The following is a 288,358-nucleotide window of genomic DNA, read 5'->3' as shown; positions in this document are numbered from 1 at the left end:
ATTGGTTTGGATTGGTTTGGATTGGTTTGGATTGGTTTGGATTGGTTTGGATTGGTTTGGATTGGTTTGGTTGGTTTGGATTGGTTTGGATTGGTTTGGTTGGTTTGGATTGGTTTGGATTGGTTTGGATTGGTTTGGATTGGTTTGGATTGGTTTGGATTGGTTTGGATTGGTTTGGATTGGTTTGGTTGGTTGGTTTGGATTGGTTTGGATTGGTTTGGATTGGTTTGGATTGGTTTGGATTGGTTTGGATTGGTTTGGATTGGTTTGGTTGGTTTGGATTGGTTTGGGATTGGTTTGGTTGGTTTGGATTGGTTTGGATTGGTTTGGATTGGTTTGGATTGGTTTGGATTGGTTTGGATTGGTTTGGATTGGTTTGGATTGGTTTGGATTGGTTTGGATTGGTTTGGATTGGATTTGGATTGGTTTGGATTGGTTTGGATTGGTTTGGATTGGTTTGGATTGGTTTGGATTGGTTTGGTTGGTTTGGATTGGATTTGGATTGGTTTGGATTGGTTTGGATTGGTTTGGATTGGTTTGGATTGGTTTGGATTGGTTTGGATTGGTTTGGATTGGTTTGGATTGGTTTGGATTGGATTTGGATTGGTTTGGATTGGATTGGATTGGATTGATTGGATTTGATTGGTTTGGATTGATTTGGATTGGATTTGGATTGGATTTGGATTGGATTTGGATTGGATTTGGATTGGATTTGGATTGGATTTGGATTGGATTTGGATTGGATTTGGATTGGATTTGGATTGGATTTGGATTGGATTGGATTGGATTTGGATTGGATTGGATTTGGATTAGATTTGGATTGGATTTGGATTGGATTTGGATTGGATTTGGATTGGATTTGGATTGGATTTGGATTGGATTTGGAACAATTTAAAAAAAATAAAAATTTGCAAAAAAAAAAAGAAATGAGCAAATATTGTTGCCAGATTGCTTAAAAACAAAATAACATAAATCAATTGAATACATAAAAACCCAGTGGATTCAGAAAAGTGAAAATTAAGGAGAAAAAAACGAGATAAGATGGCAAACCAAAAAATAATTGATGAATAAATAACGGGTTGAAAGAACTGGTAAATTAGAGAAGGGTGAGATTTGGATTTGATTTCATTTCGGAGAAGAAGCTTCTAGTTGAAAGATTTGCTCGCATCGCAATAAGTTGGAAAGAAACGGAATAAAAAAAAGCTAAATATAAATTTTATTAGATATTTTGTGCTTAACACATTTCGAAGAATAATGAGATTATAAATCATTGATTTTTAGCATTTTCCAACAACCGGCGACGTCATGTGGCGCTACATCCACTCACAGAGGGCACGTATTATCATCATGCAATCATCGGCTGGTGCAGGGAATCGTGTCAAGAAAAGCACCCTAGAAATAATCGAGCAATAAGAAACTTTTCCTACGAGTGCTCCGCTTGCTATCGACACGGAGGGGGGGCAAGCAAACATTTTTAATACACTTCAGAGAAGAAGGTGCTGCACTGTTCTGTGCGGCTACCAAACAGGTTGTGAGAAAAACTTGCAGCCCGGAATGCGAAACAATGCTCCTCTTTCCGGTCATGCTGAAGCAAAATAAAATATGCTCGGTAAAATTTATATACAAACAAATATGATTAAAAAGTTGAGCCAGGAGAGCACACCTGGTAAGGTAATAATATTCATCATCATCGCTTTTGTTTTTCCGGTGAAGTACAGATAAAATGCATTATTCTTCAACGTGTCATTCATAGAAGGGTTAATATTCTTTTTTTTTTATGTATTTGCTAGCAAAAAAACACTGATGATGAATATCTGAATCAGCGCTGCATTTAAAAAAGTTTAAATAATATAAAAATGAATCGTAGAGCTAGAGGTTTGCATCTAAAATGACTATAATAAACAAGTTCATTACAATAAAATTAAACGTCATCGTTCCTTCAATGTATCTGTTTGTGAGAGTGTACTTAACAAGTTCAATTTATTACAGGCTATTCATGTCTTGCAATGTTCCGCAGCTCAGCATTAAGACACGTAAGTCATGATTAAGGTGACTGGTTTCTGATATGGGAAAATTTCGAGAAGAACATTATCTCGGACCTCATGCGTTCGTACTTGTCCCACATACGAATATAAAAAGGATACTTAACTGCCAATCACCCCTGACACAAGTTGCTCAAAACTTCAGTTGATGCTTTTACGGGACGAAATTCATTCTGCTCCACGTGGAGCTCAGACAATTTCATTCTGCATCTGAGGGAACAAAGAAAAAATCTTGTTTCATAACAACTATCAATGAACAACTAAGATCCATGTGGGCGCAGGCAGTATCAATCTTCATCTGGGATTGTAAGATCTATGTGGGCATAGTAAATACGAATCGGAGCCTTGGAAGTCCCAAGAGTTTAAAAGTATTTATTTGCATCTGTGAAATTTTATGGACACTAAGCTACCATGCAGCAATGTCTCGAGAACGGTATACCACGAAAAAAAGATGATTTAAAACATGTGTTCTTGCAATGCAATACAGCGAACAGTAATTTATGAGAAAATGTATGAAACAACATGATTACAAAATATCATATAAGTAATAGCAAATCAACTCTATGCTCACCACTTTACCATAATTCTATCCTGAGTTAATGTTATTCTGGTGGGTGGTTCGTATAAGGATCAACAGAAGTGGAAAGTTATTTTGGTTTTTTCCTTTCTCGTGAATAATGTTTCTTTCGACCCGCACAGGTTGTTTCGGCTAAGAAGGGGGCGATAAATATAAATAGACCTCTTTCTACGAAATAACATTGCCTGGTTCGGTCAAAAACAGTGAATGTGTGGACGGCAACAATTGACCTGAAGGGCCCATTATAGCATTGCAAGAAATCCTGAGGTGGCCTCTCACACTGATTATGCGGGCGTTGTTTGTTGGCTTGTCTGATTTATTCAGTTCCCTGTTGATTAGATGTTTAATAATAGATGGATCTGAATGTGGCCCTTGATCAGACTAATTCTAACCTTAATACGATTTCAGCTGTTAAAAGCAGTTTATTGGGGGCAATCAATTCATACAATCAATGTTGACGAACAAATAAAAGTTGATTGAAGAAAAAAAAACAAAGCATTCAACCATCAAGTTCTATTCTGTGTAGAAATCAGAATTATTCAAATCATACATTTCGCAATTCCAAATAAATTTCAAAGCATTTTCGATCAATTATCATTCTTTATTAGACATTCTTAACATATCCTAAAATGTTGCGGCTGTGTTTCAAAATGAATTTTAAAATGGAATGTTGAAACGTTTCTTCATGACACATAACCAATTTGCCATAAAAAAAGTGGAAGATTATTTTATAATTAATGACAGAGTAACTCCAATTAGTAAATTTAAATTGCTACATAATCGTCATATTATCAAAAGTAATAATAATTAAAGAGCATGTTTTTGGAGCACCTTCTCCATAAATAATAATATAAGTTACATTAAAAGGACATTGATGTCTCTGCCCCACATTCAGCAGCACAACATTTCCCAAATTCTAGGATACGGGCAAATGTCAAGCGGCATTGGTAAGATATTCAGATCTGGGAAAAGCACTTGTGATTATGAAAGACCACACGAGGAGCCACTTGAAGCTGAACGTCGTCGTTGCTTTTAATGTCATCGTTCGTCGTCGTCGTCGTCCTCAAAGTTACCTGAGCAAGCCTGAGGCAACTTACTTCAAATAGAATCTGGTTGGGCGGTTACACAGTCATCGACAAACCGTACTGTTGGTTGATATCAGGTACTCCTCGAATTGGATGTTGAGATGAGAGTCAGTCGTAGGATGAAAGCTGGCAGCTTTTTTTCTGTTATCATCATAGCTGTCATCTTGAATGTCTTCGAGCCAGTCGGCATGAACTACAGTTCCCAGTACTTGTCTCACTTTTACTGAGTATCAAGAGAAAAACAAACTACAGAATGATGTGATACCACACGAGTGAACAGACTTCTACATTTAATGACAAAACTTATCATTATTTTTGGATTCTTTGTGATTAGTCATAAGTAAAATTTACATCAAGTGAAATAGGTCGTAGTGTAAACAAAGTATGATTTACATCAGACTTTATTATCCCTCACCTCACCTTGTATAATTTTTATATGCGCCTTTGATTGGGTTATGTACGAAGCACTGAATACTAATGTTAAGGATGAGCATAAACCATACACTTTGGTTGACAGTAGCAATTCAGAAGGATTAAATAGTTATGTCACATAAGGAATCCCAAATTATCTCAGACAACACCGTGGCAAATATCGATTTTGGATTATGGCTTATGTGAAGAAACATTATGGTGCCTACTGCATGCCACTAACCGACCATAAATTGATGTGAAACTGACAGTGGCATTAGCAGCACAAAGGCGCTCATCAATAAATACAAATCCGATCATCTCGTCAAGGGATTTTAACATCTTCCATTAAGACCATATAATAGCATTATCATACTCATTTTGGTACGCGTGAGCAATGCCTCTTCGTACAGAGGCATCCCGTTCGTTCGAGTATTAATAATAAAATTATTGTTATTTGAATGCTTCGATTTCAAAAATGCTCATCTAACTTTCACAGTTATCGGTCTCGTACCATATTCCGCATGATAAAAACCCTATCGCACTCACATGGCGATACAAGCAATTTTTCTGATCCACTGCCCTGCGCTCGTAAATCCTTCGGGAAATTAGGGAAAATCGCAACTGCCGTAATCATAATTCAGCCCATTACTTGTATTGCACCGACCTCCATCAGGGGCGTCCGTTCGGGACATCGAGCTCCCGTCGTCCCCAACACAGGAGAGTAATTGCATCATAAAACCTCACTTGAATGATGTCCTTGCGCAAACAAAAACAACCGAAAAACATGTGACGAACCAGCCTCGACAGCAGACCTGGAATTGACAATTCACAGCAGCCGCTGCTGGTGTACTTGAAATGCGCCAGCCAAGCAGCCCCAATGTGTTTCGAAGGGTGAAGTTAAAATGCTGGATTAAAGGTTAATGATCTGTTTTACAGCCGACGATGATTTGCCAATTTCATGCAGGATCACAATAACTTGTTCGTCGGGAACGTTTACCATAGTCCACTAATGAAGCTGAGCATCAATTTAGTCAAGAAATTATAATTTATTGTTTCGTGGTTCATTTATATATTTTGTTTTTTTTTTGTTCTATCTATTTTTCAGGTGCTCTGGGCTCCGAATAAATTCATCATAATCACGGCGCGTTGGATAACAGTGAATCAATCATATTAAGTTATAAAGTGCTCCATATTTGTTTTGATCTGCATGCATGCTGGAAGCGTTTGAACATCAACAGGTGAGTAACACATAAAACATATTTATAGAGTTTTTTGATGGAATATCTTTATTTGTCATAGGACAAGCTTGTATCATCCCATTGATTTCCACCACTTGATGACTAAGTCGTGCAAAGTTCGGTATACCGGAAACGACCTTAGTGTTAAGGTCGAAATACGTACATATCTGTAAAATTACAATCAAGTGGTTGAATTAAATAGGATAGTACTCCAACTCGTTTTATGACATATTGTCTTATGACAAGACACATTTTTGGTGACGAAATTCTGCTTTGAAAATGTTCGTGTTTGATACAACCACCCGATTGTCTGACCAAAGGATTTCATTTTTCTGCGTTTCAATACACTGAAGGCCATCCAAAACGTTCTTGAGTTCAGGTTGTCAGATTTACAATCAAGTTGAAGCGCAATGCTTGTTTCAAATCAAGCGCAGGTCATCCTGCCCAGTTCAAAGAAATCAAATGACTTATTGAAATTTTTTTCTTCGTGCCCTATAATAACATTCTAAAATGCGCAAAATGTTCTGAAGTTCGGAAATTCAGAACATTTCGCGCATTCTAGAACGTCATTATGGGACACGCAGAAAAATGTCCAATAAGTCATTTGATTTTTTTGAACTGAACAGGATGACCTGAGCTTGATTTGAAACAAGCATTGCGCTTCTACTTGATTGTAGATCTGACAACCTGAACTCAAGAACGTTTTGGATGGGCTTCAGTGTATTGGAATGCAGAAAGATTGGTATACCGTTTCTTAGCAGGTATCCAAGCATCTGTTGGGAAGGGTTTTGATAGCTGCCGAAAACATTTTGAAGGCCATTGTTGCGTAGGTCTTACGAGCCGAATTTCAGAACATTTCGCGCATTTTAGAATGTCATTATGGGGCACGCAGAAAAATTTCCAATAAGTCATTTGATTTCTTTGAACTGGGCAGGATGACCTGCGCTTGATTTGAATCAAGTTTTGCGCTTCTACTTGATTGTAGATCTGACGACCTGTACTCAAGAATGTTTTAGATAGCATTCTGTGTATTGAAATGCAGAAAGATCGGCATACTCTTTCTTGGAAAGTATCCAAGGATCTGTTGGGAAAGGTTTTGATACCTGTCGAATTCATTTTGGAGGCCGTTGTTGCGTAGGTCTTATGAGCCGAGCTTCAGAACTTTTCGCGCATTCTAGAATGTCATTTTGAGACACGCAGAAAAATTTCCAATAGGTAATTTGATTTCTTTAAACTGGGAAGGATGACTTGAACTTGATTTTAAACAACCATTGCGCTTTCTACTTGATTGTAGATCTGACGACCTGAACTCAATAACGTTTTGGATGGCCTTCAATGTATTGAGATGCTATAACGTTTCTTAGCAGGTATCGGTATAACGTTTCTTAGCAGGTATCCAAGGATCTGTTGGGAAAGATTTTGATAGCTGCCGAAAACATTTTGTAGGCCGGTGTTGCGTAGGACTTACGAGCCGAGCTTCAGAACATTTCGCGCATTTTAGAAAGTCATTATGAGGCACAGGGAAAATTTTCAAATAAGTCATTTGATTTCTTTGAACTGATCTTGATTAGAAACACGTTTTGGATGGCCTTCAGTGTATTGAAATGCAGAAAGATCGGTATACCCTTTCTTGGCAAGTATCCAAGGATCTGTTGGCAAGGGTTTTGATAGCTGCCGAAAACATTTTGGAGGCCGTTATTACGTAGGTTTTACGAGCCGAACTTCAGAACATTTTGCGCATTCTAGAATGTCACTATGGGGCACGCAAAAAAATCCCATGAGTCATTTGATGTCTTTGAAATGAGTAGGATGCACTCTGAGTATTTTTATGTGCACATTACCTTTCGCTTCTATGGTAGAATTCAAGACCTGAACTCACAGATATTTAGGATGAACTGGAATGTTCCATAACAGTATCATCAACACATAAAATTTATTATATATAGGTCTACAGTTTATTGTGATATTTTCCCTTCTGTCTGGCACAATTGTGTTTATTTCGTGATCAGATTTTAAGAAATATGACCATAACTCTTAGATCAGGGATATGGCTTTCGATATCGGTAATTACAATAATCAGATAACTTGGAAACGTTGAAAATCATTACTTGATATATTTCATGTGTCTACTTTATTTTATGACGCCAGAACTTTATTGCACTTGATTACTGAAGAAATTTGACCATCATTGCAAATAATAAGGAAAAACACACAGACATTTTCGAAACTCATGAACCCGGGGAGGGCACCTATGTCAAAAGAATGCTCTCTACTAATCCCCATTGAGAAAAGTCCGGGGTCATGAAATTTGGTCAATCCGGTCGATAATAGCATTGAAAATAACTAATCTGTACATAAGTAGTGCATACATAAGCCGAGTATAGTAGCTTGCCTGGATTAAGGCAAAAATGGCGGATATGATCCTTTCTTTCAAATATCTGTTTGTCCGGATTAAGGCAATGGAGGGTGTGATCCCTTCTTCCAAAATAGGTGCTTACCCAGATTTAAGTAATGGTAGATGTGACTCCTTCTTTAAAAATAGGCGTTTGCCCGGATCAACGCAATGGTTGATGTAATTCCTTCTTTAAAAGTAGGCGCTTGCCCGGATTATGGCAATGGTGGATGTGATCCCTTCTTTAAAAGCAGGCGCTTGCCGGGATTAAGGCAACGGTGGATGTGAACCCTTCTTTAAAATTAGGCGATTGCCAAAATTAAAACAATGGTGGATATGATCCCTTCTTCAAAAGAAGGCGCTTGTCCGAATTAAGGCAATGGGTAATGTGATACCTTCTTTGAAATTAGGTGCTTGCCCCGATTAAGGCAATGGTTGATGTGAACCTTTTTTAAAAATAGGTGTTTGCCAGGATTAAGGCAATGGTCGATATGATCCCTTCTTCAAAAGAAGGCGCTTTTCCGGATAAGGGTAATTGTGCATGTAATTCATTCTTTAAAAGAAGGCGCTTGCTCGGATTAAGGCAATGGTGGATGTGGTTCCTTCTTTAAAAGTAGGCGTTTGCCTCAAATGAAGCAATGGTGGATGTGATTTCTTCTTTAAAAGTAGGCGCTTGCCCAAATTAAAGCAAAAGTGGATGTGATCCCTTCTTTGAAAATAGGCGTTTGTCAGAAATGAAGCAATGGTGGATATGACCCATTTCTTAAAAAAGGTGCTTGCTCCGATTAAAGCAAGGTGTTCAGTCCGCAAGGCGGGCTGAAGTACGGTGATTGGTCAGATACAATCAACCAATCAGAGCGCAGTAGTCATCTCGATTCAACTATAAAACAGCGCGCTGTTCTGCAACCGTCATTCAGTTATTCAAACGCCACGGACGAAGCAAGCCGAAGCAGCAGACCCGAAAAGGAATCCAGCAACGAGCGAGAACGAGACCGACCCGACACCCGCAGCCGTGCGGCGATCAGCAGCTGTGCGTCGAGCAACAGCCGCAGGAGTGCGAGGGGTGGTGCAGCTGATTCTTGCTGATGCATCGTCACCGACGTCGCCCGATATCGCAAGCGTTGCGTAGTGGTAGTGGTAGCAGCGAGGCTACGAAGAAATTGTGTGTATCCTGAAGAAAATTAATACATAGAATGAAGAACTAAACTGTGTAGCTCTGTGTTTTGCTCCAACGTTCGCTCCCTTTTCAACACCACTCCAACCGGCTCTTTTCAGAGCCAATTCAGAGTTAATAATAATTTTCCAATTGAAAGAGTTAAATAATTTTCGACGGCCGTTTCGGCCTATCCAGAGGGACGATCCATCGTCAACAGGCAGCCAGTCCCAGACCTGCCTCCATTGCGACGGCAACCACCGGTGTTGTCCATCCGTGGCTCGGTCCTACGAGGGGAACGGGCAATCCATCCGACTAGCAGCGCAGCATACAGTCCACCTAGCCTTCAACACAAGGATAGATGTTATCCCGGTGTCCCGGCGGCCTAGCGATAAGATGCTCGGCTATAAAGCAAGACAATGCTGAGGGTGACTGGGTTCGATTCTCGGTGCCGGTCTAGGCAATTTTCGGTTTGGAAATTGTCTGGACTTCCCTTGGCATAGAAGTATCATCTGTTAGCCTCATGATATACGAATGCAAAAATGGCAACTTGACTTAGAAAATTCACGAAACTTCAGAAACTGTGGAAGTACTGAAGGAACACTAAGCAGTGAGGCGGCTATATCCCAGTGGGGATGTAATGCCAATGAAGAAGAAGATGTTATTCCTTCTTTAAACGTAGGTGGTTGCCCGTGTCCGTGTTTGAATATGTCAATTGTGGATATGATTCCTTCTTTAGAAATAGACATTTTGCCTAGACTTGTAGATATAACTTCTTCAATGAAAGCAAATGGCGTATGACTTAAAATGATATTATCCAATTGTAGATATGATTTAATTTATAATGAAGTCTGCGTGTGGAATGAGACGAAGAAATATGATATCCATTCGTAAACAGTTTGTTTGGTATTTTTTGATAAACAGTATCCATCTTTCTGAAAATTGTCTAATATGTTGAATAAACCCTTTTATGAAAATTAATTATACCGCAAATCCCTTCATCACAAAATGATGCCAAATCCACTAAATAATGCAAAATTACCTTCTTTATATATTTTTTTTCTATTCTTTAGCCATCAATAATAATTGGAATTTCCAGTTTTACTATTTCTGGGGAATGGTACATTCTGGCAAATTACATTCTGGCAAATGGTCTATTCTGGGGAATGGCTTTCTGGCATATGGTCCATTCTGGCAAATGGGTTTCTGGCAAACATCGTTCTGGCAAATTGATTCTGGCAAATGGTTTTCTGGCAAATGTCATACAATCGCCAAATCGCCTTTTCTATCAAACGACATTTCCGGCAAAATGACGACCATTACTATTATTACTATTCGACCAAACGACTTCTTCGGACCAATGATCTGTTTGGTCAAACGACATTTTCGGCTAAATGACCAGTTCGACCGACTGGATTTTTTTATGAACTGCTACACGTTTTTTAACTCCTCTAGGAAAAGTATCTCAGTTTTTGCGGAAATTTCTTCTGAATTTTCTGAAGAACTTTTTCATATTTTTGCGTTGAGTTTACTCGATAGGACATTCTTTCCAGTTTTCACAAAAATGTCTTTGAAATTTCACGAGCAACTCTTTTGGGGTTTCATTTCTTTCACATTTCTATGGATTTTTGTAATACTTTAAGTTTTTCAGAATTAAACGTTAGGTGTTATTCCTGAAGTGGTGTAAACTTTTATCGCTAAGTGTTTTCTCTATATTATTCATTTACTCATTCATTGAGTAGATATGTAAGTTAGTTGATATATAGCTATATCATTAAATCGTATATTCAATCAATCGTCAATCAAACTCCCAACTGCGAAAAGAGTAATAAATCTCGCTTCGAGGGCTCTATTTTAGTTAAAGTTTCCCGTGGGAAACCGTTCTGGTCAAAAAGTGTAACTTCTGAAGTTTATGACTGCCGTAACACGTAAGGAATCAGATACATATTGCCTGGAGGCGCCCGCCTGTCGGTGCTCGTCCCAGATATCAAGCATTCGCAGAAATTGCGTAGTGCCGGTTTCTTTTCAGTTTGTTTGGCGATTGATGTTGTGCCTCCGGGAAGGCCATAAATTACGAAGAAAAGAAACTTGCTTGTGGTTTCTTATGAGGATGAAAAGATATATCGGGGAAAGTGTTTCCGAAAATTTGTTTTGAGAGTATAATGAACAATATTAATACAACTCGACTATGTAGCTGTGATGTTTGACAATCAAACCTACGTAGAACCTCAATTATGAAGGATGTCTGGACTAGATTTGAGCTAATTGAAAGCGTTTCGCAGAATTCATTAATTAATGTCCATGTTAATTAATACCTTGGAAATATTTTTTGTACGGCAAAAGAGTAGCTGAGCATTGGACGTTTTGTTTAAAATATTTTGGCGATAATGCATATTCAATAGCAATCGATCAAAAACTGCATATTCGAGAAAAATCTGGCTTTAAAATAAAAACAAACCGTAGCTTTCTGTTGTTAGCATTGAACTGAAAAATGAAGCAATGAAATGGAATTAGATTTATTTTTGTGATTTTTATCAGCAGCAAGCCCACATGTTAGCAAAAAGAAGCGACGAGATTGGTGCTGTTTTTCTCTGTTTTGCGATGAGATGAATATTCAGTGAGATAGAAAACGGAACATTTTTGGCAAGGGTTCCACTGAAGTAAATTTAAATAGTTTTGTTCTCTCTGAAATAGATTTAACTATCGGGTTGGTAAATTATTATAATCATTTAATTTGAATTTGACTCAATCCGAAAAGCATACTGCTCCATTTCGGTAAGCATGCCAGCTGAATTCGCAGAAAATAAAAACGGAACATGATTCAAATATATATTGGGACCAATTTCCGCAAGGGTCGTCGTTTTTGTCAGAGTTCCTGCAGTCATTCCCATCCGGAAGAATAGTTCCGGTGATGCTGATGCTAGTGATGGAGGGGAGAATAATTGCGGTTAGTTCTAGCGTTCCATGAATTTTCGCGGTTGGTATATGAATTCATGCTTTAAGGTTAAAACGCTTCGCACAATGTGATTGATGATGCATTTTTGAATTGAAAATCGGCATTGCAGTAGATCATAACGGAGTAAAAAAAGAGAACCCAAAAATATTTAAAACAAGTAATAAAAGAAAGGAAACCTAATTATCACGTTTGATTATAATGACAAACATCGGTAGTTTTCTTATTATGCCGTTGGAGGATGAAAAATGTGTTGACCTTACGAATTGCAAGATCGTGACCAGGACTATTCTGGGCAGTTGGAACAAGCAATGTCTTTGCCCAAATATTACCTATAAAGATGAAGCGTTTGCCTTGCTCTTAACAAGGGTCTTGAGTAGTCCACCTAAGATATTGTGCAGCTTAGACAATGCTAATGCCAATTGAAGGAAGAAAATCGTTCTGTGTACTTTTCATTAAGGTTTGCTGTTTCTTTCGTCAATTTATCAATTAGCTACTTTCCGAGATGCGTTTGTGAGGCCAATATGTTCGTCGATGAGATTTATCGGCAAACAACCCTTACGAAAAACAAATAAGCTTGACGTTGACACCACAAGTCCAGTAGTACCTAACAAATCCAATAAAATTATTCACTTTCGTAGTATCTTTATTCAGGATCACATAAAAAGGAGCAGCTGTTACCACCCTTCACAAGCGCCACTAAAACTTACGACCTCATCCATTGTTGAGTGTTTTAAGGCACCCTTGTATTGTGTGTCGTGAAACATTTCAAATTAAAATAATCTGATAACGTCCTGCCGATAGTGGCGAAAGTTCGAATCCATGCCTCGAACCTGAATGGAATAAGGTCAATTTGAAGCAAAACGGAATCTCACGCTCCGAAAATCAAGATTATTGGCAATGTTATTTTCACCCGAAGTAATAAAATTTAACCATACTGTTATAACATTATTCTATCTATATACGACTGGCCCTACAAGGGTAAGTTGCCACACTGACTGTTGATATTTGCTCTTGTAGAAACAGTAATGAGGAGATGTGCTGGTTTCATATAAAGTTTGATAGTTCAAAAAACTAATTTCCTATTCGCTCGAACCATATCGGTTCAGATGTTTCGATCATTCGAAACCGATCATTCGACCAGTCGAAACAAGTGTGCTCTCCCTTTCGATTTAGGGTGCTTGTTTTATTATTAATAATAATATAAAAAACGCAAAATGGATTATTTCGGCTCAATCTGTGTCGTTAGATATAAATGCATTTGAGCAAAAATTTATTTTTCTTGATGTATGTACCTATTGTTATTGAAATATGTAAGAATATGTGAATTCAAGGAGCAGTTACCATATGCATATATGATCAATGGAAACAAAATCCACGTCTACGATAGACGTTCTAACACAACAGACTTTAGTTTGCGACAATGCTGTTGATTTGGAGCATAATCGTTTGATACATGGTTCAACGAAGCAAACCTCTACTGGCAGATTATAAGCAACGTGGCATAGCATTAGCATTGTGCCATAATGGCCATGGCACTGCCATTATATCATCCAGCGGAATTTCAGAGATCCAACGTAAAACTGGACAATTTACGAGTATCCCGGTTTCCGGTCAAAAATCCTTTTTCAGCAGCAAAATTGTCTTTGAGCCTGTTCAGAAGCAGAAGCATGTCATCCGGCCAGGGAAGGTTATTAAAAATCTCTCTTTTCTTCCAAGTTGCTGTTTCAGGACTTGGTCAGCCGAGCCTGGACGGAACGAACTTTTTCGGACACTCGGCTGCAAAGTTTTGCGATCCCGATCCCGGAGACCAACTTCCCTACCCGCATCGCATATAGGTCGTCGAGAGGTTGGCCAACCGCTGAAACGCACTGGCTTCGCAAGAAGCTGGAAGCTGATGGAAGACTGGGCTTCCGAAAACACGCGTTTCGCTATGGTAAGAGATGGGGCCTATACCACTGGTCTAGGGAACGTCCTTTAGGAACCCTCAAGGCAATCACCCGTACATTTTGAAGGCATTCAATCGAATCTAAAGAGCTTTTGGGTAACATCCTTGAGTCAAGGACCTTGACTTCATCCGCAACGTGTATGTTTTCATATATGCTGACGACATCCTACTGGTCGGCGTCGTAGACCCTTAAGTCCAATAACTGAGCGCTCCGCTTGCACGTCGGGCAGTCCATTATCGATAGCAGTCTGCTCCAAAGCTTAAACTCACCTGTCTAGCCTTTCGGAACTTGATCGACATTTTATCATCGACCTTCAACTAATATCTATATACGTCATAGTTGTTTCCGGATTGCTCCCATCTACACCAGCCAGGACTATCTGTACCGAGGCAGGCATTTTGCCACTCCTACATAGTGTGCCGGCAACCATCTGCCGCAAAACCGTCTCTTCCACCACAGCTACATCCGGAGAACGCCGGATCCCTCTCTTGGTCGAAAGAAATGCAATCCTGCGCACGATGGCTTGTTGGTCTTCCCCCAGTGCCAGTAGTGGCACAGGTGCACTGGCGCACAGCGATAATCTGGAGCTTCTCTACCTACTAATAACAGTTCATTAGCTCTACGTTTCAGGAGAAGTGACCATTCAAAGGAACTCAGAAAGTCGGTGGCAGTATTATTGTATACTGAATACGGGGACCACATGGTATCGTATGGACCAGTGTAATATTTTCTTCGCCGCGACAGCTGCTGTGTTTGTTGCCACCACTTACTGACTCTGTTAGCGTTATCTGAGTGATGCACAGTAAGCAGCTCAAGCACCCCTGGTTCCAGAGCATACTCGCTATTAAGCTACAGAATATAATTTTCGTCTTGATCCCAGGGCACTGCAGAGAACCGATGAACGTCACCGCCGATCTTCTTGCGGGAGTCGGCTACTAAGGCCGGTGCTTTGCAACTCCCGCATCTCCCCGATATTAAAGCCTAGATTTAGAAGCAAGTTAATCAATCAACAAGCTACAAAAAGTGAAGGCTATTTTACTCTGCCCAGCTGCGGAATAAATGCGACTCGTCTTTCGCCTATGAAATAGACATGCCCGGCACTCACATAACTTCGTAGTGATCCATTTCGGATTTCTTGCGAAGATTGCGGGGTCCTAAACACGGTGTTAGTGCTCCAAGTTCCAGATCGCTAGGGATTCATTCGAGATTCCGACCAGCAGCAGAGATGCTCTTACGGACGACGTCGCCAATTTCAGCTCCCTCATGGCCTTCTTGAAAGATGGAGGCGCTGTACAGCTTTCTATGAAAGATAATCTGCCATCATTGATCAACTAGGTTTCTCAACCCGGGCTCAGAGCCCATACTTAGAGTCGATCGGGCTTCCCTGGTTTCAATAGGGTTGTTATCTCCCTTTCTCCAGCGACCAGGCATTTCGTGCACCACACGTTTTGTAAGTCCCATTTTCCCCGTTAAACTGTATTCCCATGACAAGGACAACAAGGTCAACTGGTGGGACTTCATCCCTGCGCTCCCTGCACGAATACATTTTCCTTGATCCACTTTATTCGACTAAATCGACCGATGTCTTTCTTTAAAATTATTATTGTCCAAGAACTCTTCTCCAGATGTACGCTGAACACTCCGATAGCTTCTTCAGCGTTCTGAATTTTCTGTTCATTGGACACTGCTTACACCCCAACTTGTCTGGCGTTTTGGCAACTTCTCGTCGAAGTTGGGAAACCCAGAGTACCTGTTCAGCCAAGGGTTGGCCTTGGCCCTAACACTCCCAAGCACCATTTTAAGTTCTATACCGCTCTTTAAGACCATAATTTACTCTACAAGAGTATTATAAAGCCAGCATTAAACCAAAATATTACTAGGGACTATACACCGGCTATCGTCTGACCTTTGCGGTCACCCCAAGCACTGGTTTCTGTGTTCTGTTAACGTCGTCCAGCGTTTTTATCACCTGCATGTGGACCATATTATCGCGCTCCGTATCATCCTGAAACAGGTCAACGTATTCCGAGAATCCTTGTGGTGCGATAAGGATGTATAGATAAAATGCAATCCATGATGTATTAATTGCACTTACAAATACCAGGCCTTATTTACTTAACGGAAAGATGTGCATTGGAACTATATGAAATTCGAGCCTGCATCTCGAAAACTGAGCTCCATTGATGATGCCAACGTAATCCAATATCAACGGAAGCTCGAGAGCGTGAATGGGAATAGGTCACAACTAATAAAAAAGCGAAGACAAAAATCGCAAATTACGCTAGATTGGAAACCGGCAGGACATCGCATCAGAGGGAGATATAAATCTGAATAGTTAAACACAGACAAACAGACATAACACATGGAACATTTACGGATAAAATCCATCGTCGTGCAAATACTAACGACATCTGATTCATTTTATTGGCCAGAGGGGATAACTGTACGAGAATTTGAACCAAATCCAAAAAACGGATCACTAGTACGGCTTTCAGTTTTCCAGTAACCGCCACTTACCCGCACTTCCTGTTTCATCGGGTAAGTTTTACAGTGGTGTATGTCCCGCCGAAGCATCGGAAGATACTTCACAATTTTTGAAGAGTTATTCCCATCCGCAGTTTAAAACTGTTTCGCCTCTTTTGCCCGACGACCGAAATCGGTTCACCGTACCTGCCTTCGGATCCGCTTATCACCAAGGACGCAAAACAACAACAAGCTATACACCGCGACGCATCGTAGAAAGCTCATTGGATACCCCATCGACACAGTCCCGCCTAATGCAGTCATCGGTCATCGGAGTCGTCGCGGTCCTGTTGTCGAATCTGTCGATGGGGTTCTCCAGCCTGCTTCACTAGGCAAGTACCAATACGTTCAAGAACCAACTCTTCCTGATCGGATTTCCGCTTCTAGTGCCCGTTTGCCAATCAACAATCAAGTTTTATCATCATCTGATCTTGATCACGACAATTTCCGTGGTTTCTCTCCAATGATCTCACAACTCAATCAACTCGCTGGTTTCTCACCGACCCCGGGACGCACTGCGGCAAGCACTGTGGAAGATCCCAACCCACCCAGCACAGTCGCGCATTTGCTACCATCGTTCGTCAGCCGTCCTGGTCCAGTGTCTGGGCCTGTGGAAGGGGTCTTCCAAGCCGCATCTTATTTATTTATTTATTTATTTATTTTATTTCGTCAACCAACGTAGACTAGTACATATACATATACATGTTTGTTTTTGTAATGCTATAGTATAATTAAATAATAGGTTTTTTTTAGTAAAGTGATGTATAATTTTGATTTTGAGTTTATATTGTTGAATTTGTAATGTTTGTTCTTTGGAAATACTGTCTAATGTTATGCCGAGACATTGTTAAGTCAATAGTTTCGCAGTGTTGATTGTAAACGGCCATCATTCGGTTGAGAGGCCCAAATTTGGCGTAATTTGTTCGGCAGTGGTTGGTTAAAAATAATGTTCTATGTCGAAGTAGCCGAGAAGGTATGTAAAAGTTAAATTTCGATAAAATTTCAGTTGAATCAACACGTTGAGAAACTATATCGTTAACAAATGAAACCGTTGCACATTCTCGACGCTCTTTCAAAGTTTGTATATTTATAAGCATGCAACGTGCTTCATAAGATGGAAGAGGAAATGACGTCCAACCTAATTTACGAAGAGCGTATAATAGAAATTGTTTTTGTACTGACTCTATTCTTTCTTCATGTGTGGTTGTATAAGGCGACCATACAATGCTACAATATTCCAGTATAGATCGTACATATGAAATATATAGTGTTTTGATTGTGTAGGGATCCTGAAAGTTGAAGCAAAAACGCTTGATAAAGCCTAGCATATTATTAGCTTTGTGGATGATTGTGTTATAGTGATCAACAAGAGTTAGTTTCGAATCTAAAATCACTCCTAAATCCCTAACTCTTTCGTGTCTTTCTACAGTATTGTTCCCTAATACAATTTGTGTATTTGGTGTTATTCTTTTTCTGCTGAATGATATTATGTTGCATTTCTTAACATTCAGTTGCAATAGGCTTTTTCTGCACCATGTTATAGAACATGTGTATTTCATTCTGGAATATGATTATGTCGTCTTCATTTTTTATTTCCATAAATAGCTTTATGTCATCGGCATAAATTAAAATCTTTATATTTTTGAGAATAAAGGTAATGTCATTTACATATAATATAAATAAAAGAGGGCCAAGATGGAAGCCTTGTGGAACTCCTGAAGTGACTTGAATGGGATTGGATTTCTTTCCGTTAAATTTCATTATTTGTTAGCGGTCTGTGAGATAAGATTAAAGCCATCTAAGGAGTCCTGGCTCAATTCCAATTTTTTGCAATTTGAAGAGTAACATTGGAATGTCAATACGATCAAACGCCTTGCTAAAGTCAGTGTATAGAGCTTCCACGTAGTTACCATTATCCATTGCATTAAGAGAATAGTCAATGAATTCTATTAAATTTGTAGCAGTAGAGCGACCTCGATGCTGCTTATTCGTAATTCTGTTTTTAAGTTGTGAAAATAATTTTTCTTTGATGATGGATTCAAAAAGTTTGGGAATGCAAGAGATAATGGCTATTCCACGGTAATTACGAATGTCAGATTTTTGCCTGATTTGAAGATAGGCACAAGATAGGAGCTTTTCCATACCCTGGGAAAATTTCCGGATTCCAATGACAATCTGAAGAGCCAAAACAAAGGTGCAGTCAGCTCTTTAGCCAGACTCTTCATAAATATCGGTGGAATACCATCAGGACCAGGGCCTTTAGATGCATCTAAGTTTTTAAAGCGTTTAGAATATCGTTCACCATGATCTGATTAACACCGATATCCCTAGCGAATTCTGGGATAGGCGCAAAAAATCTAGGTCGCGATCTTGTTCCGAAAAGGTGGTGTATATTTCTTGGAAGAAATCTCCAAAAGATTACAGATATCTTCCGAGCAATTACCGACGCGTTCGTCTAAATACATGGTTGACGGAAAATTGTCTGATTTTAATTTTGATTTTACGTAATTGAAGAAGTTCTTTGGACATGACTTTATTTCGTTTTCTGTTTTCGTGTTGTGTTCTTCAAATGCTACATCAATTGCTAATTTTAATTGATCGCAGATGTTCAAATATTTTTCCAAATTTTCATTCGTCTTGTCTAGCTTGTAAGTTTTATGTAATTTTTGTTTGCGATTCTTTAAATTTTTTATTTTTCTATTGTACCAAATTGGATATTTTGAATTTCCGCTCCATCGTTTTCTTCTTTTTGGGACCTCGTCAATAATAATATCAAAAATAATGTTATAAAAGACATCAACGGAAGATTCAATATTACCTTCATTCTCTAAAATTTGCTTCCAGTTAAATCTACTTAGCTTATGTCTTATGTTGTCATAGTTTGCTTTGTTGTATTCAAGGACTTCTTCAAAGTCACAGTCGCTGGGTTTTTTATATTCATGAACGAACACAGAGTATTCGATTGCCGTGTGAAATGTTTCGTTTTTCCATAAGGGATTCAATGATTTAGTCACACAGAAATCTTCTTGAACATTGGTTAGTAGGAGATCAAGGTAACAGTTCTGTTGATTTTTAATGTGATTGATTTGGTTAAGTCCTAGGCTAGCAGTTCTGTCAAATATAAACATAAGTGTTTCATTTGACAGAACTGCTAGCCTAGGACTTAACCAAATCAATCACATTAAAAATCAACAGAACTGTTACCTGATGGCAAGTACACTATAATTCCGAACAATTCAAACGCTGATGAGATTCCCGCTTCTAGTTCTTCAACGATTGGACAGCGACAACCAAGCAACCGTCTATGTGAATCCAGTGAAATCTCGATTTATTTCCAAAACGTACGTGGAGTGCGGATGATGAGCTGTTTCTTGCCACCTGTGACAGCAATTACGATGTCATCGTTTTGGTTGAGACTGGTCTTGATGACTGCACCACTTCTCTGCAGCTATTCGGTACTTCCTACAACGTATATCGAGCTCTTCCATCCCGTCGCACGTCTTTCTGGACGATTCTGAATCGATGTCAGCACAAGAGTCTTGTGCGATGTTTGCCAAACATTTCGCATCAGTTTTTTCTTCTCACATCACGTCCAAAACGGAAGCTAATGCGGCAGCTTCTAGTCTACCTGCTGACGCTGTTGATATTGACATATTTTCAATTTCTGCGGACATGATCATCGCTGCCTCAAAGAAACTAAAAAACTCCTACTCGCCTGGACCAGACGGTGTACCAGCCGTTATTTTTCGTCGCTGTGCTGCTCCTTTAGCTACCCCGATGGCCTTTATCTTCAATAAATCGTTTGAGCAAAAGATGTTTCCCACAGTTTGGAAGCAATCATTCATGTTTCCTGTGCACAAGAAAGGAGATAAGCGAAACGTAAGGAACTATAGAGGAATTACCAGTCTCTCCGCAGGATCAAAGCTCTTCGAAATAATAGTAACCAATGCCATGCTAAGTGCCACAAAGAGCTACATTTCATCCAATCAACACGGATTTATGCCCGGTCGTTCCGTTTCAACTAACTTGCTGGAATTTACTAGTACTTGTATATCGCAGATTGAAGCTAAGGCGCAAGTGGATGCCGTGTATACGGACCTGAAAGCTGCCTTTGACGTGATTGACCATCGAATACTCCTGTCTAAGCTCTCCCACCTCGGTGCCTCTGACAGTTTTACTGTAGCTGGAAAGCTATCTTTCGAATCGTGTTCTGTGCGTTAAAATCGACTCGTGTGTATCCCGTCCGTTTAGTAATAAATCAGGTGTACCACAAGGTAGCAACCTGGGTCCATTGCTATTTACGCTGTTCTACAACGATGTTACATTGCTGCTAGGATCGAAATTTGTGCTAGTCTACGCTGATGATCTGAAAATTTACTTGGTTGTCAAGACAATAGAAGATTGTTATCGACTACAAGGGCTATTGAATACCTTTGCTGAATGGTGTAAACTGAACAAACTTGTTGTTAGCGTTGACAAATGCGTGGTGATTACGTTTCATAGACTGAGAACTCCTATCACGTTCGAATACAGCATTGACGGAAATGCTCTCGAGCGCGTCGATCAGGTCAGCGATTTGGGCGTTCTTCTGGACACAATCAGCTCATTTCTTCCATTATATCCAAAGCTTTAAGTCAATCGGGATTCATCACGAAAGTGTCCCGTGATTTCACCGACCCTCATTGCCTCAAAGCACTTTATTGTGGAAAACTCAGCTGGTGTGTGGACTCCTTACCATCTTGACTTGATACGCTGCTTCAACGCCGAAAGATTCAGTAGGCTTCACTAGTTCCTAAAATATTAATAGGTGAGATTGATGCTTCTGAACTCCTGTCCTGCATCGAATTTCGTACCATTGGTAGACAACTGCGATCTTCGTCTTTGCTGATGACCAGATTCCATCGAACGACATACGGATTCCACGAACCGCTTACATCGTGTGTTCGAATTTTCTCTTTAGTAGACGATCTCTTCGATTTTGGGGAAAATTGTAGATTGTTCATTACTACACAGAAAAAAGTAATGAAAAGTAAACAGCGCGTAGAACTTGCCATGCGGGAATTTGCGATATTCTTCGCTGAAATGGCCCTCTTCCTAACAAGATTGCTTACGACTTGCATGCAATATAGACGATTCACATCAAATATTGTATACATTTAGGCTATCTCCGTTGTGGAATTACGCTAATAATGACGTTCCATTTATGTGCATGATTTTTGGCGTAAATTTCAGTGGATTTTTCTATCTGTGTAGGGTAGAAAGGTCCGGAAGACTAAATTAGTTATCTAAGACATTCATGTAGACTGCTGTCAGATGAATAAAAAAATAAATAATGATAATAATAATCTGTTGTTTATATCGACTTGGGCAAATCATGAACCAGGTGGCGGTAGTGAGCAAACATCAAACTTGAACAAAATTGATTGGCGCCCCACGAGCGATCACTGATGCATGGTACCCCGGTAGACCGTTATTATAAAATAAAAATGTCCATCAAAACCAAGTAGAGGGCTCGATTCCTGTGGTAATTCTGCACCTCCGGACAAATTTCTAAAAAAAATCCCTAGGAGGAATCTCGAGAAATTTTGATTTGAAGTTTTCAATTGAGAAATTTCAAAAGAATCTATATTTTAATTCAATAATATCCCCAAAATACCTTCAAAGGCGTCCAAAAAGTGGTCCAAGTTGTTTTCAACCAGTTTGCATTTGTTGCCTTTCTTTCTCTTACATGCATTACATCCCCTACTGGGACATTGCCGCCTCGCAGCACTTCCACAGTGTTCATTAAGCACTTCCACTGTTATTAACTGCGAGGTTTCTAAGCCAGGTTACCATTTCTGCATTCTTACATCATGAGGCTACATGATAATACTTTTATGTCCAGGGAAGTCGAGACAATATCCAATCCGAAAATTGTCTAGACCGGCACCGGAAATCGAACCCAGCCACCCTCAGCATGGTCTTGCTTTGTAGGCGCGCAATGTTGCCTTTATTACAATTCTCGCGCTTAGTTTCATAGGGGCGTAACTGTATTGATCGATTTCTCTGCATAGATGTTTTATTTTCTTATTGTACCAAATTGCGCTATTTTGTCGATGTTTTAATGGTTTGGTGTGATAAAGGATGATTGTATCTTGCACCAGAATCAATTATCACGGTTGTAGCTTTTGAAACAATTGATTTATTAACAAAATATAAAATCGATTAACCGGAGACGAGCCAGCCTCGGGCTGAAAGTCTCTTTAACAAAAACAAAAAAAAAAAAAAAATAAAAATAAAAATAAAATCGATTAAGAAAAATCGATCAATACAGTTACGCCCCTATGAAACTAAGCGCGAGAATTATAAATTTTGACAGCTGATTAAGCTCACCAAAGTGACTTAGGTATATTTTTTGTATGGCTTGTAACCGTCTATCTTCAAGAATGCTACCTCTTGTTCAGAACCATTCTAGAATTCACGTGCAGACTGCAGATTATTTGTTGAATGCCATTCAGATTGAAGTTTGAATTTTTTTATTGTAATCACAAATTTATTCGAGCATCAGAAGTAAAGATTGGAGTACGGAAGAAATTGATGAAAAAACCAACAGCTTAAAGAATTGATTAAAGTAGTGTAGTTGTTTGCATTATATGACAGGTTAGATCTTCGTCAGATGCTGTAACAATTGAATTGACGGAGCTTTATCAAATTCTGAGATTTCCCCGCAAAAGGATCATCGGACTGGCAATGACTCCAAAGATGCCGGTAAGGAAAAGCTACGATTTTTAAGAGTGTGCTCGGCATATTGAATGAGATATCGAGAACCAATGGAAACATCAGGAAAAAAGCACAAGAGAAAGAAAGAGTTTTACAAGCTTTGTGCATATTCTTTTGGGTTTTCGGTTACGACGAAGATAAAATATTCAATTTTTGAACTTTTAAAAACACTTTAATAAAGAAACAAAATGAACCTTTGCTTATCTCCGCCACTACACATCTAGTTCGGAATTGTTAATACGATTTTAAAGTTGCTCGAGAAGCGCCATGTTGCGTAAATTTATGGGTGAACCAAGTATAGATGAGACATCAACAAATTGCATAGAGTTCACTAAATAGAATCCCGATCTTTCGGATTACGTCACGGTAAGTTACTCTGCTTAAACATTAACAATTTTAAAATTATATTTCAATCAGCAGGTTCTGAATGATTTCAAAAAAGTGTACGCAAGATACAACTCTTTGAAACTCGAGCATGGTTTTGAGGAAGCAATTGATGGCTTTGCTAGCAGCTGGAAAAAGCCGCAGCTTCCATTCACGTCAAAGTTCCATATCTTGAATTATCATGTTTCAGAGTTCTGTAGAGGTACCGGAATAGGTCTTGGCTTACATATCAAACATGCTTTATCTAGTCCGTTGATTAGAACTTTGACGAGATTTGGCAGCAAAGATCGGTTAATAAGTGCTGTGATCGAGTATAACAGCTTCTAACTACTGTTATTCTACACGAACTCTGGTCTTACTTCTCTCCATTATGAACATAAACACTAAATTAAAATTAATTTTTACCTTTCATTCTATTAAACATGGAAAGCAACACTTATACTAAACTCGAGCAAGTTAGCCATACAAGTACCCAGAAGGTAGCTAAAGCTGGATGGGCAGGGTATATTTCAAGAATGCCGGACAGCAACCCTGCAAAGCTGGTGGTTACTTCCGACCCTGCAGGTACAAGAAGAATTGAAGGACATCTATCTAGGTGGATTAATCGGGGTTTTGGTGATATTTTTAGATTCTTATATGGATTCTTTCGAAATTTCTTAACTAAAAACTTCAAATCAAGATTTCTCGATATTCCTTCTAGGGATTTTTTTTTTTTAAATTGTCCCAGAGGTGCAGAATTGCCACAGGAATCGAGCCCTGTACTTGGTTTTGATGGACATTTTTATTTTATAATAACGGTCTACCGGGGCACCGTGAAGCCGGTTTCCAGCTCGTTGGTGGTGCCACAGCTTTGGTAGAAGGTAGCCACCCGATGCCTGCTACTCCACACTTTCTGTCCTGTCCAGCAGATTTCCTGCAGCGCATACGACGTCGAAGTTGCGGGGATGTAATTCATCGTTAGATTATCCTGCCGCAACCTGCGAAGCCTTGCGACTTGCAGTTCCATGTTCCAAGCTTCCAATCGTTTATTCGTTGCCGATTGTATCGAGTCGTATTATCTTCTATGTCGTTTGTAATGGTTTTTTTAAAGGCGGCTTATTAGGCCTGCGCAAACGGTGCAATCCTACTGTCTCGTCGGAGGGCCGACGCACAGTAGCTAAATTCATTTTGAGGTCAGAATTGTTATCCAATATATACTATGCTACTCGGGTGCTTCTGGAGGCGCAAGTCTTAAGGTCTGAAGCATTAATAGCGTCCTCATTCTACATTGAAGCAGCCAATTTCCAGCTTTGGAACAGCTACGAGCAAAACACCACACTAACCACCGGAAAGTAGACCAAAAATAGGTTTCAATACATGATACCAGATCATTCCCGAAAAACTTGAGTCAAATTTTCTTTTTCTATACAAATTTGTTCGGGAGATTCTTTACAGCATTAACTTTTTTTTGAGTGTCTTTATTAGAGAGACTTTCAGCCTGACGCTGGCTCGTCTCCGAGCATTAACTTCAACAAGCCACCAAAAATTAAACTTATAAGTTACTATCATCAAATGGAATCTGTTCATTTAATGTATGAGTGAAATTAAAAAAATACATGTTTCACGAGACGAACAAAAAACTGAGGTTTTATCCGAGTTTCCGCCATTGTGCGGCGTGTCAGGCCTGTCTAGCGTCCCACTTAACACCAGGACTTGGGCTTGTGCGCTTTGGCGGAGCCTACTTGTGGATACATGCAGCTTTTTAAAGAAGTTTAACAGAGCCCACTGTCAAACCTCACCACATCCTAGGCAGGCACCACAACTCCCAGATGGTCTGGGGAGGGATCGTCAAGCCCTTGGACATAGTTCCTGCTGCCCCTTTATCCAGAGCAGCAGGGCCTCAAATAGAAAGGAATAAGTTAGCAACCCATCGGATAATTTGAAAAAGGTTTTTTTGCAATTCCTGATCATAATACCTAGTTTACAGTACGTCATAGAATGATAAAACGGCCTACTTTTCCATACCAACCAAATGGGTGCTTTAATGACCATTATGCAACTCAAATGGGTTGCATAAAATCCATTATAGCACTCATTTGGGTGCTATAATGAAAAACCAACATCAGAACAGTAGTTATATGACTACATTTTGCCGATCAAGCTAGGGTAAGTGATTAAATAGTGTATTCTCTGCGTCGCGTAATAAATGAAATAGTTTGATGGCTATGACATCAGAATTTTCCAAAGGCAAGTTCATCTATCGCTTCAAGGCTTGTCGACCTATGCAATGTGGCACGATAACATGGAATATGATTGTTCTCTGCATCAACATGATTTATTTGGTGAAAATGATCATATGAAGTAAATCAGTTTGAACCGTTTTGCTACAAATTTACCATATTGGAGCCCATTTTTCATCATTGCAAAAAATAGCGTGTGCAACTCGTTGCAAAACTCGTTTTTTCAGCACTCGTAGTATTTATACAACTCGGCAAGCCTCGTTGGATAAACGTACAACTCGTGCTGAAAAAATCATCTTTTTGCAACTAGTTGCACAAACTACTATTTGAGCTACCTTATCTGTCATACTGCAAAAAAACTGTGGTCAAAAATTCAAATATATCATGTACAAAACGCTCATAGGACCGGTACGGTACAGATTCGAGACTTGGACTATGCTTGAAGAGGAAGTCGAAGTATTTGAGAGCAGGAATCGAAAGTTCGAAAGTGAGAGCCAATCGAAAGAATGGAAAATTGATCGATTTCGCATGAAAGGCAGTCATGGAAGGATGTTGTGATTTATTTTTAAATTAAATTTTCAAATTATTTTAATGGATATATGCAAAGAATAGGGGAGGAGGTTCGGTTGTGGGCACCCTTTTGTGTTTGGTCCATAACTTTGGCCCTGGTTGATCTTATGTCCACATTTGCATAGCAATCGAAAGCTAAACTTATAACCTTACTACTAGCAAAGAAATTAATATGATTTCATCGATTTAGAAAAAAATATTGACAATTCAGGAAATTTGACATTTATGGACATTTTCATTTCGTGGTTCGGTTGTGGGCACCCTTGAAAACTTAGCTAAAAATAAAGAAGCATGAATAAAAACCACCCAGATTTAAAGACAAGGAATAGTTTATTCATTCTAAAAGCCAGGAGATGCTAAAAAAAACAAAAAATCAATTCACCTAGCAGTGATGATGCCTTCCTCGGTGCATTAAGGAGGATGTTGAAAAAAATCACATAAGAAAGGTCTAAAATAGCACTTTAGGTAAATGGGTTTTAACTTTTCATTGATTTACGTTTTATTGGTATGCATCACAGTCAAAAAAATCCTGATTAATCACCCTAGCGGCAATAGTGCCTTTCTCGTTCATTTCAAAAAATAATATTTTGGCCATACATTTTGATCCCATAGTCCGATCTGACCAATTTTCAATAGGAAACAATGGGAAAGCATTCCCCGTCGAATGCAACTTGTTGCAAGCAAATCGGTCAACGCTTTGTTCCGAAAAGTGTGTGTAAAATGACTAGACATGCCCAAAGAACAAAAATATTAAATAAACTCATTATTTCGAACAATTTTGTCAAACTAATTATAAAAACTGCGTTAAAACGTTATTAAAAATAAGTTAAGGGACAAGTAAAACGATATTGAATGATTTAATCATAAAATGAGGGTGCCCATAACCGAACCAATAAAGGTGCCCACAACCGAATTTCACAGCCTTTTTGGAACGAGAAGAAAAAAAAATTCGCGCTAAAATTTTGATGGCAATCGACATTGGGCCTCAAAATAGATTAAATTTACTGTGTAAATACGCATTAGAACTCACTTTTTGAATTAAATCCTTTAATTTATGACACTTTGAAAAGGGCCAAAAAACTTTCGTGTTGTTTTTCTTGTACGAAAAATTTATTTGTTTCTAGTTCAAAGTAGAGATGCCCATCCGGTTTGATATTGAGCACAAAACATCATGCTATTATAGCAAACAAATGACGGTTGTCAGAATGACAGCATCTCTTATCTGTCAAAAGATACATAGGGGTGCCCATAACCGAACGGTGCCCACAGCCACAACCGAACCTCCTCCCCTAGTATTAAGAAAATTATTTTGAGCTTTTTAGTGGAATGTCTTCACTTGTCGTAAGACGAGTTTGTACAATCCATTCAATTCCACCACTTAATTGCACCTTGACAGATACGTATTTCGACCTCAACAGTAAGGCAGTAAGGCAACAGTCGAGTCAAGTACGAGACACTAAAGACGACCTTTCTGTTGAGGTCGAAACACGTATCTGTCAAGGTACAATTATTATTATTATTATTTATTCAGACTAAGGCCGAAGTGGCCTGTGCGGTATATAAAAGTCTTCTCCATTCGGCTCGGTCCACGGCTACACGTCGCCAACCACGCAGTCTACGCAGGGTCCGCAAGTCATCTTCTACCTGATCGATCCACCTTGCCCGCTGCGCACCTCGCCTTCTTGTGCCCGTCGGATCGTTGTCGAGAACCTTTTTCACCGGCTTACTGTCCGACATTCTGGCTACGTGCCCGGCCCACCGCAGTCGTCCGATTTTCGCAGTGTGAACGATGGATGGTTCTCCCAGCAGCTCATGCAACTCGTGGTTCATTCCCCTCCTCCACGTACCGTCCGCCATCTGCACCCCACCGTAGATGGTACGCAGCACTTTCCTTTCGAAAACTCCAAGTGCGCGTTGGTCCTCCACGAGCATCGTCCAGGTCTCGTGTCCGTAGAGGACTACCGGTCTAATGAGCGTTTTGTAGATTGTCAGTTTGGTACGGCGGCGAACTCTATTCGATCGTCTTGCGGAGTCCAAAGTACGTACGATTTCCAGCCACTATGCGTTTACGAATTTCTTTGCTGGTGTCATTTTCGACAGTCACCAGTGAGCCGAAGTACACAAATTCTTCCACCACCTCGATTTCGTCACCACCGATGCAAACTCGCGGTGGGTGGCTCACATTGTCTTCTCTTGAACCTCTTCCTATCATGTACTTCGTCTTCAACGTGTTGATGACTAGTCCGATCCGCTTAGCTTCCCTCTTCAGTCTGATGTAGGCAAGGATGTTCACGATCATTCAGTAATTTGCGTTCGATCATTTAGTAGTTTGTCAATAACACATTCCAGAAGCTGAATTTCAAATTATGTTGTATTGTGAACTTCTAGGGCGAAGGTTCATCTACAACTCTGCCTAATGATTCGTTGTTTGAATTCCACTAGTAACGGAGTTATAGCTATAGTTTTAGTAACTTAGACTAAATGATAACAAAATTCCAATCATTTAGTGTAAGTTACTGCAACTAGCGCTCTAACTCCGTTATTTGTTGAATTCTAATAACGAACCATTAGGCAAATTTGTAGAAAACCTTCGCACTAGAAGTCCACCATACAACATAATTAGAAATTCAGCTTCTGGAATGTGTTATTCACAAACTACTAAATGATCGAACGCAAATTACTGAATGATCGTTAACATCCTTGGATGTAGGCTTCCTCCATCTTCTCAAAGTTACGTGCCATAATATCTATGTCGTCGGTGAAACCAAATAGCTGGACGGACTTATTGAAAATTGTACCACTCGTGTTAATCCCTGCTCTTCGTATTACCCCTTCCAAAGCGATGTTGAATAGCAGGCACGAAAGACCATCACCTTGCCGTAACCCTCTGCGAGTTTCGAAGGGACTCGAGAATGCTCCTGAAACTCGAACTACGCACATCACCCGATCCATCGTCGCTTTTATCAACTGTGTCAGTTTATCCGGAAAACCATGTTCGTGCATTAATTGCCAAAGCTGGTCCCGATCGATTGTATCATATGCGGTTTTGAAGTCGATGAATAGATGATGTGTGGGCATGTTGTATTCGCGGCATTTCAGCAGGTACATTTAAGTGGTGGAATTAAATGGGATTGCACAAACTCGTCTTACGACAAGGAAAGAATAGAAGCTATTCCACAAATTAATCATATTCCTTTCATTCACTGAATTGAAAGTAGTTATGAACACAAAAATAAAGCAGATGTTGCACAATTTCATGCCATGTCGCGGAACAAATATTTTTTTAGATTTGTGTAGCATGCCATTCATCCTTCGCGTTTCTGAAGTTATTGAAAGGGTCAGGTAAACATCGCGTGACACCTCTAATTGATAATGGGAAATTGCAGTACTGTTTGAGAGGCGTGTGTTTAGGACCATCTCTGGCGGTATGTAAGAGGTCTGTATTTAGCGGTGAAAGATGAATCAAGAACTCGCTCAATTCGGCGAACCCAGTATCCGAAGGTAGCTGAAGCTGAAAAGGTATAATGGGCATAAAGTAACCCTGCAAACGTGGTGTTCGTTGCCGAATCAGCAGGTACAATAATGCGTGGAGCCTAGCGAGCTAGGTATAACTACCAGATACAAAACGATTTGGTGTGCGTGTGGCGCAACCGAAGATGGAAATTGTTATCTGTTTAGATGTGAGCTAAATAAATGAAGGACCCGGTCAAATGAACTTTTTGGGCTACATGACCTGCTCGTATTTCGCTGTCGACTAAATGACATTTTTGGCCAATCCGTTTTTGATCTAATAACCATTTAGGCAGAATGGAATTCGGCTGGAATGGAATTTGGGGCCCTCCTTAGCCGTGCGGTAAGACGCGCGGTAAGACGGTAAGACGTGCGGTAAGACGCGCGGCTACAAAGCAAAACCATGCTGAGGGTGGCTGGGTTCGATTCCCGGTGCCGTCTAGGCAATTTTCGGATTGGAAATTGTCTCGACTTCTCTGGGCATAAAAATATTATCGTGCTAGCCTCATGATATACGAATGCAAAAATGGTAACCTGGCTTAGAAACCTCGCAGTTAATAACTGTGGAAGTGCTTAATGAACACTAAGCTGTGAGGCGGCTCTGTCCCAGTGTGGGGATGTAATGCCAATAAGAAGAAGAAGAAGAAGAAGAAGAAGAAGAAGAAGAAGAAGAAGGAATTCGGCTACATGATTTTCGGCGTAACGTGTTATTCGGACAAGTGGCATTCGACCTAATAGCTTTCGGCCGTATGGCTATCGGCCAAACGAACTTTCTCCGAAAATAACAATCAATAAATGAATTAATATAAGGAGCAAACTGTCCATGTATGACCAATGTTTTTAATTTTCGAAAGAGTGCGAACCATGTGAAACGCAAACGACAAACTGCTTTTATTTTATTTTTAAAACATGCATTCTTGGTTTTAGAAAGCATCCTTTTCGGTAGCTGTTCTTTCGTTTTCGTTTAATTTCAAAAACAAGCAATGTGATTTCGACGCATTATTGCATGTCGTCAGCTGTTTAAACAGCATTGATATGAAAAACAGAATCTTGATACTGGAATTTCAATAAAGTCACATGTCTTCGCTGTTAAGCTTCCGTGTCGAGAATACAAACCATACTCCGTTTACATGAAAATAAAAGCAAACCAGCAATACCTCGTTTTTCGTCACAAAAATCCCTTATGTTTTCTCTTACCACCCTGCATGTACCTTTATATCTGGCGAAATTTGCGGGTTGTTTGACACGCAAACCAACCAATGGAATTCCTATGAGGTACCCAAATACACAGACTCAGATTGACTGCAAATTTCCGGCGCCAAACAAACCGACACACCCAACCATCTGTCACGGCTAGACGAAACACAGGCCAACAGGAGCCCCAAACATTCCACTCCCTCTGACCCATCGACGACGACGACGACACGGCGATGTGATGTCGGGGAGAAAAGTTAATGCATGACCCCCCGACTGTGCGTCGGGCATTTTGAATGGTTATTTTAGGAGTCAGCACCGCCGCAGCACATCGAAAATAGCGACAGTGGCACGCGTAAATATAATTGCGCAAAATAAATGGCTATAAATACGAAGCCCAACAAAGTGTTCGATGTGTGATTTTGGCTCTGATGGGTTCCGGTTTGCCTGCGTGCGAAAATCGTTGATCGAACCGGGCTTTCCGTAAGCCGGGAACTTTCCATGGAATCTAATTTCCTGCTGCCGGAATTTATGGCTGTGTGAGCTTGAATTGATTTTTGGTGTTATTTGGCTGCTGAAAATTGTGTTTATGATTGGTCTCGTTAAAATTTGTTACGGTAAAAATATTTAATATGATTATTGCTGGATATCACGGTTGACAATTAGAAACAGTTCGCCGAACAAACAAAAATGTTGTAATTGCTGAAACGCACCATTCAATGATATTTTATGCAATTAACTTTGTTTCAATTTCATTTGATTTCATTCGATTTATTTGGTCTTCTATTGTAGTTTTACAATTACAAACACGGTACCATCCTCTTGATGTTCATTATCCACAACATTACGTTCAACCCTTCAACCCAACTCAAATCTCTCCGTGCCAATCCAACACGGGAAATCGATTATAATTCATTATACGAATTGATTGAGTGGTAAATGATATCGTTGTACATCATTCATGAATAGTTGTCATATATTAATAGTCATGTCATCGAATATGACAGAAAAGTGGAATCAAATCATAGCGACAACTACATATTTGTTGAATTTCACATTAAAAAGATGAGATGAAAAATAAAATCTTCTATCAAAGCGACATACACTTTGATACCATTTTGGAGCTTCTCGAACTTTCCGGAGCAGCCGGAAAATTATGCTCATTTTACGCCATATGGAGGGTAAGACTGATGGCAAATTTTCATTTTGATAAAACCACTCCGCTCTGTAACTTTCGTTCATGGAACTGAACAGGAATTGTCCATGAATAAAGACCATGGCAAAAGTTGCATCGGTGCAAGACGACAAAGCCAACCATCAAAGAATTTTCTGCTATGCGACACCCTCTCCTTCTGTTGGCTTCTGGATGGAAGCCTGATGCTTCTGGGCCCAGGAAACATAAATGACACTGCTTCATAGATTTCGCATTTTCCTCAAAGCACAGCAAAGAGAATTGAGAAAGAAGTATATGATAGATTGAAGTACTACAATTGGATTGTGATTTTTTAAACACTAAAAAAGAAGATTTGTCAAAACGTAAAAAAAAGAGAAATTGAAAAAAAAAATTTTAATTTGGGTGTGCAAATAACGGTGACAACAGACCAAAAATTGGTTGTAAATCAAAATTTATTTGGTTATGATCATTCTTCACAAGCCAATTTGGAAGGATAAATATCTACATTGAAGAGGTATCACGATCTGAAAACTTCAATATTTAGGCCTTTTGAGACTTTTTTTTCGTGTCATAAAAAAGTGTTTGAATATAAGGACTCAGAAATATTCTAATGCAATATTATACACACATAAATCTTCTTCTCGATTTTGATGCCAATTACGTTAAAAATACGTTTGCTAAAATATGTTCTAAATATCGTATAGATAAATATCGTATGGCGGTCATACTCCCCAATAATCAGAACTCTCTACTTTTCAATACTATTCTCTTTTTTGTCAAAACAAAATCTCTAAACTCATCACACCTCAGCATTCACCTTCCGAACCCGTCGCGTGTAATACGATACACGCGATTGCGTCAACAATTATAAATAACCAATGCCTCCGATTGTTACATAACAATTGTTCACTGGCGCCATTACCACCGTTCGTCACCATCTTTAATGCTAATTTTTATAGCAATGTTATTTCCAAAAATGACTGTGCTTAAGGGCAAGCCTCTCGGAATCCATTAGTAAATCTACTCATGTTTTCGAGGACACACCGTTCAAAGCGGAAGCAACGCACAACTGTCATTTTTATTAGTGCACACATGCTGCGACGCAGCAAAGCAGGCATATTAAATTTGACAGTTGTGCGTTACTTCCGTATTGAGTGCCCATGGTGTGCCCTTGAAAACGTGAGAGCATTTTTTTTGGATTGCGGGAGACTTGCCCTTAACTGATCCAAGTATGTGCACGTGCCTTCCCGAGCTGGATGACATGACATAATTAAAAATTAATACCATTGATAATAGGAAAATATTGCACCGGACTAGAAATAATGACTGAAAGAAATTAACTTGGGTTAAAATTACTGAAGCATCAACTAAACATGTGATGAATTATGCAATAATTTTGGATCAAAATTAAGTAACAAAATAATGGAGAATGAAATTACGACATTCTATTGTTTCGTTCTGATCGGGTAGATGCTGCATATTTCATAAGCTCTTGATAAATGAACTATTTACAAGTTTCCGTCAAATTTATTTGCGTTTAAGCCGTCTACTGTTGGCTCTACTGGTGGTGGGAAGGGTGCTGCACAAATAAAGTCTATTAATAGTTCCACTATGCGTGTTCGATCCGATAATCCGCACCAGTGTGCGTTGGCCAGAATCGGTGCGGTTTCTCACTGGAGGTACTTCCGACACGTGCGTCGCTGGTGTACTGTCTATATGTTCGTGATAGTCAATCACCTGAATTCGAATAGTGATGGCTCGGTTCTGTCCCCATTGATTTGCATAATCCTTCCCTTATCCAGTGCGTTGCGATGGAAATTTACACTCCTCAAGAGAGTGGACTTCAATTTCATAACCATTAATCAACATTACGATTGCCGGTTCGCTTCGACATCTTCGTCCAACCTGAAGTGGGAATTAGACGTTTAAATGAATTACATTACAACACAACTGGGATTGACATAAGCGTGTACCTACCAAGAAGGTGCAACAAGATGATCATCCGATTCACAATATTCCAAGTAATCCAGACAATTATTACCCTAATCAGTTCATTTTGCAATTCAACAACGTGCTTGGATGGGGGAAGTAACTGAAGCGAGAACTTTTCGTTCTGTAACTCATATTCAGATTGATGTTGTGTAATCTGCTTTGTGAGAGTGGCATGTAATTACGGTGTTTAGTACCACTTCGATTACTGACCCATCTGAAGGTTCTCCGATACTCGAGTCGGTACATTGTATATTGTGCGTTGCGTGTGCTTCCTTAAAGTTAGATAGAGTGACGCCACAAGACGTCTATAGATAGAGGCAAGACATTGGATATGGCTTATTAAAGTTGTAGTGCAATTGAGCGTGTTTCTTTGATGGGCTTAATGAGGCTGAAGAGTATTATCAAATAACTCCCTAATAGATGTGTTTAGTTAAGGTTTGTAGCGTTCATTAATATTTTGTTTCTTTTTTCTTTTGTCGTTTTAGAGATGGTATGATTCTTATCATTGAAATCGAGGACGCGTAAGTGTGATGTTAAATATTATTTACAATTTCACTTCACTTTTTTATAAAGAATTTCTATGATATGCAAATAAGTGTCTCATGAAGCTGAACCTGGATTGAAGTAATGTTGTTTTTCTTGATTTCCTTCCGAGTCTTCAATGACTCAATGTTTTCTAATTGTTTCATGAATGATCTTTCCAATTAACAAATAAAACCCTGAATAACCCACCGAAAGGTGTTTATGCCTTTCTCGTGCAAAAGAAAAACTAAAAAATATGAATGAGTGTTTTTAGCGTGTTTAGCGCATAAAAATAGTGTTTTGGACATAACTTCTGATCCCATAGTTCAATCCGGCCAATTTTCAATAGCAAACAATGGGCAGGATTCTCCGTCGAGTTACCTGTTGCGTGTAATTCGGACAATAATGCTCAATCCCAATAAGCGTGCTTACAAAATGTGTACACATACACGCATACTCACACACATACAGTCATCACCTCAGTTCGTTGAGCTGAGTCGATTGGTATATAACACTATGAGTCTCCAGGCATCAAAATTACGTTTTTGGAGTGATCATATAGCCTCTCGAAACAACTTTGTTATACGAGAAAGGCAAAATGAGATGATGGACAAGCGATTCCGAAAAAGTCTTTGATCCGCCATTCAAATACTATCCACAATATAACACCACAGATTCATGGAGACGCATTGTTGCTCACGGTGTCTCTATGGAAAAATTTCTTTTTTAATCAGTGCCTCAGTATCTTTGAAACACCCACCGCGCGGAAGTTATGGTCTCCTCTTTCATGTTGTGGGTAAACTAAAATCTTCCATCGGGAGGTCTTGTACACTTTTTTTTCGGTATTTTTAGTGCAAATTCCGTATAAATCTTCATCCACTACCAAATTCACATTCACGATAGAACATTTTATAATTGCACAGAAATACTGTTTTTTTTTAGAAATAAGCCTCATTGGACAAATATATCATGTGCTAATAATGGTGTTTGGATGGTGGAGATTTTTTTATTAAGATGAATCTCGGTGGTAGTTAAATTTCTATGCACTTGTGCCATAACAATCATCAACCCTGAATTGCTAGTGATGAAAACATCGTACACCATTGCAGAAAGTAAGCACAATCAATTTCTGTTTTGTGAATATTGCGGGAATAATTCAGAACGATTTAAAGGCGGGATTATTCCATTCGATTTAAGCGTGGGAATCACTGATGAAATGTGTCGGAAGAGCAACAGTTTTGCTGGTATCCAGGTTAATATTTATGGATTATGTTTCGACGGTGCATTTAGATGCAAGCAAATTTATTAATTTTATCGACAGTTCGCATGTTCTCACCATGTTTTCACAGTTATTCTTTTCGATGCCACAATTTGCTGTTTATCGCTGATTGCTTGCTTATGATGATGCAGAGTATTGAAACCGGTGAACTATCAGTTTACTGTTTACTGTCCCTAAATGAAATCGATGAGCCTAAAGTCATTTTAAGAATCACATTAATAAAGATCCAACATCTCTCGACTCTTGCTATTAAAAATATAAAAACAAAAACAAGCAAAAAATTGTTTTGTGATCAACCTATTGCCTTGCCTTGTGAGCAGTACTTTAGCTTACCTTTTGTGCCAATAGATTTAAAATCAGTTCGGTAACAACCCTATAAATTAGTCATCGTAATGGCAAAATAAAAAAAAACGGCCCCAAAAAAACAAATCTGACAATTATTGTATAAAATCTGGGCATATACAATCCTTAAAGATTTTTATACAGATATTGTATAAAAATAGTACAAATCTGTAAGATTTCAATACAGCAATTGAATTAAAATCTTCCGAAATTGTATATGCCCAGTTATTAGACAGTTTCTGTAAGGTTCTTATGCAGAGCTGTATTAAAATCTGCCATCCGCTAGGATCGATTCTATCAAACATGGCGAAAATCGTAGAGATCATTGTCTAAACGAATTACGAAAATTGTATGACCGCAACGGGATTCGAACCTAACTTACTTACTTACTTATGGTTACTGTTGCCAGGTTAGATTTCTGTCGACTTCTTTTATTTCTTTATCGAGGCTTCACCGCATTAGCCTTTGGGTCTGTCTCTGCTGCGATGTCCGCTGGGTTCCAGTCTAATGCTTATTTACAGATTTCGTTTCCGCCCCTACGTAGATGTGGCCGACCCACCCCCACTTCCGATCCCGAATTTCTGTTGCTATCGGCCTCTGGAGCTCGATGTTTGAGATCCAGTTGTGAGGCAACCAGGCCCGAATTATGTACCGCAAGCATATTGTAACCGTTCGTAGCTTCAGCTCGAGGTTTATTAGTAACCGGTGGCTTAAGCGCCACTTCCGGGATCCGGAAGACCACCGGTCGAGTTCTTTTGCCCGACTAATATTCGACTTCTCTCCTCAAGGGTCACTCGAACGGTCGCTGGCTGAAACTTAAAATATTGCTTTGCACCAAGTGCTTCTCCAACTTGGCCACCTCCCAAGTTACGTTACTCTCAAACTCTTCCATCCCGCCAACAAATCTCGCTTAACTTTTGAAAAGGACCTAAGTAACTCCAACTAAAAATTACTCGTTCTCCTTACTTACAATTCATGGGGTTTATTTGTTTCGGGTTGTACACTTTTTTCGGTATTTTTAGTGCAAATTCCGTATAAATCTTCGTCCACTACCAAATTCATATTCGGGTTGTACATTTGGAATTGATACGGAAATGGAAATGTTTATCTAGATCATGGCCATGTCTACACACTAGTCACATACCTGCGCAGGTTTTCTTCTTCGTCGACTTGCTGAGTTTCGCCGGCGCATGGCGATGGCGGCGAAGCTGTCCTCGACGATGGCGGCGACAGAAGAATCGCCTAGCTGCAGAATGGTGCGCAGCTGATGAGCCCGTACAAGTATGGCCGAACTAAAGTGAGTTGCGAAGTGGGTGGCGGCTGGACGGAAGGCCTCCGATTTTTTCGTGAGAGCTGCGTCGACGGATGTCGCGCTTCCCGGGTTGATTTTCCCCTCCGGACAAGGACCAACGTACCTCCGCACGGCTTCGCTTTTTACGGCTATGACCGCCCGTGATGAAATGAACCCCCGCCTTCGGTTCCAATCCGGCACTGTGGTACGCAATTGGCGACGTATTCCACGCGCCGAGCTCTCCGAACGGTCCGTAGGGTTTGGAACGTTTGGACCACCGTCGATTCACTTTCGCTTCACGCTAACTTTCACTGACTAAGTAAAATTGTATTGCTCTCTCTTTCTATCCCACAGAAATTTTACTCAATTTCCGTTAAAAGCAGGACAACTCAAAACTATGAGTAATCCTGCTTTTGATGGAAATTGAGTAAAATTTCCGTGGGAAGAAAAGAGACGACAATACATTTTTACTCAGTCACTGAGTAGGTGAAAGTTAGAGTGTTCTCTTTTTGACGAAGCTTCACCACACTCCGTTTCGCTACCCCGACGGGCGGGCCTTGACGAGCGCACTGGAAGTCCAACGCGAAGCATAAATTAACATTTAAACATACAACGAGTAATTCGACAAAAATTTACCTTTTTTGGTACACTACACTAATTAAAATTGAAATTTGCGAGAGTCGGCTACACCGACAACAGAATGAAATCTAAAGAACGAACGAAAAAAACTAATTGTAATCACGTACAAAATCACTCCAATCACTTTAATTACCTCGACGAACTGAACGTTACTCAAATTCTCTAAATAAAATTCTTAAACTCGCAAAACTTCTAACTGCCAGCCGTTATGGAAGCGAAATGACCGAGTTTGAGTTTGTTCTTGAACAAGAAACCTTCTACAACAATTAACCCATTATTTAGCAATTGTGCCAATTTAAATTTCAAATGGCGACATAGAGTTCGCGCCTTCGGAAACTTCGAGCTAACTTTACTACATAGAACATTACAAAGTATCGTTGCCATATTAAATATGGCTGTCGTCATAGTACTCAAACATCACAACATTTAGTCAAGACACAAACAGACACGAATTGCTTTTTCATTGACACGTATCGAATTTAATTTGAATTTGAACATTATTTTAATTAAAAAGAAAAAAACGTCAAAAACTACAAATATTAAATTCAACTAAAATAGACGACACGTAAAAAGTATTTCCAAAACTTATTTACACTTGATTTTGCTTAAAAAGATAAAAACGTCTGAAGGGACGGAAACAGTACGATATAAAACGTGAAACGTTATAATCTGTTGATGAACACCTGCAGCCGTTGAGTGTTCTCCACTGATACACACCATGTTTCGCTAGTGTATAACAGCACAGATTTCACGTTAGCGTTAAAAATTCGTATTTTGGTGCGTTCACTTATCTGCCAGTTTTTTTTTTTCAGATATTTCTTAAACTCGCAAAGGCAGCCCTTGCTTTCTTGATCCTTGCGCCTATGTCGATTTTGGAACAGCCGTCTGACGCCATTTGGCTACCAAGATATTGGAAGCTTTCGACATTTTCCACTGATTGCCCGGCTACTGTGAAACTGGAAGGGGTTACCGTGGTGACATCCAACGATTTGGTTTTGTTGACGTTGATGACTAAACCTGCCGAAGAGGAGCGCTCGGCAAGGTCGTTAAGCTTACTCTGCATATCAGAGCGCCGTTGAGCGAGGAGCGCAACGTCATCAGCCAATTCAAAGTCGTTTAGGTGCTCCATGGTTATAGGCTGCCTTAGCAGCCTCCGGTTTGGTTCACGGTCAATCGCACCTACCAGAATCTCGTCGATTACGATGAGGAACAGAAACGGTGATAGAATACATCCTTGCCTCGCACCAGCTACGACCCGAAAGATTTTTCGTAGTCAATGAATACCAAGTAAAGGGACTCTTAGAATTCGTCGACCTGCTCCAAAATGATGCGGGGCGGTCCGCAAAGGATCTTCCGGCACGGAATCCGGCCTGCTGCCGACGGAGAGTCGCATCGGTCTCCTCCTGAATCCGGGCTAGGATAACTTTGCATAGAACTTTGAGAACGGTACACAATAACATAATACCTCGCCAGTTATCGCATACAGTCAGGTCGCCATTTTTGGGCACCTTTACTAAGATGCCTTGTCGACCGGGAAAGTTGCGGTGTCCCAGATATTACGAAATAAACGATGCAGTAGTTGAACGGATGTCATGAGGTCACCTTTAGGCATCTCGGCTGATATGCGATCGACCCCTGGGGCTTTATTCGATTTCATGCGTTGGATGGCTGTTTGAATCTCTAGCAGTGATGGAGCTTTGGTATTAACGCGTGTTATACGTCGGATCCTTGGCAGATCATGCCGAGGTGGTGGTGGTCTGGCTGGCCACCAAAAGTGAGACATCTCACTACTCACTTTTTACAGCGAGAAGTGAGAAATAAGGAGTGAGAAGTGAGACGTCTCACTTCTCACTCCTCATTTCTTACTTCTCACTGTGAAAAGTGAGTAGTGCGAAGTGGGTAGTGAGACGTCTCACTACTCATTTCGCGCTTCTCACTTTTTACAGTGAGAAAAGAAAAATGAAGAGTGAAAAGTGAGACGTCTCTCTTCTCACTACGTATTTCTCACTTCTCGCTGTAAAAAGTGAGTAGAGATGTCTCACTACCCTCTTCGCACTACTCACTTTTCACAGTGAGAAGTGAGAAATGCGGAAAGAGAAGTAAGACGTCTCACTTCTCACTGCTCCTCCTAATTTCTCACTTTTCAAATGACCCTTTCGGCCAAATGACCCTTTCAGCCAAATTACCCTTTCGGCCACATACCCTCTCGGCCAAATGATACTCTCGGCCTAATGACCCTTTCGGCCTAATGGTCTGTACGGCCAAATGGAATATTCGGCCAAACAACTTTCGGCCTAGTGGCATTCGGCCAAATGGCTTTCGGCGGAACAATTTTCGGTCAAACGACCCTTCCCCATTTTTTTGCTATAAAATGGTCTAAAATGGTAACCCTAGTATCACCTTACAGTGAGCGATTTGCTTGCGCATATTTGCGCTTTTACAAGAACGCTGCAATCAAAGTTTTCTTGAAAATTTTGGTTTTCATTCTCTATACCTCGTAATGATTAAAAAATGAACAACATTATTACTAGAAATATGGTTGTTTGCTATTTTATGCATACTGTATTAAAAACAAACAAAAAAACAAACAAAATTTTAAGAAAAATTGTATTTTTTTTACATTTGACATGTTTTGAAGGGTTAACGATGGCTCTTAAAGGGTTATAAAAAGGTTCTTAAATATTCCTTCACATAATATATGTTGCATAGAAACAGTTTTCATTGATAACATATTTTTGGCCGCCTATTTGTATGAGAATCCCCATAGAGCAATGTCAAAAAAGTAGTTTTCATGAAACAAACAACTTATTACCACCTACGCCCTTTTTGTTGATGGTCTTGGTTCGAATATTGTTGCGGTTGTACAATTTGTATAATTGCTTAGCAAATATTTTGAGCATGAGCATGAGCATGAGCATGATGACCGTGCATTTCGTAGTTGCTACTCCGTGATCGACCAGAACAATCGCAATTGCACAGGGAACCAATGGATGGAAGCATGGGATTTACTCTTCAACCTAAATGTGCAAAGTCCGAGAGCTCTAGTATTTTGGATGGTCGATAACGGCGCTGGCCACGTCCTCACGGTCATCGGGGATGGGAAGGGATTGATGATGCAGTCACTCGCCCACTGCAAGCCGAGAACACCTATGCACTCGCCACGAGTTCCTGCGGAATTTTTGTTGGAATCTGGGGGTTAGGTTTTATGGCAGAGGTTCGTCTTGGTTAACGGGTTGCCAATGTGATAGTAATGAAAAGTATATTCAAATTGGATGCCGAAACGAGCTTTTATGCTCATTTCGAATTCTAATAGTTACCTGTTAGAACTAATCGACTTGTAGGAAAAGAAATCCTCAAAAAAAAAATCAACACCGGTATTACCGGTATCAACATCGTCAATATCGAAATACTGGTTTTCACCAAAAGTGGTCAAAACCGACCACCCTATTTAGAAGGCTGTCCCTCATACCGTGGTGAGCAACCATGCGTCTCCATATAGATGCGGAATTTCTTCAAATGATATCAACATCAACTAAATGAAATGTTACAACTACGCGATTATGGACGAATCACAAATCGAATAGTTCGTCTCGATTAGGAAAATTTCTCATGTTTCCTCATCATATCATATAATTATCCACAAAGTTTGGACGCATATTTGCAGATGTGAAAGTTCAGGAATATGTGAAAGATACGAAAAGTAAAATTTCTAGCCAACTATGGTTAAGCTTCCGCTCTTCCAGAACGCATTAATTAAGCTGCATGTAATATTGTTTATATTTAATAATTTTTATTTCCCGTTAGAAAGGATGTACATAAAGCAGCTGAGCACTGTTTAATAACAGACTACGACGAGGATTAGAAAATGATGTTAGAATGAACTTGCTTAAGACTCTTATCCGATGAACTTTTTCCACTTTCACAGGCAAAAGCATTTGAGCAGAAGACAAACAACGGTAAAGCTATTATGATTGGATCAAACTGGAATAAAGAATAAGGATTCGCTACTCCGTGCCTAAAGCTAAATGAGTGGGTGTGAAAGCTTCTGGGAAATCTATTTCAACCTTAAACTGGTAATCAGCACAGACGGTCAACAACCGGAAATAAACAGACATGAATGCCTTCTGGGCTCTGCCAAGGAAAACAGGAAATCGAACCGGCGAATAGAATTCAAGGTTTGCATCATCATAGATTTTTGTGGAAGATTCTTGGCCAAAAGCAATGTCAGCTTCCATGCTTCAAGCTTGATCTCCGAACGAATCCATTCTCTGCGTAGCCAACAACTGATGTCATCAGAAGCCCGGAAGAGGATTTTAAGTCCTAAACCCGTCACCATCAGTGGGGTCGCTCATTCACTCAGCTCATCTCGAACGGTGAAATTGGGCCAAATTGAATTGCTTGTCGTCAGGCATCTCAGTTTTGGTGGATACTCTTGACGCGTTGCTCCAGCGAGATAACAGCGTTGTTTCGTACCAGCTCCGTGAACCGTTGATGAGGACGTTATCGCAAAATCTTGGGACTTTTTGTTTGCATCCTTTTCAAACAACACGCAACCTACGCCGTACATCATCAGCAAATTTTTTGAGCTGGTTCACAGTGGTTTAAAATTAACTGAATTTTAAAAATATTTGTTTCCATATTATGATAATAAACGAATCATTTGTCACAAGACGATAAGTACCAGTTCTTTTAATTCCACAACTCTGTAGCTCCACAGTTGTGCTCATAATGTTACAAAGTGGTGAATTTAATCAAATATAATTAATTTGCTAAACAAGCTCTAAAAATACTTCTTCAATATTTGGGTAATAATTAATTTCAAAATAATTTCTTATCCTTGATTTCGAGACATCTGAGTTTCAGAGTGCATTTGTTTCATGGTAGAAGGCTCCATTACATAATTATATTTCGAAAACTTAGCTGAAGTGTCGACATTCTCAGTTACATAACTTACAAACATGACGTATAATGATTACTTGGCTACACTAGCAAGTGTTTCCTTTAACCACAATTTCCTAAATCTCCACTCGCTTGTGAAATCTCTATTGCCTACAGTAAGGGGCATGTGCCTTTATGAGTCTCAAAATGGGCCAAAACATCGCTTGCTATCCAGAAGAAATATCGTATAAAAATCAACTTTCAACTATCTTACTCGGACATATCATACTCAACTTCGCAAAACCACAGCCCACCGTGCACCCACAAGCTACTAGTGGATTTCCAATGCTCAGCCATATGGTAAACATCAGCGTTGTGAGCATAAATTGGTTTCCATCCGGCTTTCATCCATTCATCGGTCTAGCAATAGCTCGAGATGGGCTGCTGAACCGGAGCCATGCTAGTGGTCCGTTGACGACGACAAAATGTCGAAGAACCTTCTCTGATGTTGCTGCTATCCAGCGTCGAAAATTGCTTATGACCGTCGTCCCAGTCAGTGGATAAATCAAACGGCTGTCCCTCACAAGCAGACATACCGAAGCCCATGATGTGACACGTGTCTGTGGTGATTGAGGGCGTATGGTTTTGGGGGGCGGATATCGTCCGGTGGCAACATATATGTAATGTACGAGGAGTGCGATCAACTTTCCGCACTTCTTTCATACATCGCGTCGACATGGCTGTGGACGGAAAAGGATAACTCAGAAAAGTGTCGCTTACGATTTGGAATAATGGATTACCCAAACAACGGATGGTCGGGTCGGGTCAACTGTCACACGGCGAAAAAGGTCTTTTCGTTGGGTTCAGGGTCAATGGATTTTTCCCTGATTCGGGACTAATCGTTAAAATATGGGAAGCGTCGGTGTTGCTCAATACTTGTAATAAGATTCGTTAGGAAGCAGGAAAAAGAAATTTAAAATAAAATCTGCAGCATCAGTATCCTCGGCTGTATGAATTTGATTTCATTGCAGCCACATAAATTAAAAAAAAAGACCAAATATCCCTATCTGGAAACTGAATATCCCCACCATGTTGAATTCAGAGAACTAAGAACAAATTTTAGATTTATTTCAATGTTTAATTGCCATCAGCTAGCAGATTAGATGAAAATACTCATAAAAATTGTAACATTTACAGCAGGATTTGTTTAGCCATGACATAGTATCCCTCACTTTTCTTATACAAGAGAATTTCCAAGCACTTCAGCTTTTGTTCTTGAACTTTTATGTAGGTCGAATATTGGGAACGACGAATTTCCGTTCGATTTTTATCTAATTCTATCACGGAACCATATAAACCAACGATCGTTCAGTGGCTTTTCCCTCAACAAGAATATTCAACGTCGGTCTCGGAAATGTGGTACGAAAGCTTCATTGGCAAATGGGTGATATCACGCAAAGCACTTACAGTGACATTCCCACCAACCGCGTCATTCATTTTCTGCGAAAACTCGGTCACTGCAAGTTCAATTGCTCCGAAAGAGTCATCAATTGGCAGGTTTGCACCGATTGATACTTTAATCGATTTTACCATGATAAAATCATTAGTTTAGAGGTGGCTAGAACATTTTTTCACAGGTTTTTGAAGGTCAATGGTCACATTTTAGTAGAGTAATTTTATTTACTGAACATAGTTCTGTATATTGTAGTGTGTATAGTATCTACAATCTTAATTCCCTTAGTCAATAGTCTGCAAAAAAATGGAACTCATTTCAGTTTTTTTTTAATTCATAAATTTATGTCAATCAGATGTTCCATGCATGGGCACACAATTATTCTGAACTGCACCGACAAGCTCAGCCAGATGGAAAGCTTTTCATTGATTTTGGCCAATCTGCAACCATCCAACGTAAACAAGCTTCTAAAAGATTCAAGTGACTCCAAATAGAAGTGCACTAAAGGTTGGAACCATACTTTCGTGCTTAACCAGAGAGTATTTACCAACGGTGAAGGATATGGCATCACATCCGAACAAACCCCGAATGGCATATTGGTATAATCGTTGCAGTGGCACTTGTGAAATTTGTGACAGCAGCTCTCATAGACGATGCTGGTGCTACTTCTACGGGAGCTGCTCTAGTGGCTGCTCGCTCATGGTTAATTAAAATGTGGTCTGGCAGCAATTGACATGTTGTGTGTGGTTGCGAATTGTGTGGAAGGTATAGTCACTTCAAATAAAAATTTCGTATAAAATTGACGCGATTCTTTTATTTGCTAATTATCTAATAGGTACACGCATTCATCTCATAGACTAGGCGTTCCATATTCTATTAACACTATAATCCTTATTTACTTATTTACATTTCAATTGCCTCTGACAATTAAAATTTTTCTTCTGGTTGAACCGAATTACAATGTTTTTAACTTAAGCTAAACTTAACCTAATTGATATTGAAGGTACAAGGATCGTACTAATCGATGCAACGATCTTGGTATAAAATTGGAGCACTTTTCCAACAAAAAGAGATATTGTTGAATAAATTAAGGGTTCGATTTGCAAAGTTTAGTAATCAAGCTTTAATATAGTTCGATATACTGCCCATAAAATCATAACAGTCCCACGTTTGCTTGATTTCCTATCTACATGGGACTGTTATAAATTTATGGGCAGTATAGTGCTTCCACAAAAACATAAATAAAATACATAGTGGTATAAACTAAATGCTGTTGCAAATTTGGCCTTGAGACAGAGCAAATAAAATGTTTCGAATACAAATCATCTTCACCTTGGTACTTATTAACCCTTACTGCTATCCTTATCCGTACCATAAGTTTCATACATGTTACAGACACAGTTCATTTTATACACGATAGCAACGTTTCAAGCTATAACTAAAAAAAACCCAGATTAATCCACATAGCGTTGGTGGTGACTTTCTCGCGCATTAAAAAAATAAGAAAAACACAAAAGAGAGGTCGAAACAGCACTTTAGGGGGATAGATTCTACTTTTTCCATCAATTCATATGCATTTGCGGTCATTTGAATGCATTGCTGCAATTTTTGAAAAAGATTTTTTTTTTTGAAAAAAAAATCCCAAGGGGGGACCCTTGGTAGAAAAACAATGTTTTTTCAATAACTTTGGAACGCAATGACAGATCGAACCTATTTTCAATAGGAAACAACTAGACCGCCATCCGTGTCGACTGCAACTTGTTGCGAGCAAATCGAATAATGCTAAGTACCAAAAAGTGTGTCTCACATTTTTGTACACACACACATACATACACACATACAGACATCACCTCAATTCGTCGAGCTGTGTCGATTGGTATATAACACTATGGGTCTCCGAGCCTTCTATCAAAAGTTCGGTTTTGGAGTGATCCTATAGCCTTTAAATATACTTTGTATACGAGAAAGGCAAAACGTCTAATCAATTAACTAACTTCGACCCATTTCCATTCTGCGGTGTTAATTATTTTAAAATTCGGATTTATTTCCTCCAGATCATGGTAACTGCTCATATCCGTTGGAAAGAAATCCAACGTTACCCGTTTTCATCTGACGGGTCTCAGATAAAATCTATCTATTATTCTTTCATCCTTATTTCTTGTGTAGGAAGTTAGCAACACAGATAACAGACATCCACATTATACATATATAGTCGGTAGACACATTTTTCCGTTACCGTTGCTCAACTGGTATACCGATAGCATGAGGCGATGTATGTGCTCCTAACGCATTTTGATTGGATGCTTTTTGATAAAAGAAAATGTACTACCTTGGATGTATGTCTGTGCTCCTCACTGCCTAGGCACTATTCGGACTGTCAGGGGACGAAAACCATCACAGATTGTGATTCCAACAAAATGAAGGAGAGCGGAGAGCTTTTATGCTATGTTTTACATTTCCTCCAGAGTAAAGGAAGGTCATAATAGGTAACGGAATTAATCTGTCGAGGTAGTCTTCAACTGAAACTATATTCATTGATTGGTAAGAGATTTTTAAACTCGCATATTGTATTTCATTTTTCGCATTCTGGAACAACGGGAGACAAACACAGAAAAAAAATGATGACAATTAAACGACAAGTAAAACAGTATTTAATGTAAAAATAAACTGATTTTGATGTAATTACAACCGTCATGTAAATTTCAATTTTTAATTATTTAAATTCCAATCAAATCTGATTTATGTTTACTTGCTCTCGTAATTTAAAATTTATATAGATTTAAAATAATAGCACGCTCGTTTATTTTTGGGTTTATTTTCATGCTCAAACTATGTGCATCAAAATAAACGTAAATTCACATAATATTTCTAGCTGTGAAGGCAATGGCAAAGCGAGATGCCTTTTCTGTTGCTCTGAAGAGTGGGAAACTGTTCCGTTTTGCTCATCTCTAAAATGAATTCGGGGAAGGGCCGTGTGACGGAAAACCATTCGGCCAAATGTCATTTGTCTGAAAGTTGTTTGACCAAATATATCATTTGGCCGAACAGACCATTACGCAGAAAGTAATTTGGCCGAATGACCTTTTAGACGAATAGGTCATTTGGCCGAATGGGCCGTTTGCCCTTAATGGTCGTTTGGCAAAAAGTGAGAAATGGGAAATCAGAAGCAAGAGGGAGGCCTCTCACTTCTCACTTCGCACTTCTCACTTTCTACAGATAGAAGAGTAATGAGGAGTTAAAAGTAACAAGTGAGACGTCTCACTTCTCACTTTTCACTCCTCATTTCTCACTTTCCGCTTCTCACTGCGAAAACGGAGAAGTTCGAAAAATTATGAGAGAAATAGGAAGCGCGAAATGATGAGTGAGAAGTGAGAAGTCTTACTGGTGCGGTGGGACTCTTACGGTGGGACTAGTACGGTGCGACGGTGGAAGTCTTACTGAGGAGGTGGGACTTAAATACGAAGAATGCCCGTTCGCCTCAAAGCAGAAGGCCTTGTTCTCGAAGAAAAATTCTCGGGGAGCTTAGATTTGATAACAGAGACCAGCATCCTCAAATCAGAATAGAGCTGTCACTTTGGCTTCGTCATCTGCTAGAGCACCCCGAATACTGCCAGGAATTCCATATAGTTCCCTAGGATACTCGTATTTGGCACATTTGCAGTTGAAGTGCTCTACACTGTTCCTGACTTCGCACCTTTGTATGGCCGAGAGACCTTTGCTGGTCCGTAATCTCGAGACGATTGTCTGTTCTTCTGCAAATCCAGTGCACTCCAGGGACCGGTAGTGCATTTAATCTTTCTTAAAGGTAGTGAGTTGTTGCTGCTCCAAATCCGGGCCCATCGGTCGACACTTCTTATCCACTTTTTAACGTCGGGCAGCGTGACGAAGCGGGTGTAGAGAAGGCCTTTATGTATAACGCTTGTAAGGGCATCGGCATCTACAATAACCCTGATGCCACAATGACCAGGTTTTGCGAAGCAGGTATTTGGCGGCATGCCAGCGAGAATTCCTTGGATCCATGGATGTTTGGGAATCAATCACAATCGGCTTGTTAGCCGGGACCTTAGCTGCAACAAAAATGGCAGTGGATTCAGCCTAGAAAATCTTGCACTGATTGGCTAGACTCTCTGATCTATTTAGACCGGGTCCGGAGATCTCAAAACCGACCCCGCGGCTGGAGATGGATCCTTCGATGTACCGAATTTCATAGTTCCGAAGCCGTGTTCCTAACAGATCTAGAGCAGATCTTCCTAATTCGTCAGTGTTTTCTCCACTTCTGAACCGGGTGACAATGATGTGATCAATCCTGGCATTAGCCAGCTTCTCGCTTCGTTCCAGAGGACTCGCGCCACTGGTGGGAGGTAGACCGGTGCCGGCAATATTTCTTAGGATCCGGTCAGCCTCATCGATGAGAGGGATCCTGAGCTCTAGGAATGGAAGAATGCCGGCGTCAACGCATGCAGTTTCAGCGGGGGTGGATGGAAGCTGGCCAAAGGATAACCGAACGTAGTTGTTGAAGACGGGTGAAAGAGTGTTGACGAGATTCCGGTAGGCAGGACACGTTAGTTCAAGACCATAAAGCAAGCGGCTGTCTATAATAGCTTCCCAGACAACCAGAATGCATGCATAATAGAATTGGAAACGTGTGAAACGGCAGAAACGTGAATTTCCGGTCAATGTCGACCCCAAGCACCCGGACAATCTTCCGGTTGGGAATATCTTCCATGCCAAGCTTTATGGAAGGTCCTGCTACTGCAGATGTGATGCCCCCGGACACACTTACTGGCGTTCATTACAAAACCAACGGATGATGCCCTGCGATAAATGATACTTACTGCCGCCTAAGTTTTGATCTTATCCCTTCCAGGTGTCCTGCCAACCACGACCAATAGAATGTCGTCGGCATATACGAATACGTACATATTCACAGGTACAACGCTGAAAACCCCATCCATAGCGATGAGGAACAGCGTTACCGCTAGAACCGACCCTTTCCGACTTTCCCCGGTTTCTTCGGAGAACTCGTCTGATGCTGTGCCGCCAATAAGGACTTGAAAGGTTTGCCGGGTGAGGAAGTTTTTAAGTTGCTAAGTCCAAGGATGTCCAGGTCCTGCTAAAAGCCTTGGCACTATAAAGTGATTCAAGATCAACTCAAGGTTGACTCAACATGCATGCCTTTCTTATACGCTTTTTGGAGCACACTGGCTAAATATGTCTTGGTGCTATAGCCTGGGTGCAAAGCGTATTGACGATGACCGAACCTTCCGCCTCCCAATTCCTCTCTGAGTCGCCGGTTGACTATCCTGTCAACGGTTTTGGACACGATTGGTCTCGACATGAATGCATCTCGGCTTGTTACGGTGTTCTTCAGGGTGGGCACAACGAAACTTTTCTTCCATTCGTCCGGGAACGTGCGGTTGTCCCAAAGATCGTAGACAGTTTGAACAGAGTTTGAGAAAATGGTCCTTAGCAACCAGAGGGACCCGTTTAAGCATGGGATACCCCAACTCATCCGGCCTGGATGAGTCCCCCCTTACAAGTGCGTGGGCCATCCACCTGCTGAAAGAGGCTGTTTCAAAAGGCTGTCGGGGGCTCCACGGGAATAAGAAACAATGGTCCTTTGGAAATTAGCCGGGTACTGGGCAGTGGCTACCCGGGAGGCAAAGTATTCATCGAAAGTGTTGGCAACCTGAGCAGGGTTGGAAATTATCACCTCGATCAGAATTTACCCGTCTCCACAGTTCGACAGAGGTTTGAAATGGGATGATGCTGTCAATGCAATCTTCCCACTGACTTCGCGTCACTGACGACTTTTTTGCACTGACAATGTTTCTCTTCGTAGCATTCCAGGGTCTTTGGGTCTGAAAGGGTGATCGGTGCTGAGATTTCATAGTGCGCGTAAGGCCTTGCGCCTAGCTTTGACAGCATGCCGAGTTTCCTTGGTCTACCATCGAAGTGAGACTTGTATCGGTGAAGGACGAGAGAGGTTGTTCCGCGCAAGCGATCGACATGGTGCACTCGTACACTTCCCAATCGGCTTCACCATATTTCCAACGGTGTCTCTTGTTGTCAATAGGAGGAGAAGCGTTTTTGGAAATCTGCTACCATACAGATCGGTACCGGCATTACAGGATAAGCGCGGTAGGATGGATCTACTTACCGCAGTGACATGTAAATGGATGTAGCAGAGTGCCCGTTGAAAAAGGTGGTGGGACCCGTCATTGAGAGTGACGAGGTCACCTTCCTGGAACGCTTTGACTAAAGCAGTGACTCGAGCGTCGACCCTGGAGCCTCCCCACATAGGATGATGGGCGTTCATATCCCCAAGGAGGAGCAGAGAGGGGGGAGTAGCGTTTTGGATCAAATTGCCTATCTTGTAAACATTTATGATGAAGATCTGCGTACTTCCGTGCAGCCGGACACTGACAACCGGTAGGTCTTCATCTATATCGAGTACACCGAAAGGGATATCCCACAATACCCCGATGGCTACGGAGTGCCTGATGATGCTTCCAATCTAGCTGGTCCAACAGTATTTGCCTCCTAGGGCCTAGGGTCAATGATGGAGCCGGATACTCGGTAGACCTCTTGGAGGGCGATGGTCCAGGGTACGCTGTGGTGCACCAGCAGCTCGAAGCTCGGAAGGTTATTAAAAACTTGACAAAATTTGACCTCCAGTGGAAGGGCCGGGGTTGAGAAAGGGGGCACTAAAAGGTTTCTTACCGGTGAGAGACGGTTAAAGTGGGATTTATCACCCGGGTTGGAGTGCTCGGGGAGCTCAGGAGGCTGAAAAAGTTGGGACTTATGACCCGAGTGGGGGTCCTCGGGTTGCCCGAAACGCGCCCTTGGAGGAGAGATGTTGTAACTCGTGAAGCTTGTTGTAGCTGGATAAATCATGCTTCGCGCTTGTTCTTGATCTTGCAATTTGGATCCCACGTCGTCCGTCGCAGAATAAAATCGCGACCCGAAAACGCCAACAGGAAACCGCTTGCTTCCCACGGATTCCACCGGAGAAACAGCTTACTTACTTTTACTTATGGATCCTGTACACCTCCGGTGGTGCAAAGGGCCGACTTGAAAGATCTCCATCCTGAGCGTTGCCCGGCTATCGCTTTAACCTGTTGCCAGGTTAGATTTCGGTCGGCTTCTTTTATTTCTTTATTGAGGCTTCGCCGCCATGAGCCTCTGGGTCTGCCTCTGCTGCGATGTCCCGCTGGGTTCCAGTCTAAAGCTTGTTTACAGATTTCATTTCCGCCCCTACGTAGAGTGTGGCCGAACCAGCCCCACTTCCGATCCCGAATTTCTGTTGCTATCGGCCTCTGGTGACAACGACGATGGAGCTCGTTGTTTGAGATCCAGTTCTGAGGCCACCAGGCCCGAATTATATACCGCAGACATCTGTGAATGAACACCTGCAGCCGTTGAGTGTTCTCCACTGATACACACCATGTTTCGCTAGCGTATAACAGCACAGATTTCACGTTAGAGTTGAAAATTCGTATTTTGGTGAGTTCACTTATCTGCCTGTTTTTCCAGATATTTCTTAAGCTCACAAAGGCAGCCCTTGATTTCTTGATCCGTGCGCCTATGTCGATCTTGGTACCACCGTCTGACGCCATGAAACGGAGACGCCGTCTGACGGAGAAACAGCGGCTTGTGATTTTGCACTTGACAGGCCTGCAGGGGGATAATGCGTCCCTTTTCCGTCTATCCGATGGTGCCGGGGGTTGTTCTCTAGTTCCGGTGTGAGAAAGACGTCCACACGGGGGGGGGGGGGGGTAATGGTGTGTAGACTACCATGGGATCTAGACAGGCTCTTCTTAATTTATTTGTCCACTGGATGCCGAGGTCAACCCGGTCGTTTCGGTTGGGTCTTCACGTTCGGTCTACACAGGGCTCCACACTTCATTTTTTTTTGTACTCGGCCATTACCAGACGCCGTGGTCACTCCGGTTGGAGTATCGGCTACCTGGACCGGGCAGCGGCTCGGTGGTTTTGGTGGTGTTGAAGTTTTGTGGCACGTTGGAGACTATTGCGATTTGGTCTTGGACTGGACACTACTTCGTTTTAATGAAGGAAATTATGTCATCAAGATTAACTCCAACTCCAAGATCCTTAGTAGTTTGCGTTTCACAGACTTGTATGGTTTCAATGGGTGTACGTGATGACGGTCCTTGCAGACAGGGTATGACCAATACCATGGACGGTTGAATAAAAACAGCTGAGCGATGGCTGTTTGATTTCGCTGGACAAAGAACGTGACATAAACAATTTTCCACCTTTTCAGCTGTTTTTCGAGCGATTTTCACTAAACCTTCACTCTTTACTCCCACTTTAGCACTTGATACTCTGATCGAAGTACGTTTTGACTACCGAGATGGTGAACAATTAGAAAATATTTCTATGTTTATTTAGAGAGCGCTAACTATACCAACGCACGGAACTGTGAGTCGAAACGTATGGCACAGATCGTAGTTAATCAAGTAGTAGTAGAATTGTACTATCATTATGACCTTCTTGATTACCGGAAAGTTCTAATATTTCCCTAGAATACCAGTTCAAACATTGTAAATATGATGTTTAGTGTAATTCTTCACCCGTCTTGCTTGTCAAAATTCAAAGACAAATATCTACATTTCATGGTGCGTTCTAATATCTGATATCCAAACATTTTTTTTAAACATATTGAGCTCGTTTTTCCTTCACTGTTTATTTCATTGACCTTGCATTGGCGATCTACCCGATCACCTTTCTACGACATCGGACGCCATAAATCAAACTCTCAAGTATCTGGCTATAAATCTTGACCGACGATGATTACGGTGCCAAGAAAGCGCTTCTGCAATCTCCCTTGTTCCGATCTATTGGTGCATACTCACTCAATGTTGAATCTCGTAGAAGGTATCAACCAGCAGATAGAACGTTCACAAGTCGGTGCGGTACGCTCGTCATCGTCCGTTATTAAAATTCGTATCCTATTCTGCTGACAAATTTACGAGGGCACTAATTAATCGGTGTGTGTGGCTCGAAGGATAATTCCGTCCCCGTTTGGTCGCTGTTGATGATGAGCCCGGTGATAACGAGAAAGAGACTATTCGACAAAATTGGAATTTTGAATTTTTTATATGACGTGTCAGAGCACTGCAGCTGTTCGTATGATGCGATAAATGATTAAAATAGTTTGGCTATCGTTGTCGTTCACTTGTAGTGTGTCTACTGTTTTCCACACTTCAAAGCGGGCGCAAAATAATTTTTGATATTCGGAGAACAATCATCCAACACCACATCATATGTTTTCTCAGTCGTATCAGCCACCATAGAATCAACAAGAATTTCACTCCACAGAAAAACAAGTTTATGCCATATCAGTTGCACAAAGAATAATACTACGAGTGGAATACACTGACAAAGAGAGCAACCCCCCCCCTCCCTTTTAGTATACATTCGGAATTGTTATGATATGCATGGAACAGAATCTGCTGTAAAAGCTTTCATTTCATATGGGTCACAGCACGAACAATCAAAGCACCACTACACACTATCTCATTTGTTTGGCTCCAGCAGATTAAGTGAAAAAACATTGAAGATTCAAAAACTCGCACAGAGTTTCAACCAGTTTAGCCAGACATCATTATTTTGTATACAGTTAGGACGAATATCATTAGGTCGAGTGCTTCATTAGACGATGAAGTATGCGTAAATAGCTTTGAACTCCGAAAGAAACCAAGTCTGTTGAAGCGGAATACCTTCTAAATGACGAGTTTATGCTATTTGCCTCAATTCCAACACTTTATTTGTAGCTGACAGATACACGTTCTTCTAAAGTCGTAAAGTTGGCTTCAGTCTACTCAAATGGATTCAATTATCAACGACTCACCATCAATTTGTATTGGGTCATCCCTCTTCCATTATGTGTCGTCAATAGTACAAAAGAAAGCTTTCTGCTAGGTAAATAAAAGGAACAAATAAAATCAGTAAATCAATTACCAAGTTACATTTCGAATAAGCACGAGAAATGGGTTGACCCTGAGACTATTCCTAAGTTTCGTTCCGTGGAAAAAATGAACCTCTCCCACCCTGATCAAACTGACTATGACCATTTTTTGTCTTATCAACACAAAGAGAAAAATAAAAACAAAAAAATGTACCCACACAGATAGAAAAAGTTGTTGATATTTACACGAAAGTAATGCACATAAAGGGAATGCCAAAAAGAGCGTAATTTTAAACGATATTTTTGCTTAAATGTATGCAATTTGTATTGCATTATGCCACTATTTATTCGATTAAGTGGCATAACGCTATACAAATTGCATACATTTAGGGAAAAAGTGAAGGAATAGATTCATGTATGCTCAGAATAGTGTAATTTTCCGCGTCTGTATTTTTTGCACGCTGATTAGTTTTCATTATTTTTTTCTGTGCACCGTTCCCACCGAAACGGACGATCGGAAATATTATCAGTGACTTTCCAGCTGAGCAGCTTTTTGTGAAAAAATTCCATCCGTTCCGCATCTCTTTCGGTAACTTTTCCGGACCCGATTCGTTTCCGTTCTCCTGACCAGGGTGGACCGCAGTGCGGTGGGAGACGCTCCACGCCCATCATGACTGGAAAAGAGTTGTCTCATTTAGAAGCACTTTGCCATGTAGCCCTTAGGATCTAATTTACTCGAGCAATGCACGGGGTTCTATACTACTGAAACAAAGCAAGAACCTGAGGAAGGTCGGCCCGAGATGGGAAAACGTTGCCGTGGGAGGTAACATTTATTGCAATTTGAGAATCTCGGATGATGGTTGGGGTGGAGAATCACAGCTACTTAAAACAAATAGGGTCACCTCGCTGACTGAAAGATGACAAGATAGAAGAAAATGAGCGGTACTTTTAAGTAAGTAAAGAAAGTTTTTATCGCTTCGTAAAAAAAAATCTTTTGATCTAACGATAAAACAGTCCTTTCGAATATAAAAGAACCACTCTGTTAAAACACTTCCACTTAATTGGCAAGTACACCTTAGTGTTCCGTGATTGATCATGTTTTTGCTCTCAAACGATTGTTTTCAATTATCACAGCTCAGAGCCTTATTCATTGCATCTAAATAATTTCTCAAATTAGAAAGTGAAAGCATTATTATTGATGATTCCCTGACAGAAATTTAAGTTGATTGCTTCTTACTTCACGCTCCCGGCATATGCACGCGTCCAGCAAGTGGGAACTCAAAAGAAAGGTTAATAGTTGCCAGATTTAGAACACGGGTTCGAAGTCTTATCACACTACTTGTATGCAACATTATATGGAGCAGGAAAAACATTTGGATGAATCATAGATCAGCCATGAAAAACTAAGAAATATTTTTTGACTTCAAAATTTACTCCAGAATTCATCCAAAACAAAACCTAACACGTTTCTAGAAGTATGTCGATTTTAGATGTTCCATGCAAAGATCGTGACGAATATTGCCCATCTCATAGCAATGAAAAAAAATTTGATTTGTTTCTTATTTTTGTGATTTTTCATCGTGAACACGCATGCTAACAACGAGATTGGTGCTGTATTTCTTTGTTTTGCGATGAGATGAATATAGTTCAGTGAGATGGAAAACGGAACGAAACGGATCCTACGTTTCGGATCCCTCTTTAGCAGAAAAGAAAATGTTTTGAATGAGTACAATATGATAGCAAACAACTGACAATAAAAATGAATACATTCTTGTATTATGATTGAAATTGTGGAAATTGGTACAATATTACAGTGACCGGCATAATAAAAAGCCCACTAGCCGTTTTTCATACAAAATGGTCTACTTTGGAGATCTAGATTTCGATTGCGTGTGAACCAATTTTGCTGAAAATTTGTCCAGAGCTTAGATATAACTTGAATTTTACCACACCTGAGTTTCGACCATATTGATTCATAGGGTAAAAAAATATTGCGGTAATACCAAAATGACTTTCCTGGCAAAAATTTATTTTTTAAATATCTTGAATTCTATAGGTTGTAAACTGATGACTTATTCAGCAAAAACGCATATTTTCGCAATACAAAAAAGTTTGCGAAATATACTCGTACACTAAGAGTTGTAGTTTCCAAGATATTATAAAATCAGTTTTTGCCAAAAAAAATCGTTTTGGTATTACCGCGACAATTTTTTACCCTATGAATCAATATGGTCGAAACTCAGGTGTGGTAAAATTCAAGTTATATCTAAGCTCGGGTTCACACGCAATATAAATCTAGATCTCCAAAGTAGACCATTTTGTATGAAAAACGGCAAGTGGGCTTTTTATTATGCAGATCACTGTATTTCATCATGCTACTCAATTTTGCATTGCTTACAAAATCAATAATCTAACAAATTCTGGAAGAAATTTGTGGGAGATATCGCTGAAGTAACCCCAGCAAGAATTCATTGATGAATACCTGAAGGAATTCCAGGAAAAAATTGTGAATTCCTGCAGAAATTCCAAAAGTAGTTCCGTTCGATTCCCGGTGTCGGTCTAGGCAATTTTCGGATTGTAAATTGTCTCGAGTTCCCTGGGCATGAAAATATCATCGTGTTATCAGCGTTACGAATGCAAAAATGGTAACTTGGCTAAGAAACCTCGCAGTTAATAACTGTGGAAGTGCTTAATGAACACTAAGCTGCGAGGCGGCTCTGTCCCAGTGTGGGGATGTAATGCCAATGATAAGAAGAAGAAGTTCCAGGAGGATTTTCATGAGAAGTTTCTTCAGGAATTCCAGTATAAATATTTGGAGAAAGCCCAAGAACAATTCCTAAAGGGGTTCCAGGAGGAACTCTCAAACAAATTTAAATAAGAACACTTGGAGCATTTCTAGGAAGTTCAGGATAAATTTTCGGAGGAATTTCTGAAAGAAACTATGTGTTAGTTCATGGAAAATCGCTTGAAAGTATTCATCCTGAATTCCACCAAGAATTAATCTTGAATTCCTCCAGAGATTCATTCTGAAACTCCCCCAGGAATTCATTCTAAATTCCTCCAGGAATTCGTTGCGAAATCACCCAAGAATTCATTCTGATTTTCCCCAAGAATACATTCTAAGTTCCCCAGGAATTCATTCTGAATTTTATTCTATATTCACCCAAGAATGTATTCTCAATTCCTCTAGGAATTCATTCCATATTCCCCTGGGAATACATTTTGATTTCTTCTGGTGATTCATTCTGAATTTCCCTAGGGGCTGTCCATATAACAAGTGGAGAGTTTATGGAAGAGGGGATATGGTGAATGTCCACGGTTCATACAAATTTTTGAAACGGTAGAGAGGGGATATCCACCTTCCCCTAGAAATTCATTCTGAGTTCCCTTAGGAATTCATTCTGAATTCCCCTAGGAATTAGTTATTCAGAATAAATTCCTAGGAGAATTCAGAATAAATTCCCCTACGCATTCATTCTGAATTCCCTTAGGAATTCATTCTGAATACCCTTAGAAATTCATTCTAAATTACCCTAGGAATTCATTCTTAATTCCCCTAGGAATTCAGTCTGAGTTCCCCTAAGAATTTATTTTGAGTTCCCCTAGGAATTCATTCTGAATTCCCCTAGGAATTTATTTTGAGTTCCTCTAGGAATTCATTCTGAATTCTCCTAGGAATTCATTCTGAATAACCCTAGGAGTTCATTCTGAATTCTCCTAGGAGTAAATTCTGAAATCCCCTAAGTATTCATTCTGCATTCTCTTATCAAGTATTTTCCTAGGAATTCATTCCAAGTTCCCCTAGCAATTTATTCTAAATTTCCCTAGGAATTTATTCTGAATTCCTCTAGATATTCATTCTGAATTCCCCTAGGAGTTCATTCTGAATTATCCGAGGAGTAAATTCTGAATTCCCCTAGGAATTCATTCTGAATTCTCCTATCAGGTTTTCTCCTAGGAATTCATTCTGAGTTCCCCTAGGAATTCATTCTGAGTTCCCCTAGGAATTCATTTTGAGTTCCCCTAGGAATTCATTCTAAATTCCCCTAGGAATTCATTCTGAATTTCCATAAGAGTTGATTCTGAATTCTCCTATCAAGTATTCTCCTAGGAATTCAGTCTGATTTCCCCTAGGAAATCATTTTGAATTCCCCAAGAAATTCATTCTTCATTTCCTTATGAATTCATTCTGAATTCCCCTAGGAATTCATTCTGAACTCCCCTAGGAAATCATTCTAAATTCTTCGAGGAATTCATTCTTAATTTCCCTGGGAGTTCATTCTGAATTCTCCTACGAGTAAATTCTGAGGATGGTAGTAGGCTCCGCTTCGAACGGAAGCATGTTTTCACGAGTGACAGTTTTTTTCCGCGAAAATGTTTAGTGCGCATCTAGAATAAATATATATATATATATATATATATATATATATATATATATATATATATTTATATATATATGAAGAAACAAACAGCTGCTGTGTAGTGAAATATTAACCACGCGGCTTAAAATCTAAATTATTAACATTTACATGAGTCTTCGGCGTGTCTCCATGTATCGTGTCTATGATGAAGAAACGTCGGAAAGAGTCGTTCAAAACTCCAAAAAAATCCTGGGGCTGATTGGTGACGAAGGAAATTATTGAAGTGGTTTATTCAGGATGGCGAATATTTTCCAAAGAGTGACGTGTGGGAGATGTGAATGCACTGAAATTATCGATGAGGTGGATCATTTTGACTGCGGCAATGGCAACAGCAGCAGACATTCACTAACAGAAACTGGAACCTCCACAACTACGAGCCTCACAAAAAAATCACAGTCGACAAACATTGGCCGTAGTTGGGCATTGCGATAACAGTTTCAAATGAAGCAAAGGAGCATGAGAATTACGAAACTCCAGACATTTTTTGGTCTTCTGCACATCCCTGGCCCTTCCTGTTCAACATCGAAGATCTTCAGATAGTGGACGAACAAAATTGGTGAGCTCGTTCCAGTTCTTTGTCATTTTGTCTCTCTCTTCAACAATTTATGAATGCTTAAAATTTAATACTAAATACGTACAGGGCATCGTTTACTGCTTTTGCCGGTTCAAGCTTTAGTTGGTAACGGTGGCTCTTCTCTACCTTCTACTCCCTGAGTAGTTAGTACGAATAAAGGCGTCCTTGTGAAGTTTTGCTGTACCTGTTACGAATGACTAATACATCCCATTCCCTGCACTTTCTGGAGAAAACTTTCTTGCTTCAGATGTGAATCCTTTTTGTGGTACTGGTCTTCGTAACAAAAAGGGCACCATTACGGAGCAAGAGATTTGATCAAATTATTCGTAGTACTACTTGATCAACACCCCCAGCTGGGTGAGGGATAGAGGATGACGCACACACGCACACACAATTCTCCTAGGAGTAAATTCTGAATTCTCCTAGGAATTCATTCTGAACTCCCCAAGGAATTTATTCTAAATTCTCCAAGGAATTCATTCTGAGATCCCCTAGGAATTTATTTTTAGTTCCCCTAAGAATTCTTTCTAAATTCCCCCAGGAATTCATTTTTTTCAATTCATTATAAATTACCCTAAAAATTCATTCTCAATTCTCCTAAGACTTCATTTTGAAATCCCGTAAGAATTCATTCTAAATTCTCCTAGGAATTCATTCTAAGTTCCCCTAGGAAATCATTCTGAATTCCCAAGGAAATTCATTTTAAATTCCCCTAGGAATTCATTTTGAATTCCCCTAGGAATTCATTTTGAATTCCCCTAGGAATTCATTTTGAATTCCCTAGTAATTCATTCTGAATTCCCCTAGGAATTCATTCTGAATTCCCCTAGTAATTCATTCTGAATTCCCCTAAGAATTCATTCTGAATTCTCCTAGGAATTAATTCTGAATTCCCCTAGGAATACATTCTGAATTCTCCTAGAAATTAATTCTGAATTCCCCTAGGAATTCATTCTGAATTCCCCTAGGAATTTATTATGAATTCATCAAGGAATTCATTCTGAATTACCCTAGGAATTCATTCTGAATCCCCTAGGAATAAATTCTGAATACCCCTAGCAATTCATTCTGAATTCCCCTAGGAATTCATTCTGAATTCATTCTGAATTCCCCTAGGAATTCATTCTGAATTCCCCTAGAAATTCATTCTGAGTTACTCTAGGAGTTCCAAATTCCCCTAAGAATTCATTCTGATTTCACTTTAGGAGTTCATTCTGAATTCCCCTAGGAATTCATTCTGAATTCCCCTAGAAATTCATTCTGAATTCCCTAGGAATTCATTCTGAATTCCCTAGGAATTCATTCTGAATTCCCCTAGGAATTCATTCTGAATTCCCCTAACAATTAGTTATTCAGAATGCATTCATTCTGAATTCCCTTAGAATTCATTCTGAATTCCCCTAGGAATTCATTCTGAATTCCCTTAGGAATTCATTCTGAATTCCCCTAGGAATTCATTCTGAATTCCCCTAGGAATTCATTCTGAATTCCCCTAGGAATTCATTCTGAATTCCCCTAGGAATTCATTCTGAGTTTCTCTAGGAATTCATTCTGAGTTTCTCTAGGAATTCATTCTAAATTTCCCTAGGAATTCATTCTAAATTCCCCTAAGAATTCATTCTAAACTCCCCTAGGAATTCATTTTGAATATCCTTAGGAATTCATTCTAAATTCCCCTAGGAATTCATTCTAAATTGCCCTAGGAATTCATTCTCAATTCTTCTAGGAATTCATTCTAAATTCACCTAGGAATTCATTCTAAATTCCCCTAGGAATTCATTTTGAATTCCCCTAGAAATACATTTTGAATTCCCCTAGGAATTCATTCTGAATTCCCCTAGGAATTCATTCTGAATTCCCCTAGGAATTCATTCTGAATTCCCCTAGAAATTCCATCTGAGTTCCCCTATGTGTTTATTCTGAATTCCCCTAGGAATTCGTTCTAAATTCACCCATGAATTTATTCAAAATCCCCCCAGGAATTCGTTCCGAATTTCGTAAGGAATTTGTTCTGAATTCCTCCAGGAATTCATTCTGAATTTCTCCAGGGAATGAAATTCTTAGAGAAATTCTGGGAAGAACTCTAGGAATTATTTATGGAGAAACTTAATGAGTATTTTCTGTAGGAGCTCCAAGAAGAATATTTGAAGAAACTCCAGAAAGGATGTCTGGATGAACTAAAGAATTAATTTCTTGAGAAACTCTAGGATGAATTTCCGATAAAATTCGAAGAAGAATTTTCGAAAAGAGGCTAGGAGGAATCCCTAGGAACATTCCTGAAGGAACTCCAGGAGGAATTGCTAGAGGAGCCCTAAAAGCAATTTCTGGAAGAGTTCCAGGAGAAAATTTTGGGAAAATTCCAGAAGTATCTTCTGGAGGATCTCCATGAAGATTTTTGGAATATCCTAAATGAAACACAGGTAGAACTTCTAGAGCATGGTTTCCTAAACTGTGGGTCCCGACCCCCAGGGGGGTCGCGAGCAAATTGTTGGTGGGTCGCGCAGAACAAATATCAATTGCAGCTCGAATGCCGAACCTTTTGATCATTTTTTTCAGGAACATTATTTCAGTTCAAACCGCATTTTATTTTAAACTAGCTGTATGTACCCGGCCTTGCTCGGAGTTGCCAGTTTGATTCGCAATTTTTTCACAATCGAAAAATGAATAAACCAATTGGTTAAAAGGTTTATTCTGTTTTCTCATTGGTACTTCATCATTTGATTATAAAAGAAGACAGATTTCATTTGAAAACATTGACTGATTTTGAAGAAGGGATCAAACTCAGAATCGCATTATTCCGAGAAAACGTCTATTTCTAAAGAAGGAAAATCATCCACCGATGCCTTATTCCGGGAAAACGTCTATTCTGAAAGAAAGGATCAAATTCATCATCCAGAAGGATACACATTAATCATTGCTTTTCACTGGGCAAACCATGATTTCGATGAAGTGTTGAGTTGATCGATAACTAAACAACTCCCCCACAACCTCCTCTTTTCCATCCTTAACCCGCTATCGTCGTCTCCTTAATATGAATAATGTGCGTTCCAAATTTGACTGAAATCGGCTAAGGGGAGATCAGAAGTTACATTAAGGTGATTTAGAGCTGAACAATGCCAGTCCCTCCACAACCTTCCCGTTTTCTAAATACTATTCCTATCATCTTCGCCTTCTTAAGAAAAAGAATGTTTGTTCCAAATTTGGTTGAAATCGGGCAAGGGGTACAGAAGTTATGCTGGAACATTGGATCATTGCATACCTTGCTTTTATTAATTAATCTTTAGTCATAATCATATAAGGGTCTGTCCACAAACCACGTAGACCGAAATTTAACATTTTCAAACCCCCCTCCCCCCATGTAGACTTTCGTAGACTTTTCCGAAGCCCTCCCCCACCCCCTTGAAGTCTACGTATACTTTTCAAATTTTACAAAACGTCAAATGTGATTGGACAATCAAAATCGAAATCAAATTTAATCCTCTGTCCAATTCGACTCCTCCTAGTAGTGTGCACACTTTTGCGTCGACGCGCCATTGCTTAAAAACTGTCGCGCATCTGACCTATAATTCTCCACGCCGGTTCAAATTTGTAGAAAACCGAATAATTTTCAGAATTTCGAAAATTTCAAGTTGAAAACCTGAGAATGTCAGGTCTACATTCCAATAAGTTTTTCGTGGAAATTTTCGTAGAAGATCCCGATTGACAATCTTTAAAGCTTCCCGATAATATTTCAAAGAACTCTCAATGAAAATTCCGATGCTTTTCTTGAAAATTTCATGCAATATCCCATGGAATAACCATCCGTTGAAATCCCAAGAATTTCCTTCTAAATTCCAAAACTATTCCCGTTAATATTCTGAATAAGTTTGCGTGAAAATTTAGAATTATTTCCCGAGGTAATTTTATGTTTTAATGGACATTCCGAAATATTTCCCGTGGAATTTTGAGGAAAATAAAAAATTTTTTTAGACATTCCAAAGACTTTTCCGAATGATTTGCGGTGGAAATTATAGAGAATTTTTAATTGTAGTTTTGGTGAAATTCTCGTAAAAATTTCGAATAATTTTATGAAAATACAAAGGATTTCTCACAAAAAATTCAAATATTTTTTTTAAGGCAACTCCAAGGAGTTTTTGGTGGAAGATTCGAAAAATTTCTCGTGGAAATTTTTAATAGTTTCTTTAGAAATTCCGAAGATTTTCCATCGATTATTCCAAAGAACTCGCATTAGTACTTCCGAATAAATTGCCGTGAAGTATACGAAGATTTCCCATGGACATTTCGAAGAATTTCGCTTATCTATTAATCCAAAGAATTATTTCGATAAAGTCTTGCAATACAAATCTGGGAAAATCTTTTAAAAAAATCAAACAGTAGTGAACTTTGCACAATACTGGTGTATGAATGGTTTTCCAAAAAAAATCAAAAAGTCTACGTAGACTTTTGGTATACCCCCGGCCCCCTTCGTAGACAAACGTAGACTTTTTCGAAACCCCTCCCTCCCCCTCAAGAGTCTACGTGGTTTATGGATAGCCCCTAATTTTTATACCTTTTAAAATTTGGAATAGAGGTTACTCGATTATTGATCACTATGCCAATCATTCAATTTGATCATTCATAATCATTAATCATTATTCATATCGATCGTTTATCATTAATCATACACATCGTGTGTCAACATTTGATCACGATCGGTAATCGTTAATCATACTCCAACTGTTTTTTTGGTCATCATTCACAATCGTTAATCATTGTCAAAAATGAATTTAATCGTTAATAATTGTCAGTCATCATTGTCAAAAATGAATAAATCATTAGTCATAATCTTTAATCATAGAGTTGAATGATTTAATCATTTAATCTGGTTGGAACTGGTCCTGAGGGTTAGGAGTTACACTGAATTGCTCGTTTTCTAAAGACAACCCCTTCCCCCTTACCCTCCCTATTTTCTCAATGACCATTCACCCCCTTTGTTATCTTCTCCATAGAGAATGTGTGTAACAAATTTGGTTAAAATCGGAACAGGGGTTCAGAAGTTAAACTAAATTGCCCGTTTTTGGAACAATATCCCTCCCTCCAGACCCCCCCCCTTTGTCCAAATTATTCTCCCATACAATCGGCTCCTCATAGTGAACATGTGTACAAAATTTGATTGAAATCGGTCCTAGGGGTTGGGAGTTACACTGAGCTGCTCGTTTTTCAAAGTTAACGACTCCCCCTATACCCTCCCCTTTTTTTCCCAATGACCATCCCACCCTCTTTGTTATCTTTTTCTTATGATATAGAATGTGTGTACCAAATTTGGCTGAAATCGGTATAGGGGTTCATAATTTACTTTGAATTGCCCGTTTTCTGAACAAAACCCCCTCCCTCCAGACCCCTCCCCCTTTCCCAAATCCCCTCTCATATGATCGCCTCCTCGTAGTGAATATGTGTACAAAATTTTGTTGAAATCGGTCCTGAGAGTTGAAAGTTACACAGAATTGTTCGTTTTCTGAACAAAACCCCTCCCACTACCCCTCCCCCTTTTCCAAATGATCATCTCACCCCTTTGTTAACTTCCCCTGAGGATATAGAATGCGTGTACCAAATTTGGTTGAAATCGGCCAAGTGTTTCAGAAGTAGTTAGCGAACATACATACATAGATTGGTTTTTATATATATAGATATCCATCACCACGCTATTTTATTTAAACATTTATGCCTAAAAGCTGTCCCCTTAATGAAGTAAAATAAAAACGCTAACATTTTGACAAACAATACCATGTTCGTCATTTTTTGCATTTGTACATGTAAGGTAACGTGAATATATTTTATGTGGAAGAAGCCGAAACAGATGACATTCTTTTTTTTTTTTTTTTTTTTTTTGTCTTTATTAAGGAGACTTTCAGCCCTAGGCTGGCTCGTCTCCGAGATGACATTCTGATTAAATTAATGCTTAATACTACTTGGTAAAATTCATTTTTTCATTGGTGGGTCGCGAGACATATAGAATTTTGCTAGTTGGGTCGCATACCCAAAGGTTTAGGAAGCTCTGTTCTAGAGGAACTCTAGGAAAAAATCTTTGATCAACTCCAGGATATAGTCATCAAAGCCAACAAAACCAAATCGTGATTCAAATTTTGACTGTTTTGCTTCGCGATACTTAAACGAATGCATTTGCCATTTATTAATCCTCCTAAATTTTTAGCAAATTTGGATGTAATTTGATTGTGTGGAAATTACTGTGAAAATCGACCCTTATTTGAAAGACCGTTCCGTGAAGTGGCCCATGAACTATTTAAATGCAATTAACAGGTTGACTACATAAAATACTTCCTAAGCTGACAGGTAGTTGTTGTTGCAAAGCGATTTGTCGTTTGTAAGCAAAGTAATGAAGAAAACAAAAATGCTCACTATTGATATTGATGTTATTCTTTTACGTGTTAAATTGAATTTCCCACTATTCAGTATTTCCTTAATATCTTTTCTTACAAGCATCAAATCGTTTCGCAACTAAGACGACCTGTTCTCATATATTTTTAGAGCCTCTGTGGGAGCATTGGGGCACGGTTTTCCATAAAACTGTTTTCATAGTAATTTTCAGACAAACTTCAAAATGCGCGTTCTCACTCAAATTACATCCAAATTAGCTAAAAATTTAGAATTATTAATGGCAAAATTTAATTAAAATTTATTAAAATGGCAAATGCAATCTTTCAAGCAGCTCCATTGTCGTTGTCACCTAAGGCCGGTAGCAACAGAAGTTCAGGATCGGAAGTGGAGCTGGACCGGTCGCACTTTACGTAGGGACGGGAACGAAATCTTTAAACAAGCATTAGACTGGAACCCAGCAACTCATCGCAGCAGAGGCAGACCCAGAGGCTCATGGAAATAAAAGAAGTCGACCAAAATCTAACCTGGTCAAAGTGATAGCTGAACATCGTTCAAGATGGAGATCTTTCAAGTCGGCTCTTTGCATCACTGATGATGTATAGGACCCTTAAGTGAGTGTGCAAAATATAGACTAAAACAAGTGCAATGTGCAAAATTATTAATAATTTAAGGCTAATTAATAATTTAAAAACAAACAATTTCGACATATAATAATTCTCAAATCAACATCAGAGTAACAAATGCCAGCTGTTATATTCGGCCTAAGCCCCACTGTAATACTTTGTGTTTGCAGGGGAGTTTACGATTCAGCTAATTAAACCTGAACTCAATTTGCCATTTTATAGAGCTATTTCGAAGCTCAACAGCATGTCGGCTCCCTATTTACAAACCGCCGAATTTGCCCCTCACTCTGCTCCTAAAAGTTTTTCACAACCACAACCGCAAAAAAATGTGAATCGCTCAATTCACTTATCGGCTGGAGCACGTGTCAATTTCTGAAGTGCTCAATAAATTTTCGTAATAAAAACAATCTACTTCCTAATAGGGCGCCCTTCGTTTGACAATGTGAATCCGTCTAGGGCACTTTTCGGACAAAGCTCCTGTTTCCTTGTTTTCATCGTCATCGTCGTCGTTCGGAATGATATTCAAAGCCATCGCGACCTCACGCACAGGGCCAAGGATAACAATCGACCGGATACTATCATGTCGCTTCTTCTACGTGGCTGGGCTGGCGTTTTGTTTTGAAAACGAGCTACCGCCATTAGAAAGCGGAGAGTTGTTGGGTGAGGAACCGGGTGTCGGTATGGTCTCGTCGGTGTTCCGCGTGCTGTCCAATTATGATAATGAGATGTGCGAGCGAGCGACACAGGACCAGTGGAGGAGTATCATTGCCGGAGCCCCCGCCTCGGTTGCGATAAGAAAGCTCTCGCGCAGATCTGGCTGAGCAAGTTCAGAATAGAACACGTAAGTTAAACATATTTGAAGGCATGCACGCCCAAAATGGAACTAAAGGAACAACCATCTGATGAACCGCAACACGAGGACGCTTTGTTTATTTTATGGTTATTTTTATCACTCTATAGGGCCATTACATAGGTTGGGTCGTTGCTGAAGTAGTGGTAAGCAAGACATGCCGTTGAGGATATATTTGTATGGCATTTGCCTCGATATGTCACGTGCATATAAAGTGTGTCCGATAAAAAATATTACCACCTGAGAACTTTTGTTAATTCCCCAAAATTATATTAGTTTAGTCGAGTTACTCCACAGTAACTATTCAGCAATTATAAGGAATATACATTTTCTGTATGGAACAACTAGTATCGGAACAACTATGCGCGAATCGCAACATAAATATCTTTATTTTACTCTGTTGTGATACTGACAGTGCATTGACCACAATAATTATCATAATCAAGCTATCGGGGGGACCAAATTCCTGAAAGTTTCTTTAATGCTAATAATTTGTTATAATTAATTTACTGCACTGTTGTACAGGCAGTGCATACATCAGTAAAAAGTACGTTGTAATTGATGTGTACACAAATAATTGAATAGAAGTGTAATATCCGCAAAAGGCTAAGAGCGAAATTTTCTTTTTTTTTTCTTTCTATAGGTGCAAATCATCCAAGGAATAAATTAATAATTCATCGCTTTCTTCGAGCTGCTTACATGCCGATATCGTTTAATAATCAAAAGGTAAGTTGAATTAAAATTGAAATTGAGACTTATATTCATGTTTTAAAAACCATAGTAACCAGTGGAACTAATGTTTGAACACTGAAAATTCAACAGTCGAGATCTCCTAAAAATCAGAAGGGTTGTGTACAAGACACAACCGAGATGTAGACGTTGGACAACGTAAGGCCATCGTTTCGATTGAACTTTCGATTGCCTTGTGATTCTCATAATTTTTTGATGACGGCAGAAAGTATCCGTATTAAAATCGCAAGCACACTTCGGAGGGAGACGCTGAAAAATATTATTCGTATGGAGAAAAGATTAAACTGTCTGCCGTTACCAAGCGATTGTTTTGCACTTTGAAGAAAATTCATCTCGGATCAACCTTCTCTTGTATAAAATGGTGGATCTGAGAAGAACCGATTGTTGGTCGGGCGTCGAAAATTGAAGAAGTTGTTTGAAGTGCTCTAACCAACGTTTCAGCTTAAAGTTGGTAACTGACCTGTCGCGTCTTTTATCGACATTCATCTTTACTCCAGTAAAGTGTCGTCAGACATAGTAGAGGAGGCAAATGTCGCCAGTTGTTGCAGCTTTCTCCACAGCGTCGACAAGGGAGTATACTCGCGCTCGCTTGTCCTGTCTGCAGCAGCGTTTAACTTCTTTCTCTATATGGCCGAATACCGTTGACAGGACTCGTACTTGGTTGCTCTGGTTCTTGCCTGCCCTATCGCTGCCTTTGCTTCTCTACGCTCCTAAATTTTCCGCCAGGTTGCATCTATGATCTACTCCAGCGGTTCTCAACCTTTTTCTTGAGAGGTACCCCTTTGAACTTTTGCATTATTTGAGGTACCCCCTATGTTTTTTTTGCTGTAAATGAAAATAATCGTAACTCTTAAGATATATGAAAAATGGACCTGAAAACTAACGGAATTATGGCTCTCCATAAACTTTTCTGGAATTTTAATTTTTTTTTGAAACTTCCCATTTTAATTTAAGTTCATACACTATTGCAGGCTTCCCAGCCTTTTGAAACTAGGATTCCGCGCCTCTTCCGAGAGAACCTTCCTCTTAAAAAAACAAGCAATGGGTAATGTTTTTAACATAACCGCGAGTAGACGTAGGACTTGTATAAACGTAACGTATTTACATTTAACTTCTTACTTTTGCATCTATGGAGTTTGATTATAGGTATTGATATTGGAAACGACAACTTCCATGCTGTGTAGAATTATTAGCAATTTGTTTATTCAAAACCTCTGGAAATAAAACTAATAATTAAATACATAATTAGAATTGCTTTGTTTCTAATTATTAAGCCCTTATTTACTCAAGCAAATGTAGGTCATTTATATTTTTTTTTATTAATGATAGTATTTGAAGTTCAAAAATTCTATTTATAAAATTTTCAGACCTGGGCAAAATGTGCTATTTTAGGGGAACTGTCCCGTTTTCCAAACAAAGAAATACTGCACCAATTTCGTTGCTTTTGTTTGCTAACATGCCTGCTTAATGGTGAAAAAATTCACTACAATAAGAAACAAGTCAAGGAGCAGTAACCCTACTAAAATAGAGGAGGTACTGCTAATACGTCAACAAAAATTATTCAATGTTTTTTTGTTCTCAACTCTACGTCAAGTTTAATAAATCTACGTCAAGTTTATCAATACACTTTCTCAGAAAATGCAAAACAAAGAATAAGATAAAGTTTATTTAAATATTCTATTGGAAATTATTTTTTGTGAACTTTTTTAAAACATTTATATATAAGTAATACAGCAAAATTTTCTTATCTAAAATGCATATTAACACTATTGCTGATTGTGCATCTTTAATTGCTAATGCCTTCTGCAAACAAATGAAAGTAATTATTTTAATCAAATTTTTATTTTCATCAGTGTAGTTGATTTGGTTTTCTGGGGAATCAGAACTGTTATAGTAAAACCATGTTTTAATGTACGTGTCGTTTAGTACCAAGCACAACTTAACAAATGGTCAGTCATATGACATGACTCGTACCCATCCCGGGATCATGTGGATTATAGAACCTGGATGAGCAGACCAAATCTCTCCAATTTTATTATTTTTCATCCACCACCGCTGCCCTCGCTGCCTCAGCTATCATCGGCCTCCAGCCGTGAACTCCGAGCGATACGATGGGCGATTGCATCCATCGCAACCGACCCCACTGCATCCGACCATCTTCAAGCACAGAATGACAGAAAAATGCGCCAACTTCTTTCATGCATATTCGCAGACCCACCGGTAGTTCTACCGCTGGTGACTGCATGATGTCGCTGTGTAGGTAAACACAGCGAACGATCGAACAAAACGAAAAAATGCGGAAGCAAAAAGCACATCAGTTCGCGCTGCTGTCACAAATTGTAATGACTCGCACTCGCAGACACTGCTTCTTTTATACACAAAGAAAATCTTCCGATAGACCCGAAGGCCCGTGACATACCGCATTCTGATGTCCGTGTTAGGAACGCACGGGATTGGTCACATATGAATTTTTTACTGGATTTGACAAGAATTGAAATTTTCAATAGCTTATCGTTAATAATCTTAAGTTTCAATGAAATACGCAAATTGCTGGAGAGTGTCCGAGACGATTGATATATAAATCTTAAAAATCCATCGAAAGATAAAGGCGCTAGTAACGTTCAAAATCTTCCCTTCCAGCGTAACGCTCTCGATTTTCAAAAATCTAAATGACACCCAGTATAGTAAAGAAAGACGTAAGTCCTACGTCAAAAGGCTTCCGAGTCTCTTAAAAGGTGGTTTCCGAGCCACTTAAAAAGAGGCTTTCGAGCATCTTGAAAGGACGCCTTTGAGCTGCTTGAAAGTATGCTTCCAAGCAACGAAGAGAGGGTTCCAAGCCTCTTGAAAGAAGTCTTCTAAACCCCTTCGAGGGTAGTAGACTTCCGAGCCTCTTGAAAGGAGGCTTCCGAGCCTCTTGAAAGGAGGCTTCCGAGCCTCTTGAAAGGAGGCTTCCGAGCCTCTTGAAAGGAGGCTGCCGAGCCTCTTGAAAGGAGGCTTCCAGGCCTCTTGAAAGGAGGCTTCCAGGCCTCTTGAAAGGAGGCTTCCAGGCCTCTTGAAAGGAGGCTTCCAGGCCTCTTGAAAGGAGGCTTCCGAGCCTCTTGAAAGGAGGCTTCCGAGCCTCTTGAAAGGAGGCTTCCGAGCCTCTTGAAAGGAGGCTTCCGAGCCTCTTGAAAGGAGGCTTCCGGGCCTCTTGAAGGAGGCTTCCGAGCCTCTTGAAAGGAGGCTTCCGAGCCTCTTGAAAGGAGGCTTCCGAGCCTCTTGAAAGGAGGCTTCCGAGCCTCTTGAAAGGAGGCTTCCGAATTCCAAGCATCTTGATGGGAGGTTTTCGAGCTCTTGAAAGGAGGCTTCCAAGATTCTGGAAAGGATTCTTCCGTGCCGATTGAATGGCATCTTTTGAGCCCCCAAAAGGAGGCTATGGAGTATCTTGAATAAACACTTTTAAGCCTTCCGAGCCTCTTGAACGGCGGCTTTTTATCCACTTTAAGGAGGCATAGGAGTATCTTGAATGGACGCTTCACCGTCTCTTGAAGGACTAAACCCGAGCCTCCTAAAGGGAGGCTTCAAGCCTTTTGAATAGAGGCATCTAAATCTGTACTTTCTACTCATGCTCATTCATTGTACTGGTTGTGGAGGGCAGGGTTCAATAGGCCATGATTTACTAATCACGCATATCACGTACGAGACAAAGTTTTCAAATAAAATAAAAAAACAAAATTATCAAATCTTTATCAATAAGTTTTGATAAAAAATGTAATTCATCCACCATTACGCATTTTTGTCCGAGGTACCCCCGAGGTAGGCCCAGCGAAGGTACCCCCAGGGGTACATGTACCCCAGGTTGAGAACCGCTGATCTACTCCTTCCGCTGATTGCGCAGCTCACCCAGGTTGTGCTCGCTTGTTTCGATAAAGGCATTCTTGATGGCCGTCCACTGCTCTTCTACGCTACATCCGCTGTTCCGAGTTCTTCAATAAACGATCTCTTCACAGCTGGATCTTCTAGCCGGCGAGTGTTGAATCACCGTTCGAGTCTCTCCTCCCGCCGATGAATTCGCGCAATGCGGTCACCGTTTTTACCCATTTCTAAAAAAAGATCTTGATGTCCCATGACACGCACATAGTCCGTGTTGTCGGAGTCGATCTTGGTATCTAAGTTGCCCATGTAGATCTTGATTACACCTTTGGGAACTTTATCCACGACGGTCCTGTAACTCGGCGCATGAGGTGAGGTTTCTTATCCGGTTTCTGAATCTCGCAATGATTTTTTGACGTAGGATTACGTCCTTCAGGAAGATAGAGAAGTCATCCTGCAGATTCAAATTTGAGCCCGTCACGAAAAGTGGTCAGGAAGGAGGGGCTAACATCTCAGCTGTCTTCCAACCGATTACAGAGGTTTTGGTATCAATCGATCGACGAACTCTATAAAATTTTGCCCAACTATTTAAAACAATGAATTTGAGGCGCTGAGCTATTAAAAAATTGAGGCACTGTTTGAAATCGGTAAACCAACCAATCCCGTATGTGCATCGCAAGCACAGACATCAAAGTCGTGCACCTTACGGGCTGAACTTCCTTTCAATTAAGATTCCACGGAGAACGGATACAAGCAGCACTCAAGAGACATTTTCACGCAATGTTGCTTGAAAATCAGTTCTTTTCAGGACTAACCTTTTATGAGCAGAAAGGTTTGATTGCAAAAGTAGCATCATTGGCGGTACTGAAAATCTATTCTAAATGATGGTGGCTTAGCGAAAAATCATCTAGTTACTGTCGGGCAGCAGCAGTAATGAAGTGTAACTTTTTCGCAAGGTTCGGACTAACGTTGAATTACTATGAGTGATTAAAAAGGCGCATTGTGGATTGAAAATCGTTCCCTTTCAGATCCACCATTTTAAACAACAGAAGGTTGAGCCGAAAAATGTTCTTTAAAGTGCAAATCATAACCGCTTGGCGAAGGCAAAGAGTTGAAGATGGTAGCAGTTAAAGCGCTCGTGGGATGGAGACGCTGCAAAAATGTATCCGCATGGATTGACGCAATCGTGTTTCAGTGATAAATCATCGAGTGGCTGACGTTGGCGTCGCGTCAGTAGCAGTGAAGTGAAAATCTCTTTCGAAATTCTGCTTTTCTTCGTGCTCGGTACGAAAATCCCTCTCTTCTGTAAGCTCGGCTGGGCCTCTGAAAAGGGGTTTTTTGGGTCTTCGTTATCATTCACATGGAGCTGGTGTACTTGGTGACTGCTTTGGTTCCCTCCGAAACGGCGTGCTTGATCATCTCGCTCGGCTGGTGATCGTTGGTTGTCGTCCTTGACGATGTTTTTCTGAGCCTTGCTTCGATCCGGTCGTTCTGCCAAGTCTGTCGCAAAACCGGACCTCAGCTTCCCAGTATCCGAATGCATTGGAAACAGGCCCAACCGCTTCGGCAGCCACTATTGGCATTGGCACGCAGGCTCCACCTTTTGATCGTACGATGCCAGTGCTCCAGTGCAAAACCAGGGTCAGGGCAATTTCTTCCTAGTGCAAATCATAATCGCTTGGCCTCGGCTGCAGCGCATGTGCTCGTCGTAGGGAGATGTTGCTAAAATGTATTCGCATTGATATGGTGTCTATCGCCGGCCGATCGCGTTTCTGCGGCAAAACAACGGATTGCTGATGATGGATTCAGTAGCAATGAAATAAGATTTTCTCTTGGTTCTGATGTCGGTTTTGTCGTGCTTGTGATTGGAAAGGCGCATTATTGAGAACACAACGGTTCGTTCCAGGACCATTATTGTATACAAAAGAAAGTTGAAATTTTCGGCCAAATAGCTTTTCTGCCAGACGACTATTCCGGTCAAATGACTTATTTGACCAAACGACTTTTGCGGTGAAATGACCAGTTCCAGCTGGCCATCTTCAGTGTCTCGTACTTGACTCGACTTAGTCTATTCAAGTACGAGACACTGAAGACGGCCTTACTGTTGAGGTCGAAATACGTATCTGTCAAGATACAATTAAGTGGTGGAATTCAATGGGATTGTACAAACTCGTCTTATGACAAGCGATTTTTTCTGCCAAATGAACTGTTCGACCAAATTACATTTTCGGCCAATTAACTTAAGGCTAGATGGACTTAATCTGAATGGTTTGTATCTGCTAAATAACCCTTTTCTGAGGGACAAAATTATGATTTTCCGTTCATAAGTGGAAGTAGACACTTGTATTAATGATATGGAAATGCTAATATCATCTTCCAAACTTGGACGTACATGTTCATGATAGCATTAGAGGCGAAAGTATAGAATTGATAGTTCCGTTAGGATACGGCAGGCATGAAGAATGTTTTTATAGAAGTCGATTTGAAAGCGAGCGGAGGGCAATATTTGTGATGACACATATCACACGACCTTCCTTCTGCCAAGCTCCCGTATGAAGGGGGAGGGAAGAATATCAGTGTGGAAGCTGATATATCTCCACTGGCAAAAGGAAGGTGGTTTGACTTGCTCATATGCCATCGCGTGCGGAAGAATTTGCTATCGACGAGTACTGTCTCCAAATTTCTAATATGACATCAGCATTTAGTCGAATAGGATTTTTTATTGCACAGTTCTGTTTTCTCATTGCGTTATTATGTATTGGTTAATCTGTCAATGATTATTCTCTCATTAATTGATTCCCACTTGATGAGCGCCGCCCTGTTCCTGGGTGCTAAGCAGGAAACCAACTCCTCGGTGGTACATAGAGAAAGCGAATTGTTGCATAATTGTTCATATCGTGACAATCAGATGGCTGAAGTTCGCTAGCAAGTGGCCACAACTGTAGGACAATAAATCAGGAAAATGGTTTTCCATAGCAATTTGACGGGCGAGTGTAGGCGAGAGTCGGACAAAGTGGATTGATCAGGTTGAAGATTTGTGGACTTTCCACAGACTGCGTGGTTCCATATGGCACAATTTTCTGGCACTTTTGTATCCCACATATCGTGAGATATCTAACATAACTGGTTGTTTCGTATATCATCACACAGCGGATGTAATCCAAAGAAAACGTTTTTCAGTACATTGGATTTCATCCTGTAAAAGCTGTGTAGAAGACGGCCACTCTCTAATATCACATATCACAGATAACCAAACTGGTGACATCACTCACATGCACTAGCACTACTCTGCAGATGAATTTTAAACTAAATAATTTCTTAACATATTGATTTCCGAACCTCGTAGAAGACGGCAACTTTCTAAGTCCCATAGATCCCGAGATATCTAACCAAACTGGTAGGTTCATATACACTAGCGTCGCCAAGTGGAAGACTTCCAAATCATTTTTTTTTCTATTTGACTCATAGGGCCGCATGGGATCGTAAATGGATTTAGAATTTGTTTCACTACGCCATGATTTTTAGAAATAATATATAAAACACCGCGCCATTTATTCAGAAAATTGATTATTTTCACCGGTGTTACGTTGGTTCCGAATCTTCCGGAGGACCAGTAGAAGATTCATTGCACTTAAAATATGTCCTCAATGATTATTATTTTTATTATTTTCCCGACAAAATCACGTTGATATCATTTTAATTGGCTCCAATAAAACGGATTTTCGGACTGTTGTACTTTTTACAACATGCGACTTCTTGTGTTATGAAAGTTGAAGCGAGTTGCGGAAGGCTAAGCAAGTCAGTTCAGGGTAAGTGCCAAGAAGTGATTTTTTTGCACACATACACACAGAGACATCACCTCATTCTATCGCTTGGCAACAACGATTTGGTCGCCGTTGGTATGGAAGCGTAAATAGACCATTGCCTGCAGCGACCCAAAAACGATAGAATCGCGGCGACTAAATGTCGCCGTCACGGCGATGAAATCGCTTAGGTCAAGGGGAGCCTTAATACAGCTACCGTAGTAGTGACAATCTATAAGAAAACACTGAAAATAGAATTCCATAAATAAACTGCAGACTCATAAAATTCAAAATAGCAGGAAATGGCCATTTAACACGAAATCTTTTCCCGTTTATATGATGTAACGATAGATTGGAAGCATGGTCAAAAATACACCTTACTTACTTACTTATGGATCCTGTACACCTCCGGTGGTGCAAAGGGCCGACTTGAAAGATCTCCATCCTGAGCGATGCCCGGCTATCGCTTTAACCTGTTGCCAGGTTAGATTTCGGTCGACTTCTTTTATTTCTTTATTGAGGCTTCTCCGCCATGAGCCTCTGGGTCTGCCTCTGCTGCGATGTCCCGCTGGGTTCCAGTCTAATGCTTGCTTACAGATTTCGTTTCCGCCCCTACGTAGAGTGTGGCCGACCCAGCCCCACTTCCGATCCCGAATTTCTGTTGTTATCGGCCTCTGGTGACAACGACGATGGAGCTCGTTGTTTGAGATCCAGTTGTGAGGCCACCAGGCCCGAATTATATACCGCAGGCATCTGTTAATGAACACCTGCAGCCGTTGAGTGTTCTCCACTGATACACACCATGTTTCGCTAGCGTATAACAGCACAGATTTCACGTTAGAGTTGAAAATTCGTATTTTGGTGCGTTCACTTATCTGCCTGTTTTTCCAGATATTTCTTAAACTCGCAAAGGCAAACTTGCTTTCTTGATCCGTGCGCCTATGTCGATCTTGGTACCGCCGTCTGACGCCATTTGGCTACCAAGATATTGGAAGCTTTCAACATTCTCCACTGGTTGCCCGGCTACTGTGAAACTGGAAGGAGTCACCGTGTTTACATCCAACGATTTGGTTTTGTTGACGTTGATGACTAAACCTGCCGAGGAGGAGCGATCGGCAAGGTCGTTGAGCTTACTCTGCATATCAGAGCGCCGTTGCGCGAGTAGAGCAACGTCATCCGCCAATTCGAAGTCGTTTAGGTGCTCCATGGTTATAGGCTGCCATAACAGCCCGCGGTTTGGTTCACGGTCAATCGCATCTACCAGAATCTCATCGATTACGATGAGGAACAGTAACGGTGATAGAATACATCCTTGCCTCACACCAGCTACGACCCGGATAGGGTCGGACAGGACCCCATTGTGCAGAACTCTACACGAAAAGGCCTCGTACTGTGCTTCGATGAGGCCGATGATTTTCTCAGGAACCCCTTGCGTCTCAGGGCGCCCCACATATTCTCGTGATTGAGACGGTCGAAAGCTTTTCGTAGTCAATGAATACCAAGTAAAGGGACTCTTGGAATTCGTTGACCTGCTCCAAAATGATGCGGAGCGTGACAATATGGTCCACACAGGATCTTCCGGCACGGAATCCGGCTTGCTGCCGCCGGAGAGTCGCATCGTTCTCCTCCTGAATCCGGGCTAGGATAATTTTACACAGAACTTTGAGAACGGTACACAGCAACATAATGCCTCGCCAGTTATCGCATACAGTCAGGTCACCCTTTTGGGCACCTTCACTAAGATACCTTGCATCCAGTCGACCGGGAAAGTTGCGGTGTCCCAGATATTACGAAATAAACGATGCAGTAGTTGAGCGGATGTCATGGGGTCAGCTTTGAGCATCTCGGCTGATATGCGGTCGACCCCTGGGGCTTTATTCGATTTCATGCTTTGGATGGCTGTTTGAATCTCTAGCAGTGATGGAGCTTCGGTATTGACACGTGTTATACGTCGGATCCTAGGCAGATCATGCCGAGGTGGTGATGGCCTGGTTGGCACTTGAAAAAGTTGTTCGAAGTGCTCGAACCAGCGTTTCAGCTGGTCAGTTGGATCGGTCAATAACTGATCATTCGCGTCTTTCACAGGCATCGTTGCATTCATCTTCGCCCCGCTTAAGCGTCGTGAGATATCGTAGAGGAGGCGAATGTCCCCGGTTGCGGCGGCTCTCTCTCCTTCGTCGGCCAGAGAGTCTGCCCACGCTCGCTTGTCCCGTCGACATGAGCGTTTTACTTCCTTCTCAAGAGCCGTGTATCGTTGACGGGCTAAGACTTTGGCTCCTCTGGTTTTCGATCGCTCTATCGCGGCTTTGGCTTCTCTTCGCTCCTCTATTTTCCTCCAGGTCTCATCGGTGATCCATTGTTTTCTCTGGGTGCGTTGTTCGCCCAGATTGTTCTCGCTGGTGGCGATGAAGGCATTCTTGATGGCGGTCCATTGGTCGTCCACGCTGCCACCTTCCGGAATATCTGCAGCACGCGTCTCCAGTTCTTCAACGAAGGACCGTTTCACCGTGGCATCGTCCAGTCGGCGTGTGTTGAATCGCAGATGTGGTCGATTTGATTTTCTGTAAAGCCGTCACGGGAGACCCACGTGACCTTGTGAACCGGTCGATGAGGGAAGAGCGATCCCCCGATCACCATGTCGTTATTACCACAAAATTCTGCGAACAGCTCTCCGTTTTCGCTCATTTCTCCGAGACCATGGCGTCCCATAATGCGCTCATGGTTCGAGTTGTCGGATCCGATCTTCGCATTGAAGTCGCCCAAACAGATCTTGATATCACCCTTCGGAATTCTATCCACGACGGCATTGAGTTGACTGTAGAAGTTCTCTTTGTCTTGCAGATCGGCAGCATCGGTTGGCGCATAACATTGGATTATAGTAAGGTTTCGTACCCGTGTTCTAAATCTGGCAACGATTATCCTTTCACTTATAGGTTCCCACTTCATAAGCGCAGAGTGTGCCTGAGCGCTTAGTAGGAAGCCAACTCCGCGATGCCGGGGAGCGTGTTCACCTCGTAAACCAGAGTATAGCAGAACTTGTCCCGACGGCGTTCTGTGTTCTCCAAAGTTTGGCCAACGGACTTCACTCAGTCCCAGGATCTCAAGCTTCATGCGGCGTGCCTCATTGGCAAGTTGTGCCAATTTACCCTGCTGGGCTAGGGTTAAAACGTTCCATGTTCCTATTCGTGTCCGTTGTTTCGCGCTAAGAGTCGTCGCCGTAAAATCAGTCCGTATTCTTTCATTATCGGATTCTCGAACAAATTGATGTTTCGGGAACAGTAGGTTGTTGGCCCAAGGTTCCCTATCCACCGGGATGGGGCTGCCATCTTAGGTATAGCTTCCGGGGAATAGAATTTCGCTGTTGGAGCCGCACCTCCTTGGTGGACAGACGCTCGATCAGTCGGGTCAAATTTGTTTAAAGTCCCACCCAACACCAGGACTAGGCTAGTGCGCTTTGAGCGGCACACGGTCGCTTTGATAGGGCCTGCTTGGGGACACATGCAGCTTTTTATAGAAGTTCAACAGAGCCCACTGTCGAACCCCACCACATCCTAGGCAGACCCCACAGTACGCACCCTCTCACTCTAGCTGATGTCAGAAGGACAACAGTGCCCAGGCTGCACTACCAGCTAAGTACGCAACCCTTAGCTGGTGGTCAATTGTCATCGGAAGACCCGTGGAAGCGTGAGTATTGGAACTTGTGAGGACCAGAGCTATGTTAGGCGCCCCTTCCCGGATGTCAACTCACCATTTCGCAGCCCTCAAAAATACACCGACGAAGATAAATCCCAAAACAGATCCAAGAATTCAACCTACTTCTAAAGCAAATGATCCAATCGCATGCCAATCGAAATGCAGCAACAGTTACAAAGTGCCTCGAATTTTCTGCAAACCAATATTGAAACAATGTAATGGCAATGCCTATTTTTTTAATGTGTAAAAAACAGACTTTTTAACTTGTCATAAGACGTGTTTGTACTATCCCATTTAATTCCACCACTTGATTGTACCTTGACAGATACGTATTTCGACCTTACTGTTGAGGTCGAAATACGTATCTGTCAAGGTACAATCAAGTGGTGGAATTAAATGGGATAGTACAAACTCGTCTTATGACAAGTGAAGACATTCCACTAAAAAGCTCAAAATAATTTTCTAAAGACTTTTTAAATTTATCTTAAGGAAGGATTGGAAGATGCATTATAGACCAGCACCCCTACTGAAACCTAATGAAACCAAAGGCTAAATATGGTGAAATTCGGAATGGACGCCCGGACCATCAAACTGTCGGAAGCTCTACATTTGGATACGAACAAATGCGTTGTTTGCTGAATGATGAATGAATAAATTTCTCGATTTCTGTGGAGGCTCTGTGAATCGAAAAACCGTTATTCCACAGTCACAACACGATGATAAATGGAAAATTTCCCATCCTATGCTATGTGTTTTTTTTTTCGCCAAACACTTAACGACGACGCACGCAATTCGGGCGACGCCAGGCAGAAAACCGGTTGCGTGTCGCTCCATATGGGTGGAGTGACTGCAAATATTTTCGCAAAAAGCTGTCATGGATATTTGTACTCAGCATATGCATTCAAACGAATGCAAATGGACGGAATGCTTCATCCGAGACATGGCCATCACCGTCGACGATGAATTGTTTGATGGTCTAGCTGGGATTCGGATGAAAAACGGTTTCAGCATTATTCATTCACCACAAGATAGCGTTATGTTGTTTTATCTGAAACCATTTCTTTCTGGACGACAAATGAGGATTTGTTTATTTCTGTACCACTTTTTGCGCCCGAGATCTCGTATATTTTGTCTGTTTTCCCGAAGTGGGAACCGCCATGTTTTGACAAACATTTTTTGCTGGCTTCTGAATGAAAGTAATGTTTCGTTTACTGAAACAGGTTTTTTTTTGAGAATCAGCTAATAGGAATAGATGTCGATTTTGCAAAGTTAGAAATTAAAATCAAAACATAGTGTATACGGAAATCATCGTAAAACAGCGCAAAAAAAAATACTCGCTGGAAAATCTTCTAATATCGAGCTAATATGTCATTAGGACAATTCTGTATTTTTTTTTAATCGTTTGTATGAGTAGTATCAAAGAGTGAAAACCCATGCTGCTGCTAGTTTAATTGTAGAAAATTGGAGTAATATTGATAGGCTATAAAATACTAAATTGTATCAATAGATACATATTTCACACTCAACGGAAAAAAGTGGAAGTAAAAAAGGCAATGTATAGATCTTATAATACGTATTTTACACGTATTATGTGTGTCTCCAGAGATGAGCTGCCTTTGCCACAATAGCTTTATAATAAATACAGAATAAGAATTACCTAGCAAATAATAGTAAGTATCACCTGGGACTAGGATTCTTCATGAAACAACTGTACCCGTCTGTTCTTGTTCTTGAGTAGAACATGGAGGCGCGTGGTACATAATAGGGCTAAGATTAATCATTCCCTACTGTAGACGACTACAATCATCGCTTCCATACCAACGCGGCAGACAATCGCAGTCACTCAGCCAGCGACTGTTACGTCACGTATTTTTGGGAGACCCTTTACTTGAACTTGAGGTTTCTAACCGATTAGTTCAGATTTGAAAGGACATATGGCCGGGGTTCTGCCAAATCACACCAAGGGCCAGCAAAAAGTTGCCCATTTTTCTTTCCAAGCTTTCGGTTATCAGATCTAATTGATCACACATAGTATCGGATATCCCTCAGTCTCATAACTGTGGATATCCTTCAACAAATGTACGTATGAATTGACGAACAAAATACCACAAGTCAGTCAAAAAGCCGCTTGGTGCGTTTTTGCTGAACCCCGCCATATGTGCTGAGTTTGTTTCTTACTCTTCGGGATCAAAGTAACAATCATCAGCCCGTCACGACCTTTGTGTGAAGTATAAAAAGTTAAGATTTGCTCAAGTCACATTACCAGCTTCAGACAAATCCTAACTCAACAAATACTTTCCAGAATATCAGGATGGCTGTGGATATTGACTTTCAAATTATTGGTTCCATCGCGGTATTCTTTCGATATTTTGCAAATCAATGTTTGTTTGGCATAATAATTAAGAAATCAAGACATTAAAAAACATCTCTCAAAGGTTGCATATTTATAGTACAAGACATGTGATGATACGCTTTCCTTCTTCTAATATTCATACATTATCTCGTTTTTGGCTAAGTACGATATGATTCTTCTTTTAAAGAATCTATTTGCCTTGGTAAGGCAAAATATAGTTTCTTCTTTCAATTTATTCTACAAATTAGAACAAATCACAAATTTCACAGAACAGTGTGAAACAATCTCTTGTTCTATATTTTAATTTTATTATTCAGCGATTCCACGGGAAAAGAATAGAGTTGAAAAAAAAAGTTGTCCAATTTTGCTCAAAATAGCTTGGTATGTTCTTCATCGAAAATAATTAGACACATATTTTTTATTTTTTATTAGGGTGACCATGTTCGATATAGGGTTACCAGAAACATCGCTATTTTTCAGTTTTTTTTTTTTGATCATGACTTTTGAACCACTGGATTGATTTGCAATGTTTTTTTATGGATAGAAAGCTTATTACTTCTAGTTCTTACTAAAATTTTTGGTTTGGTGTATTGGTGTACTCAAATTTGCTAAAATGGTCAAAATATTCGTTTTTTAAGATTTTTTAAATGTTGGACCACAACGACTATGAATTTTTATATTTTTTTATGAAAATTCAAATATTTTACAAATTTTCAAATTTTTTACATAACATATCAAAAAATTAGAAATGTTCATCGAGCCGTTTTTGAGTTACATTTTTCTGAAAATTTCAAGTTTTCTGCCCATACACACATGGAATGAACGTTATACTCCACTATTTCAAATAGCTCAAATTAAATCAAAAGTATGAAAATGTTAATCAAGAGTGTTTGTTTGGTCTCGTTTATTAGAAGAATTTACGAATCGCAATAGTTGAAAATAATTCAATCGGAATAGTCTGGTGTTGTTATTGATGACTTCATTCTCCAAAATCGGCAAAGCAATATGTCGTTTTTCAAAAAGGTTGGTTTTCAGCGATCCATACAATAGGTTACCTGTTTTGTTTATATGTTTTCAATATTTTTGATGCAGGTAATTCATTGTATTTTCTTTTTTGATTATGACTCATCTGTCTCCTTTTCCTTGTTCACATGATACCCAAAGGGACTATTTAAAGTGGTCTATAAGATAAAGTATATGTCAGTCAAGAAAATCAGTGAAATTGTCCAGTTGCCTTACTGAAGAAACGTTGAATACAATGAAGCACGAATGCTCAAATTGCCATGTTTGGAGTAATTGTTACAGGAAACATACTCCTAAACTGTATGGTTATGCAGCGGAAAGGAGAATAAAATTGGCTAAAAGCTGTTCCTACATTTGTAATACCTGCTATTGCCGACTTTATCACAGTTTCTGAACCATCGAAACTTGATGATCTCGCCGTTGCCGGACCATCAGGCACCAATAATTTCGCCGTGGCGGGACTATCTAGAGTGAACAATTTCGCCGCACCAGCAAACATCAATAATGGTGGTTTCGAAATAATCGATCCCAATGCCGCTGGATCATCGGAAATTGACGCTGTTCCTAGTGTTGGTAAGTAGAATAATCTCTTCTTTTTGTTTATTCAGACATCATGATTTGCTACGTTATACTAGTTGTACTCGATTATTTAGAAAACATCAGTTCCGTATAATCTTAGCTAATCCGACCTAGTAGCTCAATTGGTAGAGCAGTTGCCTATCATGCAACAAAATAGAATAATCGAATACAATATGTATTGCATTATATGAAGAAACATGCGCCTAACTAATAGTTATTTTTCCATCTTGTTTACAGAATCTTTGTTTTCTTTGGAATCAACGAGTGCTGAATCAATTGGTAGCGCTGGGGCCCAGAAACCCGGAGACGGTCAGGAAATTCTTTAACAAATGAAGGCAAAATTTGATGAAATATCTGACAGAAACGATCGATATAGGATTCTAACTTCCCTTCCCAAATCCTGGACTGTATACAAAATGATGCAAGAATTCGGTGTTTCGCAACGAACTGCTCAACGTGCAAACAAATTACAGATTGAAAAAAGTTTTATGAGCACACCGGAGACCAGAGTAAATATGTTGTCTTTGAGCAAGACCATGCTGATGGTGGCTGGGTTCGATTCCCGATGCCGGTCTATGCAATTTTCGGATTGGAAATTGTCTCGACTTCCCTGGGCATAAAAGTATCATCGTGCTAGCCTCATGATATACGAATGCAAAATGGTAACCTGGCTTAGAAACCTCGCAGTTAATAACTGTGGAAGTGCTTAGTGAACACTAAGCTGCGAGGCGGCTCTGTCCCAGTGTGGGGATGTAATACCAATAAGAAGAAGAAGAAGAAGAACTTAAAATTAATTTGGAAGCAACTGATTGCATTATAATTGCTGACTTCTCTGAAAATTACTCTTTTGATATTCAGGACGCTATACAAGGTTTTCATTGGGCAAACGCTCAATGCACAATCCATTCTTTTGCCATATATTATAAGAATGAAGCACAAAATTTAAAGTTTACAAGCTTCATAGCAATCGCAGAATTTACTAAACATAACCATGTTGCCGTTCGGCTGTTTATAACAAATTGTGTGAATTTCATTAAAAAAAAGCTACCTTACCTGAAAAATATCATTTTTTTCTGATGGATCAGGCAGTCAATACAAAAATAAGATGACTGCTTTCAATTTGTGCCACATGTACAAGGACTTCGGTCTTAATCCAGAGTGGAACTTTTTTGCCACTTGCCATGGAAAAGGGCCTTGTGACGCTTTAGGAGGTGTTCTAAAGCGAAACGCTTCAAAAGCAAGTTTACAAGGCCATCATATTACAACTGCATACGAACTTTACTCTTGGGCTGTTTCTAAAGTAGATTCCAAAATATATTACGAGTTTTTCTCGGGAAAAGATTACAATGCAATGGAAAAGAAAATAAAGAGCCGTTATACTCGTGTAAAACAAATCTCTGGGACACAATCGTTTCATTACTTTAAGCCACAAAATGAAAATTACATTATCGTGAAACGGTTTTCGTTTTCAGATGAAGAAAAGTGTGTTAAATTGTAAGAATTTTGCTATGTAATATTTTTTTTGATGAATTATAAAAAATAAAAATAATCAAATTAAATGCTGAGTTTTAATTGAAGGTAATCAGAGAAAAGCATTGCTTGTAGTCTAAAGCTTTGAGATTTGAGCTACCATTCCTCAATATAGCAGAGCCAAGATTCTCTCAGACAGCGCTGGTTGCCATTTTTTTAATAATACCAATGGAAAGCATTCATTACACAAAGAATTTCAACGTAGATTTCATTGGTCGGAAAAATTGGGTTTTTTTGGACTTCAAAATTGATTCTTTAACTTCACTAAATATAAAAAAATTCTGCACGCTAAAAAAAAAATATATTCTAGTTTCAGTTCGGTTCACTCAAAATGACCCTTTTGTGGAATAATTCAAAATAGTTTACTCAGTCGTGGTTTACGCTACCACTCAAATTCGGCATGAGTGCCTCTGCAACCCTTATGAGCACTCATGCTGAATTAGGACGCTAACGGACCATTGTGGTTCCAGTTAAAGCGTAAACCATGGTTGAATAAACCCTAGCAATGTTGGTCTCTGCTTTTAAACAATTTGAGGGTGATTTATAGTTCTTACATTTAATGGGGTCAGAATTGGACAAGCCTCCCCTACTTTTGATAGATACATTACTTCAAAAATAAAACTAGATTTGTAAACATGGTTATCATGAATTTATTAAGAATAAGTTTGATAACTTCAGCAGAATGATTGCCGCAGTTATTTTGAAGTGATGGAAAATAATGCTCATTCCATGTGTGTATGTTCAGAAAACTTGAAATTTTCAAAAAAAAATGTAACACAAAAACGGCTCGATGAACATTTCTAATTTTTTGATATGTTATCAAAAAATGTTTGAATTTTCATAAAAAAATATAAAAATATATAGTCGTTGTGGTCCAACATTTCAAAAATCATAAAAAACGAATATTTTGGCCATTTTAGCAAATTTGAGAAACACCAATACACCAAACCAATATTCTTAGTAAAAGTGGAAGTAATAAGCTTTCTATCCATAAAAAAACATTGCAAATCGATACAGTGGTTCAAAAGTTATGATTTTTTTTAAATAAAAAAATTCGAAAAATAGCGATTTTTCTGGTAACCCTATATCGAACATGGTCACCCTAATAAAAAAATAAAAAAAATACGGGTCTAATTATTTTCGATGAAGAACATACCAAGCGATTTTGAGCAAAATTGGACAACTTTTTTTTTCAACTCTATTCTTTTCCCGTGGAATCGCTGTATTGTGATGCTTCTTTTTCTAGTAGAGCATTTTCCAATAGCTTGAACATGTTGATGATTCATTTTTGTTAATGCACGCGTTTTCCTCGTATGAGTCTTTGGAATGAATGATTTCTTGTTTCGAAGTACTCGTTTGCCCTCATTTTGTTCGAAAATGAGAATTGGAACATGCATTTGGCTGGAAAATGTAAAGCAATACCTAGATAACTTCTTCTTTCATAGCCCTCGTTCTTTATTTTTCGAGATGTATCTTTCTTTTGACGCACCCATTCTTCTGGAACAGATAAATGTTAGTTCTTCTTTAAGATGGCATTGACACACGTCAAACTTTTGTACATTATTGCAACTGCACAAATTGCAGCTTCAGGGGTTATTTCTCAATCTGGCTAACAGCATTATGTAATACCTTCCGCTACCAAACACCGTCATCGAGATGATGGTGAGTCGTAAGCCGACCGAAACTGTTAATGCAATGCAAACAAACAAACGCAAGATGTTATATCATAGCAAAAAAGTGTACGAAGTAGAGGTAAGCGTTACAAGCAGGGCCGAATTTAGGGGAGGCAGGGTCCGAGGGGGCCGTGGGTACCAAAACCAACATTTTTGTTCATTTTGGAGCCCCCACAAACTGTCTGCACAGGGGCCCCCTTCCGGAGAAATCCGGCCCTGCCCACAAGGCATTCGAGGTTTTTCTACAAGGGCTTTTTTACATGGATTTTTTTTTCACATGGAAATTTTCCAGTTTTTTTAAATGGAAAACACTTAGATTAACTTTATGGATGTGGGAGCAATGCAAAGTACCAATCTCCATAGAATATGGCTATTGCCAGCACGGGCTCAATGAGTAATTCCGGAAATCACCATTTTAGAATTAAACACAAGATGGCCTACGGTTTGATAAAACAACTAAAAACTCATGCAATTCCTCTAGAAGTTCCACCAGATATTTTTCCGAAAGTACCTCCAGGAAATCCTCCGGAAGTTGGCTCCAGGAATTCTCCCAAAAGTTCTTCCAGGAATTCCTTCGGAAGGTCCTCCAGTAGTTAATCCGGAAATTCCTCTAGGACAGCGGTTCTCAACCTGGGTTACATGTACCCCTGGGGCTACCTTGCTAGTCTCTGGGGGTACCTGAGACAAAAATGCGTAATGGCGGATATTTTATTATAATTGCATGCAGAATTGCGTTCTTAAAACTACTAAAAAGTACGGAATCTTTTTTTATCTATTGAGGAAATTTGTTGTACTGAATGAAGAATCCAATCCTTTAGGGTCCCGGTGAGATTCTCCAATCGCTGTTCAAAAGCCTAAGGTCAAAATCTATTACGCCCATTAGGAAAAAGTCCATCAATTGACATATTAAAATTTTATTTTCAAATATAATAAGCATGTTGACAAAATTATAATTTCTACTTCGTAATTGACAAAAACTAGTTCTGCACAATAGATAGATTTTTTAACATGCACCACGTCCTTATGGGCAAAGAGGAGCTACCTACGGGACTTTTTGTGATGAACCGGACGTCAATTCTGACATACTATTAATGTTCTTAGTAGCCCCTAAGTTCATAAAGGCTGCACACTAATGTCCTAAGGGATTAGAGGAGGGGAGGTCTACTATCGTCTCACGCTTCATACAAAACAAGTGGAGTTGAAAAACCCGAAAAAATCATAAAGTAATTAAAGCCAAGCATCGAGATAAAAATAAGCCATATTCTGCGTTATATGATTGTGATCCATTGTTATACGACTTAGAAAATGCCAACGGCACTGACTGAAATTGAGCCCAGGCAAACTAAAATGAGAAGCAGGTATTTACCACTCAACCAATAGAGACGAAATTGTTGAACCATTCGAAACCATTATTTTATAGCTCCCGTGTCAGAATTTTTCTAGCCACATTCGTTCGTAAATGAAAAAAAAAACAGCAATAGATAGACAAGACAAAAAGGTTGAGATAGGCAATAATAGGGGCCCTCCTTAGCCGTGCGGTAAGACGCGCGGCTACAAAGCAAGACCATGCTGAGGGTGGCTGGGTTCGATTCCCGGTGCCGGTCTAGGCAATTTTCGGATTGAAAATTGTCTCGACTTCCCTGGGCATAAAAGTATCATCGTGTTAGCCTCATGATATACGAATGCAGAAATGGTAACCTGGCTTAGAAACCTCGCAGTTAATAACTGTGGAAGTGCTTAATGAGCACTAAGCTGCGAGGCGGCAATGTCCCAGTGGGGGATGTAATGCCAACGAAGAAGAAGAAGAAGAAGAAGGCAATACTTTGACGAAATACAAATTAGCATAACGTTGTTGCAAATAATCCGATTTTGTTAAAGTTGGAATCATCGGACGCTGAATTCTTCTAGTCCGTATATGGGTATTGAACATCGGAAGATGGCGATTACAGAAACAGTGTCGAAAAAGGATTTTCGATTTATAGTCAGCATTAATCGGAAAATTAGTTCTAGTTTCTGGGTAAATTATAAATCACGATAAAAAATTCACATCACAAATAACGGCAAACAAAAGAAAAATGCAACCCTCGAAAAACCCTAAACAGGACAAAAAACTAGAAGAATTTCTGCGTCCGATGGTTTCATCAAAATCTGATTATTTAAGGCAAAATTAGATTTATTTGAATTTTGTTAAATTGTTGCCTTTCTTTACCTTTTTGTCTAACACCTGGACTGTACATACTTGACTTCTCTAGGCATAAAAAATTACTAACCCAGACCGGGTCTCGTCTCTAAATCAGTCACCTTCCGCATGATCTGCTTTGTAGTAGCAATGCATCATTTTGTTGAGCTAATAGAAGGCCTGGATGCACACCGCAGTATTATATTATAATACATATCTGTAATGTACTTTTCAGATTTTCAATTCTCAAAAGTTCTGTCAAAACTTCTATCATATTTCTGAGAACAGGAGATCAAATTCCTCAGAAATCGACACCTAATAATATCCTTTTCATTCCTGGATTCTCGATTTGAATTGCAAATTTTTACTCAGGATCCCATACTTTTAAAATATTTTCTTGAACATAAGTTTCATAGTTTCAAAATTTTCTCAGAAATTTTAAAGTTTTTTTCCTTCTTCGTTGACGATGTTTCAAAGCCAAATTGTTATATTTTCATTGCTAGAACGATGAAACTCTTATGCTCAGAGAAATAAAAAAGAAACCCTAGACCGGACCGGGAATCCAACCCATCAGAAAAATCAATGTTTTGGGAACTATTTTACTTTTCGAAAACATTAAACCTTCATTGTTACCGTTTCTTATAGAGTGTATAGAATTTAACTTTGTATTCGTAATTTGCATTCATGTTATTCGTGTTATAACTCACTTTAATATGACAATTATTAATGTAAGAAATAGCTAAGTCGAACAACGTAAATCCTCGAACGTTAATTCATCGGAAGCCCAAAATTATTATTTGAATATTCAATCGGTTTGGCTGAGGCCAAACGAAAATCGATTAACCATGCACTACATGCATCCAGATAGATTTTCTTTTGAAAAACCAGAGGGTACTTCAAACTATGCATAGATCTGAGGGGAGGCCACTGACTGGAGGAAAAGGTTGAAAACCGCTGCTCTAGGAGTTCCTCCAAAAATTCCTCCTGCAATTCCTTCGATTTTCATCCAGGAATTCTTACGGATCGATTTTTTAATTCTTTCAAGATTAACTTTCCCAAAAAAACCTATAAAAGAAAAAACGCCCCTAATTATTTTCAAAATTCAAAATAAAAAAATTTAAATTAATTATTTTTCACAATTTCATCCTAATATTCGTCCAATTTTCCTTTTTTCTAGAAATCCTTTGGAAATTCCTCCAAGAATTACTGGAAACTTCTCCAGAAATTCCATCGTGCGTTCTTGAGGGGAAGAGCCGTTAGGCCGAATACTGTTCGGCTGAATGCCATTTGGTCGAAGGCCACTAAGTTGTTTGGCCGAATATAGCATTTGGCCGAACAGACCATTAGGCTGAGAATCATTTGGCCGGAAGGCTCATATGTCCGAATAGGTCATTTGGACGAATAGGACGTTTGGCCTAACAGGACATTTGGTCAATAGGTCATTTGACCGAACATGTCATTTGGCCGAATAGGTAAGTTGAAAAGTGAGAAATGAGGTGTAAAAAGTGAGACGTCTCACTACTCACTCGCGCTTCTCACGTTTTACAGTGAGAAGTGAGTAATCAAAAAGTATGTAATGAGACGTCCCATTACCAACTTCACATTACTCACTTTTTACAGTGAGAGGTGAGAAATGAAAAGTGGAAAGAGGGGTGAGAAGTTATGCGTCTCACTTGTCACTTCTTATTTCTCACTACTCACTGTAAAAAGTGAGAATCGCGAAAGGAGCAGTGAATCGGCTCACTACCCACTTCACACTACTCACTTTTCCCAGTGAGAAGTGCAAAATAAGTAGTTAGAAGTGGGACGTCTCACTTTTCACACCTCATTTCTCATTTTTAAATGACCTATTCGGCCAAATGACTGTTCGGTTACATGACTTATTCAACCAAATGTCCTATTCGGTTGAATGACCTATTTGACCAAATAACCTATTCGGCCACATGGGATTCAGTCTAATGGTTTGTTCGGCCTAATGGCATTCGGCCTAATGGTATTCGGCCAAACGACCTCCCCCCCAAAATCCTGATGTACTTCCCCTAAAACATTCCCAAGAATTTACTCCTTCCAATTTTTTTCCAGAGAAACTTTTCCTGGCATATTCTAAAGAAACGACTCCGGATATTTTTCCAGAAATTCTTTTGCGTTCACAAACATCTCCAGAAATTTCTTCGAAAATTCCCTCAGAAATTACTTCAAGAATTCCTCCGCAATAGACCTGTGCGCCGCCACCGCGCCACGCCGACGCCGGTCAAGGTGTCGGCGGCGCGCCATACGCCGGTTGGCTCGACGCCGCCGTATTTCGTATTTCACGCCGATTATTGCCAAACACAAAAATCACAGTATGCAGATCGTTTGCATCTGCCGAACCAAGGCAACCTATCAGGCATTAATTAAATAGCTGTTATACCTTTAGCAGATTTGTTTGCTTCTATCTCTGTAACTTTTACCCGCATTGGCGTGTTAAATGTTAGATCACCCAAGATCTTATTGGCTACAGAAAGCAATAATGGTAACTTGGCTTCTGAAGCTGGAGCACGATGGGGCACGTGACCCACCAAATTGAACATTTCCTTCATTCTCCTTGTACTTAAATAGCCAGAACTGTTCTAAAAATAACGGTTTCGATTTAATTTGATAAACAATTTCCAAAGAAATTTCTTGGTTTTCCTGAAATAATTTCCGAAGGAAGTCCTGGAGGAAGTTCTGAAGGAATACCTGAAGAAAATTCTTAGAGTCTTGAGGAATTTTGGAAGTTATCTCCGTCTGGAAGATTTCCTGAAGGAATCCCTGGACAAAATTCAGAAAGAATTTTTGGAGAAACGTCCAAAGAAATTCTTTAAGAGATTTAAGCATGTCGGTTATTCCTTTAGAAGTTCCTTTGAAAATTGCTCACTATCAGAATTATTTGTAGGAGAGATTTTTAAGAATCTTCAGAAAAATTTGTTGAAGGAATTCCCGATCGAATTCCTGACGGAATTTTTGAAGGTATACTAGAATGAGTTTCTTGATGACTTACCGAATAAATTTCCTGAAGAATTATCAAAGGTATTTACGAAAAAAAATATGTAGAAATTTTTGAAGGAGCTCCTGCAGTAAGTTCCCAAGGAATTCTTGAGAATATTCGGATATCCGCAATCTCAGGCGTGGTAGCGGGTCACTTTTTAGTGACTTGGTAACTTTTTTGGGCAAGTCACTAAAAAATCTCTTTTTTTCGAGCTCAAATCACTAAAGTCACTATTTTCAACTATTTTGAAACTTTTGGTTAATTTTAATTTTGGCCAATTCCTAGAGTTCATGGCGGAAATTGAATGACGGATCGGAAAACAATGACAGCTAAGTGCCTTTTTGTCCGAAATTTGCTCTTAACTTCTTCGTGACATAATATTCGCTTTGAAACTTGGCCAACCGTTTAACTTGGTGTTCTTATGGGATTTTCGATAATAATTTATTGAAAGGGTTTCATGTCATAGTTTATAAACTATAAGTGATGCAAACAGAATGCCCACAGGGATTTGTTGATTTTATAAGTTTTTTCAAAAACTATTAATTTTCAGTTCATATCAATTAAAATGTTTACGTTTAGATTAATATTTTCAATTTTAGATATACTTTCCAGTGTTTCGAAGAAACTGAAAGTGAGCAAGAGTTGGTCGAAGGGTCATTAATGCATTCCTTAAGCAAACATGCATGCTTCCCATTTTTTGCAACAAATAAATATATCAATTTTGTAACATAAAATGAATCGAAATATTGAAATCTGCATCTGTGTTATTGATTACGTATCAATACTTGTGAATTTTTAAAAATATATTCAGATGATATACATACATCTGAAAATGCATAAATTTTGGATACTCAAATATAAAAAATCGTGAATGTTTAAAAATTTTGATGATTTTGAATTTGACACACACCGTATGATATTCCGAACAAACTTCTTGTTCAGACATGTCATCAACAAAAAAATAGATTTTGAAATGATTCTTTGATCTCTGGCAAGAATCCGTGCTGTAACTAATTGTAAAATAACATAATTTCGGCGCAAATATTACAGTTTTTATGAGACGGGGAGAAGATTGTTGTTTTTTTTTTGTTAAATAAATTATAATTTCGAATGCCGTACAAAGCTTTTGGAATGTATAAAAAAGTTTTGTTCTTGCTTGTTTTTTTCCTTTTCTTTCTTAAAATAGTTCCGAATAGTTCCGGAAAGAATTCGAACTTGGAGAAATTTCTAAAGGTATTTAAGAGTTAAACTTAAACTTCATTTTCAAATAAAAAAAACACTTAAAAACGTTTTAAAAAAAATGAAGGAATTTACAAAAAAAAATCCGAAGATTTCGCAATAGAAATTCTGAAGAGATTCCCGAAATAATTCTTAAAGTAATTTAAAACGAAGTTTTCGAAGGTCTACAGGAATTTCTGGAATATCCGAAGGGATTTCTATAAGAAATTTGAAAAGAAGTCCTGAAGAAATTTTTCAAATAAATTCCAGAGGGAAATTTCGAAAGTATAACAAAAATATCGTCCTTAGGTTTTCGAAGAAATGTTTTGAGGAATTATTGGAAGATTTTCTATTAGAATTTCTGAAGGATTCCTCCCAGATGGATTTTTGAATGCATTCCTAAAACAGTGTCCGTAGGTATTCTCATAGAACTTCTTGAAGGATTCTCCATGGGTATCTAAAACTTAAAGGAATTTCAAAGGAATCCCTAAAAATAGTTTAGAATGAATTACTGAAGAAATTCCCAAAAGACTCTGTAGAAGAATTTCCGAAGAAATCCCTCAAGTAGAAGGAAATCTCTGATGGAACTTTTGAAGAAATTTCGGAAAGAATTTCCGAAGAAATACCCTAATAAATTTTCAAGTGAATTCTTGGTGGAAATTCTTAAGAAATTCATTAGGGAAATTTTAAATTAATTTTTAGAATACCTTTCTCGAACTTTCTGAGGAATATCTTGAGGAATTTCCACACTAATTTCTGGATTTATATCCGAAGTACTTTCCAATGAACTCATGTGCTGTGATGCCGAAATGTCCTAGTGGAGGATGTAATGTAAACGTTTACTGTGGAGATACAAGCAATAGCTATTAGAATGTTCCCCCGTCAGTCTGACTGAGGCTAGCAATTGTACAAAAAACCCTAAAATTCATAAAAAGCATGAGATGCCTTGCCGCGTGATTTTTTTTTCTAGGCTCAAAATTCTTCACGTCGATTCACGCCGCCGCCGCCGCCGAACATTGCTTACGGCGTGACGCCACCGACGCCGCCGCCGCCGGTTATAAAATGGCCTTACGCCGCCGCCGTTCACAAATACTTCGGCGCACAGGTCTACTCCGCAAGCTCATTTTAAAATTTTTGGGAATTTGAGCCTTGAAATTTGGGAAAATAAGAGGTGTTTGGGAGTTAGATTTTGGAAGTGATCTTGCAGTGGAATTAGGACGTAGCTAGCTAGGCAAATCGAACCGTAGTCCTTTTAAATAGCTCTGGCCGTCTCGCGCAAAAAATGTGTTTTTTTTTGTAAACTACCCTTACTGAGTTTTGTTTACAAAATTCGTGCAAAGACATGCATTTTTCCAAGAAATCCTTAAAAATGCTAGCGACCAATACCGATAAGGATAATGACCTTAGTGAAAATATTTGAAAATATGTAGCCACAAATATTCTTTAATTGAAAACATTTAAGAGTACTTCTATTGTTTTTAATTAGTAACTTGATTGCATATGCTTGTATAGTACGATGCAACCTCAATTTACGATAAGAATGCTCAGCAAGTCGAAAAAAAAATCTCACCGGAAAGGTTCTCTACGGTATCAGAAAAGTAAATCACCGCATCTGCATTGGGAATCCCCCGGATCATAAATTGCATTAAAAGGGGAGGGGGGATTGTTTGGTCCTTGGCATCCATCGCTCGTACCGCGAAAGTTAGACGACTGTACGTGGCGAGGCGTTCTCGATAGTGATCTAGAGTACAGCAGTCAAGATGGATCGACAAAGTGGAGGATATCTAGCGGGTTTTCCGTTGTGGCGACATAAAGCTATAAAACGAGAACAATGAGGACAACTTTGTACTGTTCAAGTTACTTCGGTTGTAGCTACATAATTAAAGTAGGTATAGAATTTAAGATTTCTCAAGTCTTCATAGAAAATATTTATTTAAAATCGCAGAAATTGTACAGATTAACCAGAGATTTACCAGGGTCTCCAGTTAGCCTTGCAAGCAAAGGCGTAGGATTGCCAATCCAGTGATGGCGAGTTCGAATCTCGGCCTAGGATTATTTCGGGTGGGAAATATTCTTGACTCCCTGCGTATAGTGTATGCATTGTATCCAGAACCAGAGTCTTTTGCACACAAATCATATGTATGTGCTAACTATAAGCTAACGTCAGCGATATTAAATGGATTTTGTTCAAAACAATATGAGATACGGACATGAATTGGAAGAATAAAAACGTTTTTTTTTTTCATAACTGACCAGTCGAGCGTTTCGTAAAGTTCTATTTAATGATGAATCCATCAAATGCCTTGCTAAGAAACCTCAGTCACTACGTTTTCCGCATTGTAATAGTATTCTACGAAGGATACACATCAATCTTCAGTTCATCCATGTTTATGTTCCAGTAATAAATTGCTACACCATAGCAAAGTGACATATGCACCAACTTACCTTATATAAGTTTTTCATTTTCGGACAACTTGGTGCAACTACTTGATAACATTAAACATACGGAATTGGCATTTATGTCACTTTGTCTGATGGCAGAGTTGCTCTTTCGATTGGTGAGAAATAAAACTTCGAATCGCGTTCGAGAAGCGATTTCCTTCCACAACGGATAGTATCCGCCGGCGGAAAAGCCAATTTCAACTTTTTTATTTACGTAACTACAGGCACTGGGCAATGGAACGTATGGGTGGGTACAAGTGTGCCATTGCATCGAACTTACTTGCAGGCGAGGAGTCGTGGAATCAATACTTCAATCAATCACGGAATGGAATTCGCAGCCAATCGAAACGAAAACTGCGATTGTGAGCGACGACGGCGCTATCAAAGTTTAGTTTGTTGGAATGGAATGGGAATAAAGAATGAAATTGAGTTTTGATTTCGTAAAGGTCAACATTTTTAACTTTGAATGAGGTACTTCGGTCCAAGTTTAACGTGGAAATCGATTCAGGAAGGAGAACTTTAAACACACGTCACCGATTTCGAATTGTATGACTGGAAATTGGCTACTGCCTCACTCGGAGGTAGGCGCCCGCATGACGGTGCTTGACGTGTGAGTATTCATAGAAACATTGTACCTGTAACCGTTCTAACTTCGAATCAGTTTGTTAGGTTTTTTACGTTGTAGTGTACCAATAATAAGATCCCCAGAAGCAGACGGAGAGAAGTAAGAAGTTCAATGGATATTTCGTTCTTTTCAGTAGCACTGTTGCTTAAAATTGCATGATCCCTCGCACCTAGTGTTTGTTATCGGTATTTGAACAACATTGTATATCGAGAATTTTTCAAAGGGCTTCTTTTATCCGTTTCGTTTCAGTCATTACAGTCATTACTGTACTGTTCAACAAGCGTTGTCATATGCCAGGTATCACTAATGGCAAAATCCTCCAGTTTTCATTTTGGCCTATACCTTCTAGCGTATGCCTAATTAATTTTTTTTATAGAAGTGAATTTATGCTGTAGGTTTGGCTTCATAGCAGACTTATTTAGTTTACTTTACTCCCCATCATTACATTGTCTACCCTAAGAAAATCAAATTCTGAATTGATCTCAATTTCATCGATAATTCTATTCACGATATTTTTATTTCCTTTCACAAAATAATCATACCAATACGCCATACTAAATTCTGAAATACTGGATGCCGAGAAACTTTCTGATATATGTATTTCAAAACTAGTCAGTCATATGACTAGAATCCTTCGCTTTTACTGAGGCACTGTGACCCGAGTTTCGGTCTTTCCATTCGGACAATCATACGTGAAGCGTCAATACCGATTTGAGTAGAACCTCGATTCAAATCGATTTATCCCAAACGCCGTAACTCAATCGCACTCGTCAAAATTCAGCAGTCATCCGTCCAGAAGAACGGTTCTGCCGGTACCAATGGCGTGATGATGAAAGGCAATTTATTGAGCACGTTGGATCAGTTAGTCAGGTTATGCGATTCCCCAACGGTCGAATAAATTCATGCGGTCGGTAACGCGGATGAAAGAGGTCAGACATTTGCTGCAACTTGGGTGATGATATATTATTATTGCATACGTTGGATCGTCGAGGCAAAAGCGGTAGCAACAAAGGTCATACCGAGAAGTTCAAACCAGAAATCCTGCATTGTTACGATGCAGATATGTGCCTCTATATGTACCAAACAAAAACCATGGCCTTGGCTTCCAAAACTAACGAGATGAAAATCTTGGCACTGGAAACGAACCGACCAACGATGTATAATATACATGTTTTGATGCGTGGTTTATCAACAAGAGGTGAGCAAAAATCTTTTGGTGGTGTATAATATATAACCCGCATTTACATCCGCATGGGAATTGCTTTTGTATGAAAAGTTCGATATTCAGCTGGGAAGATCCTTCAAAAATGATATTATAATTCGCAGTAGTTTTCCTTTTGTCTTCCTATTAGGCAAAGGATAAAAGACATTCAAAATACCAATACAAATTTTTAGTAATCTAAGACATTCGCCTAATTGAAAGATCAAATAATGAATATTCACTTCCTTGGTGCTCACTAAACAAAAGAGCTATTATCACAAACTTTGTAATTTCAATTTAAAAGTAATATGTCACATTTATTTTATAAGCATAGCAGTTTCTATAGTTCGCAATGAACATGCTTCATTGGCAACCAGAAATTAAAGTTGAATTATGTTATAGAAATCTTTTTCAGTAAAGGGAAAAAAGGGACGATCCGAAACAACAAGTACAAGTTTACTCTTCGTTAGCTGATTTCTTTGGCAATACACTAATGGCAAGGGTTCCAGAGGTGCATAAGTGTTTTGGCTATTAATTCTTCAAATATTTCAAGCAAAAAACATATTCAAAAGAAAGCCTATACTTTAAATTGTGTGTTTAGATCTAAGATACGTGCATAAGTGGTGTATTTTTGTTGAATTATGCAAATATTGCTAGGGTTGCTAACAATAGTCGCACCCAGCCTATGCCGTATTTTACCCTAGTCAAGGAAAAAATAAAACCAAACCTAAATAATTAGGGAAGTGTCTTGGGAAGTGTTTAGGAAATCACAATGAATTAGTGCCAGTCGAAACGTGCTTCGTTTGCACGTAACTTTATCAGGAGCAACGTGTGTTTGCGGATGGTGTTTCTCCTTTCTTTATTAGGCATCATAATTAATTGGTGCCTGTTACATATACATTCGATTCTTTCAGCAATGCCTGGTCTGGAAGGATACAGAAAGTCATTTCTTTTTTATTTCTATTCCATTTCTTCAATTGGTCGAGAGGCCTTCGATTATATTACAACGGCATCACGCTCAAGCGACAGCTAGAAAGGACGAATGATATCAAAATAATTGAATTTCCTCTTACATGGATATCCATGTTGTCAAATTTCCGGTTTTTTATGATTTCAACGTTGAATTAGTTTTAAAAAAATCCGTTATCGTAATAATATTACCTGAAATAAATAAAAATCAAGTAAAAATGATCCAACTTCATGTTTTAAGTATCTGACCAAAAATGGCATCAATGGAGTTTGTTTCAAACTAAAACCACCAGGACTTATTTCCAAGTATTTTTAAAGTACCGTAATCCGTTGATCAGTTTCACCATTTTCAAGAAATGAATGAATTATTATTTCCTGTTATCACAATCACTTATAGTATGTAGCTGTAGTAGTAGCGGATTGTGTTAAAATAATATTCAAAGATACGAAATGGAAGCATGAATTATTTGAATGAGAAGAAAGAGACGATACTAATTCGAATATTAGGTACATCGCCTCTGTATAGAGCTACTCGTTCTGTCAGAACATACTTGTGAGTAAACAGCCCATGACAATCCAGATATTCGACGGATGTCCTAAGGATAATCGCTCGGCCACGACACGGCGCGGTTGGTAGCTGGCCATGATTCGGTGGTATTTTTTTTGTGTAAAAGAGAGAAAGTAGGAGGAAAAAAAAGAAATGAGAAATGCTCTCCGGTGGAAATAGACGGAAAAGCAAACGAAGTAAGAGATTCCAACTATAATTGCCTTCCTTAAGGTGTTTGCATACGCTTTCTCTAAAGATAAATGATTGATCAAAGTTACACCAAATTGAAAATTAAAAAAAATCGACAAAAAACATTTTTGTCGCAAGTTTACAATTATCAAATAATCAAGAACAACAGCCTTATACGTTCTACATGTAGCAGTACTCGTTTTAAAAAAATGAAGAAAAAAAATGATTTCACTTAGGAGAGAAATAATAACAAATCAATTAAAAAAATGATCAATGTTCCCCCGGATTACGGTACTTTGTGCAACTATGTAGTTGCATAAATATTATTTTACAGTGCGAGTTGTACGCTCACTACGAGTAATGAAAGAACTTTTTTTTGCAATGACAAAAGATGAACTTTTCATATGATAAATCTGGACCAAACTGGTCCAACATAAAGAACGATTATCAAATATCAAGTTTGGCAAGACAACGATCAGTTTCCATTCAATCGAGTCGCATTGGATAGCTTGAAAAGCCATAAAGCAATAGTTGGACCTGCCTAGAAAAAATATATATATCAAATTTCACGACGTAGGCAAATCATTGATATTACAGAATTCAAGATCAACAAATATGTTATTTATCAATGACTTATCAATCTTATGTAGTCTAGTTCTCCTTGTTAGAATATCGAATTTCCATCACTGGCATACACAAGAACAAGATGTTGCTTATTAATATTTATTGACTCAAATGCTTCAATGGCACCAACAAGAGAAGAGATATATCAAATCAATATTTCTCCTACATAAAGTAACTACCCAACGATTAGCATCTAGATAGCTTATGAATAAAACGAAGCCATATTTCGCCTTCAACTAGACTTCTGACGGCATGGAGCGATACTTCCATTGCTTGCGGTTGAAAATGAAAAGCTGTCAATGGCAACACTCAGAGGGTGATAACGAATACCCTTTTCCATATTTCCCTTGATGGAACAACACACGACAACCGAAATTTATTTTATTTCCATCAGAATAGCTTTATGCAGAACCACATCAATGGGAACAGCTGCCACCGTTCGTTACAAATGACATTATAAAATATGACGTCATCGGATGGGTGGTTCCACTATATTGAAGATCGTAAAAATGTTAATTAAAATAATCCGATAATGTCCTGTCAATAGTGGCTGGTCCCGAAAGTCCCAACTCAGCACTGTCGCGTTTCGTATTGGAACTTAAATGGGTTCAACCAATGCGACAAAGGGGACGTCAAACAATGAGGATGGACCGGAGTTTCGTTTATAGTTTTGTTTGATGGAAAAATTGGGACAATGAGATTGGTATTGGATCCATGGAATATGACTGTCATAAATATTTATAGTTTGCTTGATAAATTCAAATTTCGATTGTCGCATATGTGAATCGAAGACTGGCTTAGACTTTTCACTGATACATATGGTTTTTCAATTTTGAGTTCTCATATCTTATCTTAAATAACGAAAAGGATGAACTCATTTCATCTTTTGTCATTTCGTTTATCTAGTGCAAGAAAACAACCAATGATCTGAGCCCTGGAGCACAATGACAGAAGTAGTGGAGTGAAATAGCACTCTTGCTTGGATCTCAAATGCTAAGCTCCATCGATATCATCAAAAATCGATAGCAAAAGTAATTCAAGAGCGTAAATGGCGTATCGGCTGGACATCGCAACACAGGCAAACCCAGGGGCTCATGACGACGAAGCTTCAATAAAGAAATAAAGGAAGTCGACAAGAACTTGACCTAGGCCCAGGTCGAGACTAAAGCGTGCAGTAGCACTGGATGGAGACATTTCAAGTTGTCTCTATGGACCCCTAGAACTAGAAGTGCTCAAGACAGATGAGTGAGTGAGTGTTAAGTGCAATTATTTTTTATATTTGCAAAATTCGCATTTTTTTTTCTTTCAAATTATGCTAAGTGCTGAGAATCTGAAAGCCTCTAGGTCGGGGGACATATACTCAGTGTTGTTGTTGTTGTTGCAGGAACAAGGGACTCTAGCCGAATTCTTTTAAGCTGGTCACATACTCCGGTGTTTTGCGCCTAAAAGCTACCAAATTTATTTCAGTTGTTGAGATAATTTTTTTTACGCATAGTATTAAACCTACTTCCAGTTAGAAGCGTTGTTAAAGTATTGTATATCCTTCGTCTAGTTGGCATTGTTGTGATGTTTGGGTAATAGTAAAGATTACCTTGAACTCATTTAGATTTAAGTTACCTTACTGTGATAATACGAGATACAATCTAGGACAGCGGTTATCAACCTTTTTCTTTGAAGGTATCCTCTGGTTCCAAGCCTGTTTAAATTAGAATCCCGATCACCTCGAAGGAAGGCTTTCAAGCCTTTTTAAGGAGGCTTCCGAACCTCTTGAAAGCAGGCCTTGAAGCCTTTGGAACACATCTTGAGAGGACGCTCTTGAAAGGAAGTTTCCAAGGCTCTTGAAAGGAGGCTTCTGAGTCTCGTGAAAGGAGGCTTCTGAGCCTCTTGAAAGGAGGCTTCTGAGCCTCTTGAAAGGAGGCTTCTGAGCCTCTTGGAAGGAGGCTTCTGAGCCCCTTGAAAGGAGGCTTCTGAGCCTCTTGAAAGGAGGCTTCTGAGCCTCTTGAAAGGAGGCTTCTGAGCCTCTTGAAAGGAGGCTTCTGAGCCTCTTGAAAGGAGGCTTCTGAGCCTCTTGAAAGGAGGCTTCTGAGCCTCTTGAAAGGAGGCTTCTGAGCCTCTTGAAAGGAGGCTTGAGGCCTCTTGAGAGGAGGCTTCTGAGCCTCTTGAGAGGAGGCTTCTGAGCCTCTTGAGAGGAGGCTTCTGAGCCCCTTGAGAGGAGGCTTCTAAGCCTCTTGAAAGGAGGCTTCTGAGCCTCTTGAAAGGAGCCTTCTGAGCCTCTTGAAAGGAGCCTTCTGAGCCTCTTGAAAGGAGGCTTCTGAGCCTCTTGAAAGGAGGCTTCTGAGCCTCTTGAAAGGAAGCTTCTGAGCCTCTTGAAAGAGGGCTTCTGAGCCTCTTGAAAGGAGCCTCTTGAAAGGAGGCTTCTGCGCCTCTTGAAAGGAGGCTTCTGAGCCACTTGAAAGGAGGCTCCTGAGCCTCTTGAAAGGAGGCTTCTGAGCCTCTTGAAAGGAGGCTCCCGAGCCTCTTGAAAGGAGGCTTCTGGACCTCTTGAAAGGAGGCTTCTGAGCCTCTTGAAAGGAGGCTTCTGAGCCTCTTGAAAGAAGGTTTCTGAGCCTCTTGAAAGAAGGTTTCTGAGCCTCTTGAAAGGAGGCTTATGCTCTTGGCTTATCCTCTTGAAAGGAGGCTTCCGAGTCTCTTGAAAGGAGGCTTCCGAGCCTCTTGAAAGGAGGCTTCCGAGCTTCTTGAAAGGAGGCTTCCGAGCCTCTTGAAAGGAGGCTTCCGAGCCTCTTGAAAGGAGGCTTTCGAGCCTCTTGAAAGGAGGCTTCTGAGCCTCTTGAAAGGAGGCTTCTGAGCCTCTTGAAAGGAGGCTTCTGAGGCCTCTTGAAAGGAGGCTTCTGAGCCTCTTGAAAGGAGGCTTCTGAGCCTCTTGAAAGGAGGCTTCTGAGCCTCTTGAAAGGAGGCTTCTGAGCCTCTTGAAAGGAGGCTTCTGAGCCTCTTGAAAGGAGGCTTCTGAGCCTCTTGAAAGGAGGCTTCCTGAGCTCTTGAAGGAGGCTTTGAGCCTCTTGAAAGGAGGCTTGAGCCTCTTGAAAGGAGGCTTCTGAGCCTCTTGAAAGGTGGCGTCCGGGCCTCTTGAAAGGAGGCTTCTGCGCCTCTTGAAAGGAGGCTTCATGCGCCTCTTGAAAGGAGGCTTCTGGAGCCTCTTGAAAGGAGGCTTCGAGCCTCTTGAAAGGAGGCTTCCGAGCCTCTTGAAAGGAGGCTTCTGAGCCTCTTGAAAGGAGGCTTCTGAGCCTCTTGAAAGGAGGCTTCCGGGCCTCTTGAAAGGAGGCTTCCGGGCCCTCTTGAAAGGAGGCTTCTGGCCTCTTGAAAGGAGGCTTCCTGGCCTCTTGAAAGGAGGCTTCTGGGCCTCTTGAAAGGAGGCTTCCGGGCCTCTTGAAAGGAGGCTTCTGAGCTCTTGAAAGGAGGCTTCTGAGCCTCTTGAAAGGAGGCTCTGAGCCTCTTGAAAGGAGGCTTCTGAGCCTCTTGAAAGGAGGCTTCCTGAGCCTCTTGAAAGGAGGCTCTGAGCCTCTTGAAAGGAGGCTTCCAGAGCCTCTTGAAAGGAGGCCTGAGCCTCTTGAAAGGAGGCTCTGAGCCTCTTGAAAGGAGGCTTCCCAGCCTCTTGAAAGGAGGCCTGAGCCTCTTGAAAGGAGGCTTCTGAGCCTCTTGAAAGGAGGCTTCCAGAGCTCTTGAAAGGAGGCTCTGAGCCTCTTGAAAGGAGGCTTCTGAGCCTCTTGAAAGGAGGCTTCCAGGCCTCTTGAAAGGAGGCTCTGAGCCTCTTGAAAGGAGGCTCTGAGCCTCTTGAAAGGAGGCTCTGAGCCTCTTGAAAGGAGGCTTCCGAGCCTCTTGAAAGGAGGCTTCTGAGCCTCTTGAAAGGAGGCTTCTGAGCCTCTTGAAAGGAGGCTTCCGAGCCTCTTGAAAGGAGGCCTGAGCTCTCTTGAAAGGAGGCTTCCGAGCCTCTTGAAAGGAGGCCTGAGCCTCTTGAAAGGAGGCTTCCGAGCCTCTTGAAAGGAGGCTTCTGAGCCTCTTGAAAGGAGGCTTCTGAGCCTCTTGAAAGGAGGCTTCCAGAGCCTCTTGAAAGGAGGCTTCTGAGCCTCTTGAAAGGAGGCTTCTGAGCCTCTTGAAAGGAGGCTTCCAGGCCTCTTGAAAGGAGGCTTGAGCCTCTTGAAAGGAGGCTTCCGAGCCTCTTGAAAGGAGGCTTCCAGGCCTCTTGAAAGGAGGCTTCTGAGCCTCTTGAAAGGAGGCTTCTGAGCCTCTTGAAAGGAGGCTTCTGAGCCCTCTTGAAAGGAGGCCTGAGCCTCTTGAAAGGAGGCTTCTGAGCCTCTTGAAAGGAGGCTCTGAGCCTCTTGAAAGGAGGCTTCCTGAGCCTCTTGAAAGGAGGCTTCTGAGCCTCTTGAAAGGAGGCTTCTGAGCCTCTTGAAAGGAGGCTTCTGAGCCTCTTGAAAGGAGGCTTCCTGAGCCTCTTGAAAGGAGGCTTCTGAGCCTCTTGAAAGGAGGCTTCCGGGCCTCTTGAAAGGAGGCTTCCAGGCCTCTTGAAAGGAGGCTTCCGGGCCTCTTGAAAGGAGGCTTCGGGCCTCTTGAAAGGAGGCTTCGGGCCTCTTGAAAGGAGGCTTCTGGCCTCTTGAAAGGAGGCTTCTGGGCCTCTTGAAAGGAGGCTTCCAGGCCTCTTGAAAGGAGGCCTGAGCCTCTTGAAAGGAGGCTTCCGAGCCTCATAAATAGTGGCTTCTGAGCCTCTTGAAAGGAGGCTTCAGAGCCTCTTGAAAGGAGGCTTCCTGAGCCTCTGAAAGGAGGCTTGAGCCTCTTGAAAGGAGGCTTCTGAGCCTCTTGAAAGGAGGCTCTGAGCCTCTTGAAAGGAGGCTTCCAGGCCTCTTGAAAGGAGGCTTCTGAGCCTCTTGAAGGAGGCTCTGAGCCTCTTGAAGGAGGCTTCCGGAGCCTCTTGAAAGGAGGCTTCTGAGCCTCTTGAAAGGAGGCTCTGAGCCTCTTGAAAGGAGGCTTCTGAGTCTCTTGAAAGGAGGCTTCTGAGCTCTTGAAAGGAGGCTTCTGAGCCTCTTGAAAGGAGGCTTCCTGAGCCTCTTGAAAGGAGGCTCTGAGCCTCTTGAAAGGAGGCTCTGAGCCTCTTGAAAGGAGGCTTCCAGGCCTCTTGAAAGGAGGCTTCCGAGCCTCTTGAAAGGAGGCCTTGAGCCTCTTGAAAGGAGGCTCTGAGCCTCTTGAAAGGAGGCTTCCGAGCCTCTTGAAAGGAGGCTCTGAGCCTCTTGAAAGGAGGCCTGAGCCTCTTGAAAGGAGGCTTCTGAGCCTCTTGAAGGAGGCTTCCTGAGCCTCTTGAAAGGAGGCTTCTGAGCCTCTTGAAAGGAGGCTTCCGAGCCTCTTGAAAGGAGGCTTCCGAGCCTCTTGAAAGGAGGCTTCTGAGCCTCTTGAAAGGAGGCTTCCGAGCCTCTTGAAAGGAGGCTTCCGAGCCTCTTGAAAGGAGGCTTCCGAGCCTCTTGAAAGGAGGCTTCCGAGCCTCTTGAAAGGAGGCTTCCGACCCTCTTGAAAGGAGGCTTCCGAGCCTCTTGAAAGGAGGCTTCCGAGCCTCTTGAAAGGAGGCGGATTTCGGATTTCACTTTTTTTGTCGGAGCGCTTCAGATTTGTGGCTAGAGAAGGTGCAAAAATGTAGTAAGTACAACATAAATACAATGTGCGAGGAATGTAAAAGAAGTAAAAAGAATCCTCTTTGTAAATATCAGCGAAATCAGACGACGAGGAACTTGACATCGGAAAGACTGCATTTGGGGCTTTTGTTTTTGATACGGTACCAAAAGATTCGAACGGCATTACTAATTCGCAGCAGTGATCCCGATGGTCCATCGTATGCATGGAAGTTCACCTTTGCGGTATTTGAGTGATTTAAAATATATTTTTAAACCTTTGGATTTTTTTCTTAATTTTGAGGCAGGGAAAAAATGCGTCCTTCCTCTAGCTTTGCTTACTACGATTCAATATCAGATTATATTATAGTCAAGAATAATGAACCAGAAAATGTAAAAATAATAAATATGGAAAAGTATGTGTGCAATTATTTACAAAGCGTCCATGTCAATTTTTTCCTACCGCCATCGGGGGTGACAATGGGTCTGGGGGGTAGAATGCGTCATCGCTTTCACCGACAGCCTGGAGGTCGTAGAGCAAAATCGTTCAAAAAGGTCTCTTATATTTTAGTCTTCTTGCTCTCAGATGCATTTAATCTATTCTACAAGCATTCTAAGTGATTGAAACAGTGACCCATTCTCACCCCCATTTGACCCATTGTCACCTCCGACGACGGTACTGTATAGAACCTGTTATTGCCATTTCGTTTCGAAGGAACGCGCAATGCTTCGCTTACCAATTAAGATTGTTTGAATTTTCTGAAAACTTGTAAAGAACGGAAGAATTATTTCAGCATGGATTGAACTCAACTAGTGCATAATACAACCGTCCACTTCTGATTCGACCGGAAAAAATTTGAGCTACATGAATTGAACCCAATTCGCATTCATAAAATTTAATCCCATACCAGTTTGAAAATTGATTCCAGATGAAAAATTCCTCATAACTAACACAATACACAACTTCGAAGCATTCACGGTGACGCAGCAATGTTTTGGTCTCTTGTAGAAGCGAGAGTAAACTAAAAAATCTTCACTTGTCATAAGACGAGTTTGTACAATCCCATTGAATTCCACCACTTAATTGTATCTTGACAGATACGTATTTCGACCTCAACAGTAAGGCCGTCTTCAGTGTCTCGTACTTGATTCGGCTTCGAGTCGAGTCGAGTCAAGTACGAGACACTGAAGACGGCCTTACTGCTGAGGTCGAAATACGTATCTGTCAAGATACAATTAAGTGGTGGAATTCAGTGGGATTGTACAAACTCGTCTTATGACAAGTGAAGACATTCCACTGAAAAGCTCAAAATAATTTTCTTAAAAAATCTTCCTTTCTAGGACCAGAAGCACTCAGATGGCGACTTTTCCGAATGTATGAACTTTTGGAACGTGCACACTGAGATTGTATAATTAGCCAATCGCAAGCCACATTAACTTAGGTAGGCTTATGCCGTAGTGGAGAACAATCCAAAATGCACTCTCTCAAGCCTTTTCGATGTATTCATCAATATAAACAAGACTATCGAAACATTTCAACGTGTGGATGCAAAATTTTCAAAACTAGCTACATTTCACAATGATCTCATAGAAGTAACAAGATTTTCATGACATTCGAAAGCATTTAAAATAAGTTGAAGTTAAGTGAAAATGGGAGGATTACGCTCATTTTTTCCATTGCAGCTCAATAATGAACAACTAATAATAAATTGGAACGGTAATATTCGTTTAAAAATGTCCTTTAAAAGATTATATAAGTGAGGCCATTTTGCCCCGTGGGTACGCTATGCACTGTTCTCTCTACATAAAAGATTACTACATTCTATCCGCTCTGTAGCAGCACTAGGCCTACCATGCAGTTCACGGAAGGTCCGCCAATCGTTTTCCACCTGATCGATCCTAATCTCTCGCTTCACATCTCTTCCGTGGGAATTCCTGAAAACTTTCTATGGAAATGTTTGAAAAAGAAATCCGAATTTTCCGGGAAAAAAATCAGAATAGCTTTCAAGAAAAATTCAGAGGAAATCCCCGCAGAACTATAGAAGAAATGCGTGGAATGAGCATGATTTTACAGCAACGGTTTCTACTTGTACACATTTTGTTACAATATGTTTCTATTATCTTCTAGAAAATCTTCAAAATATGTATTTAATGCTATTTACTTTGAAACTGTGTGTAATTGAAATCTATTAAATAGAAAATTTAATGCTTATGATCGTCGCCAACAAACAAACGGCTCTGACAAATGTTTCATATTTCGTCAGTACACAACCCACAACCCACAGCCACAATTGTTCGCATTAATGGTTTATGAGTTATTCGAATTTGCGGGTTGGTTGACACGTGAATCAACCAAAGGTATTTCTGTACAAGGTATGGGGTACTCAAATACACGGGCTCAGATTGACGGCAAATTTCCGGTGCCAAACAAACCAACGCGTCCCGCCATCCGTCATGTCACAGCTGGACAAAACACAGGCAACATACAGAACGTTTTGCCGATGGAGCCACGTTCAAAAATTACGATGGACGGAAATGCAACAGGATGGCTGTCTTACCAGGAAAAATGTTTTTTTATGTATTGAACAATTTTTTTCTCCGAGATTTTGTACAACGAGTTCATCGAAATTTTCATGGTACATAATTAGTAAACACTCCCCTACTGACATTGATTGACCCAACAACGCAGAGAAAGGTTAGGGAAATATTTGGCTATTTCTGCGCCTGCCGGTTGAATTGAAGGGCTATTTTTGGGCGATGGTTATTCAACAACAAAAACGCCACAGCCCCGTGCGTGAGTATAATTGCAAATAAATGGCTATAAATATGATATTGGATTACTGTGGTCACCCGTCAGCATAATTTGTGTATGATAAAATGGCTGGATAGACCAAATGTTCGATCAGATCTAATATCCTGCTGTGAGAGTTTATAGCTGTATGATGCCAACCATATTTTCCGGTGAATTTCAAAGGATATATTATATGCTACATATTATTATTTTTTCTGACGTACGTTACAACGAGAAAGGTTTCAGAAGGATTAGTTTAATGTTTATTCGGTAAATTGTAGTATGTTCAACATTTCAAACATCTCTTTTCCTGCTTGGATTTCTGAATGATAGGGAAATATTATCCACTAATTTGTACTAATCCTGTCGTTAGTAATTGCCATAAAAGAAAGTAGATATGCACTTCTGAACTTTGACAAAACTTTCGAACTTGGGTACATCTGAATGCAAAATGTTTTCCCATTACCAAGTGGGGTTATAATTCGGTGTTAGTTTATTACTTCAACTGATTTTCCGCCCTCATCTGCGTTCGAAAATTCTTAAAGTAAACCGAACGCTCGAATAGAAGGTTACAAGTTTCATGATTGTAAGAATCGGGCAGCCAGCGTGAAATTCCCTGCAGTGCGACACCACCTCCCATGGTTGAACCGAAAGAGAAAGCCTTTTGCGTGGTAGAGCTGGAATAATATTTCTTCAAAGATTTTCGTTGTCCGAACAGTCCGAACAACATTCTTTAGACGCTTGGAAACAAGTACGGTTGGACTGTATGTAGTTGCGGTTGTGATGCTGTTTTGCGACCCCGACATGATTTTCACTGAACCAGAGAAGAAACTGGACACGGGGGTGGGAGGCAAGTGCACACTACTCCATGTTCCATTCAAGTATGCTCGCCCTATCGACATCGAATGTAAACAAACTTGTGAGACATGGAAAGTGTTACATAGTTCGGCACTCTAATTTCGTCCTGGGTGGTCTAGCTGCACCGTTGCATTGTGCCGTTCGATGAAGATTGCTTTTATGAAGTGTTAGTGTGTGCATTGGACCGATCGAAGTCACTGGTAGAAGTTGATGAGATGTTTGCGAGTGGTATTTGGTTGAATTTCCGTAGTAATGAAAATTTCCGATTTTTCACCAAGTGATAAGTGAAATTTATGCCACTTTGAGCCGCAAATACCCAGAACGAAATGTTAATTTTGAAAACCATGTATCACGGAGGTTTTTGATTGGAATTTTCACTAAAAACGCAAATGCACATCACTTTTTTTAATCTTTCGTTTATTTTGGAGGCTCAATTGCCGTACAGCGTTACGGATCCGAAAGCAAGTTTAACAATTCATTTCTTAAATCTTATACATAATGTTACTTTTGGGGAACCAAAAGACTCACGGTTTGGTCGAGGTTAGGGAATATAATAATATAGTAGGAAAGGAAGGGAATCTAGGGTGCTTAAGTAATTAAGATGCTGATGTTCACATAGTTGACATTCTTGGCGATGTTTCACATCTGTAACGGGACAAACATTTTTTTTGGGAGACAACATTGAGAGGAAGACATACGAAAGGGGTTAACGACAGACATTGAAATGGACAACAAGAGGAAGACATTCGATATGGGGTACGACAGACAAGGGGGTGGGCAAACTAAGATCACAATCTTACATCAGCAGCTTTCACAAATTGGTGGACGAGGGACATGTATTCGAGATCAAGGCCCGCCAACACTTCTCTAATAGGCTTTGGTTGTTTTCCTCGGACCGGAGATGTTCAGATAATGCAGATCTAGGGCCGCGATTCTCCTCGCACGCAAACACAGAGATTGCTTTCCGAGAGCCCCACTCTGAAAAGATGTGCATTTAAAGTGTAGTGATTGGACATTAGGCGACACACATGGTTCGAATGAAGTTTCGTCCTATATATTCAATTTTTTTAACCATGGACATCTGCGGGCGAATTGAATACAGCCATCTACCCAGTTCCCCATTTGTCCATTTCTGCTGCCAGCTGATCAAGATTTTCTGACTAACTAAAGAGAAAAATTCATCGAAGGTGATTTGTCGATCGTAAATATCACCTTCCACGGCGCCCACCTTAGCCAAAGAGTCCGTTTTCTCATGTCCCGGGATTGAGCAATGAGAAAGGACCCAAGCCATGGTGATTGTGAATGACCGTTTTCCGTTTCCATATCCCGGTTAAAAGATACGCGGAGTGCTTTACAGGTTTCATTGACCGAACAGCTTTCAGGGTAATTAGACTGTCGGTGAAGATAAAGAAGTACTCAGGAGGTAGGGATGCAATATGCTCAAGTGAATAGTGTACAGCAGCTAGCTCAGCGGTATACACGGAACTAGGCCAGCTTAAAGTAGGCGCTATGAAAAACGTTAAAAACACCGAAACCAGTGGAGTCATCCATTTTTGACCCGTCTGTAAAAAAGCTTCTCTCGTCGCTGGGATGTCCGTATTTGCTTGCAAATAATGGAGGTATGACCTCCACACGAAGGAAGTCTGATATTCCATGAACCCCCTGCTTCATGGACAGATCAAAAGTAACAGCGGAACTGTAAGAGTCTAAGAAAATAGCACGATTGGTGTCAACCGAAGATGGGCTTACCTCCAGCGTCATATACCAGTGGTAAATACTCATGAATCGAGATTGAGGGTTTTGTTCGAGTAGCTTCTCGAAGTTGTCAATGACCAATGGATTGAGAACCTCACAGCGGATGAGGAACCGGGGCGATAATTCCGCGAAACGATCTGTCAGAGGCAGTACTCCCGCAAGTACTTCCAGACTCATCGTATGAGTCGAATTCATACAACCCAACACGATACGGAGACTGCGGTACTGAATCCGTTGAAGCTTCAGCATGAGTGTTTTAGCCGCGGACTGGAAGCAGAAACTACGACAACCATCTCAGTTTTCTCCGGAGAGAATGCGATACCCAGCTTTAAAGTCCAAGTAGACAAATTGTCCAAAATATCTTGCAACGGTCCTTGCAGATCATCTGCGATTGGCCCCGAAACGGATACACCACAATCATCTGCAAGCTGTATTAACGAGCAATTTGGCATGAGATATTCATCAATGTCTCTGACGTAAACATTGTAAAATTGTAAATATGAGCCCTAAGAGAGACCCATGTAGCAAATTCGTGAAGTTGCCGAGTCACCATGAGAAAAACTCATACGCTTCATTGACAACAAATTGCACAAATAGTTGTTCAAAATTCGTGAAAGTCCACACTCGTGGAGTTTGTCAGATAAGACATCGACGCAAACTGGATCAAAAGCCCCCTTAATGTCTAAAAACACTGAGCCAATTTGCTCTTTTTTAGCGAAGGTAAGCTGAATTTCTGAAGAAAGCAACGCAAGACAGCAAGACTTACCCCTGAGGAAACCAAATCGTGTATCTGACAGCAAACCATTCGATTCAATCCATTCGTCTAGCCGGAAGAGAATCATCTTCTCCAACAGCTTCCGAAGACAGGACAACATCGCGATGGGGCGATACGAATTACAATCCGACGCGGGTTTTCCAGGCTTTTGGGTGGCTATCATCCTCACTTGCCTCCAATCATCTGGAACAATGTTGCACTCCAGTAACTGGTTGAACAAGCTCAATAGGCGCCTCTTTGTGACGTCTGAGAGGTTTTTGAGCAAATTGAACCTTATTCTATCCATCCATGGAGCAGAATTGTTACATGAAAGGAGAGCAAGCGAGAATTCAATCATCGAAAAGGGCCGATCCATATCATCCCTGTCAGCAAAAGCATCACGTGACACTTGCTTAACCGGCACCGAATCCGGACAAACTTTCTTCGCAAAATCGAGTATCCATCGCGACGAGCTTTCACGATCTTCGTTTACGGACGACGCGTTGCGCATTTTTCTCACGACGGTCCACGGAGTTGGATTTCTCACGATAGAGCTGTGTGCACGCGGTGTTTTACCACGTGCATGGAGAGCGCTGTCTATAGCCAGCTGAGATATAAACTGGTACTCTTCCCGCGGTGGAAGTATGGCGGTGGCCTTCCCCCGCATTCGATGTGCTTTGTGAGGTCATATGAGAGGTCGATAGAAGCGCATTGATGTCCATTGGAAATTAAAATTTCGATCGTCAAATGATCACTACCATGGGGATCTTGGACCACCTTCCAAGTACAGTCCAATGATAATGAGCTCGAACAAATGGAAATATCTAGACGGCTGTCTCTTGCTGGAGGAGCCACTCGTGTAACTTCTCCTGTATTCGAAATTGTTATATTGAAGTCGTCGCAGAGGTCGTATATCAGTGATGAACGGTTGTCGTCGTACAGTTCCCCCCAGCCTGTCCCGTAGGAGTTAAAATCTCCCAAGAGCAACCGTGGCTCGGGCATAACCTAGCAGATGTGCGAGAGATCTCTACGAGATTTTGCGATGTTTGGAGGAAGATATATAGAGGCGATACTGAGGTCTTTTCCTCGAATAGTCACCTGACATGCGACAGCTTCGGTGCCTGCCATCGGAGCAAAATCGACCCTATAGAAGGAGTGCTGTTTTTTGCGCTAAAAGCACCTCTCCCTAAAAGCACCTCTCCATATGAATTTGCCCGATCGCGACGAATGATGTTAAAATCGGGAAAATGAAGATTTACATCTGATGTTAGCCATGTTTCACATAAAGCTAGAACATCGCATTGTAATTTGTTAACTAAAAAATTAAAAATATCTAATTTTGGAAGAATACTTCGACAGTTCCACTGTAGAATCGAAATCATATGTTGACTTCACGGGGTCGGAAGCATCGAAAAAGTTGAGGATGAGCTCTACGATGCCAGAAAGTGCGAACATTGGAGCGCTCGAAGGTTGTTGTGCTCGCTCTATATGCTCTCTGGCTGAGAAATTGCTAAAATTGGGGCATCTGGGATTTTAGATATCCCCGGAATCGGTGGAAACTTTCGTTCATCCTGATGTGAAACCAAACAAGTTGAACGTTTTTGAGTTCCACCTGCGTTCGATTTCGACATTTTGGAATGGGCTCACTTTGGGGCTGTTTTCTAAGCTTTTTCGAGGGACGATGGCTTTGTTTTACTCGTTTCCTCGTTGAGCCTTTGAAAACAAAGACCCCATTTCCAACCTCGGAGTCAGAGCTACCATGATCGTCCAAAGGAAAAGACGACTAGATGGTGTCAGAAACAACGGGTGGAGCGGCATTCTTTAGCATTTCGGCGTAGCTACGTCGAGAACGCTGCTGAAGAGAACGCTTCTGGTGGATTTGGCGCTGTATGTACGTCGGGCAAGCTTCAAGAGCATGTGGAGGGCCTTCGTTGCAATAGACACATTTCCGTAACGTCTTGCACGCGCCATCCACATGCTTCTCTCCGCACGATGCACAGCGAGGTTTATTGCAGCAGAACTGAGCAGTGTGGACCAGCTGCTTGCAATTAATACAATTCATCACCGTCGGTACATACAGCCGAACAGGTAGACGAAGTTTGCCAATCACTACGTAGTCAGGCAGTGCAGGCCCGGAAAGGTGACGCAGAAAGAGTCAGACGGGGAATAACTCCGCTACTCTCCCTCCTGCGAAACCGAATACATTTGCTTGCAATCCAGTATCGCAACAGGAGGCAAAGAAACGTTCTTGAAACGACCGAAACCTTATTTCAAATCGTTGTATGTCATACTTCCCTACGTCACCACCCCCGCGATCTCACACACTGCTGACGGTAAATAGACCTTATATTCGAGAGTGAAAAGCTCGCAGGTGGCAATCTCGTTGGCCTGTTTGCGATCACTGACCGTGACGCGAAGCTTATTGGACCCAACCATGTCAATGGTCGTGACAGACGAGAATCGCTTTTCCAGATCTTTGCTGATCTTTCGGAAGAAAACAACATATGGCCCACTAGAGTCGGGAGGGTAGGCCTTGAGGCGGGGGGTCGTTTGGGAAAGATTGGTGTTGCCAGTGTCCATTTTATTTCGGCGCAAAGCATCAGAAGCCAACGAGGAATACGATGCACCCGCGCCATCATCGCCTTTGCGCATTGCAGACTTTAAATGTCTCGCAGCAGCGAGGCACACACAATTTCAATCACAGGGAAAAAAATAACACAAAACTAATTAACAAACACACAGGGAAAACGGATTATCAAAAACAGACGTGGTTCAAATTATCAAGAGAGGGGAAGAAAGTAGTTACAACGAGAGAGAGATCAAAAATATACTTAGCTTAGCCTTCACACTACTATGTCACCGGCTGGGACTTGTAGCAACACACACCGAACGGACGGCCTCTCGCCTGTGCCGCGATCGAGGCTACAGCTGCGGGTGTCGGGACAACAGCACCTGTGTTGATGGATGCGCACGATCAGTGATGATGGTGGTGGGACTGTCGGCTTTGGGCGATGATGACTTCGCCTGCGTGACGATGGACGCCGATGAGTTTTGCAAAAAAAAAGTCTGTTTTTGCGAAAAACGACGAAAACTTTCGGTAAAAAAACCTGGCTTTAAGGAAAAAAAAAAACATAAGCAGGATCGGCCGTACACGGACTATGCACTGTCTCGCACGGATGCTCAACGTGGAATGATGCACAGCACATGTTTCCAAAATGGACAAATTGATACTTAAAACTTTGCGAAAAAGTATCCACGTGTCTTGGAAGAACTCGAACCTTCAACCTCCAACTCTCTAGATGGGCGTGATGACCCCTACACAACAAGACCAGTTGAAGGCCACGTTTGTGGAAAGCTTTCAGAATCCAAATTGGTTGGTACTCAAAGAAAATTAAAACGAGAAACAAAATTGTGCTTCACATATTTGAATCATAGTATAAGTAAATAAGGTTTCATGTGAATTAAACACAATTTTACAAAACAACAACTCTCTATCATCTCATGCCTTCACTTTTTTATCTATTGCGTTTAATTGACAGTCTCAGGCGTATATAACACCTATAAGTATCAATATTTGAGGTGAACCGGTCAAGGGCCGAAAACCTCATTAATAAAGACAATAAAAAAAAAGTATCAATATTATCAACAGTTAATAAGGGGAAAGGAACATAGACCAAGATACTCTTGGCGACTCAAAGTTAGATTGCGTAGGATTTAGGATTTGTTGCTCCTCCGGGTATTTGACGTCATTAGCTGTGTAGTGTAGCGTCGTGCTCAAGTTGTGGTTTGTCAGAGACCATCTGACAAAGATCACACCATAAAAGCGAGTTGTACAACAACTCATTTTATTCAAGACCTCATTTTTGGCAATGACTTTTGCACAATGATCGAATTTCACAACCGTTCCAAGGTAAACAAATTCCTCAACAACTTCAAACACATCTTCATCAAGCACTACCTCAACACCAACACCACTAGGACTACCGCAACCATGTACTTTGTCTTGGTAGAGTTGATACTTAGGCCTATCCTCACCGTCTTCTTCTTCAGTGCGACAAAAGCCATCATTACTTTCCTACGATCAATTCCAACGAGTTCGAAGTTGTCCGCAAAGCCCAGGGCCAGGAGCCTATGTGACCGTGTGATGATAGTGCCATTCCATTTCACGTCAGATCTCCTAATCACCCCCTAAAGTGCAATGTTGAACGATAGATTCGAAAGCATACCACTCTGTTTCAATCCATATAAGGTTAAAAACGAAGTTGACACCTCGTCTGCAATCCGAATAGTTGATTTCGTGTTCACTAAATCGTACGCAGCTTTGAAGTCAGTGAACAGATGGAGGGTCTTCGAGTTACTCTCCCGGAATTTATCAAGGATCATCCGCAGGCTAAACATCTGATCCGTCGTTGATTGACCCATACGAAGAAAACTCGCCTGTTATTCGCCAACGAAGGCCTAAAGATCTGATCCGTCGTTGATTGACCCTTACGAAGAAAACCCGCCTTCTCAAGCGGCCTCAAATAGTTGAACAAAATACGCCACCACATTTTGTAGAAGAATGATCCCACTTGTATAAGTGGCACACTCTAGTATATGCCCTTTCTTATATAAGGCCATCCAAACAGTCGGTAGGCAGTTCATTATCCTTCCATTCTCAACCTCAGAATACATATTGCGAAACAAGCTGCTTTAATCGCCGCAGTTACCGTCATTATCGTTGAGGTCGCACACCCTAGCAACGATAATCTCGGAGCAATGGATGGAACGAATCACCCGGATTCCGGTATTTTATGAGTTCACCACACTCATAAGCCAATAATAGATGAACTGCTTACATGCTCCCGACAGATCCACGGGTCATTGTGAAGCGTAAGGGTGGGTGCTGGCGTAAGGCAAGGTTCACAAACGATATCATCTGTTTATAAATAGTCCCATTCGAAGACCTTATGCGTGTTCAATCCGATAAACCGCACTGCTGCGTGGTCTGTAATCAGTGCGGTTGCTGTCGGAAATGAAGTGAATGGGAATTAAATTAACACCAGAGAACCTAATTGTTTCTAAAGTTTACGGCATCGACGTTGGTGTTTTACATAATAATTGTGAGAGGTTAACTCTTATTTTTTATGATGCATTTGGTGTGGTAATACAATGTCTTTACAAACACTTCGTCTATCTTTGCCTTTGATTTTGCTGCGTCCGGTTCATTTAACACTCAATTCCCCCACATCCAGATCCAGCAAGAAACCCTTGCGTTGAAAGCGTGGGCGGTGCTCGAGCGATGGGCGGCAGTCAGTCAGCTAACCACCAGCTTCGTACTGTCCCCTATATAATTTGCATAATCCTTGCTCCGATAGCCACCGCAAGCGCGCACTGGATGTGAATCTTACCCCTGTATGAAGAGGAGATTTCCATTTCACAACTATTAATCATCATTAAGGGCACCGGTTCGCTTACACAACTTAGTGCAACCCGATAGTGGGAATTAGTCGCATTCGGTTACAATTCAACTGGGAATGAACTTTGGGTTTCAACAAGAAGATTTCCAAGACCTTGAGGGCTGGATTGAATCGAATAGGCACTACCTATTCTATAAGCCGGGTTGTTAATTTACAAAATGGGCATGTAGAATTAACATCCCGGTCGAGATTGAGCAGACAACTGTAACCAGTTCTGTCGTATTATCGCCAATCAACCAGATGTTGTGCCTTTGAACCTGAACTCGGAGGCTCTGTTGTGTGAGCTGAAATACAGACGGTGAACAAAGGTGGATGCTTTCTGATTATAGGGACGATGTTGCGTGTGCTTTCTTGAGGTTGAATGAAGCAACATCACGTTTGTCCCATTGGTGCATGTTATCGGATACTAATTAAACTTGAAACACAATCACTACAAGTACAGCTGTTGGTATTCACACAGCGAAAAGATATATAATCATTTTGGTTCCTAATTACTGTGTTTGAAAATTGTTTGTGGGACTACATATATGTTTTGTAAAGAAGCCATTCAATAATGACGTCCGACGATAGATGGGGCGAAGGAGGGTCTCAATGTTGTGTTAGTGCATGTGCGCGGTACGACCAAAAAAAACGAGACAGAGGAAGCAAGGATAGGAAAAATCGAATTTTCAAATAGTCAAGAGCGAGCAATATTCTCACGCGATCATATATCCAAGTTATCAATTGATACACAATGCCAAACAAAAGATAAAACTTCATTTATCACTAATATTGTGATTATTATCAATTGGTTCCAAAATATATCGCCTACTTCCAACACCTGAGAAATTATCAAATACATAATTTCAATCATTATCAAATATGAGAATAATTCATAACATCACTGTGAGGAAGGGTTGAAAAATGGAGCCTGGGCAGTATTTGAAAGCCCTCTATAGCCGATACTCACCGGCTAGTAGGTCCCAAACTAGAGGCCTGGATAAGAGAAACGCGGATAGAAAATATGACTCTGTCAACACTGCAGTCAATATTCTTCATCAAAGACCAACACATGAAAAGAAAGAAATGGTTTATGTAGAATAACAAAATTTTAAATTCATGATTTTCTATTGAGTTGAAACTTTGCACAGTTTTTTCAATTTCATCTAAATCGTAATTTTTCGATATCAAATCTTTTTATTGAGTCACGACTAACTTTTCAAAAGGGTGTATGTGAAAATGGTTCAAAAATATTCAAAGAGCTGCACAGCAAAAACGGAATGATCGATTGTTATGATTTTTTCAGCAAAGTTAGACAACTAAATGGTAATTCTTAAACAAATGTAAACCGTAAAATTTTTTTTTTTTTTTTGCTTTAGGAAATGTCATTTTTGTCACAAAAACTCAAATATCTCAAAACCCTATCTTTTTACGAACGTAATTTTTTTAGGGAAAACGGTCCATTATATTAGCTATCTACCATAAAAATTTGGTGATGGTAAACTAATAAACAAAAAAGTTATGACATTTCAAACATTTCACAATTTTTACACATAGTAAACAAAAAAAATGAATTAACAGATCACAAAAATAATCTTAGATTTGACATTTAATATCAGCACCAGAATATTTTTTTGCAGGGAATGATCGATGAGTCTCTTTACTCGATCTATCATATTATCCTAATTATTAAATTAAATGTGGCAGTTACACAATGTTGTTATAGAAACTCTAAGAGTTTTGGGTTTGAACTTCGGTATGGGTTATGATATCATGAAAACAGTTTATTAATACTTATTTTTTATTTATTTATATTCAATTTTTTTACAATATCGAACACTTTTGAATTATTATCAGCACAGTTTGAGTATAGTTTTGCTTTAATTTTATTTTCCGACAATGGAATGAAACAGTGAAATTTTTGGGTTCCTTGGATCGTTTTTGCATTATTATATTGCTTGCTGAGCTCTGAAGCCTTTATTTCGTACTATTCAGTAGTGAAACAAAATGATAATTTGGTTAAATCTTTTTCTTTTCTACGATTCGCCCAATCAAAAAGTTCTTTCGCATTTTTAATTGAATGCTCACGTTCTTTGGCTAAACATGCTCTTGTGACCATGCGCTTTATTGTTCCTCCAATAGCATCACAAGGACCTTTGCCATGTGACGTAGCAAAAAAATGCCATTCTGCATCAATTCCGTACATTGATTTAAATTGACATAGGCTCGAAAAATTCTTACGATTTTTGTACTGCGACGCTGCTCTCTCAGACATGAAATATATCTTTTTGACTACTTTATTCTTATCAACGCGTAAAAAGTTAACCATTTTTTCAATGAACAAGTTTACGGATACTGAATCGTGTCTTCGGAAATTATAATAAAACTTAAGTGTTCAATTTGCGTACTTCCATTAAAATAAATAACGAATGGATGAATTGTAGCTTGTTGTACGTTCCAGTGATGGGACTGCACTTCATCTTGCAATACAAAGCTGTAATTTTTAGAAAAATCACAAATGACTAAAAATTCACCATTTTGTAATGTATTTTTCGTATTTTTTAAAAAGCTGGATTGTTCTGTTTTAATGAAATCGTGAGGAATTAAACTTTCTTATTTCAAGCTAAAATATGACACAAACTCATCTGCAGGTTTTACAATAGTTTCTAGGTCACATCTATCCGTGGTCACCCATTGCTCAAATGATAACTGATCAATATATTTTTCTTCAAACTCAGCGAATAAAGTATTTTCCAATGATGAAGAACCTGGACAATCCGAACAAGATCGTAGATAGCAATTTGATGTTGTATTTTCACACAAAAGACTACCAGTTAACATTTTAATATCCTTTGTTAAATTGATTCTTTTCAAACTATACGTGTATATAAATCTTTGATTTTGCAGCTTTTGTCTTAAAAATAACATTTCTGATATGTTTCTTATTATCAACAGGTTTCAAAACTATTAAAAGAATTTTTCACCAGTTACGTACAATGAAAATTATGACATTATCAATACTTTTGATCACAACACTGGATCGTGTTTAAGTTTCTTATAGATGCTATGAGTAATTAAATCAAAATATCATGAAAACAACTTGTTTAAATCACGCAAAGCCCTTAACAATAAAATCTGCATCAAACTGCAAATTTGGAAATAACTTACACGGAAAAAAAATTTTTTTTACTAAATGTGAAAATTGTGAAATGTTTGAAATGTCATAACTTTTTTGTTTATTAGTTTACCATCACCAAATTTTTATGGTAGAAAAAAAAATTACGTTCGTAAAAAGATAGGGTTTTGAGATATTTAAGTTTTTGTGACAAAAATGATATTTTCAAAGGTAAAAAAAATTTTTTACTGTGCACATTTTCTTAAGAACTATCATTTAGTTGTCTAACTTTGCTGAAAAAATCATAACAATCGAACATTCCGTTTTAGCAGGGCAGCTTTTTAAATATTTTTGAACCATTTTCACATACACCCTTTTGAAAAGTTAGCCGTGACTCAATATGAAGATTTGATATCGAAGAATGACGATTTAGATGAAATCGAAAAACTGTGCAAAGTTTCAGATATTTTCGAAATGGTCGCTCAGGATCGACTGGCATGCCTCCGTGGAATGCCTCAAATGACTTGCATATTTAATTGCAAACTAATGTAAAATTTATTAAAATTTGTTTATTCCAGAATGATATACAATCGAATTTAGTCGTTTTCAGTATTTGAGCCAACATATTGGCTGCTTAACAGGTTTCCTGCTCGATTGGCTGCTGTTTTTTGACGGTTCGATTGGCGGCACATACCTATCCCCGTTTCTCTTATTCAGGCCTCTAATTCAAACCCACGATCCCTTCTTCAAAATCAGTCAATGTTTCCAAAAGCCTTCTTTTAATAAAATGATGAAGTATCAATAAGTAAATACAATTACCCTTTTAACCAATTGGTTTTATCATTTTACGATCGTGAAAAAAACCGCGAACCAAACTGGCAATTCCGAGCCAGGCCGGGTACATAAAGCTAGTTTTACAATACATTTGAAATTGCTATCTCCATACGGGTTTTCCTGGTAAAATTATTTTTCGTAAAATGGCAACAATTTAATTTTTTTCTTAATTTGATCGAACAAATCATTACAGAAACGTTTTGAAAAAATATGCACGATATCAAAAACATGCACAGCAACTCAAAAAAAATTTCCGTCATATGACGGAAGTTTCTGATTGATTTATGTCTAAACATTCATATAAATTTTTAAGCATCATCAACTCTATGCTTCAAACACTCGTTAACATTATAGGGACTATATACAAATACTTTTATGTGCAGAATATGCTAGAATACGATTATCACTTATCTCTTTCTACTTCTCATTTCCCACTTTCAAATTTAATTTTTGTCTATGAGTCAACGCATTATGCAGCCTCTTAAAATTTTACCCTACCATTACAATTTTGAAATGTTATTCGGCCAGATGTTGGCACATGAGACTGTGCACACCTACGATCGACGATGAGCTCTATTCGATCGAAATGACTTATAAACACAATTTTAAACCGATTTTTTTTGTCATTTCAGAACTGGTGAGTATTCCGCACACACGCTTAAATGATTACTATCGTAAGTAACATTTGAATGTTTTTTATCCATTCGTAGACATAATCATCTTTACCGTTATAATAGTGTTTATAAGATCCAATTTATAAGAATTCAAAACGTATTTTTTTATAAACATATAGATATTTAAGGAAGAATCAACAAATATAGTATCCTGATGAATAAAACATTTCTACTTATCGTAGGCATCCCAAGTAACATATTTTTAAATTTTAGAACGCTCTTCAAGACCATAACTTACTCTTCAATAGTGTGATAAAACCAGTATAAAACCAAAATGTTACTAAAGATGACACATCCCTAGTAACATTTTGGTTTTATGCTGGTTTTATAACACTCTTGAAGAGTAAATTATGGTCTTGAAGAGCGTTCTAAAACTAAAAATGTTAATTGGGAAAACAAGTAAGGATGTGCACTAGTCCGAAAATATTCGAAAGTTACCTTCATTCTAATTTTGCTCGGGGAAGAGTCGTTTGGCCTAATGCCACCTGTCTGAATAACACGTTACGCGGAAATTCATCTAGGCGAATTACTTTGGCCGAAAAAGTGCGAAAAAGTCGTTTGACCGAAAAGGTCATTTGATCGAAAATATTTTTTAACCGAAATGATGGTTTTACAAAAATAGTCATTTGGCTGAAAATGCGGTTTGGTCTAAAATGCTTTTTCACTAAAAATGCCGCTTGGCTGAATATGTCGTTAGGCAAAAATGGTCTTTTGGCAGAAAGGATTCGGGATAACTTCGCATTTCTCACTCCCCATTTATCACTTTAAATTTGTCACTATGAGACGTAAAATATGAGAAAAATAGAAGTGAGAAGTGAAAAGTTAGACTTCTCACTTATCACACTTCACATCTCATTTCTCACTTCTTTCTTCTCACTTGTTACTTATCACTTCTTGTTTCTCATTCTCACGTGTCACTGTGAGAAGTGAGAAATGTGACGTCTCACTTCTCCCTTTCTACTTCTGACCTGCTACTTCTCACTTCCCACTTTTCATTTTTCACATCTCACAGTGAAAGTGAGATAGAAGAGTGGGAAGTGAAAAGTATCAAATGAGAAGTAGAAACTGAGAGATGAGATATGAGAATTGATACATCTCACTTCTCACTTCTCATTGTTTATTGCTCACCTCTCAGTTCGTATATTCCAATTTTCACAGCGAGAAGTGATTAATGAGAAATGAAAAGTGAATCGCCTCACTTCTCATTTCTCACATCTAATTTGTCGCTTTTTCCTTCAAACTACTTAATTTCACAGTGAGTAGTGGGAAGTGTGACGTTTCACCTCTTATTTCTTGTCAATCACTTCTCATCTCTCACTTCTCATTTCTCAATTACCATTAATCGCTCCACGCTATTCACATGAACTAGTGTTCGCGAACAAAATGTTCGACCATATGATTTATTGAGGAAACGACATTCACGGTTGTATGACCCGTTCGGCCAAATGATATGTTCAGCCATATGACTTGTTGTGCCAAACGACATTTTCGGCCGTATAACCCGTTCGACCAAATGATTCTGTTTGCCAAACGACATTTTTGGCTAAATGGCCCAACTCTTCGGAATGTCCGTAAGAAATTTTCCGAAAGTTAAACGGGAAATTCCTCGACATTAGCGCATATACTTAAGAAGCATCCATAAATTACTTAACGCTTAGACGGGAGGGGGGTTTGCTGGAAGTGTGCACACGATCTATACAAAATTTTCAGATGCCTCATACAAAAAGTGTGACATAGGAAAAAGGGGGGTTGAAAATTGTAAATTTTTGCGTTACGTAATTAATGGATTCCCTTCCCTTTTTATGTAAGTACTTATAGGAACAGTAGAGGTCTGTCATTTTCTTACGCTAAATAAAAAATAGTTTTTGTGAAAAAATCTTATATGGAGAAAAGAAGGCCCAGAAAAATCTTTTAAGTAATTAGTATACGACTCCTACTACATAAAACTCTTCCAAATTTTCACGGGATATTTTTAGAAAATTTTCATATTTTCTACTCTCTAAAATTTTCGCTAAAAATACTTCCAAATTTCCAGAGAAATGATTTCAATGGTGTTTTTATGGAAAAATTTCAAGGAACTCACAGAAAAATCTTCGCATGTAGCACTGCAATTTGACGGGGGCTCTCGTAGCGTAGTTGGCTACACGTTCGCCTTACAAGCGGATGGTCATGGGTTCGATTTCCAGCCCTTCCACCAAAAACCCTCGACAGTGGCCGGATCCGCAGCCATACGGTGGCGTTTTGGAGTACGCGCCTTACCGTCACGGCTGCCTGATGACGACTGACAACTTGTTCTTCTCGGAGGCATTCCTCCAACGTTACCCGGATAATTGGCAACCGAACAATGCAACGATCATTGGATACACGACATGGACAAACGGACACAATGGACTCACGATGAGATGGACTAGCAACGACAACAACAATGATTAATGTAAATCTAAAAATAGATTCTGTGTGGATTCTGTAGAGCAGAATATCACATTAGATCTAGGCACAGTAGCGGTTAAGTAACACAGAATGCCTAATAAATAAATCAAGTAATAAAAAAAGCACTGGGATTTCTTCGGAATATATACTTCGGGCTGTCTACTGGAAATACTGCGATAATTTGATTTTACAGGGATTTTTTTTTCAGAATTGCACAAAATTAATTGAAATTGTACATGCCAAAATATTTTACATTTTCTGTAAGGTTCTTGTGCAGAACTGTATTTAGTATTAGAGTGATGGAGAATATCTAACTATTCAAGAGGAGTTTATTCTGCTGCATTTATAAATGCGCTCGATGATCAGTTGCTTTTCATTTCGCAACGTTCAAAGCTCAATCTGTTAAGTATTAATGTTGACATTGATGAACAACTTCATTTCATCGGTTGAAAACGTCCAAATCTTTGGGGAAAAATATTCTCTTACCAAATTTTTTTTATTCGATTCAGGTCATTCAATTTGCATAATGAAAAACAATCATCACATATGAGAACACAATAACTATGAAATTCCGAAACTATTCCAGCTACAGATTTCACTTCATGCCATAACACCCTCAAAGTGGTGAATACCAGAAAAGGGGGAAAAATCGCATGCCGCAAGCGTCAGTTCCTTGGAAAAAACGCTTTCCGATTAACTCCATTTTCCACCGTCAATAACAGCTAAGAACAAAGGAACCGTCGGTGCAACTATTGTTGTTAGATTAGGGTGGATTACACAGGGGATTTAGTTGTTTACTGGTGGGACGACTGGTGAGTGGGTGTGCAAGCATTTCCGGAAATCTATTTCTAGCTGGAATCGACAGCCCCTGCTCTGTAGCTTTTCAGCCTGTCAAGGGCCGGAAATGAATGGACATGAATAGACATCCACGTGCGATTGTGCCGTTCTCGGGAAAACAGGAAATTGAATCGATGCTCCCTGTCCACGAACTGATTCTACGATAAACATGACTTCATTCGAGCGTTCGCAGCATCTTCGAAAAGATGCGTGCAAACTGACGCTCCAAACAAGTCCATCCATCAGCTCACATCACCGAGCTATCTGAAATTCACAAGTTTGAGGTTATCGAATCGGAAGATTCGTCACTTAGCCGAAGGCTCGTCTATTCATTTTCGTTCGGCGTGGGATAAAATTGGGCCAAATTGAATTGATTGTCATGCAGCTCACTTTTGGCAGATGCTCTTTCCGCGAACATGCAACCTCAACAAGATAACGGTTGTACATCAGCAGCTTGCTCGAATGGCAGAGGAAAACCGCCAATCTAAACGTCATTTGATATGATGAAATGGATTTTCGATACTTGCCAACCGACGTTAGCATGTCCTGCCGGCCATCAGCAAATAGTTTGGACACAGTGGTCGTAAATATGTACTTGAAATAAAACTTTGAAGGAGATTTTCTAGAAACAGCAAAAATGTCTTGTAAATAATACAACATACGGGTTTTACCGCTATAGCTAACTTCTGACCAAATTTGAAACACAACATTGTGAGAACTGCAATAAACGATCGATTAGATGAATCATGTGAGTTTGATGTAATTTTAGTCCTAATTCATGAAACTTCAGTAAACATTTTTGAGCAAAAAAAAGGAGGAGGGAGTTCGTACTTTTCGTTCCGATGAGACGTAATCAAGCGATTCTCAGGTCGGAACCGATTTCTCGGGGGAAAATCAGTGTGAGGGAGCATTCTCTGCTTGTAAGAATGAGTGACAATTACGATCCCTGCTAACAGACGATTATTTGACATCAATTGCTGTCGTTTAATCTTGGCTATGGAATCTACATTAGCCCTGTTAAATTTAAGCAATTCGAATTTATTTCAAGCTAAATGTCTCAAACTTTTCTTCAAGCTGCTCAATGATTCACAGTAGGTTGAGGTGGTCTAAATCGAGCATGGCTGCAATCCACGATAAACTTACATTGAACCAGGCTATTGTCTACAACTTAAAAGCATGCACTGCACAGAATAACATGTGTCCAGCGTACTTTTTTGTGGGTGGGTTCTGTATACACGATGAGTACGATCAACCTTCCGCACTTTCTCTCCTTCGACGACCCGTTGACGAGAAAGGATACACAAAAGGTTCGCGTGAGATTTAGGATAATGGATTACGTGAGTAAAGGAAGGTCGGGTCAACTGTCACAGCCAAAAAAGGATACGTATTTGCTAGAGTTCAACATTCTTTTCTGGCATTATAATTGTCGAAAGAAATATGGGAAGCTGTGATTCAGAAACTACGAGAGGAATCCTAATCAATTTTGTTAATATTTTGTTAGAATTTTGACAGATTGAGATACGTCTATTATGGAAATTGAGTTTAACGGTCAATCAATCTTCAACTAGAAGATTCAGATTTTACAAAGTTTAAAGGGCATCAAAAGGCTATATTATCTATAAATAACTTGAAGACTATGGCATCTATAATTAATTCATATCCAGCCAAGCTTAGCTTTATCTCTGACTGACTGTACATTATCTATGGTTGCTACTCCGTGATTGACCAGTATCAACTGAACGGCTGATTGGGATTAGTCAATCATTCTAACTGTGCAAGTTTTAGTAACTCAATAAATACAAAGATCAATAACGGCGCCTGCCTCGTCCTAACAGTCAGTTAGGAAAAAGGAAGGAACATTAGTAGGCGATTTTTGCTAGGAAGAAACCTCTGTTTACCGCCCATGTAACATTTTTGGTTTTCTCACGGTCTTGGGAACCTACATTTGTTCAACAAGACTTCTATAAAACCTGTATAAAATCAAAATGTTACAGGAGCGTTGCGCAGAGTGTAAAATATTCGAAATTTTTTAGTGAAATCCATTTTCTTCATTTGTCAGCACTTCCGACACATTCATAGTCGGCTCTGGACAGTCAATATTTAGTTAAATATAAGTCATTGAATATTTATGCCTATTTTACAAATTGATAAATTATCTGAAATCAGAACACGCTTCAAATGAGTAAAGTGATTTATCACACAGCACTGAATCCGATTTTCATCCGCGAGGCACTTTCAAAGGTAAACATCAACATAAACTATGCTAATGCTTTTTTCTGCACATAGTAAACACATTCAGTGACAGTCGAATGAATGAGTTCGTGGAGTAGTCGTCTGACTATGTCATTCTATGTTTTGAATATTCATGCGATGTTCGTCAAAATTTGGACCGAAGTTGCTTCATGAAGATGAATATTTTGAGCTCTGGCGTTGCGTCTTTATAAAAATCAGTGGAAGGAACATTTGTTAATGGGTAGGTATCGTTGAGTCTGGATTCTGGATTGATAAGTGATGTGACCGTCAAAGATTTTTAAATATTGAACACTAATAACAGCGATAAATAACGCACTGAAAATCATATTTTCTATTAGTTCGTTTTATTTTTTATTTTGCAAAACAATGGGTAATGTACAATTTAAGTAACGCTCTGAAGGGGAAGGGATCCAGAACGTTGTGACTAAGTTTGACTTAAGGGATAGGGGAGTTAATGGAAACGTAACGCCACAACAACTTTATGCTGGAAAAAATCTAAACGTACTGAAAAATTAAATTTTAAGTTATATAACATTTGCCAGCTGATGGAAAGAAAAGAGGTACTTAAAGAATTATTGGGACTCGTTAATTGGTTTATTTAGCTTACGTCTAAACACCAGGGTTGTAAATATTCGGCAGCATTGAATTAGGGTGATGTTTTTTTATTTTCTTCCTTCCTTGATATCGAACTCACTATCCCAAAGAGGGAGAGGAGCAAACAACAGAACTCACATCACCCACTTTGACTTTGAATTTGACATATTTTAACCATGCATAACACTGAATCAAACTACAAACCACAAACCATTGTCTGCCCTACCACCAAAGATGGTCCTAAGCACGCATCCTAAGCAGTTTAAACCAGTACTGCAATTTCTCATTTCAATGAGATTTGTCACGCGATGTTCACATATCTGCACCTTTCAATATCTCTAGAAACGCGAAGGATGAATGGCATGCTGCTAAAATCTCAAAAAAATTGTGCAATATCTGCTTTATGTTTGTGTTTATTAACACTTTCAACTCGGTGAATTAAAGGAGTATGATTAATTTATCGACTAGTCACTATTCTTCGCATAATATATAAAAATAACTTGGAAATTTTAATTTTTTTAATGCAGCACAACATCCTTTCTTGATTGCCTTTTATGCGAAATTGATCAAAGAATTCACGATTCTTTCATTTGGTCGCCTGAAATAGAAAAAGGCGCTTATGATGATCCTTTTCCTTTTCCTTTCTGATCAGAGCTTAAAACATTCATCTTCATGAAGCAACTTCAGTCCGAAGTTTGACAAACATCGCATGACTATTCAAAACATAGAATGACATAGTCAGACGACTACTCCACAAACTCATTCATTCGACTGTCACTGAATGTGCTTACTATGAGCAGAAAAAAACATAATTAGCATTGTTTATATTGATGTTTACCGTTGAAAGTGCCTCGTGGATGAAAATCGGATTCAGTTCTATGTGATCAATTACTTTACTCATTTAAAACGTGTTCAGATTTCAGATAATTTATCAATTTGTAGAATGTGCACAAATATTCAATGACTAATATTCAACCGAATATTGACAGTCCAGAGCCGACTATGAATGTGTCTGGAAGTGAGCTGACAAGTGAAGAGAGGTGGACGTCACCAAAAATTTTTGATTATGCTTATGGATGTGGCTTTCTCAGTCTGAGGATAATCAAAACGGCTAGATTTTGAAATTACCCGACGTTTCGGCCGAATGTATTTGGCCTTTTTCAAGGGAAATTATTTGTCAACCGCATCAATTCGCGAACGAAAAACGGTTGACAAATAATTTCCCTTGAAAAAGGCCAAATACATTCGGCCGAAACGTCGGGTAATTTCAAAATCTAGCCGTTTTGATTATCCTCAGACTGAGAAAGCCACATCCATAAGCAACTTTAATTCCAGTCGACAATTAACAATAAATATTTTTGATTATTTTACACTCTGCTTCTGATATTGTTCTTGTCGCTTGGTCTTGTATTCGAGCTACAATTTTATTTCCGCTGAAATCGAATACCTCCATGACGTGGTGTGGACCCTAAAGTAGCAAGTATATTTTAAATTTATTGTATATTTTAATTTGTAGTAATAATTGGTAAGAAATAAATGTTTTTTAACACGCCTGATGGTGACAAAAGCGTAGTGAGCTAAATTGCTTTATTGACATATTTTACACCGAAAAAAGTTAATAAAAATCAATAAAACAAATATGCATGTGTGCTGAAACAAACGCAGTGTTGTTGATGGCGCATCCCGAATAATTTATAAAGATGACGCATTTTCCTAATTTTGTAGACACTAATGGAATTAAACCTTGTTGCTCAAAGGAAAATTATCAGGAGATTATCCTGTCATGGACACCATTCGGTTATGGGCATCGCTGCGTATCTTTTGAACAATAATAAAGACAAAATCACCGTCTTCGACCAAACGTCGCACAGGCTGAATGCTTAAACATCTAATATTAGACAACGGACAGGACACTCACACAGCACCCAATGAACCAGTTGAGTAGGGACCTATCTATGAACTATCTTTTTACCAATCATTTTTCTATGCAAAAAAAATGTCACGATAAAATGTTAATATTTGCCTAATCAGAGTGTTTTAATGTACATTTCTCAACACTGATTGAGAATTTCCCCCTTTAAGAAAAAAAACCTTACTAGGGTGGGAATCAAACCCACACTCCACAGCACTTTTGACAGATGCGGTCTTGATAACTGTAAAATAATTGAAAAAGTTAGTTCTAATGCGTATTCATACAAAAAAATGTAATCTATTTTGAAGTTCAATGGCTATTTTAATCGAATTGTCGACAAGATTTTTTATTACATTCCAAAAAGGATGTACAATCCGGATGTAGACACTACTTTTGTAAACCTATCATTCAATATCGCATTAGTTGTAAACGGGGAAGGGTCGTTTGGCAGAAACCCATCTGACCGAAAGTCATTTGGCCGAAAGGGTTATTTGGTCGAACGAGTCATTTGGCCGAAAGGGTGATTTGGCGGGAATGGTCATTTGGCCGAAAGGACCATTTGGCCGAAAGGGTAATTTGTAAAAAGAGAGACGTCTCAATTCTTATTTCACATTTCTCACTTTTCACTGTAAAAAGTAAGAAGCGTGAAGTAAGTAGTGAGACGTCTCACTCCTCAGTCCTCATTTCTCACTTGCCGACCCTTTCGGCCAAATGACTCTTTCGGTCATAAGACTCTCGGCCTAATGGTCTGTTCGGCTAAATGGTATTATTTTTATTGAAACTTATTTATAAATATTTTAGACACAATGACTTCTTTTTAAATAAACACAATAAATAAATGAGTTCTAATATTTTTTGTTCTTTTTTTTTTTATTTTTTGTCTCACCACTTTAGACACACTTTTTGAAGCGAAGCATTGGGCTATATGCACGCAACAAGCAGCACAAGAGTTTCATGATTTCCCAGGTCGTAATAGGTCTCCAGATTGTGACCAACAATCAGAATTTTTTTGTCTGAACAAGATTATTTTTCAAGAACACGAAATTAAGGACATTGCAGATTAGGCAATGTTTCCAAATTATATCATTGCAATATTTTCAAATAACATCAGCGTTTAGCCATAGAGCCACTAATCGACGCACCTAGTTTCTTCGCTAGTAGTAAGGCACCGTGACGTCCAGGAAAGGTCAATGTGGAATTTCGCATTTTGCGGACCCATCCGAAGTTCATTCTTCAGAAATCTAGAAGCCTGAGAGTGCTGCCATGCTTTCGCATCAAGCGATGCGTTTGAATACTCGTAAAGCAAAAGACCACCAAGTGGAATTTAAAACAGCTACAAAAAAAATCCAAGGGGAATTCTTTTATCAAGGACTCGCTCACGCCTTAATGCATTTTCATGAATACTTTATCATCAAGGTGTATAACAATTTTAACTCATTTATATCAATATGTAATGGTTGTTTTTTTCAAAACAACGTGTGTAATAATTAGATAATTCGATGAACATGTTAATGATTGAGAAGTGAGAAGAAAGAGAGATGTGAAAAGTTAGAAGTGAGATGTGAGAAGTGACATGTCAGAAGTGACATGCGAAAAAAAGAAGTGAGAAATGTGAAGTCAGATGTGTGTAGCGTGAAGGGAAAAGCGAGTTATGAAATGTGAGATGTTAAAAGCGAAAAGTGAAAAGTGAGATGTGAAATGTGAAAATTTAGAAATCAACATTAATTCCTTCTTTCTTCTTCCTTCTTTCTTCTTTTTTGTTCCTTTTTTCTTCCTTTTTTCTTCTGCCTGCTTTCTCCTTCATTCTTACTTCTTCTTTCGTCTTCCTTCATTCTTTCTCATTTCTCATCAATCACATGCCGACACCTAGCTTCCCGATTATCATCTATCACTTCTCACCAGTTGCTGTTGTTTTTCTTCTTCTCACTTTTTACTACTTACTACTAACTTGTAACTTCTTATTTCCCACATCTTCCTCTTCACTTCCCACTTATTACTTATTACTTGTTACTGATAACATCTCATTACTCTCTTCTCTTTTCTCAGTACTCATTTTTCACTACTCCTTCTTTTCTCAAATCACATTATTTCGCAATAGCGACGATAAATAACAGGCACGAAATACCATCACGGCAAGGTAACAAGGTAACCGTCTGCGTGTTTAGAAAAAGACGACCCTAAAACTCGAACTACGCACAACACGATCCATCGTCACCTTAATTAAACATGGTTTTTTAGCCAACTTCACAATTCAAATCTAATTGTACCCAAGATTGAAGACTTTTAATTGATTCCGGTAACAATGATAACGAAACACTTCAAAGAACCCATTTTTACTCGGGAAAGTGATCAGTTTTGCAATACCCAAATTTACATCTTCATGATTTCACATTAAATGGTGGCATTAGCCACGTCGCAAGTTTTTTCCGAGAATATAGTTTGAAATAATTCAATTATGACGCCCACTATTTTTAGGAATTTGCAACCCCCTCCCACCTCTCACTATTTTTTTCTGCACTGTCACAAAGTCATGGACCCATCTCCTCCTCAAATTAAAGACATCGTTTTTTAATTACTCCTTCCCGCAATGCACTGACAATTGGTGAACTAACTCAAGAAACCCATCTTGCAGCGAACCAAACTTCATAATTCCACAAATCAAAGCACTAACATTGGTAACATAGACCAAGCCTGCAGGTTTACTTGGAGTCCTACATGCCTCTGAGAACTGGCCAGCTTTTGATAAGCTCTCAACTTAAACCCACCCATATCATGCATCCACAAATAAAATTCAATCCTGGACTTCCACTTGCGAAGCTTTCCGTGGGATTGCTTTATTCAAATAAAAAATAAGTGGATATTTTTGTATTTTTCGCAATTTTTCGACACATCAAACGAACTGCTTTCATAAATTGAGTCAACATGCAACCTTTTGGCGCTGTTAATAGCATTAGCCACTTCCTGACTTCCCATGACTTCTCTAGAAGAAGGGAACACTGTCCGATTAGTTATAAAATTCAGGTTATCCACACATAATAGATATTTTGTGTGTTAGATATTTAAGTCACGTCCAGAAGTCCTTCTGTGAATCTGGTTTTCTCAAAGAAATAATATGCTTCTGTTGCGACGTATCAAAATCCTTGATTGCTCAAATTTAATTCAACGGAGAGTATATTTCGACTTTTTTTGGTTACATTGGTCAGTAGACCTAGGAACTTTAACTGGGAACTAGAAGGAAGGTTACTGGCCGGTTTTTGCTTTGTGAAGCGCAACAACGTGCAGATCTTCACCCGAAAACTCTAAACCCTTCCTACGACAAGTATGATTCTACAATAGAGACCCAACAAATTATGCTAGAAGCATTTTTGGAACATTGGTCACATCCGGAAGTATTTTCGTGAACTGCTGAGTTGAGTTGCCATCAGCACCGAAACTCATCTTGGGACGTATAAAACCCCTTGATCATCTAGTGACATACAACTAAAATCTATTTTGAAAATTTATGCAAATAACTCTCACAAACAACAACTGGGTTTATATTGCAAGATTTTTTGTAAGTTTAAATTAAGACACGATGTTTTTCTTTTTATTCCAAGGTTTCTTTCACAGATATTAATTGCGAGGTTTTTAAAGCAAAGTTACCATTTTTACATTCATATATCATGAGGCCAACACGATGATACTTTTATAACAAGTCGAGACAATTTCCAACGCGAAAATTATCTAGACTGGAACGGGAATCGAACCCACACTCAGCTTAGTTATCAATGGTTAAAAATTTAAAGACCTGTTTTTAGCCCTAGTTGAGTTTACTTTCAATATATTTTTATCAGTACAGATCACTCAGCATATTAATGGCTTTGTGCTAGTAATTTTTAGGAGAAGTTGTTCAAATTTTGCGTGACCACCGAAAAAATCTTAAGAAGGGTCAAAACAGACAAACTGATCCACAGAATAAATATGGTTGTCAACCCAATAAATAACTCACCACTTAACGTTTGTTTGTCCAACTGATTTATATTTTAAAAAAATATGCTAAAACAAAACTACTTTGGTTCTCGTTAAAACAGGGGGGAACAAGTCTCCCCACCTTCCCCTACAGCATTTATTCCGATTTCCCAACATTCGACCAATGCAATGTGTAATCATTCGAATAACGGGCTTCGCTGGCACCGCGCATGATTCAGTGCAACAATGTTCTAAAAGATTCAAGTGTTTCCATGTGGAAATGAATTCGTCCGTTTGGGATAACAAATTTGCGCTTCCCCAGAGAGCATTTACCATCGCAGGGAGGTAGATGGTTACAGTGCTCTTGGCTTTTGCCACAACAATGGTGAGAGTGGTACTTTTGCATGCTTGTGTTCACAGTTCACATTGGTGACTGTGACGGCGATGCAATGTGATGTTATGCTCCTGCGGTGACTGGTCTAGTGACTACTCATGGTGAATGAAATTGCGGTCCGACATTGCTTTGCAATTTTTTTTTGTCTTATTTGTTTAAGAAAGATACGACATTTGGAACATTTTTGGTAAAATTATTTCAATCAATGGTCTTAATAGAATATTCAAATACTTAGGCGAAGAAAAAATGAATAAATCAAGGCAAGGTCAGCAATCTACACCGCAAAGTGCAACTACTTTGCCAAAAACATGACACATTATAAATGCAAAGAAGCTGTCCTATACAATCTTTACCTAGAGCTCAGTGTGCAGATATTAAGTTTGAATTAAAGATGGCAATACAGAAGTCGAGAAATTCCGTCGTATTGTGGCAGGAAATAGAACCTAATTTGCACTCCACCCTCGAACTAACGTAGTACATATTGCCGCTCATTTATATGTAATGCCTAATTACTCCTAGCTCAATCCATTAATCAGGAACAGTAAGGGTTTTCCTACCGTTTCAGTATCCCCAGTATTCCTGAATCAATGCATAACTCAAATAAGCCGCTTGTCAGCATCGATCCACTTCCACCCAACGTAATTGACTATTTTAAATTTAAAACCCATTTTCTGTACATCCAAGTACCTACCCATCTTCATTAAATAATGATTCAGCCTCGCCCACTCTGAACAGACAGCGTCAGATGCAATCACTTTGTTGTCTCTTTATCCTTATTCGTCGTCCTACCGTCACAGTGAGCCGACTCCACCGTTCCAACTACAGAGTGCCTCAAACAGTTGACAGTTGACGAACCCCACCTCTGAGAGTTGTGCGACCGAAATGGAGCAGAGCTTTTATGCCACTTTTTACGTTACTACCTTCCAAACAGTAGTTAGCCCATCACACGGTAACCGACCGAACTGGGCAACGGGTGGGGATAAACCTGTCCAGAGAGTCCTCAACCGGAACAACATTATCCATTTGGTAGGATGTCTTAAAACCGCACACGACCTACATAGTCAGTGTGTTCAGTCTTCTGGTCTATTACTTCTCGGTACTTAGACTGGGGCATATTTCATCGTTCTCTTGCTATGAACATCAGCCACCAGAATGTGCAATAAAAAGTTCACTTTTTTACGATCGCTTCATTAACTGCAGCCATCCCTCCGACATGAGCGACCGGACTTCTCAACGTGAAAACTTGTGCATTAGGGCATCCCCTGGTCGATCCAGTGAAACAGAAACTGTGACAGAGAAGCTATAGAACAGTCCTCGTGTCTCATATCTCTCCAGTGAAATTTATGACCTTCCGAACCATTGGTTGGAAGTCAACTTTCGTAAAAGCAGTTTCCGCTGATCAACAACAGCCATCGCGATTAGAGGCTATACGACTGCCTCCAAGGTGTCGCAGAAAACTGTGTTCGTGCTTGTCGTGAAGTCATGAATATTAACAAACGCTGGGAAAATTTATTTTAAAATGTCACGTCAACTTGAAGCATCCACTCAGTAAATAGTTCACCGGCTTCATAGGACGATGATGTTTTTTTGCGAGCCTTGTCGTAATTGTGCTACACAGTACGAAGGAAAAAAAATGTTGGTGGATACACCACTTGGAAAAACAAAAGAATATGCTTGATTTTTCGGTGGAAATCTAAACAAAAACTTTGGTTCACGTTGCGGTTGACCTTTTTTGGTTGCTTTCAACGAAAAACGTTCTATTTTATTTGTCTCACAATATGCAAATTAAGGCGAGGAATGCACAGAAATACTGAGGAAATTTTCTCTAATTTCACGCAGCAAGATATGCCTAGCTTTTTTTTGTTTGCTTATAGGGTATATGGCTCAAATCTTAGCCTAATATGTTGTGGTTGAGCACATTTATAATTGTACGTCTTCATATATTGAAACTCCTACCAAAATTTTGCTACCAGATGGCTTGCAAACCTTTGGTTATTACGTAGTCAAAAACAACAATAATTGTACACAATCTCTTATTCAAGCCATCGAAAGTTTTGAGCGAAATGAAATTTATGTTCGTCAAAATTTTCTAATTTGAAATGAAAAGCCAGTGGCTTATTTTTCCCAGTAATATATTCGCAATTTCCTCCCGCAATACCTTTGGAGATTCGTCCAGGAATTGACTCAAAGAGTTCTGCAACAAATTTCGGAGAATCTTCGGATATCCGGTATTCCTTGGAATTTCCCTCAGGAATTAGTACGGAATTCACGAAAATAAAGAAATAAAAAACGGATGGGATGTTCTCCACGTATCCCTTAAGAAAATTTGTTTAGGAAAACCTTGGGATATTCGTTACGGCATTCTTCAGAAAAATACCGATGAACTTGAGTATTTTTATTGATGTTAGATTTTGATTTGAATAATTTTCTCCTTTTACCTTAAATTTAGAATGACTTAGACGTACGTTCAGCAGGGATTGAATCCTAAAGAGAAAGAGCAAATCTCTCACTTACCATCTCTGTTTTTTCGCACTTGTATACAAGCTTGATAAATTTGTTATCATGGCTTGTTATGATTCGGAACAGTTTTTGCCTCTCTTTTATCATTGTTCGTTATCTGTTGAGAGCGATTTCTGCAAACCCTGACGTTCAGTCATGTATGGTATACTGGTTTCCGCGAGCGGAAATGGCCTCTAATTTACCTATGGATTAGTTTCAGATTTGACATTTGTCAACTGGACCTGCATTTTGTCTAAAGTAGTAAATAAAAAGGTGTTGATGAAGTTGATTCAAAAATATTTTAGTTAAAAGAGAAATATTGCCGTTTCAGTTCCCTTTGTTCCCTGTTCGAAGCATGGGTACCGTCGTCGGGGGTGACAATGGGTCAAATGGGGGTGAGAATGGGTCACAGTACTAAGAAGGCTTGTAGAATAGATTAAATGTATCTGAGGGCTAGAAGACTAAAATATAAGAGACCTTTTTGAACGATTTTGTTATCCGACCTCCAGGCTGCCGCACAGAAGGACCAATCTTCAAAAAGACGGTCAAAAACCATTTTTTCAAAATGATCCAGATTGATAACTTGACCCGGGCAGAAATCATGAACAGAATAACAAAACATGATATGGACTTGATTGATATAAGAGATAAAAGAACAGGCAACAATATCAAAAATTTGCACCGAAATATCATTTCAATATCAAGATATGCTATGGATAAGAACAAACTAATGGCACTTGATATTGATCACTTATTACAAATAACATATCTTGATATCCTTATGATATTTTAGTGCAAAATATTGATATTGTCGTCTGATCTTTTATCTCTTATATCAATCATGTCCATATCTCATTTTGCTATCTTATCAACATTTGATATTATTGAGCTATTTTCGTCTACTCGGGGAGTCATGGGTTGTTAGTAGAATACTTGACGATGATGTTAACATAGTTTTGAGTCGTTTTATTCGGGTGGATCTTACCTTTACAGTCAATACAAGTTGAGCATGTTGTCGATTTTTTATTCTGTTAAATCTTCTAACATTTATCTTACTGCTTCATTATGTTGGCCACAACGTATACATCACCCAAACCTATTATATTTGGCACCATCACAAAGTGTAGTCCAAAAACTAATAAAGCCACGCATATACGTTCGTAAATTATTTTTGATCGCGCAGAAAGTACTCGGTCTTTATTATGTATAAAATTATTATTGTATTATCTTCTTGCTGTATTCATTGTGAAATTCAAAAAGGTACCCATCGGTACCCATCAATGAAATTCACACTGTTGTTTCATTTTTTTGTCAGGAATCCAATCCTGCAGAAATTAGGTTCCGCCACCCTCCGCCCGCTCAGTTATTTCGGTTTTACTGACAGTGGTCGTTTCGGTCTTGCCAATCAATTTTAATAAAAAGCAACGCACAATATGTTTTCTCTTCTCCTTCTACTTCTCATTTGCCCCAAAACAATGGTGCGACATCAGCTGAAAATTGTCTAGGGGTCGTACACTTATTACGTAAGCGTTTTTTTCTGTTTTTTTTTTCAACATCCCTTCCTTCATGTAAGATTTCTTACGTACAAATGATTTTTTTATTTATAGGTAAAACGACAGATCCCCCCCCTCATAAGGGCATACGTAATATGTGTACGGCCCCCTAGGTCAATTTGTTCTCGTCTTACGCATACTTTAATTAGGGAAATTCCATGTGATCATGAGTTTTTACAGGCACTTGCGCTCTGAGGTTTTGAAAATATTGTTAAAGGAAGTAGGACAAACTATCAAGTTATGTCATGTTTAGTCGCAATGCAGGGAGAGTATTTTATTTGACCCCTACGTCTAATTTCACATACTAACTCTGTAAAAAGATTATGAGTTTTTCACATGAACCGTAATATCAAGAAACGATTTGCGCCTTTACAGCTTTAGTTTGTGTAGGGACGATCCATTCTATATGTTTACAATTTCTAATAATGGAATACATTTTTCCGTTAGCACTGCTGTGAGGCGGCAGAAATCGGTAATTGAAGGTAGCAGTTAATACCTGTGAAAGTGCTCATAGAAATAGAACTCTACACTGGCGGCGCCAGCCATTGATATTTGATGAGGCACCACTTGGTGCAAGCACGTTGTCTTTGAGAACGTTAGCGTGCTTGCGACGACTGGTGCCCCGCCTCTCGTTCCGGTAGTGGATCTCAAACTTACGGGTCGATGATGCCGAGAAGATGAACCATCCATTCAATGAAATATCATAATATGTGGCCTGCTAGACCATTTTATTCACTTCTAACATTTCTTTTTTTGGAATTGATCCCACTGTGTGCCCGTGAGAGCGATGACCCATTCTCACCCCCAGACCTATTGTCACCCCCGATGGCGGTACAGAGTTTTCACTGATGAACTTAATAATAATTTAAAACAATCACTCTAATAAAGATTGAAAAAAAGTTGGGTACAGAACTGTGAAGTCGTATGGATTTTTTCTTCATTGCCATTTAGCGCCTCGCTAGCAAAAGATGTTCCGGACAGCGACAATATTTATCTTGTAACCAAAATATCGTTCATCCACACCTTCTCATTTACTCCATTGCTGATAATACTCGGCACATCATGTGCAGTAGATCTCCTCAAACGCCAAATCAGAAATTATCCCATAGAGTTGGTGTCCATAGCAGCTCGCGGAAAATTAGATTGGCAATTTTCAACACATCTGCATTTTAAAGGAATGTATTATTTTATAGTAAGTAGCATAACTTAGGAAATAAAATTGCAAAAGGTCGTTTGTTTAAGAAACCGCATATGTGACATTTTCGGCCAAAATAAAACTTCGAGATATTCTAAAACTTTGCTGACAAAAGCACAGCAAATACTGAGGCACAACTACTATTCATGAGCTAAAACACATTAATAAGTAAACAAAACTAACGGGGCTCGCTCTTGGTTCTCTACGAGAAACGTCTATCAATCAAATTCCGTAAACGTATCTCTTCTAGAACTTCATTCTTGTTCAACTGCTGCAGCGCACAGTATTTATAGCACAAAGTTGGATTTCGATCTATTTGGGCAAATTGAAATACAACGGCTCAATTTTCTAAATGAATTGCGGTACTCAATTCAAAGTTATGCATGTTTATGCAAAGTGAAAACATAATTTAAAATCTTGATTTTCCAGAAATATTTTGTCACTTTTAAGCAGGGATTGAATCCTAAAGACAATGAGCAAGTCTCTTACTTATCATTTCTGTGTATATATATACAATATGTAGCATCCCGCGAGAGACTTTTTTCGCAAGTTGGCATGATAGAGAACTGATTCGGGTATAGCCTCCCTTGTATACAAGTTTGATAAATTTGTTATCATGCCTTGTTATGATTCGGAACAGTTTTTGCCTCTCTTTTATCGTTGTTCGTTATCTATTGAGAGCGATTTCTGCAAACCATGCTTTTATGCCTTTCTCCATATTTATATATTATTTATATTTTATTTAAAAAAAAAACCTGGTGCCTCGATACCATAAATATCAGTTCTCATTGGTGTTTAGTACAGATATTTTCGGTTGTCGACAATCGCCGGTATTTTCGGTACCGGTACTACCAGTACACGCAAAAAAAGCGTTTCCGAATTCGTGAGCCAGCAAAAATAGTAGCGTAAAAATTAATAATATTGTTGGTATTAAGTAAGGCAAGTATTTTGGTTCTCGCATAGAGTAACAGTGACAATTATCAACAAAGTAGGCATGCTGATGATTATTTATGCAATCAATCCACTCCACTGAAAGCCAGATGCGACAACCATGATGTTTCCAAGAGGATCTCTCTGTGAGGCTGATACAGGAATGATACCAAAACTGGATGATCGATACATGAATATTAGATATATGTATCTTTGTTGTTTTAAAATTTAATTATCCTGTTTCTAATTTTGAAAATCAGCCGCACTTCAAAACCCATGGCCAGTGCTAAATATCCCAGAGTGCCTATTTCGAAACCAACAAAAAAAGTCTGTGATGCATCGCGGTCGCCAGACTACTACCAATAACACGAACGTGATCATAGCAGGCTGGTGACTTCATACATCAATGTAGTACTGTCACGCATGCTTGAAACATTATATTTGAATATTATAAGTACACAAATGCGATTTCTTTTAAAATACCTACCGCTTCTAGTAGGATTAGCCTATTGTTAGATGTTTTTCAGGAAGACAGACAGGAAGCCTTGCGATTAAATACGATAAAATTAATGATTCTAAATAAGCTTACCCTATTTAAAAGAGAATGTACATTTGAATAGTAGATCTAACAGTACTAATTTTACACCCGACGGTTTCTTGAGTATTTTCAAAACTTCATTTAGTCTTATATTGAACATTATGTTAATTAATTTACTCATATTTAATAAAACTAATAAAAGTTAAGTATGTTTATCTACACTTTGTTCTAGGTAATGTGATAAGGCTTTTGGTAATACAATGGTCATGTAATACAATAATATGCAAATGCAATGGAATACAACAAACGCCTTAATATATGCAATATCGGGATCAAGTGTGTCCAAACTGTGGGGGATCAAGTGTGTCCATGTTGAGTATTTGTCTTGGTTTATTTCTCCATTCATTGTGAAATGGAAAATAATCAATTTAATGGTTTATTCAATTCTGCAATAATAAAACTATGTCCAGTAAAAATTTGACACGTTTTGGTTGGATATATTCAAAGTTATTAAATGTTTTACCTTTGCAGAAAAAAAGAATTGAGAACGCTAAAATAATAAAACCTTTCTAAAACCCATATACATAAAGGAACTAACATCAAATGTTACTCAAATTCAATTATCTGTTTAACGGATCTGTTTATACATATCAGGGATATAAAATTTTTATTAGGTTTCGAGAAAACAGGGGGGGATCATGTGTCCCCGGGGATCACGTGTGTCCAGTTTCCCCTATTGCATCCCCACACTCGGACAGAGCCGCCTCGCAGCTTAGTGTTCATTAAGCACTTCCACAGTTATTAACTGCAAGGTTTCTAAGCCAAGTTACCATTTTTGCATTCGTATATCATGAGGCTAACACGATGATACTTTTATGCCCAGGGAAGTCGAGACAATTTCCAATCCGAAAATTGCTAGACCGGCACCGGGAATCGAACCCAGCCACCCTCAGCATGGTCTTGCTTTGTTTGTCTTGCTTTCCCTCGGGAATCCCTTAGAAATTTCATCCAGGAATTCTTTCGGAAACTCGTTTGGAAATTTCTTAGGCAATTCTTCTAGGAATTGCTCCGTAAAATTCTTTAGACATTCTTTTAAAATTCCCTTAGAATTTCCTTTTGAAATATCGACGGAAAATGATTTAGAAGTTCTTTCGGAAATTGTTCTGATATAATCCTCTCTAAGAATTCTATTAACAGATTCCTTCGGAAATTTCTTTAGGCTTGGGAAATGTGCTTAGGAACTTCCTCGAAAGTAATTTAGGAATTCTTTCGGAAGAATCTTTAAGGAATTCCTTCGGATTTTTTTTTAGAAATTTCTTAATAATTCCTCCAGGGGTTCCTCAGCAAGTTCCTTCACATTTTTCCTGAAATTCTAAAATGAATTATGTCAGAACTGCTTTAGGCAATTCTTTGGAAATTGAGATGAGATTGGAAAATTTAAGAAGAAATTCTTGGACCCTTTCCTTTTAATTTTTTTCGGGAATCTCTTCAGAAATTAATTCAAAACTCCTTCAGAAATTCCTTCGAATTTGCTTCGGTTCCCTTGAGTTCTTCTGGAAATTCCTTCAAAAATTTTGCATAAAATGTCTTCATAAACGTTTTCCGACATTACTTCTGGAATTCCTTCGGAAAGTCCTATAGAAAAAACCATCAAAAGCTCTTGGAATTCTATCGGACACTATTTCATTCCCTAATAAATTTCCGAATGAATTTCTGCAGGAATATTGTATAGTTTTACTAAAAGAATTTCCCAAAGAGGTGGAAACTCAGGTGGAATTTCGAAAGAATACCTATATGAACTTCCGCAGAAATTCTCATAGGATCCTAGTTTCCTCCAGAAATTCCTTCAGGAATTCCACCAAGAACTTTTTTGGCATATTCAACCAAATTTCAAGAAAAATATTCAATTTGGTTGATTGTCATAATACGAGTCTTATACGGGTATTGTCATAAAACTGGTCTTATGACCAGTTAGTTAGTCGGTTAGTCGTCGTGCCCCAATCTCACTCAGCCAGGGCAAAACATACTTTTGCATATAAACAATAAAGAATGTTCCATAAAAATTAAAAACGAAAAATCTGTTTTTTTATTCCTTTCTTTATTTGTTAGGTACTCTGTGTTACTTAACCGCTACTGTGCCGAGATCTACTGTTGGGTACATGTGCATTTTGTTCCAAAAAACTTGACATTTTTCAAGAAACTTTGCATATTTCTCATTAATACCTTTAGGCACATCAGTCATAACACGTTGGTGCAGTTGAGATGCAGAAAAATGAAAATTTGAATTTTATTTCCGAAGTTTTTGGACAAATGCGTCTCCTGTAAAATTTACTCAATGTAACATGTACCACTTTCGCTGGCACCGGTTCATTTATGGACCATATTCCAAAGAATTATGGATCATTTGTGATAAGTTCATGGGAAAATAGCAAGAATGTTATTGTTTTTCTTGATCATGTCTAACGGGACATATTTTCCACGAGCTCGCCCAGCTCTATGACTAACCTGACATCCTAAAGCTGGAAGGCAAGACATGTTGCAAGAACAGGAAAGCAAGCCTGCAAATGTGGTGTCCGCTCCCAATCCAACAGGTACAAGAAGGCGTGGAGCGCAGCGAGCGAGGTGGTTTGACCAGGTTCAAGTATTGCACTTCCTGAATATGAAAATACATTCAATTCCATTATTATTGACGACGAAACAAATGGCGGAAAGACTCAAAAACTTGCTCAGCCGTTTGAGAGTGCCCATAATTTTAGTCTAGGTCTCATAAGTCCTACAGTCAAACCTTCATGAGTCGATATTGAAGGGACCATAGACTCTTGGAAATATAGAGATGAGGAATATAAAGTCCTTGGGAAGCTGTTTGAAGGGGCCATCACAGTAATCCAGAAAATATATTAATACAGGCCGGACTCGATTATCCGGAGGCTCGATTAACCGGAGGCTCGATTATCCGGAGAAAATGGCTCGATTATCCGGAGTATTATTTTTACCCATTTTACAAAAATAGAAATATGTATTATCAGTGTGTCCATAACGTATCCAATATGTGCAAGACACCTAGTTATGATAGTGCCTTTCTCGCTTTCCTAAGGGACTGTTCACAAATTACGTAACGCTTTAGGGGGAGGAAGTCAGACCAAGCGTTAAGGGTCGTACAAAAAAAATTAAATTTTCCATAAAAAAGGGTTACGAGAGGGAGAGTGGGGTATCAAAATTATCAAATTCAGCGTTACGAATTTTGTGGAAGAACCGTAAAGGAACGGAAATCAAAAACATTCATAAAAATGGCTAGTTTATGAATTTCAATTCAAAGCACCGATATTTTTTAAGCATTCGTATGTACATTCTGAGTACAGCATTGACATTGTGACTCATGCTACCAAATGGTCCTCCGGAATATCCGGAATGGGTTCGTTCACAAATTACGTAACGCTAAATTTGACGATTTTGAACCTCCATCCTCCCCCTCGTAACGCTTTTTGTATGGAAGGTTTAATTGGTTTGTATGAATCGTAACGCACGGTCTGACCGGCTGTCTCTCCTTCCAGCGTAATTCGTAATTTGTGAACAGCCTCAATATTTATAAGAAAAAATGGTTATTTCGCCGACGGTGGTCCATGTATAGATTCAAACACTGGACTGGAACTGGTGTACGCACAGTAGCAACAAAAAATCCTTGTGTTTAATTATGAAATGAATATTTTCATTTTCTAAAGAATCACTCGGTGGTCAAGGTGATTCATACACAATGTCATGCTCATGATGTCGGACAATAACCCGGTGAAAATAGTTCCAGATTTCCCGGAGGACCACACGGTGGGTAGAGGTGTGCGCCGTCGCCGCCGTCAGTTTATGGCAATCTCGTTGAAATTCCAGAGGATTTCTCGTGAAAAGGCTATTTTTCTTGAAAATTTTTTACATTTTTTCGTTCAAAAATCAAAAAAGCTTTTCGCAAAAACTAAGATCTTTTAATGAAAATTCTGAAGAATATCCTTCGAAATCTCGAAAACACTACCGTTGAAATTCTGAGTAAATTTCCTTAAAAATTAGGAAGATCTTTTCGTAGAATTTAAAAGAAAGAAAGACAGGATCACCATCTTTGACCAGAGCTCACACAGACTGAATACTTAACACTTAGCATTAAACAACGGACAGGACATTCACACAGCACCTAGTAAACAAGTGGAGCGTTTTCCGCTTCACGAAATGTTTTCTCCTTACTAGGGCGGGAATCAAACTCACACTCCATGGCTTGCAAATACGCTTAGACAACTGACGCCACTAACAATGCAAATTCCAGAAATTTCCCGGGTAAATTATAAAAAAAATTCCTTTGGGAATCTCGAAGAATCACCTGGGTAAATATCCAAGGATTTCCTTCAAACTTCCATTTACTTCCGCTATATTCCGAATATAGCGGAAGTAAATGGAAGTATGAAGTATTTTAACCTTGTAACATTTTCCCCTAAGACGCTCAATATTAATTAATTCAATGATTTCCTGTTGAAATCCGCAGAATTTCACAATGAAATCAAATGTTTTGACGGGGAAAAGCCGTTTATTGTTTGGCCGAATATGTCATTAATCCGAAACTCGACTGGCATAATATCATTTGACCGAAATAGACATATGGCCGATAATGTCGTTCAGCCGAACAGGTAATTTGACTGAAAAGTCGTCTAATCGAATAGGTCAGTTGGCCAAAAAGGCGCAGATTTTCGTTTGATAGAAAAGGGCCATTTGGCCGAAATGAACATATGGTGTTGTTTGCCCGAGCTGCCGAAAAAAAAATCGTTTGACCGAAAATGCTGCTTGGCCGGATGAGTTACATAAGGTCGAAAACGGTTTGGCCAAAAATGTTATTTGCCTGAAAGCGACGTACGGGTGAAAATCATACGGCCAAACTGATAACTTGGCCGAAAACAGCTCAATTGTTAGAAAATTGCGTTTGGCTGAACGTGTCGACGTTTTTCGCCGTATAATCCGATCAGCCGAATAACATTTTCGGCCAAATTGCCGATCAAATGGTATTTTCGATGACAAGGCCTATTCGACCAAATGATCTGTTAGGGCATACGGCTTTTTCGAATACATGACTAGTTTGGTTGTACTGCCAAACCATTTTCCACATGATAACCGTATCGGACAAATGGAATTTGGCTAGATAGCTTTCGGCTTAACGTATTATTCGGCCATGTGGTATTCGGTCAAATGACTTTCAACCAAACGACCCTTCGCCTCTTCAAAATTTTCTCGTAGAGTTTCCGAAGAATTACTAATAGACAACATAAGGAATTTTACGTAGAAGTCCAAAGATATTCCCGTAAAAACTTTTGAGCAATTCCTGTTGAAAATTAGAAAAACTTGGAAGAATCTCTTGGGACAGCTCAATAGATTTTCCGGGGAAATTAAAAGGATTCTCCCGTTAATGTCTTGAAATTTCCTTAAAATAAAACTTTACGTTATGAAAGTAATAAAAAAAAACCGCCAAGCCATCGCTGACCAAAATCATGACAAACGTTGCCGCCGATGATTTCCGGATCGGCGCTGACCTCTAACGGTAGCCAGAATTCATGAACGGACCAAGGGGATATTTTATTAGATGTTATATAACCAAAACAGCTTCCAGAGAAAGCTTACCAGACTGATCAAAGCAACGGTGGATGGTGTGCAAAACTGTGTGAAGATTTCGGGCGAACACTCCAGTTCGTTCGAATCGCACCTGGGACTAAGACAAGGTGATGGACTTTCGTGCCTGTTATTCAACATTGCGCTAGAAGGTGTCATGCGGAGAGCCGGGTGTAACAGCCGAGGTACGATTTTCAACAGATCCAGTCAATTTATTTGCTTCGCGGATGACATGGACATTGTGGGCATTTGCAAAGGTGGCAGAACTGTACACCCGCCTGAAACGTGAAGTAACAAAAGTTGGACTAGTGGTGAATGCGTCAAAGACAAAGTACATGCTTGTGGGCGGAACCGAGCGCGACAGGGACCGCTTGGGAAGCAGTGTTACGATAGACGGGGATACCTTCGAGGTGGTCGAGGAATTCGTTTACCTTGGATCCTTGCTAACGGCTGACAACAACGTTAGTCGTGAAATACGAAGGCGCATCATCTGTGGAAGTCGGGCCTACTACGGGCTCCAGAAGAAACTGCATATTAGTGTCATCTTTTATTTTGTGATATAAAACGTGTTGATATGTTGTATATTTATTTTAAAAATATTGAAAATCGATTTTTATATGAGTTTTAGACAGCAGTATCGAAAAACAACGATTCAACCTTTAAAATTAGGAAGAAAGCATACAGATTCTTTAGCAAAATTTCTCAAAACACAATATTCTAAAACATTGTAAAAAAACCGAACAAAAAAAAATTTGCAAAAAATGTTTTTTGCTCGGGTATCGCATTGAAACATAATAGTGGATTTCACGCTCTAGATTTTGTCGGGAAGCTTTTTGAACACATTCTATGAAAAAATCATGGTTCTAAATCTGTATTAAACGCCACAATGAGGTTTTGACCGTCTTTTTTCTGAGTTGTTCCAATGTGCGGCATCGTAACGCTGCAGAAGGTTTGTTAGAAGGGATCAATGGTGCGAACGTTTAGAGGTAATCATACCATCTACCAGAGCTGCGGCAACACACCCGGCAGAACGTGGAACGTTATAGACGAAAGCGGAGACAGCAGACCCGCCTTTTTCAGAAGAAGCAACGCCGCCTGGAAGAAGCGGAGTGCGAGGAGATGGAACAGCTCTGCCATTCTCAAGAAACACGCAAGTTTTATCAGAAGCTCAACGCATCCCGCAAAGGCTTCGTGCCGCGAGCCGAAATGTGCCGGGATAAGGATGGGAGCATCTAAACGGACGAACGTGTAGTGATCGAAAGGTGGAAGCAGCACTACGAGGAACATTTGAATGGCGCTGAGAGTACAGGCAGTGAAAGTCAATGCAGCGGAGGAGATGTCTACGTCAGTTCAGTGGACGATGGAAGCCAACCAGCTCCCACTTTGAAAGAAGTTAAGGATGCCATCCAACAGCTAAAGACCAATAAAGCAGCTGGTAAGGATGCTATCGGAGCTGATGGGCCCGATCAAGATGGGCCCGAAAAAGCTCGCCACTTGCCTGCACAAACTGATAGTCAGAATCTGGGAAACTGAACAGCTACCGAAGGAGTGCACTTTCCGCTACCGGAGGAGTGCACCTTCCACTCGAGTGGAAGGAAGGGGTCATATGCCCCATATACAAGAAAGGCGACAAGCTAGAATGTGAGAACTTTTGAGCGATCACCATCCTTAATGTCGCCTGCAAAGTGATATCCCAGATCATCTTCCATCGTCTGTCACCAATAGTGACTTAGTTCGTGGAAAGTTATCAAGCTAGCTTCGTAGACGGCCGGCCGACCAGGGGACCAGATCTTTACTGTACGGCAAACTCTTCAAAAATGCCGTGAATACCAGGTCCCAACGCACCATCTGTTCATCGATTTCAAGGCGGCATATGGCAGTATAGATCGCGTAGATCTATGGAAAATTATGCACGAGAACAGCTTTACTAGGAAGCTTACTAGACTGATCAAAGCAACGGTGGATGGTGTGCAAAAGTGTACGGAGACTTCGAGCCAACACTCCAGTTCGTTCGAAACACCCCGGGGACTAAAACAAGGTGATGTACTTTCGTGCCTGTTGTTTAACTTTGCGCTAGAAGGTGCGGAGAGCAGGCTGTAGGTATACAGCCGGGGTACGATTTTCAGCAGATCCAGTCAATTTATTTGTTTCGCGGATAACATGGACATTGTTGGCCAAATATTTGCAAAGGTGGCAGAACTGTACACTTGCCTGAAACGTGAAGCAACAAAAGTTGGAGTTGTGGTGAATGCATCGAAGACAAAGTACATGCTAGTGGGCGGAACCAAGCGTGACAGGACCCGCCTGCGAAGTATTAGACCTATATAGGATCAAGCCACGCGGAGGTTTGAAGACATTCTTAATCAAGGAAATGTCTTGACCCTTCGTTGGGATCTCATTTGGGTGAAGTGAGATCTATTACTAGAAAATTAAAAAAATGTGAAACTATTTTAGTTTTCTTTGGATGTTCTAGGTCATCCAAACTATCCTTAAGTTCAGGAATTGATATCTACAGCTGCAAAAACATTGTTTTCGTAGCTCCAAGTTTCAATATGCAACCAATTACATCTATTACATCTCCTGCATCTCCTGTCTTGACGATCGATTGCGAATTCCCTGATTCTAAAAGATCGTTGTAGTTGTTGTCGGATTCGAATTACCGTCCTCGTCCATTGCAACTATGAACGAGCGGAATCTAGTAAAGCAGACAAACCAGTCCGTGCAGTGCCCAATTCTACTGGCATACACACATAATAATAGACTGTTAAATAATAAAAACTGCTGCACACAATCAATTATTGATCCCGAGAGAAAAAGAAAACACCTCTGCTGCCGATAACTCTTGAGTGAAGGCTGTGATTGAATAATACGTTTACCTTTGAAATAATAAGAAAGTATTGTTAATCAACAATATTATTGTTAAAGCTACAATACATTTCGTTGCGTGTATTTCTGTGAAAAATCACCTAAAATTCAATACCAAATTTCCAAAACGACTTATCTGCTTTTGTAAACAAAAATTCAAACATCGATTTGACGAATCTGAGAGCACACCCACGCAAACCAACACCATCAACAGGTAACAGAAACCTTCACCTACGTATTGTTGATGTTGAATTGCGTGGGTGTGCTCTCAGATTCGTCAAATTGACGTTTGAATCTTTGTTTACAAAAACAGATAAGTCGTAGTGAAAATTTGGTATAGAATTCTTGAATTTCTGCTATTTTACCTTAAATCTAAATCTGACCGGAATATATTGGACATGAAATATCCTGTGGAAATTCAAAAGAGTCTCCCGAAAAAAAAAATCGAGAGAATTTCCTGTAGAAATGCGAAAAAAAAATCTTTTAAGATTTCGAAACTATTTCTTTTGAAAATTCGAAAGACTTTTCCGTGGCAAATGATGATGGGGTATTTTTTTTCCTCCATACCGTGTTATGCACTAAGTGTTTGTGAATTCTACGAATTGTTCCTGTAGGTATTTTGCGTTTCGAGCCGGCGCGCCGCCGTTGCGTTGGCTGGAATATTTAACCCGAACCGGTGTGGAAGTTTCTCGCTGGATTGGCAGGAACGTCACATAGGTTGCATAAATTAGGGGTAGAGAATTTTTTTTCCAGACGTTCCACTAAACAAGCGCTTCTACGGATTTATTCATTTTTTCTTCTCTGTTAGAAACACCTTTTGGCTTCTTGAGTTGATATGTAAATTAAGGAAGAATGGACTAAAACGCACACGTGGGATAAAATGACACAAAACACTAAAATGGATTTACATTTTGTGTTACTTAATGTTAAGGTAGAATGACCAGATTAATAAACAGTCGTTCATTACAATTAAAAATGTGTTGATATATGATTTATTTTTTTTTGAAACGATTCAATATTTGAACTAATATTGATGGTCAATTTTTCACCATCCTATCCAGCATGTTATAGAAGCAACTAGATGTTTTGTTGAAGTGCATCTATAGGTAGATTATGCAGATTAAAGTAACACGACCAAGTTGCGATGTGCAATTGGGGTAGATTGGAATCTAGGGAAAATTAAGGGTTCCGTGGTAATGTGATTAGTGTTGAAATCGTACCATGGGATGAGGGTTTGACTTCTTTTCCAGCGCATTCCAAAGCTGCATAATGAAACCAAAGGGATAAAAAGCCGTATACCTATTTATATAAATTATTTAGCAGTGAAAACTGTTCCTGTCTTGATATAAGATGAACGATGAAAGTTCTATGGAAATAGGACAATTCCTCTATATAGTCAAAAACGTTTCTTTACTGCAACCACTAGTTCTTGATTAGTAACTGTCGCAGCCTTAGGTTATTGGCATTGGGTATAGCCTCAAGCTGAAGCACTTTTATTGAAATATTGTTCCCTGTTATAACAATTGATATTACGAATCTAAATTTAGTGCTTCTCTATATGTCTTATATGCTATGTGTTTAATTACTTGGGTTGGGTCAAAAACAAGCTGTAGTTGTAGCATCCGCCCAGCAAAATGCTGACAAATTCATCCCCATACATATACACAATGAACAAGACTCCCGCTTTTTCCGATTATCTTTCGAGTTTCAACGTCGTCATCCAGTGCCATAAATCAAACCTGCGAATATCTAGCTATAAATCTTGACCCACGTTGATTGGGGCGTATCTAGACATCGTGGAGACGCACTAGACGTCCATACCCTTGGAAGGTGTGATTCAGCACTTAGGCATGCTCGCCATCTTCTATTATTAAAATTCATATCCTGTTCCGTGGACAAATTTATGAGCACACCAATTAATTGCTGTATGGCTTGCGGGAAAACTTTGTCCACGGCGTATCGTCATCGCTTCCGTCAACATTATTATAGCCATCGATCGTCGCTGTCGTCATCGATGTCATCGTCAACCAGGAGAAGATTAAAGACATAATTGGAATTTTCAATTTTTGATAGGTGACGTGGCGTGACACGCCAAAGCGTTGTTGTATCCGTTGTGAAGAACATCACTGTGGTGCTTCATAAAACATGTTATGGGCAAATAATTTGAAATACTTCATGTTTCATAAAACATGTTATGGTCTAATAATTTGAAATACAACTGTAAAACGGAAAACCTTGATTGATCCACCTAACGGTGATTGAGCCTTTCTCGTGCATTAAATGTATTAAAAAGTTTGGGTGGGATTTTACTGGCGTTAAACAATGGGAAATGGTTCCCCGTTGAAAGGCATCATCATGCTTGAGCTCCAGCGATGTTAACCAGCAGGACTGTAATTTTCAGAAATCAACAATTGACCACGTATTTCGACTAACAGCACCACCGTGAAAAGTTATTGATAGTTAAAACCATAATACACGTCATTGTGAAACTACAACTCAGTGTTGCTGAGCGGATTTGCATTTTCAATTATTCATCAGTTGAAGCACCAAAAGTTTGACGTTACCAAGGAGCGCAGCCATCCCACGTTACACCATGTGTTTGCCCAGTGATATCAGCCAATAAAGAATCTACACCGTGTTACACGCTGGATATGAGCATTCACAGCATAAAGCACTGATGATTGCCTAACCGCCGTTAATTCATTGGAAAATTCGTCTTGTCTCGTATCTGAGTCGCATATTGGATTCCAAAAAAAAATAATGGAATTCATGCTCAGCATGAATTAGTGAAATAAAGGAAAAAATGTATAGAATATATTCGCCGATTATGTTTAATGATAATATATGAGCTTTATATTTTCTAAACATAAAAAAAAACATATCGAGTTTGTTCCGTCTCAACGCCTGTGTAATCTAACAAAATAACGACTAAAATGAAAACTCTCACAAAAAAAAATGGAAATTCTCTATTTAAAAAAATAGGAAATTGCCGACAAATCAATCAGGATATGAGCAATACATAAATATAAACAATTGTGAAATCTTCACAAAACAAAAATAAATTAGCACATTTAAAAGCAAAAATTGAAATAATAAAACAAGTAAAAATGGCTTAAGAGCCACACCCAAAGGAGACCATCTACCGCGATTATTGGTTGCCCGACCTAAAAGACCCTTAAGGGGAGGGTTCAAATTTTCCCAAATGACTGGGAAGGAAACTAATCGCCTGGCAGAGGAGCGTGTGGCTTCACGACTGTAAGCCGCTTAATAAAAAAAAATCCGTGTTCAGAATGATGATTTCCGCCGACGACGAGATTATTGCCTTCGCGACCGTTATCATCACCGGAACTCGACTCCAAAACACTTCGAACGATCTCGTCCGAATGAAAAGCTGTCCGTGGTTGGGATCGGGCCAACCTTCCCAGTAAATGAACCTAAACTAATAAAATAAAATGATCGAAACGTAAAAAAAAACCTTTTCCCTTCACCCCATCAGATTTCTCTCATCCGAATAGCTATTCAAACACTTTCTAGTTGCAGTGTTGAATGCAGTTCATAATCAGTTCAACCATTCACAAAGAAACACAACTTCCATTTTCATTTCTGTTCATATATTTTTCTCTTCTTTATCGACTACATATTCTTATAGACCTAATCTATTTTTTTATCTCTGTCTAGCTAGCTTTCCTGTGCGATGAATTCATGTGCTGAGGGCTTCATGTCCTGGGGGTGTGCAAATTGACTTTGCCGACTACCGACGCAAAAACGAGACTAAACGGTGGCCACTCTAGCAGTTTAACTCGAGCTAGGGGCAAACTTCACCAAACGCTTGAAAAAGATGGACATGCATGTACTCACGTTTTATACTCTTCGTATGGAGGGTAAATCGCCTAACGGTTGGCCGTCGACACGTGGCCCTTCAACTCGTTACGTCATCGACACCTCCTCTGCGTGGCTCGGTAGACTTCTCGTTGTAACGTGCAGCGGTCGTGGCAGTCACTTGGTCAAGGACGTGCGCGCCTTGCACGCGGGGAAGTTGGTTCGTGTTCGGTTCCGGGAAACCTCATTTTCAGTCGACTTCCTAAGCTTCGACTTCCTCGGTTAGCCCACAGTTCGTTGCTCTAGCCCTGCCTGAAAATATCGTTCGCTGCCCTCTCCGGCCGGCCACATGTACCGTCGGGAAAATGTCTCGAAACTTTTGGGCTTTTGGAAATGTATGTAGATAAACGTGTGGTGAATTTGAAATTCACCACGGGCTCCATTATATAATCACCTTAAGGTGATTATATAACAAAGCCACAAATCGTCCATCTTGGAGAGAATGTGGTTTGTAAATCATTTTTCAAGAGCACGAGTCGAGAGAACCACAACACGCATATGGAGAGAAACAATAGCAAATTATTAGTTTACTTATGCTGAATATTCGACTCAAATTTCAGCACTATACGGAAAGTATTACGCCAGATTTGGACTTTCCAAATGGGAAAAGAAAAACAAGTGGTGAATTTGAAATTCACCACGGGATCAACTGTATAATCACCTTAAGCACACTCATGTCATAAGTATTACTTGTCGCATTCAACTTCAACGCACTCGGGCGCACTAATCTAGCTGTCGTCCGTACGCATACACTTCACAACCACGACGCGGGACTAAACTCGGACCGCTCTCGCCTCTTTCACAGGCCAGAACGAAATGAAAGAGTTAAGTTTTAAGATCCTCAGATCAAGGCACCAGATTTCAGATCTTTAATTTCAGAAATTAAAAATCAATTAGAAATATTAAATTTATTTTATGTCATACACCCCCCCCCCCTTAAACTTTCCCAAAATATTGACGGGGCGAAAATAAAATTTTTTTTTGAGTATTTTTATTTTTTTAAATTTTAGACTGTTTTTATCTTGAAACGAAATATATCAATCTTAGACCATAGAGTATTTTTAATGAAAATACGAGCATATATCTCTATCGGTATACATATTCTATATCCTATCCTTACCTTACAGATCCCTTACAATATATGGCCGACCCATTTTCATCCACGTTTTCGACCATCTATTGTTATCGGTATTTGACGGCTTTTATGTTGCTCGGCACATGATATCTAGCTGTAATAGAATCGCGTCGCGTGTGTTTGGGGGAACCTTTAGACATCATCTGCGTTATCGTTATATTGCCTAAACACAATACGTTTCACGATAGAGTAGTACATTCGAATGTTGGAACGTGGATCAATCCGGTTGGGTCTCCAAATATTTCGAAAACTCGTGAAGGCAGCCCAGCCCTTCTGACTCATGGTTCCATGTCAATCCCAATTTCGCCATCTGATGATATCAGACTGTCAAGATATTGAAGTCCTCCGATCGTCCGGCTACTGCAAAATTTGAGTGGCTTTTCCCGTTGATACTCAACCACCTGGTCCTGCGGGTGTTGATGGTGAACCCGCCGCAAAGAAGCATACGGTCAGCTCATTAAGCACACACAAAAGAGCATCGCAGTACTAATATAGCGTTTCGTGTTCATTAGCCAAATCAGAGTCGTCTAGATGTTCCACAACATTAAACTGCCAAAGCAGCACAAGGTATGGTACACGGTCAATCGCACCCACCAAGATCTTTTCGATAACAATGAGAATTAGCATTGCAGATGAAATGCATCGTTGCCTCACATTAGCGACTACCCGAATGAGGTTAGACAAAACTCTGACCCTATCTGAAAATCCCTTGCATCCCTTTGCGCATAGGGTCACCTCCGCCGACTGCCAATCGACCTTGGGGACGAATTTAGATGGCTGCTCTTTGAAGAACGCTAGCTGAGACTTGAATAAGCTGTTCGAAGTGATTGAACCAACTTTTCAGCTTTCCAAGTCAATGAGTTATTGAGGCGATAATCTTCGGCTGTTGCAGCCATCTTTTCTTCATCGGCCAGGATGTCCACCTATGCCAGCCTGTCATGTCTGCATCAACGCCCGACATACCGTAGACGGGACTCGTACTTTACTCCTCTGAGTCTTCCCGTTCCTCAGTCTTTGATTCTATACGATTCTCAATCCCCAGTCGCTATTTGCGCAGCTCATCCAAGTTGATTTCACCGGTTTCGATAAAAGCATTCTTCGCGGCCCACTTCTATTCTACGCTGCCACCTTCCAGAACACCCACTACCTGAGTTCCACATTCTTCAACAAGCGATCTCTTCACAGCTGGATCTTTCAGTCGGTCTATGATGAATCGACACCCGTGTGAATTCTCCCGCCACTGAATTCTGGAAATGCGTGGTCGGATCTTGCCAATTATAAGATGATAGTCAAACGCGATGTCATCGCTGCGTTTATTACGGACTCAAGAAGGTAGCGTCTCCATTTTCAGCTGATCCATTTCCAGAGAAACCAAATACTAGTCTACTAAAAGCAGCTCTAGAGAAGTAAGTCAAACGCTGTTGGCTGCAGACGGGAGAAGCGGGCGCTGGACTCCCCGGTCAACGATAGTAGGAAAGCCGCAACAACCGGCGATAATCGCCTCCTCTATGATATTTCACGGCGCCTGATTGGCGAAAGGACAAATCCTTGGGTGCCAAAGAAAGACGCGACATGTCCGTCTCGCATCGATCCAACTGATCAGCTAAAACATCGGTTCGACCACTTAGAACTTTTTCGAGTTTTGACGACTTATCCTAACTCATATATAGACAATTCTCCAACGGCAGCAGGCAAGATTCCGCCGGATGATCATGTGAGAACCATACTGTCATGTTTTGCATCATCCTGGAGTAGGTCAATGAATTTCAAGAGTCCCTCTATTTGGTACTGATTTACCACGGAAAAGCCTCGTCTGAATCACGGAAAACTGAGAGGAAAGCAAGGGAGGTCTAGATAAAATCCAGAGTCCAGCACAATATAATCGCTAAAGTGAGGCAAGGCTGGATGTTTTATATCTCTGTTGCTTTTGCCCGTTGAGTAACACGGCTACGCAGTCTCATATAATTGAAACGAGTTTTATTTATCGTCCGACTTTTCGACACGGGATTAGTGTCTTCTTCAGGGAAAGAGAAAAAAGAAGACACTAATCCCGTGTCGAAACGTCGGACGATAAATAAAACTCGTTTCAATTAGATGAGACTGCGTAGCCGTGTTACTCATAATTTATGATTGAACGTTACACTCGACTCTACCACAGTAAGTTGCCCATAGTAATCAACGAAATCATGGGCCGCTCTAGCAGCCCACCACCATAGAACAATCGTACTACCTCGACCCAGATACTGCAGTACTAACGCAACAGTGGAGAAAACTGAATGACCTGGTTGAACGCTCCCCTCATCAACATCAACAACACCGAATCATTGGATGTGAACAACTCCAACTCCACGGTAGCCGGGCAAACAGTGGAGAAGGTCGAAAACCAAAGCCAGTCAACGTTAGGCGGTGGTCTAGGCAATGCACCAAACCCCAAATACTCAACTCTAACGTGGAGTCTATGATGCTATACGCCAGTGGTACTTGGTGCGTATTAGCAGAGATCACATAGATTTGCAAGTATTCATCAACCGATGTCAACGTTTTCCAGCTCGGACCTGGTGGCCTCACAACTGGATTCTGAATGTTGAGTCCCATCGATGATGCCATCGAAATCCGATATCAACAGCAACTCCACAGTGTGAATGGACGTAGGCCTGCCATACACCACGTAAGAGCGGAGGAATCCGGCAAGCGCTGGAATCCGGCAGGATATCGCAGCAGGGGCAGACTCCTGGATTTCCTGGATCTGGGGATCTCCTGGCGACGAAACCCTAACAGAGAAATAAATGAAGTGAAGGGCCCAATTCAAGGATGGAGATTGAAGATCTTTTACGTTGGCCCTATGTCCCCCAAAAAGTCCTCAGCGCACAAGAGTGAGTGTGTGACGTTTGGATCCCAGTTTATAAATAACAAATGTACATGGGGATGAGAAGGAAACCAATGTGCCATATAGCATATGTATTGTGTAACTTTGATTAGCTATTTTTACAAAGCAATAGAGTTTTATTTTGAAACTGTTTGGAAGAATGTTTTACTTTTCATAAATCAATTGGAACTGTAACTCTCAAAAAGCAAGGTTATTTTCAGTGTATCGTACCTTTGCTTGGAGTAAGGTAAACAAAAATCTGCAACCAGACACCTGAGAAGACATCGGGAAGCGCCCAGGCAGCAATCGTCGTTCATGAGCCGAAATGACCTACAGAAACCCCGGCAGCTCATCCGCGGATGTTTCTTGTATGGGTGAGTTTAGCGTCCATTGCATCCTCTCTACGGGTTTGTCCGAAATCACTAACGAGTAGCATGGCATTCCAATAATTCTAGGATCGTGGGCATGCTGATATGACGTGCTCAACCGATTCTACTTCAGACGTCTCCTCAGTATTCCGTATATTCCGGAAAGTCTGCAATTTTCGCAGTCTGCAGCCATGTTCAAACAATGCATCGCGAGCAATAAAAGCAATAAAAAATTTAAACAATTAAGAGCAATAAAAAAATATGAAAATTTCCATAAAAAAAGCAATAAAACTGAGCATTTTTCCACAGATGAACCCTTCTTTAAAAACGTTTGAGGTTCATGGAGAATTTGATCAGTTTTATTGCTTTTTGTTACGAAAATAATTTTAAGCTTTTAGTGGAATGTTTTTACTTGTCATAAGACGAGTTTGTACAATTCCATTTAATTCCACTACTTCATAAAGAAGTGGAATAAAATGTTTTTTTTTTTGTATTTTTAATGGAAATTTTCTTATTTTTTATTGCTCTCTATTGATTTCGTGGAAAATTTTTATTATTTTCTGGAAATTTTGCATTATTTATGTAATTTTTATATTTATTTATTGCTCGGAAAATGTGGAAATTAAGTCGCCAGACTCCGACTAAAAACATCTCAATCTCAAATCCTCATCTTACTACACACTAAAAAAATTCCAGCTAACTGTTGAACAGGAATTGAACTATATATAATACCAGTTCAATGCATATGTCTATCAACAGTTCGACTCTGATAGCATTATGATCGTACAATTCGTAGTTGCTACTCCGTGATAGACTAGAACTAGTGCTAGGAGCATTTAAAGAATTAGAAATAAATGAAAACTCGTTTTCCTAAACATCCAAAATCTATACGATTAAAATATTGCACGCACTAGTTGAAACAACAACAATCTGTCAATCAAGGTCTTGCACTATTAAATTTCATCCCATTTCATATCGCATACTCTTAGATCAGCTGCATGGAAGCGAGTAGTAAAAGAATGTTTAGGTTCATCAGCGAAAAACGCCAATCCCGGGTCAGTATATTCGGAACTTGTTTGATGGGTTGCATGAAATAAAATCCATCATAAAACCACTGATTCCAACCCCGCCCGAAACCATCCGTGGACGGAGCATCCAACGATCTACTGTAATCTCATTTGGCCAACATTCGGCGGACGTTGCGAAACAAAAATAAATAGACGTACATGATTTAAGGGACACTAAGCGAAAAAGGATGGGTTGCATACCTATCCGCATGTTTTCCTCCGAGAAAATGATTATGAAGTGCACTGGCATTTTCCTTTCATCATGGGACAGAGCTTAGTACCCGGTCCTAGAATTTTTGACTGAATTTTTGGGAAACTTTGGCTAATACGGTAGAGAGCTGAGAGAATGATGATAAATTTTAATTAGTTTTTTCCAGAACCATATGATAATAGTACAAAAACGGTAAGCCACATAATCCCTTTTCTTGCTTACACAATTTTCTGTCTGTTATATATTCAGTAATATATACCATTGATGCGGGATCGACTGTAACTTTTATATTTATTTTACGGCTACGCAGTCTTTAGTTTTAGAAACGAGTTTATTCGTTGCCCAACGTTTCGAAACGTTGGGCAACGAATAAACTCGTTTCTAAAACTAAAGACTGCGTAGCCGTAAAATAAATGTAATATATACTTTCAAAAAAATATGTCAGATTCACTAGATAAAAGGATAGAACATTTTATGTTTACAATCTTAAGTCGAACTATCGTCAAAAAATTATAAGCCATCATAGGATATGACTAGACTCTGAGACGCCAACCGCCTTCAACATTGACGTGGGAAGATCCACGTTCTTTTTTTATACAGATTTGCCCAATGAACCATGTTCACTTATTGTGCGAATACCTCGAAGCAGAAGAAACATTTTAAACAAAAAATCAATGCCTACCACACCGCCTTCAAAACGGCCCGTTCCGAACATTATCTGTGACTTCCCACCAGAGCAGCTTTCAGTGAAAAGATACCATCCGTTCCGCATCTCTTTCGCAAACTTTTTCTTCCCTGATTTTCTGTATCCCCTCTAACCAGACCGGCGGCGTCAGGCTCTCGTACCATTGGGGAAAGAACATCGTAGGAAGAGTGTTGTCCCATTTAGTACACCCTTTGCCTTGTTAACCAGAAGATCTGATTTACCCAAGTCATTGTCGGGATCAGGGTCCGAAACAATGCAAAAACTTTTACCCGGAGATGAGAACCGCCGCCGCCGCCGGAAGAAAGGTGAATTTTAGAATTGTCAGTTGATGTTGCTGCGGTGGTAAAAAAAAAGTCAAGAACTTGTTCTTAACTTATACATTGTTGTAGATTAAAGATATTTTACAAAGGAACTAATCAACTCCCATAATCCAGAATAAAAATTATGCAATCATAATTACATGGTCATGCTTTCCCAGATAGCCAAGTCGGTTGAGGCACGGCATTGCCAAGCATGGAGTGGCGGGTTCGATTTCCCGATCCGGTCGATGGATCTTTCGGATTGGAAATTATCTCGACTTCTCTAGGCATCGACATATATTCATATATATAAAACAAAGTTGGCATTTGTAAAACAGTCAGCCCGATTTTTGCTCATTTATATCCGCTTTCTTCCTCTATTTACGAGGAAAAATGTAATGATGAAACTAAAATACTTTGAAAATCAAAACTTAATAATTTTGATTGAATGGTTTTTTGTACAATTTACATGCAATTTTTAGGTTTTTCAAATTTGCTTGGAATTCTTAAATTTTCGAAAATCGATTTGTGACAATTTTTGTTTGATTACTTAATAAATTGGAAAAATGTTATGATAAAACTGCAAAAAAGTTAAAAATCATTCTTAAGAATAAATCGGTTCTTTTCAATATAAATAAATTGTGCATGCAAAAATTTTGTCAGAAAATTGATCAATTTTCGGCGAGACAAAGTTCGCCAGGTCAGCTAGTAGAGTATAATTTTGTGTCCATCCGATATACAAATTCATGCATTTTCATGACATCATTTTTTAATAATCCGACAAACCAATCAAAATGCACTAAAAATATAATTAATGAAATCATGAATAATACCTGTGACTATTTTCAAACAAAATCAAATTAGAAAGCTGTTTGTGTTAACGGCATTGTCCAAAATAATGAATTTAAGGATCGTTCATCGTGAATTTTGATTATCTACCCTTTAACCCTTAAATGCGCAATGTTGTTTTAAAACAACAAACCGAAAATACGTTTAATGTTAATGATTTCAATGGCTATCCACGTTAAAAATATTTCCGACGATTTCTAAAAAAATCGCCTTGCGCCTTTAAGGGTTAAGCATAAGCAGTTTTTCTGGATTTCGTTTACCCTCCCCTCATAAGTGCTTATGTAATATCTATACGGTCCCTAACTAATGATTTACAATTTTAGTGATCCAAATACTGTTTATTTAGTATACGTTATATTGGGATTAAAACAGGTTTTGGGGCAATTCCTCGAATGACGTTTATTCGAATGACATTTAGTCGAAAGGACATTTGGCCGAATGAACGTTTGGTCGAATGGACATTTAGTCGAATGTGGAAAGTGAATTTCTGCATAATAAGTCGGTAATAGCTTAGCTTAGCTTAGCTTAGACTGACTGTACATATCAATGGATTTCTGCATAATAAGTCGGTAATAGGTAATTTAGTAAAATGGATAATTAGTCAAAGGGTTTTTGGTTAAATTTGATGTTTTAACACTTATTTTTTGGAAATTTTGATACAGGGATGAGTACTTCACTTTCATTAAAGTGGTTTAAATAATCTATCAGATACATAGACGAACTGATTAGAGGAATTTTGTGGACGTGAGGATGTTCAATCAGCAGTGGCAAAAACGAATACGGATGCTAATGAGGATTTTCCACCAGAGCACACGCAAACTTATAGAGATCCTGGTGGACTTGTAAATTTGTAAAGCCTACAGAAAAAGGAAATACCTTTTATTCTATATTTGACACAAGCTAAAAAAACCAAAGATATCCGACAAAGTGTCATTCGACGAATCATCATTCGGCTAAATGTCTTTTGACCAGGTGGTATAGATGCACCTAGTTGATTAGTGGATTAAAAGTTCATTTTCACCAAATGTCCATTCCACGTAATGACCTTTCGACCAAACGACGACGAAATGGTATAGATTCATTAAAACTAATTAAAATAAAAGTCTCAATCTGGGATCTATATCATTTAGTTGAAAGACTTTTCGTCGAATGATATTTGGTCGAAAGGACATTAGGTCGAATGAACATTTAGTCGAAAGCAGATTTTGATTGAATAATCTTTGTACATTTCATCGAATGACGTTTCGTCGAATGGACATTTGAATGGAGACGCATGGTGCATGGTTTATCAACTTCCTATGGTGGGTGATTGATTTCTACCTACCTACCAAAGAAGGAAATGGTTTTTGATGAAACATTATTTACATTATTTACAACTCTACAGTTAAGGTATTAATTTAAAGTTCATTACTTGTACTTTGCTATGCGTATGAGATTAACTGCCACAATTTGCCCGGTGTCAAGTAACTTTTTTTTAAGTTTTTAAGTCACAATAGCCACCCAATGGCATATTTTAATATTATCTAAAACTTTCTAGAACATGCAAAAAATGTAGAAATGAAATATGAAAAAGATATGATGAAAACCCCATTTTAAGGGGTTGTCAGGATAAAACGTAAAAAATCTCCAAAAGTAACGGAACTACGGACTTGGTGTCTTCAACAAAGTAACAACAACAAGGAAAACTTTTGCTACAACTTTTATGAAGAATGTTACTTAGAACCTTTTGAAAAGTTGAGCAAGATATCATTGGTTTGTGAGCTTGGGCCAAAAAAATAATAGAATGGAGCAGAGCTTCCCAAACTTAAGCAACCCACCTGACAGTATTTCACATTTCCGGCGACCCAGCTGCGAGATTTTGTATAATTATTTTGTAAGTTGATCGAAAATTGATTAACCTTGAATCTACATTTCCTGATTCACATTAAAATTATTTTAATTAGCTTCAGAGCTTATGAAAAGAAATGATACACAAAACAGCGCCGAGCATTAACATTTTATAGAAAACATGCGAAGCATGCAAACCATGTATGCAATATGTATGTTCGATCTACCACAGCACCCTTCAACACTTCAAAGGGACTGCATCCTAGCTCACAATAAAAACCACAAAACTTTTTATATTTGTGCTTTCTGTTATACTTATACCATCCTCAAAATCAATTGTAATTTGTCTAAACGCTGAAGGATGCTAAGTCAAACGTTTGTTTGTTTTCAATTTTTTGATGTATTCAATTCTTCTGTTACTCTGTTCAACGTTACTTAGGTTTAAGTTCGAGTTTCATTCGGGAGATGGGACAAATGCTAAAATACCCATTTCAGATTACATTTAATCTGAAAGCCCTTAAGGAAAATAGATCTCTAGCGATTTGACATATGATAAGTGAACTGACAAGTGAATCATGACATGTCTATACAAACAACATGAGCTCAGTGATTTTTGAGTATCCATGAAATATCGACGGTGCTTCTAAAAATCTTATGAAACCTTGTAGGTAGTTGTTACAAAAAATCTACAGATGTTCTGTTTTCAGAAAGCATAAAAAAATTCAATCGGCCAGTCCAGAATCACAATTCTTATGGTAAAATAAGCCTTGAGTCAAATTTTCGGCTGATTTAGATAAAAAAAAATCCAAGTTACTCAAGTCGATTTAGTATTTTCAAGAAATCGAACAACGCCGAAAGTTATCGCACTAACCTCCAAATTGAAGCTTTTGACCATGTTAAATTGATTTTCAAGCTTTTAAGTGCTTTAAAACACTGTTTCTCCTAAAAGTTGTACAAAATTCTAAAACTTCTGCCGATCTTGCTCGGGTTATATTTTTTCGACCTTACTGTCAAACGTTTAGTTCATGGCAGCGCCGCCCTCTAGATCAATTTCTGTTCGAGCTTAATGTTTTTTAAATAATATTTTTACATTTATTCAACTGTTCCAACAAAATGTTGTGAATGTAAACATAGCAGAGCCCAAAACGAATCGATTAGGTCCAATCGGTCCATCCATTCTTGAAAAATTGAGTTACATTGCCTCAAAGGAAATGTGAATTCATTTTTATATATTGAACAAGATGATGGCTAATCTTTGATATTATTATTTTTCTTTTTCCCTGGATATTTAAGTAATGACTTAAATAAAAACTTCCCCTGAAAAATTTTAAATTTTTGTATAAAAAATAGGAAATTGTCAATTTAAAGAAGTCAGGGTATGAACAATAAAAAATATAAAATTTCCAAAAAACCAGTCTTCCCACGAACATGTGTGATGTTCAACACAAGTACATTTTCATCAACTCGTGTTGAACACTGAACATGGATTATTGACGTACTCGAGTACAAAGGGATACCCAGTACCTACCTAAACGAACTTGTACTTAAGTACAAAACACATGTACAAACTTGCTTTCAGGTCCGAGAGTCGACCGGCAAGAGACAAAGAGAATGAACAAAATGGAATTCGAAAACTGTGCACGCTGAAATGAAGATGCACAGTGATGGGTGGATCTGGAAGACTTTTTTTTTCGAATAATTTTCTAATGTTGCAAAACTTTTTCACGACGTTGGTAACCAACTGACATGGGCTTCCAACATCACGTAAACAATAATTAAGTTTACAGAAGATGTTGATAAATTTGACTTCGATTCACGAAGCGCATAATACTATGTATACTCATAGATCAGTGGAACAATTTCTCGACTCTCTGTTAATCTATTCCTAATAAATAAAGCTCACAAATTACGTAACATAAAATTGGGCGAATCCAGTCCTCTTCTTTGGAGCACATTATGTATTGACAATTTAATTATTTTGTCTGAATCGTAACCCTTGAGGCTATCCCCTTCCTCCCTATAAAGCGTCACGTAATTTATCCACAGCCCCATGGATGCACAGCATTTTTTTTGTCGAAAACCGGCTTCGTTTTGGAAAATACCATACATAACATATTACGCAATAGCCTTCACAGACTACCAGCTATTTCAATTAATGATATCAAAGATCACATATTTTATTTTAAAATGATATCAAATGACTATACTCGTAATCTGTACAGACTATAACCTAGGAATGTAGAACTGAACCATTCCGAATAACTACAACATTGTCCTCTCAGAATTGTCCTTAGAATTAACTAAACACGCAACAAGCGATTGACTTTGACTTTGCGACAAAATAGGGGCATAACACTTGAAAGATATAAACTTAATTTTTGCGTGAACACTTTTGGTGGCCATTTTACTGAGCCTTCTAAAGTACAAAACCTCATGAAAATATTGATATATAATAAATTTGCTTATATCCGCACATCTATGAATTTGTTCACTGTCTACATTTGCTTTGTTTGAGAAGCTTCTGGAACGCTATTCAACAGCAAATTTTACAGCCAGAGTGTACATGTGTACTGTACAGATGTACAATACATCGGTACAAAATGAAACTCGAACGCAAGTTCGGGTACAAGTATACATTTCGTGCGTATACGTATAAACACGAAGCAAGGGTACAGATGGAGTATACGGACAGCTGTACTCAGCTTGTTTGATGTTCGTTTGGGAAGACTGCAAAAAACAATTAAGAATTTTCCTCACAACAAAAATAAATCAGCACTTTTAAAAGAAAAATTGTAATTATAAAAAAAAATCCATAAAAAAATCAAAATGTTCCATGAAAAAAATACAAAATTAAATAAATCAATATTACCAATAAACAATAAAAAAATTTTCCACAAAATTATTTTTATCTTCTAGAAAAAAAATTGAAAACTTTCAACGAAAAAATTAATGAAGAGCAATAAATCCACAAAGAAATAAAAAAAAACAATTTAATCCACCTAGCAGTGATGATGCCTTTCTCGTGCATTATAAAATATATTTTAAAAATCTCATAAGAAAGGTCAAACATGCTCTTTTAGGGAATAGATCAATTTTTTTTCGATGATTTTGCATGTTTGTGCAATGATTAAAACTACATTGCCATAATTTTCGAAAAAAAATCGGTTTTGATTTTTTTTTCATTCTGCTCAAATCTGACATGTGACCTTTGATCAAAAAATCCAAATTGATTCAATTTGTCCTACTAAAAATGAGTCCTATAAGAAAACGGAATCTACGTCGAGGCAGTACAAACATTAAATCATTTTAGCTAACACTTCGATATCAAATATCCGTTTTTGTGCAATATTTAAAAAAAAAAACTATTCAATTTATTTCCCTGCACACAAAATGATTAACACAAATGCATACTCTCCCTGTTTGCATTCCACTTCGGAGCGTCGTTCATTTTCAGCAATTCCTGTTTACCACTTCAATGGAAAAAAGAGCCACAACATGTTGTCGTCGTTTCTAAGCAGTGAAAGGATGCACTGCATTCAGTGATATGTGCACAGATACGGACAGCAGCGGAGAACTAGTTCACCATCTTCAGGGACCATGCTGCTCCACCTCGCTTACTAATATAGAATATGGCTATAGGGTATAGGTTTGTTTGTTTCTTTTTGAAGCTTTTCTTCCAGACCAGACACCAAATACAAACCATGAGCGATGAAAAAAGCAGCACTACAAAATAAACATCATTTCTTTGCACTGAGCATACAAACACACATACATGCATGGTCCATGTTGCGAAAACCCACTTCAGGTTCTCTGTTGCACGGATTTGACATGGATCCCAAGTATGAGTATGTCCTGCAAGTTTCCCACACATGGAGCCGGATAAGTGCAGCCATTTACCCGTTCCCAATATCTAAACCAATGCATTACTGCACTGAGGTAAAATACGAATATAATTCTCATGGGCCCAATTTGTGAAATGGAAGCTTATATAGGACTTGGAGCAATTTTACTCCCCAACAACGTTCGATAGAAGAACGGTCAAGTGACGATCCATTTTTTTAGTTTTGTGGTCAAAGTTTCATTTTCCTCAATTATCATCTCTGAAAGTTTCTAATAAATTACTTATTGGGTATCATGAACGACCAGTTAGCTGAATGTCAGATCGACAGTGACTGAACCACAATAGCAAGAGCAGAGGGCAGATTAAATGAAACAACGAGCGCATTTCCAGTTCCCGTACAAAAAATAAGCATGAATCACGATGCATGGTGGCACAGTAAAACAACAACGGTATGACCGTATGTATAGAAAAGTCCTAGGTTTCAAGAGAAAAAAAAGAGCTCTTCTATTTAGCCGGTACGAAGCCAACTGCCGCTTGGGATACATATTCGTTGGCTTTTGTCTGAGAACATTGAAAGAACATAAACGTAATGGCAAATTCACCTAGCAACGATGGAAGTGCTTTCATTTGATGGTTTAGAGTAAGAGATTATCATGATTATAAACTTTTTTATTATTATTCGCTTCTTATTAATTATGGGCTCAATTGCCGTTTTTGTTTTATTTTAGGTCGGCAGCCACATTTAGCTTTGTTCCACCATTTGTACTAGAATTGTTTTGGGCAAACACGGCCCAACCAGAGTTCTACTGTGGGTCTTAATTATAAAAGTAAGTTCTTCAGATAAAGCATCTTTGAAGTGGGAAAAAATCCTTAAAGAGAAATGTTGCTCCGAAAGAAAAGACATCCAGCAAAGTGAAATTAGCCAACGACTCGAAAAAAAATCCTTCGTTTGGAAGTTTTTTTTTATTCGTAAACAACAAATCTAGTGAAATTTCGACCCAATTTTTGTTGCAATTTTTTATAAGTCATTCACTTGAACTTCTTATGTTAACTTACTCCAGTGTACGTACATAACCCTCTTTACAACTTCAGCCAACCGTAACGAATGTTTGTCCTGACAAAGGGAAAAACAACTGCGCTGTTATGTACGGTACGAAGGGGTTTACCGTAGTTGAAATAGCTATGTAAACTGAGTGACTCCACTCTGACACCACATCCAAAGTTTACCGAGGTCGAGCTGATGAGAACAATCTTGAATAACGTTCCTATGCTGAGATAGGTAGCACAAAAGACCCTTCAATCTTTTCTGTGATTATTTAATTAAACAAAAGGTCGATTTTTTTTTGTTGCAAATTTACTAACAAGCTTGTCCCAATCATTATAGGGTTACTGTTCCGATACATGTAACGCTATACTAAATGGCTGTTATATTCATGTTATCAAAATCAATAGAACGGAATGCAATTATTTTTGGTATTCTACAGATGTTTTTTAGCAGCGAGAACACATGCGAGCAGAAGGATCCGATGAAATCGTGCCATTGGTCCTTTGTGACTAAATGAGATAAATTTATTACATTGTGATGGAAAATGGAACAGTTCCCCTTTTCAAATTAGTTCATTAAATTTCTTTTCCTTAGTCAATTAGTTTATATTTTCTCATTTCGTCCCTTTGTTCAAATTTATCTTTTCCACCCAAAGAAAATGACTGTCATTAATATCGAATTGACAGTACCCCTGACATCATTCCACTATGTAAAATTTCAAATATAATTATAAAACCCATCACGTGTCCCCGATGGGACGACGCTGCACTGCAAACTAAACAAACTGTCTATACCCATCCATCTCGTCCAGCACGTTACTTTCTTTTTTTTTTTATTCGCACTCCAAGTCCGAACTGCATTGCGATGAAACTGATCCCCATCCATGTATAGTAGTTAGTGGATGAATGATTTCTCGACCTCGTGACACGGAGCAGTAGTGATGCAGCTCACGTTCGACCGCTTTTTGAATGTTGATACACAGAGACTGCGTCTGACACGGGCGGCTATCATCAGCTGCCACTTGCCAGGCGTTGGTTTGTAGAGACCGAACGACATGCCCTACATGGCAGTCTCTGTCGAGAGCTTTGGGTTTGGCGTAGAATATAGATTTCAATAGGATACAGCGATACGATTGGATAATAAGGACTTTAATATTGTATTCATAAAATTAGAATATTCATATCAGAAGTCACAGCCAGGGTTGATAATTGAATTCGTGCTACAAAGCACGGTATAATAGAAAAAGAGGTCCTTTGGAGCCAAACTTCAAGCCAATTTGATCCCTTCAATACTACATATGATACTCTTCTTCACTGATTTCAATAATTGATAGTTCTGTTAAACTGTCATAATCATTTGGAACTTGTTTTTCGAACAAGTAAACTGCTGTAATCTGAAACAGTGACGTTTACGCCATTCTCCAAAAATGCTGTTAACGAGTAGTACTCATCCAGCTCATAACAGAAAAATAGAAAACATGCATGTCTAGGGTGGCTCAAAAAACACTTTTCCAATTTTTTTGATGAGCCGGTTCTATTCGATGCCCTGATACTCTGGACAAAATTTCAGCCAAATCTTTCAACGTTTGGGTGGTGCTAAACTCGTTGGAAGTTTTGACGTAGGACTACGTCTGTGTTTTCTATATTGGGGTACACTTTACGATTGCGAAAATCGGGGACCGTCACGAAAATATGATAGACTTTAAACCTTAATATCTAAGCCGTTTCTCGATAGATTTTCAATTTTTTTGGACCATTCGATCAAGGATGAGTCAACGCTTCTTTGTATTTATATGAAAATACTGAATTTTAACTATTTATTATCGAAAATTGATAAAAAGTTTAGAAATAGGTCAACTAACCAATCACGTACATGCATCACTAGCACAGACATCAAAAATCAATCACTTGCGGGTTTGGATCTAATCCTCAGTTTGAACAAGATTTTACGCAGAGCAGACGCATCAAAGCGATCGCAGTGGAGCGGACACAGCATCACGGAGGCGCTAATGACATTTTCAAAGGAAATCCATCGCATTGGTGGTGGTGCTCGATGTGTTGCTGCAGATCATTCAACCTCAACGAACCAGAATTTCATATGAAGAAAAGGTTGACCATAAAAATAGCACTGTGGCGATCCCGCACCGCCAGTGCCGATGCTGAAAATTTATTACAAATTGTGGTGTCAGTTAGTTGGAAAGGAACATTGGGAAAAGAAAATTGGTTCTTCTCAGGACCAACATTTTACGAAAAGAGTTAATTGCGAAAATGGACTGTTTTGGTGGCATCGGGTTTGGCGTGGTAGTTTGCTTGCTGTTAGTGATTCCATCCATTCAAATTTACTGCATCATCTCCCTCCGACGCGCTATCAAATTCGCTATTTACGATTGAGTTTTGTACTTGAAAGAAAGTTTATTTCGGATAGTCGGATCAACCTTCTTTTGTATAAAATCAATGAAGACGCCACCTCAGTGGAAACTTTCTACAGCAACCACCCATCGGTGAACGTCGCTCGGACAGACAGATGGCAAGAGATAATAATTGGTAATATGGAGAAACATGGTCTTGAGTGAAATTTCTGCTAAGATAAACTACATCTCATAACCAAATTCAGAATCGAGAAAATTTCATAGGATTCTTAGAATTTGTCATTCTCCGAACAGTCCGTTGTTTGCGAAATCCCGATTGAAATGGCTCGCGCGTCTTATATCTAATGAAGTAATTCCATTAGCCCCGCCCCTTCATTAATCGTTATGAGTGCACATTATATTTACACCCATATCAGATCACAAAGGGGCGGGGCTAACGGGCTTAATTTATTAAATACAAGAAAGCTGCTATTCGGCGCGCGCGAGCCGTTTTGATCGGGATTCGGTTCGACATTCGATGCAGCGGAGCGGACACAGCAGCACGAAGGCGGTCGGACAATTTCAACGCAAGGTGCTGTCAAGCGTTTGGATGCAGTTAGTTATTGGAAAGACGCATTGGGAAAAGAAAATTGGTTCTTCTCAGGACCAGTATTTTATGGAAAGAAAGAGTTAATTGCGAAAATGGATTGTTTCGGCGGCATCGGGTTTAGCGTGGTAGCTTGGTTGCTGTTAGTGATTCCACCCGTTCAAATTAATTGCATCATCTCTCTCCACCGCGCTATCAAATTTACTAGTTACAATTGAGTTTTGCACTTTAAATAAAGTTCATATCGGATTGTCGGATCAACCTTCTTTTGTATGCATAAAGACCTTTTTGGAGGACACCATCCTCAAAAATGGCCGAAATAAAGGAGAAATAAGCAAAATCAGAAGTGGCGTGAAACCAAACACAAATATATTTATATGCAACGTTTGGTCTTCGCCCGCGATGTAAGCGTTCGTGGCAAAGTAAGGATTGTGATGTCCCCGACTGAAAGCCAGTCGAGTGGCTTCAGCGGCCATTGAGTCATGTTATTTCCACGGTTAGAGACTCAAAGTCCATCCAACTGGGAACAACTATTCGATTTCTTGATTCAGTTGGCCTCCGAGCAGTTTGCTCAATGTTAATAATACGACACAAATTATTATGGCAAACACTATCAATTTCGAATAGCTACGTAGTCCTACGTCACCTTTGCGTACAACCCGATTGGGCTGCACCTTTGAGTTTTTTATGGAAAAATGTATACATGTATGTTTTTTGATGTTTCTACATACATTTTTCCATATAAACTTACAACGAGTTTAGCACCGCCCAAACGTTGACCGATTTGGCTAAAATTTTGTCCAGAGCATCAGGGCATCAAATAGAACTGAATAAGATTATTCAGTCCATTAAAAAAATTGAAAAAAGTTTTTCCCATACTAATTTGAGCCACCTTACTGTGCACTGTTTGGTTGCCGATGCCGACACTAGCGGTTCAAGAGAGGGTTAATACTGAGATTTTGAGTAGATTAAAATAACAGTGTACTAAAGACACATAAACTGATATTACAAATTATATCCGTTGCATACAGCATTGCATGTTGTAATTTGGCGTTCACGTTACTTTCTCAGATTACGACAGTAAAGGGCCAGTTCTACTAATTATCATGAGTGTCATTGGATGGTTTGGATTTGTTTAGCATATAAAAATGAAAAGTATTACAGTAAATAAAGTGCGCAGGTTAGACCATTGTAGGCGTACTCAATTGTTAGTTATGTGACGTACACTTCTCGATTAATATATAAACTGAAGACTACTAGTCAGTTTCGTCAGTTAATCAGAAAGATTTAACTCCATCTCAAAAAGGATTTGATCAAGTGAATGTATATTTTGGACAGCTACTTTGACGAATTGAAAAAGAGACTAACATTCTGCAATTAAACCGAAGTTAATTGTCTATTTTCCGGGTATTGGAGCTGAACAAGCTAGTTTTTTAGCTTATTTGCACACTAAACAAGCTCTTCTTCGGCTTCCAATGTTTGTTGGGCTGACTTGGACATTAATTTACTATATTCTGAAAACTGCGATGTAAATATGTGCATTATGTTGAAGATTTTGATTTGAAAAATGTACTGGAAGTAACCACATACACAACCTTTACTTGATCAGTTCAATTGCTGATGAAGAATATGTGTAGCCGCCAGACATCATAAATATTCACGCTCACTCTAAATGTGAATGTGTACTACACATATGTGAAATTTTTTTCTTGAGAAAATGGATTGTGTGTGTGCTTCGGCTATGCGTCCGATTTGGGGATCTCGGGCTTTTTCAGTAGTCGCTACGTTGCGAAGGCCGACGTCTTTTGTAGTTTAGTTGGTTAAAAGCTCCAGTCTAGCGTACTGAGGGTCATGGTTTCGAGTCCCATATATGGAAAGTGATTACCTCCAATACATTTTCAAATCAAAATCATCCACCTAATGTACATATTCACATATGAGTTTTCAGAATATAGTAAATCCAATAATTGATTTCCAAACAATGTCTGCTGATGACATCGAAGTTTCCCTGCGAGCAATTAAAACACATGTTGACAATAGAGACAAATGAGACTGCAATAAAATTTTACTCAGCCACTGAGTAGATTGAAGTTAGAGTGTAGGAAATTTCATGTTTAGGTGTACGGATTTATCTCTTAACGATATGAGTTCATTAAATGTTTATGCATGCGAGCAATTGTATAGTAAGTTGTACACACTTAATTTTTTTTACCGGATCTCAGCAAAATGTCAAACTTTTACCGAGATTCGCACAGCCGTGCCCCAGCAAACAAGTCTTTTGCCGAGATTTCTGTCAAAGTTGCTGAAAATCAGCAAAAAAAAAAAAATGCCGAAAATCGGCTAACAAACGTCATTTTTGCTGGAATATCAGTTTTTTATTTTGCTGGCGCACGGCTGTGCGGATTTTTGCCGAGCTGCAGAAATAAAAACTAAGTGTGTATGAAGTAAAAGCATTTCTGCGCGTTCTGCACTTACGTTGCTGACCCCAATGCTCGAAAAACCAAATTTTCAACATGATGGATCTGTTTTCTGCATCTGATTATAAAATTTATATAATTTCTCTATAAATTCCTCCGGAAGTTCCTCCAGGAATTCCTCCGGAAGTTCCTCCAGGGATTCCTCCGGAAATTCCTCCAGGAATTCCTCCGGAAGTTCTTCCAGGAATGTCTCCGGAAGTTCCTCCAGGAATTCTTCCGGAAATTCCTTCAGGAATTCTATCAGAAGTTCTTCCAGGAATTCCTTCGGAAGTTCCTCCAGAAATTCCTCCGGAAGATGCTCCAGGAATTCTTCGGAAGCTCCTTCATGAATTCCTCCGGAGGTTCCTCCAGGAATTCCTCCGCAAGTTCCTCCGGAGGAATTCCTCCGGAAATTCCTCCAGGAATTCCTCCAGAAATTTCTCCAGGAATTCCTCCGGAAGTTCCTCCAGGAGTTCCTCCGGAAGTTCCTCCAGGAATTCCTCCGGAAGTTCCTCCAGGAGTTCCTCCGGAGGTTCTTCCAGGAATTCCTCCGGAAGTTCCTCCAGGAATTCCTCCGGAAGTTCCTCCAGGAATTCCTCCGGAAGTTCCTCCAGGAATTCCTCCGGAAGTTCATCCAGGAATTCCTCCGGAATTTCCTCCAGGACTTCCTCCGGAAGTTCCTCCAGGAATTCCTCCGGAAGTTCCTCCAGGAATTCCTCCGGAAGTTCCTCCAGGAATTCCTCCGGAAGTACCTCCAGGAATTCCTCCTGGAACTCCTCCCGAAAGTTCCTCCAAGAATTCCTCCCGGAAGTTTCCACATAAAATCCTCCGGAAGTTACCACAGGAATTCTTGCAGAAGTTCCTCCACGAATTTCTTCGGGAATTTCTCCAGAAGTTCATCCAGAAATTTCTCTAGAAGTTCATCCAGGAATTGGTTCAAAGTTCCTCCAGGAATTCCTTCGGAAGTGTATCCGGAAGATCCTTCATGAATTCCTCCGGAAGTTTCTCCAGGAATTAAATGGGAAGTTCTCCGGCAGTTCTTCCAGGAATTCCTCCGAAAGTTCCTCCAGGAATTCCACCGGAAGTTTCTCCAGGAATTCCTCCAAAAGTTACTCCGGAAGTTCCCCCAAAAGTCTTCCAGGAATTCCTCCAGAAGTTCCTCCAGGAATTTCTCCCGAAGTTCCTCCGGAAGTTCCTCCAGGAATTCCTCCGGCAGCTCATCCAGAAATTCCTCCGGAAGTTCTTTCAAGAATTCCTCCGAAAATTCCTCCAGGAATTCCTCCGGAAATTCCTCCAGGAATTCCTCCAGGAATACCTCCGGAAATTCCTCAAGGAATTCCCCCGGAAGTTCCTCCAGGAATTCCTCCGACAGTTCCTCCAGGAATTCCTTCTGGAACTCCTTCCGGAAGTTCTCCCCGAATTTCCCCCGGAAGTTCCCCCCGAAATTCCTCCGAAAGTTCCCCCAGAAAATCCTCCGGAAGTTACCCCAGGAATTCTTCCAGAAGTTCCTCCACTTATTTCTCCGGGAATTTCTCCAGAAGTTCATACAGAAATTTCTTCAGAAGTTCATCCAGGAATTCCTTCGGAAGTTTCTCCGGAAGTTCCTTCATGTTCTTCCACGACTTAATTGGGAAGTACTCCGGAAGTTCCTCCAGGAATTCCTTCGAAAGTTCCTACGGAAGTTCTTCCAGGAATCGTTCCGAAAGTTCCTCCAGAAATTAATTGGGAAGTTCTCCGGAAGTTCCTCCAGGAATTCCTCCGAAAGTTCCTTCAGGAATTCCTCCGGAAGTTCCCCCGAGAATTCCTCCCGAAAGTTCCCCCTAAATTCCTCCGGAAGTTCCCCCAGAAAATCCTCCGGAAGTTCCCCCAGGAATTGTTCCAGAAGTTCCTCCGGGAATTTCTCCAGAAGTTCATCCAGGAATTGTTCCGGAAGTTCCTTCAGGAATTCCTTCGAAAGTTTCTTCAGAAATTCCTTCATGAATTCCTCTGGAAATTCTTCCAGGAATCGCTCCGAAAGTTCCTCCAGGAATTAATTGGGAAGTTATCTGGAAATTCCTCCAGGAATTCCTCCGGAAGTTTCTCCAGGAATTTCTCCGGAAGATCCTTCAGGAGCGCCTCCGAATTTCCACCAGGCAGTAGTTAGGAATTAGTCAAGAACTTTTTCCAAGAATTCTTCCCGGAGTTCCTGCGAAAGCACTATCAAAATTACTTCAAGAACTCCTCAGGAAGATTCTAAAGCAATTTCTTCGGAAGTTTCTGCAAGAACCCCTTTGAAAATTCTCCCAGACATTCCCCCGGAAGTTCCTTCAGGAATTCCTCCGGACGCTTCTCCGGAATTCCTCTTGAATTTTCTCCATGTATTCCTCCAGAAATTCCACCAAGAATTTCTCTTAAAGCTCTTCCAGAAATGCGTCCGGAAATTTCTCCATCATTTCCTTTAGAAGTTGCTCCAACGATTCCCCAGGATATTCTTCCAGATTTTTTTCCGAACGTTCTAACAGAAATTAGTTCTGATTTTCCACCAGGAATTCTTTGAACAGCTTCAAGAATTCTTCCCGGAATTCCTGATCCATTCTCCTCAGGAAGTTCGTCCGGAAGTCTCTCAGATAATTTGGAAATTTCTCTGGAGTCCAAAGGTCCATAAAGTACGTCACGCAAAAAATGGCGATTTTCACCCCCCCCCCCCCCACGTCCCCCTTTTTGTTTGAGTTTTTTTTGTTCCCCCCCCCCCCCCGCTCCCCCCTAGGAGCGAGACGTACTTTGTGGATGGCCCCTAGGAGCTATCACGAAATTTTCCCGTGAATTCCTCCATAACCCTACCTATGGGTTATGTGGATTTTTATGGATGGTATCCTAGAATGTTTTTCCTTAAAGAATTTCTTCTGAAATTTCCCTGAAGTTCTTCCGGAAATTTCTCCAAGAACTATTCATAAATTCCCGAGCATGAGCGATGACCTCGATAACAGAAATTGGTATGAACTAGCCTTGCATAAGAGGTAAAATACCAATAACTTATATGTAGAATACTTGAGGCATAGCATGCCTATTGCTTAGGTATTTCAATACCAAACAAATAATAATTTATTATGCATTTGGTATGTGAAAAGAACTTAATAACAGAGTTTGTTATGGCACCAGTATTGTGCATATTACTTTTTGGTATTATTTCTTTAGGATTTTACCTATTATGCAGGGCTAGTTCATATCAGAGTATGGTATCAATAACAGAATTAGGTATTATTGGGCCAATCTTTCCTGCTCGGGTTACTTCGAGAACTCTTCGGAAATTTGCACTGAACTCCTTTCGTATCGCACATTTCACGTAAATTCTTCAATAATTCCCTCAGGAATTTCCCTGAACAATCCTTAACAAATTCCTGTGGAATCCACACGTAAATCGCTATCTATATTATATATTTTATCTTCTTCTTCTTCTTCTGTATAATAAAAAACGAAAACGGCTGGATGGATTTTCTTGATTCCTTCGGCAGTTACGTTCGTTATAGTTTCCGACGGGTTTATATTATATTTCCTCATGTGAAAATCATTAGCAAAGTCGACTAAATCTTCGAAAACTAAAATTAAGATTCGTATGGGCATTTTGCATGGGTAGTTCCGAACGCGCATTCTCGCCTACTATGCAAAACCGACTAGTATACATATATTTGAAATTCTCTCAGCAATTCTTGCTGAAACTTCTACAGAAATTTCTTCTGACAGTCCTTCAATTTTTTATTCCTGGTACTCTCACCCGAATTTCGCCCCAGGATTTTCTTTCAAAATTTCTCCTGTTCCTCTTCCTCGAATTCCTTCCAGAGTTTCCGCGGAAGTTGCCTCAATAATACTTTTATAAATCTCTGTATTGGTTCTCAGAAAAAATCTCGATGGGTTTCTAGAAGATATTCTCGAGAGAATTACTAAAATAAGTTCTGACGAAATTGCAAGAGAGATTCAAGAAGTTGAAGTATTTTCAAAGAATATGAAGAAATAGAAAAATCTTTCAGAGTTTCCCAAATAAAATTAATTGAATTTCTAAACGACATTCTGAAATAATAAAGAAAGTTCATTATTCTGAAAATTATAATAGGAGTGGGAGAAAATCCTTTAATTCTTGACAATGGATTTCTTGGGCTACGTCTCATTTCCTGATTTAAAATCAAAACAAACTTGAAAGTGATAGTTTGAAAATCAAAAATCACCCGGGCATAAGAATCGCAGGTGCTTTTCAATAAGACCGATCTGTCAAAAACAATTATATGTCGGTCAAAAGTAATCTTGTTATGTGTGCAGCGTTATTCGGGAACTGTTCAAGTGTCACTTTTAAATTTAATTTGAGTTAAATTCGGGAAATCAGACGCAGTCTTGGAGAAAATATTTTTATTTCTGCTCCATACTTGTACAGTAAAATCAGTTAGTGCTAGTTACAGGTACGGGTAGGTCGCCATCTAATAAATTTTGTATACTTGGAATCAGCTTGGGAGTAGATAAATGTTATATGATCTTGAGTGAAAATATGTATTTCCAATAGGATGAACTTACTAGTAAAAATGCTCAACAAAATGTACGATACTGGTTGCATAGTCCTCCAATAGCCACCCCCCTTTTTCTTTTTCCGACTTTCTTCATCCTTCCCCCCTTCTTTCTTCTTCCTTCTCTCCTGTTCTGTCTTTCTTTCACCTTTTTCTATTTTTTTTCTTTTTCGACCTTTTGTCGTTTCGACCTTCTGCCTCTTTCAACGTTTTGTCTCCCAACCTTTTGAAGTTCGACCTTTCGACATAGATTCCGAATATGTTCATTTCGACCAAATAACTTTCGTCCTAATGGTTTGTTCGGCCAAATCATATTTGGTCAAACAATTTTCAGCCTACTGGCCTTCGGTCAATTGGTTTTCGGTCGAATGGCTTTTCGGTCAACGGTCCTTCTCCTCTAGTTGTTTGCATCTAAAAAAACATACCTTGCCGAACGTGCACGAGAACATGTAGCAAAAGTTACGTACATCAGACCACACTTTCCAAGCTAACATCAGTAGATACAAGTCGCATCTCGTACTTGCCTCTGGTTGTCGTGACTAACGCAAAATGAAGTTAAGCTGGGACCCAGCAGCCAAAGTAGGCTGAAGTTTATTTAACTCAAGACTTATTAGGGGCCGGTCTCTTACTAACGCCTCTCTCAAAGGTTCTGTGTCGATTTCGTCAATTTCCGGGGAGTTTTTGGAAATCTTTCATAGGGCAACAATTCGTTCTCAGAATTGCCAATGCTAAAGATACTTGTTCAGCAACTAATCAACATTTAGGTCTATTTGTTCTCTAGTATCGGGGACTTCTAATTATGAGATTACGAGAAAAATCCAAGCATATTCAAAAGGAATTTGTATGGCTCGTTGAAAACATAAGCTCTGAAATCAGAGAAAAAAAATGGAATGTAGAAATCGGTAGAGAAAACTGGAGTTACACAATGAAACCTAAGATTTGAAAAATAATTAAATCTCAAAGTAATATGAATCCATTAAAAATGTTAGAACTATGACAAAAAATAGAATGAAATCGTGCCATCTTAAGCTTAGCTTCCGGGGAGGAGTATTTCTCATTCAACCATTGATGCCTAAACAAACACTGTTAGACCGCACCTTCTGATTCACAGACGATCAATAAAGGTGCAATATTTCAGAAACGAGGAATTACTCATTTTCCTATCGTCATAAAAAAAAGTTCTGGTTATCGATCTTCCTTATCCTTGTTCATACCCGGTATTAAAATACAAAAAAATAGAAGTTGCTGATTAGGAGATTAACAATCACTCAATAGTGCATCGTGAAAAATTATGCTATGCATGTACATATAATATTGTATATGATACTGGAACTACAATTCGATATCCCATGCTTTGTTATCCCAGATAATTCAGCAATGTCTCAATGGTTCATTCTCGGATCAATGTCATAGAATAAATAATAATCATAATCGCGTTACTGAACCACCCATGGCATCTCCGAGCGCTAATGCTTTACTCTTGTGTCTGTTTTATTTCAGAAATTCCATCACCAAGCTCAAAGGAAACCCACCATAAGTATCGCAAGCTGCGCACACGTTAATGAGCACCCACTAGGACAATGATGCCTCAGCATCCCGGCTTTGTTATAACTGCATTCAATGATTCAACCTGAAGCAAGCCTGATGACGCCGCTCCCGAATGTGATGGATCCGACATGTTATTGGCCAGACAGCAAAAGTAAGACACAGTTGGTCCGACTACTTTCGACTGGCTTCGTTATCGTTGCAACTTTCTTCGCCGCTGATAAGCATCGTCAACCGAACGATACTGCCACGATGGCAGCATAGTCCGCCATCCTTTCAGATTAAACTAAGTGGCCATCCAGATGAAACGGGAGCAGATTTTCAAGTTTTGCTGCTACAATAACTCGAAGACGAAAGACGACGACCAAGCCAACGAAGAAGGTATGTACCCCCTACTGTTAAACCAAGTGCTGTTGCAAATCAGTATCAAGCGAACAATCGAGGTCTCGCACAAATTTAGAAAGTGGGGAGTCGTAAGACACCTGATGTATATACCACAGGCAAGAATGCGTGTATAGTCAGGATATATCCCACTTATAATTTTACCAGTAACTAAAATACTATTATCTCCTCAGCATGCCCGAATTTTTGGTTCTGATAGAATCTAATTCAAATTCAAAGAATTCAAATACAATCCCAATGGAACAAAATGTCAAATCCAATAAAAAAAAACAATTTTTAAACCGAATAAAAATCAAAGCAAATTCCATTTAAATCAAACTCCAATCTGAACGCAATTCAATCCAAAAAACAAATGTTAATCTTGATCGTGCAGTTTCAATCAAATATAAATTGAATAAAAATTAAATCACACACAACCAAAATCTATTGTAAATATCTTAATCTCTTAAACAAAATCTGATATAAACCAATTCAAACTCCATTCAAACCTAACCAAAGTAGTATCGAAACTTTGTTCAAATTCAATCTGAATGCTTACGTTCCAAATCAAATTTAAATCCAATTGAAATCAAACGATATCAAATTTCTAGTTGAAGTCTTGGTAACACCAACACAATATTTTCCTCCCTTCTTTCTTTTTCCAGAGGAACAGGAGGACGACGAAGAGAAACGTACAGGCAGATCTTAATTTGAAAATCTCCGATAAAGAAAAGCAAAATAAAAACAAGAATCCACACAAATTGGTACCGACAAGCTTATCGCGCGCCATTCAGCCGACCCAACAGACGGTGGCGACGTGACGACTTTGGAACAACAACACGTTAACGGCAAGGACCATTCGAGATGAAGCCGTAAAGCAGCTCAGCATTCAAATCGAGAAGCAGTCATCGCCACAGTCACACCATCACCGTCCCATCGCTCATCCAGCCCAGCCATCTATCCGTTACTACTTCCGAAGATCGTCTACGCCGGCTGCTAGAAGCTACTCCAGCTCTGTCGCCCCGTTCTGTTTGCCATTCCACTTGCGTGAGAATTGAGCCGAACAGCTTAGCATTTTTTTTCGTCCCCGGGAAAATTGCACTGGAAAGACCTGGGACGGATCTGTTTTACTACGGTGGAATTGCTCGACGGAATTAATTTACTGGCTCTGCAGATTAGTCGGAATTGATATTTATTTGCCGCTGCTTGACACCGACTGGTTTATTTGTTGCACTCGGCAGACTAGCGACTAGCAATTTGTAGAATAGTTTGAGGTGAGTATAAGGTGACGGAAAACTATCTGGTTGGGGTCCCTCCTTTCCAGTCCATCATCTCAAGCTTAAAACGCAGTGTATTATTTATTAATCCAAAAGGTCTACAGAAGAAATAGCAAATAGCACGCTATACACTACTCTACAGCTCATATAGCAACAATAGCCCCTTCGCTGTTGTAGATTTAGAGGATGTGCATAATAGCTTCGATTTAAGTATTTCCAACCAGTCATAGTCATTACTTTAAATAACAGTTACAATTGAATGTTCAAGATGATGATGATGTACAGAGAACGGACACGAAGTATGAACAATTCCGGCATAGAAAGCGTTGAATACGCAGAAAGTCGCTAAAGCTGGTACAATTACTCACCACGTACCGCAAGCTAAATTTTCATTTTATCACATTCTAATGCCCCTCCTGGTTTATTCCCCCAAAAAACGCAAAAACATCCCCTAGAAAATTATCTGCCATTACTGTCACTCTGCAAGAATCTTCAATTTTGTTCGCACTTCGTACACTTCGCACACAAATAGATGCTCACTTCATACAGATTGCGAACGTCGTAAGCCTTCGCCATTTACTTCCACAGTCTATATTTTGACAGTGCTCACCTCCTCCGTGAGGCTAATTTCCACCGAAAACAGAGTGAAAAATTTCAATCCAGCTGGGAAAAGCAACATCAGAACAAACAATCCCGTGGAAGGAAACTTTCTTCAACCTGTGCAAATTAAATTCAGTTAGCATAGCTACGATGCTAGTGGCACCAATCCCATTTCGGGAGCTATCCTCGAGCCCCATGCCGTATCGTGTGCTGTCTGTTCTAAGCCGACGATGGTTCATGATGGCGGCCAGGGAAGGAGAAACACAAAATGATTATAACCGTGTAAATATTTAAGCGAAAATAGCATTATGTTTCCTCGTCTCGGCAGCAGCATTTTACTTGCTGTACTCAAGTGCGAACACAGCATCTGGAATGGGTGCGAGCAAAACTTCGAAGCTCTTTCTCAAGTAGCGCCACCACCAAAGTCGAATTTCAGTGGTTGTCAAATTTGACCGGAAAACGAACATCTCATTATTCGAAGTTTATCACTCTCAAACATTTGGTTCAAAAGATGATAACAAAAATGCAAGTTTGTTCATTGTGTTCCACACACACCTACATTACAACACGAACTACTCTTGGCATTAATGATCCCATTTCTGGCTAACAACTGATTAAGACTCAATTTATCCACTGGAAAAATCCACTATGACAAGGCACAGAAAGATATTTTGAACGCTTCTAATCTATATATTTCAGCTGAATCCAGATGGGCCAATCCAACATCATTAGATAAAATATAAAAATACTCGAAAATAACACAAAACCGGAAAAACTGAACAGTAGCGCCAAACTCGTTCGGGGAACCTCTGCTTGAATCAGTTACAGAGGACGTCTTATTTACGTTAGCTCCCGTTCGTGTGCACTCCCCTTCGGGTTTTTGCTTCTCATGTTACACATTTTTTAATCTTTTAACTAAATATGAAACTTTTCACTTCAATTCAGAGCTTCAATATCTTAACTTTTCCCATTCGTCTACATCGGCGATACCTTTCTTACCTTATTCGCAAGGCTTTCGAAGGTTCACCTTGGCTTAGTTAACAGTTTTGAAGCTTGGTGCTTCGTTCTGTGCGTTGTGTTATGTTTAGTTCACGCAACATAATAAGAGTAAAACTTTCCGAAAAAAATAAGACGAGCACGGAACGAGAATCAGCAATCAGCAGTCCGTTTAGGCTGAGTGGCATGAAAATGTGGTTGGATTTTTGTTCCCCAAGTATCGTTACGTATTTGACTTTTTTGCAGCTTAGGAAAAGGGGAGAACCGGTGAATCTTGGCAGGATTCGATTTTATTGACTTGCTTCAGAATTTCTCCTGGAAACTGCAAAAATATTCCATGGATGTTTTTTTTCACTTTTTTATGCAACAAGAGATGCAATGAGTGTCGAACTTATCTTCCTCCTCTTATACTAATTGACTGTGAGGACGTGGCCGGCATCGTTATTGGTCTTGAATTCAAGAAACTCCGAAGCAGTGTACAGTGAGAATAGCTTTCTAGTCCCGAGAAAACCATTCAATTGGTGAGCTGTGCATTATTTGTTGTTTCATGGCCAATCACGACTAGCAATTTCTCGAAAATACCCTGAATTCAGAAGAATTTACTTTTACAATTCTAAAGCTTTCCCGATGAATTTTTGAAATGAAAAAAAAACAAATGGAAATTCAAAATTTTCAATTAAAATTCAGAAGAATCTCTCTACAAAATTTGAAAGAAGAATGTTTTGTTCTTAGAGACAGACATACTGAATTGTTGCAACAATGCCAACAAGCATCTCACTGAATCTCAAAATATTTTGACAGCCTTCCGAGCCTCTTGAAAGGAGGCTTCCGAGCCTCTTGAAAGGAGGCTTCCGAGCCTCTTGAAAGGAGGCTTCCGAGCCTCTTGAAAGGAGGCTTCCGAGCCTCTTGAAAGGAGGCTTCCGAGCCTCTTGAAAGGAGGCTTCCGAGCCTCTTGAAAGAAGGCTTCCGAGCCTCTTGAAAGGAGGCTTCCGAGCCTCTTGAAAGGAGGCTTCTGAGCTCCTTGAAAGGAGGCTTCTGAGCCTCTTGAAAGGAGGCTTGAGCCTCTTGAAAGGAGGCTTCTGAGCCTCTTGAAAGGAGGCTTCCGAGCCTCTTGAAAGGAGGCCTGAGCCTCTTGAAAGGAGGCTTCTGAGCCTCTTGAAAGGAGGCTCTGAGCCTCTTGAAAGGAGGCTTGGAGCCTCTTGAAAGGAGGCTTCTGAGGCCTCTTGAAAGGAGGCTTCTGAGCCTCTTGAAAGGAGGCTTGAGCCTCTCTTGAAAGGAGGCTTCTGAGCCTCTTGAAAGGAGGCTTCTGAGCCTCTTGAAAGGAGGCTTCTGAGCCTCTTGAAAGGAGGCTTCCTGAGCCTCTTGAAAGGAGGCTCTGAGCCTCTAAAAGGAGGCTTCTGAGCCTCTTGAAAGGAAGCCTGAGCCTCTTGAAAGGAGGCTTCTGAGCTCTTGAAAGGAGGCCTCCGAGCTCTCTTGAAAGGAGGCTTCTGGGCCTCTTGAAAGGAGGCTTCCTGAGCCTCTTGAAAGGAGGCTTCTGAGCCTCTTGAAAGGAGGCTTCTGAGCCTCTTGAAAGGAGGCTTCTGAGCCTCTTGAAAGGAGGCTTCTGAGCCTCTTGAAAGGAGGCTCTGAGCTCTTGAAAGGAGGCTCTGAGCCTCTTGAAAGGAGGCTCTGAGCCTCTTGAAAGGAGGCTTCCTGAGCCTCTTGAAAGGAGGCTCTGAGCCTCTTGAAAGGAGGCTTCTGAGTTTCTTGAAAGGAGGTTTTGAGCCTCTTGAAAGGAGGCTTCCGAGCCTCTTGAAAGGAGGCTTCCGAGCCTCTTGAAAGGTGGCTTCCGAGCCTCTTGAAAGGAGGCTTCCGAGCCTCTTGAATGGAGGATTCGAAATTGGTGGATCTGCTAAACCCTCGGACTGATTAGAGCTCTGTGTAAAGGTGAGATTCCGAAATGCCAAACGCAATGAAATCAGATCTCGTTCAAAAACGAATTCAGAAATCATAAGAAGAAGGAAGTATATGTTTGAACTTCAGTACTTCATCGTCAAAATCAGTGTTATCTCACTTTTTGCTTTTTGCTGAAGCCGAAACTGATTGAAAGGGGCGCGCCTTTGAGAGATGGTATAAGCCATTTCTCGAAGGGTATAACTAGCGGGCTGCGAAATGGTGAGTTGACATCCGGGAAGGGGCGCCTAACATAGCTCTGGTCCTCACAAGTTCCAATACTCACGCTTCCACGGGTCTTCCGATGACAATTGACCGCCAGCTAAGGGTTGTGTACTTAGCTGGTAGTGCAGCCTGGGCACTGTTGTCCTTCTGACATCAGCTAGAGTGAGAGGGTGCGTACTGTGGGGTCTGCCTAGGATGTGGTGGGGTTCGACAGTGGGCTCTGTTGAACTTCTATAAAAAGCTGCATGTGTCCCCAAGCAGGCCCTATCAAAGCGACCGTGTGCCGCTCAAAGCGCACTAGCCTAGTCCTGGTGTTGGGTAGGACTTTAAACAAATTTGACCCGACTGATCGAGCGTCTGTCCACCAAGGAGGTGCGGCTCCAACAGCGTCTGTTCTGGCATCCAGCGGCTGAGTATGAAATGCTATTCCCCGGAAGCTATACCTAAGATGGCAGCCCCATCCCGGTGGATAGGGAAGCTTGGGCCAACAACCTACTGTTCCCGAAACATCAATTTGTTCGAGAATCCGATAATGAGAGAATACGGACTGATTTTACGGCGACGACTCTTAGCACGAAACAACGGACACGAATAGGAACATGGAACGTTTTAACCCTAGCCCAGCAGGGTAAATTGGCACAACTTGCCAATGAGGCACGCCGCATGAAGCTTGAGATCCTGGGACTGAGTGAAGTCCGTTGGCCAAACTTTGGAGAACACAGAACGCCGTCGGGACAAGTTCTGCTATACTCTGGTTTACGAGGTGAACACGCTCCCCGACAACGCGGAGTTGGCTTCCTACTAAGCGCTCAGGCACACTCTGCGCTTATGAAGTGGGAACCTATAAGTGAAAGGATAATCGTTGCCAGATTTAGAACACGGGTCCGAAACCTAACTATAATCCAATGTTATGCGCCAATCGATGCTGCCGATCTGCAAGACAAAGAGAACTTTTACAGTCAACTCAATGCCGTCGTAGATAGAATTCCGAAGGGTGATATCAAGATCTGTTTGGGCGACTTCAATGCGAAGATCGGATCCGACAACTCGAACCATGAGCGCATTATGGGACGCCATGGTCTCGGAGAAATGAGCGAAAATGGAGAGCTGTTCGCTGAATTTTGTGGTAATAACGACATGGTGATCGGGGGATCGCTCTTCCCTCATCGACCGGCTCACAAGGTCACGTGGGTCTCCCGTGACGGCTTTACAGAAAATCAAATCGACCACATCTGCATCAGCCGAAAATGGAAACGGAGCCTTCTTGATGTACGGAATAAACGTAGTGCCGATATCGCGTCTGATCATCACCTCCTCATCGGCGAAATACGCCTGCGCATTGCGCGGATTCGTCGGCAGGAGGAAAGAGTTGGACGACGATTCAACACACGCCGACTGGAAAATGCCACGGTGAAACGGTCCTTCGTTGAAGAACTGGAGACGCGTGCTGCAGATATTCCGGAAGGTGGCAGCGTGGAAGACCAATGGACCGCCATCAAGAATGCCTTCATCGCCACCAGCGAGAACAATCTGGGCGAACTACGCACCCAGAGAAAACAATGGATCACCGATGAGACCTGGAGAAAGATAGAGGAGCGAAGAGAAGCCAAAGCCGCGATAGAGCGATCAAAAACCAGAGGAGCCAAAGTTCTAGCCCGCCAACGATACGCGGCTCTAGAGAAGGAAGTAAAACGCTCATGTCGACGGGACAAGCGAGCGTGGGCAGACTCTCTGGCCGACGAAGGAGAGAGAGCCGCCGCAACCGGGGACATTCGCCTTCTCTACGATATCTCACGACGCTTAAGCGGGGCGAAGATGAATGCAACGATTCCTGTGAAAGACGCGAATGATCAGTTATTGACCGACCCAACTGACCAGCTGAAACGCTGGTTCGAGCATTTCGAACAACTTTTTCAAGTGCCAGCCAGGCCATCACCACCTCGGCATGATCTGCCTAGGATCCGACGTATAACACGCGTCAATACCGAAGCTCCATCACTGCTAGAGATTCAAACAGCCATCCAAAGCATGAAATCGAATAAAGCCCCAGGGGTCGACCGCATATCAGCCGAGATGCTCAAAGCTGACCCCATGACATCCGCTGAACTACTGCATCGTTTATTTCGTAATATCTGGGACACCGCAACTTTCCCGGTCGACTGGATGCAAGGTATCTTAGTGAAGGTGCCCAGGTGCGATAACAGGCGAGGCATTATGTTGCTGTGTACCGTTCTCAAAGTTCTGTGCAAAATTATCCTAGCCCGGATTCAGGAGAAGATCGATGCGACTCTCCGGCGGCAGCAAGCCGGATTCCGTGCCGGAAGATCCTGTGTGGACCATATTGTCACGCTCCGCATCATTCTGGAGCAGGTCAACGAATTCCAAGAGTCCCTTTACTTGGTATTCATTGACTACCGAAAAGCTTTCGACCGTCTCAATCACGAGAATATGTGGGGCGCCCTGAGACGCAAGGGAGTTCCTGAGAAAATCATCGGCCTCATCGAAGCACAGTACAAGGCCTTTTCGTGTAGAGTGCTGCACAATGGGGTCCTGTCCGACCCTATCCGGGTCGTAGCTGGTGTGAGGCAAGGATGTATCCTATCACCGTTACTGTTCCTCATCGTAATCGATGAGATTCTGGTAGGTGCGATTGACCGTGAACCAAACCGCGGGCTGTTATGGCAGCCTATAACCATGGAGCATCTAAACGACTTCGAATTGGCGGATGATGTTGCACTCCTCGTGCAACGGCGCTCTGATATGCAGAGTAAGCTCAACGACCTTGCCGAGCGCTCCTCTTCGGCAGGTTTAGTCATCAACGTCAACAAAACCAAATCGTTGGATGTAAACACGGCGACTCCTTCCAGTTTCACAGTAGCCGGGCAACCAGTGGAGAATGTTGAAAGCTTCCAATATCTTGGTAGCCAAATGGCGTCGGACGGTGGTACCAAGATCGACATAGGCGCACGGATCAAGAAAGCAAGGGCTGCCTTTGCGAGTTTAAGAAATATCTGGAAAAACAGGCAGATAAGTGAACGCACCAAAATACGAATTTTCAACTCTAACGTGAAATCTGTGCTGTTATACGCTAGCGAAACATGGTGTGTATCAGTGGAGAACACTCAACGGCTGCAGGTGTTCATTAACAGATGCCTGCGGTATATATTTCGGGCCTGGTGGCCTCACAACTGGATCTCAAACAATGAGCTCCATCGTCGTTGTCACCAGAGGCCGATAGCAACAGAAATTCGGGATCGGAAGTGGAGCTGGGTCGGCCACACTCTACGTAGGGGCGGAAACGAAATCTGTAAACAAGCATTAGACTGGAACCCAGCGGGACATCGCAGCAGAGGCAGACCCAGAGGCTCATGGCGGCGAAGCCTCAATAAAGAGATAAAAGAAGTCGACCGAAATCTAACCTGGCAACAGGTTAAAGCGATAGCCGGGCAACGCTCAGGATGGAGATCTTTCAAGTCGGCCCTTTGCACCACCGGAGGTGTACAGGATCCGTAAGTAAGTAAGTAAAGCTGCTAAGAACAAAATTGTATCAAAATAAGTTATGTAATATCACAATATGTTAAATTTGTGTTCAGTTTCTGTTATGCTCTTCTAGTCGGGTATCTTGTGTGGCAAGTACAATGGATACTATTCCCAGGAAGTTGAGAATGTTTCCAACCCAAAAACATCCTGGACCAGACCGATAATCTAACTCGCCATCTCCGGATTGCCAGGCGTAGGACTTTGCTTGTAAGGCTACTGAAGACCCTGCCTGCTTGCCAATATATGCCGTTTCCATTAATCTAGCATATCACTTTAGTTTTTGATTGTTCTGCAAAAACCAATTATTTCGTGGGGAATCCCAAGAAAAAAAACGTCCTCTATCCTGCACGGTTACTCTACGTTAAATGGAAAATACGCAGCAAAATGTTTTTTCAATACAGATCATCAGTTATTGGCGAAACTAAATGGTGGAATTTGCTTGCAGTTTGAAAAATGAAAACAAACATTTTACATATGAAGTTTCTCAAATAAACGGTTCATCTGCTAGATTTTTTTTCTTCCACACTTTATAAACTTCCCGATACTATTTAATTCTGAGTACTTGTGCCAAAGAGTACCAAAGAATAATGGATTGGAAGCACTATACGAAAACAATCCTACGCCTTTGATCAATCATCTTTGCACTGATGAAAACTGTTTTTATAAATGTTCTACCAATTTCAACTGCATAAATATTTAATCAATACCGATTCGTTTCCAGCATAGAAAAACAACTTGCTACCACGAAAACCATTAAATTGATTGCACCTTGAAAGGGGATGAAACAAACCCCGTTCCACTTGGACAGAATCAATTAGCAGAAAGTTCTTCGCTCTGCTGGTGGCTCTTTATACAAATATTTGGACAATATTCTTTGCTCGAACGGAAAACGCTTCCACGACGTAGCATCCAAATTACATTCGAAAGGCGCTTACTATTTTTAACCAAATCAATCGATCAAGTATGCGTTCATTTGTTTTGCTTAATTTCGCGAGTGAGTTCAAATATGTTCAAAATTCTTGATTCAGTATTGACAAGAGAATGCCCTCACGACAGCTTTTTGCAACACTTCCATATGTCCGTTTACCAAATACTCTGCCACCCACTTAAATGCAGTGTCAAAAACGTGTTTAGGATCATTTGGTCGAATTCCGTTTGACCAAATGCTAATTGGCCGAAAGGGTTATTCGGCCGAACGCTATCTGACTGAATCCCGGTTAGAAACCTTGATATTGATAATTATTTCAAACAAGTTCATAACATGTTTTGTTATCAATATCACTTTTTACTGTTAATAAGCCATTATCGTCTACCCGGGATGCTTCTTCTTCTCTTATGGCTCTACATCCCAACTGAAACTTGATCTGCTTTTCAACTTAGTATTCTATTAGCATTTCCTCAGTTATTAATTGAAAGCTTTTCTATGCCCGCCATTGCATAAATATGTATCTTGTGTAGCAAGTACAATGGATACACTATGCCAAGGGTGTCGAGAATGTTTCCCACCCGAAAACATCTTAGACCAGACCGAGAATCGAACTCGCCAACTCTGGATTGGCAATCATACGCCTTTGCTTGCAAAGCTAATTGGATCCCAAACTGACCGAATGCCGTACGGCTGAATAGTTAACATTTTTACTAATTATTTAACATTTTTTCTTATTAAGTTTTTGATGCGAGCAATTGGAAGCGATAATATATCTTATATCTTCTTCTATATACATAAAAATGAATTTCTGTCTGTCTGAACCTTATAGACTCGGAAACTACTGAACCGATCGGCGTGAAAATTTGTATGCAGAGGTTTTTGGAGCCGGGGAAGGTTCTTAAGATGGTTCGAGGCCCATCCCTTCTTTGGAAAGGGGGGCTCCCATACAAATGAAACAGAAATTTCGGCGAAACGAAGTTCGTCGGGTCTGCTAGTGACAAATAAAGAAGTAAAAAAAGGAAGAATGATAGAAGAGGGATGAAGAATGAAAGAAAAAGGAACAAGAAAGAAAGTACAAGGATGGAGGAAGAGGGAAGAAAAAAGAAGGAAGAAGGAAGACGGAAGTAGACCTGTGTGCTGCCACACCGTCGCGCCACGCCACCGCCGCAGTTGATTTTCTCACGCCACCGCCGCCATCAAAAATAAGCCGGCGCGCCGCTGCATGAAAATTCTTCACACCGCCGGATTTTTTTCCACGCCGACGGCTATTGGTTTTGGTTATTGGGCTTCATACATTTTGTTAAAAGAGCATTTTTACTAGTAAGGTAATTCTATTAGAAATACATGTATTCAGTCAAGTTCTACTTCCATGTATGCGGAAGTTATTGGATGGCTACCTAACTGTAAGTAGCATTGAGCTGATTTTGATATAAAAGTATGCTCGTAAACATAAAAATATTTTGATTAAAGCTGCGTTTCATTTCCCGAAGTGAACCCAAATTAAAAGTGACAGTTGAATAATTTCCAAAAAGCGCTGCTCAAACAACAAGATAATTTATCAAGAGATTTATCAATAACAAGATCTTATCGGTCTTATTGGAAAGCACCTGCGATTTTAATGACCAGTTGATTTTTGATTTTCGAACTATCACTTTTAAGTTTAATTTGATTTTTCATCACGAAATGAGACGCAGCCTGAGAAATAGATGGTTTTTCAGGAATTTCAGGAAATGCTTCTAGAAAACTTTATGAAACTCCTATCAAAATTTTTAATGTGTTTCGGTCTGAAATTATTTCATATTTTCATTGAAAAATTCAATTGTTTTAATTCGGAAATCAAAAAGAAACGTTTTCAATTTCTAATAAACTTCCTTTGAAAATACACACTTCAACTTCTTGAATTTCTCTTGGAATTGCATAAAAAGTTTTTTTTTTATTAATTCCTTTGAAAATGTCTTCTGGAAGCCCATCAGGAAATCCACTCGAAATTATTTCATGAATTCATCTAGAATTGTCAACAGTGATTCAAACAAGGAATTCCTTTTCGAATTTCTCCTAAAAAAATTTCAACAACTCTTCCAGAGAGAATTCTTCCAGGAAGTCCATTGAGAAATAAATCAAAAATTTCATCGAAAGTTCCCCCATGAATTTATTCTATATTTTCTATAGGATTCGAACCAAAAATTCCTTCACAAATTTCTTCAAGAATTTCCTAAGGAAATACTCCAATAATTGTTTTGAGTAATCTTTTTAGTACTCTTTTGAATAATCTCACAAAATTTCAATCGGGAACTTTGTCTGGAAGAATATACCGGAACAGTTCCTGGACGATTTTTTAATGAGCAAACCTTAAGAAACTCCTGAGGGAATTTTGAAATAAATTTCCGAAGCAATTCTCTAGTAACATTTTGGGGTTTTCTAGTAACATTCTGCTGGTTTTATAACACTCTTGTAGAGTAAACAATGATCTTCAAGACTTTACTTGTTTTTTTTCCGAGAAATAAAAGGATTTATAGAAGTATTCTTTAAGTAACTTCCGCGGAAACATATGGAGGAACTAGAGGAAGAGAAGACAGGTGATCTGCCGGGAGAATTTCAGGTATACACACTTAAACAGAGACTCTAAATTTTTCAATTTATTTTACTGAAAGAATATTTTTCGGTAATTTTGTTGCAAGTTAATCGGAAACTATCTGATGTTACTGAATTTCATAAAATATATAATATACATAAAACTGTGCAAAAGATTACCTGTTCAAATATAAAAGATCCCAAGAAGATCACCTATTTCGGTACTAAGCTAAAACATTGGAAAACGCAAACAAGTTTAGTAAACGTGGTATCGTAAACGTATCATTAAATGCCATATTTTTTATTTGCGGTTTTATTCTTGAAGTCTTTCGTGAAGGAAACTGGAATTGAATGATTTAGTATCACTTAATTAAATTCAAAAGCCCGCAGTCATTGGCATTGTCTGCTTGAAATTCTGAGAGAGACTTCCGAAGAAATTCTTGAAGAAATTTTCTGAAAAATTTTGAAAGAACTTTTGTATGAATTCCGAGGAGAATTCTTGGAAAAACGTTCCAAGAAATTCCAGCATGAATTTCCCAACTAATTTATGATGGAGCCTTAGGAAGAATTTATGGAGGAACATCCGAGGGAATTCTTGTAATAATTTCTAAAGGAAATCATGAAGGAACTTTCGAAGGGTTTTCTGGAGGAACTTCCGGAGCAAATCTTGGAGGAACTTAAGAAGGGATTCCTGGAAGAAATTCCGAAAAAACTTCCTGAGGAATTGCTGGAGTAATTTGGATGGAATGTGTTAGAAATTTCGAGAAGAATTCTTGGAAAAACTTTCCGATGAAATCCTGGGAAGCTTCCCGAAGAACTCCTGGAGGAACGTCTAAACAAATTCCTGGAGAATTTTCTGGAAGAATTCCTGGAGGAACTTCCAGAGGAATTTGTGGACGAACTTCCGAAGGAATTCCTGGAGGACCTTTGGAAAGAATTACTTGAGGACCTGCCGAAGGAATTCCTGAAGGACCTTTGAAAAGAATTCCTGGAGTATCTTCCGAAGGAACTTCTAGGGGAAATCCTGGATGAACTTCAGGAAAAATTCCTTGAGAAACTTCTGGAGGAATTCCTGGAGAAACTTCCGGGGGAATTCCTGAAGGAACTTCCAGAGGAATTCCTGGAGGAACTTTCCGAGGAACTTGTGGACGAACTTCCGAAGGAATTCCTGGAGGACCTTTGGAAGGAATTCCTTGAGAACCTGCCGAAGGAATTCCTGGAGGACCTTTGGAAAGAATTCCTAGAGTATCTTCCGGATGAGCTTCTGGGGGAATTCCTGGATGAACTTCAGGATAAATTCCTTGAGAAACTTCTGGAGGAGTTCCTGGAGGAACTTCCGGGGGAATTCCTGGAGAAACTTCCGGGGAAATCCTGGAGAAACTTCCGGAGGAATTCTTGGAGTAACTTTCGGAGGAATTCCTGGAGGAAATTCCGGAGGAATTCCTAAAGGAACTTCCAGAGGAATTCCTAAAGGAACTTCCGGAGGAATTCTTAAAGGAGTTTCCGGAGGAATTCCTGGAGCAACTTCCGGAGGAGTTCCTGGAGGAACTTCCGGAAGTATTCCTGGAGGAACTTACGAAAGAATTCCTGTAGAAACTTCGGGAGGAATTCCTGGAGAAACTTCCGGAGGCATTCCTGGAGAAACTTCCGGAGGCATTCATGGAGAAACTTCCGGAGGCATTCCTGGAGGAACTTCCCAGAAATATTTCCGGAAAAAATGTGGAGGAATGTCCAGAGGAATTTCTTGATGAACTTCCCAAAGAACTTTTGGAGGAATTTCTTGGGGAATTCAATGAGGAGCTTCTGAAGAAATTCCGGAAATAATTTGGCGCCCGAAACTAGTTCACGCCGACACACGCCGCCACCGATCACCAACTGCGTGACACCGTCGCTGCTTCGGATTCATCAGTACCTGCTAAGCTGCAGAGGACGACGAAGGTCCTTCGTAGCTTAGTAGGGAAAGTACATGTCTAGCATACTGGGGTCGTGGGATCAAAGCCCACCGAAGGGCGGTTACCCTCCAATACCTTTTCCGAACTAAATCTTTCACATATTCACATGTTGTACATATGCATAATCGAGTTTCAGACATAGAAAATAATAACGACAAATTAAAAAGAAAAAAGAAAGAAAGAAGAAGAAGAAAGGAGAAGGAAAAAGGGAAAAAGAAGAAAAAAGAAGAAGAGAGGTACTTACCTGATACTTCTCATTTCTCAATTCTTAACTCTAACTTCTAACTAACTAACTAACTAACTTAACTCTAACTTCTCACTTTTCACCTCTTTCTACCCACTTTTCAATTCTCACTTCCCACTTTTAACTTTTCACGTGAGAAATAAAAATGATTCATTCTCAACTTCTTACTTTCAAACTTGCTTTTTCCAACTGCGTTTTTTTGGTAGACTTAGGCCTGTATAACTCTTGACGGAGCCGTAGTTTGGGATAAAGATAATTGCAATAGATATCATCTTATTACTAACTACATGATAAGCTTATATTGAAAATAAGAATCACGATGATAAAGTATGGAAAAAAAATCTTATTACCAACAATTTGTGGGACACAGATCAACGTAGTCGTGGTAACTCGAGATTAGAGGTTCAACATAATTCTATGATCACGGAGACGAGCCAGCCTCGGGCTGAAAGTCTCCTAAATAAAGACAAAAAAAAATAAAAAATTCTATGATCAGGGAGCATCTTCGTGGTACATAGTATAATAGAACAGAGACAACAAAGGATAGATAACCTGCATAAAGACCACATCGCGTCTTCCAAAACACCGCGTACTTCCTGAAGGGTTGTTTATTTTGGACGAATGAAGACTCGACTTATGTTCTCATCTCTGACCAACGCAAAATAGCCACCATCGAAGTTCATGTGTGTCCAATTCCTCTACCAACTATGAAGAGTACTAGGAAGAACTTAGCTTAGCTTAGACTGACTGTACATATCAATGGTTGTTACATGAAGAGTACTCGGAAGAACTAATATGGGAAAAAAATGTTGATAGAGAATTGTCTATCATAAACCTCCAATTCACGCTTCGCTCAATCTGATTACTCCGGAGCTATACCGATCGAGCCGCACATGGCTTGAGATGCGTCTATATGAGGTCCTAGCAAAGATGATGACTTTTGTTGAAAGAATCGATTAGTTCGTAGTTTTTGCTCCTGAAAGAGCAAGCCTTCCTATTGAGAATCCTTTTACTGTCTTCGGGGCCCACAATTGGCGAACCAGTACATGACCGCTGGATAAATGTGTTTTATTTTCTAATTCTTCGTGTGACAATTCACCTACGTCATGTTATGTTATTGGATTGTACCCCACCTAATTTCTGCCGAACTATGCAAAAATATATCTCTTTTAGCCACCGCCGTCAGACGGTTAGCAAGTGCAAACAAGGTATAACACAATTCGAGAATCGCGTACGCCGTAGACACCACGCTCGTTCGCGTCAGCATACCGAAGTTAACTCAGATTAAACAACACTTAGTAAGAATTACTGAAAAAAGATATTTGCCAGTGATGTCTTCAAGAACTAATAGTCTGAGAAAATTCTTACATAGCAAATTGCAACCATTTTTTATGGGTGCTAAAACTTCTGGATTTTTAATAATTATTAGCTCCAAAATGTTTGCAAGAGCTTGCCTGAATTTGTAAACAATTTCTGAAAATATTTCTGATCTTTTAGTAATATTTGTTCAGATCATTTGGTCTCATCAAATTTACGGAATCAATTACGAATGGTCCAAAAATGAATAATACTGCATTTTTTTTAGCTACAGTACTCCAGAAGCCTAATACATACGAATAGGGATCATTGAGAAACAATGTGATTGTCTTACGGATTAGAAAGATTATCGTCATACGAGATATCACAAGAGGTTATACGAGCGGGGTGGAGGCGTTGATTTTGGATGGATCCATACTCAGATTGAAACATGTTTCATGATATCTGAAATCACTGATTCAGAAATAATGATATGAATAGCAATTCCACAAGAATTATTGACAGCAATCGTGTTCAAGTTCAAGCTACTAAATTTTATACCAGACACACTCCTATGGTGAATTCATGAGCAGCAGTACATTCAAACTTTCCTTCCTTTCTTCCCATCATTTCGTCAATATACGTAATGCCATAAACCCTGTTCCACTAATCAACTCTTACGTACTTATCTTCCATTTCAGAACAGAACATCAACACCAGCATCGCCATCATTCCGTTCTGCGACAAAGCGCTCATCAAACAGCAAACACTAAAAGTCTATATTTCCATTGTCGCTGAGCAAGTAAAAAAAACACACAGTCGAACTTCCATTTTGAAGTGAACGGAAAAAAATAAGCAATTCGGTCTTGGCAGAGAGAAAAAAAAAAGATTCCAATCGAAGAAGACATGAAAACTGTAAACGCTGAACGGATGCAATCGCAAAAGCTTCCTAACGTGACGTGAGAAAGTGAAAATCGAAACGCAGAACTGTGAGCATTTCGCCATAATTTTGACCTTTCTGTTTGTTGAGTTGATTCGTTTCGATTCAAGTTTCATTTTTTTTATACTGGTGACGTCGTTCGCCCTTCTGATGACAATATGATTGGCTTTTCTTGGTGTGGGGTACGCAAAGACGGGTAAATTGAAAAATAAATATAAAAGTGCTTCTTATTGTGTGGTGCTGTTCGTGCTGGATAAGAGAAGACGGGGTTGAATACTAACAACGGAAAAGATCGAAGCATGGTAGTTCCATAAAGTAGTGATTGATATTGAGGACAGATCAAAGTGGAAAGTGTAGCGAAGGAATCGAGTTCGATAAAGTATTATAATTTTAATCACCTCTTGTATAAGTATATTATGCCAAAGTGTTGGAAAAGAAAACCGACGGGCTATGTTTGTGATGCTGTCAGTTCGCACAACAGCCACCGTTCGTGAACGGCCAGCCGAGACGGTCAAGAAGGCAATCAACATAAATCAGCTGATCAAGAACCTAAACAACCGGAAGAACAAAAGTCAAAAGCAGAAGCAGAAAATTGGCAATAGCAATAGCAACACTAGTAGCAGTAGCAGCAACACTAACAGCCTCAACAACGCGACCGCCGTTGACCGTAGCGACAAGAAGAGTAGCAACATCCTTGGCCCCGAAGGCGACAGTCCGAGCGATCAGAAAAACCGACAGAGAGACAAGAACAGCTACCAGAAGGCAACCGAAAAGACGACTGACAAAGCGTCGATAACGTCCGTAGCGACAGCAACGCCGACCACGGTCAAGACGCCACATCGAACCACGTCGAACTCGATTCCACAGCGACTCGGTCAGATACCGGAAGAGGACAAGAAACAGGACGACGAGGAGGAGAATTCGGTGCAACGAAACCAACGGGAGAGTGCGATTCAGAACCAGCCGGCAGAGCAGTATCAAGAGCATCATCAAAATCAGATTGAACAACAACACTCAGACGAACCGCAACAACCGAAAACCAAGTTCCTGCTGCCGGAGTTGAACAACTTCAGGAAACCACCGACGGTACAGGTACGTTACAAATGATTCGAATAATTCACTCTTACCTTTTCTGGTCGTTGGAAATAGCCATGTTTTGAAGGACATGATTATGATGATTATGAGAAACAACATACCTGAAATGAACAAAAATTAAATTTTGTTATTCAAACTTCTCAAATACACAGGTTTAAAAAAGTATTATTTTAATTATGATTTTATTTTTGAACCTTAACTTTTTCTAGACAGATGAAACAACAACAATTTTATAAATCTATGACATCTGCTTGTCCATCTTGCTTTGCCAAGAATCATGTTTTGACTACTTACATCTAAAAATCCATTGCTATTAGACGTATAGTTTCTCCTAGGGAATGGAATGTCTAGCATACTCAAACAAAGACATAGACAATGTAGATCAAGAAGATCTAAATAGTTCATCATTGCGAGCAATTTAATTGTCCCTTATTAGTTGTTTCACGCTCATATTGACACCCATTCATAATCGAACGATACATTTCAAGAATTAGATATAACGGACCATGCGTCTCCATGAAGATTGTGAACTAAAATTCGCAATTCCATTAAAAGTGAGGGATGGGGAAAATTGTCTTCCCGCACATGATTTTAGTAAAGATTGATGGATCCACATAAATTAGGGTTTTTTAATAAATTACGTAACGCTAAATTTGATGATTTTGTACCCCCACCCTCCCCCTCGTTTTACTTTTCGTATGGAAGGTTTGATTTTTTTTGTATGGATTGTAACGCTCGGCCTGACTTTCTTCTTCCCCCTACAGCGTTACGTAATTTGTGAAAGGCCTCTTAGTAATTGGGTTAATAAAAAGCCAATATCGCCGTTGGGTAAAAAGATTTTCTTTCAAATCTTGAAGAGTAATGATGTAAAAATATATCATGAAAAAAAGAAGGTAAATTTCGAAAATTGAAATGTATTTTCAATTAATTCAAACTATAAAAAATCCCAACCATGAACTTAGATCGTGGATGAAAAAAACAAACAGCAGTCAAAATGTAAATATTTAATTCATTTGAATAATGAGAATAATAAAGCCTTACCAAAACCTAATAAAATTTTGTTTTGAAAGATTGCCAAATCCATTGCGAAAGTGGGAAATATCTGATATTCTCATTCTCTCCTATGTCAATTTCAGGTACCAGTGGCAACCATACTGAACGATCTTAGTCCTGTGCCTGCGCCAGCAAAAGTCACCAATAAAATCTCCAGCTCAAACCCTATGAGTCCTATGAACCCCGCCGGGCTACAAAGTAACTCGCCGGACGTTAAGGCCATGCGGTAAGTAATTGTATTCTGCATACAACCGAGTACAAACGATAGCCGAGGCTTCCCCTTTCGGCAGCAAAGCCAACCAATGAGGTTGACATTCCACACGCTCATTACAATTTATAATTTTCATTAAACAAATGAATTCCGAAGCCACACAGAGAGGGTACAGAATCAGCATTCCACAACAGCTTGCACGTTCATATCCACGACCATTGTACATGTGCATATGTGGCACAAAGGATATTAAATTACAGACGATGAGCCGAATGGCGGCCGCCTGAACGCGAATGAAGGGAAGGTTGTGCTTTCCGCTGATGAGCTGTCGCACGGGAAGAGATGCCAGAAGAATTGTTGTTCTTATGAATTGCCAAAAAGAAGAGTTCTTTATTGTCAAAATCAATGCCATCATGCATTACAAAAGGATTCAACATTCTATCCAAGATATAGGGTTACTGCTCCTAAATTTCATCTCATAGCTCCTATGTTCATTCCATCAAAAACAAAGTAATGAAAAGGAATTTGATTCCAAGAAGCATTTTTGGTTTTATAACGGCATTGAAAACTATTTTTCGCTCTATAAAACTATTATAAACCATTATAAAACCAAAATGTTACTGGGGATGTGTTCCTAACGTTTATGATTTTTTTCAGTGAACACGCATTTAAGCAAAAAAAAGCAACGCAATTGTAGCTGTATTTCTTTCTTTCTCGATGAGATAAATATCTGTTTAGGGTGGTTCAAAAAATCGATTTTGATCCACAGCGCTCATCTGATTCTGTATCATGTTCTGAGTGTCTTCTGAAAATTTGAACTCATTTGGATGAATACTGATTTAGCACAAGCCGTTTCAAGTTTGCATGCAAATTAGTAGAGGGAAATTTATTTTTGCTAATGCTAATAAGGATACCCGACTAGAAGAGCATAACAAAAATTGAACACAATTTTAACATATTGTGATATTTATAACTTATTTTGATACAATTTTGTTCTCAGTAACCATTACCTTTCAAATGTTGTAACAGGATTATATCATAATATGATTTGAAAAATGCTTAACACCGAATTGCCCAACAGTAGGCAATTAAAATAGATGTAGCAAAGTCTCGCAGCCATAGGTATCACAACGCTGATATAATTTGAGAAGGTTGCCTTATTTGTAATGTTGTTAATTTCATGTTCTCGAAAAATATTCTTGTTCAGACAAAAACAAAAAAATATGATTGTTGATCACAATCTGTAGACCTATCACGACCTGTAAAAATTCCAACTGCACAGAAACAATATATTTTGTATCTGATTCTGTTATAAATTTCTAACAGAATATGTTATTTTTATGATAAAATTGTAACATAATTTGATAGTTTTTTGTTTCCAGTAGTGCAGTTTTTGATAGAAATTTAGATATTTTAACAACATCCTGCACCATGTTTCTAACATATTTTGTTATAAAAATTTAGTATAACATAATAACATAGTATGATATAATTTTGATATGACCTTCTAGTCGGGATAACATCATAATGGCTGGCCGTGGCAAAGGATGCAAGGGCCAAGTGCCATCGGAAGGTGTTGCGCGACAACATCCAGGGCAACTTCAAACCCGCAATTCATCGGCAGGCTCGCCGTGGCATATCTCCGGGCTCATTTACGAAGAAACCCGCGGTGTGCTGAAAGTGTTCCTGGAAAATGTTGTCCGGGGCGCTGTCACCTACACGGAGTACTCCAAACGCAAAAGCACCAGGGTGGCACGCTGTATGGCTTTGGAGGTTGAGTGAGCTCGTCCACACTACCCAACAATAATCTAACGGCCCTTTTTAGGGTCACCAAAAACGTATCCAAGAAGAAAGGAGGTTGCTCGAGAGATTAAACTTCTCAATAATACGCTTTTCAAATCACTAGCAGCACATAATCAAATTCAGAATTTTGCTAAAATTTCACTGGACGTCAATAATTTGCCGGTCACTAATGGTTGCACTTTGGAAAAATCCTCTCAGCCTTACAACTTTCTTCCCAATGTAATAATGGTCCTCAGAAAAAACGATTTATTTCCAATTTCCTATCGGAACACAACTGGACGAAAATTTCACTCGATTGATGTTGCCGCCCGACCGTCGCTGCACCATCGCTTACTGCCGCCAATGCTATAATCATGGACTGCTCTCCGCCCGACAATCGCTTCCGATGTTTGAAAATTTGTTTGGAAATGGCTGCAAAGTTTTTCAATGTTTTCTCGTTTCATACTAATTTTATGAATATTTAAAAAAAAACAATTTCCTGCGAATTTTCACACTTATTCTAATCAACATACAAACAATGCTGACATATTTCCGCAAAGCTCTTAAACCAAAGAATTGCTTGCTATAATCAACTCAAATTTGACCAAAATGTCACTTACACCCCTCTACTTCAACCCTTGTAATCGACTTTGAAAAACCACTTATCCAATAAAACCGACATATTGTAGTTTCAATCGATAATTCAGTTATTTTGGATTGGATTGTTGGATTGTTGATTATTCGGTAAATTAATCAAGATGATGTATTGCTTGTTTCGTATGATATTTTCATTATACGATTTAGCCTAATGGTGTCTTCCAGATATTTCATCAGTAAGTTAATGCGCTTCTTAGGAGGGGCAGCAGGGACTATGTCCAAGGGCTTGACGACCCCTCCCCATGGCCACTGCGAGTTAGGGGGCCTGCCTAGGATGTGGTGGGGTTTGACAGTGGGCTCTGTTAAACCTCTACAAAAAGCTGCATGTGTCCATAAGCAGGCCCTATCAAACCCAGTCAACACATGAACGTATATGGTGTCGTGTAGGATGCTGAAGTGCAGGCGATAGAGGTACTTTTCCACACAATATGTATGTATATCGTCTCCAATTTAGCATCTTGTATTGCACCATGTGCGATTTTATGTAGACTGGGAAGCGACCGTGTGTCGCTCAAAGTGCACAAGCCCAACACGAGGCCAACCGGCACATCAGGATTAATACCAGTGAGATCCTGATTACGGTATACTGGTCAAGGCAAGTGACACACACACGCGCGCGAAAGTAATGTAAAATAAACGACATGTAAAATGAATGTAAATTTACATTCTTACTTAACGTCAAATAGAGATAAAGTAAGGGTTGCTGAATACCATTAGCTTTCGATTACTATCAATTATTTTCAATTTTAATTCCGTTTCTTTTTTACTTTTCTTACGTTAATAAAATGATAACGCGGGCGCCTAATCCGAAATTCAAATGAACAATAAGCATATGCGGTATTTCGAAAAATTTCGTTTCAGGTGGTTCGAAACGAAATTCCGCGAAATTTCGCGGAATTTTAGCATGGCGAAATAGCATTTCTTGATTTCGTTTCGTTTCGTAAAATTACAAAAATTTCGCTAGAAAAAACTAGCTTCTAACGAAATTTAACGGAATTCCGCGGAATTTCGAAACAAATTTAAACTTAAACTATTCTTTATATTATCAAAAATTTTGGCTGCGCCGCTGAACAAAATCGTTAAGTTGTTTTCAAAATATTAGGTTATACAATTTATTCTATTAACGCTTACTACATAACCCCATTCTTAGTCGACAAATACGTATGTAGTTTTCTTCTGTAAAACGTCTTTAGTGTTTCCAAGTTTCAAATTTATATTTTGTGATATTTTTTACTATTTGTGCAATATTAATGCGGAATCGATCGTGTTGCTGCTGGTCATGGGACGGCAGCTAGTCCGGGAGAACGCGAAGTGAAAAAAATCTACCTCGCGTAGCAGACATTTGTTTAACCAGTGTACAATCGATCCTGTAGATGCTGATCACGCCAGCTAGTGTGGGAGAACGCGAAGTGATAAAACTAATGTCTGCATCGAAAAGAACAGAATTATGCGGAATCGATCGTATTGTAGAAGCTTATTAAACGAAACACATTGAATTGTGTTGTATTGATTTGAAACATAGTTTTCGTCTTTTTGTTTTCAAAATAACTTAGTCTACAATAAATATTCAGTCGCTTACCCACTGGCTTCACATGAATTTCCTTCTCTACTAACCAACGATTCCTTTCCCGTAGCGCTCACGGAGATGCAGAGCATTCCTCGGTCTTTTATAACAGCGGTTCTCAACCTGGGGTACATGTACCCCTGGGGGTACTTTCGCCGGGCCCAGGGGGTACCTCGGACGAAATGCTTAATGGCGGTTGAATTACAATTTTAATCCAAACTTATTGATAAAGATTTGTATTTTTTTATTTCTAAACTTTGTCTTGTACATAATAGGGTAAAGGATGTATTTTGGACAACCCTTACAGGGGCTCTTATTTTGGACCACCAAGAGGAATTTGTACTCAGTGGTCCAAAATATGAGCCGTCGAACTGGTGGTCCAAAATACATCCTTTATCGTATGCATGGCGATCAGTAAATCATGGCCTATTGAATCCTGTCCTCCACAACCAGTACAATGGATGAAGAGATGTGGGACAAAAGATCAAAAGGGCAAAACCTCGAATGAACAAATTTAGAAAATCTTCTATGCTTCTATTCTAGAAGCCCGGAAATCTTCTTTTAAGCTTTCTTCTTTAAACTTTCTTTTGTTTCTTTTCTCCTTTTTTTAAAAGGCTCGGAAAGCTCTTTTCAAAAGGGTTGGAAGGCCTCTTTCAAGAGGCTCGAAGCCCTCCCTTGAAGAGGGTCGGAGTTCTTCTTTCAAGATGCTTGGAACAGTAGTCTCGAAAGCCTCAGAAGCCAAGCCAAGATACTCGGAAGCCTCCTTTCAAGAGGCTCGGAAGTCACCTTTCAAGAGGCTCGAAAGCCACTTTTCAAGAGGCTCGAAATCCTATTTTCAATATGCTCGGAAGCCTTCAATAGTCAAAAGATTTCCTACAGTCAGTCCCTTGATGTAAGAACTTAATTTTAATTGGGAAGTTTAAAGAAAATAAAAATTTCAGAATAGTTTATGGAGAGCCATATATTCCATTAGATTTCAGGTCCATTTTTGATATACTTTAAGAGCTACGATTATTTTCATTTACAGCAAAAAATCATAGGGGGTACCTCAATTAATGCAAAAGTTCGAAGGATACCTCTCAAGAAAAAAGTTGAGAACCGCTGTTTTATAGCAATGAGTGTTAAACTAATTTTCCTCCTCTAATCCTAAATAGACTGTAAGGACGTGACCACCATCGTTATTGGTCATGATTTGGAAACTCCGAAGCAAATATACAATAAGAATAACTTTTTTGTATCCCAAGAATATTATTTAATTGATGAGCTGTGCATATTTGCTGTTTCTCGGACAATCATGATTAACAATTACGATGTGTACAGTTAATAAAGCTAAGCTCTTCTTTGACTATTTCCACAATAAGTAAGGAACATTGCAGATTTGTGGGCATTTCTAGATCTTCGCATAGAATTTGCAAAAAAAAAATCCAGAACGGGTTGTAAGATCATTAAAATTGCTGAAAGTTCTTTACTTATGATTGCTTTTAGCTCATACTGACCATAACAGCTGTTCTCACATGCCAAGGACACACAGACAATAGCTCAGGCTCGGGTCATCTCAGGATTTTGTGGGACCAGAACCTTTTTGTGCTACATCCGCCTCTTCTCTTATAGCAGAATTGAAGACTTGGGAATCTTCGAAAGTTGTAACCAACTGGAGTAGCACGTTTATTGCTAGGCAATCGAAGCGATTTATCACTCCGAACGTTTCAGTGACTCGCAAAATCATAAAACTTTCTAAAAAAGATCTTTCCATATATATCGGTCTTATAACAGGCCACTGTCCAAGCCATTATCACTTGAAGCTGATAGGAAAACTTCAAGATGATGCTTGTCGCTTTTGTGACATGCAGAAGGAAGACTCGGAACATTTATTATGCCGATGTCCAGCGCTTTTAATCAAAGACGTAAGTTCTTCAGCAAGGGGCTAATAGAACCCTTTGAAATCTGGAGATCAAATCCCTATACGGTATTGCATTTCATGAGAAGTGTAGTACCGAACTGGGATAATGCTCTAAGTCATTCGATGACGATCTCTAATAATAATAGTGATACGTCATTATGACTCAGCTAAAATAAAAGGGGAATGTATCACAATAGATCAATGAACTGGTCGCAGTGATGAAGATACCCAACAAGGAATAAAAAAAAAACAAATAGCTCAGTTCGTCGAGCTGATTGTATATAAGACTATGGGTCTGTGAAATTCATTCTGAAGAACATATCTTTGTGCATTTTAGAAAGGTGCACAGGATTCTTCTAGTGAGCAAATGTATGCTTATATGTAGACGAATAATAAGAAGAAATAAGTTTTGGCTGTTACGCCCTTTTCAAATATCAATTCTCTATCTGTGTATGCGCCTGGCAGATGTGGATACATAATTGAGTATCCCACTAAATAAAAAAAAATTAAGCATTAATTTTCTGATTTTGAATTAGCTCAATACTATAAAACCACGCTGACAAGACAACATGAAGTATGCTTCAGCATAATTACATTATTCTTAAGTGAACTAAGGTTTTAAACGAAATTTGATCCGTATATGAAAAATCCCACAATTTCTATATTTTTTTATACTTTCTGATATGAAAGCGGCATAAATGCTGGGTTATTGCCTTATCGCCAATGGTATATGCGGCAAGAATGCGGTGATTTATCACAGACTGCCTCTTCTGTTATTATAACTCTATTGGTCGTAAAACAGTTATTTGACTTCGAAAAAGTGAAATCTGAATTTCGTACATAATGTAAAACCAATTTAATCAAAATTCCGCGGAAAAAAATTGAAATTTCGTTTCGTTTCGAAAAATTTCGAATCAAATGAACCTTGATTTCGTTTCGTTTCGAAGTTTCGAAAGTAAATCCATATTTCGTTTCGTTTCGATCCGAATCAACATAGACATTTTAAATTTCGTTTCGTTTCGTTTCGTTAGGAAAAAGTATGTTATCGCATACCCTTAATGAACAATCGCTCACTTTGAGCGATTGATTGTTTATTCTCGCGAAGAATGAACAATTGAACAAATTAAGGAAATGCTAATACTGCTGTGTAGAAGTTTCATAGGTCACATCACTTTCCATGGTGAATCCCAATCTATGTTACTGATTACCCCACCCAACTAACACTACCTTCTTCCCGTGGTAAATGTGGAGATGCAGAGGAATTCTCGGTCTCTAGTAGCAACAATTACCACACACTCACATTCCCTCCCTTTCCCAACTGACTGTAAGGACTTGGCCGGCGCCGTTATTGATCAACATTTGCGAGCTGCTGAAACGTGCACTTCGAGAATAGTTGGTAAATCCCAACCACTATTCACTTGGATCGTAGTGCAATTTGCACCAGTTCTGATCAACAACGGAGTAGCAACCATTGATATGTACAGTCAGTCTAAGCTAAGCTATGCTAAGTAAGTTAATGCGCTTCTTAGGCGGTATTCAGCTTAATGATCGATCCTCCAAGTGATATGAAAAAATATGTTTTTTCACTTTACAACATACGAGGTTTGTGTCTTCACAAAAGTTGTAGCAAAACATCTTCTGAAAAAAAATTGTCGAAGACGCCAAGTTCGTAATTTCATCACATCTATTTATGCCTACAAGTTTTGAACATGTTCATATAAGCATACAGGCATATGGAGACGCATGGTGCATTGCACTATGGTCCAAGATACAGATTTACACAGAAAGATGCATTTTACGCCAAAACCATATTTTTTAGAAAAAAAAACTTGTTAGAATTAGTAAGGCCATGGTGCCATGGTGTAAGGCCATGGTGCTACCAAAAAATGATTCTATCACAAACGCCCGAATGACACTCGCCCGAATGGCAAACGCCCGAATGTAACAGTCGCCCGAAAGGACCATTCGCCCGAATGGACCACTAGCCCGAATGTACCACTCGCCCGAATAGGTCATATATTTATGTATACCTCCAGATTCTATAACAACATGTTATTTTTCTTAATCATATAAAAAGAAAAAAAATATGCCAATCACCTGGAATATATGAACGTACCCGTTTATCTAGTTTTTCATTTTTTTCTGCTATTTTAGATGTCTTTTTAGCCTGCACTGGTCGTAGGGTATCAGTGGTCGCATTTCTTTCTTTTAGTGGGAACTGTTTTGGAACGCTGTCAAACATAGGGATGAATGACCGCCTGAGTTAATATCCCTCAAAAACAAACCATCATCAGCTGTCAAACGAAGGACTTCCTCGTTTCAAAAGCGTATTCCACCTTTTGTGCCACCCTAAAATGTTATTGGAAGTTCGAAAAATACTGTTTAGGATATTTTCATAAACCGACCATAGTGACTCTAGTGGTCTCTTTGTGCGTTGATTGGCGACCATTCACATGAGTCCGCTACGTTAGGCATAAGTACGTTAGGCATGATGAACGTTACGCATTACGGACGTTAGGGATAATGTACGTTAGGCATAATGGTCGTTTGACATAATTCTGCCTTCTTTATGTCATGGGCTGTTCTTTGGGTCATTTATGTATTACGGGTACACCCCATTTCTTTGGGCAAGATTTTCGAACCTCCTTGAATGCCTTTGTTATATCTCAACATGAAAAAAGTGCTAAGGTAACAAACTTTTTATAGACAAATTGAAGTCTGTAATCCTTCCCGTATGCCGATTGTAATCACAATCGCTGATGTTTTCTAAAAACAAAACTTTGGTTGAGGAGAAAGAAACATCCTTGAAACTTGAATTTGGGATGACACGTTCCTCAGGATTAATCTCAGCCATCTTAATATCCAATAGTATATACTCTGGATCTAACGTATACTGATAAATTTCGTTCAGTCAATGAACAAAAGGCTGTACCATACGTTCCCGGATTTTAGAATTAATACCAAGGGAACGAATCGACGGTGTTGACCTTCGCCTACCGTGAATTGTGAACACTTTAGTATCTTTAAAACGAATTTTGCTTGAACCTTAATACTTAGGGAAGTACATTCAGTACATTTAGAAAGAACAATGTATGAAGAAAAGAAGGGTGAATTCCTATTTGAGCCTCTTATTTTTGACGATTGGTTTAATAAAATACCCTTGCAACGTTATTTTTCGCTAATTCTTCTGTCAGGTTTTGATTCATTCCAGGATGTTTGTGGACCGGTATAAGTGACCAGCATTCATAAAACATATTTGAAATATCTGATTCTCTCAACAATGCTGAGCAATTTAAAATGACTTTTTTTTTCTATGTGAATGGATTGCAAGACAGTGATGAGTAGATTTTATTTATAATCAATGTTAAATGGGGCTTTACACCTCGGGAAAGTTTTCCGCCGGATTTTGGTCCCTGTGCCCTGGGGAAAAATCTGCGGATAAAATTCCCGAGGTGTGAAGCTACCTTAAAGGACTTTATGCATACGTATATAAAGAAATCAAGTTATTATTTAAATATTATGAAAAATAAAGTACATATCATCGTTATTTTTCATATTATTTCACACATAAACGAAACGAATATTTAGATCCATGTGAGAGACGTGTGCAACAAAATATGAGATAAGTAGGAAATCAAATACCGCCATCGGGGGTGACAATGGGTCTGAGGGGTGAAAATGGGTCATCGGTCTCACCGGCAGTCTGGAGGTCGTAGAGCAAAATCGTTCAAAAAGATCTATTATATTTTGGTCTTTTTGCTCTCAGATGCATAAAATCTATTCTACAAGCATTTTAAGTAGTTGAAACAGTGACCCATTCTCACCCCCATTTGACCTATTGTCACCCCGACGACGGTATACTATTTCTTCCTATTAGTCACAAAAAAATCTTTTCATCAAGTAAGGTGAAGAGTTTATTCGGGCATATAGTCTATTCGGGCGAATGGTCTTTTCGGGCGAATGGTCTTTTCGGGCGTTTGGTCTTTTCGGGCGTTTGGTCTATTCGGGCGAATGAAATTCGGGCGAGTGTCATTCGGGCGTTTGTGATAGAACCCAAAAAAATGGGGTTGCACATCATATAAAAAAATTAGAAAGTTTTTTTTTTATTTCTCGGAATACTGACATGGTATGTTCTACAAAGTTGTAGTGCAACTTATTCCAATAGATTCTGCTAAAAAAGCTTTTTCTGTGGCTCTTAAGTTGGCTGATTTAGAGCAATATTTCTAATTGGATTAGGGTGTACCTAAAAAACAGTATTTTTGATCTACTTTTTTTGTTTTAGGTTTCTCGAAAAAGTCGTCTTCGGGTGACTTTTAGAGCTCAAAATGCAACTTTTGATGGGTAAATATGCTCAATATCTTCTTCCGATCAAAAGTTATGATCGTTTTTCTGTAAAAATTACATTTTTTTTTTTTCGTAAGTTGATATCTTCGTTTAGGGCAGATCAAAAAAAATATCAGTACATTCAAAGTTGATTGCCTATATCAGCGGTTCTCAACCTTTTTCTTGAGAGGTACCCCTTCGAACTTTTACATGATTTGAGGTATCCCCTCTCGAAAGTAGGCTTCCAATCCTCTTGAAAACATAATTCCGAGTCCTTTTGAAGGGAAGCTCCGTTAAGCTTTTGAGTCCATTTAAAGTAGGCTTCCGCGCCTCTTTATTAGAGGCTTCTGAGCCCCTTGTAGAGAGGCTTCCGAGCCTCTTCAAGGCGATTTTCGAGCCACTTAAAAGGAAGCTTTCATCTTGAAAGAACGCTTCTGAGCCTCTTGATAGTATGCTTCCAAGCCTATTGAAAGAAGAATTCTGAACATCTTGAAGCGAGGCTTCCGAGCCTCTTGAAAGGAGGCTTCCGAACCACTTGAAAGTAGACTTCCGAGCCTCTTGAAAGATGGCAACCTAACCACTTGAAAGGAGGCTTCCGAACCTCTTGAAAGGAGGCTTCCGAGCCTCTCGAAAGGAGCCTTCCGATCCTCTTGGAAAAAGGTTTCAAAGCCTCTTGAAAGGAATCTTTTGAGCCTCTTGAAAGAAGGCTTCCGAGCCGCTTGAAAGAAGGCTTCCGAGCCGCTTTGAGCCTCTAGAAAGGAAGGCTTTTGAGTTTCTTGAAAGGAGGCTTCCGAGCCTCTTGAAAGAACGCTTCCGAGCCTCTTGGAAGAAGGCTTCCGAGCTTCTTGAAAGAAGGCTTCCGAGCCTCTTGAAAGGAGGCTTCCGAGCCTCTTGAAAGGAGGCTTCCGAGCCTCTTGAAAGGAGGCTTCCGAGCCTCTTGAAAGGAGGCTTCCGAGCCTCTTGAAAGGAGGCTTCCGGGCCTCTTGAAAGGAGGCTTCCGAGCCTCTTGAAAGGAGGCTTCCAGCCTCTTGAAAGGAGGCTTCTAGGCCTCTTTAAAGGAGGCTTCCAGGCCTCTTGAAAGGAGGCTTCCTGAGCCTCTTGAAAGGAGGCTTCCGAGCCTCTTGAAGGAGGCTTCTGAGCCTCTTGAAAGGAGGCTTGAGCCTTTGAAAGGAGGCTTCCGAGCCTTTTGAAAGGAGGCTTGAGCCTTTGAAAGGAGGGCTTCCGAGCCTCTTGAAAGAGGCTTCCTGAGCATCTTGAAAGGAGGCTTCCGAGGCCTCTTGAAAGGAGGCTTCAGAGCCTCTTGAAAGGAGGCTTCCAGGCCTCTTGAAAGGAGGCTTCTGAGCCTCTTGAAAGGAGGCTTCTGAGCCTCTTGAAAGGAGGCTTCCAGGCCTCTTGAAAGGAGGCTTCCGAGCCTCTTGAAAGGAGGCTTCGAGGCCTCTTGAGCAGGGCTTCCGAGGCCTCTTGGAGCAGGGCTTCCGGAGCCTCTTGAGAGCAGGGCTTCCAGGCCTCTTGAACAGGGCTTCTGAGCCTCTTGAGCAGGGCTTCCGGGGCCTCTTGAAAGGAGGCTTCCGAGCCTCTTGAAGGAGGCTTCCTGAGCCTCTTGAAAGGAGGCTCTGAGCCTCTTGAAAGGAGGCTGAGCCTCTTGAAAGGAGGCTTGAGCCTCTTGAAAGGAGGCTTCGAGCCTCTTGAAAGGAGGCCCTCAGAGCCTCTTGAAAGGAGGCTTCCGAGCCTCTTGAAAGGAGGCTTCCGAGCCTCTTGAAAGGAGGCTTCCGAGCCTCTTGAAAGGAGGCTTCCGAGCCTCTTGAAAGGAGGCTTCCGAGCCTCTTGAAACGAGGCTTCCGAGCCTCTTGAGAGGCTTTGGAGCCTCTTGAAGGAGGCTTCTGAGCCTCTTGAAAGGAGGCTTCTGAGCCTCTTGAAAGGAGGCTTCCAGGCCTCTTGAAAGGGAGGCTTTGAGCCTCTTGAAGGAGGCTTCGAGCCTCTTGAAAGGAGGCTTCCAGGCCTCTTGAAAGGAGGCTTCTGGAGCCTCTTGAAAGGAGGCTTCTGAGCCTCTTGAAAGGAGGCTCTGAGCCTCTTGAAAGGAGGCTTCCGGGCCCTCTTGAAAGGAGGCTCTGAGCCTCTTGAAGGAGGCTTCCAGGCCTCTTGAAAGGAGGCTTCTGAGCCTCTTGAAAGGAGGCTTCCTGAGCCTCTTGAAAGGAGGCTTCCTGAGCCTCTTGAAAGGAGGCTTCCAGCCTCTTGAAAGGAGGCTTCCGAGCCTCTTGAAAGGAGGCTTCCGGGCCTCTTGAAAGGAGGCTCGGAGCTCTTGAAAGGAGGCTTCTGAGCCTCTTGAAAGGAGGCTTCCAGGCCTCTTGAAAGGAGGCTTCCGAGCCTCTTGAAAGGAGGCTTCTGAGCCTCTTGAAAGGAGGCCAGAGCCTCTTGAAAGGAGGCTTCCAGGCCTCTTGAAAGGAGGCTTCCTGAGCCTCTTGAAAGGAGGCTTCCTGAGCCTCTTGAAAGGAGGCTCCTGAGCCTCTTGAAAGGAGGCCCTGAGCCTCTTGAAAGGAGGCTTCCAGGCCTCTTGAAAGGAGGCTTCCAGGCCTCTTGAAAGGAGGCTTCCAGGCCTCTTGAAAGGAGGCTTCCAGGCCTCTTGAAAGGAGGCTTCTGAGCCTCTTGAAGGAGGGCTGGGCCTCTTGAAAGGAGGCTTCCGAGCCTCTTGAAAGGAGGCTGCCGGGCCTCTTGAACGGCGGCTTCCGAGCCACGTGAAAGGAGGCTGCCGAGCGTCTTGTAAGGAGGCTTCTGAGGCCTCTTGAAAGGAGGCCCGAGCCTCTTGAAAGGAGGCTTCCGAGCCTCTTGAAAGGAGGCTTGAGTCTTGAAAGGAGGCCTCCGAGCCTCTTGAAAGGAGGCTTCCGAGCCTCTTGAAAGGAGGCCTCCGAGCATCTTGAAAGGAGGCCTCCATGCCTCTTGAAAGAAGGCCTCCGAGCCTCTTGAAAGGAGGCTTCCGAGCCTCTTGAAAGGAGGCTTCCGAGCCTCTTGAAAGGAGGCTTCCGAGCCTCTTGAAATGAAGCTTCCGAGCCTTTTGAAAAGAGGGTTCCAAACCTCTTGAAAGAAGGCAGCCTAACCACTTGAAAGGAGGCTTCCGAGCCTCTTGAAAGGAAGCCTTCGAGCTGCTTAGAAGAAGGCTTCCGAGAGGCGTAAAAGAATGCTTCTAATCCTCTTGCAACGAAGCAATCGAGTTTTAGTAAAAATATACGAGAAAGGCAAAAAATCGTTTTGTTCATTCGACGTTTGGTTCGTTTGATCTTTTGTTCCACAGCCCTTCATACATTGTGCAGGTTGTGTCACATGGGATTTATTGATCGCATTACATATTATGTACAAAATAAATTTTTGAAATAGAAAATACACAATTATCAAAACTTTATCAATGAATTTTGATTGAAATTGTAATATGTCCGCCATTACGCATTTTTGTCCGAGGTACCCCCTAGGGCCAGCGAAGGTACCCCCAGGGGTACATGTACCCCAGGTTGAGAACCGCTGGCCTATATGTTTGATATTAAGCCACCAGGAGTTGAAATTAATTACTATGTCTGAAACTCGATTATGCATATGCACTACATGTGATAGAATTAGTTCGGAAAAGGTATTGGAGGGTAACCGCCCCTTCAGTGGGGTTTGATCCCACGACCGCAGTACGCTAGACAGGTGCTTTCCCTACTAAGCTACGAAGGACCTCCGCAATTAACTTTGAATGAACTGAACTCGAGTGGCGATCTCTCTTCGCTTATGTTGTCGGGTCGGGATCTGACGACCAACTGGCACAACCTCACACAACCCTACTTCATTGAGCGCCGTTGCTGATGAAGCAAGTGTGTAGGAGCCGGACAATACTAAATACTCATCCTACTTGGTTGGCTTGTGTACACAAAATACATATGAAAGAGTTAGTTCTGAAAATGTATTGCGAGAGTTCGGCTGGTGGCCCGGTGCTGGGAATTTGGTTTCATCAGTATTAGCGGGTACGCGGGTACGCGGAGGACGACGGACGTCCTTCGTAGCTTAGTAGGAAAAGCACCTGTCTAGCGTACTGGGATCGTGGGATCAAACCCCTCCGAAGGGGCGGTTACCCTCCAACACCTTTTCCGAACTAAATCTATCACATGTTGTGCATATGCATAATCGAGTTTAAGACATAGTAATCAAAAAAATATGTTTACACGGCATTTTTTCTAAAAAATATAGTTTTGGCGTAAAATGCATTTTTCCGCGTAAAACTGTATCCTGGACCATAGCGCATTGTTACATCAACTTATTGAAACTAAACTTTTTTGTGCAACAATTAAAGGTTTATAATATTCTGCATACCAGTGAGAGGATATTTGCATGCAGTTATGATCAAAACAACCTGACATGATGTTAAGGCCTACTTAAAGTTCCACAAGAGTAATGGCAAAATACCGAAGATTGATTTCTGCTTTGAACGGTAGGAAATGATTTTTGATTAAACATACCTTACATCCGCTTACAACTCGACAGTTCAAGTATTAAATCAAAATCATATAGTCAATTACTTGTACTTTGAAATGTGTATGAGATTGTCTGCCACCATTTGCCTCTTTTCATTGTGCATTTATATCAAATATGCCTAAAACTCCATAGAAACTGTTATAACTTTTGTGTTTTTCATGTTTTTAAGTAGCAAAAGTCACCAAAAAGCGTATTTTAATATTATCTAGAACTTAATAGAACATGCAAAAAATGTAGAAATAATAATAAAAGAGATTTAATGCAAAAAGAACATTTCTAAGGGGTTGTTGGCATAAAATGTAAAATATCTCCAAAAATAAATAAATACGAACTTGGCGTCTTTCCACAAAATTTCTCTGGGGAAGATTTGCTACAACTTTTGTAAAGACACGAACCTTGTACACCCAATTCTTTTTTTACACGGGGGATGCGTTCCGTGTAAAAAAAAGTTTTCAGTTCAAAATTTGAAAATCCGTTTTAAAAAAGTTTTATGATTTCTCGACAAATCATGCAAAATGGAGCAACATTGCAAAAATTTTGTATGGATTTTTTTTTCACGGCCGTGTAAAAAAATCCGTGTAAAAACAGAATCGGGTGTATATAGAAAAACGGAAATTTATTTTTTTATTCTTACTAATAGGGGAATTGGTCTTTAAGCTGAATAACTCTAAAGCAGCCCAACAACTTACTGACAAAATGTCTAGAAGACAGATCAGTCGTGATCGATTCAGAACTGTTCTAGCGAACCGTGTACATGTGGTTCAAAGGAACCGAACTGGGATCTGTGCAGGGTGGTATATATCGGGTGGCCCAAACGGCCGAGTTTTGCGAGTGTTGGTGAGTGTTTTGCCGTTGCAACGGAAAAAATTCATCGAAAATTTGCCATAAAGAAACCAAATCAGCTGTTGTTTACTTTTTGAAGTAACCAATTTGAGCAAAATTTTGAAAATTTTCAATGAAGGGATGTGTTGTCAGCGTAAATACGACGGAATCTTAGTACTGCATGAGAAAAATCTTGTGCAATACTTCAATTTCGACGGAATTTTTTTCTTTGTTTTGGTTAGTTGCCATAAGATAACCGAATCGTGAACATTTTGCCATAAGAAAACCGAAAAGTTCACTGGGTGAGTACAAAATTCACCAAGTTCGGATTACCAACACAACTACACATCTTCCCACCCGTAATGTAGAGCCCTGGTTTGTATGAAATTTTCAGTTACGCATGAGTTATTCAAATTAAATATTTGAGAAACGTTATCAAGATAACCAACAAAATGTAACCGGTTCGTAGTATACGATATGAACCGGGCATTTGCTTGGTTTGTAAAAGCACTTTATGCTACACTATTGCCATCTATAAGGAAATTTTGCGACCAGCTGTCCTGCTATAATATTGGGGAAAATGATGAGCAACAAACCAATGCGGATAACGATTAAATTTTAATGAAAAATAAGGATAACGATTAAATATTAATCTATACCACTGTCGAACAGGAAAGCTTCCTCGTTGAATAAAACATACATGCACTTAAACACATTTTTTTCAGTTTTACGTATCGAGTCGATTGCTATACAACTTGTATTTATTCGATCAGTTTATATTCTTGGCCAAACAAATAATTTGGTATGTAAATTTATAAATATTCAGCTAGCTGAATCAGTTTTGTCAATTTAAGACTATGATCGACTTATGTAGTCGATTTATTATTCAAATCAAATGTCAATGGTGTACACAGTGTAGGAGTGTAGTTATAGTTACAGTAATGCAGTTTATGCAAACCCTTTGGATATAACGCTGCACCCTACGTTATCTATCGAATGCTTGACATATTAAACTAAGATTTAAAAGAAAAAGACAATATATTATCTTCAAAATAGTCAATTACCTTAAAATATATTACAAACGCAACTATTTAAAGTACCAATAATAAGTGGATTGATTTTGGGGTGAAATTTCAGATACTCTTGCGATAAGAGGCCACTCAAACTCTAAGATCGTCACGTGCAGACCAATTTCCAATTGAAAAATTCTTATCTTTCGTAGCTTATTCCACTCAGTAAGTGATATCTTATGCTATTCGTGAACTGGCCTCACTGCACAGCTCGCATACCCATCCGGTGGAAATTATTGCACCAAATTCGTAAAGCTGTCGAAAACTTGACAGAACCATAAGTTTTCTGGCGGTCTGGCCCAATCCTTTATCGTTTGTGAGCGATGAAATGGATGGCCGCGGCTTAGGTACCACTAATGAACACTATTCAGCACATAGGTAGTGCTGCATGTGTTATCGCCAACAAGAACGACCGACTGCCTCCACCAGCATTCGACTATTCGATCCTTCCTGAAACAATATTCATAAATATATGTTTACGCCTAAATACGGGCGAAAACCGGATCTCGGGAACACAACACACACCGGGTAGGGAGCGCCTGGAAAAACAATGGAATATAATTATCATAATTATTACAGAAACTCAACGTGACTGGCCTCGTACTCCTACCGCGTTGACCGTGTTGGAACCATAGGGAATATGAAATATGTGTGGTAAATTTTGCAAGGGAAGTTAAATTTATAGCAGTCGGATATCATCAAAAGAAAAATGTTGCATAGTAAACAATGCACTAGGTCTTCAAATTAATCAAAGTGATCAAAGTTGGGCGCTATAGATTAACTCGCGCCCAAAAAAGCAAGTAGAAGATCTATCACGTATGAACAAGACGCCATGATTTGCATATCTGTTTCACACAAATCAGATATAACTTGGTAGAAAGCAGCCAACGAAGAGAACATTCAATACGAAATCATATTATAAACTACCACTTATCCGGCACATATCAGTGGAAACCACGGCAGAGCGCTGGACCGCAGCCAATCTCGTATGCTCATTTATCTGCATGCAGGAAAAATTTAATTAAATAACACTTTCATATTTACAACAACCCTGTGAGGTTTTGAAGGCGTAGGTAGTCTGGTTTGTTGTTTTTGCTTCTCAATTCTGCCGAGCAAATCGCATAACCCTACTCCAGAAATGTTTTAATGTAGGTCGGATATGAATTTTTTAGAAGGGAAATTCTCAATTTGGTTTCGTCCCCGGTCGGTTGCTTCGGTTAGCAGGAATGCTTTCCTTCTGTCTGCTATCCGTTGAGTAGTTTATATCATGGCAGGGAATTCCATGGGAGGGATGTACATTTTAGACCGAATAATAAATCAAAGCGAAATATCCAGTCTCCAGTTAGCCTTGCGAGACAAGCCGTATGATTTTTAATCCCGAGATGATGATCTCGATTCTTGGTCCGGTCTAGTATTTTTTTAAGTAGTTGGACGAATCTAGCAAATATTTAAAAAAAATCGGAGCGATCCTATCGATTTTATATGAGACTGCCGAATACACGCATTGAAGTAGAGTTACTGTTAGAATGTTTGAAAACTCGATAAAAAAATGTTTGTGAAAGATTTGATTCGAAAAATATATTGGATCAACGACTTCCTTCGGTGTGGGCATAATCTTTTCGATTATGAAAGGTTCACGAAACAACTAAATTCAAGCAATTGCAGCATACAATAGTTACGTGAGCAATAGCAGGCAGTACTGTTAGTTGTATTTGCAGGAGACCAAATGAAAATTTAGCGGGCTCTCGGTCACTTGTCACATTACAACCTGATTACAAGCGCTCATGATGTTAATGTTTGCTTTGTTTTAATAGATTTAAGCAAGCAAACATGGCTAGTCGATAAAAGGATTATATTGCTCGTGATTTTCGAGTAGGAAGTAGTAATAATAACATTATTGAAGCAAATTGCTCACAATACGTTATTGCTCTTTCATAAAAAAAAATCTATTAAAGTATGGTGAATTTTTTTTGTATCTTTATTAAGGAAACTTTTAGCCCTAGGCTGACTCGTCTCCGGAAAGGTGAAATTACTTTCATTACTTATGTTATTGTTATCCTAGAGAGCGATAGGGTATTTTATCTAAATAAAGCGAGATTCTCTTAATGAAAATGAAAATCTTAGCACTGACAGCAGGTAATTAATAACTAGCGAAATAGCAATAAAAACATTTGAGTTAAAAAGCAAGCTAAGTATTACGAAATAAGGTAGAGAACATGTACAGTACTGTATAAAAAAATATATTCCACCGAAAAAAACATAATTAATATTGAGTACAATGAGCCTAATTTATTAGTTAATTAATATTCACATATTTTTATTGCAAATAAGTACAACGGATAATATCTACTTTTATTGTGGCAATCAAAAATTCAGAATATTATGTTGTTCGTCTTTGAGTCTTTTATGTATGGAATGCAACAATATTTAAAGCATGCGAATCACGGTGGATATTAATTTGCAAACCAAAAAATGTCTAAACTGAAGGCGAATACGACACCCAATTAAGTCATAAACTCCGCAAATTTATCGACCTATTAGACGCTATCTTGGAATTTTAGTCGCAGCTTGGCACAATTTAGTCACGTTACGCACAGATATGAGTTCCTCTCGTGGAACGATCCGTGCTGAATGACTGGAGGCGAAGGTAAACACTGACATATGTATGAATACGTATGTGAAAAGAGAGCAAGCGTAGATACTTATGTAATGCCTCCAACATATTTGCGTCCCAAATTGCTTTCGCTTCCGTGATTTTCCTCTTCGTCGTCGTTCTTGCTTAAAATGATATCCAATTAAATCACAATTAATCACGACAATATATCAACCCACCCCTCTGTAATTGGATGAGGTGAATTATGGCAATTATGTGTTTATGTTGGAATGGCGTGAAAGGAAAATGGAATGCAGAGCAAATAGAACGAACTACACTCAACCCTCTTTTTTCCGTCATTTATTGGGGGACAGATTTTCAATTTCAGACCATCCAATAATTCCAAAAATTAGAGTACAAGGTTTAAGGTCAATACGCGTAAAAAGAGCTATTTGTTCATTTTAGAAATTAAACATGCTTTTAGTAATTTTTTGAACCAAATTGAATATGAATTCAATACATGTTCCATTCCAGGCTAACCGAAAATCACAAGAATTAAAGTACAGGCCTTAAAGTCAATACGCGTAACGGAAAATCTATTTGTTCTTCTTAGAAATGCAACATGCTATTAGTAATCATTTGAACCAAATAGGATATAAATGGAATTCATGTTCCATTCAATGCCATACCGAAATTCCAAGAATTGGAGTACTATTTGCTGTTATCTATTTGCTTCTTTTAGGAATTTAACGTGCTTTCAGTTATTCTTCTTCTTCTTCTTCTTAGTGGCATTACATCCCCACACTGGGACAGAGCCGCCTCGCAGCTTAGTGTTCATTAAGCACTTCCACAGTTGTTAACTGCGAGGTTTCTAAGCCAGGTTACCATTTTTGCATTCGTATATCATGAGGCTAACACGATGATGCTTTTATGCCCAGGGAAGTCGAGATAATTTGCAATACGAAAATTGCCTAGACCGGCACCGGGAATCGAATCCAGCCACCCTCAGCATGGCGGCTATAAGCGCGTCTTACCTCACGGCTAAGGAGGGCTTTCAGTGATTATTTAAATTGAAAAGTACTTTATTTGATTACTTGTTGAATTTTTGTCCAATTTGGTTTCTAGATTACAAAAGGCATGAACCATTTACAAAAGAGATAGCATCCCTTTGGGTACGCGTGACGACCTCAAGACCTACAGTTCAGTGATTTTTTTAATTATCTGAAAAAGAACAATTGTTGAACGCTCATGCAATTCAATTCTACGGATCACAGTCAGCATAAACGAACAAAAAGGCTAACTGAAAGCCTATACTTCAGCGAATTCTTGGTTGAACTGGGATGCAGTATTAGTTGAAGGTGTGTCCTTTTTTTCTATGGATCACAAGGGCATCAACCTTTTTTTTTCAAAGTTTTTAGAGACTTTTGGTTATGCGAGTAGAACCTAAGTCTTGGATAACTCTTTGAATCAAAAAGGGCACAAACCATTGTTAAAAGAGAAAACTGTGCTTTTGCTACGCGTGTAGACCTTAAGCACATAACATATAGACATCTTTCCCGTGGAATGTGGTCCTTCGATGATTTTGTAACGCTAGCGAACCTAGCGGTGAAAGTCAAGCTTCACTGAACAACGCACATAAGACAGAGCAGCATCGCATGCTTTGCTTTCTCTTTCTGTCGCACTGGATATACGTTCGTTGATTGTTGATACACAAAGAGGCTACTTTGAAATTTGCAGTTTGTTCTATGATGTCTATCTGTTTTGTGCCTTAAGACTCATACTTTAGAAAATTCTTGGATGACCTAGGAATTACAGTTATTCAAGACGGCTCCAGATGTACGGATTGATAAAAAGTCGATTTATCAAGTGATCTTAATATCTTTCTTAGGGTGTAGGAAGGGTTAAAAAACCTTTACTTACGCGTGTAGATCCAAGGCCTATATTCCAGTAATTCTTGGAACACCCGGAGGGGAACAGCTATTAAAGGCTATTTAATTTGATTGAGTAGATCAAATAGGGCAAGAACTATTTTCGAAAAGAGATAACAAATCTTTGGTTACGTGTGAGAATTTCAAGGCTTGTACTCCAGGGAATTCTTGGATGACCTGAAACGCAAGGTTATTAAAGGCGTATCCAATTTGATATTATGGATCAAAAAGAGCAGGAATCATTTCAAAAATATATAAGCCATCTAGTAACGCTTGTAGGTCTTAAGGCATATACTCCAGAATTATTGGATGACCTGAAACGGAACAGTTATTGAAGGCGTATCCAATTTGGTTAAATAGATCAAATAGGACATGAACCATTTTCAAAAACAGATAGCTCTTTGATTACGCGTGTAGACCTTAAGACCTATAATCCAATGAATTATTGAACGCAATGAACGGAACAGCTAATGAAGGCGTATCCAATTTGGTTTACTACATCAAATAGGACATGATCGATTTTAAAAAGAGATAACAGCCACTTGGCTACGCGTGGCATATACTCCAGCGAATTCTTGGATAACCTGGGGGAAACCGTTATTGTTTTGAAGATGGTCCAACCCCTTTTCAATCCATAGAATCAAATTAAAGATTCTACGGATTGAAAGGGGCTTGGACCATCTTCAGAACGGGGTAACAACCTTTGGTTGCGCGTGTAGATCTGAAGGCCTATACTCCAGGGAATTCTCAGGTGGACTTGAAACGGAACAGCTATTGAAGGCGTATCCAATTTGTTTTACTAAATCAAATAGAACATAAAACATTTTTTAAAAGAGATATCAGCCCTTTGTGTGCGCGTGTATACCTTAAGGCCTGTACTCCAGGGAATTCAGGGAACAGCTATTGGAGGTATACACAGGGGATGGACAAAATAATTAGGATAGGCAAATTTTGGGTAAAATTAGATGTGTTGCATCTAACTCAGTTATCATCCGATTTTGACAATTCAGGCATGCATGAACTAGAAAATTAATGCAGTTTGACGGTATTTCCATGGAACCGACTATGGCCACCGGATTCCGGAGATATTCCGGGTTTTTCGGAGGTAGGTTCAAAACCATAAATTTGAGGTGGATATTAGGAAAAGTTGTGGTTAAAAATTGAATAATATTAGTAACCACAAATGAAATAGGGCTCTTGCTGATTGGAACCTTATATTGAGATTTGTAACGGACCAGAATCAAGTGAGATATGGCTATTTCTTTATAATCGGTTCCGATCGATACTTATCAAAGGGGTCAGGCCACAACTTCATTTGAATCTCGCTGATTGATCGTCCACTATGATTTTATTCCAGAAGGCTTCTTATGTATCAATAATTAAAAACCAATTGAACAAACGGATCCTGGAGTCGCTGGGATGTCTCCGGGGAACCTGTGAATGGGGTCATTTAAGTTTTAGCACCAAAACCAGTCGTTCGACGGCTCTTTTTTCATGGTTTTCGATCAGGAAGCGAAGTATGAATATAAAATGGTCCATTGACGGTTCTGACCGCTTCCAGCACCTACGGATTGGCCCCGGGGAACCTGTGAAGGGGACATTTTAGTTTTAGCACCAAAACCAGTCATTCGACGTTTTTTTTTTTCATGGTTTTCGATCAAGAAGCAAAATATGAATATAAAATGGTCAATTGACGATTCTGTCCGCTTCCAGGACCTATGGATTGGCCCCGGGGAACCTGTGGAAGGGGACATTTTAGTTTTAGCACCAAAACCAGTCATGTGAAGGCTCTTTTTTCATGGTTTTCGATCAGGAAGCGAAGTATGAATATAAAATGGTCCATTGACGGCTCTGACCGCTTCCAGGATCTACGGATTGGTCCCGGGGAACCTGTGGAAGGGGACATTTAAGTTTTAGCACCAAAACCAGTCATTGGAAGGCTCTTTTTCATGGTTTTCGATCAGGAAGCGAAGTATGAATATAAAATGGTCCATTGACCGCTTCCAGCACCTACGGATTGGCCCCGGGGAACCTGCGGAAGGGGACATTTTAGTTTTAGTCTGCCTGCGACGTCTCTTTTTTCATGGTTCTCGATGAAGAAGCGAAGTATGAATATAAAATAACCCATTGACGCCTCTAACCGCCTTCGCGACCTACGGATTGGCCCCTGGGAACCTGTGGAGGGGGACATTTCAGTTTTAGCATCAAACCCAGTCATTCGAAGGCTCTTCTTTCATGGATTTCGATCAGGAAGCGAAATATGAATTGAAAATGATCATAGACGGCTCTGACCGCTTCCAGGACCTACTTATTGCCCCCGAGGAACCTGTGAATGAGGACATTGTAGTTTTAGCACTAAACCCAATCATTCGATTTTCGATCAGGAAGCGAAGTATGAATATCTCTGACCGCTTCCAGGACCCACGGATTGCCCCTGGGGAATCTGTGGAAGGGGACATTTTATTTTAAGCATCATAACCAGTCATTCGACGGCTCTTTCCTAGTGGTTTCGATTAGTAATCGAGAAATGAATATAAAAGGGACCATTGAGGGCTCTTACCGCTTTCTGGACCTACAGATTGGCCCAGGGAACCTGTGAAAGGGGACATTTTAGTTTTAGCACCAAAACTAGTCATACAACGGCTCTTTTTTCATGGCTTTGGATCAGGAAGCGAAGTATGAAGTAGGCAGTAATAAAACTGAATGAAATGATTCGGGCAATATTTTTAAAATGATCTTGGCATTTCATATTTATACCTCGTTTCCTGATCGAAAAACGATTATTTTCACAGATAACCCGCGGCAATCAGTAGTTCCTGAGAGCAGTCAGAGCCGTAATTGGTCCATTTTATATTCATACTTCGCTTCCTGATCGAAAACCGTAGAAAAGAGCCGTCGAATGACTAGTTTTGATGCTAAAACTAAAGTTTTCCCTTCCACAGGTTCCCCGTGAGCTATCCATAGGTCCAGAAAGCGGTCAGTACCGTCAATGGGCCATTTCTTGTTCATACTTCACATTCTGAAACCAATGAACCAACCAATGAAAAAGAGCCGTCCAATGATTGGTTTTGGTGCTAAAACTAAAATGTCCCCTTCCACAGTTCCCCGGGGGTAATTCGTAAGTCCTGGAAGCGGTCAGATTTATTAATGGTCCAATTTATACTCATACTTCGCTTTCTGATCAAAAATCACGAAAAAAAAACGAGCAATGGGTAATGTTTTCAACATAACCGCGAGTAGACGTAGGACTTGTATAAACGTAACGTATTTACATTTAACTTTTAACTTTTGGATCTATAGAGTTTGATTATAGGTATTGATATTGGAAAGACAACTTCCATGCTGTGTTGAATTATTAGCAATTTGTGTATTCAAAACTTCTGGAAATTAAACTAATAATTAAATACATAATAAGAATTGCTTTGTTTCTAACTATTAAGCCCTTATTTACTCAAGCAAGTGTAGGGCATTTATAGATCTCTTATTGATGATAGTATTTGAAGTTAAACAATTATATTTATAAAATTTTCAGACTTGGGCAAAATGTGCTATTTTGGGGGAAATTTCCCCTTTTTCCATTCAAAGAAATGCAGCACCAATTTCGTTGTTTCTTTTTGCTACCATGCGTGCTTACTGATGAAAAAAAATCACAACAATAAGAAACAAATCAAGGAGCAGTGACTCTACTATAATAAAGGAGATACTGCTAATGCTGATTGTGCATCTTTAATTGCTAATACCTTCTGCAAATAAATGAAAGTAATTATTTTAATCAAATTTTTATTTTCATCAGCGTAGTTGATTTTTTTTATATGAAATCAGAAATGTTTTAATATACATGTCGTTTAGTACCAAGCACAACTTAACATATGGTCAGTCATATGACATGATTCGTACTCATCCCGGGATCATTTGAATTATGAAACCAATCACCTGAATGAGCATACCAAATCTCTCTAATTTTATTCTTCTTCATCCACCACCGAACTCCGAGCGATGCGATGGGCGATTGCATCCATCGCAACCGACACCATTGCACGCGACCATCATCAAGCACAGAATGACAAAAAATTCGCCCACTTCTTTCATGCATATTCGCAGACCCACCGGCAGTTCTACCGCTGGTGACTGCATGCTGTCGCTGTGTAGGTAAACACAGCGAACGAACGAACGAAACGAAAAATGCGCGAGCTAAAAGCACGTCAGTACGCGCTGCTGTCACAAATTGTAATGACTCGCACGCGGCAGGCACTGCTTCTTTTATACACAAAGAAAATCTTCCGACGGACCCGAAGGCCTGACATACCGCATTCTGATGTCCGTGTTAGGAATGCACGGGATTGAGAGGGACATATGAAATTTTTGCTGGCTTTGACAAGAACTGAAATTTTCAATAGCTTATCGTTAATAATCTTAAGTTTTAGTGAAATAGGCAAAATGCTGGGGAGTGTCCGAGTCGATTGATATATAAATCTTCAAAATCCATCGAAAGATAAAGGCGCTAGTAACGTTCAAAATCTTCCCTTCCAGCGTAACGCTCTCGATTTCCAAAAATCTAAATGACACCTAGTATAGTAAAGAAAGACGTAAGTCCAACGTCAAAAAGCTGTCGAGTTATTGGTTTTGGTGCTGCAACTTTAATGTTCCTTTCTACTGGTTTTCCGGGGGCAATCTGTAGGTCCTGGAAACGGTCTGAGTCATCAATGGTTCATTTTATATTCATACTTTGCTTATATGAAAGAAGAGCTGTCGAATGATTGATTGTTATGTAAAAACTAAAATATTTATTTATACCATTTATATTCATACTTCGCTTCTTGATCGAGAACCATGAAAAAAGAGCCGTCGAATGACTGGTTTTGGTGCTAAAACTAAAATGTCCCCTTCACAGGTTCCCCGGGGCCAATCCGTAGGTGCTGGAAGCGGTCAGAACCGTCAATGGACCATTTTATATTCATACTTCGCTTCCTGATCGAAAACCATGAAAAAAGAGCCGTCGAATGACTGGTTTTGGTGCTAAAACTTAAATGTCCCCATTCACAGGTTCCCCGGGGACATCCCAGCGACTCCAGGATCCGTTTGTTCAATTGGTTTTTCATTCTTGACACATTAGAAGCCTTCTGGAATAAAATCATAGTGGACGATCAATCATAAAGCGAGATTCAAATGAAGTTGTGGCCTAACCCCTTTGATAAGTATCGATCGGAACCGATTATAAAGAAATGGCCATATCTCACTTGATTCTGGTCCGTTACAAATCTCAATATATGGTTCCAATCAGCAAGACTCCTACTTTATTTGTGGTTACTAATATTATTCAATTTTTAACCACAACTTTTCCTAATATCCACCTCATATTTACGGTTTTGAACCTACCTCCGAAAAACCCGGAATATCTCCGGAATCCGGTGGTCATAATCGGTTCCATGGACATACCGTCAAACTGCATTAATTTTCTAGTTCGGGCATGCCTGAATTGTCCAAATCGGATGAAAACTAAGATAGTTACAACACATCTAATTTTACCCAAAATTTGCCTATCCTAATTATTTTGTCCATCCCCTGTACAATTTGGTTTACTAGATCAAATAGAACATGAACCATATTTGAGAAAAGATAACAGCCCTTTGGTTACGCGTGTGGAACAAAAGACCTACACTCCAGGGAATTCTTGGATTACCTAAAACGGAAGAGTTATTGAAGACGAATCAATTTCAATTAAATAGATGAAAAAGGACATCAACCATTTTTTAAATTATCATTAAAAAAAATCACAATAATAAAAAAAGAAAAAAAAAGTTTAAAAAGAATCAGAAGGTTTGTGTACAAGACACGACCGCAAGGTAGACGTTGGACAACGTAAGGATATTATTTATGCGATCAGAAGCGTTAACTTCTTGCGAAATGAAAGGTCGTAAGCAGGAAAAGCGCAAGGAGCTAGCAACAGTTTTGTAGAACAGCAAGCGAAAGTACGTCTACCTGTACAGATCGGTTTTCTCACAGGCAACAGCATTCGAGTTACATTTAGCTTGGTGTCGCTGAGAAAATGAAGCGGATTAGCTGTCTAATAAATCAAAAGGCCTTTTTCAGGGCCACAATAATCACTGGAAGATTGTTCGAATTTATAGCACCATTTCGTTCGCAGCATTCGGACTATCTGTTGCTTATTCCGCTGGCGTTTATGGCAGCAGCGCGGTGAAGTACATTTCTGCATGTGAATACATTTTTGCAGTTTCTCCACAGACAAACAGACGTAACACTAGAGAAATTACCATCGACCATGACTTCAAAGATCAATTTGAATTTGATTGATTGCAAATTTCACAACTAGAGGCGCAAGTGTCGTAATCCTTCGAGATTGACATTTCACTCCAGCGCCTTCTGGTGAGAATGTCATACGAAACATTGTGTTCCGTACGGAAAAAAAAACTAGATGAAACTTCTGCGAGCAGTGAATTTGTCAACAACACGCTGAGCACTGAAAACGACCAAACCACCCATCGCCACCCACCGAACGACTGCAACATCAAAACAAATTGCAATGATAGTTAGCATCAGTCATGTATATGACAGGAAACACTATTGATGGTGCTAACCATCTGAATGAACATGGCCCGAATGAATGACATTTACTTGAGTGAACGTGAGCTACTCTTCTCAGGCAGTGCAGCCTTCTTCTTGTATAGTCTTCTTCTTGTATATTGCAGAACTTTCTATTTTCGAACATTCCAGATAATTCCAGTTCTTAAAATTAAAGTATAAATATCCTAGCTCGATGCATAACGAATCAGTTAATTTTCTACCGTCGCGAATATACCTCGTAGTGTGTAAATTAAGTGAATGTAAAAATAAAGTAGTGATTAAGTTAAAGTGAAATCTGATGGTGTTGAATCTTTTATTCCGAATCCCGAAATACAGTCCATCCGATCCAACCGGAGTTGGTCACGGTTATAGCGCCAACATAGTGGTCCTTCGAACCGGATCCAGTGCCGCCTTTGAAAAGTGACAACACCATAACCGCCAGACACGTTTGTGTGGTAACGTGTATCCAACGTGTATCGATCCGAGGAACAGCCGCAAGACCGTCGCGTGTGAATTCATTTCGAAAGGTTCCGTGGAAAATCCGATTCAATAGCGTTTCCGAAAAGTGCTTTATGAGCAACGTCGCGTGTGAAGTAGTTTCGAGAAGTTCCGTGGAAAATCCGACCCGATTGCGTTTCCGAAAGCAACATCGCGTGTGAATTTATTCAAGACTTCCGTGAAAATCCCTATTATTGCACATTGTGAAGTGTTTAACGTTTCCGAAATTCTCGCCACTATGGATCGCACACTTATGACCAGGTCAGCTACTAAGGCTGAAGCCGAAAACAGAAACTACAAGAAAGGTGTACCAACTGGGAGACATCCGCAGACGCAGTAACGCTGAAGGAGCTGTCATCCCTTTCCCGCCAACGAGATCAAGTAAATCTGAAACTAGCGAGAGTGCAGAGAACACTTTCTTCTGCCCAAGATCATATTAGTCTTGCTCAGCTCAAAACCTACATGAAGAAAGTGGATGATGCTTATTCCGAATTCAGCGCTGTGCATACCAAACTCGTTGCAGTGATTCCGGATGAAGCATTTAGACAACAAGAAGAAGTGTACATTGCCTTCGAAGATCGTTATGATCATGTGCGAACAGCTATTGAAGAATTGATGATGGCATATGAATCAAAAACCGTTAAAACCCAAAGCTCACAGCCCCAAGTAATAGTGCAGCAGCAACCATTAAAAGCGCCTATTCCCACATTTGATGGATCCTACGCCAATTGGACAAAATTTAAAGCCATATTCCAGGACTTGATGGCTAATTCTGGAGACTCGGATGCGATTAAGCTGTATCATCTGGACAAAGCTCTTGTTGGTGCTGCTGCTGGGGTCCTTGATACTCGAGTGATAAGTGAAGGAAATTACCTGCAAGCGTGGGACATTCTTACCGAGAGATATGAGAATAAAAGGATCATTGTGGAGACGCATATTCGTGGCCTTTTCGACATCCGAAAATGTCTTCAGGGTCGTGTAAGGAGTTGCGACGTTTACTAGACGACTGTACGCGCCATGTTGAGAGTTTGAAATACCTTAAGCAGGAGTTTCTAGGCGTTTCCGAGTTGTTTTGATACATATTCTTACCTCCGCTATGGACCATACAACAAGGATGGCGTGGGAAGCAACACAGAAAAAGGTGAGCTGCCAAAGTATGTACAAACAATCACGTTCCTTCAAGCAAGATGCCAAACGCTAGAAAACTGTGATTTAGCGTTTACGGAACTTAAACTGAATCCTAAACAACAAACTACATCGAAGGCAATCAATATAAAAGTTCACGCCGCAGCAACAGAACCAAAAAGGGAATTTTGCGATTTTGTAAAGGTTCGCATTTTAACTACCAGTGTAACCTTTTAAATACACTGCCGTTTGACAAGAGAATGGAGAAGGTACGTGCCTCCGGTGCCTGCTTCAACTGTCTTCGTAAAGGACACGGTTCCAGAGAATGCTTATCGACAAAATCATGCCAGAAATGTCAGAAACGGCATCATACGCAGCTTCACAATGACGAGGTAAAGCAAGAACCGAAACCCAACATATCCGTTTTGGTCCAAGATGCCCAATCAGATCTGACCAAGGAGTCATATTTTGGATCGTCAGCTGCAACAGAGATTCCAACCACATCCTTCTCATGCAATTATGCACATTCTACAAAAACAGTGTTCTTGTTAACTGCTGTTGTGAAAGTATTAGACAAAACGATCAGCCACATTCGTGTCGTGTTCTCTTGGACAGCGGATCCCAAGTCAACTTTGTTACAGATGAGTTTGCAAGCCGCATTGGAAGTCAAAGGCACCGTGTATCTGTCCCAATTAGAGGAATAAACGATGTCAAAACGGTCGCCAATGATAAGGTGGTAGTCAAGTTCCGATCCCGCATCACAGACTATCAAGCACAAGTGCAATGCCTTGTAACGCCAAATGTGACTGGAGTAATTCCTGCATCAAAAGTAGATACTTCGTCATGGAATATACCATTCGGCGTGCAACTAGCTGATCCGGAATTCTACAAACCGAAAAAAAATAGATATGCTTTTGGGTGCAGAATTATTTTTCCAACTACTCCGTCCAGGGCACATAAAACTCGACGATGAATTTCCGGATCTACATGAAACAACCCTAGGATGGGTGGTGGCTGGCGTCTTCAGAGGAAAATCAATGGAAAGCCAAGTTCAACATTCATTCATAGCATCCTTGGATGAAGTCGAAGAAGCTATTCAACGTTTTTGGCAGATTGAAGAAGTGCCAACCGTAAGTCCATTAACCAGTGAGGAACAAGAGTGCGAAGCTCATTTCGTCGCCACTCATCAACGGACAAGCGACGGACGATACATGGTAAGGCTGCCTTTTAGAGCAAACGTCAAGGAGGTAAGTGACTGCCGGTCAGTGGCTTTGAAGAGATTCCAAATGTTGCAACATAGGCTTCAACGGGATTTAGATTTGAAAGAGCAGTATATACAATTCATGCGTGAGTATGAAGAATTAGGACACTGTAGAGAAATCCAAGAGGAAAAAGATGACCCGAATCAGCAATATTATTATCTTCCGCATCACGCTATACTACGTCCGTCCAGTTCTACTACCAAGTGCAGAGTAGTATTCGATGCAAGTGCTAAACCTACCGAGGCTAGTCTGTCGCTTAACGATGTGCTTCAAGTGGGTGCAACAATACAGAAGGAGCTATACGATATAATGCTGAAGTTCTGTACGCACCGGATCGCATTTACTGCCGATGTGCCAAAAATGTATCGACAGATAAACATGCATCCACAAGATACACCATTTCTACGTGTCTTTTGGCGAGAGCAACCATATGATAAACTTCGGGTCTTGGAGCTTACAACGGTAACGTACGGGACAGCAGCAGCTCCGTTTCAAGCCACCAGGTGCTTGAAGCAACTAGCTGAAGACGAGTCATTCGATTTTCCTGTCGGTGCAAGAATTGTCAAGGAGGATTTTTACGTGGACGACGTTCTTTCTGGGGCAGATTCACTTGCAGCGGCCATCGAAGCAGCAGATCAACTGAGGGCATCATGAAAAAGGAGGATTTTCTCTTCATAAATGGTGCTCCAATTCAAAATCCTTCTTGGAACACATACCAAAGGATCAACAAGAGCAACTGAACGGTTTGGAAGAAAGCGGACCAAACAGCGCTATAAAGGTACTTGGTTTACTCTGGGATCCAAGGGATGACATTTTCCGCATAGCTAAACCCGTTCAACGTGACATACAACATCGTGCTACCAAAAGGATCATATACTCCGAAGTGGCAAAACTATTTGATCCGCTAGGACTTATCTCACCAGTAATTGTCGTCGCTAAACTCCTTGTCCAGCAACTGTGGAAATGTAAAGTTGCTTGGGATGATCCAGTGAACCAGGAAATTCAGGACGCTTGGGACAAATTTTCAAGTGCATTATCAGCTCTGGAGAAAATTTCAATTCCTAGACGGATAACGTTCAACGATGCAATATGCTACGAATTACACGGGTTCGCCGATGCATCCGCTTTGGCGTATGGTGCGTGTATTTATATCAGAAGCATTTTCGCCGATGGATCAGCTAAATTAAAACTTGTCACTAGTAAATCGAAGGTTGCACCGTTACATGAGCTGTCGACACCCCGGAAGGAATTATGTGCTGCTTTACTGCTAACCAGGCTGGTACAAAGAGTTATACCTGTCGTACAAATGGATTTCCGTTACGTCGTTCTTTGGTCAGACAGCCAAATAGTTTTAGCTTGGATGAAGCTACCCACGCATCGACTCAAGGTTTTTGTACGAAATCGTATCCACGAGATTAACAGCAACACAGATGGATATGAATGGCGCTACATACGATCCAGAGACAATCCAGCTGACATTATCTCTAGAGGACAACTTCCAGACGATTTGAACGACAACGAGCTTTGGTGGTACGGACCGAATTTTTTGACGAACCGTGAATATGAAGCAGAACCTGTAGTAGACATCTCTGATCATGTCTTGCCTGAAATAACAAACTCTGAAACAGTTGCAATAGCAGTAGAAGAAGAATTTCCATTATTCAACCGATTCAGTGACTTCAGGAAAATAGAAAGAATCATGGCTCTAGTTATTCGGTTTATTTGCAACACCCGGACAAAGGACAAATCCAAACGAACAATACTGCGATATGTCACGATCAAAGAGCTTCGGCAAGCGAATCATACGATACTTAAAATGTTGCAGTATTCTGAACTAGCCGAGGAAATCTGTCGAGTGGAAACAGGGGTTCCGTGTCGCAAAATAGGAAATTTGAATCCAATTCTCATCGATGGAGTGCTTCGTGTTGGAGGACGTCTTCAGCAATCTAACTTGACAATGAACCAGAAACACCCAATAATATTGCCAAGCAAACATCGTCTCACAAAATTGATGATTCAAGCTTTGCATATCGAACATCTACATCTAGGTCAAAATGGATTGACGTCTGTAATCCGTCACAAATTTTGGTTGTTAAACGCCAGGTCAACCATTAGACATATTACAAGGGCTTGTGTACGATGTTTCCGCACAAGGCCACAGATGGCGACGCAGCTTATGGGAAGCCTTCCACCATCTAGAGTTACTCCATCACCTCCTTTTGCAGTGAGTGGTGTAGACTATGCGGGACCACTGTGGATCAAAATGGGAAATTATCGAGCACGATACACAAAGTGTTATGTGGCTGTTTTGTTTGCATGGCAACTAAGGCTATACACCTTGAGGCAGTGTCCGACCTAACATCCGATGCATTTATTGCAGCACTTCAACGCTTTGTGAGCCGTAGAGGAATGATCCATCAGTTGCATTCCGATAATGCAACAAATTTTCGTGGAGCACAGCACGAACTACACAAGCTCTATAAACAATTCCAGGACCAATGCTTTAACGAACGTATCCAATCCTTTTGTCAACCCAAACGAATTGAATGGCATTTCATTCCTCCCAATGCTCCAGAATTCGGTGGCCTTTGGGAGGCCGCTGTAAAATCAACACATCAGAGTCATCGGAGATTCTAAGCTATCTTACGAAGAACTCGCAACCGTGCTCACAGAAATTGAAGCAGTGCTTAACTCTAGACCACTGTTCTCAATTTCTACTGATCCCGCAGATGATGAAGTAATAACACCAGCACATTACCTGATTGGGCGTCCACTAACTGCAATTCCAGAACCCTCACTCGAAAATGTACATGCTAATCGGCTGAAACGGTGGAAACATCTTCAAAAGATGCGCGAGGATTTTTGGAAATCGTGGACTAAGGACTATGTTTGCAGTCTTCAACCAAGATCGAAAAATATAAGGAAGGCAACTAACATACGTCCAGGAATGATAGTGTTGATTGAAGACAAGGCACAGCCGCCACTTAATTGGAAACTCGGACGTATATCTCAAGTTTATCCAGGTCCAGATGGATTGGTGCGAGCAATCGACGTATTTTCAGGTGGAGCAACGTTTCGACGATCAATCAACAGGATTGCTGTTTTGCCGATCGAGGACAACAGTTCTCTTGCAACTTGTTGAACTTTCGTGTCAACCGGGGGGTGTATGTTCCGTACGGAAAAAAAACTAGATGAAACTTCTGCGAGCAGTGAATTTGTCAACAACACGCTGAGCACTGAAAACGACCAAACCACCCATCGCCACCCACCGAACGACTGCAACATCAAAACAAATTGCAATGATAGTTAGCATCAGTCATGTATATGACAGGAAACACTATTGATGGTGCTAACCATCTGAATGAACATGGCCCGAATGAATGACATTTACGTGAGTGAACGTGAGCTACTCTTCTCAGGCAGTGCAGCCAAATCTTCTTGAATATTGCAGATCTTTCTATTTTTCGAACATTCCAGATAATTCCAGCTCTTAAAATTAAAGTATAAATATCCTAGCTCGATGCATAACGAATCAGTTAATTTTCTACCGTCGCGAATATACCTCGTAGTGTGTAAATTAAGTGAATGTAAAAATAAAGTAGTGATTAAGTTAAAGTGAAATCTGATGGTGTTGAATCTTTTATTCCGAATCCCGAAATACAGTCCATCCGATCCAACCGGAGTTGGTCACGGTTATAGCGCCAACACATTGTTTTGTGAAACATGCTCGCAAGATGGTGGTTGAGCGATGATTTTTTCAGAAAAATGTTCAAGCTGTTACGTCTGTTTTTCTGTGATTTCTCCTTCTGACGCACGCTTGTGATTCTGTTACAGACGGAAATTTTCTGACATCTGACTTTGAAGACAAATTCGGCTCAACCTTCTCTTTTGTAAAATTGTAGTTCTGAAAAAAACGAATTATTATTCATAAAGCGCCTTTCAGAACACTAATAGCAACAAAACCAAATTTATCTTGAAATAAAATTTTACATTACTGATACTGATGTCATCCATACGGCAACATCTCCCTCCGACGCTTGCAATTAATTTTCACTTTGGACCAAATTCTTCCTTAACCTTCCCTTTTAAAATAATGTTGGGTCCTGAGAAATACCGAATAATATAAATAATGCGCCTTCCGAATCAGTAACAGCAACCACTCAATAGTCCGACGCGCGCTTGTGATTCTGCTGCCAAAATCAATTTCCGCTGTCGTCAAACGATGATGATTTGTCTTTGATGAAAATGTATTCTGCTCAAACTTTGCTTTTGGAAAATTGAGGTTCTGAAAAGAACCGATTGATTTAGAATAATGCACCTTCCCAATAAACTGCAACAAATCCAGATCCCAAAAGTTTGTTTGCCGCTGAGGCGCTACAGATGCATCAAACACCGCCTTCACTACCATCGTTCTGTCCGCTCTCCGTGGATCCTAGAACCGCAGGCGCGTAACACAGGTCTATTTATACCCAGAGAAAATGAAACGGTGGGTCGAAAGGCCCGTGACTTATATCATTCTGATGTCCGCGTTGGGAATGCATGAACGGGATTGGTTGATTCTAATATTTTTGCTGGGTAGGACAAGAATTGAAATTTCTAATAGCTTATCATGAATAATCAAAAGATTCAATGAAATTGACAAATTGCTGGATTGATATATAAATTTCAAAAATTCATCGAAAGATAAAGGCTGTATTATCGTTCAAAATCTTACATGATTTCGTGACGGTCTCCAATTTTAGATTCTGATTTGACACCCAGTACCTTCGGGTAGGACGTTGTCCAACGTCAAAAAAACCTTAAGTAATAAGGGAAGGTGATATTTGCATACTGATCGAAACCAACAGGCATAAGCTAACAGCTGGCGAAAAGATTAAATTAATTCTATGTATTGAAAAAAAAATATTTTAAGTGTTGATTTTATGCCATTTTGAATAGATGGACGGTTGTGGGCACTCTAAAAAACATTAAAAACAGAAAAATATGCACTGAGAATTTGACACGGATACAAATTTCATCCATTTGCTTTAAAAATATACATGTTTACTTCCAAAATGGTAAAATTTTAGAATTGGGTTTTTACTTGTCTGAAAAATATTTAGTTCGTAAAACGAAACAGATGCGACTGTTTGGTTTGGTATTGAGCTCAAAAACATAGTACTGATATTACCCAAACATAATACATGTCAAAAGGATTGTAACTGTCTTTTGTCAAAAAGTTGTGTCGGGGTGCCGACAACCGACCAGTGCCGGCAACCAACCACCTTCCCCTACTCCAGGGAATTCTTGGATGACGTGAAACGGAACAATGAATCGCCTGCTTTGAGCGTGCTTACAGCGGCACACTAGGAGTTAACTTTCGGAAATCAGTATGGCGAAAAGCATCTAAGGTTTAATATCTCGAAAATAATCACCTTAATCGAAAAAATATTTGGTAGGCGTAGTAGTGGACACCTTCCTACATAACTGGTACCAAATAGATTTTCGTGAAAAGTTCCTGCTGTTGAGAAAACCAGCGTTAGATGTCTTTCGCCATACAAACTCCAGGTGGTTAACTCATGCTGGCTATTTTTACATATACGTTAGCGCCTGGATACGGCAATGACGGGTAGGACACCAATCACTGTATGTGATTCATTATTGAGGGCGAATCCAATTTGCTTTAAAGGATCAAATAGGACATGAACCAGTTTTTAAAAAAGATATCGGCCCTTTGGTTATGTGTGTAGTGTAGAGAAGTCTTAGATGATCTGGAATGGAAAACTTGCTGAGGGCAAATGTTGAAGATGCATAACAGCTACTTAGTTCTTTGGGTTTTTAATGGTGTCTTCTTATAAAACGAAGTGACGTATAAAGATGTCTTAATGGACTAGCGAACGATATGCGAGAGATGGTAGTCGAGTTAAACATTTTGTTGAACGATAAATTATTTCAGCAGTAAGGTAATTCATTACTGCAAATCCTATATCTTAAATTTCATGTTTATAAAATATAAACAAAAAATTGCATCATAACCTAAACCAAATCTGTCGATGCTTCGGAGATCTTCCGAATCCACTCCTCAATATATCCATGAGTCGAGGGTCTCTTCAACACCAGATGATTGATTGCTCGGTGCGCACCTCGCCTTATTATTCCCGTCGGATCATTGTCCAGAATCATTTTCAACGGATTCTCGTCCGACATGCTAAATACGTGCCCGGCCCACCACAGTCGTCCAATTTTCGCGATGTGAACGATGGAGTTGATCCAACTCGCCCAACAGCTGATGGAACTCGTAGTTTATTCGCCTCCTTCACGTACCGTCCGCCATCTGCACCCCACCATAGATGGTCCGCAGTACTTTCCTTTCGAAAACTCCAAGTGCGCGTTGATTCTCCACAAGCATCGTCTATCGTCGTCGTCTAAGGAAAGATTCATAAAATGAATAAGACAAATATTGGCCATTTTCAACCCCCCCTAAGCGTTACGTAATTTATGGATGCTCCCTAATGAAGTTTTGTAGAGTCAGTTTGGTACGGCGGCGAACTCTATTCGATCGGAGCGTCTTGCGGAGTCAAAAGTGCGTTCGATTTTCTGCGTCTCCGAATTTCTCTGCTGGTATCGAGCCACTTCCTATCATGTACTTCGTCCTCGAAGTATTGATGAATAGTCTGATCCGCTTTGCTTCCCTGTGCAGTCTGATGTAGGTTTCATCCATCTTCTCAAAGTAATTTTCTATTTATTCAGACTAAGGCTGAAATGGCCTGTGCAGTACATAAGAGTCTTCTTCTTTCGGCTCGATCCATGGTTACACGTCGCCAAACACGCAGTCTACAGAGGATCCACACGTTATCTTCTACCTGATCGATCCACCTCGCCCGAATCGTTGTTAAGAATCATTTTCACCGGGTTATTGTCTAATATTCTAGCTACGTGCCCGGCTCACCGCAGTCGTCCGTAGAGGACTACCGATCCAATGAGAGTTTTGTAGATAATAAATTTGAACGGCGGCGAACTCTACTCGATCAGAGCGTCTTGTAGAGTTCAACGTACGTACGATTTTCAGCCACTATTAATTTTCATCGTCTCAAAGTTTGGTGCCGTAATATCATTGTCTTAGGCGAAACCAAATAGCTGAACGGACTTCGTAAAAATCGTACCACTCGTGTCAATCCCTGCCCTTCGTATTACTCCCTCCAAAGCGATGTTGTATAGCAGGCACGTAAGACCATCATCTCAATATGGTAAAAGAAAGGTGTGGAGGAAGTCCAAGCTTGTTTGTAAGCTAAAAAAATAAACAAAGTTTGAGTGGAGGGCATTGACGTCACACCGTTCCATAGTTCCATTCCCTCATGAACCTTTATGAACCATTTTAGAGAAAACCTATTTTGATAGATTATTTGCGACCCACGAAGTGAATATTTTTGGGAGCAAAATGAAAGCAGCATCAGACAACTGAATCATTTGTTTGAGAAACTGCATAAGTCCATTTTACACTATTTCGAGAAAATAACAAAAAACTGTTTTTGAAAAAATTTGCACCGAATCTTTCGATTTTTTCGACACAGATCAATAGTTTTTGGCAAAACTCAACACCCTGGGGCACTTTCAGTGCAAAAAATGTAAGCAGTACTCCACAATTGCTCTTCAAAGTACGTGGACTTATGTAGTTTCTCAAACAAACGAAATTTTTTCATACATTCCTGAACAAAAACATTTTTTCGTGTTTTTTGCCAGAATACGTATTTTTGGACGAGGATTCAGAATATATAAAAATCTCATTTTGGCCAAAAATGTTACATATGCAGTTTCTCAAACAAACGGTTCAATTATTAATTATATTCACAAGCTATATTTAACTAATTCGCTGTTCAATTTAGAAGGCTTCCTAATTATGTACTTCTGCTATTTTCTGCGAGGCATACATTTTCCATCACCGTTCATCCACTTTGCTGTAATAACTCCATATTATTATTGGGAAATGGTCATACACATTCTGCAGCTGAGCTACAGAGTAAATCAGAAGATGCTTAATATTCTCGGTATCAAAAATACTCGCTATAGTCTGTAAAAAAATCAGTAGTTATTTGATAAATATCTAGGATAGGATGTGCCAATTAGTCATTAAAAATCGTACCGATTTTCTGTCAAAATCGTACCGGTTGCTGATTAGGTGAAAATGACAATCGATTACTTCGATCGGCGGTATCGCATTTTCAAAAGGGCAGCTTATTATTACCTTGGCCGTGTTGCTGGGTAAATAAATTGAAATTTATAAGACAATTCAAAAGATTGCTTTTTGATTTTTTTGGTAAAATTTATTTATGCTAGACTGTAATGCATGATTGTCAAGTGTTATGCTAATTTAAAACACTTGATTTGAAGCATTATTTATCAACTTTTTACCCATTTCACTATAAAACTCATCTAATTCCATGTTAAAACTTTTTTCTGATAGTACGTAGCGTCTTTCACTAAGAATAATGGAAGAAATGAACGAGAAAACATGATTTTTTCACATATATTGTTCGGCGGATTTTGCATAAAAATTATTCGGAAGCACTGGCCACCACCTCGTCGAAGCAACCGACTGAGGAAACAACAAGGCAGTCGCAATTCAATTGTCACATCCTATCCTAGATAAATATATACCTAATAAACCTTTCTCACCGTAAGATATTTTTCCATGTTATTGGTTGCATAACAAAATGCTGGTTGCCCCTTGATACGATGGTTCAGTGCATAACGCTTGGAGGGGAAGTTGAAGAAAATTTTATAACAACCTCTGTGACGTCAACCGTTGTCAGGCAGTGTAAAGGTTGCCAAGACGCGACTAAAACGACGCACTACTACAAGCCAATGGCTGTGTAATACACAAAATGATCACCTCACCTTCTTTACACCATATTGCGTCATCTTCCCGTAACCTTCTGCGCGTTTCAAAGGGACTCGAGAAAGCCCCTGAAACTCTAAATACGCACATCACCCGATCCATCGTCGCCCTGATCAACCGTATCAAATTATGCGGAAATCCATATTCGTGCATCAGCTGCCATAGTTGGTTCCGATCGATTGTATCATATGCGGCTTTAAAGTCGATAAATAGATAATGTGTGGGCACGTTGTATTCGCGGCATTTCTGCAATCTCTGAAGTACGGCGAACACCTGGTCCTTGGAAATCCGAAAATCCGGAGACAGAAGGCGTATGTCTTGCGCCTCGTTCACCCTCGTGCGGTGTTGCAGCAATTTCGCCTATGCTGCATCCTCCTCTTACACTAACTGCTCACATTCGACATGATACCAGTCGTTTTTTATCCGGGTCACCGCGCCTAGTGCAGCGATTGTGGTGATTCCAGCTACGCCCAGCTGTTCTTCCATTGGGAGTGCCACTTCCAGATGCTAGGCAAAAATAAATTAAATATGATTGGTTTAAAAGTTTTAAGCATCACATTTTCATTCCACATTCGAAATATTCAATTACTCACCTAAATAAAATCCAAACGATTTGAAAATATAAAAACTAATCAATTTCCTATTATTTTCTGCTCCCCCAATACTCGCCTCCACAGGTACTACAGACTGTGGATCTACACATGCAACGCTGTGCTCTTGATGGCGGTAATTGTATTCTGTGGCGTTGCGGGTAAAATTCTGCTCTCCGACTACAAGCGTTTGCTGGTGAACGGACTCAGTCTGACGCAGCCGAGCTTTATTTACGCGTACCTGGCGCTGCTGGTGCAATCAGGTTGGTAGAAGGTGCGGTTTAAGCAACCCTATACACAATGGTGAACCGATTTGCTTGCTTTCACAGGTTTCTTACAACTGATAGGGTGTCTTGGTGCCTTACGACTATCGGAGAAATTGTTAAACGCTTACTGGTTACTTTTACTCATATTGTTAATAGGAGACGCCATGTTGGGTATATTTTGGATGTTCAAATTCGACAAAGTAATGCACGATCTGCAGCCGATGCTAAAGTAAGTATGAAATATTTTCTGAATATGAAACTATGTAAAGTAGAAGCTATCCATTGAAATGGCAACATAGTGATACAAATGATATCGCTTCAAGTGTTCAAGGCATACTGAAAAGATCCTATTCAAATATACAGAAAAAAGAGTTCTACATACCTTTTCAGTTCAATCTATTATTAAATTTTATTAAATATTTATAGGTTTCTGCAGATAAATAAAAAATAACAATTTATTTGGTTAAAATATGTCTGATCAATTGAAGTGCCACCTTTTTCAAAGTAATACATTGTTAACAATAATACAATAAATAGATCCAAACTCTTATCACCAACTACATTAGCATTCCCAGATCGAATTATGGCTAAAAACACAAAGGAAACGTCAATATCAGCTACGTAATACTAAGACTTATCGCAGAAAAAAATCTTTTAAGAAACTGAACACGTTTATGACACCGGTTCATTTGATACGAATCTAACCAAGGTCACCACCTTAAGTGAATCAATTCGCCATTATCCATATGAATGAAAGAAAATGGCAGAAAAGCTCCCACATAGTGCCTTCTGTCTTGGTAACCAAAGTATTCACCAATTTTCTCCATTTTTCCTTTTTATTCCAATAACCTTAGATCTCGTCTAGCCAATGAATATGGAAATTCAATCGAATTTACTGAACTCTGGGACCGGCTGCAGAGCGAAGGGCGATGCTGCGGCGTCACTGGACCACAAGTAAGTATTCACATTCACCCTCGATTTCCCGATAAGCTACCGTCAAATATGTGTATACGAAGCAAGGGCATGAATATTCAGCACAGTCAACCACTGCTGATTGGGGCCTTCGGAGCAAGGCCACCCAGCCTGACATCATCATCACCATCGTCGTCAGCAACCGCAACTTCCGGGTGGAGTTGGAAAATTTTTCCTTTACCAAGTCCCGGTGCTGTGTGCTGCCGCTGCGCCACGGCACCACAAATGGAACTGATTCCAAATCTGATTTATTTAGTGCGAAAGCAAATCGAAAAGAAACATGCCTACATTTGGTTGCCCAAGTTGCTGGAAACTGATACCATCGATGTATGTGAATGCGGGCCCGGGTACGATACCGATTGAACCGATGCACAGTGGGGTTTTATATGAGGGAATTGAGCGGAAATTAAAAAAAATGTGCGAAATAACATGAAAATCGCGTTATTTTGAGAAAATAGACGTAAAGATTACGTGATTACAAAATCAATTAGGGGCTTTCAATGTCATAGTCAAAAAAGTCCTACAATTTTGACACACTTCTCTACTATCTAAAATAAACTTTTGACAAGAAATCACCATTTGGTACCGCTCTGTACCAGCTCGTTCGAGCGTGGAAAGTTCATGGAGGACATTTGCCACAAGCATCATAGATTCAGAATTCATTAGCATTGAACCGTAATTTACATTCCAGGCACAAGCCCAGCCCCACATTGCTATCAGAAGAGCCCCTGAATGAAACTGAAGCGTTTGAAGCTTGCCGGTCGCCAACAATAGTAAGTAGGGTGGCAAAGGTCCGCTTCGTGCCTATGGCCACACGTCATATTCCGGGATGAATGGTGTGGCCAAGGAAAAGGGGTATACGAGGCAGCGGTCCGGCAGGTGCGGTAGGCTAAACTGAATTAGGAATGAATGAATGTGTAGTACCTATATGGTGGGAAATAATAGCTTCTAGTATGGCGTGGGGAATTTCTACAATTGTACCGAACATAAATGCACAAGATAAATGGATAAATGGTTTAACTTTAGTTGGTTGTGGGTACGTTCGTGGCAAAACACAAATGGACAACCGTTTGATAAATCATTTAAACATTTGAATTGAAACAAAGGGCATTGTTTTTCGCTGACTTTCCCGTATTCACCAGTGGTCTAGATAGCTTGCAACTTCGTTGGAAAGTTATCAGGGGTGCAATCAATATTTTTACAGATGTTCTAGTCTAAACCTCGAGTTCAGAATCTTGGTCTACAAGGTCAATCACCCTTGGTACAAAACCAATATTATTCTATGATGTCCATCAGGGTGGTTCAAAAATCGAATTTGCTTCTCAACGATCATCTGATTCGGTATCATAATCTGAGTGTCCTCCGAAAATTTGACCTCATTTGGATTAAAACTGATTTAGAGGACGAGCTCGGTGGTCTAGTGGCTACCGCTTCTGCCTTATAAGCAGGAGATCGTGGGTTCAATTCCAGGCTCGTCCCTTTCCTACTTTGTATTTCTATCTTAGTTCTTTCTGTGTTTCACGTTCTACCAAAACGATTCCTACTGTTATAACCTTCAACACAATCCCAAAACCTCCCGTGGCACCTATGAGAGGAGTTCTCTGTATCGTTCTTAAGTAGGTGTCCAACTAACCATCCTTCCCCTTCCTCAGCATTCGCAAGGACGTGGCCAGGACAGATCTCGACTATTGGAGAGTGCATTGCTTCCATTTAAGAGACACTGATTAGCCCCAAATCAATATCAGTGGTAACGTAAGTGATGCTACTCTCATACAATAGTCTTGGCTTGTACCACATACGAGTTTGTGCGAATTGCTCAATGCTAATGCTAATGCCAATTTGGATTAAAACTGATTTAGCACAAGACGTTTCAAGTTAGCATGCAAATTCGTATGAGGAAAATTTATGTTTTCTTTATACTGATTATGAAAATTTATTTTTTCTTTATACTGATTTACTATCTAGATACGTCCAAATCGGATATTCCATGTTCTTCAAATCATTCTGGAGTTCGAACCAATTGATCTACCAAGTCAACTGCCAATAGCAACCCATGTTTTTGTTTATTTGCTTTATTTACGTGACTTTTTATTAATATTGATCCAACCCATGTCATCCATACATGCTGTTAGAAGCCATGCGCATGATTTACTACTTATGTCCAAATTGGATTGGTTCTCCAAATCACCCAGGAGTTCAGAACCTTGGTCTTCCAGGTCAATTACGCTTAATACAAAACCAATAGAAATTCATAATGTCCAAACAGGCTTTAGATGCAATGCGCATGATTACCGATTTGGTATGTAGAAATTTGATATTCTCCAAATCACTATTGATTTCAGAATAGAAAAGCCTCATTATACACGTTGGTTGGTTTATTAACATTTTCAAGATTTGTGTGATACAGATCTTGCTTGATCTGGTGCCAATATACGCGGCAACAAGGCAACATCATGTTGAATGAGGTTCGATTCCTAGTCTGGTAGGACATTTTTTCAACTTACCTGGGCATGGAGTGTTATCGTATTAGCCTCATGATATGCGAATGTAAAAATGGTAATATGACTTAGAAACCTTACTATCTTACTGTGTAATAAGAACTCATTGAACACAAGCTGTCGAACGGCAATGTTTCAGCGGGGGATGTAATGCTATCACGTAGAAGAGGATGGAGGATGCAGTCCTGAGGATCATCATCCCATGAGCATGAGCATCCTTAGCGGTGCGGTAAGACGCGCGGCTACAAAGCAAGACCATGCTGAGGGTGGTTGGGTTCGATTCCCGGTGCCGGTCTAGGAAATTTTCGGATTGGAAATTGTCTCGACTTCCCTGGGCATAAAAGTATCATCGTGTTAGCCTCATGTCATGATAAACGAATGCAAAAATGGTAACCTGGCTTAGAAATCTCGCAGTTAATAACTGTGGAAGTGCTTAATGAACACTAAGCTGCGAGGCGGCTCTGTCCCAGTGTGGGGATGTAATGCCAATAAGAAGAAGAAGAAGGAGAAGAAGCATGAGCATTATGACCGCAAAATTCATAGTTGCTACTCCGTGATTGACTGAACTTGCGAAATTGTACAGAGAATACAATAAATGGGGCTTGGGATAAGCTACCCATTCTCAATGTAGTACACGTTTCTGGAGCTCAAATATTTAAAGTCAATAACGGCGCCGGCCACGTCCCTACGATCATATAGGAAGGGAAGAATTGTTAGTGCGACTCTCGTTGCTACTAGAGACCGGATATACCTCTGCATCTCCACGATTGTCTAGGGATAGGATATCGTTTTAATTACAAAGGATAATTTATCTGGATTCATATAAGCGATGCGATCTATGAGTTGGGAAATAACACTGATACGCTGTCTTGCGTCGAGTAAAAAGTTAAAACATGCACGTCCGATGGCATATGAAAACTGAGGAGACTTGCGTTTTCGACGACCGAACGAAAGTACAGCGCTCTGTACTCACTTGCTTGATGGCTACTGCAAACTATTGAAGATCGCGCTTGTTTCGACTGGAGTAAAGGGCAATACATGCACATGAGCCACCGAACACAATATAGATATTTTATTATTTTCTCGACGACTAAAACACGCACTGCACTGATTCGTTCGATGGCTACTGCAAACTATTCAAGATCGCGCTTGTTTCGACCGGAGCAAAGCGCAATACATGCGCATGAGCCACCGAACACAAGATAAATATTTTATTACTTTCCTGACTCACTGCACTTACTTGCTCGATGGCTACTCGCATACCTGAGAATCGAACCATAGGTTCCATTAAAAGCTCGTTTTCGCTTTATCAGCTAATTGAAGTGGTATATAGCATTCTATGCTGCCTAGTTTTTAAGTCGTTGAACGAACCTGAAAGTTCCTTCACCAAGTTGTAGATCCTTTTAACCAGCTTCCTAAAGAACTTGGGAAAACTTCATTTCTGAGTGATTAATTTTTTTTCTGAGTGTTGGGAGGGACATTTAATTGTCAAAGCCTATTTCCATTGTGTCTCTTTATGTTCCTGTTGGTAGGTGAGTAGGTTAGTATTGACGGCAACATCGAGCCGCATGAATGTCCATACAAGGATCAATGCACCAGTGACGGGGCTTGCACAAAGGAAAAACGTAAAGTCATCTGCTTCCAGGCAATCGCTGTCACGAACTGTTAGATGCATCAGCTTTTTGTGAAAGTATTGGCATCTTATATAAAGTATTTTGATGATTTGACTTTTATGAAGACTTTTCACTTCTAAGAGTCCTCTAAAATAGCATTTATTTATATAATGAAAAATAATATCAGGGGCCCTCCTTAGCCGTGCGGTAAGACGCGCGGCTACAAAGCAAGACCATGCTGAGGGTGGCTGGGTTCGATTCCCGGTGCCGGTCTAGGCAGTTTTCGGATTGGAAATTGTCTCGACTCCCCTGGGCATAAAAGTATCATCGTGTTAGCCTCATGATATACGAATGCAAAAATGGTAACTTGGCTTAGAAACCTCGCAGTTAATAACTGTGGAAGTGCTTAATGAACACTAAGCTGCGAGGCGGCTCAGTCCCAGTGTGGGGATGTAATGCCAATAAGAAGAAAAATAAGTTATAATATGAAAAGCCAATTTTAACCCAATCTTTTGAATTAACTTTGGTAAAATGATTATGTATCATAATTTTTTTTTCAATTTTTGCTTGTGAACTTCAGTAGAACTTTTGAAAAACATGAAAGATGCTTGAAAGGATCGTAGTGAACTTGTTTTGAACTTGTATTCTCGAGGTTTCTAGGAAGCTATTGGAGACTTTTTGTAGATGCTTGAGCGTACTTTTGAAACGTCTTTTAAAGTTGAAGTTTCTCATAGTACACATTGGAACTATTCAGAGAAAACATGTTCGGACGCGATCTCCGATCGTCCGAAGTCCAAAACAACACAAGAACAAATTTGAAAACAACAACAACAAACAACTCTCCCACACAGCAGAACCGAACATTTCGATAATTGCGCGATCGTTCTACGTCAAACACAAAACACGAACAAACTTGTACTCCCAAGCGAAATAGTATCGTTCTTATCTGGAAAAACATATCTTTTCTAGGATTGTAGATCATCCAAGAGCTCTTTTCGTGTGTAGAAACCTGATGTCCATTAGGGAATTTTTTATCACTCAGGGTTCTGCTCACTCAATCTCAGGTGCACAGCATGCTCCGTATTCGAGTCTTTTCGTGTTATCATCAATGCTAATGGTTGTACCTCTCAGGTAGTAGCGGATGTGGAACAAATAACTCAATGCTTTCATACAGATAGCTTGGAGGTGTGGCTAGAGTAAGCTCATCCCTACGGCTATTATTGGTAACTATTCTGGGTTCGAATCACGGCACGGCCATTCAGTTTTGTAACTGTTCTGCAATAATTTTCGCGAAAAGTGAGTGAGAGGTAAATGTGATGAAACGAAAATCGATTTTCATCTAATAGGCAAAATTTTCGTTCATCTTCCAAGGCTTAATCAAGAGAAAAGATTGATAGGTGAAAGATGATCCTCAACATGAACAACGAAAAAAGATTCTCCCGAAAATCGCTTGCTTTGGTCTCATTGAAACGAAAAGTCGGAACCCTGGTTATCATAGATTTGAGAAAATGTTAAACACATTGTATGTCATGATTTGCTCACATATTTCACATATTTACTTTATAATCATTTTTTTTTTCTTTTGATATTTCTCGATCCATCCCACACAATACGTAATATAGACTATTCCAGAAATTGAAAGCCAACTCCATTTCAAATTTTTATTTTTTTTTTGTCTGCATATAGTTTATTATCTTGTCTACATTCTTCTAGTATCGAATTTTGCCGATTTTATGGATTAAAAGGTGTATGAAATCAAATCACATCACTTTCAAAAGTCGATACCATTCCGCCTCCTGATTTTTTCTTTGGCTAATAACACTATCGTCAACATTTTCAATTCTTTAATTAATTTCGGGGCAACTTTACGCAAAACCCAACTGTTTTCTAGCTACTATACTGCCGTTCTACGCATAATAGTTGTCCCATGTTACCTTTGATGAAAAAATCCAAACTCGAGCCAATTTGTCCCACTAATTTTAGAATAGATTGAATCATGTAATTTAACAAACATTTTTGAGATGTTATGAGCGTAGGTAATACTTTTTCAGGACATAAAGCGAATCACTACTTATTTAAACAGTCTCAATTATCATTAAACAACAACTTCATTTTTCAGTGGGACAAATTGACGCGAGTTTGCGAATTTTTATTTAAGATAACATGAGACAATTATGCGAATGTTGACAGTATAGGGTAACTGTACCAGTTTTGGCCATGTTCCTAATTTGACCAGTTTCTCGCATAACTCCAAAAGTAAATCAGTTGGCAGGAGCTCGAACAAGAGATATATCTTTATCTCTCTGCTCTGTTGAAACTGGTCGACATTTTTTGGAAAATATGCATTTTCAGGGTTGGCCACATTAGGCACTAGTAAAAAATCAAAAAAGTGCTGAAATCTAATTGCGGACAGATCTCTCATCTCATTGTTAAGGCCGGTTTGCATCGCGGCACTTTTTTCATTTTTCGTTTTCAATTTCTGTAATATGTCAACGTGTCAAAAAATATGGTTTCTTTGCAAAGTTGTCTCTAATTAAGTCAAATAATTGACTGGGAGACAATAAAATGAGTTAATTTGTTTGTTGGGAAAGATTTAAAACAGAAAATGTTGGTTAAGACGTGTACAAAATCTGATGGGTTCATTTAAGAGAAAAGTTCCAGCATTTGGATGTATTAACGATATTAAAGTGAAATAGTTCTGCGCATACCAAGCTTAAGTCATATTTAAGGATTGTTTCTTTCAGTCGATTGTGTTTGCACAACATAGTTTGTAGTATTTTTCAAATTTCACATTAATATCCACATTAAATCCAAACACAAAAGTAATTTTACTTTTATGCCACGCTGATATTTATTTATTATTATTTACCTAGATGCACTTTTTTGGGGATTTCTAACCTATTTGCGACCACTTCTCAACGACAAGACCAACATTTCTTTACACTTTCAATAAAAATTCAACTGATCTTATAACTCTACGTTTTTCACTAGGTGATTTTTCAAAAAAGGCACCCCAAAAATGGTCAATTTGTGCAAACCAATTTTTCTGACCCAAAATAAAAGTTAAATATGTTCTAAATCAAACGCAAAATTACATCACGTTTACTAAATGGACATTATTTATAGGATGCATCAAAATTTTCATGGAAGCATTTCAATTTGCCGACTATTTTTTAGTATGCTTAAAATTTCTTGAACAGTCTATAATATGAAACTACATATATGAGCAACAGAGGAATTGAAAACCAATATTAGAAATCGACACAATAAACTAAATGATTATTTGAAAATTTGTATTTATGATCTCACTTCTTCGTCTTCTTGAATGTGTCTACATTCCACTGGAGATTGGCTTGCTTTCCGACTTATATTAGATTTCCTATTCTGATTGTATTCATATAGTATTTATATTTGTAAAGAAATCACAATATTAATATTACTAAATGTGAGGTTTCGTAGTTATCACACGACCTCTTTTATTGTTACTTTATACTTTCATTGTTACTATTGACATTATAACATGCATTTATCATATCCTCACGGATCTAAAAACATAGATATTTTTGAAGTTTTGATATAACACTACTTATTAAGTCATTCATACATAAACCAACGGAAATTGCTTACGTAATTCCTTCGGAAGATTCTTTCGGAATTGGGTTGTTCAGCAAAGAAAAATATTAGGTTTTTCATAGTTACATAAAGAGCATGCTTTTCTGATCTTCAACATATTTTTATTTTGTTTGTAAACCTTTTATTTACATTTTTATACAGCAAACAATAAGCCTTTTCAATCGATAGAATGACACTAACATTCTTAGAGTGATAGTTGGCTCATGCAGCATAAGAACAAATTTTTAGTCCCATATGAATTTAAAATGCAAATAAAAAATAGTTCGGGGGTTCAAAAAATTCTGAAAAATGGGTGTTTGGCTCAGTTTTTATGCAAATTCAGAATATGTAAAAATATATTTACCCCTTAACAACCCAATTCCATAGGAAGTTCCTTTATAATTTCCTTTGAAAAACCATTAGAGATTCCCTCGGATGCTCAAAGAATTCCTTAGGAACTTCCTTTTGAAATTCCGAAAGAATTCATAAAGGAATTTCCGGATAAAATCATTAAATGTCCGAAAAAAATCCTATAAGAGTTCTTGAATTAATTTTTTTACCGAACTTCCTGTGGAATTCCTAAAGGTATAAATATTTAAAGAAATTTTCAAGGAAAAGAATTAAAAAAATTCCAAAGAATTCTCAAAGAAATTTCCGAAAGAACTTTCAAAGAATTTTGAAACAGAATTTTGAAACAGAATTTTGAAACAGAACTTTGAAAGTAATTCCGAAAAAAAAATTTGGTGTACTTTCCGAAAGAATTCCTTAAGAAATCTTCAAATAAATTCCTAAAAACAAAATCCGGAGAAATTCCTAATGGAATTTCAAAATCATGCAGCAATTCCTAAAGGAAAGGCCTGAGTGAAAAAAAAAACCAAATTGCTGCCATTTCGTCATTTTATGTCGTATTGGCCTGGTTTTATTACTGTTCTGCTGGTACGGATCCCAGAATTCGAAATTCATGTTGGGACTTGTGATGTGGTCCTCCTATCCGGAGTTATTATTTCGGTGTGTCACTGGGCCAGATGCAGTAAATTTGACCACAACTTCCTTTTTTGGCGATATAAGTCCAAGAAGAACCAAAAATCATGGTGACACCTGTACCAAAAATGGCCAACAACAAGTTTCTTTGAAGTGACCCTTTGGGAACCAGCCCCAAAATTACCAGATCAATATTTTCGCTCCATATTAGCAATATGGGTATCAAACTTCAGAATTTTGCAACCCTTTACCCTGGGGTCAGTTCCGACGCTCTTGAGAAAGCATAAAAATCGACCAATTTTCGAAATGTCACAAATTATGGCAATATGGGTATCAAACTTCAGCATTTTGCACAACAAGTTGGATTATGACATCCAGATATGATCCTACCTGTCTTGCAAAATACTGAAGTTTGACACCCATATTGTCATAGTAGCGTCGGAACTGACCCCAGGGTGGCTAATGTCCCTAGAATCATTTCCGGATGTCATAAACCTACTTGTCTTGCAGAATTCTGAAGATTGATACCCATATTGTTAGTATGGAGCGATAATATAGAACTGGCCATTTTGGAGCCGGTTCCCAAAGGTTCACTTCAAAGAAACCTGTTGTTGGCCATTTCAGAAACAAATGTCACCATGATTTTTGGTTTTGATATGGGGTCGTACACTAATTACGTAAGCACTTATGGGGGAAGGGGGGGTTGTGGCCTCTGCCTATTTCTTACGCTCCATATAAATGAAAAATCTTACATGGGGGAAAACCCAGAAACAATGCTTACGCAATTAGTGTATGGCCCCTATAATCCTTATATACAAATCTACCGGAATGGTATAAATAGGGACAAAATAAACGACATTTTCTAAAACTTATTTCGCCAAAAAAGGAGGTTGTGTTCAAAATTACTGCATCTGACCCAGAAACCCATCGGTCCTCCAGATAGGAGGACCACATCACAAGTCCCAACATGTATTCTGAATTCTGTGATCCGCACGAGCAGAACAGTAATAAAACAAGGCCAATATGACATAAAATGACAAAATGGCAGCAATGTGATTTTTTTTCCTTCACTCAGGCCAATACGGGCCCCCAGTAACATTTTGGTTTTATAATGGATTTAAGACACTCTTGTAGAGTATATAATGGTCTTCAAGAGCGTTATAAAACTAAAAATGTTATTCCAAGGAATTTTCTAAGAAATTTCTAAAGAAATTTCCGAAAGAACTCCTAAAGGAATATCCGAAAGAATCCTAACGGTCTCGGATAGCCTTCCACCTAAACACCCATAGATCACCAAAGCCGACGTTTCACGGATCGAAAAGATTGTCAGCCAGGATTGGAAGAACTAATGAGCAGCTGACAGGACCATAAAGCTACGGAATACCGACGAACATATTAGTGCCACCCAACGGAGGTGTACGGGTCTCCCTGGGTTTTTCAGTCCCACACCAACCCATCTTCCCACACAGTCACCAAGCTAACCAAAACAAAACCACGCTAACCCGAGTCGTAAGTCTTCTGCTCCTCAACCGAAATTACCAAAAGCTACACATTACCATTACATTTAGCAAAAGTTAAAACAAGATATTCCTAACAAGAGGGTCTTTTATAGAGAACCAGAACAACTTGATATAGCACACCACAACCAAGTGGAGGAATGCTTAATTCTACTTATGGACCCAAAGGAGGTTTACTACTAGGGAAACTTAGTTAGAATGTATTAATACAAATTTTAATGAAAAACTGTGTATACTTGAATTGTTCACGTAATAATCAGTGAAGATAAAGAACTTGTTGTTCGGGACTACGTGCAAGTAATTCGTTGAAAGTTTTCTCGCATAAAAGTCTAATTTTTTTTTAAGTAGGAAGTCTAATATTTTTCATTTAACCCCATGTAGCGCTGTCAACTAATCAGCGGAAAATTTAATCCATAATTAAACGAGCAATGAATTAGTCAATGATGATGAGCCCCATTAAAAATCGATAACATCGTAAATGGCACACCTTCTTTCCATTTCGAATTAAACCTATAGCAGAACTATTTTTAACGCGAAATTAATTACAGTTAACATAAATCTTTGATATCCATCTACTTCACCATGGAACGATGGAAAGAAGGTTGCTTGCACCTCCATAACATCGCTTTCACTGATCTATAGATAGCTAAGTCGTGCTGGTATTTATGCACTGCCGGTATCATCCAAGAGCGGCACACGACTGGCCAAAGCTCTCACATTTGGTGCAAATCCTATCATGCAACCAGGAGCAGACTACCCGTCCACGATGGCAGCACGCTATCATAATCCTTTTTCTTGTAATGATTGCAATTTAATCTAGTGTAATTATTTATCATCGTCTCATCAACATGCATGCATACGATCCCTGCTTGGAAATAAAAAATTAAATCCCGGCTTTCAGCTTAGTAGGATTACTGTTCCAGAGTTTGAACTCCTCTACAACTATAATTTAAGGACGCAGCATCTATTTTTTATCGAGAAGAAAAATAATTAGAGCTCTTAATGGCATGTCATTACTTGACATAAGACGACCATTTACCTCCACCACTTGATTGCATCTTTCTGATACATATTTCGACCTTAAAACACAACTGGCGACCTTACTGTTCTATTCTAAACATCGTATCGTTTTGTCATTTTGTATCGATTAAAATATTGTTTTGTTTTTTTATTCGATATTACAATTTGAATTAAAAAAGCAGCTTCATGGCAGTTACGGCTAAAAAAACAGGTCACTTGAAAAAAAAAATGATGTCCTATTTCGAAAGATCATCCGCAATGCGCCTATTATTACTATAAAACAAATCCTAATTGGACCTAATGACTTACAGACAAAATAAGACTTCTCAGTAGTGAGCGTATTCATGGTTGTCACATAAGCACCGAAGGCGATTATAATTTCTTGGAAGCTCATTTTCATTTCCTACTGAATTTTCTCGCCTCTTGCTGGATTATGTGATCCAACCAACTACGAATAGGAAGTATGTAGGTATACCTTGGAATAAAGCGATTCATATCTCTGATAGCTGTCCCATGGCGTGCATTTCAGCATCGGTGATGATGCTGGTGGTGGCGCCGGTAACGTGGGAAAAAATGGCTTAATGAAAGCGGCAAGCGAATGACTATACCAATGAGAATGCTGTTAGAGTAAAAATATGAGCTAATAATGTACAGTGACGTACTGAAGGATGTTTTTTTCTGGTCTAATGAATTAATGAATTACAACGACCCTTGATGATACATCAGTTGTTGAAAATGGTAGTACTGGATGTGGCATAACGGCATTTAAAAAATCTTTCAGAACATTTTTAAATTGAACCGATTGTTTAATGAAACCAATTGTTTGAGAAACTTCTTATTAGAAATGCAACCAACATAGGACTTCCATATTTTCTTTACAATCATCCAAAATCATTTATCATGACAAAAAAACAAAAAAAAATTGTCTAGAATTTGCTGAAAGTCATCTCTGGATTGACAATCCTACGCCTTTGTTCGCAAGGCTAACTGGAGACCACTGTCGCTCATTGTATGAAGTATAAAAATCTACATCTTCAAACTTCCCTTAAAACTTTTGTATAACTATTGGTCAAAATGTATTCGATGAAATTTCATTAAAAAAAACATTCGAGTCAAATACGAAACATATGAAGACGAGCCTGAAAGTCTCCTTAATAAAGATATAAAAAAAACACTGTAGAATTAAATAGAATTGTACGAACTCCTCTAATGACAAGTAAAGACATTCCACTAAAAGCTGAAAATATTTTTCTTATTTAAAAAAACCCAGATTAATCCACCTAGCGGTGATGGTGCCTTTTTCGTGCATTATAAAAATAGTATTTTGGCCATTACTCTTGAGCCCATAGTCCGATCTGGCCAATTTTCAATAGGAAATAATGGGAGAGTGGTCTGCGTCGATAGCAACTCGTTGCGAATAAATCGGTTAAGGATAGGTACCTGAAAAAATGTGACATTTTTTGGGTGGGTGCGCACAGACACACACACATACACACACAGACATCACCTCAATTCGTCGAGCTGAGTCGATCGGTATATAACACTATGGGTCTCCGGGCCTTCTATGAAAAGTTTGTTTTTGGAGCGATCATATAGCCTTTACGTATACTTAGTATACGAGAAAGGCAAAATCATTGTTATCTCGCAATAGTGAGTAGTGAACTAAAGTGTAATACATACCTCTATTTTGATAATTCAAGGCTAATATTTTGGCCATGGCATGGTTCATTTTAAATTTAACATTACTCGTCGTTATTTTTACTTAAAAGTAGAAAAAAAATAAAATGCGTTAAGAATATATTTTTTAATTTGAAAACTCGGATATTATTAGAATAAATTTCTATGTTCTGTTTGATTTATCCTTCGCAAAACAACCCTACTGTTTAAACCATTCAGAAAAGGATCTATTATCTTTGGAACGCAATCGTTTATTATCGTTTTCACTTTTCTGTCCCAGCGGAAACAGAAAATGTAAATCTAATGGAATACTAAATTTTGCATCCTAAGGTGCTTTCACTTTGCTTCGGATGAAATGCCGTTGATGGAGATAATGATGATGATGATGAAAAGGCAAGTAAAAACCAAAGTAAATATTCCCAGCTTATCCAATCCACTCAGTCCTCTTACAGAGAATGGGGTAAATCCGTCGAGTGGAAACCGATTTCATCCGTATTAATTAGCGAGGGTTCCCCTGCACTAATTCTTTTATTCCGATTGTCTTCATCTTTTCACCTCCCAAGGACTTTCCGAATCTGGTGAATCGAACCTACCCGGATTCGTGCTGCGCGGCGGACATTGCCGAGCAGATCAGCATATCGCGGAGGCCGCTAGCATCGGCGGTGGTCTACCGGGGGGAAGATCCGGACGACATGGCGACGACCAATCGGAACTTCAGTGATATCAGCGACGTGTGGAGTCTGATAACGGCTCCCAGCAGCAGTAGCAGTAGTATCGTAATAGGAGGCAACGGCAGCGGCAATGGTGCCATTAGTATAAGTAACATCGTTAGCGGCAGTTCTAGTGCCATGAGCAGCAGCAGTAGCGGTAGTGCCAGTTCAGGAGTACGCAGCAGTAGCAGTAGGGGAGGACTTGCTGGCGACAGCGGGGGCGGTGTCAGGACGATCATGGCGTGTCGAGCGGTTTATCCACAAGTAAGTAAAACATTCGGCAATTATTTACCTATATGCTGTTGGAGGATTACGATGTACATACTTAAAGTCTATCAAAGCTCCAAACAAATAACGATAAAACAGATAGTGAAGGGAAAAGCGTTATAAAACATGCTAAATTCCACCCATTTTCGGTCCACTCAATTATCGGTCTTGTTCGGCTCAGATTTTCGAATCAACTGAGCACTTCACAGTGTGTGCAATGCATATTGCCATTGCCGGTGGAAATCCGGTTAGGATTTGAACCGGAAGAAGCTCAAACAAAAGTGCACTCTGCTGTTCGTGGTTCGAGGTACAACGGGACACGAGGAACTGATGGACGGAGTCGTGAATGAATGAAACCCAGGGATAAACTTCCCAATTTAGCTATTCCTAGTTCTATTGAAAAGCAGTACGAATAAAGGACAATGATATACACTCTGCCTAGATGGACAATGCGCATTCTGTTGGAATTTTCAATTAAAATTATAGAATTCCGCTCGGGCTGAAAGTTGTTCATTTCATACCGAAAGCCGACACAGCAGTGCATCAGCAAAAATTGCCACTATGGCTGCTGATCGAAGACAGCAATATATATGTGGCAGTTGAACGGAAGCCCGTTCAACTGGATGTTTGAAAAGATATGATTTCTCTTTCAGGAACATATTATGCCAATTTTCAACTTACGATTTGTATATTCATAACAAACAACTTAAAATTTACTGATTTTTAATTCTTTATTTGAGTGATTTTTTATTAAAACAATACGTTCATCACTTGAAGTGGTTTAGGGTCATTTGGCCGAATGCCATTTGGCCGAAAGGGTCATTTGGCCGAACGCCATCTGGCCGAATGCCGTTTGGCCGAATAGTTGAAATTCTCCGAATGAAGAATAAATGAAGAAGAAGGAAAGAGAAAGAAGAAAGAACCATAGAAGAAGAAAGAATCAAGAAGGAAAAAAGAAAAACAAAAGAAGTAGGAAGAATAAAGAAGAAAGAAGGAAGAAGGAAGAAGGAAGAAGGAAGAAGGAAGAAGGAAGAAGGAAGACGGAAGAAGGAAGAAGGATAAAAGAAGACGGAAGAAGGAAGAAGGAAGAAGGAAGAAGGAAGAAGGAAGAGGGAAGAAGGAAGAAAGAAGAGGGAAGAAGAAAGAAGGAAGAAAGAACAAGGAAGAGAAAAGAAGAAAGAAGGAAGAAGGAAAAAAGAAGAAAGAAGAAGGAAGAAGATAGAAGAAAGAGGAAGAAGAAAAAGTAGGAAGAAGAAAGAAGGAAGACGGAAGACGGGAGAAGGGAGAAGGAAGAAGTAAGAAGGAAGAGTGAAGAAGGAAGAAGGAAGAAGGATAAAAGAAGAAGGAAGAAGGAAGAAGGAAGAAGAAAGCCGGAAGAATAAAGAAGGAAGACGGAAGAAGGAAAAAGGAAGAAGAAAGAAGGAAGAAGAAGAAGAAGGAAGGAAGAAGAAATAAGGAAGAAGAAAGCAGGAAGAAGGAAGAAGGAAGAAGGAAGATGAAAGAAGGAAGAAGGAAGACGGAAGAATAAAGAAGGAAGACGGAAGAAAGAAAAAGGAAGAAGGAAAAAGGAAGAAGGAAGAAGGAAGAAGGAGGAAGAAAGACGGAAGAATAAAGAAGGAAGACGCAAAAAGGAAAAAGGAAGAAGGAAGAAGAGGAAGAAAGAAGGAAGAAGAAAGAAGGAAGAAGAAAGCAGGAAGAAGGAAGAAGGAAGAAGGAAGAAGGAAGAAGGAAGAAAGAAGATGGAAGAAGGAAGAAAGATAAAAGAAGAAGGAAGAAGGAAAAAGGAAGAAGGAAGAAGAAAGACGGAAGAATAAAGAAGGAAGACGGAAGAAGGAAGAAGGAAGAAGGAAGAAGGAAGAATAAAGAAGGAAGACGGAAGAAGGAAAAAGGAAGAAGGAAGAAGGAAGAAAGAAGAAAGCAGGAAGAAGGAAGAAGGAAGAAGGAAGACGAAAGAAGGAAGAAGAAAGAAGGAAGAAGGCAGAAGGAAGAAGGAAGAAGGAAGAAAGAAGAAGAAAGAAGGAAGAAGGAAGAAGGTAGAAGGAAGAAGGAAGAAGGAAGAAGGAAGAAGGAAGAAGGAAGAAGGAAGAAGGAAGAAGGAAGAAGGAAGAAGGAAGAAGGAAGAAGGAAGAAGGAAGATGGAAGATGGAAGAAGGAACAAGAAAGAAAAAAGAAGGAAGAAGGAAGAAGGAAGAAGGAAGAAGGAAGAAGGAAGAAGCAAGAAGGAAGAAAAAAGAAAGAATAAGGAATAAGGAAGAAGGAAAATGGAAGAAGGAAGATGGAACAAGGAACAAAGAAGAAGGAAGAAGGAAGAAAGAAGAAGAGAGAAGGAATAGAAATAATGAAGAAGGAAGAAGAAAAAAGGGAGAAGGGGGAAGGAAGAAGGAATTAGAAAGAAGGAAGTAGAAAGAAGAAAGAAAGGGGAATGAAGAAGGAAGAAAGAAAAGGGAAGGAAAAAGAAAAAAATAAAGAAGGAAAAAGAAAGACGGAAGAAAGAAGAAGGAAGAAGGAGAAGAGAGAAGGGAAAAGGAGGAAGAAGAAGGAAGAAGGAGAAGAAAGAAGGAAAAAGGAGGAAGAAAAAGGAAGAAGGAGAAGAAAGAAGAAGGAAGAAAGAAAAGAAAGAAAAAGGAAGAAGGAGAAGAAAGAAGAAGAAGTTCTCTGTTCACTTTTCTCTTCCCACTTTTCGCATTTCACTTCTCACTTCTTACTTCTCATTACTCACGTTTCATTTCTCAATCCTCGCTACTCGTAATTTGAGGTAAATTTTTCAACTATTCGGCCAAACGGCATTCGGCCAAACGACCCGTTCGGCCAAACGGCATTCGGCCAAATGGCGTTCGGCCAAACGGCATTCGGCCAGACGGCATTCGGCCAAATGGCCTGACACCCTTGAAGTATACATATGTTATTTGTCAAAAAAAAAGAATAACTTTCATCATAACAAATGCATCATGTATTTGACGCTCAAATTTGGTATGCTTACATTGCAGCAACAATGACTTTCAATATTTACTGCTCTTCTCGGAACATCAAAGGAGCGCATTTTATACAATACAAAAATAAAGTGATGAATAAAAAAAGTCAAAACGTGCAAAAATAAATATTTAAATAAAATTTCAACAACAGTGGACCAGAGAACATCAAAGCAAAGCCTTGTTTTGGAATTTCTTGAACCTGCAGGATTAGTTTTGCTCATCAAATGGAACTAAAAAACTTCAAAAATTATGATATAATCAATTTTTACACTGCAGATATCACTTGTCATAAGACGAGCACAAAATAATTTTCTTAATCATAATAAAATCGAATTGTTTCGGATTTGTATTGGATTTGGATTGAATTGGATTTAGATTGGATTTGGATTGGATATGGATTAAAATGTATTTTAATTGGGTTTAGATTGGGCTTTGAATTGGAGCTAGGTTTGATTTGAATTGAATTGAATTGAATTTGGATTGTATTTTGTATTGGATTTGGATTAAATATGGATTGGATTTGGATTGTATTTGGATGCGATTTGGATTAAATTTGAATTGGATTTCGATTGGATATTGATTGAGTTTGGATTGGATATGGATTGGATATTGATTGGATATGGATTTAAATCGAATTGTTTTGGATTTGCATCGGATTTGGATTTGATTTAGATCGGATTTGGATTGAATTTGAAATGGATTTGGATCGGATTTGGATTTGATTTGGATTGGATTTGGGTTAGATTTGAATTAAATTGGATTTGGATTGGGGTGTGACTTGGATTGGGGTGTGATTTGGATTGGATTTGGATTAGATTTGAATTAATTTTGCATTAGATTTCAATTCTATTGGATTTGGATTGAATTTTGATTGGATTTGGATTGAATTTTGATTGGATTTGGATTGAATTTTTAATGGGTTTGTATTAGATTTTTATTAAAATTTAATTTGGATTCAATGTAAATTGGATTGATCGAATCCCTAGATTTGTGTTTGTTGTTGGATTTAAATTAAATTTGTATTGAGTTTGGATTTGATTTGGAGATGGATTGGATTTGTTTGGTTGTTAAAAACAAAATTTCATTATTGCAAAAAGTAAGAATTGCGTGCGGACTGTGCGATAGCACGTGTTTATGATTTTCTTGCGATGGATAATCGTTTGATTCCCAAATGAAGTTGGAAATTTAATAAACCGCCACGACAAGAACTTCCTACAAAAATTGCTTAGAAAAATCATTTGTAAATTCCTTCACTAGTTCCTTTAAAAAAATTCTCTGGAATATTTTAGGAATTCCTTTGGAAACTTCATCAGGAGTTCTATTGAAAATTGCTTTAGAAATTCACTCGAAAATACAGTTGAATGGGATTGATAATGTCGCTCATGTTCGTGTTACCAATATCTAGTAGCCAAAATACCGATACACTATAAGTGTCGAACCGATGTTTACGATGAAACCAAACAAGCACTACAGCATGATGAACAATAAACAGCAAAGTTAAGCGCATGGAAGCATATTTTGGTAAAAATAATTTAATGGTTACAACTCCACTTTTTTATATGTCTTTATTAGAGCGGTTTGTAGCCCTGAGCTGGCTCACCTCTACATTAGCGTTCTAATACTTATGCTTCTACTGGAAATACCTTCGGAAAATGCTTCAGAAATTCTTTTGAAATTCCTTGGAATTTTCTTAGGAATTCATTATAGCTTTACGAATTTCTTTGGAAATCCTAAAAAATTGCTTCAGGATTTTCTTCGGAAATTATTTCTGGAATTCCTAAAGGAACTTGTTCCACGAATTTCTTTGGAAACTCCTCCAGTAACTCCTTTGAATCTTCGTTTTTTAGCATCTTTTCTAAAAGTTCTTTTGAACCTTTGAAATTTCCATACTAATTGCTTTCGAAATTCTTTCGGGAATTTATAAGAAAATAGATTCTGAAATTCATTTTGGAATCCCCCGACATTTTTTTTAATTTTACGACATCGTTCGAGAACACTTTCGGATTTTTGTTTCAATAATTGCTCTAGCAAAAAGCTTACACAAATTCTTTTAGATTTTTTTTTCGAGAAACCCTTCAGGTTCTCCTTTAGGAATTCATTCGGGAATCCCTTCTGAAATTCCTTTAGAAATTCCTTCAGAAATTTCCGAGAGAACTCTCAAAAGAATTTATAAAGCAATCGCTAATTGATTTCCCGAACAAATTCTTAGATTTCTCCAGGAATTGCTTCGGAAATTCTCCAGGTTTGATGGCAAAACGTTTATTTTTTTGTCCATGGATTCAATCAACGATTCATAAGTGTTCAGTACATTTTCAATTGTATGATTTGTTTGGTACATTTATTCAAAATTATAGACCATTTTCATCTTTCGAGAGAGTTTCACACATGATGTATTGATCACCGGCGAACCATCGAGAAAAGAGTATGTATTGATGTTCAATGTAAGGGATACCTTAGTAAATTTCCCAGGAATTCTTTTGAAAGCATCTTCATTGAGTATCAAAATAAGCGGATTTTTTTTAATGATTTTGACATATATAATCAAATTAAAGGATAAATATTCAACTTGGTGTGTTACTTAGCTGGTTCCGTCAGTGTAGGCCGGTAGCAACTGAAATTCTGGAACGAAAGTGGAGCTTATCCATACGTTTCATTGCTAGATTCTTGACTGAGATGATCAGACCTGGATCGATCGACGAGTATGCTTCAGTAAGTAAATGGGTCGTATGAATAAAAATTACAGTGAACTCTCCCTTATTCCATATTGAAGTGACCAACGAGTTAAAGAGTTATCAAGATAGGGAACACATTTATATTTGACCGAATGCCGTTTGACCGAATAGTAGAAATTTGTTTCCTTATTAAGTGAAGTGAGAATTGAGATGTTCTAAGTGAATAGTGAGCAGCGAGAACAGAGTAGTGAGAAATGAAATGTTCGACATGAATACTGAGCCCAAGTAATATTTTAAGTTCTATAACGCTCTTGAAGACCATAATTTACTCTACAAGAGTGTGATAAAACCAGTATAAATGTGAGTAGTGGAAAGTGAGAAATGAGAAGTGAGTGATGAGAAGTGAGCAGTAAGAAGTGAGATGTGATAGTTGTGAAGTGCGAAGTACGATGTGAATAGTAAGATAAACAGGAGCGAGAAGTAAGAGATGATAATTGGAAAGTGAGAAGCGAGGTGTTGAGTGAGAAGTAAGTGGAGAGACTGGATATAAATCCTAGAAAAACAACAATCTTTCCTTTTACTAGGAAACGTAAACTTAATTCTTCAACGCTCTTCTTAGGTGAGACAAATTTATCATTGTCTTTCGATACAAAATACTTAGGAGTGATACTAGACAGAAAACTCTACTGGAATAAGCATAAAACATCAAATTGTAAAGGCAAAAAAAGGTTTCTGGATATGTAAACGAACATTTGGTAAAAAAAAGGGGTTTGAAACCGAAAATGATACACTGCATGCATTCGGCCATGGTTAAACCCGAAATCCTGTATGCCTATATATGTCATTTGTTTGGTGGCCAAAAACACAACAAAGAACGGCTCAAGTTACACTTGGTAAACTGCAAAGGATTGCCGCCTTATCTATCGCAGGAGCAGTACAAAGCCCTCCATATAAAGCTTTAGATGCTTTGCTACATATGCTTCCATTACATACGTACGTCCAATTGGACGCAATCAAAACTGCTCTAAGGATCAAACGATCTCTGAATCTTCTTAAAGGGGATCGCGTTGGACATTTGAGCATCTTGTATGAATTGCAAATCAGTCCATTAGTTTTGATGAATGAGGACTCATTGATAAAGAAAAAAATCTACAATCAACTTTTCAAAGTTTTTGAGGTAACTCGTGGAAATTGGAGTGCAGGAGACCCAGGGTTTCGGACTGGCTCCATAATAATTTACACAGATGGCTCCAAGCAAAATCAGATGGCCGGGGCCGGGATTACATTTCGATTTCAATGGGAATTTGGCCTACGGTTTTATCGAAATGCAAATATATGCATATGTTCAGATAGCCAAGCAGCAGTTCCAAGCTACATCAGCTAATTTCCTATCGCAATAAGGTTGATCTATATTGGGTTCCTGGCCATAGCTCTTGAAAGGAGGCTTCGGAGCCTCTTGAAAGGAGGCTTCCGAGCCTCTTGAAAGGAGGCTTCCGAGCCTCTTGAAAGGAGGCTTCCGAGCCTCTTGAAAGGAGGCTTCCGAGCCTCTTGAAAGGAGGCTTCCGAGCCTCTTGAAAGGAGGCTTCCGAGCCTCTTGAAAGGAGGCTTCCAGGCCTCTTGAAAGGAGGCTTCCGAGTTTCTTGAAAGGAGGCTTCCAGGCCTCTTGAAAGGAGGCTTCTGAGCCTCTTGAAAGGAGGCTTCCAGGCCTCTTGAAAGGAGGCTTCTGAGCCTCTTGAAAGGAGGCTTCCAGGCCTCTTGAAAGGAGGCTTCTGAGCCTCTTGAAAGGAGGCTTCCAGGCCTCTTGAAAGGAGGCTCTGAGCCTCTTGAAAGGAGGCTCTGAGCCTCTTGAAAGGAGGCTGAGCCTCTTGAAAGGAGGCTTCCTGAGCCTCTTGAAAGGAGGCTTCTGAGCCTCTTGAAAGGAGGCTTCTGAGCCTCTTGAAGGAGGCTTCCTGAGCCTCTTGAAAGGAGGCCTGAGCCTCTTGAAAGGAGGCTGAGCCTCTTGAAAGGAGGCTTCTGAGCCTCTTGAAAGGAGGCTTCCGAGCCCTCTTGAAAGGAGGCTTCCTGAGCTCTTGAAAGGAGGCTCTGAGCCTCTTGAAAGGAGGCTTCCAGGCCTCTTGAAAGGAGGCTTCCGAGCCTCTTGAAAGGAGGCTTCGAGCCTCTTGAAGGGAGGCCTGAGCCTCTTGAAAGGAGGCTTGAGCCTCTTGAAAGGAGGCTTCTGAGCCTCTTGAAAGGAGGCTTCCAGGCCTCTTGAAGGAGGCTTGAGCCTCTTGAAAGGAGGCTCTGAGCCTCTTGAAAGGAGGCTTCCTGAGTTTCTTGAAAGGAGGCTCTGAGCCTCTTGAAAGGAGGCTTCCGGGCCTCTTGAAAGGAGGCTGAGCCTCTTGAAAGGAGGCCTGAGCCTCTTGAAAGGAGGCTTCCGGGCCTCTTGAAAGGAGGCCTGAGCCTCTTGAAGGAGGCTTCCGAGCCTCTTGAAGGAGGCTTCCAGGCCTCTTGAAAGGAGGCTTCTGAGCCTCTTGAAAGGAGGCTTCCGAGCCTCTTGAAAGGAGGCTTCTGAGGCCTCTTGAAAGGAGGCTTTGAGGCCTCTTGAAAGGAGGCTTCTGAGCCTCTTGAAAGGAGGCTTGAGGCCTCTTGAAAGGAGGCTTCCTGAGCCTTCTTGAAAAGGAGGCTTCTGAGCCTCTTGAAAGGAGGCTCTCGAGCTCTCTTTGAAAGGAGGCTTCTGAGCCTCTTGAAAGGAGGCTTCCAGGCCTCTTGAAAGGAGGCTTGGAGCCTCTTGAAAGGAGGCCTGAGCCTCTTGAAGGAGGCTGAGCCTCTTGAAAGGGAGGCTTGAGCTCTTGAAAGGAGGCTTCCTGAGCTCTTGAAAGGAGGGCTGAGCCTCTTGAAAGGAGGCTTGAGCCTCTTGAAAGGAGGCTTCCGGAGCCTCTTGAAAGGAGGCTCTGAGCCTCTTGAAGGAGGCTTCTGAGCCTCTTGAAAGGAGGCTTCCTGAGCCTCTTGAAAGGAGGCTTCCGAGCCTTGAAAGGAGGCTCTGGAGCCTCTTGAAAGGAGGCTCTGAGCCTCTTGAAAGGAGGCTTCCTGAGCTCTTGAAAGGAGGCTTCCGAGCCTCTTGAAAGCAGGCTTCCGGAGCCTCTTGAAAGGAGGCTTCCCGAGCCTCTTGAAAGAAGGCTTCCGTGCCTCTTGAAAGAAGGCCTGAGCCTCTTGAAAGGAGGCTCTGAGCCTCTTGAAAGGAGGCTCTGAGCCTCTTGAAAGGGAGGCTTCTGAGCCTCTTGAAAGGAGGCTTCCGAGCCTCTTGAAAGGAGGCTTCCGAGCCTCTTGAAAGGAGGCTTCCGAGCCTCTTGAAAGGAGGCTTCCGAGCCTCTTGAAAGGAGGCTTCAGAGCCTCTTGAAAGGAGGCTTCTGAGCCTCTTGAAAGGAGGCTTCTAAAATGCCCAGGCTTCAGAAAAGCGTAGAAGGATGCTTCTAATCCTCTTCCAACGAAGCAAACGAGCTTTAGTGAGAAAAAAAATCATTTTGTTCATTCCACGTTTTGTTCGTTTGATCTTTTGTTCCGCAGCTCTTCATACATTGTGCTAGTTCAATTGGGATTTACTGATCGCATTGCATATTATGTACAATATTCATTTTTGAAATAAAAAACACACAATTATCAAAACTTTATCAATTAGTTTTGATCAAGGAATGTAATTGTCGTTGAAAAATGCAAAAAAAACAAGCAACAAAAGAGAATAGCGATAACTCTTTGTCCTCATCTGCAGAGGATGAAGACAATGTTACGTTCCATTTTATTTGCAACAAACATGGAGAGGTATGTAATTGTTTTGAACTTTTCAAACTGCGATAACTTGCATATTTCAGAAGTAAAACACAAATCATAGCAACAGATGATTAAGTTTATCTCTAAGCATTGATAACTGATACTTATTTAACCAAAAACATCATCGAAACCCGACTACTTCTCAAAATGCGCGGCAGGTCCTATTCTGTTGCAGTCTGGGTCAAACGCTTATTACGAGCTGAGTTTGTCCCAACTCTTACAAGAGAGATGCCGATGTTTGAGGTACTTAATATCTACCCACTTCCTTTTTTACAGGGCTGTACCGATCGTATTGTGTCCTGGCTGAGACACACGGCAGACATTCTTTTTGTCCTGGGCTACTGCGTAATTGCCTTTCTGAAGTTGTGTTTCCTTGGCATTCTCCGATACGAGATCAAGGAGATGATTCAGAAAATCAAACTTCTTCAAACTGAGATGGCCGGATCGATCCTGAACGGCGTGGACTGCGATCAGCAACAGGTACAACAGGTAAGGCAATACAAGAGGAGTTTAGATCTCACGATTTCAGTGAAAACCGAACATTAAAGACTGTTCGGCAGAACAATCAATGGTAAATTGGCACCTACTAACTCAATTGGCTTCGTGAAAATCACATGGCAAAAGTACCAGCGAGCGGCACCGCTTATATTAACGGCTATATTTTAGTGCACTTTTTCTTTTCCTCTTTTTCTCTCTCCCTGGATTAAAACGCTGACGCACACACGCTGGCGATTTTGAACACATGCACGCTGTTTCACATGGACCGCCACTGGTTCGAATTGGAACTTGAAATATCTAGTTTACCCTGTTACAGCAGGTAACGAGCACATCGATCAACGGTGGCATCCACGCCGAACCGAAGGTCGGCAACCGGGATCGGGAGCGGACGCGGATAGAAGCGGCCGAAAGCGAACGGGAATCCTTGCTCAACACCCAGCAGGAGAACACACCGAAGCTGCTCAAGCACAAGCAACTGTACACCTGCATCAACGAGCAGCATCTCTGCGGCAGTGGGAGTGGGAGCGGTGGGAATACTGCCAGCGGTGGTGCTGGGCCTCCGGGCTGCGAGTCCGATACCAACTCGAACTGCGCCCTGATAGTGGAGGATAACAACACTTCGCTACTGTCTTCCACGGCCGGTGCGACCAAGACAATAAACGGCAACAACAACTACGAACTGAGCGAGTTCGACAGCAAGGCACCCACGTACAGGTGAGTTTGATAGGGATGCCGGATTGAATATTTAATACAGAAGCTGACGATTAGTTTTTGAAATATAAGAACTACTATCCAAAACTATTATGAGACGGTAACATCAACTTTCTTTATATTGGTTAACTTAGCTTAGAGTGACTGTACATATCAATGCACAGTGGGGAAAAAGGGACCCAAAATGGCACCTATTTATAGGCCGCTACAGTAGAGCCCTGCAATATACCTTATAAAATGTAAAAAAATGCGTAGAATCTAGTAGTGGAATTTTGGTTTTGCGCAGACATCAGGAAGTGCCCGTTTTGCCCGATTTTCCCCATTTTTCCGATAGAAAAATCAAATAATCAACTAATTATCTCACTATATGTCTCAGAAATGAACAAAATTGCACAAGGATGCTGTGAAGATGCATGGGAAGTCAAACAGATGTGGTTTAAATTTTGATTGTTGTCCATTTTGCCCGATTTGCCCTATGTTAATGCAGAAACTAAATATTTTCAGCATTTTTATATCAATGTGAATTAAAATAAATATGACTTGAACATAAACATTACCATACTGTTGAAATATTAGTAAATTGGATAAAAAGCTGTCAAGTAAATAACAGTGGACTATTTTGCCCAGATTACCTCAAGTGTTGTAGGAAAAAACTCTATGTGAAACAGATATACGATCTCTTCAATTTTAAAAATATTCTACAGAATCGTTCCTTCCTGCAAGTAGTTACACTCGCATTATTTATTATTTCAATTAGGGTGACTAAATTTAAAATAGGGTGGTCGAAAAATCGACGAATCTTAAAAATCTCCTTCCTTAAAAAAATCACAACTTTGAACTACTTAACCGATTGATTATGAAGTGAAAGCTGAAGAATGGTAATTTCAATGAAGTACGGAGCCTCAAAATCTATATCAATTATTAGGGAAAATATTACAAAACAATTTGTTTTCGTTGATTTCTACTGCAATGATCTGCAGCGACTCCTTGTGTATTATTAGTTTTAATTTCAAAAATGATACAACCATATCTCGACATTGGCCATTCTAATAGAAAATAGTCAAATGTTTTTCGAAAATAATAGATTTTACCAAAAATTTCTAATCGGATAGTGGGTTCCCAAGTAACAAGGCTTCGTGGATTTATTGAAGTTTTTTAACGGTTTTATCGCAGCCTTGTTTAATGCCATAGGATAAGCTTTTTTTGTGCGCTTATAGCTGCCTTCAAAACCATAATAATCCGCTTAATAAAACCACAAATGTCAAATGCCTCATAACCTTATTAGTGGTCTTATTATTATCCTGAATATTCTCATAAAACTACGTTGGGAGAGTGTCACAATGCCAAATATTTTGGTCATAGTCTTGTCTTACGCATAACGTCAATAAAGGTTCAGGGTTTTCAATAGATTCATAACGGTATTGCACAAGAACATAATGTTTGTTTTTAAAGCCATGAACTATAGCAGAACAAAAGGCTAAAACACATTTTCTTTGTCATAATGTTTCTTCTAAATGTATCCAAAATAATGGATACAGAAACTTGATCATTTTTAATTCGAATGCACAATTAAGAATGTCTATGTTTCTGTATCCTGTTTCCATTATTTTGGATAAATGTATAATATTAAATGCAGATAAATGCAGAAACATATAACAAAACAAAAAGTTTGTTGTGTGAAAACAATAAAATCTATTCCTTCAGAATGGACCATAGCATAACTTTTCTAATATATAATGAAAGATGTAACTGTACTTCCAGAAAAACAAAATGGTATGTACGATGAAAACTATCTAAGAAAAGTATCGTAAATTAAAGAAATTATTAGTGCAAATGGTGTGACGACCATGATTATAAATGTGCTACTGCTGCTGAAATAGTAACATTAATTAAAATAATGTTAAAGGTTGTCTGTTCCTTTATTATCATAAAGTTGTTCTCAATGCTATTATTATTTTATACCTATTAGTCAATTAATTAATGGACTAAAGAATATAAAATCATGAGAATGACAAAGTTTGTAAATGTAGTGAAATAAGTTCAAAACATGAATACATGCTATATTTCTTCTTTTATTGGAATTTCATTCCACAACTGTGATATGGTCGCCTCGTCGAGATATAGCCATTACGCACTTTCACAGTTACTAATTGCAAGATTAAAATTAAAAAAAAAACATTTCGTAGTCTTGATCTCCGTGTTTCGATTTATTTCAAATGATTTTTTAATTTGACAGATATGCAGCAACTAATTTTGGCCGCCAGTTGAAACGAAAAGTACCCATAGTGAAGAAGCAGCTATGATGATTAAATAAAATAATTTTCAAACTGGCAAGAATTCTTTTATGGAAATCACTATCATATTTAAGTAGTAATGATTTCCAAAATATTTTTCAAATATAGGAGCTCTGGAAATATTTCGAGTCGAATCGGAATTAATTTGTAAAAAATAAAGCATATCGATCGATATTGCTAACGATCGTACTGAATATGATTGTCGTAAACCACAATATATCGTCGGCGCGCTCGAACAAATTGATTTTCTTACCTGGTTCTACCAGAAATTCGAACTCGCACAAAATTTGAACGCACACACGCGAACGAATTCCGAGGCATACAGTTTTCCTATGATTTCCAATTATGCCCATGAATGTTTGTTATTATTTCCTCCGTTGTTCCATTTCGATGCTTTCCCTTTTTCTACGAAAGAATAATAAACAGATCCTAGAAAAAGAAATTCCTTTTTTGACATCGGATTTATGGCAGTTTCAGCTTGGAATTTGCTTTGAAGATGTTCTCAAGAGTGGTCCACTTGGTCATAAATTACTCTTGTAGCGGTCCTCAAGAGGTTTTCATGTAGTTTTTAGTTTTGTTGCTAGCTATGAAAATTTGCTCTCCAAGACTTCTAATAGAGTATGATAAAACTCAAAATGATACTTGGGATTTGAATTGAATTGCCGTGGTTTTATTTAATATGAATTATTTTTTAAATAAATTCATGTGTACTGCGTTTAGGTTAAATAATTAAAACACTATTAATGTAAAATCCCTCTTTTCCATCATTCAAATAGAGTAGACAACCAAATATATAAAGAATGTAAAGAATGTAAATCATATTTGTAAGCATTTTAGAAGTCGTGTTCATTTATAGATCCCATTCTGTCCGGCATAATATGTATGGTAGGTTAAAAAATATAAATAGCTCTCGATGATGCCGAGTATGAAACATTTTTTAGTAAAACAGTTTTAGAATTAAATGGATTCCAATTATTCACCATTTTACCACATTATCACTTTATAAGAAACTAAACTTGTAGAAGACTATCGTCAAAAAGACAATATTGTAAAATACTTTACTTTAATTTACTGAATGATCTAATTTACCTTCTTTTATCGAACATAATGTAATATGTAATAAAAACATTGACATTTTTGAGAACTTTAATGTACACTTTCCTTCGATTATAGTTTTGTTAATACCTATGAATAACATAAAAATAATGTTCAATAAGAAATTGAATTGAGTATGGTTTATTGGTTTCAGTACATTTTGATCACAATTGTCTTATAATCTGGCACGACTTTCAAAGAAACAAAAAAACAATAAAATGCAAACAAAACACGTTTTATTATTGGTTGATATGTATTTCACATTTCTAGAAATTCAGTTAGTGAGATTCTATTTTGTTATTATATCGACAAAATGAGTAATTTGCAAGTCATTTTCTCGTGCAAAATCAGAAATGTTTTGATCTATTTCTGATACTAAATTATACAAAACAATATGAAATTTCGCCATTCAAACATTCAATATTATTTGCTTAATTTGTTATCCTTTTAAAAATTAGTATCGCCTTGACATTCATTAGTTTTAAAATGCTTTATTTATCTATAAATTATATTTATAAATTTTTCTTAATGTATTTCACTACAAACTTACAAATTTAAAAAAATACGATAAACAATTTTTTATTGAAGTATTGAAAATAAATCAGATAAAAGTTGCACCGGTTTTACTTGGGTTTCGCTTTGCATAAGAAAGTAATTTGAGAAAAATTCATTGTTTTAAACAGAACCACATCGTAAAAAATCAGCTTGTGTTACTTAATAAAAAAAAACATTATCAAGCGAGAGTGTATGGCCCTGAAAAATGTCAAAGTTATGTTAAAGATAAAATGTTAAAGATTTCTTTTAGTTACTGTATAACATCATATTCGACTGAAATAGGTATTTCGATTATCAAACATTTTTTGTCGATAGGGGAACTGTACCGGTTTTGGCCATGTTCCTAATTTGGCCAATTTTGCGAATAACTCCAAAAATAAAGCAATTCGGGAGGGTTTTATTAGTTCCAACAAGAGATATATCCCTCACGATTCAACGCTGTTTCTAACTGATCGATTATTTTGGAAAAATATGTATTTTTCAGGGTTGGCCGAAATAGGCACTAAGTTGGCCAAAACCGGTGCACTTCCCCTATATCTTTATTAGATATTTTGGCTTTTTGTTGATATCTCTCTATTAATTAAGTTTCTCATAAAGGGGTTCTATGGTAAAATGGTGAATAATTGTATTTCACATAATTCTAAAAGCGTTAAAAAAAAATCGCGCTTTTTTTTTCGCTGTGTGCTTTGAGAGCACCATATTTATATTTATATATTTTATCATACACATTATGTCGGATAAAACCATAAAATGGGATCTTTAAATGAACACGAATTCCAAAATGCCTACATATTGATTTTTATGCTTTTACATTCTTTATGTATTTAATTGTCTACACCATTTGAATGATGAAAAAGAGGGATTTTACTTTAATAGGGATTTTACATTAGGAGTGTTATACAAAACTAAGGCAATTCAATTCAAACCAAAATAGGAAGTATTTCTGATAATTCAATTTGGGGTTCCGTAGTTCATAGAATGTACCATTCTTCAGCTTACACTTCATTATTAATTGGTTAAGTAGTACAAAAAGTTGTAAATTTTTTTTAAAGTAGGGATTTTTAAAATTGTCGATTTTCTGGACCACCTTATTTTTTAAATTTAGTAACCCTAATCAAAATACTAAAAAAATGCGAGTGTAACTACTTCAGGGAGAAAAGAGGAGAGATCGAATATCTGTTTCACATAGAGTTTTTTCCTCCAACACATGAAGTAATCGGGGCAAAATGGTCCACTGTTATTTATTTAGAGGCTTTTTATCCAATTTACTAATATTTCAACAGTACGGTAATGTTTATGTTTAAGTTATATTTATTTTAATTCACATTAATATAAAAATGCTGAAAATATTTAGTTTCTGCATTAACATAGGGCAAATCGGGCAAAATGGACAACAATCGAAATTTAAACCACATCTGTTTGACTACCCATGCATCTTCACAGCATCCTTGTGCAATTTTGTTCATTTCTGAGACATATAGTGAGATAACTAGTTGATTATTTGATTTTTCTATCGGAAAAATGGGGAAATTCGGGCAAAACGGGTACTTCCTGATGTCTGCGCAAAACCAAAATGCCACTACGAAATTCTACGCATTTTTTTACATTTTATAAGGTATATTGCAGGGCTCTACTGTAGCGGCCTTTAAATAGGTGCCATTTTGGGTCCCTTTTTTCCCACTGTGCAATGGTTTAGCAAAATGGAGACGCATGGCATTCCAAAAATGGAAATGCGACACAGTGATAAGATATCGAGTGCGATGTAGGAAATCGGATTATAAAGGGATTATAAAACCTGCGAAGCAGTATTCTATTTCGAGTGATTCCAATTAAAGCAAATCTGATGATTTCTAAATGCATTTACTTTCCGGTCCGCAGAATTATCAATGAATCACTGTTTCCGGTTAAAAATAATAATCCTATGGGAAATGGACCCCATGTGCTTTAATTAGTTTGCAATCATGACATCACCTACAACAGGAACACACAATGCATGTATACGCAAACATGCCAGAAACAACGACCGAGAGCGTTGTAGAACATAAATATTCAATGACCCGAAACGTACACAAACGGTAACAAATTGAGACCCGTTCAATGACGTTAATTAGTTGCCACGCCGGTTGTTATTGGTGCCACCCACCCACATACGTACTCCACTGGCGTACGTACATTCAAGTCGCGACTGACAACAACAATTATTTCGTTGCATGATCAGGAAATCGGAAACCGTCGGAACAGCTCACATCACGATTGTGTGCACTACGGTTTCACAAACATATATACAAACCATGTCTACTGGTGTGGCCTACCCTAAAAACGTTTTATTCGGTTAATAATATTTTAGAATGAAATTCAATTCATAAATTAACATAGACATGATTTATTAAACGTTTAATTCTACACTTTTTGGGAAACTAAATTTCTAAAATATTTTCCAGAATGATTCCGGAACTTGATATGTTAATTCAAAGAAGACAATGTTATTCAAATCACTCTAGCTACACAATCAATAAAGCACGCGATGCGGCTGCTCGACTATGGCGTATCAGTGATTAACTCACGATCTAAAGTCAAGTTCTCCACCAGGTGGACAAAATCAATCATCGCTGCGAAAATAGATGTAGGCGAGCGATATCATCGACGCCAGCTGGAGAGTCCAACATAAGATACCAGGCATGACTATCTATTAGTCGTTCGTATATTGTCAGCGAAATACACAATGAAGCTAAAATGATAAAACGCATACAAAATTCGAAAAAGTCAGACAAATATAGATTATTATTAAATAAAAATAAAATAAATAAAGATATAAAAGAAAAGTTTTCGAATTTAAATCAATAACATTTGAGCAATATCATAAATTCAAAACATGCAAAACAAATTCGATATGGACATTTCCAAAGTATACTAATTAAACTGAACATTGCAAGTATTAGTCAACTCGTGAATCTTACTTCGTTTGATTAGGCTAAAACAACTGTATATTTTTATAACTATCAAACTCAAAACATTACCCACTTATCCAAGAAATTCTATCAAATCCGCAGGCTCCTGAACGCCCCAACGGTAACTAGGATCTGACTACGGTATTATCTCGAGCAACTGTTTGGCGATCGCTGGCGGAAAGCGAGACCAAACGCCCGAGGAGGAGGACGTGCAACGGGGGTGGTCGGTAGCGAGGATCTTCGGGGTCACACCTGTCAAGAGCTGCTGCAGCAACAGCAGCAGTACCAACATCTGTCGCACCCGCTGCAGCTAATACAGCAGGATAGCGGCGGCAGCCGGGAAAGCCGGCGAAACAGTGCACTGCCTCGGTTGCAAAGCATAACCGGAAGTAGTGTGCTGAGCGGCAGTGGCGGCAGTAGTGGTGGCGTGCTGGACAGTGGCGGTCAAGATGACGTCGAGGGGGAAGGTTGTGGAAGTACGACTGCCACGGCCGGCAGCAGTACCACCAGCAGTAGTAATGACGGGGTGGTCGGCGGTGGCAGGCAGAGTGGTTCGCGGAAGGGCAAGTCCCGGATCACGTACGACCGGGAACAGGGCGTCCGGTACTACCGGGGAACCGCCACGGTCGATAGCAACGATTGTGATTGTGAGGATATCTGAAGAAGAACGGTGCGGCACGCGACATCAGCCGATGCTTAATGCGTTCGCGTGCACGTTCGTGAGAGAGAGACTTGAGAAAAGAACCTAAACGAATCAACTGTGAGAAAATCGAAGCTGTGAACGTTAAGTTTTGTGCAAAGATTTATGTTTCCAAGCGTACGCACGAAATCATCCGTAAGTAAATATCATCATCACCAATTGATCGGTGTCTCTCTGTGTTCCCGTACCTACAGCATCGATCGTCTTGCAGAATTTTTCTCCGTAGCAAGTGTTGATCGATCGGCGAAATTCAATGACACAAACTGGCGCTGTTCTGCCTCCCCCTTCATCCTAGTGTGTAAGTACCCGCATGACCAGAGCCACATAGTGATTGTAAAAAAGATAGAAATTTTACCTTTAGAAATAGAATAACGGAAATGGATTCCTTCGCGTAGGTGGGATCATGATACAATGAAACACAAGTTCGAAACCTAAGAGCCATAGAGTAAGTAAGTTTGTATTTTTTGTTTCGATTTTGAGGCTACGTAATGGTGATTCATTCGAAAATCGTTTTGTTTTTATATAATGAATAATTAAGTAGAGACTAATGAGTAAAATGGAAAATGTTTCCAAAATAGTGATCGAATAGTATTGCTACTTCGCTTAAGTATGTGAGTGTATCGATGACGGTTTCTGCCGATGTGATCTCGAAACAGCCTGTGACTTCATTCGAACAAATAAGAATTACAAAAAAATATCAACATCAAATCGTTAACTACTAAAATAAAATTTCCTAAATTTACTGGCGTTATAACAACACCATTTCTAGATTACAGAAGAAGTGCATTCAATTTTTAATTGTTGTAAGAGAACATCCGCTGGAAGGAGCTTGGAAATATTATTATTATCTTTATTACCGAGATTTTCAGCCCCTGGCTGCTTCATCTCGTATCCGAATTATTTTTTTCCATTTCATTACTTTCATTAAAAGATTTGTTTTATCAGTGCTGATGTGAATTTCTAAGAATGATTGCTGCTAGTAATTTTCTGTAAGCATTCACGGTACTTTTCAAGGCACAAATAGACTACGAAGCTAATTTCACCTCCAATTCCTAGAGCGAAAATTGATTGCCATCTGACAAAATATGTGTGAACTGTCATGCCAGTTGTTCAGTTCCTCGACAATATAATTTCATGAGGAACTGCCAGTAAAATAAACAGAAAAATCCCATGAGGAGCTATCAGATCGTGTGCGACGAAATGAGCATCGAAGTCGTGAACTGCCTCAAGATGAAAATGGTCGCTCCCTCTAGACTAGACCCACCCTCTATTTACACTTTGAGACGAGACTATCTACAATGATAAAACAAAGGAAATTCGTCTGCTGTCACGAGCTGTCAGATGCAGTCAGTAGAATTTCCAATGAAAAAATTGATATCCTTCGTAAAAAAAATGCTACAAAATAGACAAACATCCCTAATCCAAGTACGAATAAATCATTTCAACATGAGAATACATTTTTGTGCTGAGTCTTTTCGCGGCTGAAATATTCGGTTCCCAAACGAAACGACAACGGAAAAAAAGAAGAACAAGATTTGAAACAGACCAACAGTCTCGGCTCAGCCAACACTCATACAATAAAAAGTGTGTCTTGTAGTTTCACCTCATCTGATATTCTAATCGTTGCACCTTACGTGCTATAGTTAGTAGAAGAATATAGTGAGCGGAGAATAATCCTTTGTCGCTTAAATAACTGCAAACATGTCTCCAAACGAGCATGACGTTACGATTCAATGAAAATATTAAGGAAGTAAGTTAGTTTGTATTTTGCATAAATAAGGAGAAGCGAGAAAGAAATTGGTATCGAAAAAGACAAATATTTCCATATGCATCCTACCACAACGGAGCGAATAAAAATCAGTTTCAGAGAATGTGCATTTTTCAGGGATTGAATCCTAAAGAGAAAGAGCAAGTCTCTCACTTATCATCTCTGTATACATATACGATATGTAGCATACAGCGAGAAACTTTTTTCGCAAGCTGTCATTATAGAGAACTGATTCGGGATGTTATACGTATACCCCATGATGAATTTCTTTTAGAAAGCTTCAAATGCGGAGAGCACTGGCTCTGATGATGCATTTCAACTTGTTCTCCACAGCTGCGCAGAAACCAGCACGAAAGGAGCGAAAACAAAGCGAGAATCACCATTTTTCTGTGGAGGCTGCCTATCCGATTCTGTTTTTACGCACTTGTATACAAGTTTGATAAATTTGTTATCATGGCTTGTTATGATTCGGAACAGTTTTTGCCTCTCTTTTATCGTTGTTCGTTATCTATTGAGAGTGATTTCTGCAAACCCTGGCATTTTTTTAATAGGTATGAGATGAATTTGTGACCGGCAAATGGAAAAAGATTAAACATTAAATACTGTTACCAGATTGCTGTCTATTTTCCTCACAACCATCAATATTCGGCACTGGATAGATCACAATACCCTGATATAGGAACTCCAAGAGATGTTCTTTTCTGAAATCCATCTTAAAGTATGCTATAGGTTTATGATGAAGTTTGACTACAGAAATAATTCGAAAGTTCTATTCCACGATTCACTACCCCAGTTGAAAGCTTTTCGCATAGATATAACGTGTAGTTCCTTTACTCCTTTACTTTGTACCAAAACCATGAATGTTCAAGAAAATATACTCTTGTGGTGGATAACACCGTTCGTCTACTATGCTGCCGCTAACCGCAAGTCGAGCACATCTGTATATGGAGCCCCATATACAGATGTGCTCGACTTGCGGTTAGCGGCAGTATGGCTTGACGTTAGTGAAATGCAACAATTTCTGGAAAATGAAATCAAAATGAATCTTGCGGACGATGAACGAATCTAGCCCCAGCATCACTCGAAATAGTGTATTTATCTAAATGGTGGACAATTATATGGCGCAATGTTGTTAAATGATAATAAAAAATTAGATTGTATTAGTAACAAAATACACTTCAAAATACTTCCACAATCTTCTTCATACCTTATTCATCGCGTCTATTGGTGAATTTATAAGATAGTTTGGTGATGCGATTGCTATACAAAATAAACGTTTGATATTCTACTCCTCGGCGTTTCATACGAAGTACTTGTACTGCAAAAATGCTTATTAAGGCAGGACCTCACTCCAACAAGCGAATGCCGTTTGCTAATAGCTGCGTTCATGTTGTCTACTTTATGTATTGAACCAAGCAAAATTTGAAGTGTCAAAATTCATCTATCCCGCTAAAATCGGTATCACATGTTTACGTTGGCATCCCATTTTTACGTTTTGATGCTGTTTGATTGGGGATTCGCCCAATAAGCGAACCAACAGTTCCCCAGGAAAATCCAATTAGCGAATGTTCTGTAGCGACGACCAAGCAAAAAAATAACATAAACATTCGGTTCCGTTTGGAACTTTGGCGAATGAGTCGATTTAATAAATAAGGCCGAAACAATTAGGAACAATGAATTATTGGCAGTGGCTGATTTTCTACCCGCCGCTGCCACATCCAGGCGCTATCGTATATGCACAAAATAGCCAGCAAGAGTTAACCGCCAGAAATTTGTATGGCGAAAGACATCTAACGCGGGTTTTCTCAAAATTAGGAACTTTTCATGAAAAACTATTTGGTACCGGTTATGAAGGATGGTGTCCGCTACTACGCCTACCAAATATTTTTTCGATTAAGATGCTTAATTTTGAGAAATCGAACGTTAGATGCCTTTCGCCATACTGATTTCAGAAAGTTAACTCCTAGTGTGCCGCTGTAAGCACGCTCAAAGCAGGCGATTCATTGAAAACAATTATGCCTCCTCCCTTCTCGGATGGTTTTGCTCAAAAATAATGATTTGAGGGGGCGACATTAAAATATTTGCAACGGCCTTACACAATGATAACAACTTACGGTCAAATTGATTTACTCATGAACAAGAGTGGCAAAACGTTCGAAAACTTTTGGAAATCAGTTCAAATTATAAACAATATATGGAAGGGTTTCCCTAGGCATCGGGTCTAACAAAAGCCATTTGGACGGATGCCACTTGACCGAATAATGCATTAGACCAGAAGTCTGCTCGAAACGTTTATTAAGTCGAAAACGGTTTGGGCGAAAATGTCGTTTTTGCCGAAAGCGATATACGGCCGAGCTAGTAATTTGACAGATGAAAAGTTGAGTAATTAAAAGTGAGAAATGAGACTTCTCTTTTCTCACTTCGTGATTTTTCCGAATATTTCCGAATAAGTTTAGAAAATATTTAGCTTCTATTTTGATTCGGTCAGAAAAATTGGTTGGCACAACTGACTATTTTAAGGGCGCTTTTTTTTAATCACCTAGTAAAAAAAACGTATTAGATCAGTCGAATTTTCATTGGAAGAGTATAGAAATGTATTCTTTGTTGCCTGTGGATATGCATCATGCACCGTTGGAAATATCTTTCCCAGCGCTACGTGGACTTCCGACTGATTACTCGCATGATGCAGATGATAAGCCAGGCCTGAATTTTGGCAAGGTAGATTATGAGTTTCTCTGCGGCGATCTTCATAATGTTGATTGAGACTATTTAAATCTTTGATCTGTTTCATCGTTCAACAATAATTTTAAGCAAATGTTCCTGCTCAACGGCGCCCAAAACCACCTGCTTGGAGTACTTCGTTACTTAGAAAGTTGATAAGGGAAAGAAATGCCAGGCAGCGAAAGCATCGTGCGCCACGGTCTTTTGTGAGCAAACTCCGTTTTGAAAGTGCTAGTAATACTTACCGCAGCTTGAATTCGGAATTGTGTAAGGCCCACGTTATGAGAGTGCAAACCAATCTCAAAGGTAAAGCTTTTGGAAGTTTGTTAACAGTAAAATGAATATGGTACATGACAACGCTGAAGCGAAAATATCTGCGGAATGTTGTGAACTCTTCGCTTGATTTTGTGAATCCGTATTCAATCAAAGCTCTGCTACCGATGCCGAAGCTGCATCCGCCTCGCTAGACGTTCCTTTGGACTTGATTAGCCTAACAACATACGTGGTCACCCCCGCAATGGTTATCGCAGCCGCCAAGAAGATGAAAAGCTCTCTGTCTCCGGGTCAAGATGGGATTCCATCTGTTTTATTCGTTCGCTGTTCCACTGATTTTGCCGAGCCTCTCGCTTCTACTTTGTCCCGCTCAATCGATGATGGCATCTTTCCGGAAATTTGTAAGCAATTCTATATGTTTCCTGTCTTCAAAAATGGTTACAGAAGGGAAGTCAGAAACTACAGGGGGATAACTGGCTTATCAGCTGCGTCCTGTAGTTTCTGACGTCCTTGGTCCCTAAGGATTGAACGTGTTCAGCAAAGGTTTATTCGGATGACATTACGCAGTTTGCCTTGGCATGATCCAATTAATCCTAGACCAACATTTGAAAAGGGCGTAACAGCCAAAATTTATTATTTATGATACTTTGTCTGTGCATATAGCTGTGTATGTACACGCCCTTTTCAAATGTTGATCTAGATTCTTCCAGCATACCCTGAACGCTGCAAACTGCTTGTAATGGACAACCTAGGAAGAAGAAGAAGAGTACAACAGGCAACATTCGTTGCCAAGGTACTAAACAACGAAATTGATTCTCCGTAATTGCTTGCGCTACTGGACTTGTGAATTTCAAATGGCTCTAATTCTCCTTCGGTTACATTTTTTTAAGTTTTGGCACATGTAATGCATAGTGAATTAGTGTAATGACCATATAAATACAATGGATCTAGTTTGGATATTGATGAGAAATTTGAGAAACTACTTGAAACCGTGTCAACTCGTGTCAAACATTTTATGCAAAATGACCAGTTCGGCCGAACGACAATTTCTTTCGACCAGATGAATTTTGGCTTGATGGTTTGTACGGCCAATATTCGCCTAACAAATTTCGACCAAACGGCCCTTCCCTACCATCAATTTTCATCATGTTCTACCTACGCGATTTAAAATCAGTTACACGTTACATCATTTTGTTCGACGAGCTATTGTTGGAAGGTAGCTTCCAAAACTTGTTCAACAGTTGCTGCATCAGCTTCCAATTCACCGTTTACAATATTTTTCCACTAATAGGGATCTTTTTTTTTTAATCTTTATTAAGGAGACTTGCAGCCCAAGGCTGGTTCGTTTCCGGACTAATAGGGATCGAGTTCTTGGCACCACTTGAGCTCATGAGCAAAAAGTTGTTTGGAGTCAGCGCTTATTAATTTGAGTCTGCTATGGCCACAAATGTAAAGAGGTGGAAGTTGACGATCAATTCAGCTTCTGCAAGAAATGTCATCAACCAGGCTAATACAGAGTTTTTGTTCCGGATTATATCGATTCAGGATTAATTTTATCTAAATTGCCGATTTGATTTGCCTAATTTGACGAACATCTTCTACCGCTTCAATGGAATTCGCACAAGACTATCTTCAGAGGAGTTTGCAGATCTGGTACTGTTAGTAGCATAGAAATGAGGCCACAGAACCCTTCGAAAGAGTTAATTTTGATTTCGTCGGTTCATTTAGGGGACGAGTTTCATTGTTTTCGTCGATACTTATACAAAATGATCGGAGGTGAAGATTTGGCGAGACATCACTACAAGTACCACTGTCTATGCATACGCTCTTGCTACCTACGAAATACCTGCTGGGCTCATTAGTGATCACGGCATACAATTTATGTCAACCGAGTTTCATAGATTGCTAAAGGTCAACGATGTCCACAAGATACGGGCAGACATGCCGTTTTATCCAAACAAAACAATGTCTCACAATCCAGGATGCACTCTGAGCCTTTGCAAAAAAAAATCTCAGCTACAGGAAAACCGTACACCAGGCTACAGGGAAATTGCTTTCGATGATCGGTCTCGTCTTGACTTGATGGTACCGAAGAATGATAGCACTGTAAAGAATCCCTCTGGTAGCCATAAAATTTTTACAAGAAAAATGGAAGTACGGTCACGTTTCTGAATAGCTTGGTAAGCTCCATTCGTCAAGTTGGATGATGGTCTAATTTTGAAGTGTCACACCGACCAACTGCGAGAAGTGGGAACAAACCTGCTGTAAAGACATTTTGAGGTTCTTACGGTCCGTTTCGAGCCAGTTATCCGCAGTACAGCCGTCTCATTCCTCACTTCCGACAATGATGCCTGCAGCAAATTTGTTAGATGAAGTCTTCGGGAAGCGCTCCTGAAGTACCCTACTGTTAGTATGATCCCCCTTTTTCTGTGGGCGTTTTCAAGTAAGTCATTTTTTGAATAATTGTGTAGAACAAAATTATGCAAATAACAGACATTGGTCATGAAAGTTGTAGATGGCTCTACATCTGGCCTGTGATCCACATTACTGATCATCCAATTGCTGCGGAATAGGTTCCGGATGTTTTGGAATCGCAGGCAGAAAAGGCCAAAACTGAACAGTGCAGGAAATCATTTGTCCGACGCCTGAAACTCTTCAAAGTTGTGTGCGAAAAAAGCAAATAGATTCCGCGCTGTGAGTGCAGAACAGGTTCCGGAACCTCCAGGGTCTTCCCTTGTGAATGCCGAAATTGAAAAGCACACGAAATCGATCATGCTATTCTTACGAGTTTCAGATGTCAAACGGATGGTTTCTAACACTGTTTTATGTTGGCTGATCATATCGGCGGTCCTTTCGATAACGAAATGCGAAAAATACGATGTAAAAAAAACAGAACACAACCGACCACGTTCAGAGATTCCCTAATTCGTCTTCTAACTAAATTCGAAACAGTTAGAATGCATCGGACGAATGATTTTCTTTGCTATTCAATTTTGGCTTTTTCTAACGAAGATTCCGAGACTTCCAGAACCTGTTTCGTGGCCACCAAATGATCACGAACTTCGAAATTTGCTATAGCAAAGATATTTTGTAGATATCGAAAGAGTTTTATTAACAAGGCTTCGGAGGCTCTACAATTATTCGTAAAATGCCCAAATGTTTTCTCAGATTCAGCATTCAAGACATCTTAACGTTACTCTCCATGATCCGAGGTCCGAAGTTTTCCTGACGAATTTTCAGGTTACGAAGAACTGTTTGGATTTTTTTTTCAAATGTGATTTTTAAAACAGGCTCAGATACTAGAAATAGAATTATCAGCGATTTCATATTTAATATCTCCTGCGGGCTCTGTGAACACGTGAAACATTTCTCTTAACATTGTCTTCGTCATGCTTATCGTGAAAACGGTACACCAGAGATACAAAAAATTCACAAACAAAAATACCCAACGAAGCCACCAGCCCAATTCCGAGAACAATCATCGGCCCCACAATGTGCTGCACGGACAGTGGACCGAATTCGCCGTCCTCGTTATGACCGGCAGCGATCTCTTCCAGAGCTTCCTGCACGCGGTGGCTCAGATACTTTCGAACCGTTCGCCGTTCCCAGTGGATCACAAACCCAAACTGGTTCGCCTCCAAGATGAAGCTGTTGAAGTACTCCATCAGTGGCCATCCTCGCTGGGCATACGCATTGGTGTACGTGAAGTAGAACTCCTCTTTCAAGATGTCAAACGATCGGACGTTATCTTCCCGGATGAAGGATCCAAAGGCATAACTACCCCCGTTGAGTAGTTCTATCGCCAGTCCGAAGTCACCTCGCAACGAACGGCGATAAAGTTGGTCTTCTTCCGGAATCAGATCGAATTTATCGACGACTTTCTCGATGTCATGCTGGAATTGGAGCATCATTTATGGTACATATTTAGAGCATGATTTGATTAATTACAGCTTCCACTCCTATCAGTGACAAAACCCAAGCCAGCGCAGGACCTCCCCATCGAAAAGATGACTGCGCGAATTCATGTACCGTTTCTATAGATTTTTCATATCTAGGAATAGTCAAGACGCTGGCAAGGCCACTTGAATAAGAATTGCTGAGGACAACTCCCGATAACAGTATGAACGAAATTAATAATCGATAGGATGACGAAATAGTGCTAAAAGTAGAAGAAGATGATTCAATTATGAATAAATTCAGATTCACAGTGCTACTTGGGGAAAATCCCTTGATCCAAGTAGATGGAAATCATATCAAATATGGATTTCGAAAATGGTGGCTGTATGGCATCGACATCCAGGTGCTTCAGGTTGAGGGTTGTAATCAAATGATGAACGCCAGTCATCAAAATCAACATGATGAAAACAGAGAGCCAAACCGTATTTGAAAATGGATACATAACGGTCAATGATGTCGGCAACAATTTGGCTCCCGGCACCAATGTGGTAACAGTTGATTTGGCCACATATTGGCTGCCATCCAGATAGTCAAGGAACCTTTAAAGATTCAATTTCAACTTATAGTCGAATGAACTAAATATACAGATTAAATCGAACGTACCAGTTGTAATACATGCAGCATATTGAGAGTTCAGTTTGTTTGGAGTACGTAGAATAGATTTCGCCATAACCAGTTCCATTGGTGAAAATATCTCCCCAAGCATTTGGTCCGACTGAAACAGTCAGTGAAATTCATTCAAATAAATACTATAACAAGTTTTATCTCCTTACATGACCACAGAAGAACTTTGCAGTTGCGAGTCCTACAGAACTCCAAAATCAAACTACCTTCCAGTCCATCCAGCTGTAACTCCTGGGGCAGTGAAGAGTTGAACGCATCGACATTTCCGTTTTGCGCTCCCACATCGGTCGTCATGCAGTAAGGTACATAATCTGTCACCGCCATTGCGATTTCCCTGCCACCCATGTCAAATAGTTTATCGTAAAACAGTGAACTTTCGCCCATCACAACTTTGTCGACAGTGATGTTGTAACTTTGAACCAACTGAAGCTTTGTTGTACCCGCGATTGAGTAATCGTGCGAATAAAAATCCAGCACGTCGTTTCCGGATGACTTAACAAACCACAAATTTGGATAAACTAGAAATAAAATATTTATGCCACAGGGATGCCACGAGAAATTCCATCAATCGTACATTTCATTGCCTCTTCTATTATCCACTCTTCGCCATTAAGATGGCTATGATGGTCACCATCAAAGTACAACAGAAAATTCTTGTCCCGACTTCGTTGTACTGAGTTTTCCTTCACGGACAATTTCATTTCCAAAAACATTTCTATGTTTTTGGTCGCAACTATGTAAGACTGAAAGCGTACAGAATTGAATTATGGAATAAGAATTTCTGGGCCCATACTTGACATCCGTGATTGACAGAATTTTCCAAAACGTCTTCGGTCGATTCCAATGAGGCGATCCACAAAATTGTATGAGGCACCTCAATCTGCATTAACGCCTCCTCAATCGCCAACAGAAACTCACAATATTGATCACAAACATGCTGATGATCGAGCAGATTTTTGTCGTAATAAATAACCGTGCAGTAGTTGTCGCTCGCAAAATATGCCAAGACTGAAATCAAGAGCAAGACAGATGATAAACTGAGCATGGATATATTTCGATTTTGAATACTTAGCTGTCGCAAAAATCCCACCAACGCAACGTTCAACTGCACAGAGGCCAACATCATCACAATCAAGTTCTCGCCACATTATAGAGTCCCTCCTTTTATAGTGCTCTGTTGCTAAATGAACTGATGAAGAATGAATTCCAATACGACTTATCCGTTCGCTGCAATGAGTTACATAATATTTGCAACGATTCGCGGAAGGGAGTTTAGTTAGTGAAAATAATAAGCTGATGTTATCCTTGCAATTACGGTTCTTTCTATAGTTACGCAACAGGTCGGCTGATACTGATATGGAATATGGAACCAACATTATCCGACTACATTGTTAGTGACACTGGTCGAGCTTTTAGTGATGAACTTATTATTTTATGAAAAAAAAATCAAATAGGGATAAAAAAAACTTGTCGAGCTTGCTACAAAGTAGAAGTTTGTATATTCAAATAAATACTTTTCCTCCTATAACCATTTTGATTACAAATGCAAGAACAAGTAGTAGTAGACGACAGATAATGAGCGTGGCAAGTTTTTTTTCTGACAACAAATCATTAAGTAACAAAGTAGTATTGCTGTTCCAGAGATAACTTTCCCTTTTACGGTTCAACTTAAAAACTACCGCAAATGTCACTTCATACTTTTACTCAGATTTTTTGCATGGCATTCTACGATGACAACACCAAATATCTGGATTTTGTTTCAGTGTTTCGAAGATTTTCAAGCTGGCGGTAGAACTTTGACAGCTGCGGAAGAACTTTGCGGAATCCGCAAAATGGAAAATTTTGAAAAGATCCGCAATAAGTGAATCATTTTCTTACTAAAAGTCAAAAGACGCATACAAAAATTTACGAGTTTTATGAAACATAGTTGTAAATGCTAATAAGAGAGTATGGAGTCACTTTGCAGTGACACATTTGAAACAATGTATAAGAATGTAGTGCAGTGATAGAGTGCATGCCTATCGAACTATTTCGATGAACTTTTTGCTGTTCGATAAACAATCAAGTATCCAGTTTTCAGATTTGATGTTTATGGAGGTCAACTGCACTCATTCGATCATTCTGACCAATGTGGTAAACAAGAAGGTGTTGCTCGGAACAGTAGGTGCACTTGACCTCCACAAACATCAAATCAAAAACTATCCACAGGCAAATTGGCCGCCATTACCGCTCGCGGAAAACTGAATAAATCGCATGTCTGCCAAAAACTTTTGAAAATTTATGTTTGACCAATGTTTGAAGTTAAAAAGAAACATCTGAAAATAACAAAACAATATCTGCCATTCTTTCAAAACCAAAACATTCTTTCAAATTGGCAGACTTATTAAATGATTTTGCAAAGTTCACATTCATAAGAAAATTCATAAAATAATCATATAGCTTACTTTCGAATATATGAAGGTAATCCACCTAAGATATCCATAAATAGAAATACCCAGTAACAGTCTTCCTCGGATGTCATAACCGGTAATTTATGCTCTGGGTCTATCATGATAGTCGACTAGATAAAGCTTCTTATAAGGATTTCAATAATTTGGCACGTTCCATTCGACTTCTATAATGGAACGCTCTGTTTCTCTGTTCATGTAAGAAGTAATTGAACTTCATTCAATATTAATCCCGGAAACAACCTTCGGTTGCATTGTTGGCTTCCACTTCCCGTAGGTCGGCCATTAACGTGTGTTGGAGCGCACCCATTTATTTATTTTTGTTTTCAAAGAAGGTTCGCTATGTCCATTTCAAACCAAACAGCATTCATGTACCAATACAGGTACTATACACAAAAGAGTGTTTCTTATTAAATATTTAATCCACACAATTGCAGCTAAGACTGTTATTACAGTTACTTCAAGCATGGGCGTAGCCAAGGGGGGGCAGGGGGGGGCCGTTGCCCCCCCCTAAATTGTGGAAAGATTGCACGGGTACTGAAATTAATTCCCTTAAACATGTGCACTTTACGATCCAATCATATACAGAAATAGGTGGTTGAAATTCAAAAGATTCCCAAAAGATTCTCGAAACATTTCGGACTCAAAAATTCTCCTTGAAATCCTTCTAGAAGCTCCCCTGGGAACTACTGAATTCCTCCGGAAAGTTATCCACAAATTCCTCTGAAAATCGTTCGAAAATCCTTCTCATGTAATTGTAATTCCTCCTAGAAACCCCCCACTATTTTTTTAGGAAATTCACGAGGAAATTCCTTGAAGATTTCTTTTCTTCTCTCCAAGATTTACTTCTAGATATTTCTTCGGTTATTCTCTCTTCAGGAAAAATCCGGCATTTCCTTCAGACATGCATTCGAGAGTTCCGTCAAGAATACATACGGAATTTCTTCCCAAAATTCTACCAGAAGTTTCTTCAAAAATTGATGATGGAAATCCTCCAATTTAGCTCCATAATTTCACTTGTAAATCTATAAGAAATTCCTTCGGAAATTCTTCTAGGAACTTCTCCGGGCATTCCTCTCGGAACTCTTCCTTTAATTCCTCCGGGATTACTTCCAGGAAATTTTCCGAGAATACCTCCAAACATTCAATAGCGAAATCATCTAGCATTCCAATCTGGAATTCTTTTCGCAATTACTTCAGAATATCCTTCAAGAAATCCTCTAGAAATATCTTCATGAATTTCTCCTGGAATTCGTCCAAGTATTTCCCCAGAAATTCTTACAGGTATTTTTTCGGGAGTTTCTTCAGGTACTTCTCCAGGAATTCCTTCAGGAATTTTCCCGGGAGATTTTCCGCGGAAGTGTACTAGAATTCCTTCCGGACTTCACTCGGAATTTACTCGGATATCTGCCAAGAGTTCTTCCAGAAATTTCTTCGGAACAATCCACAATGGGATTTCGGAAGTTCCTTCAGAATATTTTTTCTCTTCCTCTAGGGTATTCCACCGGATATTCCTCTGAAGTTCCACCAGTAGTTCCTTCGGGAATTCAATCAGGCTTTCTTCCAGGAATTCATTTAGAATTTCTTTAGGCATTTATCTACAAATTCCTCCAGAAGTTCCTCGGAGAATTTCTCTGGGAGTTCTTACGGGAATTCCTCCGGGAGGTTCTTTTAAGAATTCTTCCAGGAGTTCCTCCTGGAATTCTTACGAAAGTTCTTTTGGGAGTTCATCCTAGAATTCTTACGAGAGTTCCTCCAGGATTTCCTCCGGAAATTCTTCCTGTAGTTCTTCAATAAATTCCTCCAGAAGTTCCACCAGCAGTTCCTCCAAGAATTCCTCTGATTATTTCTCCGGAAATTCCTATAGAAAATCCCCCGGGAGTTCCTCCGGAAATTACTCTGGGAGTTCCCACGGGAGTTCCTTTTCAGAGAAACACCCGGAGAAACTGCCGGTGAAACTCCCGGAGGGATTTTCTTAGAAACTGCTAGTGGATCCCCCGGAGGATTTCCCGAAGGAACTGCCGGAGGAGCTCCCGTAAGAACTCCCGGAGGAACTCCTAGAAGAATTCCTAGAGGACCTCCCGGATGAGCTCCCAGAGAAACTATCGGAAGAACTTCGGGAGGAATTTCCAGCTTAATTTCTGAAGAAAGTCTAAATGATTTCCTGAAAAAAAGCCTGAATAATTTCCTGGAATAGCTTCTGGTGGAACTCCCGGAGGAATTTCCGGAGAAACTCCCGGATGAATTGCTGGTGGAATTTCCGGAGGAACCCTCGAAGGTATTTTCTGGAAGAATTTCTGAAGAAACTCCCGGGAGAATTTTCAAAGGAACCCCAGGAAACTACCAGAAGCATTCTCGGAAACAAGAGAATTCATCTTATAGACAAATCTCGTCTAGCTGAAACCTTTGTTGGGGACCATGTAGCTGGACCATCATCATCATCAGAGGACCTCCCGGAGAATTCCCTGAGGAGCTCGCAGAGAAATTCTCAGAGGAGCTTCTGGTGGAAAATCTATATAAATTCCTGAAGAAGCCTAAATAAATTCCAATTCTGCCGAAATTCCTGGAAGAATTTTCAGAGGAACTGCCGATAGAACTACCGGAATTATTTTTCGAAGGAAATCCTAGAGAAATTCTTGGTGGAAATGTCGATGGAACTCCTGGAAGAATTCCATGAGGAATTTTCGGAGAAACTCCTGGAGGATCTCCCAGTGGAAATCTTGAAGTTTCCACCGGAATTCTTTCAGGATTTCATTGCGAATTAATCTAGAAATTCCTCCGAAAATTCCATTGTTGATTTCATTTTCGGTATAATTTCTGTATAAATTTCCGGTGGAATTCCTGGAGAAATTCTTTGAAATTTTCACAAGAAATTATTCGAAACAATTCACGGAAAATTTTATGGAATTTACACAAGAAATTCGAAGATTTTTCGTAAAATTCTCTGGAATGTTTACTGGCGATTCTGCGGAACTTCCACGGAATATTATTATTCTTAAAAATTATGGGAAACAGCACAAAATTATTTGAATTATTGCAGAGAATTCTGCAGAACTTATAAAGAAGTTCGTGAAGATTTTCTTGGAGTGAATAATGGTGGAATTTTCGGATCAATTCCTGGCAAAATTTATGGTGGAATTCCTGAAGACACTGCCGAATAAGTTGCTAGAGGCATTCCTAAAGAATCCCTGATAAAATTTCGGATAGAATGCCAGGAGCAATTGTCAAAGGAATTCCTGGAGAAAGCTTGCATATTGATTTTTCTGCCTATTTTATAATAAATATTATTTCAGAGAGGATTTGTTTAGAAATTCAGATGTATGGTTCTAGTTTTCTTAAACTTATGGAAGAATGCATAAGACAAGACTTAAGGAAGAATGCAGGATTTTTATAATAATTGTTATAGCCGATTTTATATTCTTTCTGAATACTAAGTTCGTTAATATTTTTCTCACTTTATTTAAAAATATCCGATGAGCAATAAATCACGCATTTTTAAATCCATTATTGTTTTAATCATTACTGTTTCGATTCGGTTTGGATTTGGTTTCATGTGTTAATATTCATGTGTTTTTATAAAACTACTATAAAACTACGATTTAAAAAAAAGTTGCCCCCCCCTTCTCGAAATCCTGGCTACGCCCATGACTTCAAGTCGAGAAAACGTAGTTCGAATGGAGATGGCTGTCAGAGATCACAGTCCCACAATAAACATACCAAAGCGTGATCCGTAACCAACCAGTTTTCCAATCTTTCCGATCCTTCCAAGAAGACCCCAGCTCGTCGAGCCCTTTATCACACAACTAGGAAGGGTATTTCTCGGAAATACAAACACACATTATCCCTCGCACACACAACAATTCACCGACCTAATTGTCTGATATATGACGATGCGGGGCGTTTTCTTATTCCCAAGAAAACTAGCGGAACGGTTGGAAAAGGTTGCCATCCGCATCTGCGGAACATGGATGCGGATGCATAAATCTTTGGAAACAATGGCAAAACAAAATCAAAAAGGGGTCACATTATAAATGGCGATTACAAATGAACACCTCCCAACTCGACGGTGAATTATCTCATAAAAAAGGCTGAAAGAAAATTCGACCCTTTGGTGCATATTTATGACCATATTTATGATAAAAAAAAAAGTTCACCCAGGTTCAAATAATCGAACACTCACATACCAAGCAATGTTAGCAGCTGGAAGAAAATAAAAAATAGATTTAATTTAGGAAAAAAACACGTTAAGAAATTAACAGAAAAAGAAACGCTTTAATGAATAACTTATAAGAGGACAAGATTAAAAACGAACCAAAAATGCGATAAGCAAACAAAAAACTGAAAACTAGTCAAAACTAAGGTAAGCTAGAATATGAGTAAACAAATAGAAATTAGTCACTAAGCGATTAAGAAACTAAAACAAAAAATTGATAGGTATCCGGTTTTCCATTTTTTTTTCTATAGAACAATAAACGGAAAAGTAGAGTGATCGAAAAGAATGTAACTAATGAACACGACAGGAAACGAATGGAAAAGCGAATCAACACAGAAAACATTATACCAAACTCACAAAACTGCATTTTACTTTATAACACAAAAACGAAAAAAAGACCCTTCGGGAATATTTTGCTCGGTTTAGTTAGTCTATAATTTTGTTTAGTTAGTTAGCTAGTTGAAAGGAAACAGTTCACCAGATTATTATTGTGAAAATTTCAACTTCCACACCAGTCAAATGTTGATGAAATAAATTTATAATTTCCAATTTTGTTGTTGTTATTTCTAATGTGTTGGGTTTTTGTTTATTGTCGTTTCTAATAAAAATAGGTTAGTAACATGTTCCGGAACATTATCTCCCACTACACGTTCCTCTTTCTTCCTTATTCCTATGCTCCTTCATAACTTGTGGATTATGGATGGATTTATCTATCAGGGATTTCGGTGCAGTTATCGGTAAGAGGTGCGATCACAAAGCAAGACCATGCAAGCTAAACAATAGTTTGGTTTGAACATTTTTCAACTACCCTGGTAGTCACGCTTTTAGGGGCGCGCAATGTTTCGAGAAGCGTGACGATCCAAACACTTTTTTTAATTAATACAAAAAGCTTCACGAAGGAGGTTTTTTTCAAATTCCTTATTGCAAAATATAGTGACATATGCCCGAGCAAAGCTGGTTAACAAAATGAGAGCAAATTGATATTAAGCTCCGCCTTTGAAATTATATTGAAAACAAAATTTGATGTCAATTGTAAGTTAATACAAATTGATATCGCAACATGTGCATTCCT

At 39.5% G+C, this 288,358-nt stretch overlaps 3 protein-coding genes and 1 long non-coding RNA gene across 4 annotated transcripts; 2 read left to right on the top strand and 2 right to left on the bottom strand.

Annotated features, from left to right (window-relative positions):
• Positions 1 to 178,549: 178,549 nt before the first annotated feature.
• On the top strand, positions 178,550 to 195,347 carry LOC134225198 (uncharacterized). Its single transcript, XR_009983190.1, has 3 exons — positions 178,550 to 178,970; positions 179,636 to 180,244; positions 195,233 to 195,347. It is a non-coding gene; the product is annotated as an uncharacterized LOC134225198 (long non-coding RNA).
• On the top strand, positions 195,342 to 273,057 carry LOC134225193 (uncharacterized). The gene is made up of 9 exons (XM_062705063.1): positions 195,342 to 196,563; positions 197,703 to 197,845; positions 237,989 to 238,164; positions 238,231 to 238,396; positions 239,022 to 239,121; positions 252,621 to 253,031; positions 262,759 to 262,971; positions 263,282 to 263,694; positions 270,686 to 273,057. The coding sequence occupies exons 1-9, from the start codon at positions 195,922 to 195,924 to the stop codon at positions 270,717 to 270,719; spliced, it is 2,298 nt and encodes a 765-aa protein (XP_062561047.1). The 5' UTR covers positions 195,342 to 195,921; the 3' UTR covers positions 270,720 to 273,057.
• Positions 273,058 to 279,019: 5,962 nt separating this feature from the next.
• On the bottom strand, positions 279,020 to 279,956 carry LOC134227909 (uncharacterized). Its single transcript, XM_062709613.1, has one exon. It carries the CDS (start codon positions 279,954 to 279,956, stop codon positions 279,375 to 279,377), a length of 582 nt encoding a protein of 193 aa, XP_062565597.1. The 3' UTR covers positions 279,020 to 279,374.
• A 13-nt stretch (positions 279,957 to 279,969) lies between these two features.
• On the bottom strand, positions 279,970 to 287,897 carry LOC134221795 (uncharacterized). The gene is made up of 2 exons (XM_062700976.1): positions 280,753 to 287,897; positions 279,970 to 280,281 (listed from the first exon to the last, which is right to left on the bottom strand). The coding sequence occupies exons 1-2, from the start codon at positions 281,008 to 281,010 to the stop codon at positions 279,970 to 279,972; spliced, it is 570 nt and encodes a 189-aa protein (XP_062556960.1). The 5' UTR covers positions 281,011 to 287,897.
• Positions 287,898 to 288,358: the final 461 nt, after the last annotated feature.

This window comes from Armigeres subalbatus, chromosome 3, assembly GCF_024139115.2.
Source record: "Armigeres subalbatus isolate Guangzhou_Male chromosome 3, GZ_Asu_2, whole genome shotgun sequence".
Classification (NCBI taxonomy): Eukaryota; Metazoa; Arthropoda; class Insecta; order Diptera; family Culicidae; genus Armigeres; species Armigeres subalbatus.
This window is presented reverse-complemented; position numbering and strand designations above follow the sequence as displayed.

Bases quoted from the DNA above. Each gene is read 5' to 3' on its own strand.
- LOC134225193 (XM_062705063.1), top strand. From the start codon at position 195,922: ATGTTTGTGATGCTGTCAGTTCGCACAACAGCCACCGTTCGTGAACGG. The intron at 238,165-238,230 runs GTTGGTAGAAGG...TTGCTTTCACAG, and splicing joins GGCGCTGCTGGTGCAATCAG to GTTTCTTACAACTGATAGGG. The intron at 263,695-270,685 runs GTGAGTTTGATA...TCAAATCCGCAG, and splicing joins AGCAAGGCACCCACGTACAG to GCTCCTGAACGCCCCAACGG.
- LOC134227909 (XM_062709613.1), bottom strand. From the start codon at position 279,956: ATGATGCTCCAATTCCAGCATGACATCGAGAAAGTCGTCGATAAATTC.
- LOC134221795 (XM_062700976.1), bottom strand. From the start codon at position 281,010: ATGGGCGAAAGTTCACTGTTTTACGATAAACTATTTGACATGGGTGGC. The intron at 280,282-280,752 runs GTATTTATTTGA...TTTCCATCTACT, and splicing joins AGGAGATAAAACTTGTTATA to TGGATCAAGGGATTTTCCCC.